This window comes from Anthonomus grandis, chromosome 3, assembly GCF_022605725.1.
Source record: "Anthonomus grandis grandis chromosome 3, icAntGran1.3, whole genome shotgun sequence".
Lineage (NCBI taxonomy): Eukaryota > Metazoa > Arthropoda > Insecta > Coleoptera > Curculionidae > Anthonomus > Anthonomus grandis.
Genome location: NC_065548.1, coordinates 4,570,549 through 4,814,341, shown reverse-complemented (window position 1 = coordinate 4,814,341; position 243,793 = coordinate 4,570,549). Strand labels below are relative to the sequence as shown.

Sequence of the window (243,793 nt, the reverse complement as noted above, 5' to 3'; positions counted from 1 at the left end):
GCGACAATTTCAGATAATTTTTGACATAACTCCACTTGTAGGTCTCAGATTTGCTTCATTTTTGCCGTAAAGGTTTCTTTGAAATATTTTACACCTTTTAACAAAGAAACACTAAAATCCATTCATCAGAATTTTTTTTATTTAAGTTTTTTGAAACCATACAACTCTGTCCAAGAGAAGCGATAATTTCAGATAACTATCGTCATAACTCCATTTCTAAGGCTCAGATTTGGTTCATTTTTGCTGTACCAATTTCTCTGGAATAATCTATAACTCCCAATAACAAAAAACACTAAAATCCATGAATCAGAAACTTTTTTATTGAAGTTTTGGGAAACCGTGTCCATGACGAGCGACAATTTCAGATAATTTTTGTCATAACTCCATTTCTAGGTCTCTGATTTGCTTCATTTTTGCTGTAAAAGTTTCTTTGGAATATTTTAAACCTTCTAATAAAGAAAACACTAAAATCCATTTATTAGAATCTTTTTTATTTAAGTTTTTTGAAACCATACAACTCTGTCCAGGAGAAGCGATAATTTCAGATAACTACCGTCATAACTCCACTTCTAAGGCTCAGATTTGGTTCATTTTTGCTGTAAAATTTTCTTTGGGATGTTCTTAACTTTCCAATAAAAAAAAATACTAAAATCCATGCATTAAAACTTTTTTAAACCAAGTTTTTGAAAACAATATAACCCTGTCCAACAGAAGCGACAATTTCAGATAATTATTGTCATAACTCCACTTGTAGGTCTCAGATTTGCGTCATTTTTGCTGTAAAAGTTTCTTTGGAATGTTTTTAACCTTTTAATAAAGAAACACTAAAATCCATTCATCAGAATTTTTTTTATTTTAGTTTTTTGAATCCATATAACTCTGTCCAAGAAAAGCGATAATTTCAGGTAACTATCGTCATAACTCTACTTCTAAGGCTCAGATTTGGTTCATTTTTGCTGTAGCAATTTCTTTGGAATAATCTATAACTCCCAATAACAAAAAACACTAAAATCCATGAATCAGAAACTTTTTTATTGAAGTTTTGGGAAACCGTGTAACCTTGTCCATGACGAGCGACAATTTCAGATATTTTTGTCATAACTCTACTTGTAGGTCTCAGATTTGCTTCATTTTTGCTGTAAAAGTTTCTTTGGGATGTTCCCAACCTCCGAATAAGAAAAAACACTAACATCCATGCATCAAAACTTTTTTTCTTTAAGTTCTTGGAAATCATGTAACCCTGTTTCGACAATTTCAGATAACTTCCATTATGTTCTTTTAAACATCTCATTTTAATTTTCAAATTACCCTCTGGATTTTTTCGCAATTGTTTTTTTCTAGCATAATTTACCAAATGTGAGTGAGACAACAGGATTTTATTGCAATTCTTTAAGATATACTAGATAGAGATAGGGATAAAAAAATAAACGTTGTTTACCTGTTTGAAAAATCCCGTTGTCAATTTTATATTACAATTAAGATCATTTCAAAATTTGAGGAAATTGATCATCTGGTACTGTTCTAATGTTTAATTTATTCAAAATCATATAAAAAACTCTCATTTTATGTCCATACCTCAGACAGAGATGGAAGTATACAAATTAAAACAGAACTTTTCCACATATTTTCTACATTCCTAAACTATCCTCTAAAAATCAATTTTTTCTCGCTTATTACAATAAAATGACCATTACCATTTCTTATGATTCATCAGACTACTGCTAAAGGGTTATAACAATGAAAATTGACACTAATGCAAAATTGCTAATTCTTTAATAACTTAAGACCCGAAATAATAGTAGTTTCGAACTCTCAGGGCTTTTTCCAGTCTAATATTAAGCTAATCTTTTATTCTCATAGTATATCAGTAAAGTATAATTTGCCAAAGGGGGAAAGTCCCTCATATCAAAGATTAGCCGGCTTAATCTAAGTAATAACCGGATTAACTCGCTTTCCTTGATATTTTAAAAACGCATTATTATTATTATTATTGGCGCCACTTTTATACTTTTGAGAACTTCTCAAACAATTTTTTTCCAAATTAAAAAAAAATAGGGCGTCTGACGCCCATCCCTATCCTTGTACCTAAAACATAACAAGCGTGAACAATAAGCCATTGTTAGAAATCGGTTTTCGAGCATTTAAGTCTGTAAAAAAATTAACATTTTCTGTGCTTGTACGCGACGGATTTGTTGAATATTTATAAGATAATACGGGGTGGTCCAAGAACAACAAAAAATGCGTCACAATTACAATTTATTTCCACCATATTACAACCATCAAACGTCAAGAAACTTTATCAATTGGACTTCTGTCTCTTGGTCTTCTATGCTTGCTCCTGTTCCACCTTCTGTCGCTCTCACGTGAATTCTCTCCATCTCTGTTTCGCCAGTTGGTGTCCAAGTCGCTCCTAGTAGGCCTTGAATTACGTCCATTTCTATGCCACCTATTGTCATTTCTTCTTCTATTGTAGCGATCATTGTAATCCTCATCATATAAGTCATTCTCCAGTGGGGATCTGTAGTTGTTTTGAGGAGGCAACGGTGTTACCGGAGGCAAAAAATTATTTGCTTTGGGTCGTTTTTTCAGTTTGATGTCGGTGAGGAGGGTTTCTCTTTCTATATCGTGGCCCCTAGCTTGATTGAACCCTAGAAAATACCTATGAAGGTCTAAAGGTTTCAAAAAAAATTTAGGACTTACGGTTTATGGCCTCCTGAGGCTCGAACTTGAGCCTATCGACCAAATATCTGCAAATAAAGTAGCCGGTCCTGTTTAGTCCATGGGTGCAATGGACTCCAACCAAAGCGTCTGAAAAAAAAATAACAAATTTCAACAAGGGTCGAAATAGGGTATTTGCCAACAATAGGGCATAAACTGCTTCGTGATATGAAAAAAAAAATTGAAACTCGTGTACGTCTCTGGTAAAGTCAATCGTACCGAAATCCGGTCGGCGAGGAGGCGCGTATAACGTGAACGGTAATAAATGTAGTGGTTATTGACGTGAAGTGGACACCCCGTCGAGGGCTTTTGATATCGAGAAATCGACCGATTCGCCTCGTTATTATTATCATTATTTGTCGAAGTAAAAGTAAATTATCCGTGCCGGCAACTACCGTACGTCAGACGTGTTCTATACCGACCGCACGGATTTCTTCTTATTACGACAAATCATTTTAGTATGTGTGCATATGTTCATTTTTTATCAATTAAAATAAAGCGAACGTTTGCCACTTATGATAATTCTGCAACTTTATATAAGGGGCTTGCGTAGCATGACAAACATTTGTCAATCAAACTTTTTAAATTTTAAAATTAGGCTCTCATTAGCATATTAACCGGACAGTAGTATGGCGAATAATTGACAATTATGGCAAGCAATGGTGCAAATTTATATATTTTATTCTCTTTATACTTTAATTTTAAAACGAATTTGAACTAAATATATAAGGAGGTATGGAAAGCATAACAAGTAAATGATATTAAAATACCACACTCCTGAAAACTTGGACCACTGCATGGCAATTCTTTGCAGGTCCACCACGATCTTTTTGATGAATAACTTTTGATCTACATGAGCTATAACCATCAAATAAATGTTGTTTTATTATCAATGAGTCGCTTTACAATTTTTCATATAACTACTAGTTCTAAGCCACACAAAATTAAAGATATATAGGATTTGAGTCAAATGTGCCTCAGAGGTACAAGAGTGCCTTAAAGTACTTTACTAGTGAATTTACAGCCATGACCATCAAAACTGAAATTCAAGGCTAATTACAAGACTCTTTCCTTACTTAACATAACTAGAAGATATCTAAATAAGCCACAAAACTTGGTAAATAGTTGCCAAACATGTATTTAGTAATTAAATTGTCGGCTTCTTAGGACACATCAAAGGAAACATGGATTCTTAGTGTTTTTCAAGTTGCAGTTTTGTCTTTCTGCAAGTGTGTATGAGCCACTTGCATATTATTACAAATATTTGCCAAATTTGTTCACGAAACTTTAAAAATGATAAAAGAAATGCATATTGGGTTCCAACTACAGCTGATCAACCAATACTTTGAGTTATATTATTTAAATTTTGAGAGATGCCTGATTACAAGTAGGATTTCTTCTTATTACGACAAATCATTTTAGTGTGTGTGCATATGTTTATTATTTATCGATAAAAGTGAAGCGAACGTTTGCCATTTATGATAATTCTGCAACTGTATATAAGGGGCTTGCGTAACATGACAAACATTTGTCAATCAAACTTTTTACATTCTAAAATTGGGCTCTCATTAGCATATCAACCGGACAATAGTATGGCGAATAATTGTCAATCATGGCAAATTTCTATATTTTATTTTACCAATTCTCTTCATATTTTAATTTTAAAATGAATTTTAACTAAATATATTAGGAGGTATGCTTGGACCACTGCATGGCAATCTTTGCAGGTCGACCACGAACTTTTTGATGAATAACTTTTAATCTACATGAGCTAGAACCATGAAATTAATGTTATTTTATTACCAGTGAGTCGCTTTACAATTTTTCATATAACTACTAGTTCTAAACCACACAAAACTAAAGATATATAGGATTTAAGTCAAATGTGCCTCAGAGGTACAAGAGTGCCTTAAACTCGTTTACGAGTGAATTTACAGCCATGACAATCCTAACTGAAATTGAAACCTAATGGGTCATCTACAAGACTCTTTGTTTAACATAACTAGAAGATATTTAAATTAGGCCACAAAACGTGGTAAATAGTTGCCAAACCTGTATGCAGTAATTAAATTGTCGGCTTTTTGAAGGCACATCAAAGGAAACATGGATTCTTAGTGCTTTTCAAGTTGCAGTTTTGCTTTTCTGCAACTGTGAATGAGGTATTTGCATATTATAACAAATTTTGCCAAACTTGTCCACGAAACTTTAAAAATTATAAAAGAAATGCATATTGGGTTCCAACTACAGCTGATCAACCAATACTTTGAGTTATATTATTTAAATTTTGAGAGATGCCTGATTACAAGTAGGATTTCTTCTTATACAAATCATTTTAGTATGTGTGCATATGTTCATTTTTTATCGATAAAAATGAAGCGAACGTTTGCCACTTATGACAATTCTGCAACTTTATATAAGAGGCTTGCGTAGCATGACAAACGTTTGTCAATCAAACTTTTTAAATTTTAAAATTAGGCTCTCATTAGCATTTTAACCGGATAGTAGTATGGCGAATAATTGTCAATCATGGCAAATTTATATATTTTATTTTACCAATTCTCTTCATATTTTAATTTTAAAATGAATTTTAACTAAATATATTAGGAGGTATGCTTGGACCACTGCATGGCAATTCTTTGCAGGTCTACCACGAACTTTTTGAACTAAAAATAAAGAGGATTTAAGTCAAATGTGCCTCAGTGGTACAAGAGTGCCTTAAACTCGTTTACGAGTGAATTTACAGCCATGACCATTCTAACTGAAATTCAAGGCTAATTGGTCATCTACAAGACTCTTTGCTTACTTAACATAACTAGAAGATATTTAAATTAGGCCACAAAACGTGGTAAATAGTTGCCAAACCTGTATGCAGTAATTAAATTGTCGGCTTTTTGAAGGCACATCAAAGGAAACATGGATTCTTAGTGCTTTTCAAGTTGCAGTTTTGCTTTTCTGCAACTGTGAATGAGGTATTTGCATATTATAACAAATTTTGTCAAACTTGTCCACAAAACTTTAATAATTATAAAAGAAATGCATATTGGGTTCCAACTACAGCTGATCAACCAATACTTTGAGTTATATTATTTAAATTTTGAGAGATGCCTGATTACAAGTAGGATTTCTTCTTATTACGACAAATCATTTTAGTGTGTGTGCATATGTTAATTTTTTATCGATAAAAATGAAACGAATGTTTGCCACTTATAATAAGTCTGCAACTGTATATAAGTGGCTTGCGTAGCATGACAAAATCAAATTTGTCACTCAAACTTTGTAAATTCTAAAATTGGGCTCTCATTAGCATATCAACCGAACAGTTGTATGGCGAATAATTGACAATCATGGCAAATTTAGGGTCATCTACAAGACTCTTTGCTTAACATAACTAGAAGATATCTAAATTAGGCCACAAAACGAGGTAAATAGTTGCCAAACCTGTATGCAGTAATTAAATTGTCGGCTTTTGGGTCACATCAAAAGAAACATGGATTCTTAGTGCTTTTCAAGTTGCAGTTTTGCTTTTCCGCAACTGTGAATGAGGCATTTGCATATTATGACAAATTTTGCCAAACTTGTCCACGAAACTTTAAAAATTATAAAAGAAATGCAAATTGGGTTCCAATTGGAGGTGATCAACCAAGACTTTGAGTAGTAAATGCTATTAAAATACCACAGTCCTGAAAACTTGGACTACTGCATGGCAATTCTTCACCCACGCACTTTTCGGTGAATAACTTTTGATCTACATAAGCCAGAAGCATGAAATAAATATTCTTTTATTACCAATGATTCGCTTCACAATTTTGATATACCTAACTACTAAAGTTCTAAAGCCAACGGAACTAAAAATAAATAGGATTTAAGTCAAATATGCCTCAGTGGTACACAAGGGCCTTAAACTCCTTTAGAAGTGTATTTAAATGATCCTTGAAATTAGGATTAGTTGCCAAACATATTGTATGTAGCAAATTGTCGGCTTTTTGAAGGCACATCAAAAGAAACGTGGATTCTTAGTGCTTTTCAATTAGCAGTTTCGTCTTTCTGCAACTGTATACGAGGCGTTTGCATATTATGGCAAATATTTGCCAACGGTAGTAAAATATAACAATCCTGAAAAACATAGACCACTGCATGGCAATTCTTTGCAGGTCAACCACGCACGTTTCGGTGAATAACTTTTGATCTACATAAGCTGGAGGCATGAAATAAATTTTCTTTTATTACCAATGATTTGCTTTATAATTTTGATGAAACTACTAAAGTTCTAAATCCAACAGACCTAAAGATATATAGGATTTAAGTCAAATGTACCTCAGTGGTACCCGTTTGCCTTAAACTCCTTTGGAAGTGACCATCCTAACTGAAAAAGCCTAATTAATAATCTACAGGACTCTATAAAAATCATTTTTATGACACGATTCCTTAAAGAGGTTTGATACGTTTAATAGCATGGCATGCAGTGGCAAACTATAGGCAAATTATCCTACTGAAATCTAAAAGGAATTTGAAAAGGGATTCCATCAATTAGACAACAATAGTTAAGTGTGTATAAGAGGTATTTGCGTAGTATGTAAAAATTATCAATATGTGCTTACAATGTATTTAAATGATGATTGGCCGAACAATTGCCAAAAATGACGTGCAGTAAGCAAACTAATCAATATGACTTTCTAAGTTTTGAAAGGAATCTGAATGAAGCCTCTTAATAAATCATTCCTCCAAATAAAATTTTAAAATTTTGAAGGGATAAATAATTATCAAACATTGTATGCTGGTTTTTAATCCCACTAATCAAATTGTTTTAACATAACTAAAATAAATCTCAATTAGGTCACAAGAGGTGGTGAATAGTTGCCAAACATATTGTATGCAGTAATTAAATTGTCGGCTTTTGGGGTCACATCAAAAGAAACGTGGAATCTTAATGCTTTTCAACATGCAGTTTTGTCTTTTTGCAACTGTGTATAAGGTATTTGCATATTATGACAAATATTTGCCAAATTTGTCTACCAAATTTAAAAAACTATTAAATAAACGCAAACTAGAATCCAAGTAGCTAATCAACCAGACTTTGAGTAGTATGGCGAATGATTGCCAACTATGGCAAGCAATGGTGCAGACGTAAATATTTTATTTTACTAACTCCTCTTATATTTCAATTTTAATTTCAATACATTAGGAAGTATGGCAAGCATAACAAGTAAATGATATTCAAATTCTTTGCAGGTCGACGACGAACTTTTTGGTGAATAACTTTTGATCTGCATAAGCTACAAGCATGAAATAAATGTTGTTTTATTACCAATGATTCGCTTTACAATTTTGATATAGCTACTAAAGTTCTAAACCACACAAAACTAAAGATATATAAATTTGAAGTCGAACAAGATTCTGTAAAAATTAATTTTATTACACGATTCCTTAAAGCGATATGGTCCTTTGATAGCATGACATACAGTAGCAATATAAAAGTTAAAATCAAATCCTAGCAGTGACTTTCCAACATTTTCCGTTTTATGCTTATATTTTAATTAAATAATCAATTTAATAAAGAATCATTACCCTTATTCATCATATTGTTTAAATTAACGCTTCTTAAAGGAATTTAAGCTTAACAGCTTCTGGTTCATACTTTTTCGAGAAAACTTATAGTAGTTTATTGTAGTGAATATTTGCCAGTTATAGCAAGTAATAGCAACTTGGTTGGGATCTTGTGAGGCAAACAACCATTGGCAATTTTATATAGGAGGCATTTGTGAAAGAGAACGAACATTTACGAAATATGACAAGCAATGGTGCAAATTTATATAGTTTTTAAATGATAATTTAGATCACTGGAGCAATGGACAAGTTGCATGACGAACAATTGCTAAATGTAGCTTGCATTGGCAAACTTGTTTGTATACTACTGCATGTATAGCGAACAATTGCCAATTATGACAAACAGTAATATGTCTTAAAAAATGTCTTTTGAACACAATTCGCACCTTGAGGCAAGAAATCATATAGGAAAATTTGTCAAGCATAACAAAGAAATACTCGTCAAATTTTAACAATTTCAATATTTTGAGAATCAAGAACTCGTGGATAAGTAACATGGCGAACCATTGCCAAACATGGTACGCATTATTCGGTATATACTTACGTTGTATTAAAATGATGATTTTACCTGATTTTTAATTCCATTAATCATATTGTTTAAATTAAATTTTTTTGTGATTTTTTTTTCTCAAAAAATCTAGTAAAGCAAATATTTAGCAATTTTACTTCATTAGATATTTTTTTTTAAATTTCAAAATTGGCAAACCATAGGCAAAAGATGTTTGCATAAGATGACAAACATTCGTCAAATAGAGTGCGCATACTTGACAAGTAAACCCTAACTAATGACAACAATTTGTGTAATATGGCGATTGTAATATAAAGAAGATATAAAAAATTTTTTTCAACACAACTCCAATCAAATGGGGTATTCGATGAATAAAAATTATTAAGAGTTTAAACTCGGATATTGGAAAATCATCTATATGGAGCTTTTGGAAAGCATAATGATCAAATAGTAATTAAAATTTTGCTTAAATCACTCTTGCTTAAAATCACTAAAATAATGACATAATAGATAAGTGGCATGGCAAACATTTGCCAAACATGATGTGCAATGGCAACCTAGTGAATATGAGCCACTAGTTTCTTCTGAAAGGAATCTGAATTAACCTCATTAATTTTATAATAAAATTTCAAGATTTTAACGAGGTTCTTAACTCAGATGTGACTCAAGCACCCATGAAAAGAACAACTATCAAACAATGCATGCAGATTTTTTTTTCTTACAAGATTTCCGATCCCACTAGTTCAATTTAGCAATTCTAGAAAGAATCTCAGTGTCTAACTAGTCAGTGACTAAATTGTCGGCTTTTTGACCACACATCAAAGGAAATATATGGAATCTTAGTCTGAGTACTATTCAACTTGCAGTTTTGTCACTCAATCATTAGGAAATCCACAATAAACTTGGTAAGTCCAGTTTTTTATCAGTTCAGGTAATCTGAGATGGTTCAAATGCTTCTTTTATTCTTTTGCTATGGGAATCTTAACATTTGCTTTATCAGAGTTCTTCCTTCTCGCTTATTTTCAATATTTCTTGATTTACATCAATAAGTCATCATAATTTATCCACTACGGACATTTTATTAAGAGATCTTCAATAGACAATTAGAAACAAGTCGTGTTAGGATAATTTTTAGTAACTCAGAGGCTTTGTGATTAACATTTTCGATTTGTTTTATATCAAAATGGTTATTTTTTTTGGAAACAAGAGTTCTTTGAACCACTTCAGTTCCAAAGATCTATTAAATTGATTGAATTAATTCATATTTGCGTGTACACCCTCAATTAGAAGCACATTAATAATTTCTTATTCTAGAATAATTATTTCTTTGATCGTTGCTACCAGCACTAGCTGGAATAATTGATTCTTCTAGTCTATAATTGATTCTATTTCACTTCACGTCATCTTCTTCACTTGATCTTCTTGTGTCTTAGTTTAATTGTGTTTAATTTGTATTATAGGGAGCTTTTTCATATTTATCATTACTATTCTTCTATTGTATTTTTCTCATAATCTGGCTCATTCTTTAACTTCTTCTGTGTCTTGTCTAGTTCGTCACCATGTTTCTTAGTTTTCTCTCTTACCACGGTATCTCTCGGATCATCTATGGTTACTTTGTCTGCATTTAGTCCGATAATCGCACACCTTATTTTTTTAGAATTTTCTGCAATTGGTATTCTCTCTATCCGACACAACTTATGTTCAACAAGCAATCGCAATTCACATCTCAAGGTTCGGAGATTTGTTGTCGTTTACAAGAAACACGGTGGAGATCATTGTTTATACGCCATGCTTAACCCACATTATTTAAAAATCGTATTTTTTTTCTTCACTTTAATCGGTGGCGTGTGCACAACCAAGGTTGAACATGGACACTCGATACTGATATTGACAATTTCAGTTAAACGATAAATTATTTCTTAAAGTTTTAACATTTTCTTTCAAGGTATGCGGAACCCAAGAAACCAGGTTCCAATATACTAATAATAATAATAATAATTTAATCGATCGATAACGACGTGCGTCGCGTCCGCCCACATAGGAAATTCTTCAAAACTTTAAAAGTTATGAAGAATGAATCTTCAGCGGACCGTAATAGATTTTCGATCTTCACAATTATTATTTACTGTCGACTTAATCAATTTCAAATCGGGAACAGGTTCAACTATATTATACCTGTTTTACTTGTGAGTTCAAATAACACGCATCACGTATAGTAATGCGGCCCCGAGGTGGTATAAAGGATTTTATTGCTACTTTTATTGAGGCATTTATTTTCGTGATAAATGTATTGTTTGGGTTCTCTCTTCGTTTTAATAGGGTCCATCAAGTGTCTGTCTCAGTCATATCATTCATCAAAAGTCCAGAAGAGGGGCCGTACCAAGAAACGTTAAGAAAAATGAGACAGCAACAAAATAAAGAGCAAAAAAGATGTAAGAAGAAGGCACAAGAAAAAGAGAGTCAAGGACAAGGAAGACAAGAAGAGGAATAAAATATTATATAAGTAAAAGAGGGGGAAGATCAACAGTTGAAGCTTTAACACGAACTAAGAACTTCAGAATACAGAAACTAAGAATCAGATAGAGAAGAATTAGAAAAAATATTTGGTGAATTATCAAAAAACCTTCTGACAGGAGTGTCATTGTTAAGATATAAGCCAAGCCTACTATCTATTATTTCAAATTTTTAAAAGATTCCTGATTTAAATTAGAGTCAAGCACCCACAAACAATTGCCAAACATTCCTTAAAGATTTATTATCTTACAGGAACCTAATCATATTATTTACCCTAACAATTCTAAAAGGTATCTAAATTGAGGCACACCACTTGGCGAACATTTGCCGATGATATAGTGTGCAGACGCTAAATTGTCGGCTTTTTGAGACACATCAAAGAAATCATATGAAATCTTAGTCATTTTCTTAGTTTGGGTGCCTTTTTATTTTCTGATGTTTTTACTAAATCATTGACAATCCTCAGAGAACCTTGTAAGTCCACCTATTCTCCCTTACTTATATCACTAGACAATAACCAGGTACTCTGAGATGGCATTCTTTCCTCTTGTCTCTTATTTTCTTGTTGGGCTATTAAAATTTTAATATTTCTTTAGAGATCTTTCATAAAGGATGCACTATTGCCAAACATTGCGTACGGATTTAATTTCTCATAGGCACCTCAATCCTACTAATCATATTATTCATCTAAAAGGTATCTATTGAGACACACGACTTGGCAAACATTTGCCGACGATATAGTGTGGAGAGGCTAAATTGTCGGCTTTTTGAGACACGTCATAGAAATCGTATGAAATTTTAGTAATTTCCTTAGTCTGAGCACCTTTTTATTTGCAATGTTTTACTCAATCATTGACAATCTACAGGAAACCTGGTAGATCCGTCTTTCCTCCAGTACTTATATAACTGGACAATCTTCAGAAACTTTAAGATGGTTCTTCTCGTCTCTTCTTAGGCTATTGATATCATAACATTATATTAGATTTAGAGAGCATAAGATATTAATAGTAATAAAATTTCAAAATTTTGAAAATATTCCTAATTCAGGGTGACGATTTAGACTTAAGGATTTATTTTCTTAATCTCAATCCCACTAACTATACTCTTAAACCTTACAATCTTAAAAGGTATTTAAATAGAGAGACATAATAAATGGTGAGCATTTGTCAAGCATATATTGTACAAAGGCTATTGTCGGCTTTTTGGGCACACATCAAAGAAATCATATGAAATCTTAGTCATTTCCTTAGTCTGAATGTCTTTTACTAAAATTTCAAATTTTTTAAAGGATTTTTAATTCTAAGTGATAATTTAGACCAATGAGAAGCACACACGAATATTTACTTAATGATTTATTTTCTCACAAGAGCCTCAATCCTACTAATCATATTGTTTAACTTAACAATTCTAAAAGGCATTTAAATTAGGACATAAGACGTGGCGAACATCTGCCAATCATATAATAGCCAATAACTAAATTGTCGGCTTTTTGGGGCGCATCAAAGGAATTATATAGAATCTTAACAATTTTCTTAGTCTTAGATTTTTAATTTAGAGTAATAAGTTAGGTCAGAGTCAAGCACTCATGAACAATTGCCAAATATTGTGTCAAAATTTATTTTATTACAGGAACATTAATCTCACTAATTAAATTGTTTAATTCAAAAACGATTATAAAAGGTATTTAAAATGGGGACACAAGACGTGGCAAACATTTGCCAATCATAGAGTGTGCAGTAGCTAAATTGTCGGCTTTTTGGGACACATCAAAGAAATCATATGAAATTTTAGTCATTTCCTTAGTCTGAGTGTTCAAAGACAGTCCTTGATAGACCTCGTAGAAAATACAAGCCAATTCAATAGACTTCAAATTAATTTTCAGCCAATAAAGCACTTGTAATTTAACAATTATAATACTTTGGAACAATAAAATTGTGGTATAAGGTTGTTAAAGTAAGACTATCCAAGTACTCTGAAATGGCTTTCTTTCCTCTTGTCACTTATTTTCTTGTTGGGCTATTGAAATTTTAACATTTGTTCAAAGATTTTTCATAGACAAGCAGAGCAATTTTGCCAAACATTGCATACGGATTTAATTTCTTATGGACACCTCTATCTTACTAATAATAATTTTTACCTTAACAATTCTTAAAGGTATCTAAATTGAGACACACGACTTGGCAAACATTTGCCGACGATATAGAATGCAGAGGCTAAATTGTCGGCTTTTTGGGACACATCATAGAAATCGTATGAAATTTTAGTAATTTCCTTAGTCTGAGCACCTTTTTATTTGCAATGTTTTACTCAATCATTGACAATCTACAGGAAACCTGGTAGATCCGTCTTTTCTCCAGTACTTATATAACTGGACAATCTTCAGAAACTTTAAGATGGTTCTTCTCGTCTCTTCTTAGGCTATTGATATCATAACATTATATTAGATTTAGAGAGCATAAGATATTAATAGTAATAACATTTCAAAATTTTGAAAATATTCCTAATTCAGGGTGCCGATTTAGACTTAAGGATTTATTTTCTTAATCTCAATCCCACTAACTATACTCTTAAACCTTACAATCTTAAAAGGTATTTAAATAGAGAGACATAATAAATGGTGAGCATTTGTCAAGCATATATTGTACAAAGGCTATTGTCGGCTTTTTGGGCACACATCAAAGAAATTATATGAAATCTTAGTCATTTCCTTAGTTTGAATGTCTTTTACTAAAATTTCAAAATTTTTAAAGGATTTTTAATTCTGAGTAATAATTTAGACCAATGAGAAGCACACACGAATATTTACTTAATGATTTATTTTCTCACAAGAGCCTCAATCCTACTAATCATATTGTTTAACTTAACAATTCTAAAAGGCATTCAAATTAGGACATAAGACGTGGCGAACATCTGCCAATCATATAATAGCCAATAACTAAATTGTCGGCTTTTTGGGGCGCATCAAAGGAATTATATAGAATCTTAACAATTTTCTTAGTCTTAGATTTTTAATTTAGAGTAATAAGTTAGGTCAGAGTCAAGCACTCATGAACAATTGCCAAATATTGTGTAAAAATTTATTTTATTACAAAAACATCAATCTCACTAATCAAATTGTTTAATCTAACAATTATAAACGGTAACTAAATTGGGAGCCAAGACGTGGCAAACATTTGCCAATCATAGAGTGTGCAGTAGCAAAATTGTCGGCTTTTTGGGACACATCAAAGGAATCCTATCAAATTTTAGTCATTTCCTTAGTCTGAGTGTTCAAAGACAGTCCTTAATAGACTTCGTAGAAAATAGAAGCCAATTCAATAGACTTCAAATTAATATTCAGCCAATAAAGCACTTGTAATTAAACAATTATAATACTTTAGAACAATAAAACTGTGGGTTAAGGTAGTTAAAGTAACACTCTACTTTAAGATAAATAATAGTAATTTTTATCACACAAAAAAGTGAGTTCATATTAATGTAGTTTAAGCCTAAAATTTTTTAAGGATTATACTTATTTTCATCGAATCGGACTTTTAACTAAAAACCAATGAAATTCCATAACTTCATATGTTAGTCGACTTACATTTTAAATAAGATCACAATTTACCTCAATGATTCGTATATTTGAGCTAATTTTAAGTAAATAAGCACAAATAAAAGTAAAAGATTCATTTATTTAAACGCAAATATCGTCCAGGTATTGTAAATACAGTACCCCATTGACTTAATGTATATCCCATTCATACTATGAAAGCGTTGTGTAAAGGGGACAAATAATGTGGCGAACATTTGCGCATTAAAATAGTTGGCAGTAGATAAGTTGTCGGTTTTTTAAGGCACATCAAAGAAATCATATAAAAGCTTAGTCTAATGAGAAAATTAGAACTTGAGTATTTTTTAATACAAAAAGCAAGCATTAAGCATCTTATGAGAGATATGAGCCAAGCCTATTATCTATTAGTTCTGGCTCATCAAATGCTTGCACTTTCTAAGAAATTGCATAGTTCAATAGTTTGGTGTCCGGAAGTTCTAGAAAAAGAAGATTTGGGTACCACAACATATTACTGTTAATAAAATTTCAAAATTGTTAAAGGATTCTTTGAAAGTAATGGTTCAGATAAGAGTCAAACGACCACGAACGATTGCCAAATATTGCATTTAATTTCTTACTACAGGAATCTCAATCTCACTAATCATACTGTTTAACTTTGGGACTTAAGATGTGGCAAACATTGGCCAATCATATTATGATATACGGAGGCTAAATTGTCGGCTTTTTAGGACACATCAAAGAAATAATATGGAATCTTTGTAATTTTCTTAATATAAGTGCCTCTTAATTTGCAATGCTTTTACAGAATCCTCGTAGGTTCAACTTTCTTGCTTTATACTAAAACTGGATGATATCCAGTTACTTTGAGATGATTGAAATGCTTCCCTCCTTCTCGTCATTTCTTTTCTTCTTAGACTATTAGAATGCTAATATTTGGTTCAGTCAAAATGTTCACCTATTAAGAGGCTATTATTAACATCTTCGATTTGTTTCATTTACAACATAGTTCTAAAAAAGTTTAATTTGCATTTTTTAAGAACTCTGATTGTTAAGTATCTTCTTAGCAATATGAGCCAAGCTTATCATCTATTAATTCTAGATCATTAAACGTTTACCCTTAGTAAGGACTTAAAAAAGCGAAGTACAAAAATTCTATATAAAGGAGGTTTGGGAACCATGACTTAGAAATGGTAATAGAATTTCAAAATTTGGAAGAATCCTGTAACAATAATGGTTGAGATAAGAGTCAAGGAATCATCAACAAATGCCAAACACTGCGTAAGAGTCTTAATCCCGATAATTATAATGTTTACCCGAACAATTCTAAAAGGCATAAAAATTGAGACATAAGATGTAGCAAATATTTGCCAATCATACACTGTCCAGAGGCAAAATCGTCGGCTTTTTAGGACACATCAAAGACATCATATCAAATCTTACTCTGAGTGCCTTTTAATTTGCAAAGTTTTCATTGATAATACTCAGACAACCTTATTGATCAAATTTTTTTCACCCGTATAACTGAACAATATCCTGGAACTCTAAGATGCTTCAACCTAACAATTCTAAAAGATATTTACATTGGGATACATGATGTGGCGAACATTTGCCAATCATATATTGTGCAGTGGCCAAATTGTCGGCATTTTGGGGCACATCAAAGAAATCATTTGAAATCTTAGTCATTTATTTAGTCTGAGTGTCATTTAACTTGCAATCATTGACACTCCTCAGAAAACTTCGTAGATCCACCTTTAGTCATACAAATGGATAATATCTAGGTACTCTAAGATGGTTCGAGTGCTTCTCCTCGCTTTCTTTCTCTATCTACTCAATGCTCAAGCATCTTCCTTATTGGCAACTATAATTTTTAAATGAATCAATGTCTTTACTTCGCTGCTGAACCTCTAACCATCGAAATTCTTCTCATGGTTATAATGGTCAAGCGTCTTACCAGATGTGTGCGCCACGCCTATCACCTATCATTTCTAGATTATCCAATGTCCCCGCATATTTGTTATTCCATAAATTGGTTAAAGACGAAAAAAAAGAACGACTACGAAAGGTAATAAACCAAACGCCCGAATTTTGTAATATAGACGTCGTGATTACTTATGTATAGATAGAGATATACGTGGGTTATCGTTACAAAGGTGTTGAAAAAAGGTTGGAAAACATCTTTTTTTTCTTTAATTTTAGATAATGTAGCGCCCGGGGATCGGAGGAGTCGAAAGCGAATATGGTATCTTCTTCTTTTTTTTGTTGTTAAAAACCGATTATTTATCGGGAAATTTACATAATGTCTCTGGTTTGGGATGCATTTTATTACTTAATCTTCTAGGCTGGAAGCGAATTTGTGATTGAATTTGAGGGTCCTTTTTAGGGTCAAATTAATGGATGGACGAGGTATTTGTTCCTATTTTATGATTTGCAACTGTTGGTGATTGTGTTGAGATCCAAATTGAGACCAAAATGTTGTTACATCGGTTTTTATTAAGGTACCAAGGAAGGATGAAGTTAAAGTATTGAAAATTATTGGTTATTTCTTTAACTAGTTCGTGGATCTTCTGAGAACTGTGTTTTTTAGGTAATTTTACCAAATATATCGAAAAATATTTGATTACTATTCTATATTGAGACGGACATATAGAAAATTGAACTTTTTCACTGATTTCCCATATCATCATTTCATTTTAAAATTATTATCTGAATCTTCGGGAAATTATGTTTTTCAGGGATAGTTCACTCAATATAATTAAAAAAACCTCATTTAATGACCGTTTTTTTAATATACCTCAAACTAAAATGACAATATAAAGAGGCATTGTTAAAAATCACTGTTAATACTTACTGCTTTCAAAGCAAATAGAGAAAACGTTTTTATTTGTGATGAGTCAGAAATCATTAAAAAATCACTGTTGTGATGCTCAAAAATTGAAAATGTATATTGCTGTGAATATCCGCATATACATACACGTGATATTCAATACTATACGTGAAAAAATTTTTTTTAACGGTTGTGAGTAATAAACACTATTGAAAAATCACTATTGAGATAAATACTTTATGTATAACTTATGTATAAATTAAATTATTGTCCGTTTTTTTTGGGAAGGTAAAGCTGAATAGTTAAGGGTTACTGCACCTTAAAAATCACTGCTGAGACAAACATTTTTTTGAGAATCACAGACCATTAAAAAATCACTGTTCAGTTAAATATTTAATTCTTTAAAGCCTATAAGGAAAAATCATTTTAACGTTTATGAGTCAAAAACCTTGAAAAAATCACTGCTACGATGCTTTCTTATGGATGTAAAATAGATTTTCGAAAAAGTTCACAGTTGAGATAAATATTTTATTACGTCCAAGCTTATTGACTATTGATGCCTGCTATGAAGCCTAGTCGTATTTAAAAAGATCTCTGTTTTCTGTTAAGGGTAAAGAGTTGAAATTATATTATACTGCTATAGTTTAGGGATTACAATTTTTTCACAATGACTAAGCTCAATATCTTATTGTAAGTAAGAAATCATTAAAAAATCACTGTTGAGATAAATCTTTTATTAAGTCAGACACAGTAAAAAAATCACCGCTGAAATAAATAATTTATTACTTATTAAACGTACAGGTTTTTTTAGAACTAAAAGATGTTTTTTTTTAGAAAATAATTAAAATCTCTGTTTTTCTAGTAGTTTAAGGTGATTTATTCCAAAAAATATTGATTTTTTTTTCAATTTAAGTAAGACAAGCTAGTTTAAAAAAATTTTGAAGATTGTACAGTTAAGGGTCACTGCACTCAAAAAAGCATCATTGTTGAAATAAATCTTTTATTGTGAGTCAGAGACCATGAAAATATCACTACTGTGATGCTGGGTTTATGGGTAAAAGATCAATTTTTGAAAAATCTATAGATTTGTTACTTACAAGCCTACAGAATGAATCTAAAGACTGTACTTTACTTAAGGAGTACAGCACCTTAAAAATCACTATAGAGATAAATATTTTATTACATAGATTTATTTATATACATTATTACAAGAGAAACTAATTAAAAAAATCACTGCTCGTTCGTTTTTTTTAAAGGGTAAAAGAGTTAAAGAATTAATTTTTTAGTAGTTGTGAGTCAGTAAAATTAATATTTTATTACTTACAGGCTTATAAGACAAAACAGATTTTTTATACTAGCTGTGACTAATAAATCTTTAAAAAATCACTGCTTCCTCTTTTTTTTGAATCACAAAAATTTTTTTTTAAGAATCATTGCTGAGATAAATAAGTTATCACTTACAAGTCTATAAGAAAAAAATTATTTTTTTATTGAGAACCAAAAATAAAAGAATGAATGAAAAATCATTAAAAAATCACTGTTGTGATAAATATTTGATTTTTTACCACCGTATAAGAGACAACAGATATTTTTATTAGGTGGGATTCAGAAAATAATAAAAAAATCACTGCTTTAATGTTGGGTCGTGTTGTTTTTCTAAATAAAAAAAAGAAGTTAATTCTCTGTTTTTCTGGATAAGATATGAAGAGGTTTCGCAAATAAATCCCCATGAATTAAACATTTATTATGTTACTGCCTGCTAAAGTAAATAAATAATCTTAAATACCATTTTTACAGATAAGTAAATAATACCTACTGAGATAAATAATTTATTACTTTCAAACTTATAAGAAAAAACAGTATTTTTGGTAGTTGTGGCAGTAATTATTAAAAATCACTGCTGTGATATTTTACTCGTAAAGATAGATTCTTTTTAAATCACTGTTGAGATTTATATTTTTTTACTTACAATCCTGAGATGAAGATTGAAGAAAATCACTCTTTGTAATTTATTGCATCTAAACCTAATAACAAAAATATTTTTTTTGTTGTGTATCAGGATACATTGCTGCTGATCTTTAAATGGATAACAGACATATTTTTAAAAAATCACTGTTGAGATGCTTAGTCTTTTAAGGAAAAAATAATCAATCTTGCAATAAAATTAAAAAAAAAAGATTTATTTTTTTTTTGTAATTTTAATGCAAGAATTAAATAAATTTTACTGCTACCATAACCTGACGAAAATAAATAATTTTCAATTCTCAATTTAAATTCTCTTGTGTTTTTTATGAAAAAAAAATGTTGAAAAATCACTGTTGAGATACATATTTGTTTACTTACAAGCCTATAAAAGAAAACAGATTTGTTGACTACATGTGAGTGAGAAATCATAAAAAAAATCACTATTGAGATAAATATTTTATTACGTAGAAGCCTATAAGAGACAACATATTTTTTATTGGCTATGAGTCAGAAAACAGTCAAAAATCACTGCTGTAATATGTTTTTTTTGTAATAGGTAAAAGAATAAACTCATTTTTTTTGCAATAATATGCAATGCCTTATTTATATATTGTGCCCAAATGCCTGGATTATTTTTTATGTTCTCACAAATTATATTTTACATAATGTACAGTAACTGCCTGAAATTTATGAGGAACGAGTCCGACTTCCTGGAAGATTTTAGAAATATGCCTGGAATTGACTACCAAATGCCTGGAATTAAAAATAAAAGTCACTAAATGACAGGCATTCCATTTCTCAATTCTTCCATGCATTGGTTGGCATTTCAGGGAACCGGATTCCAGGTAGCTAAAGGTATTTTACACTCATAAAAGGTGTGTGAAGACAAAGCTGCCTGAAAATTATAAGAAATGGGAGCTTCGAATACTTGGAAATTTGATTTCAACTACCTGGATTTCATAGCAAATGAACTTATTTGCCTGGCATTTGTCGATTGTCATTTTCAATACGCCAGGCACTTGAACCCATGTTTGGTTTATTACGGGCATTTGAATTACTCATTTCTTTCAGACATTTGAAGTCGTTTTTCACCAACTCTGTCCAGTTTAATGCATTTTCCAATTATAAAGAGTGTGTAAAAATGACAAATATTTCAAACAGCCTGGAAGAAGTGAAAAATGGTCAAATAATTATCTAGAATTAATAATAATGATTGGAGAAAGGTCACTAACTGCCTGAAAGGAATAAAAAATGGGTTTAACTGCCTGGAATTAGAAAGAGAAAAGTTGGACTCTTTTGTACTCTTTGAACTACCTAAAAATTATAAGACTTAGACACATAAAGTGAGTCTGGAATTATTAACAAATTGATTCGAATGTTTGGCATTTGATGACTTCTGTTCAATTCCAGGCATGTGAAATATAATAATTTCTTACAATTTCCACAGCAGAAGCCATTTTTCATTTATTTCAGAAATTTGGATTCGTTTCAGGCAGTTGAGGGTATTTTTCATAATGATATGTTCCTTAAAATATCATACTTATAACTAATGTTAACTCACTGTAAAAGGGGTTATGTTCATTCAACAGTCCATAATGTTTAGTTTTTAATGTTGTACTTTTCTTTCTTAACTTATTTTTTTTGACATAATCCAAAATGCCTGTCTTAATTTTTTATCTATGTTCATTTATTATATTTTATATAATATACAGTAAACCTCTATATAAAGATATTTAAAACCTTACAATACCATACATTATCTTAAGAATGTTTAACTTTTACGGTATTTTTCCTTTGTAATATTTAGTTTACGAATTAATATTATAATCGCAAATAATTTATTAATGTCAGTGGCGTCACAAATTTGCATTAAAAAAAACAGAAGCAGAATATCCGTCTTTCTATTTTAAAAGCATCCTTTATCGAGGCAATCGTAAAAAAGAATAAAAATATGAGCAAGAAGGAGAAAAACATCAACCAAGCAAGCGGTCGGTAATTTTCATTCTTCTTTGAATTCACCCATTTAACAATCCTGAAATATTACGCTTGATCTTATCGCTGTTTTTAATTCTTCTGAAGCCCTACGGGGGGCGCTTACGAGGCTCTTATGAGCACCAACTGAAATCTTTTTAATTCAAAATTTACAAGAAATCATTGAAATTTTAAAGAAAGTTAAAAATTTTATTGAAGGTTTCAAGGCTTTAATAAAATAATAAACACTTTTTGGGGTCATTTTACTAAACAATCCGAGCAGGTTCTCATAAGAGCCTCGCACCACCCGCAGTCGTTTTTTTTTTTTAAATTTTTTGTTTGACCATATAATCAGCGTTTAATATTCAATTTTTCGGTGAGACACGGTTGGGAATAAACCGAATTTAATACTGACAAATTATCGAGGAGGATCCGGTCATTTTTAACGTTTAATTTAATAAAAATCTTTCACACACCGTAAAACGTTTCCCGAAAAGTCAATTTTTCAACTACGTCTCGTATAAATCAACTTTATCGACGTCCTGGTGTGTTTACCGCCGAATGAAATTTACTACGGTTTTACGTTTATTGAATTTCCAGAGACGTTTGTGGAAATATGAGTGTTTTCGGGAATGTGTATTTTGACACGAAAAATAACGTTAAAAGAGTTGGTCAGAAGCCACACGATCAACCATTCATCACGTCATCTTTTATAGACGGTAATAACGTAAGCTCGTATTACGTAACTGAAGGTGTAGACGATAAATAATGCGCGGCAAAAATGATCTTATTCAATATATTCAAATTTAAATTGACAGACAGATTTTATTTACAGTGGTGCCGAATAAGAGGTGTAAGTAATAAACTAAATCAAGAGTATTTAATTCATATTTCTGGGATTGGATGTAATTATTTAATTGCATAATTTTGTTTTTTTTAATTTTTCTTATAATGTTTCTTTACAAGAAACTCTATGTAACATGTGTTTGCCTCTATTCACAGGTTTAAAAAACATCGTACATTAAATAATTGAAGAAAAATCATTAAAAAAAATTAATATTAAAAAAGGAAGTAGATAGACATTTAAAAAAAATTCAATATTTAAAAATATTTTTTTTTAAGTACATTTGTGGCGCTACTGGTTTTTATATCTAAACTATACTAATATAAGAGAATAATAATAATTTAACAAATAAAAAATTTAATTAAATATAACAGTATTAGAAATCAAGAAGTTAATTGGAAAGAAACTTTTAATTAAAATTTTAATTTTGATAAACAAAAAAAATCGTGATTACACATTTTTTTTAAATAAATATCAGACTTATATCAATTAGTTAAACACTATCAAACTTAACAAATTAACTAACTTTCATCAATTTGTAATGTTAATTAATTAAAATAGAGTCAATGCTCCAATGATAAAAATCAATTCTTATACGACCAGATTTTTTAACATTTCTTATGAAACTAAATAAAAGTTAATTAAGCACTTACTTTTACACATCTAAACTTAATTAATTAAGAAGCATTTGTAAATATTACATAACTCAAAACAGTGTTGTGATGAGAAATTCATATATAAAACGTAACATAAATTAGATTAATTAATTGGCCAATACTTATTTAAATAAATTTTAATTAATTAAAACCAGCTGAATAGAGAGAACTGTTATTTAGAATTTTAGCAAGTAAATACAATAATTAATGAATCAATTGTAAATTTTTATTAATTGAAAATCAGTGTAAATTCATGCTACAAATGTAAAATTAATTAATTTACCAATACTTGTTTTATTTAAAAAAACTGAGTAGATGGTCCCTTGAGTTTTTAAAAAATAAATTTAATTAACTAACAAAATTTCATTATTAAATATTTTTTTAACTGCATTTTTAACTAATTAAGTGCCATCTTTAAACATCTAAACTGAATGAATTAACAAATATTTACGTACTGAAAATCAGCATTTTGGCCAGAAATTCATAGTATAAAACAACTTATATAAAACTAATTAATTAAATAATAATTACGCATTTTAAATTTTAATTAATTAAAAACCAGCTTAATAGAACAAAACAGTTATTTAAAATTTTAGCAACTAAATACAATTAATTATGCAATTGCAAATTTTTATGATTCATAAAATGTAACTATTAATTTTTTAACTGTACTCTTTAATTAATTAAACGCTACCTTAGGGATGTAAAATTAACTAAATGAAAAACATATACTAATAGTAAATTTTTATTAATTGAAAATCAGTGTTTTGAATTTAAATTCATACCTACTACCAATACTTAATTAATTTAAAAAGTAGTTGATGGTCTCTTATGTTTTTAACAAATGAATTTAATTAACTAACAAAATTTTACCATTTAAAAAAATGTTATTATTAAATATTTTTTAACTGCATTTTTAATTAATTAAGCGCTACCTTTAAACATCTAAACTGAATTAATTAACAAATATTTGCGAACTGAAAATCAGCATTTTGGCCAGAAATTCATAGTATAAAACAACTTATATAAAATTAATTAATTAAATAATATTTAGACATTTTCGATTTTAGTTAATTAAAAACTGGCTTAACAGACATAAAAGTCTTTTAGATTTTAAATAAATAAATTCGATTAATTAACAAAACTTATCAACTAAAAAAAATTATCAAATACTTTTTTAACCGTATTTTTAATTAAGCTCCACTTTTCGGAATCTAAACTTAATTAATTAATAAATATTTACTAATTGTAAAGGTAAATTAATTAAAAATCAATGTTATGGCGATAAATTTATGGCATCTAAATTTTCAGTTCAGATTCAGGAAAGTCATTTAATTACAAAACTTTTACCAATCGCAAATTTTAATTAATTAATTATGTCAATTTGACCTGTAAGTTACTTTGTTTAATTAATTGTTCACTAAATTACAAGATTCGTATATTCGTGTACAACAAAAATACTGCTTTGTTAGTTCTAGATTATAAAAACTATAATTGAATTTAATTAATTAAGGAGTTTTTGCAATGTATAAAAATCATAGAGAAAAAATGCGGTGAAGTTAAACAGCCTTAAAATATTCCTAATAAATAATATAATATATAATAATAAGGTATAATGTATGATATTGTAAAATTTTCTGTTTACATACACTTTTACTGTATATTATGTAAAATAAAACAAATGAGAACATTGGAAATGAAGGCATTTATTAGGGATATTGTCAAAGAAAATAAAAGATCAATAATTGTACATTTAAATACTTGTAAAAAAAATATAAGGTAAAAAAAATTACTGTTGCATTATAGACTGTTTGGTAATAGCCAATTACTTGTAATGTTACATTTAATATATTCATGTATAAAATATAAGTTCATATTCCTAAATGAACCCGAATACCAAACTTCAATCAAATCGGACCCATAGAAAAAAAGTTTTGATAGTCACGTGACCCTAAAACTCAATATTTTAAAAATGTGTTAAAAATGAATAATTATTTCCTAAATAAACCCCAAATACCAAATTGCAATCAAATTGGACCTATAGGAAAAAGTTTTGATTGTCACGTGACTATAAAACTCAATATTTTAAAACTTTGTTAAAAATCAATAATTATTTCCTAAATCAACCCCAGATACCAAATATCAATCAACTCGGACCCATAGAAAAAAAAGTTTTGGTAGTCACGTGATCCTAAAACTCAATATTTCAAAAATTTTCAAAAAATTAATAATTATACCCTAAACCAAACCTAAATACCAAATTTCATTCAAATCGGGCAAATACCAAAAAAGTTAAAAAAAAAATTACCACATAAAATAATAATAACCATTAAATCCCGATTAGATTTTTTTCTTGTCATTAGGACCCACTGTGTTGCAATTTTTGTATAGCAAAATGCCTTGTATAGACCACTGTGTCGCATTAATATTATAATAATACACGGAAAATGCTAAAACGTCAAAACGTTGCCGAATTATCACGGCTAAAAGAGCCCGATTTGGTAAAAGATATGCACCTACTCTGATTCTCCAGAGTCTCTTGAATAATTCCATACCAATTTCAGGAAGTTCTGAGCTATTTTAAGCATTTTATCAATGAAATTAGGAAGCAAGTCCGAGCCGATTTATCCAGGTTGACGCCATGTTGTCAAAACCACCGTAAAAGTCGGCATTAAAATCGCGCGTAGACGTCAAAATCGACCATTTTCAGACGATTATTTCGGGTATAAAAAAAGGTTTTTACCTTATGATTTTTACATGGAAAAATAGTATAAGGCCTTAGGAACAGTTTAACATCAATTCTGGACCGATTCCAATCGGTTTTAGTAGTTAAATTTCGATTATAAAAAGGGTCTTTTTTCGGCGAAAATCGCCGTTTTCGTTGCCATGGAGACGCGCACTTGTTGGGTGCTAGACCACATCACTTTATACCCTGATCGTCGGGCCCGTAGGGGTACCAATATTCAGCTGACCGATTTTTTGCGACTTTTCATGGAAAATTGGTTTTTCTTGGAAAATGGTGATATTCGAAACAAAACGGTATCTAGTGGATTATAGCCAGATAAATTCGGCGCGTTTGAGGGCAAAAATGGTCTTCGTATGTGGCATAGCCATTGAGGTATTAGGCCTCAAAGTCAAAAAATAGTGTAGGGCCAAAACTGCTCTACGTAGATGATTGTAGAGTGTGTCAAAAAATTGGTTTTAAAAAAATTCTTTAAATGCTACAATTGAATGAAATCTCTAAGTGCCCCCACTAAAAAGTTATTAATATTTGAAGAAAAAAAGCGTAAAAAAGTGTATTTTCAAATGAACACTGCTCACCCTGTATAAGTGATAGCGTTAAACTTAATACACCGTTTTATTCGGAAAGGATGCAGGTTTAATTAATCCAAATGAAATTTTTTTAAATTTTGCACCATAAAAATTTTACTCAGAAAAATTTAAAAAAAATAATTTTTTAAGGTTTTTTTTATTTTTCTCCAAAAAAAACATTTTTTTTTTAAAAGTCCTTATTAAAAATTATAGTTCTCGATGAGGCGCACCTATCTTCTGTGAGTCATTATTTCCGAAAAAACACCGTTAAACCGTCAGAGGGGCTATTGCACTGTTTCTCGCACAATGCCTAAATGTGGGTTCCAGGGTTATGATTATTAGCCTTTATTAGGGCACGCAAAGAAAACGCAGCTTTATATCGTTAAACCCAGCTTTAGTATTGAAAGATAAATCAATGTCATAATTGACAACTAATTTAATCTATAACCTCAATTCAAAAAAATAAATACAAAGACAGTAATGCTCTAATACTTAAGTTATAATTATGAAATTTAAAATTATGAGAAAGAAAATAAAGTATAATTTAGCACTTAATACTTATTCAATTGTACATCTGATAATACCTCGCATATACGTATATACTCAGTTCCCAATTTCAAATCAAATCAGTGATGGTGGTTATATAAACAATTTTACTAAATTGAATTTAAAATCTGTGATTATTTCTACATATTAATTCAAAAAAAAAAAATAATCTATAAATTGCAACGAGCCGATAAATCAATACTTGAAGAAACCAAGCCAAAAAAAGAAAAGGGGCTACCTGAAATTCTGAGTCTCTCCGACTGGTAGCAGGGCCCACCTGACTGAATGGAGCTCCTTTGTTGGCAGCTATACGTTTGGGTCAAAAGAGGCAGTAGCAGATCGACCAGTTAGGATGCTTCCAGAATGTCTAGCAGGTAGTGGAAGGCAATCGGTATTAGGTGTAGCCGATTGGAAGGAATGCAGGTTCCGGAGGTGATGATCCAAGCGACTTGATGTGGTAACACGTGGAGTAGCAAGTGAGGTGGAAGCAGTAACAATAAAAATGCAGCAAAAGCAGAAGCAGAGGATAAGCAGAAGGTACAGGAAGGCCGAAGATGGAATGTGGCCTTTTCTGGGGTTTATTTAACACAACAAAAACAAGGAGCCCTATAAACTCTTAGGCCTACTTAGAAAATCAGCAATTAAGCTATCCTAGCACATACTAGTAACTACAAAAAAATTAGGCTAAGATAGGGTCTACCTTTTCACATCCGCATTAAGCGAAACTATCTGTCATACTCTAGAACCAGATAAAGAATGAATCTATTAAAAATAGGATTGTCAGTTCCCTCCAAATTTTAAGGAATGCATTTATCTGTCAAGTACCTAGGTGTTGACATGCTGGGTTTAACTACTGGGTACTATCTGGTACCAACATTGGTTTAAGTAATTTGCAACTATGGAGCAATCTATAACTTGAGGCCATGGTTTAGCAACAATAATTTACAAAAACTGACAGACCAGATTGACATTAACATTCTTATCACTATTGATCCTTATGATTTGAACAGAATAAACAAATAGTTAATGTGCTCAGTATTCATTAAAATCTAAAATAGGCCAAATTGACCTGCAAGGTAAAATCAATGCAAAATCAATGGCAGTTCTTAATTCTATTCAATCAACAAAACAATGAAACAATATCCCATATTATTATTTACTTTCCTCATCCAATAATGGTTTTCCTTGCGTTTCAGATCGGGTATGTTAGGAGGGACCATCTTAACGGTGTATCATATCTGTGTAGTATATATATTTATGTATGATTTTTAAATAAATTATTTTATGAAACTATGGTTGCGATTTACTTTATCTTGGTAAAAAAAATTAATAAATCAATTAATATATCTGTTGGAGATTAAACCTGTAACAGGGCTGGAATATCACAAACGTCTGAAACTTTGAGCGTTAAAAAAAATACTTCCCGTGTGCTAAGAATAACCAAAAACTATACAGATAAGGTACTCATTAATTCTAATCGATCTGTTAAATTTCATAATATTTAAGAAACCGTTGCGACCTGTATCGAACTCCCTTGACCAAAATCGATGAAAAAATTTTTGTTGACTTTGAGGGCGTCCTAGTCCTAAATAAAAAAACAAATAAAAATTTGTAAATAATGAAATAAAAGCCTCATATTTTCAGATTATAAAAAGGTAAACATCATTTCTTTACCCCAAATACAACCAAAGTTATAAGCACTAAATACACAATACTTAAACCAATGCATAATTTTAATAAATATAGTGTTTTATACTTTTACAGCCGATTTCTGTATACATTTTATGTAAAATTCCTTTTGTGTTTAAGTCAGTTAATTTATTATTTTAATTTAATATTAGTCTATTTTTACTTTTTATTTAATTAGCTTTTCATGATTTATCCTTATTTCTGTACATCAATTTTTTTGAAATTATCAATATATTTTATACTTTTTTAGCATATGTTTATATGAAACTTTTATTGCATATTTTTTTTAGGTTTTTCTTGTAGTATTTTTATTTAATGTTCCTTTAATACAAACTACATGTTTTTACTTATAAACCCTGGGACGTGTGTAAAGTGACTACTTTTCGTATGGTAGTAAAGTATGGTTATAAATATCGAGTTTTAAAATGTTGCTTACCTGTTATGTCACTATATTTTTGCATATGAGTGTCAACTGCTTCAAAAAATCTGAAAAGAAAGGGAAAATTTATATTAAAAATATATATATATATACAGGATGTGTAAAAATCTTACTTGCGTGCATAATAATAAAATAATTATAGATTCGTTAATTTTATCTAATAATGAATATTTATAGTAGTGTAACTTAAATACAAAAGAATAGTGTGTAATTAACACAATTTAATTTATTCATTTAAAAAGTAGTAGCCTACCATTTACTTAATTCACAATTTTTTTATTAAAAAAGTGCGTAAGAAAAATACAACATTATAACACAAATACAAAGTGCTCAAATTTCTATTAAAAAAAACAGCCCTTATACCCTGTTGTTACAGTTTTTAGATACGCTGAATATTGACTATATTCTTTCTAGGGAAAATATAGATGAATAAGTACAATTGAAAAAGGTGTTTAATTAGAGAAAATTTGTTTTAAAAAATAATTTTTTAAAAGCATAAAATAAAGTATGAGAACACAAAATATGAAACTAAAGAGATTATTTAAAAAAATGGTAAGTAAAAATTATTGAAAGGAAATGTAGAAAAACTAGGTAATTTATTAAAACTTTTTAGGTAATTTTTTTGTGCTAATTTAATTAGATCTCTAGATTCTATATTAATTTAATGAGTGGCATACTACACATCAATAATACGGTTTTCAAGACATCTCTTTCTTACCTAATACCCAGAGTATTATCAAATAAATCAAATTATTAATATGCTATTCCTCATATATATTATGTCCTGTATAAACGAATATTTTATGGGATAGCCAAAAGTCACCGGAAAACTGTCGGAAAAACAAAATCCTGGAAATTTCTGGAGCGGGTTCGATGTCCTCCCGTCCGTCCGTCCCGCTGCTGATAACTTGGAAAGTTGCAAGTTTCTATTCTGTCTGCGATTCCCGTAAACAACGTCGCAAATCAACCGGTTTGCGAATCTCTTAAAAGCGCGATTTCTTGCAATAATTTCCGAATCTGGATGGGTTAGGGATCGGGAGGAGGGATTTCCTGAAACACGTTTACCCACACAGGTATATTTATAACGGTGACGTTGTTTGGATGTTGTTCATGCCCGAGATGTTCGGTCTAAGAGATCTTTCGGAATTTATTGAGGTGTAGTAAAGTAACATGAAGTTGAGTCAAGTGTAAATTCATTAGTTGATAAAAATTACATAAATTAACTATTCCTTGAAAGGCTAATGTTTCTGTTTTGTAATATTTTTATTTTAATGTTTAATATTTATTTGTTTCGTCCATTCGTCAGTTTTCTTATTTTTTCATTTAAAATGAGAAATTAGAAATATTACAAAACATAAACTAAGCCAGAAAAATCCTATTACCAGAAGATCCAGAAAAGTTGTTCGGTGTGAAATCCTGAACAGTGCATGTCGATCCAACTAGAAATTGCTTATGCTTTACGGTTATTTAATCTTTATAAACCCAATTCAGTGTATAGCTTTAAGAAGAATCTTCTGGAATCGGCTCTTTCTTTATGAATCAATTATATATGCCTTATTTGCTAACATCATTTTTATTTACTAAAGAAATTGAGGGTAATTTTGGACCATTTTATGTAAAATCGCCATTAATTCAAAAGTAATTGACCAATTTACTTAAGGTTTTCTTACTTTGATTATCAATAGAACGCTTTAGAATCTCACTAAGTTTTGAAGTAAATTAGTCTTGATTTGAATTTTTTACGAATTTTTAAATTAGAGTGATTTTTTTGGACCACTTTAAGAAAAAACTCCATAAATCCAGAAATATTTGACCAATTTACTTATAGTTTTTATACATCATTTATCAATAGATCCGTTTATTTTAAGTGTATTATTAGAGTATTTATTAAAGTATATATTAGTAGAGTATTAAGTAAACCATAAGTAAATTGGTCAAATATTTCATAATTTATGCAGGTTTTTTCAAAAATGATCTAAAAAAATTATTGCCAGGTTTAAAAATTCAAATCAAAACTAATTTACTTGAAACTTATTGAGATTATTCTATTCGTTCTATTGATAGTCGACGTACGAAAACCATAAGTAAATTGGTCAAATATTTCATTTCTTCATATACTTTTTATTACTTTGAAACTATGAACGTTTTTCGGAAAAGGGTTCAAGAAGATTACTCTCTAGTTAAATTGATCCAAAAAAGTTACTCTCAAGTTTAAAAAATCATAAAAAATTGAAATCAACACTAATTCACCTAAAACTTACTGAAATTATAAATTGTTCTATGGATAATCGATGTGCCAAAACCTTAAGTAAATTGGTCAATTATTCTTGCATTCAATAGGTTTTTCAAAAAATGGTCCAATAAAAATTACTCCCAAGTTTAAAAATTCATAAAAAATTCAAATCAAGACTAATTTATATGAAACTTGCTGAGATTATAAAGCGTTCTATTGATAATCGATGTACAGAAGCCATAAGTTAATTGTTCAGATATTTCTAAGTCTATAGAGGTTTTTCAAAAAGTCGTCTAAACAAATTACTCTCAAGTCTAAAATTTAATTAAAAATTTACATCATGACCAATTTATTTACAGCTTACTATAGATAATTGCTGTGCAAAAACCAAGTAGCCAAGTGCAAGTACATTGGTCAATTATTTTTTCTTGAATAGCTTTTTCAAAAAGTGGTCCAATAGCAATTACTGGCAAGTTTAAAAATTCATAAAAATTTCAAATCAAGACGCATTTACTTGAAACTTACTGAGATTATAAGTATTTTATTAATAGTCAACGTACCAAAACCATAAGTAAACTGGTCAGATATTTCTGGATTTATTGGGAATTTTTCAAAAAGTGGTCCAAAAAAAAATTACGCTCAAGTTTAAAAATTTATAATTTAAGTTAAGACTAATTTGCTGGCAATTTACTGAGAATATAAATAGATTTTTTGATAAAAATAATAAGTGCATATGAATATTGTATTTTTTACACAATAAGCGTATATTGATTAATTTATAAGGGTATATTAATAATTAATTAATTAATAATATTATTGTAAAGTTAGTAAGAGCGCTTTAGGGTTATGTATGTGATAATTTTTAATAACTTCTGAACCAGTTTTGGTGGCGGGGTGCTTAGGTCGCCGACATGGCAATGTTTAGACGGACCGGAACAATGCGGTATCCTTTGGATTAACCGGGATGCTGGTGTTCCTGGTAAAACCGGGGTGTTGCAAGTGTCGGGGATCGGGATACCCAGCATTTGATATTTATTGCTCACTTATATATGTACTCTTGCTGACTAAATATGTTGTTGAATTAGGTTTATGAACATTATTATTAGTATTATATGTATTTTTATTTTTATTAATTTTTTGGGAAATTTGTTGTTTTTGTATGTAGCTATTTATGCTAAATAAAGATTATTATTATTATTATTATTATAAATAATTTTCGAAAACCATAAGTAAATCGGTGAATTATTTTTTTAATTATAGAAGCTTTTCAAAAGGTAGCCCAAGAAAATTATTCTAAAGTTAAAAAATTCAAATCAAGACTAGTTTACTCAGATAACAAAGCGTTCTACTGATAATCAATGTAGAAAAACCATAAGTAAATTGGTCAAATATTTCTAAATAGTGAGCCTTCCTTAATCCTTTCTTTGAATTGGGGTTACACCATTTTTAGTACATACAATGTCAAGAGCAACCGAAAAACGAAGACTTGCACATTTTCAAAATATTTGACGTATATAACTGTAGTTTTTGTTACAAATAATCGATTTCTTTTAAGAAATTGAGGCAAACTAAGAGGGTATATTTTAGGATATATGTATATAGGTAAAAAAGTCTAATTTTGATTCCAACAATATGCTTTTAAAATATTTGCACCGTATTTTGTAACACCCTCTATACCGGTCAAGCCAGATCAACAGAAGATTACGCTCAAGGAATATTTCAATAATAATGCAAGCAATACTAGTTTTATTAGCACAATACGTATGTAAGATGTATTATAAACATTTAGAGTTTTTTCATGCAAAGCGATCACAGTGTAATAGGCTCACCTTTTACTTAAAAATTTAGTTAATTTATAATCTAAAAACACAAAACTTTTAATAAAAAGCGAATACAAAATAGTTAAGGTTTATGGCCGAGCCTACTATAAGTTCTCGATCATTCCAAAGGCCTCTATCTCTTATTTTCTTATCTATTCGCTCTCTCCAGTTTTGCCGGGGTCTTCCTTTTACGTAGCATTTAAGTTGTTTCGTTATTACAATACTTTGCTGAACTCCCATAACCTTTCGTATTCAGTCGCCAAAATTAACCGAGCTAAGATACTCGACCTCGGATCCCTTCATCTTCTAAACTAAATTTTATCCTCCAATTAAAAAGAATTCCGTGACACAGTTTGAATTATCAACATCATGTTTATTAAGTATTGCGGCACGTGTGTTAAGTGTAAGAGACGAAAATCGAAAGAAAGCGATCTCCCATGGCACTTAATAAGACCTATTTCGAGACGTGTGGGAGTCGAGAGAGAGAAAAAAGAAAAAAAATTAAACAAAAAAGACGAGCCGCCACAAGACGAAGATGATACGGTGATCCAATTTATAAATCTAATATGCCCGGTTAATAGAGACGTCGGCCTTCAGAGGGCCGTATATTTCATATCGGTTGCCTTTCACGCGAGGTTATATTTTCGGAATTTTAACCAGTTATTTGAATGATTAGCAATGGAATTTCATTTAAAAATAGAAGATCTGCCGAGATGATCTTTTGTTTGATCCAGGTTTGATGGACTACGTCTCGACGTCAAGGAGTGTCCGTCAAAGGTTATGGAAGACGTAAAAATTATCTTGAAAATATTTGATCTTTGAAATATTGAAGAAAATCAAGCCGAAGAATGATGAAAAATCTAGAAAATCAAAAAAAATCATAAAAAATCAAATCAAGATTAATTCTCCTAAAACTTATTAGGACTATAAGGTGTTCTAATTAAATTGGTTTTTCATAAGTAAATTGGTCTGTTATTTTTAAATTTATGGAGGTTTTTCATAACTGGTCGAAACAATTTAGTTTCAAACATAAAAATACTTAAAAAATTCAAATCAAGTTCAGTTTACTTGAAACTTACTGAGATTATAAACGGTTCTATTGGTAATCGACGTTTGACTACCGTAAGTAAATTGGCCTATTATTTTTGAACTTATGGAAATTTGTCGAAAAGCGGTCTAGAAGAATTACGCTCAAGTTTAAAAACTCTCTAAAAAATTCAAATCAAAAATAATTTACTTGAAACTTAGTGAGTTATTAACTGAGAATATAAATGAATCGATTAAAAATTAATGTGCAAAAACTATAAGTAAATTGGTTAATTATTTTTTAAATTATGGAGGTTTTTCAAAGAGTGGTTCAAAAAAAAATTACTCTAGTTAAAAAATTCAAATTAAGACTAACTTACTTAAAAACTTCAAAAATCTCATCCATTATTCTATAAGAGACCAACATACAAAATTGACGAAAAAACAAAGAAAAACACAAAGTCACGGTCTCACAACATGTAATTAAACGGGCTACACGTGTTTCGCTCTAATTAGAGCATGATCAGGCCTAAAATAAAAATAATACTTAAAACAAAACTAAAAACTTACATAAATCAATAAAAAACCTTTAGAAGCCATCAACACACTTCACAGTACATAAATAAACAATGATTTTAAGGTTATAATTGTACAAAGCAAAAAATAAAAAATTAAAAACTGAAACGCAACAACATAGACTCAACGAGAATCGAACCCGGTACAACAAGGTTATAAGTACAAGTGTAAAACCTATCGGCTATACGGACCTAATGCTAAACAACTTAACACGTTAGCCAATGTAAATTGAAGAAAGTAACTACACTACAAGAAAAATGTTAAACGATACTTAGAAAATTAAACTGTTAAAAATTAAATTAGGTTCAAAAGTAAACACGTCATTCACACACACGAGAACAGGACTCTTTTTAGCTTTTGTAATTTCTATTTTCTCCAGAAGGTCAAGCTTCTTACCTTTAGGGCATTCATGAAGCATTTCTACTCCCACCCCCGTAGAAAAATTATGAGTAGAGGCCAGCAAATGATTCGCAAACGCTGATTTGGTATCACTGACATTGGTATTTTTAAATTTTTCAAAAAGCGCTACGTGTTCTTTAATGCGTGTAGAGATTTTTCTTCCAGACTGGCCAATGTATATTGCGTTACAATCATCACATTTTAAAGAGTAAACTCCCGATTTAGAAAGGATGCCTGCCTTGTCCACTCTACTGACCAATTGGTTCTTTAAATTATTGACTGTCTTAAACGCGATTTTTACATTTAGGGATTTAAAGAGTTTTACTAAATTTACGGAGATAGAACCAAAAAAGGTCAAGGATCTAAAGGAACTTATTGAGTCGTTATTATGAACAATTTTGTAGGTCAATTTATATTTATTTAAAAATTTGTAATAAATTTTGTCTATTAAATGAAGGGGAAATCCGTTGTTGAGAGCAATATGTTTTATAATATTTATTTCTTTAGCGAAAGCTTCTTTTGACAAGGGGATATTAAACAATCTATAGAAAAATTAATTAAAGGAGGCAAATTTATATAAGTAGGGAGAATTTGAAGAGTACTGAATTACATTATCGGTAGTAGTGGGCTTACGATATATTTCAAAAATAAGTTTATTGTTGCATTTCTTAACTAGAAGGTCAAGAAAAGACAAACAACCATCTTTTTCTTCTTCGATTGTGAATGAAATGTTAGGATGTAAGGAATTTACGAAAATAAGAAAATTTGGTAGGTCTTCCTCCCTGCAATTCCAGATTACAAAAATGTCATCCACATACCTCTTATATATCGTGAGGCAATCTCTAAACCTACCCTCAACTATTTCTCTTTCTAGGTGACTCATGAAAATCTCGCTTGGCAGAGGGGAAAGACAAGAACCCATAGCCAAACCTGAGACCTGCCTGAAAATTTTATCATCTTTGTCAAACTGGAAAAAATTTTGGTTGATCACTATATCGAGTAAGTCTAAAAGACCCTCAATGACTATACGACTGGGAGATGTTTTTAATAGGAGAGTTCTCACTAACTTTAAACAATCTTTGGGAGGGATGCTGGGAAAAAGATTTTTTCCATCTAAGGAAATAAGTTTAGATCCATCAGGGATAATAAGATTTTTCAAACTGTTGGTTAGATCAACAGAATTCTTAGTCGAATAGATACTTTTAAAGTTGGTCACCTCCCTGAGAACGTTATTCAACCAAAAGGAAAGATTATAGCATGGGGAGTTAACAAAGGAAACCACTGGTCTTATGGGAAAATTGGTCTTATGGATTTTGGGGAGACTATAAAGAATCGGAGTTCTAGGATTCATAGGATACAGTTTTTCTTTTTTAGTGTTAAAGAAATCGAGAGTTAAGCTACATCTGTCCAATGTTTGCTTAACTTTCGTAAAATACGAATTGGTGGGGTCTCTATTAACTGTAATGACATCCTCTGAGTCCAGAAAATCCAATATCTTTTGAATATAGTCAGTCTTGTTTAGAATGACTAAGCAATTACCCTTGTCTGCTTTTGACAATATCAAATCGTTACTCTTTATTTTATTTTTTAGCAAAATTAGGTGCTTTTTATTGATGTTATTGTTTAAGCTGTTCGAGCCACATCTAGAATTTAAAAAGTTTATTCTTTTAGCGCGTAAGATGTTCTTATTTCTTGTATCAGTCGTCTGCAAAACACTCTCAGCCTCCACAACTAAAGTCTCTCGTGTTTGGAGTCCACCTTATTATAAAGATTAAACTTAAGGTTAAGGTTTAGTATACTTTCTTCGTCAGAGGTAAAAATAACATTAGACAAATTTAAAAATCTTTTATGGAACTGAAAATGACAATGGCCTAATTTTATTTGATATTCCCTAAAGTTATTAGACCTAACGGTAGCTTTAAGACGGTTCAACTTATTGTTTAATTTATTAAAAGTGTTTCTAGAACTAACCTCTAATTTATCTCTGAATAAACAGTCTAAGGTACTAAATTCCAAGTGATTTAGAAATGATTTTAATGTGAAATAGAGGTATTTTAGTAAAGAGTTCACCTTGTTTAAAGTTCTATAATGGCACTTCACTTCTTCCTTCAACCAAGTTGTTCTGGCGACGTTCATGGCAGTTTTTGATGAATTTCGGGGTCAAACCGAAAAGTAAACATTGTTGAAGAAACCATATTTTTAGCAGCAGATTCATCCGTGCAAAAAGGTTCTTTTGGTAGTGGCGGATAAGTTTAGCTTGACTAGCATTTTCAAATCCAAAAATCTCATCCATTATTCTCTAAGTAAAAATCGCGTTTAAGACAGTCAATAATTTAAAGAACCAATTGGTCAGTAGAGTGGACAAGGCAGGCATCCTTTCTAAATCGGAAGTTTACTCTTTAAAATGTGATGATTGTAACGCAGTATACATTGGCCAGTCTGGAAGAAAAATCTCTACACGCATTGAAGAACACAGCGCTTTTTGAAAAATTTAAAAATACCAATGTCAGTGATACCAAATCAGCGTTTGCGAATCATTTGCTGGCCTCTACTCATAATTTTTCTTCGGGGGTGGGAGTTGAAATGCTTCATGAATGCCCTAAAGGCAAGAACCTTCTGGAGAAAATGGAAATTACAAAAGATAAAAAGAGTCCTGTTCTAATTTACTTCAAAAATGAATCAGATTATAAAGTACTTCATTGATAATCGATGTACGAAAACTATAAGTAAATTAATTAATAATTTTTTAAATTATAATTTTTGTGGTCCAAAATAACTATTTTCAAGTTTAAAAATGTATAAAAAATTCAAATCAAAACTAATTTACTCAAAAACTTATTGAGATAATAAAGTGCTCTACTGATAATCAATATACGAAAACCGTAAGTAAATTGGTCAGATATTTCTGGATTTATGGAGCTTTTTCTCAAAGTGGCTCAAAAAAAATTACTCTCAAGTTTGAAAATTTATAAAAAATTCAAGCTAAGACTAATTTGCTGGAAGATTACTGAAAATATAAAGAACGATTTACTATCTCAGTAAGTTTTTAAGTAAATTAGTCTTGTTTGAATTTTTTATGAATTTTGAAACTTGAGAATAATTATTTTGAATCACTTTTTTAAAAACTTCCATAAATTCCAAAATATGTCAATCAATCAATTGATCATGATTTGCGTTTTTAACGTTTTTTTAAACTTGGCAGTAATTTTTTTAGACCACTTTTTGAAAAAACTTACATAAATTCAAAAATATTTGAGTAATTTACTTATGGTTTTCGTACATCGATTATCAATAGAAAGCTTTATAATCTCAGTAAGTTTTTAAATAAATTAGTCTTAACTTAAAGTAATTTTTTTTTGGACGACATTTTGAAAAACCTCTATAAATCCAGAAATATTTGACCAATTTACTTATGGTTTTAATACGCCGACTATCAATAAAACACTTTATAATCTCAGTAAGTTTTAAGTTAATGCGTCTTGATTTGAAATTTTTATGAATTTTTAAACTTTCCAGTAATTTTTATTGGACCACTTTTTGAAATACCTATTCAAGACCTAGTAAAGGCAAAAATAATTGACCAATTTACTTGCACTTGGTTACGTGGTTTTTGCACACCAATTATCTATAGTAAGCTTCAAATAAATTGGTCATGATATAAATTTTTAATGAAATTTTATGCTTGAGACTAATTTTTTAGAAGACTTTTTGAAAAACCTCTATAGATTCAGAAATATTTGAACAATTTACTTATGGCTTCTGTACATTGATTATCAATAGAACGCTTTATAATCCCAGCAAGTTTCATATAAATCAGTTTTGATTTAAATTTTTTATGAGTTTTTAAACTTGGGAGTAATTCTTATTGGACAATTTTTTGAAAAACTTATTGAATGCAAAAATAATTGACCAATTTACTTAAGGTTTTGGCACGTCGATTATCTATAGAACAATTTAGAATTTCAGTAAATTTCAGGTGAATTAGTCTTGATTTAAATTTTTTATGAATTTTTAAACTTGAGAGTAACTTTTTTGGACCAGTTTTTGAAAAATCTCTACAAATTCTAAAACGTTTAACTAATTTATTTATGCTATTAGCACGTCGATTACCGAAAGAATATATTGTTATTTCAGTAAGCCTCAAGTAAATTGCTCTCGATTTTATTTTTTTATAAATGTTCAAACTTGAGAATAATCTTCTTGGACTCTTTTCCGAAAAACGCCTATAGTTTTAAAGTAATAAAAAGTATATAAATTCAGAAATATTTGACCAATTTACTTATGGTTTTGATACATTGATTATCAGTAAAACGCTTTACTATCTCATTAAGTTTTTAGGTAAATTAGTCTTGATTTGAATTTTTTATGAATTTTGAAACTTGAGAGTAATTATTTTGGATCACTTTTTGAAAAACTTCCAGAAATTCCAAAATAATTTACTTATGGTTTTAGCACACAAGTTTCAAATCAATTGATAAATTCAAAAAAAAAAAAAATTTTTTCGATAAATTTGACACCTCTGTAGATATTTTGCTAAAAATTTGTTACGCAGTTTCTAAGCACCCATAGTGTTTTTCCCACAAATGTAAATAGCTCCGCAGCTATTTACATCTGTGGTTTTTCCTATATACAATTTAATTTTTGTTATTCGCCATGGGCGTTCATGCGGACTTTGTGCTGGATATTTCTTTAAAAGAAAATGGTACGCTACTGGTTTTTCTTTAAAAAAATAGCTTTGAATTCATTATCAGTTTTAGAGCATATCTGGTATCTTGCTAATTTTTCGCCCGATGCACGGTTTTCGCATAAAAAAATAAAAACCAATATCGTAACGCCTAAATATGACCATCTTAATAATTACTTTTATAACTTTATTTTCACAATTTTTTTTAAATTTTTCGGTAAAACATTCAAATACATACCTCCATTATATGTATACATGAACACATTCATCAAATTTATCGAAAAAAGTAACTTTTTTTCTTTCAACTTTACCACCCTGTAGTGTAAAATCTAAGACATTTAGGGCATTTCCGGTATGACCAGCACGAACCCACTTTTTTACCCCCCAATTGCGTCCTAAATTTTTCAATTTTTTATTAATCTAGACGCTTAAAATGTCCCGATTTTCCAACGAATTTATCTGTTTTCCTAAAAATGCGCAACATTAAAAACGAAACGACCCCTTGCGGTGCATATTTTTACGTCCCCGGATTAAAAATGACCCGAGTAGGGTTGCCAAACGATGTATTTTTTTTTGCGGTTTGAGAGTTAATTAGGGTGCAGTCGACAGTAGGATAAGTCATAAGTTAGAAAAAGAGGGCAAATTTATTGGAAGTCTGGAAATGATATACAGGTAGTATTGGTATCTTTTTTTTTTGGAAGGGTGTATGATTAATTAGGGCGCAGTCCATCATAAAGACTAAAAAAGGATTATATGTATTAATTATGATAAAATTAAAGTCATACCATAAGTTAGAAAATGGGGAAAATGTATTGAAAGTGAAATGATAACGTACAGATAGAAGTATTAGATGTTTTTTTTCTTGTTGGTGAGGGTGCTTATTTTTGGTGCAGTCGACAGTAGGATCCTCATTATGTAAAAAATCAGAAATTCATTACATAGCATAAGCATGTACTTTTGCAATAAAACCCAATCGTATTTGCATAACAAATCTTAATGGACCTCTCACGACATACGTCCGTTTGCCTAGACTGAAATTAATGAAGGCAACTCTAAAATTAATTATGACAAAAAAAAACCACTAATCCCTACCGCAATAATTTATAATTTTTTTTTAACCATAACCTTGCTTAATGCTCCCAAAACAATGTTAATTTGAAAGTACTTTAATACCAATAGGTCGCTATTACGAGAACCCTCTTGCACCGATACTCTTAAGAAATACGAGATATTTATGTCAGTCGGTTGGGGCAACAGAGAGCCGAATTTTTTGGCAATAATTCAAATCGAAATGGGGCTAATTTAGTGGGCCATAAACCAAAGGAAAAAAATTCAACAAGAAAAAAAGGGCGAACGTTCGATCTCCAACGGCTTTTTAAATTGGACGAATATCGGCGGGTATTTAGCCGCCCCACGGGGGGGCTAACTTTATTACCCCCTCGTTCTTATTGGGGTGAACGTGTTAAGTGCATTAGTGGGGGTGTAAAAAATGGTATTGGAGATTTATCTTGGGAAATTTATGGTGTCAGTATAAATAGTCTAAGATGTTTTTTTTAAAATAGGATATATAGAGCTGATTTTGTCTAGGTAGGGTAAAACACCCAATCGTTGGCACTCAGCCTATTGCTGGCACCCCATCTAATTTTTTGCAGAAATTAAAATGAATCTGACAATATTATCGTCAACTTATTAATTAAGGTAATTTTGGCAACATCGCCGAGTCTAGTGAACCGCCAACACGGTATTATTATTCCTTAAGTTTAAGTAAAATTGCGAATCGAATTTGACGTGTCGTGCGTGAAACTGAAACAAGGTAGGAATTTATGATTTTGTTAAGGGTTTGGTACTCATAACTAACGTGAAAACTTTATGACTTCTTAATCAAATAGTTATTTTTCTCGTTGGTGATATTGTTAACTATCTTTTACTAACTAACTATTATTAAACACCAAATGTATATTTTTTAAACCAAGAATTATTTGACTGTATTTTCATACAGCGTTTTATTTATATTTTAAAAAAATCATGAATAAAATAATGGTATTTGTTATACCCACAAAAAAAATTCCTAAAATTTTATGTATCTAAACAGATGTTACAATGGAACTTGTTTCATGTTACATCTACGGTTTTTATAATTAAAAAAATATAGCATATAAAATATAGGGTGTTTCATCAAGAAAAAACTTACATACCTAAGTATAGAGGTTTTATAGGTCCCTTTCTTTTTTAAGATGGCTCCAAAACGAAAACAGAATCGTCCCAATGGCTCCACCAGATATAGCGAGGAAATTGTTCAAAAAGCTCTTGAATCAATTCGATCAGGAGAATCAAAAAGGCAACATCTTGAAAGTATGGGATTCCAAGGGCAACTCTACAGTTCAGACTTAGTAAAAAATTCAAAAAAATAAAAAAAGTCTGTCTACATACTTGACAGAGGTGGAGAAGATTCATTTAAAAGAATGGATCATTGATAGTCAGTGCAAAGGTTTCCCAAGGCGTAAAATTTACATTCAAACATTTCTAAATCAAACTGATAGAAGAACACCATTCAAAAATACTTTACCAGGCTCAACCATTTTTTAAAGCGGCATCCTGAATTAGCAAATCGAACTGCAGAGGAGGTTACTTCAGCTTCAGCAAATGTAGCGGAAAGCGATATTAAAAAGTGGTTCACAGATATCGAATTTGATTTAAAAAAGAAGGACCTATCTGACATCATGAAGGATCCCAGCATAATTTTTAATGGCGATGAAACAAACTTTTATTATGTGCTAAAACTTGGACAAGTCGTTGCTCTAAAAGGCTCCGTTTACAAGAACGTTTACGAAGTAGATATGGAAGATGCGAAACAGAATCTCACTGTGATGTTCGCCTTCTCAGCATCGGGTACAATAACACCTTCATCCCATTGAAGGATCATCTTCCCAAACAAGCGACTTTCACAATCGGTGAAGGACAGTGTTCCAGAAGAATGGACATATGCGTTAACTGATAATGGCTGGATGAAATCCGAAACTTTTTTATTTTACCTTGCATCCCAGCCTTATCAAATCTGGAGTTGTGTTTCCAGTAACAGTATTGGTTAATGGACACAAGACACATGTCACATACCAAGTAAGTACTTTATGCTCTAGGCTGGAGATAGTCCTAATAGCCCTATATCCCAACTCCACTCGAATTCTTTAACCCGCCGATGTTGCCAGTTTCAGACCCTTAAAAAATCTTTGGCGTTATAGGGTTTTGCAGAGGAGAAGAAATCATCCATTCATGAAACTACGAAAGGAAGATTTTGCTCTTATTTTGTACACGGCAGTGGAAAAACTTGATGCAAGAACTATATCAAACGGCTTTAAAGCATGTGGATTATTTCCTTGGGACTCCAATGCAATAGACTATACCAAGTGCGTAGGAAAAAATACCTATATTATTAATAGTGTAGGAGAACCAGAAGCAAATATTAGTGAAGGCCAATTAGAAAAACAAATAAGTTTGACTTTGTTCAAAAAGCTAATAGGTGATAGAAAATTTATGGAACTGGGACAGGCGGGAATGACATCGGACGACGAGAATTTTCCAGCCTTAAAAAGATTATTTAACTACCTTAATGAAATAAGTGAAGAAGATCTTTTTTCAACAACCTTTAGGCAAACGTCAGAAGGCGATTTTGAAACAAATTATACAGAAGAGGAAATAGCAAATATGTCTATTGTTTTAGAAGGGGAAAATTATAATATAAAGAACAGTTCATCATTGAACTCACAGTTATTGAGGTAATCGACACAAATATTAGAAAAAAAGCAGAAGAATAACGCCAAAAAGAGAAAAAGAGAAAAATAAGCGAAATTTTGACACCGGTTGATAATTTGTCGTCCATAGAATTATTTTTACCTAAACCACAAACACCTGAGAGGAAGGGCAAAAGAGCAGTAACCAAAATACCTTATGTTATTTCGTCGTCAGTTTTCAAAAAGATTGTTGAGGAAAAAAACAGCTTCAAAGGGAAGAGGAAGACCAGAAGAATCAAAGAAAAGAAGAGAGACTCAAGCGACAGGTTGCAAAAAAGACAGAAAAGGAAAACAAAGGCAAGACTCTAACTGCAAGGAAGGATGATCATCAAAGCCATGTTAGAAAAATTTTCAGTTCTCCACCAAAAACGCGTCTTTCCCTCTGCACACCTTTGACGGCATCCACTTCATCAATGGAGAATTCGTTACAAAATAAAGTTTGCTATGGTTGCGTGAAAAATATAAACAGGTCGAAACCAGGACTTAGGTACGAGAACATATCATGTAGAATGTTTGGAAAAAGAAAGGTCTATATAAAAAAGAATTTCTTTGTGCCTCTTGTTTGTCTAAGTCTTAAGCTGCTTTTTGTAAATATTTTTATGACATTATATTATTAATTCTACTTTTAAGTTTAACTATTCGTTTTGTAAACCTTTGAATATTAGCTCGTTTTATTTATAAGCAATATTATTTTGATATTACTTTTAGTGCTATTACATGTTATAATCAAGAACAATTGTTGTTTTTTTAACAAACCGATATTATATTAATAATATCATAAAATTTTTAGTCATGAATATTTGAGGTGCGTAGTGGACAATGTGCCAATAACTGGTGAGACAACTACTGGGGGGTGCCAATAACTGAGAAAGCGTGCCAACAATTAAGCTCTAAACTTTTTTTTACTTTTTATTATTTTACTAATATAATTTCATTGAGATTAAAGTAGAATCATCAAAGAACATAAACTAGTCACAAACTATAACAATAAGCTAACTATAATATTAATTTTCTGAAAACTAGTGGATATGTGAAACCTGAGAAGTCCTTAAGGTGCCAATAACTGGGTAGTTTACCCTATATATATATTAAAAAAAATAATATAAAAGGTGTTGAGAAAGATAGAAATTGCGAGATTTTTAACAATAATATAATGATGTTTACATATTTACGATATTTTCAAATCCATTTAAAATTAAAGGGGTGTGATATGAGAAAATATATGAATATCAAATATTTTAAATTATTAATTAATTTCGAGAATACCTTGTTCTACCTCTTTTTTTAGCAAAGGAATCCATTATTATTAAAATCAACCGAACAAGCATTTATCTTCATTTAACATTATAAATGCACTTTCCTTTAGTTTACGTAATTTTGAAATTAGTTCCTTTGCTAAAATTGAGGAAGCATTCCAGTTTATTCTATGGTTACTGTCGAATGCATGTTGTGTAATTTTGGATTTTTGAAAATCATTGTTTTTTATGTAGGATTTATGTTCATTAATTCTTTTTAGTTTACAGGTTTCACCTATGTAAAATTTACCACAAGTACAAGGAATTTTATATATTATATTTTTATTGAATTCATTTTTATTGAAAGGTTTAGTTTTTTTTTTAATAAATATCGTAATGTGTAGAAAAACCTGGAATAAATGGTAAAATAAGATTTGTCGTAAAAATTGGTTAATTCAGTTTATTAAATTCTTTAATTATCAAACTCTTTAAAGCAATTTTCCAAAAATTCTTTGGGATAATTATTTTATAAAAAATACATAATAAGGCCCTGAAGCTGTAAAGCTTGTTACTAACTTTTACAATCGATATTTCTGGTCGATGTCGGGGTTTTTAAGTTAGCGGCAAAGTATTACAATGTTTTTTTTTTTCTTAATTTTTACATTCTTTTAAGTAAATTGTTTTTTAATATTAATTTTTTACAATATAATTTTAACTGTTATATTGAATTTTTCTTTGTTAATATAAAAAAATTTATACTTAGTGTAAAAATTAATTAATTATATTTAAAAAATCAAAATCACAATGGATAAGATCAAATAGTACGTAATGCATTTAATTAATTAAATAAAAACAAGAAATTAAAAAAAAAACTTAAAATTATTACGTCATTCATTAAAAAAATTGTAGAACATTAAAACAATAAACTGGAATAGATATTCTTGAAATTAATTAATTTACATTAATGCAGTGTTTAAAAAAATTTTTTTCCTCTTACAATCATATAATTAAATTATTTTTCGATATATTTTTAACTCAATATAAATTAATATAAGCGAAAATATTAAGGCAATGAAAACTTTAAATACTAAACTTAATAAAAAGTGTAATTATTGAAATTAATTAATTATGTCATTAAAATACTAAGAAATTAAAATCTTAACGAATCCAATCAAATAGCTACGTAATATATTTTAATAATTAAAAATTAGCAAGGAACTAAAAAAACTATAAAATTATTACGACGTTCATTATTAAAATTGTAAAACGTTACTAACGTATTAAATGTTAAAACGATAAAAAATTAAATAAGAATTAAAAATGCTAGTCACCTAAATAAATTATATTCATTTAAGACTGTTAAGACCTTTATCCTGGACGCAGTTTATAAATAAGCGAAGAATTACTATAAAATGACCTGGGCTAAGTATTCTTCAAGTGTTCCTTAAGGATCACATTTACGACCGCTTCTTTTTAATGTTCTTATCAACAATATTCAGGACATGTTTCCAATATTCCAAATTCTTATGTTTTGCAAATGTTTCTTCCCTTAACGACTGTATTAATGTATCGTCAGTTCTTTCCAGACTGAAAGGGTGGTGCGTCCAGAATTTCCTAAATTTCAATTCAGCCAAATTCCATAGTGTTTGCATGTGCCTTGTACAATATAACCCTGTTAAATCTTACCGCAATTCTTGGAGTTGTATTCGACTCCTCTCTATCATTTAAGTGTTTAATGTTGTGAATAGAAAAATAAATTCACTTCCGACTCATTTAAAAAAACCTAACGATCAATTCACATTTTGTTAGCACAACAAATTTAAACTCTGCTCCTAACAAAGACCTTTTAGAATTTTACAAAAATAATAAAAAAGTCAATCAGGAATTCTGTTTCACTGAGGTAACAGAGAATACAATTTCCAATGTTGTGCTTGGGATGAAATCTAAGGCTTCTGGAAGCGATGATATTAACAGTACTATTTTAATATTGTGCTACCTCTTTATCATTCCTTATATGCAACATTTAATTAATTATTGTTTATGATTATCAACATTTCCGAGTGCTTGGAAGTCGGCCATTGCTATTCCTTTTCCAATAGTAAATCAGCCCAATGACTATGGACAGCTTGGAACTATGGAACCGAAAATTTTTAGAGAAAGTTATGGCAATGCAAATTTCTGTCTTTATTTCAAGTAATAATATTTTGCCAGAAAAGCAGTCAGGATTTCGACGTGGACATAGTTGTACAACTGCGTTGGCTGAGATTACAGGCCGTATCAATGGAGAATTGGATAACAGCAAAGCGAGCGTTCTGGTACTTCTAGACTATTCACGAGCTTATGACTTGTTAAACCATGATGTTTCGTTGAGTATTTTGGTTTATATTGGTTTTCGGTTTAATGCCCAATCTATGATTCAATCTTTTCTTAGTAAGTAACAGGACGCAGAGGGTATTAGTTGACGGAAAGTACTCTGAGGTAATGACTTTACACTCAGGTGTCCCACAGTGAAGTTTTTTTTACAATTTACACGTCTAATTTTATTAATTCTATTCGTCATTGTGATTATCATATCATATCATATCATATATTTGTTTTGTATTAGCAAAATTATTATAATTAATTGGAACAATAAAATGATTTATTATTATTATTATTATTATATATCTAAATGTCTTTAGAATGACAGGTTTTCTCAAGATGTACAAGAGATTTTACGAGACTTTACTACACTTTAATCAGTCCTTTATTAGAGTGAGACTAAACTGAAAATCCGGTTGACAACAAGCATTATGACTACAGATTTGGCAAGTTTTTTTAAAACAATGATACTCAGAGGAAAAAAACGAACCATTAAAACCCTGTAGGTGTGAATTTATGTTGATGAATTCGTACTAAAAACCTAAAGGCATAAAACTCCGAATATTTCTTGTAAATGGTAGTTTATCTCTACGGGGGCCCGTCAGATTTCAGTCAATAAAATCTTGATTTATACCGCTTTACTGTTCGGTATTAAAATTCTTATTTGAAAAAAGTGAAAATTACGAACGGTTATTATTATTTATTTATATATTTATAAATATTTAAAAAATAAGACGCCTAGGTCACGAGTTATTTGAACACTCGCTGTATGTTCTTAGATTTTCCTCAGTGTTGTTTTACATAATGTAGTCTCAAAAACAACATGGTGACTCATTGACTCACCTCTGGATCTGCCAGTTAGCTGGAATACTCCCCCTTCCCTCCACCAGGATTTTAATATGGTCGATGCCCTTTGCTCCGAATTCTTCCTGAAAAATATCAGGAGTCAGGATTATATAAGGCGTTCAGGTATAATAGGAGTTTAGTTGGCTTTAAAGGTCATAAAATGCATTAACATTTAGATATGTTCTTATAAAAATGATAAGGGTTGTTTTGTACAAAATTTAAGAGTAAATATTCCCCTTTTAAAGTGTGATATTAATGTACAATAAGTTGTACTTTTGGAGTTTTGTGCTAATTTCTGTAGGAGGAATAAAAATAGGAGTTGCTATTGTACGATTTTTAAAGTAATGGCAGCTCACTCTAAAGCTTCTAAAAAAAATTATTTTTTATCCCTAAGTAATTTTTTTATTAATGTACAAGAAAATGGTCAATGGTTGGTTTATGCAAATTTTAAGAACTGAAATGTATGTAATATTGTACTTATTTTCGTGCTTTTTACATATGTATGAATATCTAGAGGCATAGACTAGGAAATCAAACTAAAAACTAAGGGTTGTTACAAATATTCAAAAGACTACTTTTTTAACCACTTTATAGTAAGAAAAACATATAAAAGGGCGGTTATTGTACAAATATTAAGGGTAAGAATATTGGCTTAGGTACATTTTGCTTTGTACTTTTGGTATTCTTTTGGAGTTTATAAAATAGATAATTAATTGGATTTGTACTTCTTGAAAAACACTTGTAAAAAATGCGATATTTATGTACAATTTTAAACAATAAGACTGATCGAAGTATCGGATTTTTTCAGTTTTTAAACATAAATATTATTATTGTACAATTTTTAAAATCAGTGTCTTTTTTAAACGTACAGTGTAAATTGTATTTTTTCCAGTTTCTCGGTCATGTTTCATGTCATGTAATTTTATGAAAAATTGTACAGAAATGTACAGAAATATTATAGAAAGTCAAATATAAGGGTTGTGACTGTACATTCAAATGAAACTGTCTTTGCTTAAAAAGAGTCATAAAATATGTGCATGGTAAAATGTCGTTTTTAAATATATTTATTATTTTAGCAAGTATAAAAAAATAAAACATGGTTGTCATTGTACAATAATTAATAAACTCCAGAAAACTTGAAACAAAATTATGCATATTTTAAACTGTACTTTTTCGGTTTCTCTAGTTCAAAGATAAGGGTTCTCATTGTACATTTTATAAGACTAATATTCTTCTTTTCTCAAATGTACACTGTAGCTTTTTAAATTACGTTACTGTTGTACAATTTTTCACAGTAAAAATGATTCAATTTCAAGTTGTACTTTTTGAGGTTTTTTATATTTTCGCAAGTATATTGGTAAATTAAATATAAGGGTTATTATTGTACCATTTCTTTTGTATTTTATTTCATATTGTACAAGATCAAGGGCACTTGTTCCTAAAGTTTCACAAATGATATATGTACATTTTATATTGTATTTTTTTAGTTTCTTAGTCAATTTTGCAAACTGAAGAGTTGCTATTGTACAATTATTTTTTAGACCAATAATGCATTTTTTTTTTCTTAAAAGTACAACTTTTTTTGCAAATTTAAAAAATAATACATTTTATTATTTAAAAGGGTTGTCACTGTACATTTCGAAAAGCAAGAGTGTTGACTGTAAACGCACTATTGAATCATATGTTTAAATTTCAATTGTACTTTTTGCACTTCTTGGTCTTTGCAAATATGTACAGAAATATAAGAGAAAAGCACATTATAAAGGTTGTGACTGTACAATAATAAAAACACAACTGGCTTTGTACAATTTATAAAAGCCAGGACTCTTGGTTCTAATCTATCACGAAATACATTTTAAATTATACTTTTTTAGTTTTTTCAATTTAATGATGAGGGTTGTCAATATACAATTTTTAGGACCAATGATCTTTTCGTCTCAAATGTATATTGTAAGTTGTATTTTCTTACTTTTCTGCTCAATAATGCAAATATAAAGAAAAATAAATTGGGAAATTAAAAGTAAGGGTAGTCACTGCTCATATAAAAGAGTACGGGTCATCACTTTAGGGATCAGATATTATATATTATTATGTACTTTTTGTGAATATTGATAATTTTGTAAATATTATATATGGAAATCATACATTAGGGTTGCCATTGTACAATTCTTAAAACCAATTTGTAAATTTATATATTTGAAAAAAATGTCCAAGAAACTGAACAAGTACAATTGCAGAAATATATTCAAAATTTAAATATAAGGGTTGTCATTGTACATTTAAAAAAATAAGAGTCTTCACTTTAGGAACCATATTATTTTGATAATTTTTGCAAATATATACGAAAATCAAACATTACTATATTGAGAAATAGGCATGAGGGTTTTTACTGTAAATGTGGTAAAATATATGGATGAATTTTATTTTACTATGTACTTTTTGAGAATCTTATTGCTGTACAATTTTTTACAATAAGGGTGATCGATTTCAAGCCAGTATTTTTTTAAGATTTTTCTATATTTGTACAAATATATTGGTAAATTGAACACAAGGGTTATTATTGTACAATTTCTAGTATCAAGTGTAATCGTTTCTAAAGTATCATAAACGCTATATGTAAAATTAATGTTTTTCAGTTTCAGTCAACTAAAGGGTTGTCACTGTACATTTAAAAAAATAAGATTCGCTTTAGGGACATTATAATCTATGTATGTACTTTTGATTAATTTTGCAAATGTATACGAAGATCAAACATCAGGGTTGCCATTGTACAATGCTCCTTGCATGAAATTTTTGTACATTTTGAATTAGGAAATCAAATATGAGTATTATAACTGTACAATTTTGAAAGATAAAATTACTTGCATATCAAAAATGTACAGTTATGAAAAAAACATTAAAATTAATGTTTCGAATTGTACTTTTTCAGTTTTTTAGGAAATATAACGTGTATGCAGCGAAGTATATTAAAAAAAGGGATTGTCATTGTATGACATTACAGGGGTTATTACTGTACAATTTTTAGAATCAAGTGTAATCGTTTCTAAAGTATCATAAACGCTATATGTAAAATTAATTTTTTTCAGTGTCTCAATCAACTAAAGGGTTGCCATTGTACAATTTTTAAGACCAATGTTTAAAATATACCTTGCATATTGTACTTGCTCGGTTTCTTTGACATTTTTTGCAAATACCAAAACTAAGATAGTTTAATACTGATGAGGGTTGTTACTGTACATTTCAAATAGCAAAACGAATTTTTTTGACGTTAAAAGGATCATTAAAACAGAAGATTTTCAATTGTACTCTTTGTTTTTCTTGGTCTTAGTATAAATGTACAAAAATACTATAAAAAATAGTACATTTAAAAAAGACTTCAACAGTATGTATTTGCTTTAAAAAAATCATAAAATACATGTAATTATAGATTGTACTTTTTAACTATTTTAATTTTTGAAATTTTAAGAAAATGAAACATGGTTGTCGTTGTATAATTTATATGACCAATGTTTTTTCAACTGTATATTGTAGTTGAATTTTCTTAATTTCTAATATGATAGCCAAACAAAAGGGTGGTCACTGTACATTTAAAAAATAACAGTCTTAGTTTTAGGGACATTATAATCTATGTATGTACTTTTGAAAATATATACGAAGATCAAACATCAGGGTTTCCATTGTACAATGCTCCTTGGATGAAATTTATGTACACTTTAAATTAGGAAATCAAATATGAGTATTATAACTGTACAATTTTAAAAAATAAAATTACTTGCATATCAAAAATGTACAGTTATGAAAAAACATCAAAATTAATGTTTCGTATTGTACTTTTTCAGTTTTTTTAGGAAGTATAACGTGTATGCAGAGAAGTATATTAAAAAAAGGGATTGTCATTGTATGACATTACAGGGGTTATTACTGTACAATTTTTAGAATCAAGTGTAATCGTTTCTAAAGTATCATAAACGCTATATGTAAATTAATTTTTTTCAGCATCTCAGTCAACTAAAGGGTTGCCATTGTACAATTTTTAAGACCAATGTTTAAAATATACCTTGCAAATTGTACTTGCTCGGTTTCTTCGACGTTTTTTGCAAATACCAAAACTAATATATTTTAATATTGATGAGGGTTGTTACTGTACATTTCAAATAGCAAAACGAATTTTTTTGACGTTAAAAGGATCATTAAATCAGAATATTTTCAATTGTACTCTTCGTTTTTCTTGGCCTTAGTATAGATGTACAAAAATACTATAAAAAATAGTACATTTAAAAAAGACTTCAACAGTATGTATTTGCTTTAAAAAAATCATAAAATACATGTAATTATAGATTGTACTTTTTAACTATTTTAATTTTTGAAATTTTAAGAAAATGAAACATGGTTGTCGTTGTATAATTTATATGACCAATGTTTTTTCAACTGTATATTGTAGTTGAATTTTCTTAATTTCTAATATGATAGTTAAACAAAAGGGTTGTCACTGTACATTTAAAAAATAACAGTCTTTGTTTTAGGGACATTATAATCTATGTATGTACTTTTGAAAATATATACGAAGATCAAACATCAGGGTTTCCATTGTACAATGCTCCTTGGATGAAATTTATGTACACTTTAAATTAGGAAATCAAATATGAGTATTATAACTGTACAATTTTAAAAAATAAAATTACTTGCATATCAAAAATGTACAGTTATGAAAAAACTTCAAAATTAATGTTTCGAATTGTACTTTTTAAGTTTTTTAGGAAGTATAACGTGTATGCAGAGAAGTATATTAAAAAAAGGGATTGTCATTGTATGACATTACAGGGGTTATTACTGTACAATTTTTAGAATCAAGTGTAATCGTTTCTAAAGTATCATAAACGCTATATGTAAAATTAATTTTTTTCAGTGTCTCAGTCAACTAAAGGGTTGCCATTGTACAATTTTTAAGACCAATGTTTAAAATATACCTTGCATATTGTACTTGCTCGGTTTCTTTGACATTTTTTGCAAATACCAAAACTAAGATAGTTTAATACTGATGAGGGTTGTTACTGTACATTTCAAATAGCAAAACGAATTTTTTTTACGTTAAAAGGATCATTAAATCAGAATATTTTCAATTGTACTCTTTGTTTTTCTTGGCCTTAATATAGATGTACAAAAATACTATAAAAAATAGTACATTTAAAAAATACTTCAACAGTATTTGCTTTTAAAGAATCATAAAATAACTATTTTAATTTTTGAAATTTTAAGAAAATGAAACATGGTTGTCGTTGTATAATTTATATGACCAATGTTTTTTCAACTGTATATTGTAGTTGAATTTTCTTAATTTCTAATATGATAGTTAAACAAAAGGGTTGTCACTGTACATTTAAAAAATAACAGTCTTTGTTTTAGGGACATTATAATCTATGTATGTACTTTTGAAAATATATACGAAGATCAAACATCAGGGTTTCCATTGTACAATGCTCCTTGGATGAAATTTATGTACACTTTAAATTAGGAAATCAAATATGAGTATTATAACTGTACAATTTTAAAAAATAAAATTACTTGCATATCAAAAATGTACAGTTATGAAAAAACTTCAAAATTAATGTTTCGAATTGTACTTTTTAAGTTTTTTAGGAAGTATAACGTGTATGCAGAGAAGTATATTAAAAAAAGGGATTGTCATTGTATGACATTACAGGGGTTATTACTGTACAATTTTTAGAATCAAGTGTAATCGTTTCTAAAGTATCATAAACGCTATATGTAAAATTAATTTTTTTCAGTGTCTCAGTCAACTAAAGGGTTGCCATTGTACAATTTTTAAGACCAATGTTTAAAATATACCTTGCATATTGTACTTGCTCGGTTTCTTTGACATTTTTTGCAAATACCAAAACTAAGATAGTTTAATACTGATGAGGGTTGTTACTGTACATTTCAAATAGCAAAACGAATTTTTTTGACGTTAAAAGGATCATTAAATCAGAATATTTTCAATTGTACTCTTCGTTTTTCTTGGCCTTAGTATAGATGTACAAAAATACTATAAAAAATAGTACATTTAAAAAAGACTTCAACAGTATGTATTTGCTTTAAAAAAATCATAAAATACATGTAATTATAGATTGTACTTTTTAACTATTTTAATTTTTGAAATTTTAAGAAAATGAAACATGGTTGTCGTTGTATAATTTATATGACCAATGTTTTTTCAACTGTATATTGTAGTTGAATTTTCTTAATTTCTAATATGATAGTTAAACAAAAGGGTTGTCACTGTACATTTAAAAAATAACAGTCTTTGTTTTAGGGACATTATAATCTATGTATGTACTTTTGAAAATATATACGAAGATCAAACATCAGGGTTTCCATTGTACAATGCTCCTTGGATGAAATTTATGTACACTTTAAATTAGGAAATCAAATATGAGTATTATAACTGTACAATTTTAAAAAATAAAATTACTTGCATATCAAAAATGTACAGTTATGAAAAAACTTCAAAATTAATGTTTCGAATTGTACTTTTTAAGTTTTTTAGGAAGTATAACGTGTATGCAGAGAAGTATATTAAAAAAAGGGATTGTCATTGTATGACATTACAGGGGTTATTACTGTACAATTTTTAGAATCAAGTGTAATCGTTTCTAAAGTATCATAAACGCTATATGTAAAATTAATTTTTTTCAGTGTCTCAGTCAACTAAAGGGTTGCCATTGTACAATTTTTAAGACCAATGTTTAAAATATACCTTGCATATTGTACTTGCTCGGTTTCTTTGACATTTTTTGCAAATACCAAAACTAAGATAGTTTAATACTGATGAGGGTTGTTACTGTACATTTCAAATAGCAAAACGAATTTTTTTTACGTTAAAAGGATCATTAAATCAGAATATTTTCAATTGTACTCTTTGTTTTTCTTGGCCTTAATATAGATGTACAAAAATACTATAAAAAATAGTACATTTAAAAAATACTTCAACAGTATTTGCTTTTAAAGAATCATAAAATAACTATTTTAATTTTTGAAATTTTAAGAAAATGAAACATGGTTGTCGTTGTATAATTTATATGACCAATGTTTTTTCAACTGTATATTGTAGTTGAATTTTCTTAATTTCTAATATGATAGTTAAACAAAAGGGTTGTCACTGTACATTTAAAAAATAACAGTCTTTGTTTTAGGGACATTATAATCTATGTATGTACTTTTGAAAATATATACGAAGATCAAACATCAGGGTTTCCATTGTACAATGCTCCTTGGATGAAATTTATGTACACTTTAAATTAGGAAATCAAATATGAGTATTATAACTGTACAATTTTAAAAAATAAAATTACTTGCATATCAAAAATGTACAGTTATGAAAAAACTTCAAAATTAATGTTTCGAATTGTACTTTTTAAGTTTTTTAGGAAGTATAACGTGTATGCAGAGAAGTATATTAAAAAAAGGGATTGTCATTGTATGACATTACAGGGGTTATTACTGTACAATTTTTAGAATCAAGTGTAATCGTTTCTAAAGTATCATAAACGCTATATGTAAAATTAATTTTTTTCAGTGTCTCAGTCAACTAAAGGGTTGCCATTGTACAATTTTTAAGACCAATGTTTAAAATATACCTTGCATATTGTACTTGCTCGGTTTCTTTGACATTTTTTGCAAATACCAAAACTAAGATAGTTTAATACTGATGAGGGTTGTTACTGTACATTTCAAATAGCAAAACGAATTTTTTTTACGTTAAAAGGATCATTAAATCAGAATATTTTCAATTGTACTCTTTGTTTTTCTTGGCCTTAATATAGATGTACAAAAATACTATAAAAAATAGTACATTTAAAAAATACTTCAACAGTATTTGCTTTTAAAGAATCATAAAATAACTATTTTAATTTTTGAAATTTTAAGAAAATGAAACATGGTTGTCGTTGTATAATTTATATGACCAATGTTTTTTCAACTGTATATTGTAGTTGAATTTTCTTAATTTCTAATATGATAGTTAAACAAAAGGGTTGTCACTGTACATTTAAAAAATAACAGTCTTTGTTTTAGGGACATTATAATCTATGTATGTACTTTTGAAAATATATACGAAGATCAAACATCAGGGTTTCCATTGTACAATGCTCCTTGGATGAAATTTATGTACACTTTAAATTAGGAAATCAAATATGAGTATTATAACTGTACAATTTTAAAAAATAAAATTACTTGCATATCAAAAATGTACAGTTATGAAAAAACTTCAAAATTAATGTTTCGAATTGTACTTTTTCAGTTTTTTAGGAAATATAACGTGTATGCAGCGAAGTATATTAAAAAAAGGGGTTGTCATTGTATGACATTTCAAGGGTGTAAAAAAATTAAAATGTACATTAGTGAAATAGCTTAGAGAAATTTGAAAACAGGGTTACTGTATAATTTTTAAGACTAAAGATACTTGCGCATAAAAGTTGTACACTAATAAAGGGTTACATAAAATTAATACTCCTTGGTCATTTTAACGTAGGACGGTTGTTATTAAATAAAATATATATGCCGGATTATTATAGCCAACTTCAACCCGTTCTACATACGAACGAATCATACCAAAAAGTTTTGAAAATTTGGTCTGTTATTGTACCTTATTCTCTAATCGATTTTGACTCTTCGGTTTCAAAATTTATGGGTTACTATGTAAGCAATTATCGAAATGACGTCCGTTCCGGCTGAAAAATATGAACTTATAGTAGTTGTTTTCGATCAAGATAAATCCCCAAATATGGGGTTAATGACTTAGAAAGGGTCCAATAAATAAATAATTTTCGGTTAAGGCATCTTAGCACCTATTCGCTATAAATTCTTTTACAACTTTACTACCGTTTAACAAACCATTAAAGGAAATTTTTCTGAAACCCACACGATTTTCTAAGTTATTTTTTTTAATTATTATTAATTCAGAATTAAAGTCGATCGTGACAATGAAATTTCCTGCTGGATATTTAAATTTTTAAAACGTTTGATAAGTGACAGAAGTATAGTTAAGAGAAATAGACAAACGTGAAAACAATGGAACGAGAGAGATAAACTGATCTGTCGACCTGTTGACGTGCTTAATAATAGGTTTTAAATGTTTCGTTGAAATGTTTCTATTAAGTTTTGAGAAGTTTATTTAATTTGACCGAGGGCGTGTATAAACTAATTGGAAATAAGTTTGTATTTTTATAAATGTACAGTGACAACCTCTCTTTGTACATACTTGCAATGACCAAGAAACTGAAAAAGTATGTACAATAAATATTCTAATTTAAACATGATTCACTTTTAAAGTTTGATCCTTAAGTGTGGATCAAAGAATCCTAGGTACTATCGACGTATCTAGAAATATCACGGTTTGAATTGTACCTCACGTCAGTATTGCTAACTGATCAAGTGTTGCTGCATAATAACTTATAGAAAAAGAGAACACTGTACATTTTAGAGCACATCATTCATCTTTTTTTTGAAGATACAGTTGAAACTTGAGATCAAATTAATTCATATACTTCTTCCAGGCAGTTGTTTAAAGGTGAAAATATGAAGTTGTATAAAACAAATTTTTAGTAAGAACTCAATTATTTTTAAAAAATTCTGTGCAGTTTGCGGCTAGTTATAGTGAAAGGATGAAGCTAGATGCCAGTATACTCGGCTTCATCCAACTAGTTGAGAAACAAAAAATATGGCTCAGAAGATGACCTATTTTTGTAACTTTGAAACTTTGAGGTCAAAAAAAAATATAAGATAATTTTTTTGGAAAAAATTAATAGCATTTTCGCAATGTACGGGTCGAAATCTATAAGAAAATAAATTTTCAAGAAGATTTAAAAACAAAAATTTTTTCCCTGAAAAAAATGCATACAGGTCGTTAAAATTTTCAAAGTTCGAAGAAAAAAAAATCTCTCAAATCTTTTTGAAAATGTGTTTTCTTATAGATTTCGACCCGTACATTACAAAAATGCTATTTATTTTTTCCAAAAAAATTATCTTATATTTTTTTTTTGACCTCAAAGTCAATTTTTTTTTTTAAATAGTGAAAACTAGTCCTACTCTGATAGCCATAACTCAGCTGCATCGCTGACTTTGGCAATGCGGTTTGCGGCTAGTTATAGTGAAAGGATGAAGCTATATGCCAGTATACTCGGCTTCATCCAACTAGTTGAGAAACAAAAAATATGGCTATCAGAAGAGGACCTATTTATGTAACTTTGAAACTTTGAGGTCAAAAAAAAAATAAGATAATTTTTTTTGGAAAAAATGAATAGCATTTTCGTAATGTACGGGTCGAAATCTATAAGAAAATAAATTTTCAAGAAGATTTAAAAACAAAAATTTTTTCCCTGAAAAAAATGCATACATTTGGTCGTTAAAATTTTCAAAGTTCGAAGAAAAAAAAATCTCTCAAATCTTTTTGAAAATGTGTTTTCTTATAGATTTCGACCCGTACATTATAAAAATGCTATTTATTTTTTCCAAAAAAATTATCTTATTTTTTTTTTTGACCTCAAAGTCAATTTTTTTTTTTTAAATAGTGAAAACTAGTCCTACTCTGATAGCCATAACTCAGCTGCATCGCTGACTTCGGTAATGCGGTTTGCGGCTAGTTATAGTGAAAGGATAAAGCTATATGCCCGTATACTCGGCTTCATTCAACTAGTTGAGAAACAAAAAATATGGCTATCAGAAGATGACCTATTTTTGTAACTTTGAAACTTTGAGGTCAAAAAAAAAATATAAGATAATTTTTTTGGAAAAAATGAATAGCATTTTCGTAATGTACGGGTCGAAATCTATAAGAAAATGAATTTTCAAGAGGATTTAAAAACAAAAATTTTTTCCCTGAAAAGAATGCATACATTTATTTGGTCGTCAAAATTTTTAAAGTTCGAAAAAAAAAATCTCTCAAATCTTTTTGAAAATTTGTTTTCTTATAGATTTCGACCCGTACATTACAAAATTGCTATTCATTTTTTCCAAAAAAATTATCTTATATATTTTTTTTGACCTCAAAGTCAAAAAAAAATTTTTTTTAACTGGTGAAAACTAGTCCCACTCTGATAGCCATAACTCAGCTGCATCGCTGACTTCGGCAATGCGGTTTGCGGCTAGTTATAGGGAAAGGATGAAGCTATATGCCAGTATGCTCAGCTTCATACAACTAGTTGAAAAACAAAAAATATGGCTATCAGAAGATGACCTATTTATGTAACTTTGAAACTTTGAGGTCAAAAAAAAAATAAGATAATTTTGGCCGTCAAAATTTTTAAAGTTCGAAAAAAAAATCTCTCAAATCTTTTTCAAAATTTATCTTCTTATAGATTTCGACCCGTACATTACGAAAATGCTATTCATTTTTTCCAAAAAAATGATCTTATATTTTTTTTTGACCTCAAAGTCAATTTTTTTTTTTTAAATAGTGAAAACTAGTCCCACTCTGATAGCCATAACTCAGCTGCATCGATGACTTCGGCAATGCGGTTTACGGCTAGTTATAGTGAAAGGATGAGGCTATAGGCCAGTATACTCGGCTTCATCCAACTAGTTGAGAAACAAAAAATATGGCTATCAGAAGACGACTTATTTTTGTAACTTTGAAACTAGGTCGTCAAAATTTTTAAAGTTCGAAGAAAAAAAATCTCTCAAATCTTTTTGAAAATGTGTTTTCTTATAGATTTCGACCCGTACATTACGAAAATGCTATTCATTTTTTCCAAAAAAAATTATCTTATATTTTTTTTTGACCTCAAAGTCAATATTTTTTTTTAAAATAGTGAAAACTAGTCCTACTTTGATAGCCATTACTCAGCTGCATCGCTGACTTCGGCAATGCGGTTTACGGCTAGTTATAGTGAAAGGATGAAGCTAGATGCCAGTATACTCGGCTTCATCCAACTAGTTGAGAAACAAAAAATATGGCTATCAGAAGATGACCTATTTTTGTAACTTTGAAACTTTGAGGTCAAAAAAAAAATATAAGATAATTTTTTTGGAAAAATTTAATAGCATTTTCGCAATGTACGGGTCGAAACCTATAAGAAAACAAATTTTTAAGAAAATTTAAAAACAAAATTTTTTTTCCCTGAAAAAAATGCATACTTGGTCGTCAAAATTTTCAAAATTCGAAGAAAAAAAAATCTCTCAAATCTTTTTGAAAATTTGTTGCCTTATAGATTTCGACCCGTACATTACAAAATTGCTATTCATTTTTTCCAAAAAAATTATCTTATATTTTTTTTTTGACCTCAAAGTCAAAAAATTTTTTTTTTTAACTGGTGAAAACTAGTCCCACTCTGATAGCCATAACTCAGCTGCATCGCTGACTTCGGCAATGCGGTTTACGGCTAGTTATAGGGAAAGGATGAAGCTATATACCAGTATGGTCAGCTTCATCCAACTAGTTGAGAAACAAAAAATATGGCTATCAGAAGATCACCTATTTTTGTAACTTTGAAACTAGGTCGTTAAAATTTTCAAAGTTCGAAGAAAAAAAATCTCTCAAATCTTCTTGAAAATTTGTTTTCTTACAGATTTCGACCCGTACATTACGAAAATGCTATTAATTTTTTCCAAAAAAATTTTCTTATTTTTTTTTTTTGACCTCAAAGTCAAAAAATTTTTTTTTTAACTGGTGAAAACTAGTTCCACTCTGATAGCCATAACTCAGCTGCATCGCTGATTTCGGCAATGCGGTTTGCGGCTAGTTATAGTGAAAGGATAAAGCTAGATGCCAGTATACTCGGCTTCATCCAACTAGTTTAGAAACAAAAAATATGGCCATCAGAAGATGACCTATTTTTCTAACTTTGAAACTTTGAGGTCAAAAAAAAAATATAAGATAATTTTTTTGGAAAAAATTAATAGCATTTTCGCAATGTACGGGTCGAAACCTATAAGAAAACAAATTTTTAGGAAAATTTAAAAACAAAAATTTTTTTCCCTGAAAAAAATGCATACTTGGTCGTCAAAATTTTCAAAATTCGAAGAAAAAAAAAATCTCTCAAATCTTTTTGAAAATTTGTTGCCTTATAGATTTCGACCCGTACATTACAAAATTGCTATTCATTTTTTCCAAAAAAATTATCTTATATTTTTTTTTTGACCTCAAAGTCAAAAATTTTTTTTTTTAACTGGTGAAAACTAGTCCCACTCTGATAGCCATAACTCAGCTGCATCGCTGATTTCGGCAATGCGGTTTGCGGCTAGTTATAGTGAAAGGATAAAGCTAGATGCCAGTATGCTCAGCTTCATCCAACTAGTTGAGAAACAAAAAATATGGCTATCAGAAGATGACTTATTTTTGTAACTTTGAAACTAGGTCGTCAACATTTTTAAAGTTCGAAGAAAAAAAATCTTTCAAATCTTTTTGAAAATTTGTTTTCTTATAGATTTCGACCCGTACATTACGAAAATGCTATTCATTTTTTTCCAAAAAAATTATCTTATATTTTTTTTTGACCTCAAAGTCAATATTTTTTTTTAAAATAGTGAAAACTAGTCCTACTTTGATAGCCATAACTCAGCTGCATCGCTGACTTCGGCAATGCGGTTTACGGCTAGTTATAGTGAAAGGATGAAGGTATATGCCAGTATACTCGGCTTCATCCAACTAGTTGAGAAACAAAAAATATGGCTATCAGAAAATGACCTATTTTTGTAACTTTGAAACTAGGTCGTCAAAATTTTTAAAGTTCGAAGAAAAAAAATCTCTCAAATCTTTTTGAAAATGTGTTTTCTTATAGATTTCGACCCGTACATTACGAAAATGCTGTTAATTTTTTCCAAAAAAATTATCTTATATTTTTTTTTGACCTCAAAGTCAAAAAAAAAAAATTTTTTTAACTGGTGAAAATTAGTCCCACTCTGATAGCCATAACTCAGCTGCATCGCTGACTTCGGCAATGCGGTTTGCGGCTAGTTATAGTGAGAGGATGAAGCTATATGCCAGTATACTCGGCTTCATCCAACTAGTTGAGAAACAAAAAATATGGCTATCAGAAGATGACTTATTTTTGTAACTTTGAAACTAGGTCGTCAACATTTTTAAAGTTCGAAGAAAAAAAATCTCTCAAATCTTTTTGAAAATTTGTTTTCTTATAGATTTCGACCCGTACATTACGAAAATGCTATTCATTTTTTCCAAAAAAAATTATCTTATATTTTTTTTTGGCCTCAAAGTCAATTTTTTTTTTTTTTAATAGTGAAAACTAGTCCTACTCTGATAGCAATAACTCAGCTGCATCGCTGACTTCGGCAATGTGGTTTGCGGCTAGTTATAGTGAAAGGATAAAGCTAGATGCCAGTATACTCGGCTTCATCCAACTAGTTTAGAAACAAAAAATATGGCTATCAGAAGATGACCTATTTTTGTAACTTTGAAACTTTGAGGTCAAAAAAAAAATATAAGATAATTTTTTTGGAAAAAATTAATAGCATTTTCGCAATGTACGGGCCGAAACCTATAAGAAAACAAATTTTTAAGAAAATTTAAAAACAAATTTTTTTTTCCCTGAAAAAAATGCATACTTGGTCGTCAAAATTTTCAAAATTCGAAGAAAAAAAAAATCTCTCAAATCTTTTTGAAAATTTGTTGCCTTATAGATTTCGACCCGTACATTACAAAATTGCTATTCATTTTTTCCAAAAAAATTATCTTATATTTTTTTTTTGACCTCAAAGTCAAAATTTTTTTTTTTTAATGGTGAAAACTAGTCTCACTCTGATAGCCATAACTCAGCTGCATCGCTGACTTCGGCAATGCGGTTTGCGGCTAGTTATAGTGAAAGGATCAAGCTAGATGCCAGTATACTCGGCTTTATCCAACTAGTTGAGAAACAAAAAATATGGCCATCAGAAGATTACCTATTTCTGTAACTTTGAGGTAAAAAAAAATATAAGCTCCTATTAATATCCCATCTTGAATACCTCTAATTTTTTACTAGCCCATTTATAACCCGGATTATCGGTCTTAGTTTCAAATAATTCATAAAAATTTACATTACTTAGTGAAGTAGCTAAAAAACTGGCTTTAAACCTTTATGAAAGTTATTCGATAATCTCTCAAAAAAGAATAACAACGATTATTTTATCTTAAGAACCCGGACTAGTAAATCAGCAAACTGGCCTACAATAATAAAATTACATTTTAAATCTCAATATCGATGATTTTTTTTGTAATAGTCATAATGACATAACAAAGGCATTAAAAACCTGAAGAATTCATTTTTAAACTAACCATAATCCGTTGCATATCTAGACCCACTAGCAATCAAAGTATCAAAAAATATCAAAGTTAATTTTAACCTTAGCCCATGGACTAATGGGTCAGCAAACTAGAAAGGAGCTAAGACACAGTGCCTCAGAGAGAGAGGGAAAACATTTTGGGCAGATTCTTGTAGTATAGGTGCCAACAACCAATTAAAGCTCTAATATGCAATTATAACTCTACTGGGACTATAAGTAACTTTTTATGTAAATACTGTGCGATTTAATGGCTTTTATGCGGTTTTTCTTATAAATATCTGACTTACTTCTGCATTATAATAGCGATGAGTGTTCGTTAGATCAATGACTGTCTTCAGATTGGGTTGTTGCTCTAGCAGCTTCTCAGGAGTAAACCTGCAACAAAAAAGATAGCAAAATGTTTTGGCCTTTTTTTTGGTCATCATTAATCTTACCATGGGCATAAATTATGATTTTCAGATAACAGAAATTAACGAGTCGTTTCTATGCATTAATTCCCCAATAATTTAATAAATAAAACAACAACAAAAAAATCGAAAATCAATCTACTTAAAACCGTGTAAGATTAAGATAAAATATACGAGTCCCGCTATCTGAATCAGATAATCTAGATAAAAACATAATAAAACGTTGGTCGGTTTTATGTCGTAATAAAAAGTCAATTTTAGTTGAAAAACTGCGCGATTAAAGAGCGCATTTTATACTTTTTCTTGCGGTATTTAATAGCTCGAGAAGTAATTAGTGCCCGTAATTAATATTTATGTAAACAAGCCCGTAGCATCGAAGGGTGGTTACACGCGGTTTCACCAACTTTTATCAGATTAACCAGAAGAGTTTTCAATTAAATTACACCGGTTTATACCTCAGTAACAAGAACATCTTCAACAATGACACAAGAGGGTTCAAATTGATGAAGCACACACACATGAAATGTGATCAAAGGGCAAAAACCGAAAATTCTTTTTCGCAATTAAATTCTGAAAATTCGCTCGTAAATTCCGAACCAATGGGTATCACAGATGGCTCTGGGGGACAAAACAATGGCAGAAAACAATTGGCGGCGCGCGTGGGCCGCCTCGCAATAATCGATTCATCAGTTTATCGCCAACAACTGCCACCGAGCGAGTAGCCGGCTTTATTGAAACGGCCGCTGTATTGTCTTTGCACCTTAGTCAGATTTTTTCAGAAATCGTTTGTAAGAATAATAAATTATTGCTTTGGACCCCGGACTAATTAATGCACCGAGAACGGAAATAGAGCTCGTGCGCAACGCCACTAAGCGAACAGGATATAGGTCGAATTTATTAGTACAGGCGCGTATGTTAAAAAAACACTTTTAATCACTTTGGCATATTTAGTAAAACAATTAATTTATACGAGTAACAGAAACATATATGGAAGATTTTAGGTCTTATGTATGTCTAATTTTTAATTTAAGTTAATAAAGAAAACCCTTTGCATCCTGAAGATGGTAATGTCGTGACTATACATGTGAAACTATTTATTAATTAACATATTATAGTCCCACATTGATAAAATGAATCCATTGCATTTTTACAGGCGTACAATGGAAGAATTTACGTCAGAATTTGGATGTTTGTCCCCGGACTATTGAGACAACTAGCCGGAATAGAGATATCGCGCAGTGTATACGAGAGAGAGGGAAACAACATGGTCGTAGATATTTATAGTACAGGCGTCAAGTGCAAACAAATTGAAGTTTTATTATATTTGATAGATTATTTTGTTATTAGCATACAAGACAAAGGGGGGATCTAAGGCTCGAAACCTTGTATTGATTTAAATAGTATATAACCATCATACTTAAAAAAAGACAAATTATTTTCTAGGCCCTATATAACTGACGCTCTTCCCAGGAGGTGGCGGTGGTGCCCTTTGAGTTACTTTATCTGACTTAATGTTTATTATGGCTGGTTTTTGTTGTAATGAAACTTTTTGAGAATATAATTGTCTATAATAAATGGTTTATAAAGTTTATTGTAGCATGAACACTTTTCAAAATATTCGCCTTTAAAGACCCATGAAGCATAATCGGTTTTCTGGAGATAACTCCATTTGAATTCCAATAACTGATTAAGTATTTACTATGGCTGATTTTTGTAATAATGAAACTTTTACATAATAGAATCTTCTATAATTAATGCTTAATGAAGTTTATTGTAGCATAAGTACTTTTTGAAATATTCGCCATCAGAATAATATAAGACTCATGAAGCATAATCGGTTTCATGGAGATGACTCCATTTGAATTCCAATAACTGATTAAGTATTTACCATGGCTGATTTTTGTAATAATGAAACTTTTACAGCATAAAATAGTCTTTAATTAATGCTTAATGAAGTTTATTGTTGCATAAGTACTTTACGAAATATTCACCATTAGAGTAACATAAGACCCATGAAGCATATTCGGTTTTCTGGAGATGACTCCATTTGAATTCCAATAACTGATTAAGTATTTACCATGGCTGATTTTTGTTATAATGAAACTTTTACATAATAGAATTTTCTATAATTAATGCTTAATGAAGTTTATTGTAGCATAAGTACTTTTTGAAATATTCGCCATCAGAGTAATATAAGACTCATGAAGCATAATCGGTTTCATGGAGATGACTCCATTTGAATTCCAATAACTAATTAAGTATTTACCATGACTGATTTTTGTTATAATAAAACTTTTACATAATCAAATTGTCTATAATAAATGCTTAATGAAATTTATTCTAGCATAAGTACTTTCTGAAATATTCGCCATTAGAGTAACATAAGACTCATGAAGCATAATCGGTTTCATGGAGATGACTCCATTTGAATTCCAATAACTAATTAAGTATTTACCATGACTGATTTTTGTTATAATAAAACTTTTACATAATCAAATTGTCTATAATAAATGCTTAATGAAATTTATTCTAGCATAAGTACTTTCTGAAATATTCGCCATTAGAGTAACATAAGACTCATGAAGCATAATCGGTTTCATGGAGATGACTCCATTTGAATTCCAATAACTAATTAAGTATTTACCATGACTGATTTTTGTTATAATAAAACTTTTACATAATCAAATTGTCTATAATAAATGCTTAATGAAATTTATTCTAGCATAAGTACTTTCTGAAATATTCGCCATTAGAGTAACATAAGACTCATGAAGCATAATCGGTTTCATGGAGATGACTCCATTTGAATTCCAATAACTAATTAAGTATTTACCATGACTGATTTTTGTTATAATAAAACTTTTACATAATCAAATTGTCTATAATAAATGCTTAATGAAATTTATTCTAGCATAAGTACTTTCTGAAATATTCGCCATTAGAGTAACATAAGACTCATGAAGCATAATCGGTTTCATGGAGATGACTCCATTTGAATTCCAATAACTAATTAAGTATTTACCATGGCTGATTTTTGTAATAATGAAACTTTTACAGCATAAAATAGTCTATAATTAATACTTAATGAAGTTTATTGTAGCATGAGTACTTTACGAAATATTCACCATTAGAGTAACATAAGACCCCTGAAGCATAATCGGTTTCATGGAGATGACTCCATTTGAATTCCAATAACTATAAGTATTTACCATGGCTGATTTTTGTGATAATGAAACTTTTACATAATAGAATTGTCTATAATTAATGCTTAATGAAGTTTATTGTAGCATAAGTACTTTTTGAAATATTCACCATTAGAGTAACATAAGACCCATGAAGCATAATCGGTTTTCTGGAGATGACTCCATTTGAATTCCAATAACTGAATAAGTATTTACCATGGCTGATTTTTGTTATAATGAAACTTTTACATAATTAAATTGTCTATAATTAATGCTTAATGAAGTTTATTGTAGCATAAGCACTTTTTGAAATATTCGCCATTAGAGTAACATAAGACCCATGAAGCATAATCGGTTTCATGGAGATGACTCCATTTGAATTCCAATAACTGGTTAAGTATTTACCATGGCTGATTTTTGTTATAATGAAACTTTTTCATAATAGAATTGTCTATAATTAATGCTTAATGAAGTTTATTGTAGCATAAGTACTTTTTGAAATATTCGCCATTAGAGTAACATAAGACTCATGAAGCATAATCGGTTTCATGGAGATGACTCCATTTGAATTCCAATAACTGATTAAGTATTTACCATGGCTGATTTTTGTAATAATGAAACTTTTACAGCATAAAATAGTCTATAATTAATGCTTAATGAAGTTTATTGTAGTATGAGCACTTTTCGAAATATTTGCCTTTAAAGTAACATAAGACCCATGAAGCATAATCGGTTTTCTGGAGATGACTCCATTTGAATTCCAATAACTGGTTAAGTATTTACCATGGCTGATTTTTGTTATAATGAAACTTTTTCATAAGAGAATTTTCTATAATTAATGCTTAATAAAGTTTATTGTAGCATAAGTACTTTTTGAAATATTCGCCATTAGAGTAATATAAGACTCATGAAGCATAATCGGTTTCATGGAGATAACTCCATTTGAATTCCAATAACTGATTCAGTATTTACCATGGCTGATTTTTGTTATAATGAAACTTTTACATAATAGAATTGTCTATAATTAATGCTTAATGAAGTTTATTGTAGCATAAGTACTTTTTGAAATATTCTCCATTAGAGTAACATAAGCCTCATGAAGCGTAATCGGTTTTCTGGAGATGACTCCGTTTGAATTCCAATAACTGGTTAAGTATTTACCATGGCTGATTTTTGTAATAATGAAACTTTTACAGCATAAAATAGTCTATAATTAATGCTTAATGAAGTTTATTGTAGTATGAGCACTTTTCGAAATATTCGCCTTTAAAGTAACATAAGACTCATGAAGCATAATCGGTTTTCTGGAGATGACTCCATTTGAATTCCAATAACTGGTTAAGTATTTACCATGGCTGATTTTTGTTATAATGAAACTTTTACATAATAGAATTGTCTATAATTAATGCTTAATGAAGTTTATTGTAGCATAAGTACTTTACGAAATATTCACCATTAGAGTAACATAAGACTCATGAAGCATATTCGGTTTTCTGGAGATGACTCCATTTGAATTCCAATAACTGATTCAGTATTTACCATGGCTGATTTTTTTATAATGAAACTTTTACATAATAGAATTGTCTATAATTAATGCTTAATAAAGTATATTGTAGCATCAGTAGTTTTGACAATATTTGTCACTGAAAAAGGTTAAGGTGCGTTATGGACTCTTCGTCTTCTAGAGATGACTGCACTTAAATTACGATACCTTACTTAGTGTTCATTTTAATTTATGATTCTTATTATTAGACTTATAAAGCATAAAATTTCCTGCAACCAATGCTTAATGAATTACGTTGTCAAGAAAGCATTTTTCGAAATATTCACGGTTAAAATAGCCCAAGGTCCATGGAGATGGCTCTACTTAGATTTTGATACCTACTTTAGTATTCAGCGCAGCTCATGTTTTTTGTTACGATACGCAGAACATGAATCTTCTAGCAATTAATGCTTAAAAAAACAATTTAAGAAATATTGGCGATCATTTGGCAATCAAAAGACTATGACAAAGGATATAGGTGCCACTTACCATTCCTCCTCCTTAAGTTTGTTGCTCCAGCAGAATTTCTGAAACAAAAACAAATTTACTAAATTACTTAGATATTGAACATGACAATGTATTAAACGTTTTTTCAATAGAGGCATTTTTTTCCACTTTAGTCCGAGCGCATATGATCGAAACCATAAACGTTTCCCATAATGTTTCCTTAATTGTAAGGTATCAAGAGCGGAAAAAAATGACCGATTCAATTACCCACTTTGTCACAGCTGGGGCGGAACACGAAAAGGTCGTAAAATATTTTCGGAGCCATGTAGAACATGCTCGGTACCAAAGGTATCATTTTCCGAACCATTTAAACTGTCGTACGGGGCGATTTTTCAACTGCCTTTGTCTCCGTGTCGCATAAGAGGAGAATAATAAACGTTATTACCAAACAGTTTGTTTATAATGTAACGAGAGACTGCGAAGTGTGGTCGCGCCCTTTTTTTTATATGCCCACACGACTACTCGGGTTTAAAAGTCAAACCGTTTAAATAACAATAAAAAACATGCTGATCGGTGCAAAGGTGGATGAAGGGTGGAAATTTTTGACTGTTATGTAAGAGTTGCTGGACCACCTGAACTGTTAACAAATTTCTCTTCAGATTCCGAACGTAAAGCGTAAAATGAAGAGATTTATCTTCATTATAAAGAACTAATAAACGGTCGGGCAGGCAGGTGGAACCGTTACAATTTTTTTTCGATAATTTATAAACGACAAATAAATATTTATTATATGGCGTTTTCGTCGGGTTCTGTTATCTAAACAAGACCGTAGGTCGGCGCCGCACTTTTTTTACGGTCACACGTCGCGCTTTTCGTATGGTAATTAAATGGTTGTGTAACCGGCCATACATACCATCGCGACCACCACCAATTATTAACTTTAATGACGTTATAGTTGCACGTTAACCAAAAAAATAGCGTTTAACGAACCAATCGGTTGGACCTTTTTGGGTGGCCTCGATTATGTTTAAGGTTCTAGGCAGATTTTTCACGATTTATGGGCTTGTCGAATAACATCAACAACACCTGTACATTATTTCTCAGTGTACATAGTTTTTGTCAGGACTAGTCAAGCGGGTTGCCTCAAAAGTCATGAAATTGCGACGAGGAGCTAAATAAGCTGCTGAACCAATGTTGCCATATAGCATTATAATTAAACGCATAAGAATCATTAAAAATGAGTGGGACTAGTCAAACGGGTTGCCTATCGTTGCCTTTCCCAAATTGTTAAAAACCTTTGAACAGCTGTTGAAAAAACAGTTAAAGAAAACTGTTTTTGGTTTTACTTAGAATTTATCAGGACTAGTAAAGGTGGTTGCCTAAAAAGTCATGAAATTGCGACGAGCAGCTAAATAAGCTACTGAACCAATGTTGCCATATAGCATTATAATTAAATGCATAAAAACCATTTGAAATAAGTGGGACTAGTCAAACGGGTTGCCTATCGTTGTCTTTCCCAAATTGTTTATTGTATGTTTTAATTCTACTATATAAAGGAGATATTTGTGATGTAACACAGCTTGGCCATTAGACACCACTTCTTAAAACTAGGCCTATCTCAAAATTTTTTGCTTGACTTTTAACAACATTTTTAAAGAACGTTCTTCTTAATACTCTGATATTTATTTCATAAGAATATTCTCATTAGTTTTTGAGATATATGGCTTTAAGCTTTTTTAAATCAAGCCTTTACCTTTACCATTACCTTTCAAACTTAGACACCACTTCTTAAAAACAGACATATCTGAGAAATTTTTGCCTGTACTATCTTAGACCCTTAACAACATTATCAGGGAACATTCTTCTGAATATTCTTCTTTTTATTTGATAAGAATATCCTCGTTAGTTTTTGAGAAATTCGGTTTAAAAGTGTATGGTCTCATTATAAACTATGCATTTAGGCACGACTTGTGAAAACTAGGCATATCTCAAAAATTTTTGCCTGTACTTTCGTAGAATCTCAACAAAATTTTTAGGGAACATTCTTCTTAATATTCTGTTTTTTATTTCATAAGAATATTCTTATAATTTTTTGAGATATAGGGCTTTAAAGTGAATGGTCACTTTTCAAATTTGGTCGTTAGATATCACTTCTTTAAACTAAGCAGATCTCTCAAATTTTTGCTTGGATTATCTTAGAATTTTATCAACATTGTGAGGGAATATTCTTCTTTTTATTTCAAAAGAATATTCTCATTAGTTTTTGAGAAATTCGGTTTTAAAGTGTATGGTCTCATTATAAACTATGCTTTTAGGCAGGACTTGTTAAAACTAGGTATCTCAATAATTTCTGCTTAAACCAGCTTAGACTCTAAACATTAATTTTAGGGAACATTTTTCTTAATATTCTGTTTTTTATTTCGCCAAAATATTCTCACTAGTTTTTAAGATATTGGCCTTTAAAGCGAGTGGTCATTATTCAAACTTAACTCTTAGGCACCACTGCTTAAATTCAGGGATATCTCAGAAATGAATTTGTGGACTATTTTAGAACCTGGACAACATTTTTAGGGAACATTCTTAATATTCTGTTCTTTTATTTCAGAAGAATCTTCCCATTAGTTTCTGAGATATTGAGATTTAAAGTGAGTGGTCACTTTTCAAACGTGGCCGTTAGACACCAGTTCTTAAGACCAAGCATATCTCAAAAATTTTTGCTTGGAAAATTTTAAACCCTTAACAACATTTTTAAGGAACATTCTTCTAAATATTCTTCTTTTTACTTCACAAGAGTATTCCCATTAGTTTTTGAGATATTGGGTTTTAAAGTTATTGATCATATTTTAAACTTGGTCCTCAATCACGGCCGTTAGACACTATTTAGGCACCTTGACAAATACTTCATTTTATGACAAATCACTGTGCACCGTCGTTGCCAAATCTATATAAAAATCGTACAGAGCTAACCAGTAAAATGACCTATTTATTTTTTTTTTAATAAAACATCTTAAAAGAAATAATTTTCTTTAATGGATGTTGCAACATGCATGATGCGCATTAGTAAACGATCAGGCCACTCCCCCAAAAGGGGCGTGACTTCCCTAAAGCGCTGTTGCCACATAATTAATAAATTGAAATAAACATTCAAAACCGAATTAATCTGAAATAAAACATTCGGTTATCGATGTTTAATTTAAACCACCGTTAAGATCCTTTTTTGGGCGATTAGTTTTTGTTTTTGACGTAAGCGTTTTATATAAAACCCGCATACAGCAGCACGCCTATTTTCGACGATTTTCTAATTCATGCAAAAAAATGCAAATCAACAACAGCACTAAACGAATACGTGAATAAGTAGTAGTATGTTGTTATTTACCTTATTAATTGTGGACCCTCGTTCAAAATAAAGCATAGCGTAAGTGGGTTTTTCGCAGTACACGGTCATCTCTTTTTTTGGCAAATTGTCCAATATTTGAATAAAAAAATCCATTCTTATTCATGACGGGATCAAACTTTGATATCTTTATGAGTTTTTGGGGCATTTAGTTATTATAATAATAATGGTAACAATGAATCTGCAGCCTTATTAGTATATTTTTTTGTCAAGTCCAGGCTATACTGATCATTTTTGAAGGCGTAAAATTGCTGTTCTTCGACCTTTTCACCTTTCCCTATATCATCGGTTTATTTTCTTAATAGTGTTTGGATCGACTGGAAATAGTGTTTTTCTGGCGTAAAGTGTCTAATTATACTAGAAAAACATCACTTTATTTCCATCCTCTTCGAATTTTTAAACTGGGATAGAGATATATCAATGAGAATTCGACTTTTCCACCTTTTCCTATATCATCGTTTAATTCGTTTAATAGTGTATGGATCGACTGGAAATAGTGTTTTTCTGGCGTAAAGTGTCTAATTACCTTAGAAAAACATCACTTTATTCCCATCCTCTTCGAATTTTTAAACTGAGATAGGGATATATAAATGAGAATTTGCCTTTTCTACTATTTTCTATATCATCGTTTCATTTTTTTAATAGTGTATGGATCGACTGGAAATAGTGTTTTTCTGGCGTAAAGGGTCTAATTATACTAGAAAAACATCACTTTATACCCATCCTCTTCTAATTTTTAAACTGGTATAGGGATATATAAGTGAGAACTCGACTTTTCCACTATTTTCTATACCATCGTTTCATTTTCTTAATAGTGTTTGGATCGACTGGAAATAGTGTTTTTCTGGCGTAAAGTGTCTAATTATACTAGAAAAACATCACTTTATTCCCATCCTCTTCTAATTTTTAAACTGGGATAGGGATATATAAATGGGAATTCGACTTTTCCACTATTTTCTATATCATCGTTTTATTTTTTTAATAGTGTTTGGATCGACTGGAAATAGTGTTTTCCTGGCGTAAAGTGTCTAATTATACTAGAAAAACATCACTTTATACCCATCCTCTTCTAATTTTTAAACTGGTATAGGGATATATAAATGAGAACTCGACTTTTCCACTATTTTCTATATCATCGTTTCATTTTCTTAATAGTGTTTGGATCGACTGGAAATAGTGTTTTTCTGGCGTAAAGTGTCTAATTATACTAGAAAAACATCACTTTATACCCATCCTCTTCTAATTTTTAAACTGAGATAGGGATATATAAATGAGAATTGGACTTTTCCACTATTTTCTATATCATCGTTTCATTTTCTTAATAGTGTTTGGATCGACTGCAAATAGTGTTTTTCTGGCGTAAAGGGTCTAATTATACTAGAAAAACATCACTTAATACCCATTCTCTTCTAATTTTTAAACTGGTATAGGGATATATAAATGAGAACTCGACTTTTCCACTATTTTCTATATCATCATTTCATTTTCTTAATAGTGTTTGGATCGACTGGAAATAGTGTTTTTCTGGCGTAAAGTGTCTAATTATACTAGAAAAACATCACTTTATACCCATCCTCTTCTAATTTTTAAACTGGTATAGGGATATATAAATGAGAACTCGACTTTTCCACTATTTTCTATATCATCGTTTCATTTTCTTAATAGTGTTTGGATCGACTGGAAATAGTGTTTTTCTGGCGTAAAGTGTCTAATTATACTAGAAAAACATCACTTTGCTCCCATCCTCTTCTAATTTTTAAACTGGGATAGGGATATATAAATGAGAATTCGACATTTCCACTATTTTCTATATCATCGTTTCATTTTCTTAATAGTGTTTGGATCGACTGGAAATAGTGTTTTTCTGGCGTAAAGTGTCTAATTATACTAGAAAAACATCACTTTGCTCCCATCCTCTTCTAATTTTTAAACTGGGATAGGGATATATAAATGAGAATTCGACATTTCCACTATTTTCTATATCATCGTTTCATTTTCTTAATAGTGTTTGGATCGACTGGAAATAGTGTTTTTCTGGCGTAAAGTGTCTAATTATACTAGAAAAACATCACTTTATACCCATCCTCTTCTAATTTTTAAACTGAGATAGGGATATATAAATGAGAATTGGACTTTTCCACTATTTTCTATATCATCGTTTCATTTTCTTAATAGTGTTTGGATCGACTGCAAATAGTGTTTTTCTGGCGTAAAGGGTCTAATTATACTAGAAAAACATCACTTAATACCCATTCTCTTCTAATTTTTAAACTGGTATAGGGATATATAAATGAGAACTCGACTTTTCCACTATTTTCTATATCATCATTTCATTTTCTTAATAGTGTTTGGATCGACTGGAAATAGTGTTTTTCTGGCGTAAAGTGTCTAATTATACTAGAAAAACATCACTTTATACCCATCCTCTTCTAATTTTTAAACTGGTATAGGGATATATAAATGAGAACTCGACTTTTCCACTATTTTCTATATCATCGTTTCATTTTCTTAATAGTGTTTGGATCGACTGGAAATAGTGTTTTTCTGGCGTAAAGTGTCTAATTATACTAGAAAAACATCACTTTGCTCCCATCCTCTTCTAATTTTTAAACTGGGATAGGGATATATAAATGAGAATTCGACATTTCCACTATTTTCTATATCATCGTTTCATTTTCTTAATAGTGTTTGGATCGACTGGAAATAGTGTTTTTCTGGCGTAAAGTGTCTAATTATACTAGAAAAACATCACTTTGCTCCCATCCTCTTCTAATTTTTAAACTGGGATAGGGATATATAAATGAGAATTCGACATTTCCACTATTTTCTATATCATCGTTTCATTTTCTTAATAGTGTTTGGATCGACTGGAAATAGTGTTTTTCTGGCGTAAAGTGTCTAATTATACTAGAAAAACATCACTTTATACCCATCCTCTTCTAATTTTTAAACTGGTATAGGGATATATAAATGAGAACTCGACTTTTCCACTATTTTCTATATCATCGTTTCATTTTCTTAATAGTGTTTGGATCGACTGGAAATAGTGTTTTTCTGGCGTAAAGTGTCTAATTATACTAGAAAAACATCACTTTGCTCCCATCCTCTTCTAATTTTTAAACTGGGATAGGGATATATAAATGAGAATTCGACATTTCCACTATTTTCTATATCATCGTTTCATTTTCTTAATAGTGTTTGGATCGACTGGAAATAGTGTTTTTCTGGCGTAAAGTGTCTAATTATACTAGAAAAACATCACTTTATACCCATCCTCTTCTAATTTTTAAACTGGTATAGGGATATATAAATGAGAACTCGACTTTTCCACTATTTTCTATATCATCGTTTCATTTTCTTAATAGTGTTTGGATCGACTGGAAATAGTGTTTTTCTGGCGTAAAGTGTCTAATTATACTAGAAAAACATCACTTTGCTCCCATCCTCTTCTAATTTTTAAACTGGGATAGGGATATATAAATGAGAATTCGACATTTCCACTATTTTCTATATCATCGTTTCATTTTCTTAATAGTGTTTGGATCGACTGGAAATAGTGTTTTTCTGGCGTAAAGTGTCTAATTATACTAGAAAAACATCACTTTATACCCATCCTCTTCTAATTTTTAAACTGGTATAGGGATATATAAATGAGAACTCGACTTTTCCACTATTTTCTATATCATCGTTTCATTTTCTTAATAGTGTTTGGATCGACTGGAAATAGTGTTTTTCTGGCGTAAAGTGTCTAATTATACTAGAAAAACATCACTTTGCTCCCATCCTCTTCTAATTTTTAAACTGGGATAGGGATATATAAATGAGAATTCGACATTTCCACTATTTTCTATATCATCGTTTCATTTTCTTAATAGTGTTTGGATCGACTGGAAATAGTGTTTTTCTGGCGTAAAGTGTCTAATTATACTAGAAAAACATCACTTTATACCCATCCTCTTCTAATTTTTAAACTGGTATAGGGATATATAAATGAGAACTCGACTTTTCCACTATTTTCTATATCATCGTTTCATTTTCTTAATAGTGTTTGGATCGACTGGAAATAGTGTTTTTCTGGCGTAAAGTGTCTAATTATACTAGAAAAACATCACTTTGCTCCCATCCTCTTCTAATTTTTAAACTGGGATAGGGATATATAAATGAGAATTCGACATTTCCACTATTTTCTATATCATCGTTTCATTTTCTTAATAGTGTTTGGATCGACTGGAAATAGTGTTTTTCTGGCGTAAAGTGTCTAATTATACTAGAAAAACATCACTTTGCTCCCATCCTCTTCTAATTTTTAAACTGGGATAGGGATATATAAATGAGAATTCGACATTTCCACTATTTTCTATATCATCGTTTCATTTTCTTAATAGTGTTTGGATCGACTGGAAATAGTGTTTTTCTGGCGTAAATTGTCTAATTATACTAGAAAAACATCACTTTGCTCCCATCCTCTTCTAATTTTTAAACTGGGATAGGGATATATAAATGAGAATTCGACATTTCCACTATTTTCTATATCATCGTTTCATTTTCTTAATAGTGTTTGGATCGACTGGAAATAGTGTTTTTTTGGCGTAAAGTGTCTAATTATACTAGAAAAACATCACTTTGCTCCCATCCTCTTCTAATTTTTAAACTGGGATAGGGATATATAAATGAGAATTCGACATTTCCACTATTTTCTATATCATCGTTTCATTTTCTTAATAGTGTTTGGATCGACTGGAAATAGTGTTTTTCTGGCGTAAACTGTCTAACTATACTAGAAAAACATCACTTTATTACCATCCTTTGTTAATTTTTGAACTGGGATAGGGATATATAAATGGGAATTCGACTTTTCCACTATTTTCTATATCATCGTTTCATTTTCTTAATAGTGTTTGGATCGACTGGAAATAGTGTTTTTCTGGCGTAAAGTGTCTAATTATACTAGAAAAACATCACTTTGCTCCCATCCTCTTCTAATTTTTAAACTGGGATAGGGATATATAAATGGGAATTCGACTTTTCCACTACTTTCTATATCATCGTTTCATTTTCTTAATAGTGTTTGGATCGACTGGAAATAGTGTTTTTCTGGCGTAAAGTGTCTAATTATACTAGAAAAACATCACTTTGCTCCCATCCTCTTCTAATTTTTAAACTGGGATAGGGATATATAAATGAGAATTCGACTTTTCCACTATTTTTTATATCATCGTTTCATTTTCTTAATAGTGTTTGGATCGACTGGAAATAGTGTTTTCCTGGCGTAAAATGTCTAATTATACTAGAAAAACATCACTTTATTCCCATCCTCTTCTAATTTTTAAACTGGGATAGGGATATATAAATAGGAATTGGACTTTTCCACTATTTTCTATATCATCGTTTTATTTTTTTAATAGTGTTTGGATCGACTGGAAATAGTGTTTTCCTGGCGTAAAGTGTCTAATTATACTAGAAAAACATCACTTTACTCCCATCCTCTTCTAATTTTTAAACTGGGATAGGGATATATAAATGGGAATTCGACTTTTCCACTATTTTCTATATCATCGTTTTATTTTTTTAATAGTGTTTGGATCGACTGGAAATAGTGTTTTTCTGGCGTAAAGGGTCTAATTATACTAGAAAAACATCACTTTATACCCATCCTCTTCTAATTTTTAAACTGGTATAGGGATATATAAATGAGAACTCGACTTTTCCACTATTTTCTATATCATCGTTTCATTTTCTTAATAGTGTTTGGATCGACTGCAAATAGTGTTATTCTGGCGTAAAGTGTCTAATTATACTAGAAAAACATCACTTTATACCCAACCTCTTCTAATTTTTAAACTGGTATAGGGATATATAAATGAGAACTCGACTTTTCCACTATTTTATATATCATCGTTTCATTTTCTTAATAGTGTTTGGATCGACTGGAAATAGTGTTTTTCTGGCGTAAAGTGTCTAATTATACTAGAAAAACATCACTTTATACCCAACCTCTTCTAATTTTTAAACTGGTATAGGGATATATAAATGAGAACTCGACTTTTCCACTATTTTATATATCATCGTTTCATTTTCTTAATAGTGTTTGGATCGACTGGAAATAGTGTTTTTCTGGCGTAAAGTGTCTAATTATACTAGAAAAACATCACTTTGCTCCCATCCTCTTCTAATTTTTAAACTGGGATAGGGATATATAAATGAGAATTCGACATTTCCACTATTTTCTATATCATCGTTTCATTTTCTTAATAGTGTTTGGATCGACTGGAAATAGTGTTTTTCTGGCGTAAAGTGTCTAATTATACTAGAAAAACATCACTTTATACCCAACCTCTTCTAATTTTTAAACTGGTATAGGGATATATAAATGAGAACTCGACTTTTCCACTATTTTATATATCATCGTTTCATTTTCTTAATAGTGTTTGGATCGACTGGAAATAGTGTTTTTCTGGCGTAAACTGTCTAACTATACTAGAAAAACATCACTTTATTTCCATCCTCTTCGAATTTTTAAACTGGGATAGAGATATATCAATGAGAATTCGACTTTTCCACCTTTTCCTATATCATCGTTTAATTCGTTTAATAGTGTATGGATCGACTGGAAATAGTGTTTTTCTGGCGTAAAGTGTCTAATTACCTTAGAAAAACATCACTTTATTCCCATCCTCTTCGAATTTTTAAACTGGGATAGGGATATATAAATGGGAATTCGACTTTTCCACTATTTTCTATATCATCGTTTCATTTTCTTAATAGAGTTTGGATCGACTGGAAATAGTGTTTTCCTGGCGTAAAGTGTCTAATTATACTAGAAAAACATCACTTTATTCTCATCCTCTTCTAATTTTTAAACTGGGATAGGGATATATAAATGGGAATTCGACTTTTCCACTATTTTCTATATCATCGTTTTATTTTTTTAATAGTGTTTGGATCGACTGGAAATAGTGTTTTCCTGGCGTAAAGTGTCTAATTATACTAGAAAAACATCACTTTATTCCCATCCTCTTCTAATTTTTAAACTGAGATAGGGATATATAAATGAGAATTCGCCTTTTCTACTATTTTCTATATCATCGTTTCATTTTCTTAATAGTGTATGGATCGACTGGAAATAGTGTTTTTCTGGCGTAAAGGGTCTAATTATACTAGAAAAACATCACTTTATACCCATCCTCTTCTAATTTTTAAACTGGTATAGGGATATATAAATGAGAACTCGACTTTTCCACTATTTTCTATATCATCGTTTCATTTTCTTAATAGTGTTTGGATCGACTGGAAATAGTGTTTTTCTGGCGTAAAGTGTCTAATTATACTAGAAAAACATCACTTTATACCCATCCTCTTCTAATTTTTAAACTGAGATAGGGATATATAAATGAGAATTGGACTTTTCCACTATTTTCTATATCATCGTTTCATTTTCTTAATAGTGTTTGGATCGACTGCAAATAGTGTTTTTCTGGCGTAAAGGGTCTAATTATACTAGAAAAACATCACTTAATACCCATCCTCTTCTAATTTTTAAACTGGTATAGGGATATATAAATGAGAACTCGACTTTTCCACTATTTTCTATATCATCATTTCATTTTCTTAATAGTGTTTGGATCGACTGGAAATAGTGTTTTTCTGGCGTAAAGTGTCTAATTATACTAGAAAAACATCACTTTGCTCCCATCCTCTTCTAATTTTTAAACTGGGATAGGGATATATAAATGAGAATTCGACATTTCCACTATTTTCTATATCATCGTTTCATTTTCTTAATAGTGTTTGGATCGACTGGAAATAGTGTTTTCCTGGCGTAAAGTGTCTAATTATACTAGAAAAACATCACTTTATTCCCATCCTCTTCTAATTTTTAAACTGGGATAGGGATATATAAGTGAGAATTGAACTTTTCCACTATTTTATATATCATCGTTCCATTTTCTTAATAGTGTTTGGGTCGACTGGAAATAGTGTTTTTCTGGCGTAAAGTGTCTAATTATACTAGAAAAACATCACTTTATACCCAACCTCTTCTAATTTTTAAACTGGTATAGGGATATATAAATGAGAACTCGACTTTTCCACTATTTTATATATCATCGTTTCATTTTCTTAATAGTGTTTGGATCGACTGGAAATAGTGTTTTTCTGGCGTAAAGTGTCTAATTATACTAGAAAAACATCACTTTGCTCCCATCCTCTTCTAATTTTTAAACTGGGATAGGGATATATAAATGAGAATTCGACATTTCCACTATTTTCTATATCATCGTTTCATTTTCTTAATAGTGTTTGGATCGACTGGAAATAGTGTTTTTCTGGCGTAAAGTGTCTAATTATACTAGAAAAACATCACTTTATACCCAACCTCTTCTAATTTTTAAACTGGTATAGGGATATATAAATGAGAACTCGACTTTTCCACTATTTTATATATCATCGTTTCATTTTCTTAATAGTGTTTGGATCGACTGGAAATAGTGTTTTTCTGGCGTAAACTGTCTAACTATACTAGAAAAACATCACTTTATTTCCATCCTCTTCGAATTTTTAAACTGGGATAGAGATATATCAATGAGAATTCGACTTTTCCACCTTTTCCTATATCATCGTTTAATTCGTTTAATAGTGTATGGATCGACTGGAAATAGTGTTTTTCTGGCGTAAAGTGTCTAATTACCTTAGAAAAACATCACTTTATTCCCATCCTCTTCGAATTTTTAAACTGGGATAGGGATATATAAATGGGAATTCGACTTTTCCACTATTTTCTATATCATCGTTTCATTTTCTTAATAGAGTTTGGATCGACTGGAAATAGTGTTTTCCTGGCGTAAAGTGTCTAATTATACTAGAAAAACATCACTTTATTCTCATCCTCTTCTAATTTTTAAACTGGGATAGGGATATATAAATGGGAATTCGACTTTTCCACTATTTTCTATATCATCGTTTTATTTTTTTAATAGTGTTTGGATCGACTGGAAATAGTGTTTTCCTGGCGTAAAGTGTCTAATTATACTAGAAAAACATCACTTTATTCCCATCCTCTTCTAATTTTTAAACTGAGATAGGGATATATAAATGAGAATTCGCCTTTTCTACTATTTTCTATATCATCGTTTCATTTTCTTAATAGTGTATGGATCGACTGGAAATAGTGTTTTTCTGGCGTAAAGGGTCTAATTATACTAGAAAAACATCACTTTATACCCATCCTCTTCTAATTTTTAAACTGGTATAGGGATATATAAATGAGAACTCGACTTTTCCACTATTTTCTATATCATCGTTTCATTTTCTTAATAGTGTTTGGATCGACTGGAAATAGTGTTTTTCTGGCGTAAAGTGTCTAATTATACTAGAAAAACATCACTTTATACCCATCCTCTTCTAATTTTTAAACTGAGATAGGGATATATAAATGAGAATTGGACTTTTCCACTATTTTCTATATCATCGTTTCATTTTCTTAATAGTGTTTGGATCGACTGCAAATAGTGTTTTTCTGGCGTAAAGGGTCTAATTATACTAGAAAAACATCACTTAATACCCATCCTCTTCTAATTTTTAAACTGGTATAGGGATATATAAATGAGAACTCGACTTTTCCACTATTTTCTATATCATCATTTCATTTTCTTAATAGTGTTTGGATCGACTGGAAATAGTGTTTTTCTGGCGTAAAGTGTCTAATTATACTAGAAAAACATCACTTTGCTCCCATCCTCTTCTAATTTTTAAACTGGGATAGGGATATATAAATGAGAATTCGACATTTCCACTATTTTCTATATCATCGTTTCATTTTCTTAATAGTGTTTGGATCGACTGGAAATAGTGTTTTCCTGGCGTAAAGTGTCTAATTATACTAGAAAAACATCACTTTATTCCCATCCTCTTCTAATTTTTAAACTGGGATAGGGATATATAAGTGAGAATTGAACTTTTCCACTATTTTATATATCATCGTTCCATTTTCTTAATAGTGTTTGGGTCGACTGGAAATAGTGTTTTTCTGGCCTAAAGTGTCTAATTATACTCGAAAAACATCACTTTATGCCCATCCTCTTCGAATTTTTAAACTGGGATAGGGATATATAAATGAGAACTCGACTTTTCCACTATTTTCTATATCATCGTTTCATTTTCTTATTAGTATTTGGATCTACTGGAAATAGTGTTTTTCTGGCGTAAAGTGTCTAATTATACTAGAAAAACATCACTTTGTTTTCATCCTCTTCTAATTTTTAAACTGGGATAGGGATATATAAATGGGAATTCGACTTTTCCACTATTTTCTATATCATCGTTTCATTTTCTTATTAGTGTTTGGATCGACTGGAAATAGTGTTTTTCTGGCCTAAAGTGTCTAATTATACTTGAAAAACATCACTTTATTTCTATCCTCTTCTAATTTTTATTCTTCTAATTTGTGATCGGCGAATTAATTCACAATTTACCTTAAAAAAAAAGATTTAAAAATTCTTCTTTTAACCCTCCGCTTTTTAAGGCAAAACTCGATTACTATAGCAAAAAAAAAATTGTCAATAAAAATCCCACGGTGTACGACTTGCTTTATGCACGCGAGAGAGTCAAAAGACGCCCACGACGTCGACGCGACGTCGCCGCGGCGACTTTTCGACTTATAAAAAAAAAAACAAGGGAGGACCGTGAGAACCGCTTTTTTAAAACCATTTATAAATATCGTGACGATGCTGTCATTTTCTTCATACAAACGGGACCTCGTTATGCTGTCACTATATACTATATTTTTATTTTTCTGCAAAACTCGTATATATGTATGTATACAAATGTCCATGGTCTACTTGAAAACATAAATCTGCTTGTACCGGTCAAGATTATGACAAAAAAAAATTTAATTCTTCCAGGCAGTTGTAATCCATGTAAGATAGAAAATTTAATCAATTGCTTAAAATTTAACTTTTTTTTAGAGTAATAGAAATCGAAATATCTATAAAGAATCGTCATAAAACTAATAAAAAAATCAATTAATTTATTCTGTTTTTTTTTTCATTATTTAATTTTACACGTTATTTGTCCCCTAATTAAAAAAAAAAATATGAAAAAAGTATTAATTAATATAAATTAAGAAAAAACTTGAGTTTATAACATTATGCAATTTTCGTGATTATTTGTTACAAAGTAACATTAATTTGCACTAAAAAGTGTATAGAAAAATCAACTAAATTAATTTTTGTCCTCGTACAAATATTCTTAAAAAAAATTGTTATAAATGAATTTTTATTATTATAAAAATCTCAATATCAAGAAATCATCATGAGATAAAAAAATATACTTTAAATTATTATATGGTTAATTTTTTATTCTTATTTTGTGAACGGTTCTCGTAAAAGTAATCTCAATTGAACTCTCACAAAATTTATTAAAAATATATAATTATAATATAATAAAACTTTTATATTTGTACTATTAATTTTCTATACACAGTAGGTTCTCGAAAGTGTACAAGTTTAAGTATACTAACCTGGAACTAACCTAAAACCTGGAAAATTTTAAATATCTCTCAATAAATTACAGAAAATATACATAAGTCAACACAAAATTCGAGTACTATCGCAAAAATTCTTAAAAATAATATTATGATCGGTCCTCTTATAAAATATTCTACTACAAACTATTATTCTCAATTATAATCAATTATTTCTTAATTTTCTGCTATCCAGATTCCCAACAAGAAAACCGCCGTCTGCAGTTAATCCAGTCCAATCTTCCTAGTGCTTAAGGCTGATCCAGAACTATAATATTCGGATTAATTAAAAGTTGAGTTTAGAAAATTATATTTAAATGGACGAACTCCTTTTTTAAATAGTACCAATCAACAATTTAGTCGATTCTATAAACTTTTATTAATTATTCAATTATAATCGATGATTTTCTCCACTCATATCGTAATTGCATCGGTTACGTTTCAAGCAATTACTTGATCATTGATTATTCTCGCCAGATTTCAGATCAGGTGGGTCTGGTGAATCACTCTGGTGCATTTAGATGAATTATTTTCACATTAATAAGATAAACGCGAGTAAGAAGCAGTATTTGTACCATGGATTAATTCAATCATTTTTGGCTCTGCTATTTTTATATAAAAAGAATTCTAATTTGAGGTTTTATTTTGTAATTAGAATGAAATATCCAAGTTCTGTTTTGTCTAGAATGATATTTGTTTGAAAGTGTAAGACCTTCAGAAAAAAGTCCATTTATCGGTATTATATGGTACATGATATCAATCTCATACAATTTGGTCTAGAATGATTGCTGGCGGTTAAAATTCAAAAAAAAATAAATAAAAGTCTTTTCAAGTGCATAGAAAATTTTAAAAAAATTCCAGGCAGTTGATTTCTATTTGAACAAAATGCCATTTCTTATAAGGAACTGCTTTCGGAAAAATGACGATAATTGTGCAGACATGACAATTAGGCCTGCCTGGAATTATCCTATGGATATCCAGGTGTGATGATGACAACTGCCTGGAATTAAAAAACAATTCTACCAAGCAGTTGAGTTCTATTCCATGTCAAAAATTTGTAATTCGTCAAAAAGAAAATGACTTTACTACTATTGAGGTTAATTGTCTGAAACTCTTTAGTGGATGTTAGTACTAACTGAGAGTTTAGAAAAAATCTTCTTAAAAACAAAAGAATGGTTTGTTAAATTGTTGTACTTTTAGATCTATAATATTTTAAAACCCTGGTATACTTTTCCTGAAAATCTTTCATCAACTGCCCCCCAAGCCCCCACATTCATCATATTACCACCAATTACTGAAATAATTAACATATAAGAACGGCCATTTGAAATTCCTTTTAATCAGTTACGACACTGCGAGTGTGAGATGCATCGCGTTTAAAACCGCCAGAAAATTAATTCTTATGGTGTTGTTAATCGGTATCCGTGTAGAGCAAAGACAAATTACGTGTCATCTGCGCGTTTTAATTAGCATCTAGAATCGAATAAATCGATGGTTTTTTTTCCGCGTCGTTCCTATTTTCGGTCACGACCATTTTTCCTACGAAAATTAAATTTATTTTACTAAAAGCGTCTGATGCGGGGATGAAACTCTTCACGTTCAATTTTCCCCGATAATAAATCCAACTAGCGATAAAAGAGTTGCAATTTTCGCTGTCGATATATATAGTCAGTCAGTCGACAAAATATGACACGGGCTTGATGTTGTTATTGATAATACAATTTTACCGGGTAAAAATGGGAGCGCCTGCTCACTTTGACACCGAATAAAATATTCAAATGTCACACCCGATACATATTCATGTTTTAAATCGACATTTTTGGCCGGCATTCCGTCAACCCCCGCGTGTCATGCATAATTTGTTTCTGTCTATTGTCACGTGTTGAAAACGCCACTAAGGCCATACCAGACTGAATCAGAATTTTTTTTTTACATATTCTAAATGTGTTTAGAATTATCTTATGATAATATAATAAGGCGCTAGTACGTATCTGATAAGCGCCATGTAATAAAATGGAAAGATACATAAATATCACATCATACGCTTAGAATGGGAATCGAAAGATTTTTAGAAGAAGTATATCAAATCTGATCGGAATTAAGCAAACAATTTAAGAAAACAAAATGTTGAGGAAATGTTTATTCATTCTTGGATTTCAAGTGCCTGGAAAAATAAACGAAAGATTTTTCTCTTAACTCTAGGCTGGTAATACCATCCATTGCAGAGTTCCAAATTTTGTAGTTTTTTATTTAATACTGTGTGATCTATAGATTTAATAATTAAGATAAATGTAAACTATTGGAAAAACATTCATTACAGCTATGTAATGTCTTCTTTAAATTTCTTAAGTTTACAAAATATTACTTCTGTAGATTAATTCATTATAGAGTCTAGGGAAAAAACACAAAAAAATAATTTATGTAGATCGTACTTTGGCAGTTGGGTTCTAATGGTAGTAACAAAAATTGAATAGAAAACTAAAAAAAAATATCCTTAACTACCTGGAACTCTAGAATGGATACCTAGATGGCACTACGAGCTTAGAATTTGGAAAAATATTTCTTTTATTCATCCAGGCAGTTGAAATCCTAGAAAGAGTAAAAGTCTTCTCTGTCTGGAATTTTAAAAAAATTCCATGCAGTTGGCCCCCAATTCGAGATAAAAAAGTTATAATTACTCAAACAAAACTATTTTTAAGAGCTACAAAACCGACTTTTTCGACTGCCTCAGGTGCCAGTGTTTTAGGTACTAGTTCAATGAAAGTAATTTATCATTTCTTCCAGGCATGTAAAGCGGTTTTCTTCTGGAAGCATTTTGTATTTAGGTAAAATAGCAATTTTCCGGACATGAATATTCCTGTTACACTAAAACTATGCAGTGTCACTAAATGTGATCGTATCATACACATTTAAAGAGTTTAACTGGTTAAAGATGGACAGGCGCAGAGAGTTACACTTAGGTAATTTTTTATTTAAAGTTTTATTAAACCCCTCCCATCCCTCCACTTTCCTGAGAGCATGACACTTCCTGGTCATTTGACTGCAATGTTTCAACGTTCTTTTACGTACAATGCCATTAAACTCTACAATAACCTACCAACTGAATTGTCAACTTTAGAACAGAAGTCATTTAAATCAAAGTTTAAGAAATATCTTTTACATTTAACCTTCAACCGGTAATTTAATCCTTTAATTGTGTATTTTATTTTTGGCAACTTTTTTAATTTTATATTTAGCTATTTATTATTTATTTAAATTATATATAAACTCCTGGACAAAATCATCGCACCACTGATTATTTTGTCAAGAAAATGTAAAAAAAAATAAATATCAGTTAAAACAGTTATATATCTTTTCTCATACAAAAAGCAGAACTGGACAAGAACTATGTTTATGCTCTATTTTGGTATTCAAGGTCAAACTTATCTGAACATTTAAATTTCTTATTTTGCATTTTTCGTTACATATGTACCTAAAGCGAACAGTTTCAGTAGTACTTCGTACGTTTTAAGGTGACAATTTAAAACAACTGTTGTGAAACATAAACCGTCCTTATTGAGTATGGAGAGAGCGGCACGTCATCTAACTGAAAATGAAGCGGTCCAAGTAGTAACTTTAGTTGGAGAAGGTCGAAGTTACCGTTATGTGGCTGGCATTTTAGGCGTGCATCACACAACAGTTATACGAGCTGTGCAGCGGTTTCGGGAGACTGGAACCCACACAAGAAGACCAGGACAAGGACGACATAGAGTTACTTCTCAAAGAGATGACAATTTCTTGCGCCTCAATGTTCTAAGAAACAGAACATCTACCAGCCGTAGCTTTTAAATGATTTGATTAGGGAAGTACGCCATGTCAATATTTCAGATCGTACAGCTAGAAGACGCCTCCATGAAGCGAATCTAAATAACAGAATACCCGCAACTGGACGACTCCTCACCAGACAACACCGTGTTAGTCGTTTAAAATTTGCAAGACAATACTCGGGATGGAATATAAATGACTGGAGGTGCGTTTTGTTTACAGACGAGACGAGAATTGCATTGCGATCACCAGACGGCCGTTCTAGAGTCTGGAGAAGAGAGGGTGAACGATTTGCCCAAGCATGCATATCTCCAAGGGAGCCATTTGCTGGAGGAAGTTTTATGTTCTGGGGAGGCATCGCCTACGATGCCTGTACGGAGTTAGTGCCCTTACCTAGACCAGCTCTTAATGCACGTAGGTATGTGTTGGAGGTCCTTGAAGAATATGTAGTTCCATTTGCGCTATTCATAGGAGCGGATTTCTTACTTATGTATGATAATGCTCGCCCTCACGTGGCTGTAGATGTTATTGAATACATTAATGATGTGGGAATTACCACTTTAGACTGGCCGCCCCGTAGCCCCGACTTGAATCCTATAAAACATGCCTGGAACATGTTAAAACGGCGCATTCGGCAAAGAAATCCTCCTCCCCGAACATTTGCTGAATTGGAACATGCTGCTCGTGAGGAGTGGGAAAAAAAAACATTCCGCAGGAAAGTTTTCAAAATTTGATACGAGGAATGCCGCGAAGACTTCAAGCGGTCATTGCAGCTAGAGGTGGCAATACACGATATTGAGAATTCATTATTGTTTTTCTTGGGTCTATTTTTTTATTTTTGTATCAAAATTGAAGTTAGTGAAAATCGATGTTTTTTCCTTGTATTGAATTTAGTTACTTAAATCTCGTTTTGTTAAATAGAATATAATTTTTTTTGGTAATAAATAATGCATAGTTAAGAATGTTTATTTATTAATTTTTTTTATCTTTCTTAAAAAAAAAATCTCTGAAAATCAAGTGGTGCGATAATTTTGTCCAGGAGTGTATATTATTCTTTATTTGGGTACTTAATGAATTTAATAGAGTTAATCTTTATATTGTAGCATAAGTTTATGACCGTTGAGTAGGGTTCAGTAGAGTAGCTGTCTTAGCTAGACTGCGCCCTGCTTCTCGGGTACTTAATTATAGAATGTTATTATTGTTAACTACATCTGTAAATTTTGAATAAAATGTCTTTTATTATTATATTATTATTATTATTACTATATCTGACAGAAATCTGAATGTGAGATATTGATAGGAATTTGCGGTGTGAGAGTCATATAGATTATGTTGTTGGAAAGATCCGAAATACCATTTACAAATTTGACCAACTACCTGAAGTTTTTTGTTTGACATGATTAAAAATGCTATACCAATTACTAATTGAGTGAATTTTAATGTATGGCCTTAGCATATGGGGTAGTGGATTTTTGACCAATTAAGCCTTTAAACATCACAAAAAAATATATTATTAAGATTTTTACCAAAAAACTAATAAAAACAAAAATAAGACAACTATATAACAAGTAAATTTTTATTTTTTGTCGCGATTTTTTTGATGATGAATTTATATATACAAAAATGAGCTACGACTATCAACTTAATTTTTTTAAATAGAAACACCCATTTTTTATTTTATTTTTTAATTCTGTACAAAATTTTAAGTATATTTTGTATACCATGTTCTATACCTAACCTCAATATTTATTAAGAAATTTGCGTTTAAATTTTTTATAAATAACCATGAATTTTTGGAACTGTTTATAAAAAAAAAACCAAAACAAAAAAATTAAAATAAATGTTCAAATTGTTGACCATTAACTTCCTGATAGTAACCAAGTCGAAATTCAAATTCTTGTAACACTTTACTTATTGTTGTATTTCGGCTCTAATTCTATTTTTTAATTCTTCTAAATTTTCAGGTTTAGCAAAATAAACTTTAGATTTTAGATAACCCCATAGATAAAAATCCAATGGGGTTAAATCTGGCGACCTTGCTGGCCATTCAATAAAACTCAGCCTTTCAATCCATCTATTTGGGAAAATGGTAAGGTAATCTCGTACTGTTCGCGAATAGTGTGGGGAGGCGCCATCCTGTTGAAACCATATCAAATCTGCCGGTATAAATGGGTTTTCAGCATCTGGCTAAAGTGCAATTAAACTGGGTACTATCTGATTTTGAAGCAACTCTAAATATTTTTCAGAGATAAGTGCACCCTCATTAAAATAGGGACCCACAAATTGACGTGCCCATACGTTTAACTTCTTGGGAAATTGTGTGTGACTTTCCAGTGTGGATTTTCTCGTGACCAATAATAAAAATTGGATCATTGGACTGAGGATTTACAACCACTTGCCAGTACAACTAAAAATGTTCCTAGAGTAAATTCTAATTATTTAAATAAAATTTCTACATGGATAAAAGATCAAGGCCAGCAAATATTTTTAATTCTCCCAATGTTACGATGTTAGGGTGAATTGATGTTGGATATAAATTATTATTTTTTACTTTTAAGTTAATTTGGCTTGCATTTTCGGAACTTTCTTTTCTGAAGTATTTTTTTTTCTTTTCTTTCATTCCAAATTTAGTTGATAGTAAAATAATTTTATTTAAATTTGTATTTTGTACTTTATCTTTTGTAAATAAAAAATATAATATTTAAGTAGAATCCAGACACGCTGTGTGTATTTGAAAAACTATTTTTTTTATTTATAAACGTTTAGCTCCAATGTACAAATATGAAAATAAACAGTTTAAAGTACAAATAAGAGATTTTTGAGAAAATATAACCACTGAGATACTTTTTGTATATCATGACGCTTTTTCTAATATTCTCTGAAAATTTAAAATGGACTTAAAACATAAAAATTCTTATATTTTCAAACTAAGCAATAATTTAGTAATTAAAAAATTAAAACTAACTCAGGGGATAAACAAGACAAAATAAAGTTCCCGTAACAAAACTTTGACTGTAGGTATAAGTTGGACAGAAGGTATCAGTTTTTACACTAAATATGTGACCCTATTCATTCAACATTTAAATCATATAAGATTAACAAAAATAAAAATGGCAAATCAATAATAATTATTATTCCGACAAACAGTTTTTCATAAAAAAAGTGAACAGAAAAATATACATTAAACAAAAAAGTACAAACAAATACAAAAATGCTAGTTTCTCAAATATTTATAACAATCTAATTAATCGGTATAAAAATATTTGATGCCTTTTACTAATTGTTGGTTGAGGGACAATCTTTGTGATATTCTCAAATGGTTCATAAGACACATCTCTATAGACCGCTCTAAAAATTGCCCCATAAGACATGATTTTTACTTCACTACAGTACTATATAAATAACTTTCCCAATATGCCTTGATCATTGATATCAAAAAGACTGAAAAAATAGCAAAGAAAGAAACAAAAGGGGCATCAGGTACCAAAAAAAAAGGACCCCACGGGTGTCCGAAAACGACGGTAAAGCCCACAAATCATCCCGACTTAAAATCTTCCGATGTTTTAACTCATCGTTATTAATTGTGACATGACAGTTGTTTAGATGGCGTCAAGATCTTTACAGATATACGATCGACAAATGGTCGGACTAGCAACAGCAGTCGTATTAAACATAAAATCGCTAATTTTATATTTAAAAAAAAACTAAAAAACGGGAAAAAGAAGAAAGAGTCGTCGAGGACGGACTCGCGGGGGTGTTTCCCAGACACATAACTCAACGGAGTGCATCTAGTAGCGGAAAAATTGTTTAAAGATTACAGGGTCGTAAAACGACGCTTTTATGTAACATACCATCGGTTTATGCGTTTTTCGGTTTAAGTACTAAATTGGCGAGAAGGATGAAATTCCGCTCAGAGAAACTCTCTCTGTCTCTCTCTCTCTCTCACTCCACCCCACCCTTAGCTTCTTGGGTGGTTTCACGAAATGTCAACCCGTTAAAAAATATTAATTGCGTATAGGATAAACCCGCTCCTACTTGATTATTATTGGTTAATTTATAATGTATGTAAGACGTGTTGTAACCTTGTCAACTGGTTATTGATGGTATGATAATTATACGCCTTTATTAAGGTTATATAGTCGTAAAAGTTGGAGAAACTGGGAGACGATAAGCGTGAAGTTTTGTGTGTCTGTTTTACTCTTGCTTAAAATGAGTATTATACAGGGTGTTTCCTTTTTTTATTATAGTTTATTTAACGTGTACTTTTGTTCACTTTTTGAATTTCAAACTAAAGGAAAATGTTAAAACTGTTGGGCGCCAAAAAGTCTTCACACCTTAATCATGAAATAAAATATCCTCTAGATGGTCATCATTTTCAACATATTTTGCAAGTGTAATGTATTTTATATTGGTCACTTAAAAAAAGATAGATATTATCAATATAGTCTCAAATTTTACCTATCGCTGCTCAAGCAATTATAATCGGGTGTTTAATTTAAACTAAGCACGTCGTTTTACATTAAAAGCACTAATTATTTAAACTTAAAGTTGCTATACATTTTACATACAAAAAATGAATAACTTATTATGTTTTAAGTTTGTTATATAATTTTTTATACAAATTAGAAGGTTTAGGTATATGAAGACCTTATTAAATTGTAAAAAGAATTTATTGTCTCATTTATTGGTGATATAAAATATAAATTGTTCCATTTAAATTAAGCAACTTATTGTCTCACAAAAACTGTAATCATTTAAACCTAATTGTTGAACGTCCTGTATAAAATACTAATTTTTTTGACAAATAAAACGCAAAATTTAATAGTTGCTGCCTCTCACTGCAAATATGGTAAAAAAAAAGAGAAAACACATATTAAGGATTTTTTTCTGAAATTGCTTCAGTATGTGTAAAAAAATTCGAAAAATTTAATGTTTAGCTAGATAAACCTTAATAAAACCTTCCTTTACGTGCCATGTAGAATTCAAAATAATATACAGGGTGTTCTTTCTTAAAAATACATAACTTTGATATGTTTAAAGAAAAAAATTGAAAACGGTTGGGCGCCAAAAAGTCTTGACACACCTCAACAATGATTCTGTCTTAAACAAAACGGCGGTAGTGCATTAAAATAGTGAAACATTTAACTCGGTTATAAAAAATTTAACCTTAATAAGTCTTAATTATTGACAGTTTAATTTGTTTAATGTAGGTTTTTATTTATTCCAGGCAGTTGAATTCAGTTTTCTATTCTTCTAGACAGTTAAAGCTGTTTTCTTTAGTCAAAGTAATCGAAGTAATTTGTTTCAATTGAAGCCAGTCTTTCATTGAGCATATTTTCATTATTTCAGAAAGTTAAACCAAGTTTTTAACGCTTTCAGGCATTTGAAGTCAATTTTTCTTCCAGATGTTTTTGCAGTTGAATTCAGTTTTCTATTCTTCTAGGTAATTAAAGCTTTTTTCTTCAGTCAAAGCAATCGAAGTAATTTGTTTCAATTGAAGCCAGTCTTTCATTGAGCATATTCTCATTATTTCAGAGAGTTAAACCAAGTTTTTAACGCTTTTAGGCATTTGAAGTCAATTTTTCTTCCAGATTTTTTTTTTCAATTGCTAATTTTAAGAATTGCTTAGTTTTTCCGTGCAGTTGAACCTAATAAGTTTCACATAGTAATTCAAGGTGAGTAATCGGTAATTTCTTCATAGTTTAGTCAATCTAATAAAGAAAATTTTATTTAATTGTTATTCTTGAGATTTCAATAGAAAATAAAAATTGACCTTTTTCTCTAATAAATATAGTTACTCTATTTATTTTAATTGAAAACAATTTTGGTATTTTTTAAAAAAAATTGCATTTGTTTCCAACTAAGCGTGGCCTGGGATAAAGTTGAAATTCAAACTAAAAGAAAATTAAAAAGTGTTGGGCGCCAAAAAGTTTCGTCATGTACATTCAGGTGTCAAATAAAATGGTGGTCTTTTATCAAAACATTTAACCCCCTTCTAGTAAATTAAATTTCAATAAGAGAAACAAACTTTGCTTCCTACTCTTTTTAGGTCTTAATTTTTTTCTCTCTTTTTATTTTATCATCTTGTACCTAATTATATAATATCTAATAAGAGTAACTTTGTCATTTCGTCCAGGCAGTTGAAGTCAGTTTTATTCTGCTAGAGAGTAAAAGCTTTTTTTCTCTAGTAAATGTCAAAATAATAAAAGCATTTTTGTTCAAATTGAAGCCAGTTTTTCAGTGGTCCATTATTTTTCCAGGCATTTTCTTCACTTGCCAAGGTGCTAAAGACAATTATTTCTAATTATTTCAGAGAGTTAAACCAAGTTTTTTATTCTTCCAGGCGTCAATTTGTCTTCCAGATATTTTTTTATTTGCTAAGAAAATTGACAAAATTCCTTCTTTTTTCCCATCGGTATTCGGTCATTTCTTCATGGTTTAGTCAATCTAATAAAGAAAATTTCATTTAATTGTCATTCTTGAGATGCCAATACAAAATAAAAATTCACCTTTTTCTGTAAAAATATAAATTATTCTTTTTTTTTTTAATTGATAATTATTTTGATATTTTTGAGAAAAATGCGTTTATTTCCCACTAGCCTGACCTTTGAATTTCAAATTCAAGAAAAATTGAAAAGTGTTGGGCGCCAAAAAGTTTTGTCATATACATTACCATCTAGTGTAAAATAAAATAAATAACTAAACACTAATAATAATTAATATTTTTACTTTGGATTCTTTAAATCACCAAATGTCCACACTTAGTGGCAACGCTGTAGATTTCACCCAGAAATACCCTCGCGATAAAGGTATTTGGCAACGGCGCTCGTTTACTTTTGGGTGGTGCACCTTTGGTACAGTATTGGTATTTTAAAGGATGTTTTAAGTGGTTTCAGTGCGTTTTTTTAATTAATATTAAAACTAAAAACTCCCTTTTTGCTCAAAAATTATAAAGATGTCTGAAGTGGATCACATATATTGGGAAAAAGGAAATTCAAATCGTTCCTTCTAGGTTATATTATAAAAGGCGACATATTTGTGAAGTATCTATTGAGTATTGGATACCAAAATTAAGCTTTTTCCTTAATTTCTTTTAGGAAAATATTAATAAAAATGGGTATTAATAATAAAAAAATATATTATTATAATCTAGCAAAGTTATTGCTTATTCGAAGCCGAAATGCCGCAAAAATGAAGGTAGTGTCTGGTCGATATCCAGCAACCATATCGAGAACCCAGCATATGTCGTTTGCCAGCAACATATTTATAGTCCGCGCCCACTGTTATTTAATTAATATAATGCCCGTATCTCCTGGAATTTTAAAGGAGTTTTATTAATTTTTTGTCTAGATATTAACGATTAATGGATAATTAAATCGGTTTAAACCTTGACAAACTAAGTTTTTTTTTGTAAAAATTAATTAAAAAATTAACTGCCAAAGGATATGGATAAACCTTTTCCTTATAGCCGTTAGGGGTTATTATAGTACTTTTTATTTTTTAACATCTAACAATTACATAATTTTTTAATAAAAAACTATTGTTTGTAGAGGTTTATAAATACTATAAATTGATTGTTAATATCCGGACAAAAAATTATTAAAATTCCTTAAGAACTTACGGACATTATATCGATTAAATAACATCGGGCGCGGACTATAAATAGGTTCCTGGCAAACGAAATATGCTGTGTGTGTGGCAACATCGGATACTGGCATTGTAAACATAGAGGTATTCTACGTTGCCAAGTTGCTTGTTTTTCATCAACTTTTGTGTCAGTTTTGTTGTTTGCCTAGGTTCTTTTTTTATTCTGAAAAATTTGTTGATTAGGTACTCTCAAAGTTTATCTTATTAGTTAGGAAACAAACGAAACTTTTAAACAACACACTATGTCCCATTTTGGATGAGATTGCAGGGTATCTCTGTCATTTTTTTTAAATATAGCTTGTGGTGTCCCTTTCTTTGTAAAACCAACTATTATAATATACTATTAAACTAATATAATACCTGCATATAAATATACCATAATTTATGGGTAATTCCCAGTGGAACTATTTTTGTCCTTATAACCTATTGAAAATGTTACGGCTCTCGCGATATACTCGTAAAAGTACATTATTAAACGTTAAAAAAAAAGCACTGTTGTCAGTCCTATTTTTCTTCTTTTAAGATTCAAATAGAATAAGGTAAAAAGTATGCATAATATAGCTCAAATTGGCAACTCGGTTGAACCCAACTATTGCATTTTTAACATTCTTTTGCCGGCTAAAGACTCAATAGATATTCAGTAAAAAATAAATCTCGCAAAAAAACTTCTTAAATCGTTTCTTATGGGATCGATACACGCACCGTCCGTATCGGAGGAGTCAGTACCAAAGTTGCGTACCATCTCTCACCGCGCGGTGTTATTCGCCCCCTGCTCGCTCGCCGTTTTACAATTTATATAATTTTGAAACTTGACGCCTCTTAATATCAATTTCCCAGATGCGGGCCCATAAATTATCGATCCTCGTTTCCCCGCCATTATATTTCGGTTCGTATTATGCTCGGGCCCCGCTTTAATTGCCTGTCTCTTTTTATGGGCGACCGGCGCGATTCTCTTTGCTTTTATGTGGTCCTCCGAACCGTACTTTGTGCGATATACCCGCGAAACCCGAAACTATTCGAAACAAAAGGGCGGCACATCTTCGGCTATTGTTTGTTGGTACTATACAAGGTGTTCGGCACATAAACCGACAAAAATTTTTTGGATATTTTTGGGGTCATTTGAACCCTTTTTACCCTAATAACTTGGGTCCTAAAAGTTACTGTTACGAAGATATGATTTTTTTTTAGGGTTTTTCTTAAATTACTTAAAATGTCGCCTTTAAAACCATATAACTTTTTTATTAGTGATAATAAAATTAAGATTTTAAAAAAATAATATTCCCTAATCTATGGTATTTAAATAGTTAACAGCTTTTGTTCGACTGATTATCCTAAAGGGACTTACGAGGTTTTTTATTAAACAACGTCGGTAATTGTTTAAAAAAATTTTAACGTCAAAATTTAATTTAAAAAAAGTAGCAGGAATTAGGAGCTTCATTTCATTTTAATAAATTCGTTAATTAATGGCCTTTTTAACGGTATGCTAAACATTGATAACAAAACATAATATTTCGTTCAAATAATAGGTAATCTGTCAGAAGGTAAGAATTGATCAGAAATTAATTTTAAATCCCATAGATCCCAAGAATATGCCAAAAAATTTTTTGGTTAGTACCAAGAAAAAAAATGTCAAAAACTTTCGATCCCAAATAGTTATAAGTTCGTCTTGAAGGAACTGTATACTTTCCCTATGCTCCAAAGTACCTAAATATACCAGGTTAATTTTAACCAATACAGTTATATAAGGAAGGACTTTCGTAAAAAGTGCCAAAAGTCAACGCCAAAACTGTCATTTGTCAATTTATTTTACACATATCAAGTCGCGCTTTTTATCGTTGAAACTTCGAGTGCTAAGCACCTAACCGTGGTTTTGAAATTTAAAAATGTGATTTTAATGTTAAAAAGTAGTTTAAGGAGCCTCTGATTCTGCTCCTTTAAAGGGTTCAGTGATATTTGCTACAAATCAATTTTTTCCTTCTTAATAAAAGTCCACAGGAATGCCCAAGCAACACATCATATATTATTATCATTAAATATATATTTATTCAACGAATTTTTGGTTTTAGTATATTGATCAACCGTATATAGTCAAGGTATATTTATTAAACTTTACACGTATATCATATACGCTCTGTTTACAGAAGGGAGCATATTTCGGAATTTTAAAAAATTGACACGAGATTTACATATCTAGTTTTTAAACTCGATTACTACCTCAAATATTTGATGAAATTATTCGTCCATATTATCCAATCTAATAACGCTGTTTTTATACTAAATATTTATATAAAATTTAAATGAACAGTGTTATTAAATTAAATATATATTTTCTGCAAAAATATTGTTTTTCATCAACGTAACCCTTACCCCCCCCACCCACCCCAAACATTTGCCCAGTAAGAAATTCTTTTGAAAAATCACCTTTTTTTGTTCATAATTTCCAATCTAAAAGTACTGTTTTGGTATTAAATATTTACTAATATACATATATACAATTATATTAAATTTAAATAAACAAACCGTGTTATTAGATTTAATATTAACGACGAAACCAACTGTTATTCATTGGTATTAATTTGGATAACAATGATTTTTTAAATAATTCCTTACGGGTAAGTTGTGTGGGGTGGGTGGGGGGCTAAGGGTAGGATTAACGAAAAATGTTTTTTTTTGCAAAAAATAATTGCCTAAAAGAAAAATGCTTTTTAAGAAAATTATAGGTAATAAAAAACTCTTCTTTCAATCTAATAACGTAAATATTTATCTATAAAATTATATCAAATTTAAATAAACAGTGTTATTAAATTAAATATTGTATATCCTTATCCCCCCACCCACCCCGAACATTAAGAAATAAGACAAAGTTAACAATTTGAGGGTCATTTGTTTGTTCAAATACTATAAAAAAACTTTATTTTACTCTATTTTGTTAAATACACTTATATGAATATTATTATCAAAATTACATTTTACCTATGTACATTAACATGTGATTTCAACCCTAAATTGACAAATAAGCCGAAATTGGATAAGTTTTTCCAAATACACGATTTATTTATTTTTATGTATTAGGTGATTTAACTAATTAGATGAAATAGTTGAATAAAATATATATACCATGCACTGAATGTAACGAGCCATATTATGTGTTCAAATATATACTCGCCGGCACAAAATTCCGCCACCCTGAAATATTGGCCAAGTTTGATGTTTTATAAATTTTTAATTTTTTATCAGATTCTCACGATTTTGTCATCAGTTTTTAGATACATTTGTTGTGATTTTTTAAAATCATTTTGTAAAGTAGCATTTTTCGATTAGGCTATATTATACAGGAGTAAAACAAACTGTTGTTTTTTCTCGTAATTTCAAAAGATCCTGTAGGAAAATTAAGGTGGATAATTCTGTTTACATACTGTTCCTTGTAATCTTTGATGTATTCTAAACATTTCGATTTTTGATTCATTTCTGCTGCGAGCTGCAAATTTTTTATTAAAACGCTAATTTGAAGCTTATTTTTAGATAATTAATGTCAAGTTTTCGGTTAAAAATTATCGACGTTGGCTAAGGACGCAATTAATGTGACATAAAGTTTGACAGTGTCACTATTATAATTTGTTGTTTGTCAATATGGTATTAACTCCAGCAGACGTGGGTAGAATTGTCGCATTAATAGAGGATGGCCGTAGCAAAAGTTATGTCGCCCGTACTCTGAGATTTCCGCGGTCTACAGTTTGAGATGCCTGGAATAGGTATTTACAGACGGGAATTTTTACTAGACGACAAGGCTCTGGCAGAAGGAGAATGACCACTGCAGCTGATCACTTTGTCACCATTAGTTCTTTAAGAGATCAAAGATCTACTGCTGTGTGTCTAAAAAATGACTTGCGAATACTTCATGGAGTAAGTGTAAGTGAAAGAACGATACGTAGAAGATTAGCAGAAGCTGGACTTTATTCACCAAGGCCAGCAAGATGTCCACTCCACAATTACTTCCTCGGCATCGACTACACCGACTGAGGTTTGCAAGATCGCATTTTGAATGGACTCTAGAACAGTGGGGAAACGTACTATTCACAGATGAATCCAGGGTTTGTTTAAGGACGCCGGATGGTCGTGAGCGGGTATACAGACGTAGATATGAAGGATATGCTGACTGCACCATTTCAGAACAAATCTCATATCGTGGCGGTTCAGTCATGATTTGGGCGGGTATTTCTACCGAAGCACGCACCAATCTTGTATTTATTGAAAATGGAGCTCTAACCGCCCACCGTTACATTGAGGAAATCCTTCAAGAAGTTGTTGTCCCATTTGCTCCATTCATTGGGAACCAATTTACATTAATGCATGATAATGCTAGACCTCACGTTGCACATGTAGTGAGCGAATATCTGGATGAAGTTGGACTCCCAAGATTGGAACGGTCCGCATGTAGCCCGGATCTCAACCCAATAGAACATCTTTGGGATCAACTTAAAAGGGTCGTTCGTCATCCTGTACAACCACAAACCTTGCAAGACTTACGACTAGCGCTGATCGAAGAATATGAGACTATTCCTCAAGAAAGAATAAGGAACCTTATTCATTCGATGCCGCGAAGACTGCAAGCTGTTATTGCTGCGAGAGGAGGAAATACACGCTATTAAAATTGTTTTTTTTTAATTAACTTTATGATATACCTAGTGTTTGTTTCTCCTAATAAAAATACGCTTCAAATCAGCGTTTTAATAAAAAATTTGCAGCTCGCAGCAGAAATGAGATAATGGAATGAATCAAAAATCGAAATGTCTAGAATACATCAAAGCTTAAAAGAAACAGTATGTAAACAGAATTATCCACCTTAATTTCCTACAGGGTCTTTTGAAATTACGAGAAAAAACAACAGTTTGTTTTACTCCTGTATAATATAGCCTAATCGAAAAATGCTACTTTACAAAATGATTTTAAAAAATCACAACAAATGTATCTAAAAACTGATGGCAAAATCGTGAGAATCTGATAAAAAATTAAAAATTTATAAAACATGAAACTTGGCCAATATTTCAGGGTGGCGTAATTTTGTGCCGGCGAGTATATATTTGTCAATAATATTTCATTCATTGGTTTAAAGATACCATATATTTGGATCAAATATATCAATACTGAATTAAACTAGTAATATTTGGAAAATAAAAACATATTTAGTCATATTGGCATATTTCTTCCAAAAAGATGGAAATTATGCTTTAACTAAATTATTACTTAATTTAATAAATTATAATTTAGGTCTAAATGTATGTGTGTTTTTGTTAAATTGACTGTTTCAAAATTAATAAATAAATTCTTAAATTAATTTAAATACGTGTGTTAGTGTAGCGACATAGCAAACATATATTTTGTTGATGGATCTTTACATATTTATTTAAATCAACTATTATTTTTTTCTGTGTATTTATCCAAATTAATCCATCAGATTATGTAGAGAGGAAAAAAAACGAAGCTACAGGGTTACTTTGCTGTAGAGTGTGTTAAGAAAAAATTGAACAAAAAATCCCGCCGGTGTATGTTTTGCCATTTGATGTCCTAAAGGTGCTTTTACCAAATAGGGACGACGCGACGCCAAACTCGAAATTTATTGGTCAGGTGAAAACTCGAACGTGACATGCGAGGGACGATTATTTAATGGTTTGACTTTCGGTTACAGGGACGAATTTCGATTTTAGAGTTTGCAAAAATGGGGTTCCAGGTCCTGCTTTAAGGATTCCTCTAAAAGCACTAACACGGTCATTTAATTGAAATCTTTTTTTTTTTAATTTAAGGAGTACACTTATGTCGGCCATTGTTCTTGTTTCCAAAAAGGACAAGAGATTTTTATTGTTACGGTTACTTTTTCACATGGATCATCATTTATTTACTGGTCAATATTAGAATGCATTTAATTAGTCAAAATTTATAATATTATTATTATTATATCCAATAAAATTACAAATAGAAAACCTTGTATGTAGTTTAACCATTTATTCTGCATAAATATAATACAAAAGAGTGATAGCATGAAATAAATAATAAATGCCTTCTATGAATACCATTTCATGTCTTTATTGTTGATGTTGTTGTATGTCCTTATTGTTGAATCTCCACAATTGTTCAATTCAATCAGTATTGTCTAACTAAGGCAGCAGTCAGAGAATGTCTTGTGTGATGGAAAATATCATAGCTATTTGTCCTCATCCATTCTGTGAATAATTTAGGGAATCAATTGCTGATTTATCCTTTTGTTTTGTTTTCTTGCCTTATTCCTCATTAGGGGAAAAGACCATTGGTACTTACTGCATGTACTACAAACAAACTTTGAAGGCCGATATCTCAGCTTCTATGGGAGTTATCTTGAAAATTCCAACGGTTTTGTCTTAGTTTCGTCGTTCTGAATCCAACGAGACCATCCGCAAGATCGTAGTTTATATAGCCGAGATATGGCATTTTTGATGCCCATTTTTGGCCTCAAAAACGGACGTCGAAAACGACTTTTTCACGATTTTCAAAGTGCCCTCATTCCCTTAGTTCTGCTCGGATCCTGTTATAACCCAGTGTTTTCGTAATCTAGATGACCCAAATAAGACGCTGGTATACTTAGTTTGATTTCGAAAAAAATCAATTTTTGGTGAAAAAATTCGATACGGGGGGGTATACCCGAAAAATGAAAAATTCCAAACTTTGAAGGTCGATATCTCAGCTTCTATTGGAGCTATCTTGAAAATTCCAACGGTTTTGTCTTAGTTTCGTCGTTCTGAATCCAACGAGACCATCCGCAAAGTCGTAGCTTCTATGATAGCCGAGATATGGCATTTTTGATGCCCATTTTTGGCCTCAAAAACGGACGTCGAAAACGACTTTTTCACGATTTTCAAAGTGCTCTCATTCCCTTAGTTTTGCTCAAATCCTGTTATAACCCGGTGTTTTCGTAATCTAGATGATCCAAATAAGACGCTGGTATACTTAGTTTGATTTCGAAAAAAATCAATTTTTGGTGAAAAAATTCGATACGGGGGGGTATACCCGAAAAATGAAAAATTCCAAACTTTGAAGGTCGATATCTCAGCTTCTATTGGAGCTATCTTGAAAATTCCAACGGTTTTGTCTTAGTTTCGTCGTTCTGAATCCAACGAGACCATCGGCAAGGTCGTAGCTTCTATGATAGCCGAGATATGGCATTTTTGATGCCCATTTTTGGCCTCAAAAACGGACGTCGAAAACGACTTTTTCACGATTTTCAAAGTGCCCTCATTCCCTTAGTTCTGCTCGGATCCTGTTATAATCCGGTGTTTTCGTAATCTAGGTGATCCAAATAAGACGCTGGTATACTTAGTTTGATTTCGAAAAAAATCAATTTTTGGTGAAAAAATTCGATACGGGGGGGTATACCCGAAAAATGAAAAATTCCAAACTTTGAAGGTCGATATCTTGGCTTCTATGGGAGTTATCTTCAAGATTCCAACGGCCTTGTCTTAGTTTCGTCGTTTTGAATTCAACGAGACCATCCGCAAGGTCGTAGCTTCTATGATAGCCGAGATATGGCATTTTCGATGCCCATTTTTGGCCTCAAAAACGAGGTCGAAAAAATACTCGATTTCTTAGTTCTGCTCGGATTCCCTTATAACCCGGTATTTTCGTGATCTACTTGATGAGAACAATCCGCTGGTATAGTTAGTTCGAATTCGAAAAAAAAAATTTTCTGAAAAAAATCGAAAGGGGGAGGTATACCCGAAAAATGAAAAAACCCAAACTTTGAAGGCCGATATCTCGGCTTCTATAGGAGCTAACTTGAAAATTCCAACGGTTTTGTCTTAGTTTCGTCGTTCTGAATCCAACGAGACCATCCGCAAGGTCGTAGCTTCTATGATAGCCGAGATATGGCATTTTCGATGCCCATTTTTGGCCTCAAAAACGAGGTCGAAAAAATACTCGATTTCTTAGTTCTGCTCGGATTCCCTTATAACTCGGTATTTTCGTGATCTACTTGATGAAAACAATCCGCTGGTATAGTTAGTTCGAATTCGAAAAAAAAAATTTTTCTGGAAAAAATCGAAAGGGGGGGTATACCCGAAAAATGAAAAAACCCAAACTTTGAAGGCCGATATCTCGGCTTCTATGGGAGCTATCTTGAAAATTCCAACGGTTTTGTCTTAGTTTCGTCGTTCTGAATCCAACGAGACCATCCGCAAGGTCGTAGCTTCTATGATAGCCGAGATATGGCATTTTTGATGCCTATTTTTGGCCTCAAAAACGGACGTCGAAAACGACTTTTTCACGATTTTCAAAGTGCTCTCATTCCCTTAGTTCTGCTCGGATCCTGTTATAACCCGGTGTTTTCGTAATCTAGGTGACCCAAATAAGACGCTGGTATACTTAGTTTGATTTCGAAAAAAATCAATTTTTGGTGAAAAAATTCGATACGGGGGGGTATACCCGAAAAATGAAAAATTCCAAACTTTGAAGGTCGATATCTCAGCTTCTATTGGAGCTATCGGGAAAATTCCAACGGTTTTGTCTTAGTTTCGTCGTTCTGAATCCAACGAGACCATCCGCAAGGTCGTAGCTTCTATGATAGCCGAGATATGGCATTTTCGATGCCCATTTTTGGCCTCAAAAACGAGGTCGAAAAAATACTCGATTTCTTAGTTCTGCTCGGATTCCCTTATAACTCGGTATTTTCGTGATCTACTTGATGAAAACAATCCGCTGGTATAGTTAGTTCGAATTCGAAAAAAAAATTTTTCTGGAAAAAATCGAAAGGGGGGGTATACCCGAAAAATGAAAAAACCCAAACTTTGAAGGCCGATATCTCGGCTTCTATAGGAGCTAACTTGAAAATTCCAACGGTTTTGTCTCAGTTTCGTCGTTCTGAATCCAACGAGACCATCCGCAAGATCGTAGCTTCTATGATAGCCGAGATATGGCATTTTTGATGCCCATTTTTGGCCTCAAAAACGGACGTCGAAAACGACTTTTTCAGGATTTTCAAAGTGCTCTCATTCCCTTAGTTCTGCTCGGATCCTGTTATAACCCGGTGTTTTCGTAATCTAGATGATCAGAATAAGACGCTGGTATACTTAGTTTGATTTCGAAAAAAATCAATTTTTGGTGAAAAAAATCGATACGGGGGGGTATACCCGAAAAATGAAAAATTCCAAACTTTGAAGGTCGATATCTCAGCTTCTATTGGAGCTATCGGGAAAATTTCAACGGTTTTGTCTTAGTTTCGTCGTTCTGAATCCAACGAGACCATCCGCAAGGTCGTAGCTTCTATGATAGCCGAGATATGGCATTTTTGATGCCCATTTTTGGCCTCAAAAACGGACGTCGAAAACGACTTTTTCACGATTTTCAAAGTGCTCTCATTCCCTTAGTTCTGCTCGGATCCTGTTATAACCCGGTGTTTTCGTAATCTAGGTGACCCAAATAGGACGCTGATATACTTAGTTTGATTTCGAAAAAAATCAATTTTTGGCGAAAAAATTCGATACGGGGGGGGGTATACCCGAAAAATGAAAAATTCCAAACTTTGAAGGTCGATATCTTGGCTTCTATGGGAGTTATCTTCAAGATTCCAACGGCCTTGTCTTAGTTTCGTCGTTTTGAATTCAACGAGACCATCCGCAAGGTCGTAGCTTCTATGATAGCCGAGATATGGCATTTTCGATGCCCATTTTTGGCCTCAAAAACGAGGTCGAAAAAATACTCGATTTCTTAGTTCTGCTCGGATTCCCTTATAACTCGGTATTTTCGTGATCTACTTGATGAGAACAATCCGCTGGTATAGTTAGTTCGAATTCGAAAAAAAAAATTTTTTTTTCGAATTCGAGGACGTCGAAAACGACTTTTTCAGGATTTTCAAAGTGCTCTCATTCCCTTAGTTCTGCTCGGATCCTGTTATAACCCGGTGTTTTCGTAATCTAGATGATCAGAATAAGACGCTGGTATACTTAGTTTGATTTCGAAAAAAATCAATTTTTGGTGAAAAAAATCGATACGGGGGGGTATACCCGAAAAATGAAAAAACCCAAACTTTGAAGGCCGATATCTCGGCTTCTATGGGAGCTATCTCGAAAATTCCAACGGTTTTGTCTTAGTTTCGTCGTTCTGAATCCAACGAGACCATCCGCAAAGTCGTAGCTTTTACGATAGCCGAGATATGGCATTTTCGATGCCCATTTTTGGCCTCAAAAACGGACGTCGAAAACGACTTTTTCAGGATTTTCAAAGTGCTCTCATTCCCTTAGTTCTGCTCGGATCCTGTTATAACCCGGTATTTTCGTAATCTAGGTGACCCAAATAAGACGCTGGTATGCTTAGTTTGATTTAGAAAAAAATCAATTTTTGGTGAAAAAATTCGATACGGGGGGGTATACCCGAAAAATGAAAAATTCCAAACTTTGAAGGTCGATATCTCGGCTTCTATGGGAGCTATCGGGAAAATTCCAACGGTTTTGTCTTAGTTTCGTCGTTCTGAATCCAACGAGACTATCCGCAAAGTCGTAGCTTTTACGATAGCCGAGATACGGCATTTTTGATGCCCATTTTTGGCCCCAAAAACGGACGTCGAAAACGACTTTTTCAGGATTTTCAAAGTGCTCTCATTCCCTTAGTTCTGCTCGGATCCTGTTATAACCCGGTGTTTTCGTAATCTAGGTGACCCAAATAAGACGCTGGTATACTTAGTTTGATTTCGAAAAAAATCAATTTTTGGTGAAAAAATTCGATACGGGGGGTATACCCGAAAAATGAAAAATTCCAAACTTTGAAGGTCGATATCTCGGCTTCTATTGGAGCTATTGGGAAAATTCCAACGGTTTTGTCTTAGCTCGTCGTTCTGAATCCAACAAGACCATCCGCAAAGTCGTAGCTTTTACGATAGCCGAGATATGGCATTTTCGATGCCCATTTTTGGCCTCAAAAACGGACGTCGAAAACGACTTTTTCAGGATTTTCAAAGTGCTCTCATTCCCTTAGTTCTGCTCGGATCCTGTTATAACCCGGTGTTTTCGTAATCTAGATGATTAGTAAATTAAGTGATGTGTATAGTGAATCATTGATTTTTTGTTATATTTACTGAGTTTGATTATGGTAATGATGGTTATGCAAGGTTGCGCTAGCTTCAGTATGAGCGGAGTCTAAAGTAAATAGTCTATTGATGAGTATTGGAGAGGGATTTTGACTGACGGTAATAGATTGTCACTTCCTGGACTTTTTCTTTCTGGTGTGGAAGAGCGAAGTGCGAACATTAAGAAATGTCGGATTGAAGTTATCGACTAAAATTTAGGATTAAATTTTACCATCCGCTAATGTAGTTGGATTTATTTGATCGACAATGTTGGTCGAGGTATTATTCGAGCATAATATTTTTGGAGATTTAATTTTCGTAAATCGAAATTTGATGTTCGTCTTTATGTCGTTTCAATCTTCTTCACCTGCGTCACCTAACTGAAAATCCTGTTAATTAAGAATTTTTTTATTTGTGCTAAATTGCGACCAACCATTTCCCTCGCATAGTATTTTCCTTGCAAATTCTGCCTGATGGGGAGTTATTACACTCAGAGAGTACGGAGCATGAGGCAGCCCACCAACTAAGAAACCTGAGGGACGGCGATTTTAGCAAAGTATGTAAATATTGTTTACTCATCATATTTCATTTCTCTGTAAAGTAAATGTATTTAGTAATTTGTAAGCTTCCCGCAAGAGGAATTACTTTGGTAAGCTTATCCTTTCCTTCAGTATTGATCTGGGTAGTATTAGGGATTGCATTAATTACCAACTCGATCATTACTCCACCAACTCAGCTAGTTACGTAATTTAGCAATGAATATTATATAACATAACTCAATCTATATATTTTCGTTTTATTATTCCATTTTCAACAGAGTAAGTTACTATTTTATCTCATTTATTTAACCTTCTAAGAGCTCTATCATCACGTTTTACATCCTGCAGACTTGGTATCGAAAGAACCACCCAAGCAATACACGATGGTTAAATAAACGTTTATTTTTCATTTACACCAGATCATTGTTTCCTTGGGTAACAAAGACAGTGTGTGCTAAAGACAGATCTGTCCACTAAGAATTCTAAGTGCGATTGCTACTAGTATTGTGTCCATCTTGAATATATAATTGGCATATAAAAAACTGGCCTACAATACTCTAACTCTCTTTGAACTCTAATTAACAAGTGAAGGGAGACTTACAGGTTTTTGTTTACCTCATTTCACAATTTTACTCCTACAAATTCAAAAAAAAAAAACAAAACAAAAACTTTACTAAGAAAAAAATATTAAATTTCCCGCGTCGCGATGCTACCTGACAGATACGATACTGGGTGTCCGAAAGGCGAGTAAAAACAATACGGGATCAAGATAAGACCGGTAAATATATGGTACAGGCCCTGACAAAAGAATAAGATATCTGCCTGATAGGCATCATTAACTGGGGTGGCATATACAAAGCTTAACTAACTACCGAACCTGTCACGGGGATTATATACACGTCAGATCGTTTCGGAATGATCTTGTTCAGTGAACGTCTTTATTCTCCCTTTAAAATTTTATATAAAAGACCTCCTGAGAATTTAGTTCTTATTTACATAAATAATTCGGTATGGCACTAGACAATATCGCACTAAAACGCATGCGTAGATGTCTCTAAGGTAAACGTTCCTATTATCGGAACCTTTAGCTTGTTAGAATGCCTTTGGGCATCATTTTAATTCATTTAGTAAATAAAATATTTGCCCAACCTATATTCTGAGTATTTATTTGGCTAGTAAAATGTGTCATATTTTAGACGGACTGTTTATTTTAACCTAAAATAAACATATGCTACTCATAAAAGGAAATAAATAAGAAGCCTCCTCTGCCCAGATTATCGGCACACCTAAATAAAAGCATGCTCTAATTTTTGGGCATATATAAGATCTTTTTATCGGCATAGAATATTACTACTTAGGTATCTAAGTAGTCAATAGATAATATTATGTAGGTAGAAAACGAAATTTGTTAAGAGTTCATTCTCAAATATTATATTAATAATTATATTAAATATTAAAGCTAAAATTAAAATAAAAGCACCATTTATTTAATTGCCAAAAATTTATTAAACATAGGTATCCATTAATTTCTGATCACTGACAAAAGGGACACTGAAGTTTATCTTTATCACTCTCTGTTAAACCAAGACAAGCCTCATGGTAGTATTTCATACAGAAAGTACACAGACGCATGTCAAGCTGTTCGTCAGTATCGCACAATGTACAATACCAAGATTCTTCTAAAGGTTTAGATGTTGAAGCTTCAGTGGTTAAATGCCCAGTGACTGCAATATTTTCTTTTGTAGAAAACAGGTCCCTATTAACATTCTGTACTTTATTTGTCACTCTCGGTTAGAAATTCTTATTGAAACCTTTTGTGGAACAGCAGTCTTAGTCTTAACCTTCTTATTTTCGTTTCCCACTTCTTTCTTTTGGCTACGCTTTATCTTTCTTTCTAGCTTTAGCTGTTCTTCTTGTTTCTTCTTTTCTTCTTTTTTTTGATAATATTGTTGCCACTGAGATGAAGTTGCTACAGCAGGTACCCTATCCTTAACTGGTTTAGGCTTAGCACTGTTTTCCTTAGGTGTAGGCCAAAATAAAATTTTCTTGAATGGAGTCGGAACAGATTCATCTAAAGCAACATTCTGTTGCAAAGGCGACATTTTTTTTTCTAAATTCGAGTTTTTCTCGCTTATAGAATCTGTTTTATTGCTGGGCATTGTCGTAATTTGGTCAGAGCCAATTTGTTGAAAGTTTTGTTTTACAGGAGAAGAAATATTATGCCAAGAGTTTTCCACATGTACGTCATGTAGAGATTCATCGAATGTATTTGCAATTATGATGGGAATATCTTCAGCAACACCTACTGGAAGAGATAAATTTGTACAGTCAATCATTTCTGTAACATCAATTTCAGGGTCTTCTTGAAGTTGATTATCCACTTGTGACTCGTCATTCATTAATTTGTCATTTTCATTGACACCTGTGACATCCATTTCGTTGTAAAATTATGCCTCTGTAGAAGAATCACCTGTGGTAAAGTCTTCTTGGAGATCATTTTCATTTAAGTCTTCTTGGAGTTCATTTTCACCTTGTGCTTCATTAACAAACTTTACTACTATTACATTGGTATGTTTATTGGCTCCTTCGGTCTTCATTTTCATCCAGAGTGAAAACAGGCTAGTATGTTCTATTGGTCCTTCCCAGACTGGCCCGGAAAGCTGAAATAATCTAAGGGTCTCTGGTGGAATATATTGTTCCACGCTTCTTAAAGCTGCTTGTGATTTTGTAGGCTGTTCAGGGTTCTCTCGATGATTTTGTGCTCCGGTTTCCGTTTTGAAATATTTGGAAAATTTTATATTCTCAACATTGAAGGGAACAAGCCCGCAGGTTCGAAACCCGTTTTTAATTATATCTGGGATATTGGTCATTTTTTAAAAAGTGGATTCCAAGATAGGCGCAAATAAGTTTTCCATTCTCCATCGGTGTACGCTCTTTTTCCACTCAAGTTTCAACGGTCGGAACACAGCCACGTCGAGTGGCTGCAAAATATGTGTTGCGTTGGGACAAAGAGCTATTAGGATGATATTATTTTTACTGCAAAATTCGCTAAGGGACATCGTCAGGTGAGATGTGTGTCCATCCAAGAACAATATAACGGGAAACTGGGCTTTCTGAGCAACTAACCAAGGGTGAAATATATTGGCGATGTACTCAAAAAAGCTTTCACCAGTCATCCACCCATTTTACGACTTTCCGATACCCCAGTGTTTTGGAACTTTTTCGATAACTGATTTGGGAATTCTGTTGTAGTTGTAAACGATCAGTAGCGGTAAAATTTGACCACACAGAAAAAAGTGGGCCCCTTCAACCAAGAACTTTGTTGAACTTGATAGATATTCTTTTCTAACCAGTGTAATTTACTTGAACTAGAATCATTGAGCTTGCAAAAAGAAAATCGTTGATCTTGTCATTAGTCGACCATTCTCTTCATCTATTTAAACTTTGGTGAAAGATCGAGTTTCTTAAGAATAGCCTCCAAATATAAGAGAAGAGCATTAAAACTAAATACAAGATCTGCGTTCTTGCATAAAAAATCAGCCGAAAATTTTGAAGTCCTCGGGTCTTGAAGTAAGACCTTTGTTTCTCAACAAACTTAATTCTCAGCGGACCAATGAGATCCATCATTAGCGCGTGGGGTGCATCCACCTGATCCTCCGCCGGCCGGTGTCGCCATCAGCCATTAGTTTAGTTTAGTATTAGTGGGTAGTATGTGAATTTGAAATTGTTATTTTGAAATTGAATAATGTGTGCTGAATGTGAATTTGCTCAAATTAAAAATATAATATTAACTGAAAATAAGCAAATATTTTTTATGCTAGAAAAACTAAATACTGTGGGGTTTTCTCATCATGTACAAGCTTGGGAGGTTAGTAAAATTATAGGGAACCACCTTTTTATCAAACACTCACTCCTGTCAAGATAAAAATATTTATAATACTCATAGTTTTGGGAACGGTTGCATTTTCATTTCCACGATTAAGTAAAAGGTATGGTTGGCTTTTTTTTTTATTACACAGAAAATATGTTTTTTTTAAGTAGGTACAACGTCCTAAAATGTATATTTAATGGGTATATTAAAATAAATCCTCTATTAATTAAGAACTCTATAATTTTCAGAAAAGAACAAAAATCGATGGGTGTAAGAATTTAAAAAATAAGCTTTTTTCAATGGAATATACTCATGACCTAAAATAATTAGGCTCTTTAACGAAAAACCTTATTTAACTCAAGTAAGATCACAAGTGCGTCGCCCAATTCCACATGAACTTGATACAAAAAAATTAACCAGACTGCTTAAGAACCTCCTGGCTTTAGGCCAAAAGCACTATTCTTACCCCAAGAAAAAAAGTTTTTGAATGAAAAGACAATATAAATCAGTTTAAGAATCTTTTATCTTGACGTAAAAGTATCGGTTCTTTAGATAAATGAAGAACAGGAATTTAGGCCTTGCTACTAGTACGTTGGTCTTAATTTAAGAATTTGCCAGTCAATTTTTTAAGAGAATATTTTTATATAAAAGTATTATTTCTTTCATCTAAGGTAATCTTGAGTTCGTTTGTGAAGAAAATACCGACATTTTTTTAAGAGAATATTCACTTGGACCTATCCAAAGCCGCGAAGTTCTTAATAGAAGTTCATATTCAATTCAAATAAAGTATCTATTTTTTCAGTGCAGAGGCACTACATGTCACCAAAGTCGTCAAGCATTCTTTGTCACTATTGTTTACAAATGAGTAAACTGTTCTATCACCCTTTCGAACTAAAACTTTGTCTCCCTTCGGAGTGAGGAAGAAAGCCGTTTCATCACAATTGAACACACGGCTGGGGTCATAGGTAATGTTAAGGTTTTTTGTGTCTTGTAAGTAGGCTCGTACTGCTATGAACCACTGACGAATGCGATTTTCTGTTAGAATGTTTCTACCTAGCAAAAGTGAGGTTTTGGGAAATTCTTGCTGCCAGTTCTGGATGCCTCTTTAGAAATAGTTCATACCATTTCCGTCCAGGCCTACCGTCTGTGAAATTATTAGGCCTATTCAGTTCTTTGACTAATAGTTGAACACTATCTAACAACTGCGTTTTTGTTGCTGGAAATCCACAAGCTGCTATCCGGAATAACCATGCTACCAGTAAGTTTTCTTCATCACTTGTTAGTATAGTTCCTGGTCCACATTTCTTATCTAAATTCGTTCTACCTTTTACTTTGTCCTGAAGGGTCGATCTTGGTACCCGATATAACTTGCTAACTGTTTTAAAAGGCATTCCTGCCTGAATGGCGCCAACAGCATTCTTTATAGCTTCAGTAGAATATTGAATTCGTTTCTTCTTTTTTCTAATTCTGATCTAAAACAAACGTATCCAATTATCGGCACTTATATAATAATATAGTGTATGTATTATCGCCAGATATATTATGCGTCAAATAAACTAACTCTAGTACAAAATATAGAGTGCCGAAAATTCGTGTGTAATTTCTTTGTTTTATACTGCATTTAAAGATCAATCACTTCCCATGGTAAGTTAATAATTCAACTTAAAATCGACCTAAATGCACTATAAGGCACATAACCAATTATCGGCATCTCTGCCGATAATTGGGTCACTAATTAATATTTACGTACTGATTATCGGCACTCATAAAATTGTCGAAAAAGCAAGAGAAAAATAGTTTTTAACAGAAAAAATACCAAAAACATTAGTTTCGAAACATATTAAACGTAATGGAATGTTAATGCGAATTTTTAATCATAAATTATAACACGATTTAGCTTACCTGTTCCTTAACGGAAGTAACAACGAACGCACAATTCAACAGTTTTGCGCGAACTGACCAGTATTGTTTTGACAGCTGTTCTTTCAGATTTTGACAGAGGAGCGTTCGATTTTACAGAGGCGTAGATAAAGATTCACAGAAGTGTTTAGAATATTTTTATTCAACGATTTCGTGGTAGGAATCTTATTTGAGGGGATAATTTGTAGTAAGTGCCGATAATAATTTGGATATTGCAGAGGATAGGTACATTTACCTTATCCGGTGGTTTTTTTAATGAAAATTAAATAATAACTTACCTGGCTTAAGGGTACCTTAAAGGCCACGATTTTGGTGCCGACAATACATTTTCCCAAAGGCATGTAGTCCAACCATCTGAAAATTTATGATTTTTTTAATTTAATTTTCTTTTATTCAAAAGAGCCATCTATCGGTATAATACCTTACTTATTTCTATATGAAATGCGCAAAAATAGTGCAGATTTCTGCAATCTATCACTGAAAGTACCGTGGACGCTTCTTCCCGTTATAAAAAAATTATGAACAAAAGTTCCTGGTAGACTTTAGTGACTTTATTACCATCTTTAACTTAACGGTAGTTAAAGATGGTAATAAATCAGCATTTTTTAAAGTTTAACCAATGAGTCCTTGAGTGATGTCTTAGCGCCATCTAGTCACGGACGCGCTAAGCCAACGTATATATTGATATTTTGTGTTCACCACATTACAGGTTTCTAGTACTTTACTTATTATAAGAGCGTAGCTCTTATGGTGGGACGCTTCTTTTTTGGAGTTTTCGCACGACCTCGGGACTCGGCGGACAAAAGTGCCTATAACTTTTTTTCTAATTAGGGTAGAGAAGTGATTTTTACCTTTTCATAATCTGGATATATGAGGCTACAACTCTACAATTTTTCATTTGTTTTTTTTAGTTGGGAGAGGGAAGCTTTAGAACTCAAAAAATTTTTTTTATTCGATTTTTTCCGCGTGCTTCGATACAGGTCGCAACGGTTGTCTGAATGTTATAAAATTTAACGGGTCGATTAGACCTTATCTCTAGATGGACTGTATACTTTTTGGTAATTCTCAGCACACGGGAAGTATTTTTTTTTAACGCTCAAAGGTTCAAACATTTGTGATATTCTAGCCCCTCTGACGGTTTAACGGTATCTTTCCGGAAATAGTGACTCACAGAAGATGTGTGCGCCTCATCGAGAGCTACAATTTTTATTTAGGACTTTTTTTGAAAAAATGTTCTATTTTAGGAAAAAAATCAAAAAAACCCAAACAAATGGATTTTTTTTAAATTTTTTCTCTGTAAAATTTAAAAAAAATGGATTTTTTTAAATTTTTTCTCTGTAAAATTTTTATGGTGCAAAATTTAAAAAAATGTCATTTGGTTTAATTAAACCTGCATCCTTTCCGAATAAAACGGTGTATTAAGTTTAAGGTTATCGTTTATACAGGGTGAGCAGTGTTCATTTGAAAATACCCTTTTTTACGCTTTTTTTCTTCAAATATTAATAACTTTTTAGTGGCGGCACTTAGAGGTTTCATTCAGTTGGAGCATTTAAAGAACCTTTTAAAAGCAATTTTTTGACACACCCTACAATCATCTACGTAGAGTAGTTTTTGCTCTACACTATTTTTTGACTTTGACGCCTAATACCGCAATGGCTATGCCACCTACGAAGACCATTTTTGCCCTCAAACACGCGGAATTTATCTGGCTATAATTCACTAAATACCATTTTGTTTCAAATATCACAATTTTCCAAGAAAATGCAATTTTCCATGAAAGGTCTCAAAATATGGGTCAGCTGAATATTGGTACCCCACCGGGCCCGATGATCAGGGTATAAAAACTAATGTGGTCTAGCACCCAACAAGTGCGCGTCTCCATGGCAGCGAAACCGGCGATTTTCGCCCGTTTCCACCTAAAATAAGACCCTTTTTATAATCGAAATTTAACTACTAAAACCGATTGGAATCGGTCCAAAATTGATGTTAAACTGTTCCTAAGGCTTTATACTATTTTTCCATGTACAAATCATAAGGTGAAAACCTTTTTTTATACCCGAAATCATCGTCTGAAACTGGTCGATTTTGACGTCTTTGACGTGAGTTTTACGGCGGTTTTGACAGCATGGCGTCAACGTGGATGAATTGGCTCGGACTTGCTTCCTAATTTCATTGATAAAATGCTTAAAATAGCTCAGAACTTTATGAAATTGGTACGGAATTATTCAAGAGACTCTGGAGAATCCGAATATGTGCATATCTTTTACCAAATCGGGTTCTTTTAGCCGTGATAATTCGGCAACGTTTGACGTTTTAGCATTTTCCGTGTAATATTATAATGTTCATGCGACACAGTGTCTATACAAAGCATTTTGCTAGACAAAAATTACAACACAGTGGGTCCTAATGATAAAAAAAAATCCAATCGGGATTTAATGGGTATTATTATTTTATGTGGTATTTTTTTTTAATTAAACTTTTTTGGTATTTGCCCGACTTGAATGAAATTTGGTATTTGCGGTTTATTTAGGAAATAATTAATGATCTTAACAAAGTTTTAAAATATTGAGTTTTATACTCACATGACAATTAGAACTTTTTCCTATGGGTCTGATTTCAGTAAAACTGCAGTCATATTATATATTAAAGCATAGTTAATTTCGAGCGGGGCTCTTATCACATCATGGTTCTGTGAAGCATGATACCCCAAAAACCATAGACTCAAAGCTTATAAGACATATAACGCGGTGAGTAGCGTTGTCGAAGCAACTGCTCAACAATTTTCAATGGTTATTTCGCCTTGAATTGTATTTAAAAAACTTTCTACTGATCAAAATGAAGGAAAATTTCTACTGGTCCCAACTGATCAAAGTACGAGGGAAGCTCGTACTTGTTTCAATATCATCCAATTTTTTTTTAATAAAAAATACATGATTTTATATTAACAAAAAATAAGAAGTCCAGTCACCTAAAAAGAATTAAAAAAAAAATGTATTAATCAGAGCCACCTTACGTCATAAACCCTTACTTCTATACACCTCTATACTACTAAATGTGCAGTTTTCTACAATCAATGACTGAGAGTACAGGACTGTGGACATTCCTTCTAATCATAAGAGAATTACTATCTCATAACAGACACATTAAACCAACTATACTAGCCTAAGCTTTTTACTACAAAAACAAACTATTTAATTTTAATTTATTCAATATTAACAGTAAATAAGAAGTCCAGCCACCTGGAAAGATACGTTATTTTTAATTTAATTTTTTTTTATCCACAGCGCCATCTTACGGCATAAACCCTTACTTTTATACGAAATGTGCAAAAAGTAGTGCAGTTTTCTGCAATATGTAACTTTGACAGTAGCGTTCGCGTTTAATTTAATTATAAAAAAACTATTAACAGACTTTTCTGGCTGTATTTAGTAACTTAAAGCTTAACGGAAGTAAAAAATGCTAATTAATCAACTTTTTTTAACCATTCCATGATGTATTCTTTGAGAGATGTCTTAGCGCCATCTAGTAACACACACGTTAAGCCAACGTTTTTATTGTTTTTTTAGTTATCACCACATTACAGGGTTCTGTTACTGGACCCATTTCCACACAATATTATATTTTCAAATAAAAATTAATTTTTTTTTAAATATTATTAATGACAGTAAATAAGTAGTCCAGCCACCTGGAAAGATACATTTTTCTTTAATTTAATTTTTTTTTAGTCATCAGAGCCATCTTACGGTAAAAAACCTTTACTTCTATACGAAATGTGTAAAAAATTAATGCAGTTTTCTGTAATCTGTGATTGTGACAGTACCAAGGCCTTTTTTTATTCATAAAAATATCATTAACAAAATTTCCTGACTGGTTTTAGTAACTAAAAACGTATGGGAAGTAAAAAATTATGTTTTTTTAAAGGTTTAAGCATTAGTTGTAATCCTTAAGCCATGGCTTAGCGCCATCTAGTACGAGACTCGTTAAGCCAACTTTCTCCATTGATTTTTTTGTTTCCGCTACATTACAGATTTCTGTTACTTTATTTATTTTCATACTCTCCTACTTTTTGTAATAAAAATTTAATAATTTATTTAATATTAACGGTAATTAAATGAACAATGCTTTATGCTGACAAAATTCAATTAACCTCACAAATCGCTAGGGCATTGACAGTTAAAATATAAACAAAACATATGGAAGTTTTCACTTTGGTTTTTGTGACGTTTGCTGTTGAAATATATTAAACAGGGGCAATAACAAATGTGATAACCACAAAGAAGCATTGCACAATAAATATTCTTCCATTATATCCCCCATGAAACACTACAAAAAGCAAATCCTCCTTAGCATAAATAGGATTTAATATAAGAACACAAGGCCTAACATAACGTTTTCCACTTATTTAGCAATAATATACTTTTAGGTACATACCTGTCCGGAAGTTTATATTTCCCCATATTTTCACTACTAATCACTATTTTTTAAGTCATTTTTAATTATAGAGACCCAAAACAAACAATTTTCTAAAATAAAGTGAAAAAAGAGAGGTTAGGTTGAAATGTCATTAACTTTATAGGCTTAGTAGCCCCTAATACCGTGAGGGGACGCCAGCATTGTTAAGCTCCTGTCAGTAGTTGCAGCAATTTCACTTTTTTCACAAAAAAAAATAATTAGAAGTAATATAATCTATTAAAAAAACCTTACTAATTACATGAATAATTGTTAAAAACACATATATGCTTAATTCTTCTTTAATAAATCATAGAGACATTACAGTTTCCTGTAATTTATTAATTACCTTGATACGTCACAATGTCAACTTGGTCCATGCCTGACGGCCATTTTGTTTTGGTGCTGTCAGTTTGTTTTTCCATACCGAATGAATACCATGGGTGCTCTCTTGAAAAATTGTTCTTTTAATACAATTTCAAAGGTAGGAATACTTTTATTTATTCAGCTTTATAAGGCTTGTTCTGGTATGTTAAGGAATTAGTGGGAAAAATGCGGGAGATATATTGGTTTTTATGATGTAAACTAGGACAAGCCATTGCAACACTATGCAGAAGACAAAATGTCTGGTTTTTATTAGATTAATTGTAATTTATTGACAATATAAAACATTCAAAATTCACCAGTTCGATTAAACAGCTTCTGTATGGTCAAAAATCAATTATAGGAACTCAATCATTTAATCAAATTAAGTTTGTTCACTATAACAATTGGACACCATCCATTAAAATTGGGATGACAAGCTGTTATGTGGCTATTTTAAATGAGAAAATTATATTAATAACAATTTATGAGAGTGCCTGTTAATGCTATTAAGTAAAATTTCATAATTCTATAGAATTAAACTTTCTCTATAATGGAAACTTAACAGCAGGTGGGGGTACATAGAAGGTTTCTATAAGAGCCTTAGGAACTGTAATGCAATGCATTGTTTTCATATTATATCTCTATACCTTGGCATTTTACCCACAAATCAAATGACAATCTTTATAAGCATGTTGGTTCTATCACATTTTAATCGGCACATGTTATTTCTATCATTAACTCCTTAATTTTACTCCAAAATTATGTTAGTACAGTTTAAAGCACAAATTATTTTAAGGTCATTTATTCGTTTTATGGTTTCTTCACTCTGATGAAGTCAATCAATCACTTATGTACTATAATTCAATATAATTTTGACCAGAATTCAAAGAATCTAAGTAGTATCTGTTCTGTGAATATTTTTACACCAAGTAAGTTACTTTGTCCCTTCATATTCATACTGTTACTCTTAGTATGAATATTTGTCAATTTCCATAAATTTACATTAATTTTTTAAACACATTGACACAGTTAACAAAATATACAAATATTAACTCTCTATGAATCCCTATAAGATTTACTGTTTAATCTTAACAAAAGTCATAATAGGTGAATTGCCTGGTTTTCGGCCACTTAACTGAATTTTGATATCTAGGTTCCCTCCCTCCCCAAATTCTGCAATTAACTTATATGAAAGTCACTGCCATACTGTTGACATTCTCAGGCAAGAATATTCAAGCTATGATTTTTATATTTTTGGTGATTTTAATGTACCTGATTCAAGTTGGGGGAATGACGACAATGGTGTGGTGGTGACTTGTCCTTTAAACTCGGCGGGTCTAGTTTTAGGTCAGCATTATGCTTGTTTGAGTTTTTATCAGAATATTATAATTCCAAATGATAGGCTTGTTTATTTAGATCTAATTTTTTCAAGCAAGCAAACTCTTGCTCTAATGGAAGCAGTTGATTGTCTTTTTGAGGGGTCATTAAATCACAAAGGGTATAATTTTGAAATTGATTTTAGTGAAACTCAGTCGAATTTAAACTATGTAGAGTTTTATTATGATTTTAAAATGGGTGATTATATTGGTAATTATAATTACTTATGTGGAATTAATTGGGACTTGGTTTTAAGCTCAGCAGACATTAATATAGCAGTCTCACATTTTTATCATATACTGGATATGGCTATAGCACTTTTTGTTCCCCTAAAGAGATACAAAACTTCAAAGTTTCCTAGTTGATTTTCAGCTGAATTAAGATATTTAGTTAGGCAAAAGAAAATTGCACACAAATGCTACAGGGTCAGTCATAATGTGGCAGATTATATTACTTTTTCAAACATTAGGGCTAGATGTAAAACTTTGACTGATATTTGTTATGATAATTATATTTCAAACTTAGACCAACTACTCTACACTAACTCTAAAAGTTTTTGGTATAACATAAACAATAAAAGATCAATTAATAAACTTCCTAATTTAATGTATTATAATGATAATGAGTTCGTTGGCTGTGAACAGATAGCTGAAGGGTTTGCCCAGTTTTTTTCAACAGTCCTATAGTCCTATTAATAATATAAACAATAATGGTGCTTTTATCAATCAGCAAGCAAAGTTAGATATGACCATTCCTAATCCCACCCTTTCCGTTGGGTCGATTTTTGATAAAATTACCAAGTTGCCACCCAAAGTTAGTTCAGGACCCGATGGCATTCCGAATTATTTTCTAATAAAGTGTGTATGTACTATTTCATACCCTCTTTTTATAATTTTTAAAAGATCTTTAGATTCTGCAATTTTTCCAACCTTGTGGAAACATAGTTTTGTAATGCCAATTTTTAAATCTGGCGACAATAGCAAAATCGAGAATTACAGAAATGTTTGTATACAATCAGCCATTCCGAAGCTCCTGGACAGTCTTATCTATGATCAATTATATTTTTATTGTAAAGAGTTGTTACTTAGCGAACAACATGGATTTATTTCTGGAAAGTCTACTTAGTGTTTCAGCAGAATCTGTTGAATGCCTTGGAGAGGGGATGTCAGATGGATGTAATCTACACCGACTTCTCCAAGGCGTTCGACAGAGTTGACCATGGTATTTTGACAAAAAAATTGTATATTTTTAGATTTTCTAATCTTATGGTGAATTGGTTTGTAAATTCCCTGTTAGGGAGGACCCAGCAGGCACGAATAGGTAATACAAGATCAAGCTATATTAATGTCACTTCAGGTGTTCCACAAGGTGGGCACTGTTCACCTTTGCTCTTTAATATTTTTGTGAATGATATTGGTGCCTGTTTTGAGAACAGTGACTTCCTTTTATTTGCTGATGATTTGAAGTTTTTTAGAGAGATTTTATCAATACTTGATCAGATTTTGTTGCAAAGTGATTTGGATAGATTGAATGAGTGTTGTGTTAACAACAATTTGATTTTGAATGTAAGCAAATGCAATTATAAGAGTTTTCTCAAGCGAACTAAAAAGGTTGTCACTTCATATAACATTCAAGGAAGTACACTTCAATATTGCAGCATAGTTAAAGATCTTGGTATCTCGTTTGATGTTCATTTAAACTTTAATGCACACATAAACAATATTGTTCTCAAATCCTCTAAGAATCTGGGTTTTGTACTAAGGAACTGTAAAGAATTTTCTATAGAGACCTGTAAGAGGTTATACATGTCATTTGTTGTTTCATTGCTGGAATATGGCTCAGTGATATGGTCACCCTTTTACATGAATAATTGCTTGTCCTTGGAAAGAGTTCAGAACAAATTTATTAGGTTTTGTCTCTATAAACTTCAAATAAGAATTCCGGATGATCATGTTTATGATATTGTTTTAGAAATGCTTGATATGAAGACATTGAGACAAAGACGGATATATGCAGATTTAATTTTTTTGTATAAATTATTTAATGGTCAGATAATTTGTCCAGAACCTCTGATGACAATGCAATTTAATATTTCATCTAGGAATTTAAGGCAGTATCGTGTCTTTTCATTACCATTTCATAGCGCCAATTATGCATTACATGCTCCTATTGAAAGAACTCTAAGAATTGTCAATACTAGGGAGGTTGAAATTTTGGGCATTTCCTTATCTAGATTTAAGAGTCAAATAAGAGAAATTGTTTAATTTTTTTTTTTTTTTTTTTTTTAGTGCAATACTGAATATTAAATAAATAAATAAATAGGTTACTTTTAAAAAGAGCCTATTTCATTATTTATATATTAAAATATTTTACTCAATAGCCTCTAGTATCTTTAATTTAAATTTATCATTTCAAAATATAAGGATCATTTAGAGTATTTTTGTATAAATAAAATATAAAAAATGTGCCTTTTGCTAGTTCTTGGCTCCTTGACTTTTTTTCCAGCCATTCTTTTGCCAGTTTTCGGCCGCCCGGCTGAAAGACCCTTTTTTTTATTAAGACGTAGGTAAGAGAAAAAATAAAAAACAATAAAAATATCACAAAAATAAAAACATTATTTTTAAAATAAAAACAAAACAAAAACATAGCGAAACTAAAATGCAAATATTTAAAAAAATTTTAATTACAAATAAAGAACACAAACTAAACTTTAAAAGAAAACAAAATGTTAATATTCTACCTAAAAATAGTTGGTATATAGGAACTTCGTATCTAATATCGATCACAATCCGCAGTAACTCACTTACAAAAAATACAAATAAAATTCTTAGTGGCTGCTTCTTCAACTGGCAAATAAGAAAGCTCTGCGCAAGCTAGATGATACCACTTAGGACATGTGTCACAGCCCACATTTTTCAATGAATCATCTTCGGTGTCACTAACTAGTTCATCTTCGCAAAGAGAACACATTAATTTAACTTTCTTAGCTGCATTTTTCTTTACCGGCTTACTAGTATTTTTTTTTGCTATATTTGTGCTTTGTTTTTCAAGTCTTTCTCCCCTCCTCTTTTGTAGTGCCTCTTGCTTATTTAATTTTTCCTGCTCTTGTTTTTCGATATGCTTCCTCCAAGCTTGTGATGAAATAGCACTGGGCAATTTTTCTTTCTTCTTATTTTCCAAGCTTTTCTTTATGGGTTCGGTAAATCTTAAATGGCGAGAAAATGGACTTACAACTTCTTCTAATTCTATATCTTTTATAGGAGTTTGTTCTTCAGGCCGTGCTTCGCCATTTTCATTGCCCTTCTTAGACGGAATTAATGGTGATTTTTTCTTTATTTTATTTTTTCTCGCCTCTTCTTGCTGCAAATTTACCTGTTGCTGTTTTTCTTCCTTGTTCTTCTCTAAATTATTTTTACCAGAAATATCTACTATAATATCTGGATCGACATTTTCCTTGGTTTCTTCATTTTGTTCTTCATTTTTGTTAGTATTTTTATCAGCTTTTTCTTCAGCAATAATATTTATGCTTTGGTTTTCCGGTTCATCATAAAGTTCACTTATTGTAATATTGTCCAGTGATATAAGATTTTATTCCTCTACTGGCATAATATCGAACACATCCATGGGGAGTATGGTTCCTACTTCGTAAGTCAAGTCATTTATATTTTCTGCATTTATATCTTGATCTGCTTGTCATCTTGGTCTAAGTTTTCGTCAGTATTCGTATTTTTTTCAGCAAAATCATCCAATAACTTAAAGATAACTTGGGTATTAATACCATTATCTTCAAGTTTTTGTGCCATATTCCTAATCACTTTTTTTGTTCTCTCGACTTCATCAGGGCTCATTTTTTCACAATTATCTGAATTAGTGTGTTTTCTCTCTAATTCGTTTTTTTACACTTTTCGAGTAGTCCACATTATTGGAATTAAAAGGAAACAATCCGCATTTTCGGAAACCGTTTTTTATGCAGGGTTTCATATCTGCATTATTTAAGGCCTGTTGAAATTAAGGTGTGATTTATGTCCTTCGAGAAATAATATTATTGGTCTTTTAATATTATTGTCGTTAAGCCACTGATTAAAGTCATTGCAAATGTATTCAAAAAATACGTCACTCTTCATTCATCCACTTTCAGACTTTTCCAGCACCCTTATGTCTGGTATATTATTTATTAGTGCTTTCGGAGGTCTAACGTATGGGAAAACAACTAGCGGAGGACAAATGTTACCACAGGCATAGAAGGTTACAAGTACCGTCAAGGTTTCTTTTTCATTTCCCTGTTTGATTGAATAGACGTTTTTATACCCGCGGGGAGCAAGCACTTTTCCAGTTTTTGGGCACAAGGAAAATCCGGATTCGTCCCCATTAAAGATACGAGTAGGGTCCTCCATTATATCCATAGCATTATTTTCTTCAAGGAACTTTTTTAATTCCATAAACCAGGATCTAATATATTCCTCCGTAACAACTACCCTTGCCTTGTTTATGCTCTCGGATTCACGTAACCTGATTTCTGGATGCCTCTTTATAAAACAAGAATACCATTTTTCTCCAGGTCTACTATTTTTAAATTTATTAATTTTCCCATTGTCTGTTGCTATTTTAGTTACGGTATCTATAAATTCCTGTTTTTTTATTGGAAATCCACATTTGGCTAGCCCTATAACCCAATCCTTAATGCGCTCTTCTCCTTTGACAGTCATAATTGGCTCTGGACCTGTTCTACGTAATGTGTCTGAAGTTTTCCCCGAAATCCTATCTTGAAGAGTGGCTTTTGGTACATTAAATTCTTTTGCAGCAGCTCTTATACTCAATCTTTCCTCTCTAATAGCTTGTAAAGCTAAATTAAAGTTTTCCTCTGAGTAGGTAAAGAACTTTCTTGCCTGCACTGACATTTTCGGTTTTTTGTTTGTTTGGACTGTGGCCATCTGGAAAACCATGTAATCTTAGTAATAAGTAGTTAAAATACCCATATTTAGCAATAATTATATAATTGGTAATTATACGAAAAATACGTTAAAAGCAAAAAAAAACCAATAAACAATAGTCAAATACCTACTAAATCTATATCGCCTTTAGCAATAAAATGGCCGAAAAGTGGCAAATATTCCTTTTCTCGGCCGCCTTTTTAATTTTGTATACCTTTCGTGTTTTAGGAAAATACCCGGCCGAAAACTGGCTTCATTATAGTCCTTCATTATAGTCCCTAATTTCAAACACTCCAAAAAAGAGATATACCTAATTGTAAAATGATATGCTAGAAAAAGATAGACAATATATGTTTTTTATAGTGCCGGTTCTCGGCCACCCTGGCCGAAATATGGATTGGGAGCTTTAATACATCCAGTTGATCGGCCACGCAAAAAATATGTTAAAATTGAAGTTTATCGTTTTTTATGAATACAATAGGAATAGTTCAACATTATATTAATCAAAACCAAAAAAAAACTTACCTTATTATCCAATACGCCACAATTTATTCACTAATCCACTGTAGGATGCACACTACAAAAACAGTTATTAGAAGTCAGCTAAGATGCATCTAAGAAGCGACAAACTTTGACTGACGTTTTTTTTTCTAACGACAACTTTGCCAATATGGCACTTGTTTAGAAAAGTGGGGGTAAGGACGAGGAAATAACTGAAATTTAAAAAAAGCGCTGGATTGTTAAGATTATGCAATTATTTATGATAATGTGAAAAACTGGCCGAGAACTGGTAGTGGCCGGAAAACTGGACGATTCACCCTATGTGCTAGTCAATATGTACCTACTTATCTTCTATGTTTGATCATAATCCTGCAGGCATCATGCTTAAAAACATACATGCAATCGACTTTGCTTGCTTACTGCTTAGGAATTTTCCTCTCCTAAATTGTAACTAACATTATTACTATTTGATATCTTTTGCAGATCAGTACAATGGCCAAGGCTTACTCTTGAAAATCCCCCTTTTTTAACCATATACCAAACAGCTACAATACTAAATTTAGCAAATATTCAAATTCAAATTAAAATATTATCCTTTAGCCAAATCACACTTTAGTTAAGTGACTACTCGTATGCTTAAAATAGTAACAACCTATTTTATAAATCACGAGAAGTTTTACCGTTCAGTTCAGTTGCACTTTGATTAAATCAGATTAAAATTATTTCGTTTTTTTTTTTTGGGGGATTTATTTTGTATCATGGCCACTAAAGAAGATAGGACCTTGTCAGCCGGTATGTCATTCCCCAAGTGGATGAAGAGCAAAATGACCGACAAGTAAGTAATTCTTATTATGTCATTAAAAAGAAAATTGTGATTTAATGTTCTGCTTTAAACTAGCTTAGTGTGTTAATAATTGACCTCATAAACACTTGACAAGTTTGTAAACAAGTCCTGTAATGCTATGGGAAAATTTTGTAGTTTTTGATTACATTTTGTTGTTTGTTTTGATGTTGATTGGAACAATGGTTTTATGTCATCGGCTTCTGGGTGGGAATACTTACTGCTTCTAGATTTTTCCATTATTATTAATGTATGATTGGTACCGTCAGATATGGAGCATAACATAATCCTTATGTCCTATGGAGCTTTGACCTTTATATTCTCAGTAAATTCATTGTTTAGTTTATCAGATTTTATTACAAATCAAAATTGCCTATTTATAGGCTTTAATTCTGACAAAATCTGATAAGATTGGTCCTAATGTGATGCAATGAAGATCAAATTTTCTTCATACAGCCAACAAGAATAAAATAAAATGAACATCTTGAGTCAATGTACTTGTCTCACACAAAGAAGGCACAAGTAGAAATTTTAAAGTTCAACATGTAGTTCACCTTGAGTGTATCTCATTCAATCATTTAAAATGCCAATAGAAACAAAGCGAAAATTGCCTGTTTCCTTAAGGCACTTAATTGAAGGCTTCGGTCACCTTATCAGTGTAAGCTTGTAAAATTTCTATGACCCACATTAGAATATTTAATAAAATTATTACATAATAAACTATATTGCAAATTATATTAGGCAGCTGAATAAAAAGGAAACTTGGCTTAGATTAGTGAGAACGATTGTAATAAAGTAGTTTCTATTATAAGCTAGTGGTATCCGAGCTGTAATATGAATTTGTGGTTTTCCTAATAAATTTAACCCACTTTTTGGCAATAGGCACTTAACCTTCAGAGTGTTTGATGATTTTATTATAAGATTGTGATTAGGTTGTTTCAATGTTATTGTGTGTCACATTTTAGGATATACTTACCGGCAAATTTCTGTTATTCTGTACTGATTGATAAGGAATTAGTTGGAATTAATTTAAATTAAAAAAAAAATACAATTATTGGTGTATAAAATTAAATTATGCCTTCTTTGTTTTGACAAAGGATGTAATGGAATCAATATTGCTTTTTTTTGTAATGTTTGTAACCTGGGAGCAATTTCCTCTTTTCTGAGTGGTTAACTTGTAATTTGCTTTTGTCAAATAAATGGACCATATTCACATATTGTGTTCTTCCATGCTACTTGAAAAATATGGCATTAGTGGCTAGTTTCAATACAATACTACTTAATGCTAAACTCATTACTGACCTTATTATGTCATATTCTCTAAAGTATAACAGAAATACAAAAAGTTCAATATTTCGGAAATAAGCCTCCGACAGAGTTAAACCTTAAACAACTCTTATAGAAGATACTTCACTAAATATTATGCTTCAGCTTTGAACCTGAAATATCATTTTTATACTCCATTGCTAAAAAATTTCAATATTTCCAAAACTAAACCTTAAACTGGTTTGGATATACTAAATCCTTCCAATAATTTTTGAGAAACTCATTGATTTCCCTCTGGAAAACTGAGTGGTTAGGCTCAGTCTGGTATACCATTAATAAAAGTTCAAATAATATATGAAGTGAGTGCTTACCTTCAGCATCAAATTATATATCATTCCTAAACAATATTTCACAAAAAGGCCAATTTTTCTAGAAGTAATGCTTGTGATCAAAACCATATTTGTAAATCATGCTTCTCTTAATATTATAATTTTTATTTCATAAGGATCCTTCAAGTAGATTTTAAGCCTTGAGTGTAATGTAGTCATATTTTCATAGTTTTGAAACAAATTAATCTCGAAGAGGCTTTTGGAGCTAATTGACTCCTATTTTTTACCTTAAGAGTGAGGTATTTGTAAAAAACAATGTGGCAGTAACCTAGCTGTCACAAGCATTAATTTCTTTTATATTTGAATGTCTGATATTAAATATTTTGAAGTATATATTAAAGAAAATTTTTCTAATTATATCCTTCACCGAGATTCACATACCCATAAGACACATTACAGAAATAATATTGATCCAAGTTATCTTAGATGAACTAAAACAGCAAATGAATAAAATGATTTTATTATATTATTAATATAATAATAAATAGTATAAATAATTATACATTTGCAAACTCCTCCATCAGGCAATGACAGAATTTAATTTTATATCCTAGGCATCAATCTAGCTTCTTTTAAAAAAAGCTTTACAAATATATGTCAGCAAACCTGTTTAATATAATAATTTACCAAACAGCTATAAAAATTTAAGTAACAGAAAATTCTACAAATTTGCTGAAGGACATTGAAAGCCATATTACTCTGTACAAGAATTCCTGGAGGATATGTTAAATATTTAAGATGGCAATTCTGTTTCTACAATTCCTAAATTTTTGTAACATGATTAGTATAGGTATATGATGTTTTATATTAATGTTCTTTTATGAGAACATTCCATACAGCTCATGTAAGCTTTTGTATCTTTTTTTGTTACACAACAAACCTGTTGTAAAAATAAATTGAAATTGAGCGTCATTGTTCTACAGTCTGTACAAGTCTGGCTTCAACACAAGTCTTGCCCATAGCTTTTATTGTATCACCAGGTGATTTGTTGCTTTTCAGATTGGAGGCTCTATGTCATGACAGTGAGATAATTTTATTGTACTCATATAAAGAATATGCATAAAAAACACACTCAAGCTTAAGTGCAGTAGTATGGCTTCCTAGTTTTATAAAACTGGTCATTGACTCTGATTCGCATTTACGTTTCAACCGAGCCCCCCTTGTCTGACTTAAAACCCGATTTTTGCCAAATAATGTTTTATAAATATTTCAGTTCAAGCGTCGGTAGTGTTCGACCAAAAGCTCATCGCGGTTTATAGTTAGAAATACATTTTCAAGAGTGTTTTTGGTAAGTTTTGTTAATGCTTATTCAAACCGGTACTATAGAAAATCATTCCCATTTGTTACAAATTTTGTGAGTCAAAATCATCATGATGATGCAAACTAAGAAAATCTTACAAATAATTATAATATTATCCGGCATGTGAAACCCGCCTGATTGAACCAAGGTTACAGATATCTGCAAACCATTCACCGCCTGAACGTTTTATCTGCTGTATTAAATACAATTGGTTGAAAGAGTATATTCATCACGGGTTCCGTATGAAATTACACGCCAATAACCAGGTTTACACGCGTCAGGACCGCATCATGTAAACCCGTTTAATAATATTTTTTTCAATGGAATCAACAGGTCACGTGTGTTTTGAAGAATGCCAACTGGGCTAATGGCCAAATATTATAACTCGTCCTCGTGCCAATTCGTTGGCATGCCTTCAAGCATTTTGACAAATCTCGATTGGATGCTAATTTTGGACAATCCGGAGAGGTGAATTGCGTTGATTAATGGGATTGTTGGCCGGTTCAATTAATGCATCATAATCGACGTCTAGACAACAATGACTTGGGAAAAAGGGTCATAAAATGTCTCTATCGTCAGTGTTAGTTTGGCTAAAAGCCTAAAAAAGCATAACAAACGTAGAGGCAACCTTATTAAGTTAAGTCTTAATTTAGTCAACTGTTTGTTGGGGATTTTTTAGGTTTTAGGATGTGGAACATAGAAAGCACATTAGAGGGAATTTTTTAGCCTTAAGTACTTACATAAAACCCTTGACATACAAGTGACAACCGATCAAATTAATATACAAACATTGTCACATTCATATTATTGTGAAACCTTTGCACCCAATACTTTCTATTAAAGCTATATTATGCTTTTTCATATTCTTTTCTAACCCTAACAGATTACTTAAACTTTGTTCATTGATATAAAAATGCCAGCTCATTGCATTGAATTTACTAGATATGCTGATTCAATAATAGCACATCCATTTTTCTTGAATATAATTAAACCTCATGCTGTGTTTAGTTAAGAAACTCAGGACTCATTATTAGTCTAATAGCAATTTCATTATCTATATTTAGTCCTTTATAACCACACTTTCAGCAATGTCACAGAGCCATTGTTGAAGACAAGGAGCCTCTGAAGCTGCAATATATTCTAACTCTGTTGTTCACAAAGAAGTACCTTGTCGTTTTCTATTGTTACAGTCTATTTGTGAGCCTAACACTTGAACTTAATATATTCAAATTTGAAATATTTTGGCATAATTTAATAAAGCTTAGTGGTTATAAAAAAACGAAGCGAACAGGTTTTGGGCTTATAAGGTAATATTCATAGAAAAATCAACCATAATTTTATAGATTTTAATAATTATAAAATTTTAATCAGTTTAGAAAATAACAATGTTTATTTCAGTACAGAATATAAATGAGGAGCAGACTTTCTAGATGCATTTTGTTAATTTTTTTAAATTTTGGCAAATAAGCAAAAACTGCTACGTGTCTGGCAAGAAATTTATCGAAAATATTATATACCCGAAAAATTGATCAAAAATTATGCAACTGATGTACTTATATGCAGACAATCTGGTATTGATTATATCCTAAAAAACTTTGAAAAACTGTAGGACATACTGCATTTAGTTTCTCAACCTTGGACAAATTGCATTTTGTTTGTCTATACAAAGCGGCATGAATAAGTATAGCAAGGATATGAAAAAAACGTAAGTAGGTTTATAAGATCAGTATTTTATTTTTGATATACAAAATGTTTTTAAATGTCATAGAGGTCCCCGTCGTCATCATTATTGCAATCACATAGCATGTCACCTTCTTCGCTAACATTATCACCCTCAGTTTCATCTTGGTTCACTTGATTCTCATTTTGTTCATGGTTATTAGAGAGAATAGGTTGCAACCATGTTAACTCAGGATCATTAATCCAATTTGCCCCTGATAGTTCCACCAAAAGTTTTGAGAGGCTCCGGAGTTTTTTTGTTTTAAGATCATTTTGAAGCATTACAACAGGTAGCTGTAAAGTCGAAAGCTTTTTTCCACGTTTTAATCACGTTTGAAATTGCTTGGATGGATCGTCATTTCTGTAGAACAACTCGGTCTTAAGCAAAATATTGCTGTTGTTTTGTGATCTCTTAATAATAATCCGTTTGGCCGCACTGATCCCTTCAATTTTTTTTAAAGAGGTTAACGCAGTTTTTATATCGTAAACAACCCAGTCCTTATCAAGTTGTCTAACGTTTCCCTTCTTGGAGTATATATATCTCATGATATTTTGTAGGTGTTTTTATTGTACTGTAGGATCGTGTAACTTTTTCTATTTGCCCGAAAACACGATCCGCTGGCAAATACGAATGGCCGCGTACCGGAAAGGTAAGAACCACAAGTGTAACGACAAACAAATGGCAGTAAGTCCACGGTGCAAGGATAAACTTCTGTTAGTTTGTCTACTGGTAATGGACATATACCATATAGAAAGTCCAAGGTATTTTCATTATTTAATTTGCATGGGACAAAGTGCATTTGGAACTTCTTTTCTGGCATAATACTGTAGCAAAGTGTATATAGTTTGCAACGCCATCTTTGGTTGAAAATTTGAAAAAAAGGACAATATGCATATGGAAAGTCTGCTCCACAAATATATTATTCGATAAGATATCCAACTTACAATAAACAGCAATAACTAATTGTTTAAATGTTTAAATACCAATAAAAATATGTCACAGCGGCAACATCGAATTACGTAAGCCAGGGTTTTTTGCATGCGTACGTACAGGCACGACCACGAACTTAAAAATATACCTGGACTGCTAATTCATATGGCCGCCATACCCAAAAATGACCACTGCATGGTGGCCGCCATTTTTATAGTGGTTGTGTCCTTTTGATGTTGGTCACTCTGAAAATGTTTTATGTTGCCAACAAAAAATATATTAAATAACGGTAATGAAGTTGACATTTGACGTGTGAGTATAGCGGATTGCCTAGTTTTTGACGATTTGTAAACGACGCTAGGGTATATCGTCTGGAACAGGCGATATATCTTTCTCCTTATTTAATACGTGAATAATGTATCACCATCTTTATTTAAAGGTATTTGGTTCAGTTTCTCAAAATCGAATTATTGTGAATTGTCCGTCTGCGTTGTTTATAATAGAATAATATATTGAGTTGTTGACAGAATAATAGATTTTTTCTATATAAACCCTTTATAATTACAAACCCTAATAAAATCATCTATATTTTGATTCTTATATATGGTTGTACTTATTAATGTGGATGTGGAAACACTGTACATGGAAGGAAAGTAAAACTTAAAAAAGTAATAGTAAAAATAGAAAGAAAATAAGTGTTTTTAACTGAATTTGTTAAGTAAATACAAGCAAACTTAAATGAATATCAGGATTTTCATGGTATTAGGATTTATAAGATTCAAGATTATCAGAATGATAAAACAAATATTTTAAAGTGCACGCATCTATTCTAAGTTGATTGAAACTTTGTCTCATTTTAGGTGAGGATTACTTTCTTTCATAAATTTTAATGAAATTCTTAAAGAAGTACCAGAAAAATCACAGATCTAACTCAACTATCTTAAATTCTTACCAATATGTAACTTTCTATTTTGTATTTCTGTAAACATAACCTCTCAAAAACTTTAGATGTTTTGTTTCCCTACAGTTGGCACAATTAAAATTTGTCAGAGTGACCAACATCGAAAGGACACAATCACGCACAATGGCGGCCCCCTAGTAGTGGTCATTTACTTTTCATTGAATTGGCAGTCCATGTATAGTTATAAGTTCGTGGGCACGACGCGACGAAGCGGGAGGAAGAAGATAGGTTAGGTTTTCTGTATGTGTGTGTTGAGAGTACAACCGGAATAAATCACACCGTAATTTTAAAGAAATTTGGTTGTTTTATTTCAAAACAGAGATACAAAAAAGTGTAATGTAAAAACATGGTCCTTCGTGTCGAATAGTGAATAAAGTGGCCTGTCGATTTGTGATAACGACGCTGGTAAAAAAGTGAAAAACCGTAAAATCTCGAGTAAAAAGCCGGTGTTATTTTTTCGAGTTCAGACAAGTCATAGAACAGAGGCGTGTGTAATAAAAGCAAAGCCGCAGCAAGGCTAAAGCCGCCGCTAAAAAGTGTACCTGTTACCTGTTTTGGTTTGGTGTTGAAAAGCGATAATTAGCTTTACTGGATTGGTGGACTGGAGTCTGGAGTGTGCTAATATCTGACTACAATATAGTATGATGGGACGTGTACTGTGTAACTACTACAAGAGATAAATGTGAGTCTTTTCCAATTTGTTTTTCCTTTTTACTGAGTAAAAAAGTGGTTTCCTTTTCTTTTTTTTGTGTTGTTTGTAATTTAAAATAATGTCAGAGGAATTAAAGCAACTTATTAAACAGAGAGGGGCAATTAAGACTCGTCAAACTCTTTTTAAAAAATACCTTGAAGGGTTGCAGGGAGTTTTAAGAGGTGTTGAACTTAATAATGTAGAAAAGGAAATTATTATTGAGCTTGAAAGTAGATTAGAGAGATATTCGTCGGTATTGAGTGATTATGATGAGGTGCAAAGTCAGATTGAAGTGTCAGTCGATGAGTCAGATGAGAAAAAACAGCAAGATGATCGTGAAGAGTTCGAAAATGTGTATTTTAAATTAAATTCGCAGGCAAAAAAGCTAGTAACTGAATATTATGCGTTTTTTGAAACAAATAAGGCTCAGTCAAGTGCTTCTAGTTCTCATGCTGACTCTCAGCAAAGGCTTCAACATAATCAGGGTATACAGGGTGTTCAAGGTGTTAAATTACCTGCAATAAATTTACAAAAATTTTCTGGTGACTACAAAAATTGGTTAGAGTTTCGGGATTTGTTTGACTCAATAATTAATTCTAACAGTGGAATTTCAAATATTCAAAAGTTCCATTATCTGAGGGCATCTCTGGAGGGGGGTGCTGCACAGGTAATTAGGAGTATTGAGCTTTGTGGAGATAACTTCACCCTAGCATGGGAAACTTTGTGCAAGCGGTACGAAAATCGGTGTATTTTAGTTCAAAATCATGTAAAAGAGTTGTTTAAGCTGCCTAGTTTGATAAATGAAAGTTCTAGTAATTTAAGAACTATGGTAGATAGTGTGTCTAAACATATTACATGTCTAAAGGGTTTAAATCAACCATGTCAGTTTTGGGATACCCTTCTTATTTATATTTTGGGGGGGAAACTAGATAAGACAACATTTCGAGAGTGGGAAGAGAAAAAGGCCAAAACTAGTGATGTATTGCCAACTTTTCCAGAGTTTATGGATTTCTTAAGAGCAAGGGCGGATTTCTTAGAGAATTTAGAGTTGTGTAAAGATAAGGTGGAGAAAGTAAGTGTAGATAGAAATTACAATCACAAAAGAGTGTTTAATGCCCAAAATGTCCCTTTTTCTAGTAACTCGTGTTCTATGTGTTCCGGTGCTCATGTTTTACCTAAATGTGGTAATTTTTTAAAATTATCTACCAATGAGAGGGTAGATAAAGTAAAACAATTACATTTATGTTTTAATTGTCTTAAAATGGGTCATGCTTACACTAACTGTACGTCCTCTCGGTGTCAAAAATGCAATTTAAAACATCACACATTGTTGCACTTTGTTCGAAAAAGTAATGCTGAACCTCATTCTGAACAAAATACTCAGGAGTCTCAGGGTGTAGCAAATTCCTTAGTGAATACTACAATAAATATGTCTAGTGAACGGTGTTATGACAAAGAGCAAGTGTTGTTACAAACGGCTCTAGTGCAGGTGAAAGACATAAATGGTGGCTACCAGGTGTGTCGAGCACTTTTGGATAGTGGCAGCCAGAGCCATTTTATATCACAGAAGTGTAGTGATAGATTGGGTTTACCTAAAATAGAGTTGTCATCTACTATAACGGGTGTTGGAAAAACAATAACCCAATTAAAGTATCGGTGTATGGTCCAGTTAGAAGGGCTTAAAACCAATTATAAAACTGAACTTTCATGTTTGGTAATCCCTATTCTAAGTGACAATTACCCATCAAATTCCTTAAGTACAGGGAATTGGCCTATTCCAAACCACATAAATTTAGCTGATCCAAGTTTTAATCATTCAGGGGATATTGATATCCTTATTGGTGGAAGTGTTTATTTGAATTTGTTGTGTATAGGTCAAATCAGTCTGGGTGAGGGTTTGCCTGTCCTACAAAAAACAAGGCTAGGCTGGATTATTGGTGGTGAGTGTAACAAGGGAAATCTTAACAAGGTATTACGACCATCCAGTTTCAGTTGTCATTTTTCAGGAAAGTTTAGTATTGAGGACATGCTGCAAAGGTTCTGGGAGGTGGAGGAGGTGCAAGTTGAGAAAAAATTGTTGTCAGGTGAGGAGCAACAGTGTGAGGGTATTTTCTCTAAAACAACAAGTCGAAATGAGTCTGGGCGTTTCATAGTCCATATTCCCCTAAAGGATTCACCAGAATGTTTAGGTGATTCGAGACACCAGGCTGTGAGGAGGTTCTTTGCATTGGAAAATAAATTGGCAAAAAATCCAATATTAAGTGAAAAATATATAGCATTCATGGAAGAGTACAAGCGTCTAGGACATATGGTGGAAGTCCCTCCAGAGGAGTTAAATAAGAGTCCTTCTTTTTATTTTCCACACCATTGTGTGACCAATGATAAGAGTCCAACTACTAAATTAAGAGTAGTGTTTGACGGGTCTGCTGTTTCTGAGGGTGGTGAGTCTTTAAATAGTATCCAGTTAGTGGGACCTACTCTGCAAGATGAGTTATTTCAAATCATTTTAAGATTCAGACAACATAATGTGGTTATATGTGCTGACATTATTAAAATGTATCGGCAGATACTGATTCATCCTAGTCAGTTGGACTTGCAGAGAATTGTATGGAGGTCAGATCCATCTCATGATCTTTTAACGTATAAACTTCAAACAGTAACTTATGGCACATCCTCTGCCCCATACCTGGCAGTCCGATGCTTAAAACAGTTGGCAAGTGAATCAAGTGACACATATCCAAAGGCATCCAAGGTCATTGACAAGGATTTCTATATGGATGACTGGATATCCGGATCTGAGTCTGCTGGTGGAGCTATTAACCTGTGTAATGAAGTGAGTGAGGTGTTAAGATCTGGAGGTTTTGAGTTACAAAAATGGGCATCTAATAGCAAGGAAGTGTTAGATCATCTAAGGGACAAATACTCATTATCCTCTATTTTAGTGTTTGGTGAATCAGAAAAAACAAAGACCTTGGGTTTGTACTGGTTGTGTGATGAAGATTACTTGATGTTTCGTATTAATAATAATGATAGGGATCGAATAACAAAGAGAACTGTGTTATCAGACATAGCACAAATTTTTGACCCTTTGGGGCTGGTGGCTCCATGCGTTATTGTAGCAAAGGTGATCCTTCAGAGGTTATGGTTAAACAAACTATCATGGGATGAGTCCCTTCCCTCAGATCTTAATACTAGGTGGTGTAATTTTAAGCAACAACTTCCAAAATTGAATGATTTGAAAATACCCCGACATGTGTTATGTTATAATCCAGTAAGCGTCGAAATTCATGGGTTTTCTGACGCTTCCTTGGAAGCTTATGGAGCATGTATATATTTACGTAGTGTGACCAAGAGTGGGGATATGCAAGTGAGATTATTATGCTCAAAGTCGAAGGTGTCACCCTTAAAGGTATTAACAATACCCAGATTAGAGCTTTGTGCTGCCTATTTATTGGCTACCTTAGTAAATAAGGTAAGAATATCAATGAATTTAAAATTTGATGCGTGTTATCTATGGACCGACTCTAGTGTATGTTTGAGCTGGATTAAAACTCCACCAAATCTCTTGCAGACCTTTGTAGGTAATAGGGTTTGTCAAATCCAGTCAATGAGTTCCCCTGATCAGTGGAATCACATTTCATCGCAGGATAATCCTGCAGATGTACTATCTCGAGGTATTAGCCCACAAAACCTTGGTAGTTTTGAGTTATGGTGGAGAGGTCCCCATTGGCTTGCTTATCCTAATTATGACTGGCCAAAATCCAAATTTAACCCTCTAGAAGTAGTACCTGAGCTTAAACGACAGGTGATGTCTTTTAAAATAGAGGAAGTTAATCCCTTTCCTTTTAACCGATTTTCCTCTTTGTCTAAGTTACAGCGTGTGTGTGCCTATTGCTGGAGATTCATTAAAAATTGTCAAAAGAAAGGGTCACCTGAAAAATCTTCTAATGTGAGTAGTTCTTATTTGTCTGTGTCTGAGCTTCAAGAAGCTCTTTTGGTGTTGGTTAAAATCTCACAACAGAAAAGTTTTAGTGAAGAAATAATAGATTTATCCAACAATAGAAGTGTGAGTAAATCTAGCAAACTTAAAAGGTTAAATCCATTTCTAGATGACAAAGGATTCCTTAGAGTAGGTGGGCGGTTAGAACAATCTAATTTTGATTTCGATAAAAAACATCCAATTGTGCTTGATAGTAAACATGAGCTTACAGGTCTTTTATTCAAGCATGAGCACATTAGATTATATCATGCTGGTCCCCAGTTGCTATTATATTCGGTGAGAGATAAGTACTGGCCTATAGGAGGCAGAACTCTAGCTAGAAAGATAGTGTATGAATGTGTCAGGTGTTTCAGAGCTAAACCAAGAAATAAGAGTGTCATTATGGGAATGTTACCTGCTGATCGGGTAATACCTGCCCCTCCTTTTTCTTCATGTGGAGTAGACTATGCGGGTCCAGTGCTTATTAAAAATAAAAGGGGTAAGGGGTGTATTAAAATAAAGGGATATATCGCAGTTTTTGTCTGTTTTACTACAAAAGCTATACACCTTGAAGTAGTAACTGAACTAACAAAAGAAGCCTTTATAGCGACATTTCGGCGATTTGTGGCGCGGCGTGGTAAACCCAACAAGATGTTCTCAGATAATGGTACAAATTTTGTTGGGGCTAAGAGTGAACTAGAGGCACTTGGTAAGTTTCTTCAGGAGTCCAGTGATAATATTAGTGAATTAATTGCCAATCAAGGTGTGGAGTGGCATTTCATACCTGCCTTTTCACCTCATTTCGGAGGGCTATGGGAGGCCGGTGTAAAATCCTGCAAGGTTCATTTAAAGAGGGTACTGGCAAATGCGTGTTTAGTATATGAAGATTTTTCTACTGTTTTGTGTGAAATTGAAGCCATTTTAAACTCCCGACCCCTAACACCCATGTCCAATGACCCTAGTGACTATTCCGCTCTAACTCCCTCACATTTTTTGATTGGGCGACCAATGATGTCTTTACCAGATCCAGAGGTGCGACATATACCCGAAAATAGACTTTCCGTGTATCAACGCATTCAACAGATGCAACAACATTTCTGGTCGCGTTGGGCAGTTGAATATGTCTCCGAGCTGCAAGTTCTGCAAAAGTGGCACACCAGTCAACAAAGCCTGAAACCAGGCATGTTGGTAGTTGTTAAGGAAAACAACATTTCTCCTCTTCGGTGGTGTATGGGTCGTATCGAGAAAGTTCATCCTGGTCAAGATGGAGTGGCTAGAGTGGCAACCATAAAAACTGAGCATGGAGTGATTAAAAGAGCATTTACTAAAATTTGTGTACTACCTATAGATGCTTTAGAGGAGCCATGCTCTAGTGACATCCCTAACTCCTAAGACAGTGATGTTCGATTTGATGTTAAAATTAGACCTTAAATTTAATTAAAGGTTGTTTCTCGGGTTGTTTAGTTTTATAAGTTTATACCTAATGTGTGAAGGTCATAGCTTTAGATTATGTGTTCTTATGTTTCTTTCTTCTTTTTATTGAACCCCTAGTGGCTTCAAGGCGGGGGGCATGTTTAAATGTTTAAATACCAATAAAAATATGTCACAGCGGCAACATCGAATTACGTAAGCCAGGGTTTTTTGCATGCGTACGTACAGGCACGACGCGACGAAGCGGGAGGAAGAAGATAGGTTAGGTTTTCTGTATGTGTGTGTTGAGAGTACAACCGGAATAAATCACACCGTAATTTTAAAGAAATTTGGTTGTTTTATTTCAAAACAGAGATACAAAAAAGTGTAATGTAAAAACACTAATTATTAGGAGGAAAGTTAAGTTGATATTGTCGGTACCTTGGTATTGCATTGAAAGGTTTTGGTGGTGGATTTGCAGGTGCCTGGTTTCTTGGCCAATGTTGATCTGAAAATTAGAGTGAGATGTGTAATGATGTGTCTCAACTTAGGTAAAATTCTAAAGAAATTAACTGTCAAGAACCTAAATCTTGATTTTATTCTAACACCTCTTCTTTAAGTTTTATCGTGCTAGGTATATACCGAGAGTAGTCCCTATTTGATGCAGGAATTGTCTCTAAGGTTCTTGTACTGGTGATGACTTATTCATGGTAAAATCTGGAGGAGAACAATTTTGACAGATTTGGATTAATGGGTCATTTTTAATCTAAGCATTGAATGTTCCAGTTGGTTTCACTTTGAGTGGATTTAAAAAGGAAACGCCCTATTAAACAGTTAATTTAAAGATTTGTCTAGAGCAATTTTCAAAAAAGAGTTTTTAGGGTTTTCTGTGTTGTTTTGTTCAACTTAGGTAAGTTAGACATGGCACATGATCAACCCACTCTTGTAATCATAATTATAATTCATTAAAAATTTTTATTTATTTTGATTTAAATATAAAATTTATAAAGGCATCAAAATTATTTTGCTTACCCGAGACATTCCTCACTTAGGCTGCTCACCTCTGGTTTCATTTTTAGGCCTTTATTACTATCTCCCCTTGTAACTACCATTGGACTGATTGACATGCTATAAATACCTTTTCATGTATTTGTTCAATAGTTGCATCACCCTTATTGTGAAAATCTTGATGGATTATTACTCCGAAACCTATGGTCCGAGTTCCATCGAACACTCTTAACCTACTTCTGGGTATTCTAAGGACTGTAAATAATAAAACCATTAGAAGCGTAAAACACATGATTTTCACTATTTACTACTAATTTAAACCATTTGTTGCACATGTATTTACTGGTTTTACTTAGTTTTTGAGGCAACTTTTTGTCATATATTTTTCCTGAGAAGATAAGAGGTATATTATAAATTGTACCGTGCTTATTTAACTATAAACTATCGGTTTTTATCATTTTACCTTGGAACTTAATTTAACTCTAAAGTAATAATTATAGATTTCATATTGTTATTGTTCCTTTCTTTATTTTGACACATTGAACATCGATAATTAGAGGTTAGGTTATATTGACAACTGTGACATTTCCGCTTATCAACATACTAAAGCTGCGTTTACAGATTACAGTTTACGTTTTATATTGCTGACTTAAATTATATGTCGTTTACTTATCTGCAGTAACATTTCCTGCTTTAGCTTCTGGGCAGGAGGGTAGTTAAAGCAAGTGGTGGTTATAAATGTATATATTCGAGTTGAGTTCATTTAATATCTTAAATACGTGGATTTTCTTGTTTGTATCCTACAAAATCAAGCTTGTCACCTTTCATATACCTTATACGTAACTCTACAGTATTTACTAAACAGCTAAGGGTTTGTGTTATAGCATTCCAATGAACTAATGAATTATTGTTTATAAAACGACTAGCAACTCCCACTGTTAAAAACCCATAATGGCATGTTGATATATTACTAAACCTTCTTTCATAATCACAATTTGGATTCTCAGGACTATTTCCTGCAACAGTTTTATCAAAATTAAAATGTTTTGATAGCTGTAGTTTGATTGATATATAAGAGTTTCAGTTTCAAGTGTTTGAACTTGAATACCTACGAAAACTTCAGGTTTTAGGACTGTAACTTATTAAGTATCTATATATAGATTAATTCTTTAATATCTCCATACAGAAAAGCTGCTTTAATATAAACAGGCGAGCCTTATAGCTTTCTAGATCCACCACTACTTCTCGTGATTTTAAAACAACCATTTAGAATGGGTGCCTTCTTTCTCAATTCTAGTGCCTTTAATAGAAGATGGACCATCAGTCTCAATGAAGATTCACTCATATTCTTGATAACTTATTGGCATTTTAAAGTCCCTTAATTGCTCATTAAAGAGAACATGCCTAGAGATTATTATTTAGCTGTATTAACTGCATAGGTAGTGAGGTACTTCATCAGTAAAAAGCATTGAACACTCTACCACTGTTGGTGACCCTCATTCTTCAAATTCTGCTTATACTGGAAGCCATTATCAACATGAAGGATTTGTACAGAGTGACTAAATTTTTTTAAATATTAGTGTTAAAACTCTTAAGACAGTCTAGAACATCACTTTTGTGCATAATACATTACAATATAACTTGACTTGATCGACTAGACATTGGACCACAGACATCACTGTAGATTCTTTTGTCAGTACTAATCTTGACATGATCCCTTGGTTAAAATGGTGGCCTATGTTGTTTTCAGTCAAAGAGACACCCGACACTAACCTCTTCACAACCATTTCAGACAAGGAAGGCAATTGGGTCTGTATGACTTTAACAGGCCACAACCTGTCATGCTGGTAAATTCTCCTCTCATTCTTCCTATTGACAATTTCTATCTTCTTTCTCTATTTCCTAAAAGGACAGTAAAGCTACAATCATTAGAAAGCGTAAAGTAGTCTCACCTAACACATATGTGTTGATGTCCCACTATATGCATCGAAAAGATATTTGGACTCGACAACATTAAATGCAGTTTGATTTTTAGATACACTATTAGGGCACTGTGTCTTACTCTTACAGTTTGTTGAAAAGTGGCTCCTTTTTCTATATACCTGGAGGAACTTTTGCCATTTAATCCTCCCTTGAATTGATAAGTTATTATTATCTATGGAACTTAACCGACCTCTTCATCAGTTAATCTTGCTGTGAGCTTCTGTAGTGTCTGCTTTCCTTCTTCTTACGACAGCCTTTGTTGTCTTAAGTTTTTAAATTTGTCCTAAGTGTTTTTGTTGTAATAGCAGCATCACTTCCGAAGCAACCTTTACGCAGATAGAATTCTAGTAAATTGTCAACGGCACTGCTATTGGTCAGCAATGTCATCCTTTAATTGTCACTGGGAACTTCCATTCCTGTCAATGTCAACTGTCATTGCTGACTGAAAATTCAAATTTTTAAAAGTATGTTATTTATTAATAATGGTCAGGTACATGTTTTAGTTTTAAGTGTATATGTATATACTCCAGAGTTTTATTTTGTCTCAAAAACAATGAAATAAACCGATTTTCTCTTTTTTTTCCTACAGAATCCTACCGAAACTCCAGTTTCCGTTCAGTAACCCTGTTCAGTTCGCATTACTATTAGGGTAAGTGAAAGTTGGAGCATGCGCATTGCATACGGGGTGCTCAACTTTAATTTCAAATAAACAATTTATTGCACAAGTTGTTAATTGGGTATAGTGTTTTGATATGTAGTGAGTAGTTGAGTGGTAGAAAGTGTGTAAGTAATGTACAGGGTGCTGTGGTAATATAGAAGGATGTATTTTTAAGCTGGAATTGATTGAGTCAAAGAGAGGTCAAGAATCGAGTAATTAATTGACTAAGCCTATTAGTTTCATATAAGTTGCAATAAACCACATTTTTGTATCATTCTCCTTTTTAATGGAGATTGAGAAACTCAAGCACAGAAAATAATAAACTAGTTTAATGAACTGTAAAGGGGGGTTTAAATTACATAAGCGCTTGATAAGGGTGTTTTTCTTTAACATTATATTTATACAGGATGAGTGGCAAATTATGGAGGAAAGTTTGTATGAATATGAGTCTGTTTCTTAAAGACATGAGCATTTTATACCTTTAAATATATTTTGTATCCAATTATTTGATAGTCTAAAACTTTAGAAAGCTTTAATCCATTTAAGAACAATGCCTGTGATTGATGACATATTCACAGACATTCTGATAAAATTTTCTCTTCAATAGAAACCAACCTTTTAAGTACTAGAGTTAATTCCATGGTTCCATTAACAATTTCCACTAAATCACCAAAAAAATCGACCTTTAATCAAGGCTTTACCTATTTCAAAGGTCACACTAGACTGCGTCCATATTTACGTCGAATACTAATACAAGAATTACAATAATTAAGCTATTCAGTCGAGATTTTAACATATTTCAGGTTAATTCCTATAACAAACAATCGTTTAGAAATTTATCAGAAAACCCAAATATATCAAACCTGTTTACTAAAAATACAAATTGTATCGTAGTATGGCAAGTCACAAGCTCGTGAGGTCACAATGAGATAAGTCGGAAATAAAATATATGGGAGCTCTTAGTAAAATATCTAGGGGTTCATAGACATTTAGTATTAAGACAATATTATTTTTGACAATAGAAGTGTCCTGTATAAGAGTGACAAATGGAAATATTCCTCATAGATTTGTTGCAAATATAGGAACAAATAAAATATATATTTTAGTATTAACACAATGTGGTATTAATCTAAATTTTGCATTTATTTAAATACATATTTTCTTGATGTTCTCCAAGTACAAGTGTGGGTGGAAAAAGGCTAATTTCCTTGGGTCAATCATATAATAATATACAGTATTGGCCATAAAAGTTGGAACTTTTAAAAATTTTACATTTTTCCAATGTTTTAAATATATATTTTATTTTTGTACCATGGGAAAAGGCAAGGCCTATTCCAGCGACATTCGCCAAAGAATTTTAGATTTTTACAATCAGGGTGTTAGGCAGCGTAATATTGCTCAAAGACTAAACGTTCCTAAGAACACCGTGTCACGGATAATTAAGAAATATCGTATATTTGGAAATGTGGTACCAGGTAAAAGCACTGGAAGACCTAAAGCCACGACTGCCTGTGTAGATAGGCGAATTTTAAATATTTCCCAGAATGACCCATTTTTGTCATCCTCCAAAATTTTACAAAAATGAAATGAAGGTGAGCCTTCCAATATCTCTGCAAGAACGGTAAGAAGGCGATTGTGTTCTGGTGGACTTAACAGCTACAGACCTGCTAAAAAACCTTTGCTGCGGAAGAAAAATGTCAAGTTACGCCTACAATGCGGATACATCTTAACTGGTCTGTACAAGGTTGGAAAAAAGTGCTATTCAGTGACTAATCTATGTTCAATCTGTTTTCCAGTGATGGAATACTTCATATAAGACGACCGAAAGGTGAAAGACTCAAGAAAAAGTTTATCCGACCTACGGTTAAACATGGAGGTGGTAATGTGATAGTATGGGGATGCTTTTCTTCGTATGGTACTGGGCCAATACATAAAATTGTGGGGAAAATGGATCGATTTATGTATCGGGATATTTTGCGAAATATAATGGAGCCTTACACATTTGAGGCTATGTCAGTAAATTTTGTATCCCAGCATGATAACAATCCAAAACATTCGTCAAAATTGGTAAAAGAATGGTTGGACCAAGAAAAGATCACAGTTTCAAAGTGAAAGTGAAAGTTGAAAATTTATGGGAACAATTCGGGCATCTGGAACAGTCAAAAATGCTGATGAACTATTTCAAAGGCTTGTTGAAGCCTGGACTCACATTGACATTGACAAATAATTGAAAATTTGATTGAATCAATGCCCAGAAGAATGCAGGCAGTAATTAATGCTAAGGGTTACCATACCAAAAATTAATTATAATATTATGGTTTCAATAAGTTATGTTTTATCTTTTTTGAATAAAAATCATTTAGTTCCAAGTATTTTGTCCAGCTTTTTTAAAATTTTTATTCCGAACTGCTACTGGTGCTGAATTTTTGTCAACATTTAAATTAATTAACACTAGTTTTTCGCGTACAACAACTTTATAAAAGAAAATAAAATGCTAATTAAAAGGCACACAAAATATAATAAATTTTCAAAAGTTCCAACTATTATGACCAATATTTAAATACCACTATGTGTCCAAGTATGTAAAAAATGATAATTAAACGCCATATATATAATTGAAGCGATAGTATATTTATTTAATTTACATGTTACTGACTTACAACTTACAGACGTTATTACTTTAATGTAACGCCAAAATTTCAGTATTAAATTTAGGCCTTTGTTGAATCAAATTATTACTTTCTTGTTTATAATTATTGATTGAGTCAGGTTAAGTTAAACTACAAAATATAATTTAAACGACAAAATACAAACAACAATTTAGAGGTTATGTTCATATTCCGAAGATCGGCGTTGACTGGCTACACGAATTCTCTGACACTTTGCTTGAAATAAATCCGAAAACAAGTCAGACTATCAGATGACGATCAGAAATTTGTGTAAGAACATCAAATTTTTGATTTGAAACCGATCAGAAGTTCCTGTGCGAATGCATTTTACTCTATTGCGCATGTTTATTTGTCGAAAACTTGTTTCTTACTGCTGTGAGAACAAGCTTTTAGTCGAATTTTGCCAGTTCCTGTTTTCAATGTATGTAGACACAGAAGTAAAAGACAAGCTATAAAATAATTTTTTGTCGGTTTTTTCGTTCAACTGTCTGATGGAATAAATAAAATATAATACTTTCAAGCAGTTAAAGTATAGAGTTATCAAAATAGACAATGTCTGTCGGTCAGTTGTTTCATAAAACTGCCTGGAATAAATATATTATTTCCAAGCATCTGGTTCACTCATACAATCCTAGCCTTTTCTTTTTTTGGAATTTGTTTTGCCAGATTCATAAGAAATTTATAAATATGAAGACCACAATAAGGCCTGAATATAGCAGTCGACGAGCTAATGACGTGCCTACCCATGACTAGTTCATTAATTAAAAGAAGATTTATATTTGATGGTAAAAAACGCTTTAATCATCTTTCAGCAGATTTGAGAGATATAGAAAGCTAGACACTTTGTAGAAAACGCGTTAAAGAGCTGTGTTATGAAATAATTCAAGATTTTTCCAATTTTTCTTTTGCATCATGTCATTTTACCTAATTTGCTTGTGTCAATCGTTTTGTTTCAGTTTTACATTGAATGGAATTGTACTAGTGACCCCCCCCCCCTCTTTCAAACTTGAGGTAATGCAATTGATGAATGAATACTATGTTTTAAAGCAGGATTGACAGATGAAAATGTCAACATGGCTGCTGGGCGCCATCTTGGAAAAAAACATTAAATGGAAAAGGTGGTTTTGTGGCATATCATTTTGAAGCTCCTGACGAGTACTTTATAACCCTAGAAGATAAATTTAATATCTTTACCTACTACAAAATGGTGTTACATTTAATAATTACCTGAATACATAAACCTTTAACTTGATATATCGAATAAATACATTGAGTACAATTGAGAAGATGCTGGAAATTGTTGTCTTGAATTTCTTGACACAAGAACAGTCGGTCCGAAATTTCACACCGAACATTTTCAAATACAATAACATCGATATATTTACAAATATTCGTTATTTTCTGTCGTAAATCCAATACTGAAGCAGGTTCAGTTTCGTGCACCTTTTGCTTCAAATAGCCCCATAAAAAAAAAGTCTAGAGGTGTCATATCTGGCGAGCGAGCTGGCCATTCCACAGGTCCTCGACGGCCAATACAACGACCGGGGAAATTGTTATCTAAATAGTTCCGAACTTGTCTGAAGCAGTGTGGTAGAGCTCCATCTTGCTGGAATACAATATCCATATCGAATTCATTAGGATTCATTTCGACAGTTGCGGTGATTAGAGGGTTAATAGTATTTTCCAGCATATCCAAATACAGTTCCCCTGTTAAATTTTGTTCGATGAATAAAGGCCTCACAATATGTAGTAGGTAAAGAAAGATATTGAATTTATATTCTAGGGTTATAAAGTACTCGTTAGGAGCTTTAAAATGATGTGCCGCAAGACCATCCTTTCCATTTAATTTTTTTCCCAAGATGGCGCCCAGCAGCCATCTTGAAATTTTCATCTGTCAGTTTTGCTTTAAAACATAGTATTAATTCATCAATTACATTACCTGAAGTTTCAATATTTTGAATTGATCCGTTCAAAAAAATAAACAGGGGGGAGGGGGTGAATTAAAGAAAAGCACTGTATATGTATGTATTTTTTTTTTTTAGTGCTTTGTCAAGAAATTTAATTTTAATGGCAACAAAGAATATATTGATTTATTGAATAAATCGTATTGTCCCAGATGCAGTCGCTGTTAGGACGCATTCAAAGATAAAACATTTCATATATTCTACATATATAAGAAATACAAGCTTCTGCATTAAATAAAAATCAATTGATACTTGATACAGAATATTTTTATGACACCCTGTATATCTAAATACGTACAGATTGTACGGAGAATATTTCCATTTTTCAGGAATTTATTTAAATTTACCAAATGTCTAGTAACCCCGACATATTTTATTAAGAGCTACTATATATTTTATTTCTTATATTTACCACGATACTATAGGCAATATTTCCATTTTTCACCCTTATACTACAGGTGATTTCTATTGAGAAAATGATAAATTCAATAATCAGCAATTTAATCAAATTTGAAAACTATTGTGTCAAGAAGACCAAATGTCTATGAACCCCTACATATTTTACTACAATCCCCTATATATTTTTTTATATCTCGTATTTTTCACATTTCTATTAGAAGTTATTCAAAAAAACATAGAACCAATGGAAATTCGTATTTTATTAAAATTTTAATGCTATTTTTAACGTAAATTTATCTAAAATGGTAAATTTCAGGAAACTCTTCCAGATTTCCATTAAATTCCCTCTTGCTTATCCCATCCCTAATTGGTTGATTTTCAATCCAATTTATTGCCCTTACTTAAAAGCTTTTTTTGGTTAAAAAAACCCTGCTAAATCAACTTTCTTTAAGTCTTGCACCATAATATTACATTGAGCAGGTCATAGAAAAATTCAGCACCTTCTAATGCCCCGTAAAACCATCCCAAAAACAACAAACGAATTACAAATGAAAAGTCCCAAAATAACTTTTTTGCTATAGCGATTTATCTCATTGTGACCTCACGAGCTTGTGACTTGCCATATACTACGATTCGTATTTTTAGTAAACAGGTGTGATATATTTGGGTTTTCCGATAAATTTCGAAAGTCTAAGCGATTGTTTGTTATGGTAATTAACGTGAATTACGTTAAAATCCTGAATAGCTTAATTATTGTATTGGTATTCAATGTAAATACAGACGCGGTCTATTTTCTCCCTTGAATAGGTAGGTAGAGCCTTGACTAAAGGTCGATTTTTTTTTCTTTTTTGGTTTTATAAAGTGAATCAGCGGAAATTGTTTGTGGAATCAACTTTACTACTTAAATCGCCAGTTTGTCTAATTAAGGGCATTAGAACTTTCTAAAGTGATTGACTTCAAAGTTTTGTTGTATCCTTAACCAAAGATCCTTTCTTTCAAAAATGGAAAAAATTGCCTTGGAATTTGAATATTTTTGAATCTGTACGTCTGTACCGATAATAAACACACCGGAAAAGCATAATTTCAAGTCGATCCTGAATATAACCGAAGGCTGACATGCGGTAGAAAGTGAAAAAAGTGCGCTTTTTACCTTTTTTTGGGTATTTAAACCCACCTGGGTCCTAAGAATCATTGGCGATCGCTTAGAAATGACCTTCGTCGTCTGTAAAGATCATAATCACGTCAGAAAAGAGTAATTTCAAGTCGATCCTGAATGTTATCAAAGATTGAAATGCGGTAGAGAGTGAAAAAGTGCATTTTTTACCTCTTTTTGGGTATTTAAGACACCTGCGTCCTAAAAATTATTGACGATCGCTAAGAAATGACCTTCCTCGTCTGTAAAGATCATAATCACGTCTGAAAATAATAATTTCAAGTCGATCGTGAATGTTGCCGAAGACTGAAATGCGGTAGAATGTGAAAAAGTGCACTTTTTACCTCTTTTTGGGTATTTAAACACACCTGGGTCCTAAGAATCATGGACGATCGCTAAGAAATGATCTTCCTCGTCTGTAAAGATCATAATCACGTCTGAAAATAATAATTTCAAGTCGATCCTGAATGTTGTCGAAGACTGAAATGCGGTAGAAAGTGAAAAAGTGCATTTTTTCCCTGTTTTTGGGTATTTAAACCCACCTGGGTCCTAAGAATCATTGGCGATCGCTAAGAAATCATCTTTTTCGTCTGTAAAGGTCATAATTACGTTAGAAAAGAGTAATTTCAAGTTGATCCTGAATGTTATCAAAGATTGAAATGCAGTAGAAAGTGAAAAAGTGCACTTTTTACGTCTTTTTGGGTATTTAAACACACCTGGGTCCTAAAAATCATTGACGATCGCTAAGAAATGATCTTCCTCGTCTATAAAGATCATAATCACGTCTGAAAATAATAATTTTAAGTCGATCCTGAATGTTGCCGAAGACTGAAATGCGGTAGAAAGTGAAAAAGTGCACTTTTTACCTCTTTTGGGTATTTAAACACACCTGGGTCCTAAGAATCATTGACGATCGCTAAGAAATGATCTTCCTCGTCTATAAAGATCATAATCACGTCTGAAAATAATAATTTTAAGTCGATCCTGAATGTTACCGAAGACTGAAATGCGGTAGAAAATGAAAAAGTGCACTTTTTACCTCTTTTTGGGTATTTAAACACACTTGGGTCCTAAGAATCATTGACGATCGCCAAGAAATGATCGTCCTCGTCTGTAAAGATCATAATCACGTCTGAAAATAATAATTTCAAGTCGATCCTGAATGTTGTCGAAGACTGAAATGCGGTAGAAAGTTAAAAATTACACTTTTTACCTCTTTTTGGGTATTTAAACACACCTGGGTACTAAGAATCATTGACGATCGCGAAAAAATGACCTTCCTCGTCTGTAAAGATCATAATCACGTCTGAAAATAATAATTTCAAGTCGATCCTGAATGTTGCCGAAGACTGAAATGCGGTAGAAAGTGAAAAAGTGCACTTTTTACCTCTTTTGGGTATTTAAACACACCTGGGTCCTAAGAATCATTGACGATCGCTAAGAAATGATCTTCCTCGTCTATAAAGATCATAATCACGTCTGAAAGTAATAATTTTAAGTCGATCCTGAATGTTACCGAAGACTGAAATGCGGTAGAAAATGAAAAAGTGCACTTTTTACCTCTTTTTGGGTGTTTAAACCCACCTGGGTCCTAAGAATCATTGGCGATCGCTAAGAAATCATCTTTCTCGTCTATAAAGATCATAATCACGTCTGAAAAGAGTAATTTCAAGTTGATTCTGAATGTTACCAAAGATTGAAATGCGGTAGAATGTGGAAAAGTGCACTTTTTACCTCTTTTTGGGTATTTAAACACACTTGGGTCCTAAGAATCATGGACGATCGCTAAGAAATGATCTTCCTCGTCTATAAAGATCATAATCACGTCTGAAAATAATAATTTTAAGTCGATCATGAATGTTACCGAAGACTGAAATGCGGTAGAAAATGAAAAAGTGCACTTTTTACCTCTTTTTGGGTGTTTAAACCCACCTGGGTCCTAAGAATCATTGGCGATCGCTAAGAAATCATCTTTCTCGTCTGTAAAGATCATAATTACGTTAGAAAAGAGTAATTTCAAGTTGATCCTGAGTGTTACCAAAGATTGAAATGCGGTAGAAAGTGAAAAAGTGCACTTTTTACCTCTTTTTGGGTGTTTAAACGCACCTGGGCTTTAAAAATCATTGACGATTGCCGAGAAACGATCTTCCTCGTCTGTAAAGATCATAATCACGTCAAAAAATAATAATTTCAGGTCGATCCTAAATGTTACCAAATTTTGAAATGCGGTAGAATGTGAAAAAGTGCACTTTTTACCTCTTTTTGGGTATTTAAACACACTTGGGTCCTAAGAATCATGGACGATCGCTAAGAAATGATCTTCCTCGTCTGTAAAGATCATAATCACGTCTGAAAATAATAATTTCAAGTCGATCGTGAATGTTACCGAAGACTATAATGCGGTAGAAAGTGAACAAGTGCACTTTTTACCTCTTTTGGGTATTTAAACACACCTGGGTCCTAAGAATCATTGACGATCGCTAAGAAATGATCTTCCTCGTCTGTAAAGATTATAATCACGTCTGAAAATAATAATTTCAAGTCGATCCTGAATGTTGCCGAAGACTGAAATGCGGTAGAAAGTTAAAAATTACACTTTTTACCTCTTTTTGGGTATTTAAACACACTTGGGTCCTAAAACTTATTGACTATCGCTAAGAAATGATTTTCCTCGTCTGTAAAGATCATAATCACGTCTGAAAAGCATAATTTCAAGTTGATCCTGAATGTTATCAAAGATTGAAATGCCGTAGAATGTGCAAAAGTGCACTTTTTACCTCTTTTTGGGTATTTAAAGACACCTGAGCCTTAAGAATCATTGACGATCGCTAAGAAATGACCTTCCTCGTCTGTAAAGATCATAATCACGTCTGAAAATAATAATTTTAAGTCGATCCTGAATGTTACCGAAGATTGAAATGCGGTAGAATGTGGAAAAGTGCTCGTTTTACCTCTTTTTGGGCATTTACCTGAGTGATAAAATGCTTATATCTCTGCAACCAAGGAAGGTAGAGATTTGAAAATTGGAACACAACTTCCTCTAATAAAATCATTGGATACATGTCTCGGCATTTTTTCCAAAAATTTACAAAAATTGAAATATTATCGTCAGAATTTGGAAAAAAATATTTTAAAAAAATTAGATTTTAAGCGATAAAATGGTCATATTTTTGAAACTATGAGAGTTAAGGACTTGAAAACTGGATCATAGCTGCGTCTAAAAAAAGTCATTGAATACCTATTTAACCGCTTTTTTCCAATAATTTTTTACAATTGAGAAATCAGCGTTAATGTGTTATAAATGTAATTTCTTGCATAAAAATAATCAATTTTCTAGCCTTGGGGCATATACACCCCTGACAACAAAAAAACTAAAAACAAAAAACCCTGTGACTCAAAGAAAAATGCTTTTTCAGACCCATATTCATATAACCTTAGTTCAATATTTTGCGACACATCTTGCATAAGATGACTTATATAAAAAAAAGACCTCGATAAGGGTCTTATGTAATTCAAAACCCCCATATTCGATTTTTGATCTTTCTAAGGCCTTTGACTCAATCAATTTTCTTCCAAAGAGTATAGTAAAACCTTTGGAAGTCTTGATGGTTTTCATTGAGTAGAAAAAGGATGGAAAATTCTAGTTTATTGCAACAATAGATATCTCTTACATTAGTTATCTGTCTAAGGTCTTTGACTCTATCAATTTTTGTTCCAAACAGGATAGTAAACAACCTGGAGGTCTTCTTGGTTTTCATTGAGAAGAAGAAGGATACACGATTCTGGTTTATTTATAATTTTTCGGTTGTGTCTCAGGAGAACACAGGGGACAATGTTGCTCACGTGGTTAAGGTCTACTTGCTCAAATTCATCTTACTATTTGATGAGTAATAAATCAGTAATAATTTCTTCAATTCTCTACCCCATTTCGCTCTTTAATTACTGCCTCAGTGTCCTGGTTTCTCAATAATCCAGACGAGGAGCATAACTTTGTTCAGTGTTAGATAGAAAACAAGTTTGTCATTACGTGTTTTCCAGAGCATACACCCATGACCAGAAAACGTTTCAATAAACCATATAGAAATCGTGAAAGCATGATTTCTTTAGATTGTATGAAGCAGTAAACTTAGACACCTGGAAAACAAAACATCCAAAGCATCTTAACTCTTTTTTTTGTTTAAACAAATTAATTTGGATCTGTGCATACAATCGTTAATCCACCACATGACACTCGCGCACATTTCAAAAATAAACTTTACGGTATTTTCACACTGTTCCTGTTACTTTTTACATTCAACAGATAACAGCTTTGACGTCATCTGTTAGTATCAATTTGTTTTGCTTCTCGAGAAATCACACCCTTTCAACTTAAAAAAAAATATTTACAATATTAATTAGGTCCAAACGATTATTGCACCATCATGACCTTAAATTAGAAACGAAGTTTTCAGTCTTGGGAATGTTGCATCAGGTTGCGTGTGTTCACTATATTACTGATTTTTATCGGTTCTACGGGTTATGGCAACATTGTATCGGCTTAAGTCGAGCCTACTTAACCGGACCAATGAGAGAGAATTCGACTTGACGTAACATTCCGGCGTGACGTCACCCGCATGGCGAGAGGCATTGAAATAGAACCGAGTCCGTACGTTTGTTTTACTTTCGGTTCGGTCTGACGTTCGATTAAGTTCCTTTTTGACCCATTTCGAAAGTTTCTTTTGTTTAAATAACAAATTTCGAGTTTTTTTATGGTGACAACTTTATTCATACGGATATAGACGCTGTATTTTGTTACGGTATCTTCGGAGTTTCGATAGGCCTGTGACATTGTCGCTGAATATGGTTTGGTTTAGCCAATATTCTACCTTGTGCACCAGGTAGGCCGATTTGTTGGTGTACTGTATATACATTATTATATTATTTTGTTATTATTATTTATTGGTTTTGTGGCACATAAAGTTGGAAATTTTAGGTTTTTTTGATAATTAAAAAATTGCAAGATTTTTGTACAGTATAGAGGGTATTTTTGGTGGTTTTTCAAAAAATTAAAAAAATATTATTTTTGTCCCAATTTTGAGTTTAAAGATAAGATGGAGATACGTGAATTCCAGGTAACCTTTCTTGCTATTTTGACAGTTCCGGCTATAATTTTTGCGTCAATTTTAATGATTTTTAAAGACGAGGATACTCCGCCATTTTGAATTTTCAACTGTCATTTTTACGTCAAAAAAATCCAACTTTTGAAAACTGCTGTTTTTAATTTTATTACATAAATATTATGTAAAATAAAGGACCCGGTGCAAATTTAGGGTCTCTGGAATACGACACGCTCCCGTTCAGTCTTGCAAAGTTGATATATTAAAAAACCAAGAAAAGTGGTCAGTATTTAGCAGATCTTTAGATCTTTTTTCAGTAGATCTGGCAGCACTGGTTAATCAAAAATTACCTATAAAATGCATCTAATATTAATTTAATTTAACCCAGGAGTCAAATGTTATTAAAAGAAAGAGTAAAACTCGAGACGTAATTGAGATCAAAATACGAGGGCGGGTCAATAAGTCCGTGACTTTTTGAATTTCCCGCCCTTTAATGGAAATGGCAACTCAGAACTGTCAGTTGACGCCTGTCAAAATTTGAACAAGCTGCGTCATTTAGTTTATGTTTGACAGCTGTTGATAGCAGACTACCACTCGTTTTGAGAAGAAAATGGAAAAAAGTGAATTTCGTGAGCTCATTAAGCATTATTTTTTACGGAAAAAAAACATCACTCAAACCAAGGCTAAGCTTGATAAATGTTATGGGGACTGTTATGGATGCACCATCCATTGACATGGTAAAGAAGTGGTTTACTGAATTTCGATGTGGCCGTACAAGATGCCGAACGTTCTGGACGCCCAGTTGAGGTGTCTACATCCAAAACAATCGAAAAAATTCACGATATGGTTTTAGCCGATCGGAGATTGAAAGTGGGAGAGATTGTGGAAGCCATAGGCATCTCACATGGTTCAGTAGTTTCAATTTTGAATGATCATTTGACTATGAGAAAACTTTCCTCAAGATGGGTGCCGCGTTTGCTCACAATCGACCACAAACGCAACCGTGTGACAATTTCCCAGGAGTGTTTGGCGTTATTCAACCGCAATATGGACGAATTTTTGCGTCGTTTCGTCACCGTGGACGAAACGTGGATCCACCACAACACGCCGGAGACCAAACAGCAGTCAAAACAGTGGATTTCTCGGGGTGAATCGGCGCCCAAGAACACTGAAAAAAGGATACTTTGCTATTAATGCGCACCGCATTATCTCAAAGCCGGCGCGGACTTGATATATGCCAAACGAATGGCCGATTTGCGGCAAGGATGCACTTTCCTTGATATAATTCAAAAACTTCTTTTACTCTAAATACATATGAACTTCATATAAAATATAAATAATTTCTTTTAAGATCTTCTGGTTTGGTGACGAAAATATATGGTTTTTGTATAAATCTCTAAATACTTGTCTTAAAACCTAAATATTTTATGCGATAGAAGTCGTTTCTTCTTATAAGAACTTAAATATATTATCGAAAATAATTAGAATCTTGCAGTAAGCTCCCGATACTTTTAGCAAAAGTATGAGAGCATTTCTTACAAACTCCAAGAGACTTGTTCCAAAGTTCAAGAATCTTATCTCAAAAGCCCATTCTTTTCGCCCAGTAACTGTGAGTTTGATATAAGGCTTCTAATATTTTGAGTCAAAAGCACTAGAATCTTGTTTTAATACTATGGCATTTTGGCAATAGTTGCCAAAATAAGAAATAGGTATACAGGGTGTCTAGAAAGTATCGAGACACGTCTATAACTTTTTTTAGGTTAATTTGTCTTTAAGTTATGGTCATTTTCGTAGTAGCTTTTGGCATTGCATCTATTGGTGTCATGCGTTTGACCTTATCAATGACATTTAAGATTATTTCAAGGTCATATTCGATTTTTTAACTGGACATATTTTTTATAATTTTTTTAATTTAGCATAAAATTACAAGAATTTTAATGTTTCACATGCCATACTTTTATTTAAGTGTTTTTAAGATACAGGGAGTTGAAAATTGCACTTTTAATGACTTTAAGAGGCTCCAGAGCCAATTCTATTAAAGATAGAGAAAAACGAATTTCGCTTTCCTATCTTAACTTTCCAATATTTATCTTTTAATATACATGTCAAATATGACACCCGTCAAAAATATCTGTCAAAGATTTTGACAGGTGTCATGCATCTTAAAAGATGGATATTAAAAAGTTAAGATAGCAAAGTGAAATCCGTTTTTTCATTATAGTATTGGCTCTAGAGCCTCTTCAAGTCATTAAAAGTTCAACTGCCTGTATCTTAAAAACAGTTGAATAAAAGTATGGCATATGGTACATCCAAATTCTTGTAATTTTATGCTAAATTCAAAAAAATAATAAAAAATATGGTGTTCCACTTAAAAAATCGAATATGGCCTTGAAATAACCTTAAATGTCATCAATAAGGTAAAACGCATGACACCATTAGATGCAACGCCAAAAGCTACTACGAAAATTACCTTAACCAAAAAAAAATTAACCTAAAAAAAGTTATAGATGCGTTTCGATATTCTTTCTGCGGACACCCTAATATAATATATTTTTAAGGGTGTCAATTTTTTAAATAATTCTAAATAATACGGATCAATTATGCTCCAAAAATATGTTATATTATATGTTTGGAGCAATAATAATTTAGATCTACTCTTAAGAAAATATTTAATTATTTATTATATCCTTAAGAGTAGATATAAATTTTTATTGCTCCAAAAATATTATGTACTTTAAAACATGATGTAATAATAGCTGGTAATAAAATTTTTTCAAGAAAGTAGTTTTATAATTTTATTCTACAAATAATATAAAAAAATAGGCCAGCTTCCGGTTTTAATTTTTCTGTTAATTTGTAGATATAAAATTATAAGTTTAAATTTTTGCAAACATTCGTTAACTATTATATACATTATTTTTGGGATAGGTAATATATTTTTGAAGCATAATAATTGATCCTTATTAAACATTATTAATCAATAAAATAGCATCTTTAAAAATATATTATAGATACATACCTACATATTTTTTATAAGATATTTTATAAAAAACATACCTACCTATGTATTATAATATATGTATCTACACATACTTATAGTTATTTTCTTTTTAAATGGGCCTACATAAAAAATAATACAATTTTTTTCTATAAATCATTATTTAATTATGTTTAAACAAAGTTTTAACATAACAAATGTATGAAATATTATATTAAAAAAAATATTAAGGTTCAAACAAAAAATAAAAAATCAACAGTAAATAATTATAGGAACAACGTAATAATATAGTCCTACAAATTAATATAAGTTTGGCTTCAAAAACCTTTCTCGAAATCAATTCTTATAAAACATAAAAAATATTTACATAGAAGAAATATGTAACAAACGAAGAAAAATAACTTAGCACAAGCACATTCCTGTAAATCCAACAGTCTTTAGGGATTCTTATATTATATTGAACTTAAAACTATAAAGAGCATTTTAAAAATATATCTACATAAAAAACATACAGTGTCTCTCAAAAGTCTAGTCGTTCCCAGACTTCTATACACTAGAGAATCAGTACTGTGTGTTTAGACAGTGTCTTTCTTCTTCTATTGGCGGGGGTGATAAATTGGGCATATATTCATCTTCAGTCAGTGCCACATCACTAGTAATTTTTTGTTTTTGTTAAAAGGAATGGTCTAAAAATAAAAAATAATTTTTGTTGATTAGTTTTTTTTGGGAATTTTAAATCATAGATATTTTTTCAAAGGCCATTTTAAAAATATGACTTATTTATTATATTTAGTAGGTATGCAAGGTGTTTTGCAAATTGCTAGTTCACTTTTGGGGTCTCGTAAACTAAGTATATACAAAGAGATACAAAAAAGTTTTAATTGTGACAAAGTTGCGCATTTTTGTTTATTATAAAATGAAGTTGTAACACCCAAAAGTTAAATAAACATTAGAAAATGTATGTATTGTATATATGCTAAATATTCATACTCACATTGCAAACAACATCCTCTTCCCCCTTTTCATTCTGCAATGATTGCACTAATCTTGTCAGCCTTATGCGATCTCCAATATTTGCAGCAAAAACATTTATTTGATCCACTGACAAATACTTAATAAGCTCAATGTCAACACTTTCATCTAAAATTAAACTGTGAATAAATAATTCTGTATTACCAACAAAATCCCAAACTACTAAGTACTAACTACTACTACTACTACTACTACTTTTTAAGTTAAAGGTTCCCCAATAACTTTACAACTTTGCCAAGTTTTTAAAATTTTCGCTGTTAATGGTATTCTGCATACAATCGATCGATGAAGTTTCTGGCCATCACCTTGCGGGTCTCAGCAATATCATTTGCCTCTATATCTGTTTTCATTTTTAATTTAAAAAAATAAAATTTGAATTCTTTACAAAATTCCAAGAACTTTGATGTATCGCATGCCATACTTTTTGTTAGCTATAGCTTTTAAGATACAGGGTGTGGAAAAGTGCCCTATTCATAATGTTAGAAGGCTCTATATGGAGTTGTATATATTTGACATGTACCTTAAAAGATAGGTATCTATTAAAAAGTAAAGATAGGAATGTAAAATTAGTTTTTCTGTTTTAAGAAAATTTACACTTTTATAAGAAAAACACTGTAGAATCCAATTGTAAAATAAAAATGTCAAAGGCATATAATTTTATCACAAAAGATCTTTCTCTTCGAAAAAAACATATACTCTTATAAAAGTATTTTGTTACTTTAAACAAAGAGTAAACTCAATAACTTTTGACAACAAATATTCACTGTTTTACATAAACGGCGTCAGCAAAATGGAGGCTACATGAGCTAGCATTACATGTAGCATTAATTTTCTAATAATTTTACCCGTAACTTAAACTAACTTATTATAAGCTAAAGGACTGGAAAAAAAGAGTTTCTGATGATGCCGGCGCGCATAGCGCATATGGATAACAATGTGGAGGGAAAATATTTAAGATTACAAACTTACCTGCAAATTTTTGCAACAAGTGGCCCAAGTTCCACTTTTCTAGTAGCAGCTTAAAATTATTTCCGTCAATGTCACCCATTTTTGAAAGTTAATATCACAAAAGAAAGTAAATTACTAAATTAGTAGATTACTCGCACTATATGCACTATACACGGTACTTTGTGTGATGTCGCACATCGAACCCCAACTGAACACTGACTGAACCCCGAAACTCGAAACGATGGAATACAATAATACAAAGGAACAAGATAATCATATTCGCGTATGACAAAAATCGATATTTTATTTTAAAATCATAAGATCTTGTTAAAAGTCCCATGCTAGCGGCAAGAATACCGGCTTTGTCAATAAATAATAATATAGCAAATGAATTGGGGATTTGATTGAAAAACTTTGAATCTCTTGAGGAAAGAAAAATACTATTAGTTTAAACTCGGCGGTTTTGGTATAAGAAAAAAAAAGCCAAGAAACCCATTACTTTGCCAGAATCCAGATATTTTTTTCAGTGAAGGCAAACGTGGGTTTGTCAGCCAATAAAGTCATGGCGACCGTTTTTTGGGATGCACGCGGTATAATTCATATTGACTATCTTCAAAAGGGGAAAACAATCAATGGAGAATATTATACCAACTTATTGGATAGATTCAATGAGGAACTGAAAGAAAAAAGACCACATTTGGCCAAAAAAAAGTTTTTTTCCACCAAGACAATGCAAGGGTCCACACATGTGCAGTTTCCATGGCAAAAATCCATGAATTAGGTTACGAATTACTTCCTTATCCGCCCTATTCTCCAGATTTAGCCCCCAGTGACTATTTTGTATTCCCAAACTTTAAGAAATGGCTCGGCGGAAAGAGATTTGACTCCAACGACGAAATCATCTCTCAAACAAATGCCTATTTTGATGACCTCGACAAATCATATTTTTCCGAAGGGATAAAAAAATTGGAGAAACGTTGGACTAAGTGTATAGAACCCAAACGAGACTATAAAAATAAAATAACTTTTTATATAAAAACCTGTCTTTTATCCAAAAAGTTACGGACTTATTGACCCGCCCTCGTATTTATTGTATATACATGGAATAGACAAAGAAGTCAGAAAAAGTAAGAATCTAGTCAGTGGTTAAAATTCAAAAATTCATGGTTAAAGTTCAAATTACAACTCTAACATTTTACAATTTATTCGAACTAGGCTACTGCCTACTAACAGCTAAAACCTATACTAATAAATACAATAGATAAATAAAGCCAAATAGGTTTTTCAAGGCTAAACTTAAAATTATATATAAAAAACGTTAAAAACTTCTTAAAAAAGGAACCTACTGAACATCAGTTAAAAATATAGAATTAGAAAATAAATCCATACTATCTACTAATTGATCCAATTCTGACTAAGTGTGATGAAATTTATGAACTTGCAATGAATTTAGTTACTTTTCAAATAAATTAGGTCTTTTATAAATTTTCTGGACCTATTTTTATTAGAAATTATCCCACTTCTGAACTGTTTCCAATGGTTTTAAATAAGTCCCTAAAGCATCATCCCATACTAAAATCGCACATATTAGGCGTGCCTGTATATGTCCAATGATCTTAAATATGAAAAATCGAAAAAAATTTTTAATTCATTAAAGTTGCCAATAAACGATCTTAAATTATTAATTACATGCGCAATATTGCTGGTCCATTTTAAATGTGGATCTTTTTTTAATTAGTTTATCTGTAAGAGAAATATTTAATATATTAAAAGCAGACAATGAGTCAATATATCATCCCAATCAAGTGACTTATTTACATCGAGTTTTTGGATGGTGATAACCTTATTCATGCGGATATAGACAGTGTATTTTGTTACGGTATTTTCGGAGTCTCGATAGGCCTTTGACACTGAATATGATTTGATTTAGCCACTTGTAAAGTCTTTGACAGTGTCTATAGAAAAACTTGGTTGTAGTTTATTTACAAGTGTACAATTCCAAGTAATGTTTTTTATTGATATAGAAGTGGGTATTCACATAATCATAAAATTGCATCATTTACGAGCAGTTCTCGAAATCCTTGGTTAATGAAGTGGGTGGATGCAACAAAATACTTAAAGCGGAATATTACGAATTTACCACATCTAATAAAAAATAATTAATGTCCTCACGTGAAGTAACTAAACAAGTAATCCCAAACCGTTCGAGACACTCAACAAATAAACCTAACGATTATTATCTAAAAACTTTAATGTTTATTTTGGCTAATACAATCGTTCAAAAATCATTAAGTGATCACGAGCCTTTTAACGACTTTTAATTTCTTTTTAATTTACTTAGATTCGAGGGCTATTGTTAACATACGAATTTTCTAGTAGAATTGATCGGTATTGAGGACCAAGGTGAGTTTATTCATTGAGGGTTAAGCATAATTCCATCAGGTCTAAATTCTTTTCTATTTAGACAACAAGGCTCAGTTGAATATCCGATACTTGGCAACGTTGTGTCTGTTTATTAATGAAATAATCCAAAACTACGATTTTTAATGCTATCGATAACTAGCCCTCAGATTAGTAATTGTTGCACTGTAGGTGGTTTTAACAATGGGCATTTATTATATGCTGTTTCGTGGTATATTTAATATCCTATTCGAGAACAATATATAGTAGGACATTCATGTCGCATTCACCAGTTGTGTATATTCAATTGTTAGTGCTAAGCAGACTCCAGGTAGGTCCTATGAAATTTTATTGAAACACCCCTATTAAATATCACGCATTTTTATCTACGATAAAACTGAAAAACATAGCCACGAGCCTGATAAATACACGATAACAAATTCTGATCCTTTTATTTGACTTTGTCTCGATAGACGGTGAGCCGGTGTTGCAAAATCCTCTCAAAAGAGGCTCGACTATATTATGATAACAAAAACCGAATAACGAAGGTCTTGACCCCCGTACTAACAGTTTAAAAACCCGATCTTATGACTCGGATAATTATGTAAATAGAAAAACACTTGATAAAGGATATCGGGTTGGTTTGTTTACACGCAGTCGTCAGTCGTAATAAGGATGCTCTTTGCACTCGAAAAGAAAAAAGGGTAACTTAAGCGTTTTGCAATGTTTTCCATATACTTGTGATCTGTTGTTGCACATAGTGTTGTTACCAAGCGATACCAGAATGTCCATCTCAAGACGGTATGTGTAATCTATATAGTTTCATAATAACAAGGATATATGAGTGTTTTCTTGATAAGAAATGCTTCAGAACAAACACAATTTTTTTCGTATTTGAAATAAATGTTTATTTGGGTTTCTGTATGTATTACTTACAGGAGTGTATTTGGGCTTTAATAATAAGGTTCATAGAATGTGGTCATTTTATATGATGATGATACTGTTTTGCTTAGAGTAATCCCAAAGGATGAGTTAGGTTTTAAAGTTGTTAGTTTTACTAAGTCAGGTTATGTGGGCTAAAAACAGTTCCATGTCGATGGGTTTATTTTAATTGAAAAATAATTGTTTGTGATTTTAGGAAAACTGTTTACGGTATTAAAAAATGAATTTCACTATTGGATTTGTTAGGAAAAACTAGCTGAAGAAGAGTACCATGTCAATGGGTTTATTTTAATTTTTAAGGAAATTATGTAATTTTAAGAAAACTGTTGATAGTATCAAAAAATTAATTTCACCATTGGATTTGTTGGGAAAGAATAGCTGAAAAAAGTCACTTGTTATTTATTTTAATTTTAGAAAAGTTTTTGTTATTTATCAATAAATTATTCTGGAAAAATGCAGCTCTCTAACTTTCTATATTTTTGAGTTATGGGCATGTTTTAAAAAAATCGCAATTAAAAAAAAAAATTCATCTTATACGTTTTTTAAAAAACGCTGAAATAGGTGTCTAATCATTTTAATTGAGGAATTGTTGTACAAATTTTCAACTCTCTAACTTTCTTCGTTTTTGAGTTATAAGCATGTTGGTAGAATTTTTTAAGAAAAAAATTAAATTTTCTCAAAAAAAAATTCTTTTTTATCTCCTTGTACATTTTTAAAAAAACGCTGAAATAGGTGTCTAATCATTTAAATTGAGGAATTTTTGTACAAATTTTCAACTCTCTAACTTTCTTCGTTTTTGAGTTATAAGCATGTTGGTAGAATTTTTTGGGAAAAAAATTTAATTTTCTCAAAAAAAAATTCTTTTTCATCTTCTTGTACATTTAAAAAAAAAACGCTGAAATAGGTGTCTAATCATTTTAATCGAGGAATTTTTGTACAAATTTTCAATTCTCTAACTCTCTTCGTTTTTAGTTATAAGCATGTTTGTAGAATTTTTTAAGAAAAAAATTAAATTTTCTCAAAAAAAAATTCTTTTTCATCTCCTTGTACGTTTTTTAAAAAACGCTGAAATAGGTGTCTAATCATTTTAATTGAGGAATTTTTGTACAAATTTTCAACTCTCTAACTCTCTTCGTTTTTAAGTTATAAGCATGTTGGTAGAATTTTTTAAGAAAAAAATTAAATTTTCTCAAAAAAAAATTCTTTTTCATCTCCTTGTACGTTTTTTAAAAAACGCTAAAATTGGTGTCTAATCATTTTAATTGAGGAATTTTTTACAAATTTTCAACTTTCTAACTGTCTTCGTTTTTGAGTTATAAGCATGATGCTAGAATTTTTCAGGAAAAAAATTAAATTTTCTCAAAAAAAAATTCTTTTTTATCTCCTTGTACATTTTTTAAAAAACGCTGAAATAGGTGTCTAATCATTTTAATTGAGGAATTTTTGTACAAATTTTCAACTTTCTAACTCTCTTCGTTTTTGAGTTATAGACATGTTGGTAGAATTTTATGGGAAAAAAATTAAATTTTCTCAAAAAAAATTCTTTTTCATCTTCTTGTACATTTTTTAAAAAACGCTGAAATAGGTGTCTAATCATTTTAATTGAGGAATTGTTGTACACATTTTCAACTTTCTAACTCTCTTCGTTTTTAAGTTATAAGCATGTTGGTAGAATTTTTTAAGAAAAAAATTAAATTTTCTCAAAAAAAAATTTTTTTTTATCTTCTTGTCCATTTTTTAAAAAACGCTAAAATAGCAGTCTAATCATTTTAATTGAGGAATTGTACATATTTTCAACTCTCTAACTCTCTTCGTTTTTGAGTTATAAGCATGTTGGTAGAATTTTTTAAGAAAAAAATTAAATTTTCTCAAAAAAAAATTCTTTTTCATCTTCATGTACATTTTTTAAAAAACGCTGAAATAGGTGTCTAATCATTTTAATTGAGGAATTTCTGTACAAATTTTCAACTTTCTAACTGTCTTCGTTTTTAAGTTATAAGCATGATGCTAGAATTTTTTGGGAAAAAAATTTAATTTTCTCAAAAAAAAATTCTTTTTCATCTTCTTGTACATTTTTTAAAAAACGCTGAAATAGGTGTCTAATCATTTTAATTGAGAAATTTTTGTACAAATTTTCAACTCTCTAACTCTCTTCGTTTTTGAGTTATAAGCATGTTGGTAGAATTTTTTAAGAAAAAAATTTAATTTTCTCAAAAAAAAATTTTTTTTCATCTTCTTGTACATTTTTTAAAAAACGCTGAAATAGGTGTCTAATCATTTTAATTGAGGAATTTTTGTACAAATTTTCAACTTTCTAACTCTCTTCGTTTTTGAGTTATAGACATGTTGGTAGAATTTTATGGGAAAAAAATTAAATTTTCTCAAAAAAAATTCTTTTTCATCTTCTTGTACATTTTTTAAAAAACGCTGAAATAGGTGTCTAATCATTTTAATTGAGGAATTGTTGTACACATTTTCAACTTTCTAACTCTCTTCGTTTTTAAGTTATAAGCATGTTGGTAGAATTTTTTAAGAAAAAAATTAAATTTTCTCAAAAAAAAATTCTTTTTTATCTTCTTGTCCATTTTTTAAAAAACGCTGAAATAGGAGTCTAATCATTTTATTCGAGGAATTTTTGTACATATTTTCAACTCTCTAACTCTCTTCGTTTTTGAGTTATAAGCATGTTGGTAGAATTTTTTAAGAAAAAAATTAAATTTTCTCAAAAAAAAATTCTTTTTCATCTTCATGTACATTTTTTAAAAAACGCTGAAATAGGTGTCTAATCATTTTAATTGAGGAATTTCTGTACAAATTTTCAACTTTCTAACTGTCTTCGTTTTTAAGTTATAAGCATGATGCTAGAATTTTTTGGGAAAAAAATTTAATTTTCTCAAAAAAAAATTCTTTTTCATCTTCTTGTACATTTTTTAAAAAACGCTGAAATAGGTGTCTAATCATTTTAATTGAGGAATTTTTCTACAAATTTTCAACTCTCTAAGTCTCTTCGTTTTTGAGTTATAAGCATGTTGGTAGAATTTTTTAAGAAAAAAATTTAATTTTCTCAAAAAAAAATTTTTTTTCATCTTGTACATTTTTTAAAAAACGCTGAAATAGGTGTCTAATCATTTTAATTGAGGAATTTTTCTACAAATTTTCAACTCTCTAACTCTCTTCGTTTTTAAGTTATAAGCATGTTGGTAGAATTTTTTAAGAAAAAAATTAAATTTTCTCAAAAAAAAATTCTTTTTCATCTCCTTGTACGTTTTTTAAAAAACGCTAAAATAGGTGTCTAATCATTTTAATTTAGGAATTTTTGTACAAATTTTCAACTCTCTAACTCTCTTTGTTTTTAAATTATAAGCATGTTGGTAGAATTTTTTAAGAAAAAAATTAAATTTTCTCAAAAAAAAATTATTTTTTACCTCCTTGTACATTTTTAAAAAAACGCTGAAATAGGTGTCTAATCATTTTAATTGAGGAATTTTTCTACAAATTTTCAACTCTCTAAGTCTCTTCGTTTTTGAGTTATAAGCATGTTGGTAGAATTTTTTGGGAAAAAAATTAAATTTTCTCAAAAAAAAATTCTTTTTTATCTCCTTGTACATTTAAAAAAAAAACGCTAAAATAGGTGTCTAATCATTTTAATCGAGGAATTTTTGTACAAATTTTCAATTCTCTAACTCTCTTCGTTTTTAGTTATAAGCATGTTTGTAGAATTTTTTAAGAAAAAAATTAAATTTTCTCAAAAAAAAATTTTTTTTCATCTTCTTGTACATTTTTTAAAAAACGCTGAAATAGGTGTCTAATCATTTTAATTGAGGAATTTTTGTACAAATTTTCAACTTTCTAACTCTCTTCGTTTTTGAGTTATAGACATGTTGGTAGAATTTTATGGGAAAAAAATTAAATTTTCTCAAAAAAAAATTATTTTTTATCTTCTTGTCCATTTTTTAAAAAACGCTGAAATAGGAGTCTAATCATTTTATTCGAGGAATTTTTGTACATATTTTCAACTCTCTAACTCTCTTCGTTTTTGAGTTATAAGCATGTTGGTAGAATTTTTTAAGAAAAAAATTAAATTTTCTCAAAAAAAAATTCTTTTTTATCTCCTTGTACATTTTTAAAAAAACGCTGAAATAGGTGTCTAATCATTTTAATTGAGGAATTTTTGTACAAATTTTCAACTTTCTAACTGTCTTCGTTTTTAAGTTATAAGCATGATGCTAGAATTTTTTGGGAAAAAAATTAAATTTTCTCAAAAAAAATTCTTTTTCATCTTCTTGTACGTTTTTTAAAAAACGCTGAAATAGGTGTCTAATCATTTTAATTGAGGAATTTTTGTACAAATTTTCAACTTTCTTCGTTTTTGAGTTTGAGGTGAAAAAGAGTCTATATTTTTCGCCTAAATATAAAAGAGCTACAATGCGTTTAAATTACTAATCAAATTACTCAGAATCTTCTCATGATAAAAGTCGCAACAAACCTCAAACTGTACGCCTAGAAAATATCTGAAACTTATCCTAAAGGCTCAGAAAGTCTTAAGTGAAAGCTACTGAGCCACAAGCGATTTAAGTATGACATTAATTTTTTAGGACTTTCAACTGCTTTGACTAAATTTAAAATTTGATTATTCAGAAAGTACTTAAAAACACATTTGTAGTAGTTCAGAAAGGTGCAAATGAAGAGTGTTAACTCCTTATATGCAGATGACACTATGCTTCTCAAACCTCGCTCACGAGAACAATATAACCTACACTGCTTTACATGTTCATTGATTTTTAAAGTTTTTCAATATCCTCTTTAGGAATAATTGATTTCCATATATAGATGAGAGATTTTTTTGATGGATTCTCGATTTCATCTGATAAATTTCTGGGGGTTAAAATTGGGTTTAAATCTGGGCTTTTACCCCAGATTACCGTCGATTTTGACCAATGGATTCATACCAAAACAACCCCAAACCATGATATCACCATATTTTATTGTGGGTCGCGTATATTTTGGGTTAAATCTTGATTAATGAATTATTCTAATGGAATTGAGAATTTTAAACTAATTAATGAATTATTCCAGGCAGTTGAGGCATAATTTTAATTAAAGCGTGTGAAATTAAAAAAAAAATCTACAGTTCAATTGCCTGGAATTGAAAGATCATTTTAACCATATCCTGAATTTTAAATTAATTAATGAATTAATTATTCCAGGCAATTGAGGCATAATTTTAATTAAAGCTTGTCAAATTTTAAAAAATCTACAGCTCAATTGCCTGGAATTGAAAATTCATTTTAACCATATCCTGAATTTTAAATTAATTAATGAATTAATTCTTTCAGACAGTCGAGGCATAATTTTAATTAAAGTATGTGAAATTAAAAAAATCTACATCTCAATTGCCTGGAATTAAAAATTCATTTAACCATATCCTGAATTTTAAATTAATTAATGACTTAATGATTCCAGGCAATTGAGGCATAATTTTAATGAAAGTGTGTAAAATTTTAAAAAAATTACAACTCAAATGCCTGGAATTAAAAATTAATTTAACCATATCCTGAATTTTAAATTAATTAATGAATTATTCCAGGCAGTTGCGGCATAATTTTAATTAAAGTGTGTGAATTAAAAAAAAATCTACAGCTCAATTGCCTGGAATTGAAAGATCATTTTAACCATATCCTGAATTTTAAATTAATTAATGAATTAATTATTCCAGGCAATTGAGGCATAATTTTGATTAAAACGTGTGAAATTTAAAAAATCTTCACTCAATTGCCTGGAATTGAAAATTCATCTTAACCATAATAATTAATGAATTAATTATTCCAGGCAGTTGAGGCATAATTTTAATTAAATTGTGTGAAATTAAAAAAATCTACAGCTCAATTGCCTGGAATTGCGAATTAAATTTAACTTTAACCTGACTCCTAACCTAATTAATGAATTATTCCAAGCAGTTGAGGCATAATTTTAATTAAAGTGTGTAAAATTAAAAAAAAAACTACAGTTCAATTGCCTGGAATTGAAAATTCATTTTAACCATATCCTAAATTTTAAATTAATTAATGAATTAATTATTCCAGGCACTTGAGGCCTAATTTTAATTAAAGTGTGTGAAATTGATAATGCCTATATTAAAAAAAACTGAGTCATCTGTAAACAGTAATCCCAAACAGTTCTGAAAATAGATCAAAGGAAATACAGTTCTGATTTTCTGCTTTGATGGTTGTGGGTCAGTTCATTCAGTGCGATCTAATGAATTGTCAATTAGTTTAGATGTCTCTTTCTAATTATGTTCACCAGTTTTTCATCGGAGTACTGAGTTATAGTTTCCAAATTAGCCAATAGCAAAAGAGATACTGTCGACCCTTTTCCATTTTAACCAGTTCAACAATAATTATGTATAAATTGTAATTTAATATGGAGTCCAGTCACATTAAGCTGTATGTACACATAAGACAATGTATTAAGGATTCATGATGAAGTCCATTTGTCACTTTTTTTATCTGACATCCTTGTCTTTAATCTAAAAGATCGAAGTTTGTTAAATGCAATGGCTTTATGTCGAATTGTTATCCAGCACTGAGTGGTGCCTTTCAAGGAAGCCGTTTTGTCTTAATTCTATATTTATCAATGATATTACTAGCACTATTATGACTAAGTATCTTATTTGCAGTGACTAAAAAATATTTCGCATTATAGAGACTAATGAGAATTGTGTTCTACTGCAAAGAGACATTGACGCTTTAGCATACAGTGTATGACAATCTCTCGTACAATATAGAAGATCGACTATATAAGAAATCTAGAGGTCATAATTGGCAACAAACTGACATTTAACAAACATATTGATGAAGTTGTTAAACCTTCGTTTCAAACTCTTGGTTTCATAATGGGGTCAACAAAATAATTTAAAAGGTTGGGCAGTCTGGTTGTCTAATTTTATAACGTTTAGTGGCTCTATAGGTACATTCAAAAACAAAATTAATTTAATGATTATGAGCTTATAACCATCAAATACCTCTTTCTGTATAAACTCCCCATATTAATTTTTTTTTGCCTGTAGTATATTCTGCAGTTGTGAGCTTGCGATTTCGGCTGTTTGTAAGTCATTTCAATTATTATAGACTGTTCTGCTCTTAACTTCAGCTAGTAAACTTTATCTGTTGCGTAATTATTTCTTGATCTGTTAAGCACAAGTTGTCTTATCATTGCCTAACTAATGTTTCAATGTTTGCTAAATAAATAAATCAAGCCGAACTAAAATGCCCACTTCTTTTCCAGATACGACCTCGACCAGAGCGCCTTCTCACCCACAGAGCTTGATGACAGTTTCATGTTGTACTACCGTCACCCGGTAGCAAAAACCACCACCAACGCCAACATGACGGAAACGAAATGCGTGAAGGCATCCAACGAGCCGGCCATCAAAGCAGACTTCGGCAACATCTCTCCGAAACCACGCCCCAAAGGCACCGATGACGGCTTCAAATCCGAAACGTCGCAGGTGGGCAGCACCATCTTGAAGGTAGCGAATCAGATCGTAGCCGGTAAACGGGTACCGGAAACCCCGAAACCGGAAGAGGAGTGCGAACAGCTGTTGGCCAAATTCGATCCGTACAGGAGACGCGGTAGTAGATCGTTGCCCGCTTCTCCCCTTAGCTCTCCCAAGAGCAAAAGGAGGATGAATCAGTACTTTACGGGTCCGTATTTGGAGGCGGATAAGTCCAAGGGTTGGATATTGTCGAGTCTGTTGGCCAAAAGGGAGATTTCACAGTCGATGGGTTTTATCGGGGAGGAGAAGAAGGAGGAGTTGGAGAGAGCCTCGTCGGCCGTAAGTGTGGATGAGGCCGCCGCTATCTCCAAACAGAAAACCCAAGTGTTCAAAGCGAAACCTTCAGAGTTGAGAGAAATGAATTTTTGGTCACCTACTTCGATGTAAATTGTGTTCTTCTTGACATATTAATATATATTTTGATATTTTGTGCGGATCTTATATTAAGGGAATATTTATTTTTATTTGACTATACGTTAAAATTTAGTATTAATGTGCTGTAATAATTAGGTATATTTTTTTTTATTATTTAAGTTATTTAATTATACTTGAGTGAGTGATGGGTGTTTGTGTTATAGTGTGCGTGAAAGATGATCTGTGCGAGCAATAAATTCTTGTTTCACATATCAAAAGTTGTCGAGTAGTTGTTTTATTTAGAAGAATACCTCATCCATCCTCTAGGAGATAAAGTCTCATACGTTTAATACATGTTTTGCTTACTCGAGAGCCATCATCAGGCGGCAAGTCCGGACTTGTACTGTTATTCAACTCACTTAATATGCATCGACATTTACGTTTGATATTTTGACCACGTTACATCGTGTCCTCTAAAGTATTAGTATTTTGCTTAGAAAAAGGGGATAGCATCATTTATTCAAATGTCTTCTAATGAGGGCAGCTCTGAAGATGCCCAGGAAAATATTGGTAGCAAAAGAAATCTGGAAAAGTAAGGCAAAGTAAAATTACTAGATTAAAAACGGTGTCAATTTGAAAAAAATCAATACAAATATATCTGAAACTAAAAAGTTAGAAAAGCGCAATTTGCTACAAATGTTATACAGGTAGGAGGAACTACAACCACCATATTTTGCTTATAGGGTGACTCAGCCATTGGGCCCGATGTACCTCAACTCCAAAATTTTAAATGGCACCACCTCTTTTGTGTTTAGTTTTAAATTAAAAGGTTATTTGGAGTAGTATTCGCCTGCACATGAATTTTTCCTAAATTTTATACGGGAAAAGTCAAAGGTAAACTCTGTTTTTATGAAGTGCGATTTTATTTCATTAGATGCTCAAAATGCATGCACATTCTGTAATAATCCGTGGCCGAAGATCATCGAGTGAACCTGGTTGCGTTTTAATCACAACGGTTTTTTAAGTGACTTCAGAGAAGAAAAAAGTCGAGGGATGTTAGATCCGGTGATCTCGCCGGCCATTTCGTGGACCTCTTTTCCAATCCACTGATCTGGAAACGTTTCATGTAAAAATTGCCTTACAGGAAGATTATAGTGCGGTGGCGCTCCATTTTGTTGGCCAAACGGAATCATCATGATAATATTATCAAAACCACTTAACTTACACTCTGCCATAGGTCGAGTTCCATAAAGCAGATCTAGTTTTTCAAGGAATGGAATGTCACATCGGATCTGACCACTTACAGAATTTGATTTTGCCATTCATATAAGCAGCTGTTCTAAGTTTTTTCAGTTTCATTTTAATCTGGTCATGTGACATATATATATGTCCTTCTTCCAGTTTTTTTAGGAGGTTTTTATAAATATCCACATGACATTATCTATTGGAATCCATAAGTTCATTGATTTTTATGACCGATGCTAATAATTGACTCGTTCCAGTTAACTCCCCTTTTCTGCTTATCGACACTATTAGCTTCCTTTAAAGGTCTCCTTTCATTATAATTTACTATGTTATGTTATACGTTTGTGCTAACGGCAGTATGGCAGCTAAAAAAGGCAAAATTTTACGAAAAAAAAAAACAACGAACAAAAATAATTTGTGAGGAACCTTTCTCCAAAGTGAATGATTGTCGAATGTCAAAAACTGGCAATTGCCATGCAACAAATGTCAAACAAGTGGCGCGTCATTCAAATTTAGTCCCAGAATAAAACCCACAGGTGTTTACACCGACACAAATGATATTTAAACCACTCTATTCAGAAATGCTCAAATTTGTGTATTAATTTTTAGTACGCGCCTAAACACTCGTGTACTAAATAGATGCACATCCTGTAATAATGCGTTACCGAAGATCAACGAGTAAGGCTGGTTGCGTTTTAATCACAACGGTTTTTTAAGTGACTTCAGAGAAAAAAAAATCAAGGGGTGTTAGATCCGATGATCTCGCCGGCCATTTCGTGGACCTCTTTTTCCAATCCATTGATCTGGAAACGCTTCATGTAAAAATTGCCTTACGTTACCACATTTCATTATCATTTACTGTGTCTAAAGGTCTCCTTTGATATTTTGACCACGTTACATCGTGTTTGCTAAATTCTTAGTATTTTGCTTAGAAAAAGTGTGTTGCATCATTTGTTCAAATCTTTTCTAATGAGAGCAGCTCTGAAGATGCTTAGGGAAATATTGGTTGCAAAAGTAAAGCAAAAAAAACTTACTAGACAAGAAAGTCGATCAAACAGGCTAACAATTTGACAAAAAAACTAAAAACGTTAAAAATTTGCTACAAATGTTATACAGGTAGGGGGAACCATAAACACCATATTTTGGTTATAGGGTGAGTCACCCTTTGGGTTCGATGCACCACAACTGTCACATTTTGAATCACTTCTTTTGGATGCACATCCTGTAATAATTCTTTGCCGAAGATCATCGAGTGAAGCTGGTACCGTTTTAATCATAACAGTTTTTAAGTGACTTCAGAGAAAAAAAGTCAAGGGGTGTTAGATCCGGTGATCTCGCCGGTCATTCATCATTGGACCTCTTCTCCCAATCCACTGATCTGAAAACGCTTCATATAAAAATTGCCTTACAGGAGGAACATAGTGAGGTGGCACTCCATGGGTTTTATTGTATGGTTGTTTTATTAATAACAATACCTCGTGCATCCTCTCTGAACCAAAATCTCATGCATTTAATAAATGTGTCGCTTATAAATCGCTTTCTGTACATGATGCGCGTATTTTTTCTTGCCAGACCTGTGTAGACGACGCATTAACCCCAACAGAGCTTAGTTCCAGCAACCATTGTCCTGGACGTCTGATATCTTTGCATAAAGATATGGAGTGGCCTCCTCGTTCACCGGATCTTTCGCCTTGTGACTTTATAAGGCTACCTACTACAAGCTCAAGTTCCTGCTCAATCCTTTCCAAGGTCATACTACGAGGAATTCAAACAATTCCACCTACTATACCTAGACTGCCTCTAGAAAAATGGACGCCACCTATATGATGTAATATTTTGACGCAGAATGTTTTATTTTAATATATGTAAATGGCAATGGCTTAATAAATTTTAAATTCATTGCATTAGAGTTTTTTTTTTTAAATTACGATACCTCCCTACCGGCCTCTGTACTAATAAGTTATCTTAATACTTGACGTATAAAAGCTCATCCTGAAAGAAACTAGGGGTTTCTGAAAAAATAACTAGTAGGTCATCATACAAGAAACTTAATTTAAAGTGTATGATCAAACAATCTAGGGGTTTGTGCAATTATAACTAGAGAAATTTTTGAGTCAAAAAATCATATCATCCAATTATTTAAAAACTGTTGTTCAACTAATCGAAGACTTAAGGTCATAAGTCGGTAAAAAAATGAAAAATCGATATAGAGCCCTTGAAATGATTTGATGATCTCTTTTTTTCTAGAGATTCAAATGGAGAATTAGAAAAAAGGTATTCACATGGTACTATGTTTTCTAAAGAGTTTCATAGTAATTTTAAAATTGTTGCTCCACTAATCGTAGACCTTACATGAGTAAGTCTTTCAATATAAAAAACTTTCGTGAAACTGGATATAGAATCTTTGATATGCGATTCTTCTTAAGCTCCTTTTTTCTAGAGATTCCTATGGTAATATAATAATTTTCACATATTTTACCATTACAAAGGGAAATTTATTTACGAATAACCCTGTAAACTTCTGATGATAAAGAATAACAAGTTATTTAATCAGAGTTGAGTTGAGATTTAATCAGAGTTGAGTTCCTTAATTCAGAGCAAACCATTGATAATACAAAAAAACTGGGTTTTATTATTGAATTAGTAAGGAAAAATTAGTCGAAGAAGAGTGCCATGTCGAAGTGCCTTTTTACGAAAGTTTTTGCGATTTTTGGGAAACCATTTATGGAATCACAAAATCGACTTTACTATTGAATTAGTCAGAAAAAATTAGATAAAAAAGTACCATGTCAATGGGTTGGCTTAATTAAAAAATATATTTTTTTGAACACAGTGAATTTTTGCTCTAATAACGCTGATAACTCAAGAACCAGTGATAATTGATACACAATTTGCTCATTGCAATTTAATTGCACTACTATCCTAGCATTTTTTGAAAAATATCCAGTTTGTCGAGCAAAAATGTTTTTTTTTAAGAGAGTGCGTTTTTTCTACCGTAATTTTCAAAAAACACCAATAACTCAAAAACCAGCTACAATAAAAATTTGAAAATATTGTATATGATGTTCTTTGACTTTCCAGAAAAATCAAAAATACAATTTTGAAAATTTGTATACAATTTAACTGAATACTTGTGGCAGCACTTTTCAATAGAACCCAAATTAATAATCTGCAAAGGCCCCAATTCATAAACAACAAACCAACAGAAGAGTTCCAACATCCATAAATCTTCCACGACGACATTTGTAATACCAAAAGAATTTCCGGTGCCCTCGTTATCATCCCTCTTACGCTCATTGTTCAGGGCGAATTTTCCATAAATGGAAATTTGTGCCAAGGAAAGGAAGACGTTTGTTTTCCGCCTAAGCCTGCCTGGGAAAACCTTGAAACAGAAAATAAACGAGCCAGTAGACCGCATATAATCATGTTTCATGGATGAAACCTCGTTGTGTTTATGGATAATTAGAGTGTCTGCCTGAATTGTATAAGCGATGGTTTATTTATGTTTATAGAATATATTCTTGAGGAATATCCAAGTTTCAGATAAGATACCATGGAATTTTGAGGTAGTAGTTACGTTAATTTTTTTTCAATAATTTCTATACAAGCATAATTTATCTGATATCTGGGACGTATCCTCTATTATCTCCCCTCCTGTCAACTCCATTATTCTAGATATAGAAAAAGAAAAATCAAACCAAGATCTTGCTTCTACTATTCTATTTGTCAAATCGTTCGGTACGTATACTGTATTTGGGGTGCGTCATAGTCCAGTAAAATTTAATTTTAAAATGTTATAATTACTTACTATTATTAAGTGATGTAAAAATTATAAAGAAATCAATTGACGCATCAAACATTAGAGTCATTGTTAAAAATTCTTAAACAAAACTAAAAGCAGGTACAATGAACCAAAAATTATTTTAAAATATGCATTTAAAGCACATTGAAATAGAAAAACTAATCTAGAAGTAAATTAGAGAAAAGAAAGAATAAAGGAGTTAAATTTTAAAATCTAAGATTGACTACTTCAAAAATGGGGAATTTCTTATAGGCATTTGAAGCCTTAATATTTGAATTAAATTAAACCTATGATTTTAAAAGATTTACTACCAGAAAAAGATGAATTCCTTCCAGGTAGTTCAAGCTTCAATTTTCTTCACTTATGAATAAATCCCAATAAATCCGAACAATAAACCCTTTCGTATGAAGCTAATAATGAGTATAATTCAAACTTTCAAAGAGTCTATGATAGAGTTTTCTATTAAGAACTCCTGTTAACAGTCAGAAAGCGAATTATATTTTGAAAGGTATTGTGCCATACATAAATTGTTCAAATATTTTCAGAGAAAATAGACATGTTTCAGATGGAGATGAAACGTTCATCAGGGAGGGAGTATGAAAAACTAGAAGTAAAAGAAAACCCCGGGAAACCTGATGGTAGACGCGTATGCGCGTGCCTGGAAAATCCAAAGTGTCCGCCGTAGGAAACGAAACGAGGAAAATCAATATCGGGCCTGCCGTTTTCCAGATACACGGAAAATCGGGCATGGAAAACGGGTTTGGGCTTTAGTTACAGCGAGTCGTCGTGACGACAACACAGACACACACACAACACACACGTATTTCTTTTAGTATATTGATTTCGAATATTTTTGTTGTTTTCCTTTTTTTGCTCTTGGTCGTGTGAGTGGGGGTGTTTTTTTTTCTCTTGTGGGTGATGTGGAAAATGGTAAGTAAGGTGAAAATGAGGCTTTTATTAAAGTAGGATTTTTTTTTTGGCAATATAAGGGCCAGGCCCCTTTTATATACCTGAAGTGTGAATATTTCATTATTTATTACAGAACATTTTAGAGTTATTTGAATAATAATTAAAGTTCTTGATACGAAATAAAATATGTAGGATCCAAGTAGAATCTTGGAAGAAAACTTTAATTTTTGAAGATTTTTTGAATTCGTCTCCAAATTTTCAATATCTCGAGGTATATAAGAGGTACGACCTTTTGGATGGTCCTACTGGACTCATCATGACAAATTGCATAAAAAATAACCAGACATTGAAAATTGCCAAATGTGTCAATTTTTGGGTCAAAGTTATCAGAGTCCATTGGATATCTAGTAAAAGAATCACAAAAATTAAGTAATAATCCACATTAAATAATTGCTCAATGATATCATAATTAGGACCCTTGTGCACTCATTTAATCAGCTAAGAGCTAACATGACATTAGACTGTGGTATTAACGGGGCAATGCGTAAGTAATTAGATCCAATACATTCTAATTAAAAAGTGTTATTCTTACCTGAAGAAATTTGAAAATTACGTTTTTTTTTGCAATAACTGATTGACCTTAACTTATATATATTAAATTGACACTGTATTATCTTAAAATCTAGCAAGTAGTAAGCAATATCATAATTTGATCCTTAAACATCTGGTGAATAGCTATAAAAGGTGTATATTATAGGCAAGACCTTTATAGTGCTAAGAATAGAGCTTATGTCAGTAAGCTTAGTCACAATATTGAATACTGTAAAAAATACCTCTTCTTCTTTCAACAATATTAATAACGACAGGCTCAATAGGTAGACATTCAATAGGTTTTTTATTAACATTACTAAGGAAATTATCAAAGATGTCGTGGCTCCTGAAGAGTCTTTTGGTAAGTACCTATAAAATTCACATACAACTGTGATTTTCACCTTTTAATAAGGTTAGAGACAAAATTTCAGATCTAAAAAATTAGAGTAGCGACTGCTACTTGCTGAAGTGTTTGCTACTGTACTCAAAAATGCAAAAGTTGTACCGATTATTAAACCTAAAGTATCAAATTATGATGATACCAATTAGATGATACCTAGCCCAAAATAATTAAATTTTCAATTTTGTTTAACTGCCTACAAGAGTGCCTTAATTTTGTATAAATTCCAGGCAGTTAAAATATAAAAAAAATAAAATATTTCTTCTAGGCAAGACCTTTGGGCAGTAGAATTTATAATATGAGAAAAAAATATTCCTTAAGGCCTTTTAATTTTTTTTTCCTGAAAAACATTTGAAAAATAACAAGGCCTAAGTTAATTAATTTTTTAATTTAATTCAACTGCCTGATAAAATGTCTTAATTTTATTTCAATTCTAGGCAGTTAATATATAGGGTGTTTGGCGGAGGGTTAGCCAAACTTGGTGGGCATATAGATAGGCTCAGATAGAAGATATATTCTTAATAAACTTGTATTCTAAAAGTCGCGGGTTTTTTTATATCATTGATTTTGTATTATTTTCAGGATTTTCAAAAAATTATGCCTTTTGACATCTTTAAATTTTTTCAGCATATTTTTCACGTTTTTTTTACATTTTTTGTATTTAGTCTGTAATGTATCCTGAATCTAAAAAAATCAAATAATACCGAAATAATTCGTTTTGAGCTCAAAAAGTTAATACAAGTAGCAAAAAAAGTTATGAAAGGTAACTTTAACTTGACGCAAAAAAAAAACTAAAATCTATCAAGTTGTTCAGGTAGTTTTAAAAACATCTCCAGTTAATACTCTTTTCAATGATATACGATGTGTAACACAAAGCCGACTAACTTGCCACAATTCATGACTTTAAAGGAAAATAAAGTAAAAAAAAATATTTTTTTTAATTTTATGTATTTATTTCAAAATTACAAATTTTGTTGAAACTGCGCTCCTCTGGCTCTTATACATTTCTACTGTCGTAAAGCGAAGTGGCATCTCTTCTCTGACGGTTAGAAAAGCCGCATTGATTCTTTGAATTAAGCGGTCTAGATTGTCAATATCCACCTCGTACACGGGTTCTTTCGCACGTCCCCTTACGTAAAAATCGAGAGGGGTTAAATCAGGGGGACCGTGGAGGCCATGCGATGGGACCTGCTCTTCCGATCCACGAATTGGGAAAAGTATTGTTCAGAAATTCTCTAACGGCGACTCGATAGTGTGCAGAACACCCGTCATTTTGAAAGACGATTGGCAAAAAGATACTTTCATGTGTCCTTAAAAACCACAAATTGTTTCAGACCGAAATATTGAAAATTTTCCGAAATTTTTAGTTTTTTGTATTTTTAAATGGCAAGTGTATTTTTTTTTTATTTTATCTGAAAGTAGATAAAAAAACAAACAAAATGAGACCTGGATGAACCTCCTACGACAATTTTTTGAAGGACAAATTTTAATTGAAAAAAAACGTAATTTTTTTTTTTTAAACTTAATATCTCGGAAAATTTTCAATATTTCGGTCTGAAAAAATTTGTGGTTTTTAAGGACACATGAAAGTATCTTTTTGCCAAGTTTGATCAAAATCAGTGTGTTTGTCCGAAAATGAAAAATAAAAAACAAAAAAATTAAAAAACAGCAATTTTTCGCGATTTTCTTGGAAATTTCGAGGTTATGTCACAAAGTGGCCTCTATAAAAGTTATAGATTTTTTTATTATCTACAACTTTTCCATTATACATTTTTTTTTTTTGACGTCAACTTTCGCCGCAAATCGAAAAGTTTTTCACCCCTTTTCACCCCCCCAAAACTTTACTTCCCTTAACCTGCTCCTGCATGAATTTTTTCCTCGTTCCTGATACCTCCCCAAACCTTTACCCGTCGTTAGTTTCCGGATAACAATTTTTTCCCTAAAAAATATAATTCGCCTAGACTAACTGCCTCCGATCCGATTTTGATCCTCGGTTCTTGAAAATTTAGATGGCCTATTTCCCTTAATTGACGAAAAGTGTTAGCAAAAGTGTTGTGGTGGGGCACACGCCTATTGGGGTATTGCTCCTCATAAATTCTTTATGCTTCTCGCGTACTATTCTTCGGTAGTGTATGCAGCCATTGTGACGATAATGATACGAAAATAAGGAAAGTCACAAAAACAATATAAAAACTCAATTAACAGCAACAATAACAACAGTATTACCAATAACAATAACAACTACAGAAACGAAACAATACTAAATTAACGACTTGGGTACGTAAGAAAGCTAAAAAGTTACACCACGACAAATGACAAATGTCAAATGACAACAACAATATGTAGCCCATATTATTGTTATCACAACAACAATCCCATAGCATGTTCCACGATCTCCTCATTTGACAATTCAAAGAATCGATGCCGCTTTTCAAACTATCAGAAAAGAGATGCGGCTTCGTCTTACGACAGTGGAAATGCGACGGCGACGTAGGGCATGTATTAGAGCCAGGGGAGCGCAGTTTTATTAAAATTTGTAATTTTGAAATAAATACATAAAATTTAAAAAATATTTTTTTTTACTTTATTGTCCTTCAAAGTTATGAATTGTGGCAAGTTAGTCGGCTTTGTGTTACACATTGTATATCATTGAAAAGAGTATTAACTGAAGATATTTTTAAAACTACCTAAACATCTTGATAGATTTTAGTTTTTTTTTGCGTCAAGTTAAAGTTACCTTTCATAACTTTTTTTGCTACTTGTATTAACTTTTTGAGCTCAAAACGAATTATTTCGGTATTATTTGTACTTGATATTGATTTTTTTAGATTCAGGATACATTACAGACTAAATACAAATGTAAAAAAAAACGTGAAAAATATGCTGAAAAAATTTAAAGATGTCAAAAGGCATAATTTTTTGAAAATTATGAAAATAACAGAAAATCAATGATATAAAAAAATCCGAGACTTTTAGAACATAAGTTTATCTCTTCTATCTGAGCCTATCTATATGCTCACCAAGTTTGGCTAACTCTCCGCCAAACACCCTGTATATAAAAAAAATATTTTTTTTCCAGGCAGTTGATTTTATGATTAAGAATAACATATAATCTCCTAACGCTTCTTTTTTTGCCTAAAATACGTTTAAAAAATGACAATGCCCAAGTTAATTAAATTTTCAATTTTGTATAACTACCTACAAGAGTGCCTTAATTTTGTTTAAATTCTAGACAGTTATTATATAAAAGAAATAAAATATTTCTTCTAGGCAGTTGAATTTATAATATGAGAAAAAAATTAATTCTTAAGGCTTTTTCATTTTTTTTCCTGAAAAACATTTAAAAAATAACAAGGCATAAGTTAATTAATTTTTTAATTTAATTCAACCGCCTGGAAGTTTCTTAATTTTATTTCAATTCTAGACAGTTAATATACAAAAGAAATAAAGTAATTTTTTTCCAGGCAGTTGAATTTATAATTAGGAATAAAATATAATTTCTTAAGGCAGCCTTATTTTTTTGCCAGAAACACGTTTAAAAAATTACAACGCCCAATTTAATTAAATTTTCAATTTTGTTTAACTACCTACAAGAGTGCCTTAATTTTATTTAAATTCTAGACAGTTAAAATATAAAAGAAATACAATATTTCTTCTAGGCAGTTGAATTTAAAATATGACAACAAACTATTTCTTAAGGCTTTTTAATTTTTTTCCTGAAAAACGCTTAAAAAAATAACAAGGCCTAAGTTAATTAATTTTTTAATTTTATTCAACTGCCTGGAAAAGTGCCTTAATTTTATTTCAATTCTAGACAGTTAATATATAAAAGAAAAGTCTCTTAATTTTAATTCAATTCTAGGCAGTTAATATACGGGGTGTTTCATTAATGTTGTGAAAAAAATCAGGGGGACTTTCCTCGCTTCAAAATAATAAAATGTCCGCAAATGCTTAATTTCTAAGATAGAGGGTGTTACAGTTTTATTTGTATTTTTGTTTTTTCTTAATAATTTTGGTAGTTATGCAGATATTTGAACGAAAATTAGCATCTGGAGGTCTTTTGATATGAAAAAATTCAAATTTAATATTACGAGGGTTCGCACTTGTTTCCGCTACATACACAGTTTTTTATATCTTAAAAGTGTCATATATTTTTTAGGGTTGCTTAAATTATTTTTTTATTAAAAAAGTAGATTTATCTATTATTTTTACGGAAAAAATGTATCTTGGTCGAAGTCGCTACAAGCCACCGTTTTCGAGATATTTAGACTTAACATAATGAATGCATTACATTTTAAAAGTCACAATAATTGTTAAGTTGTGTGAAAGTCCTTTAAAAAAATCCTAAAGGCAACAGAAATACTAAAAAAATATGTATAAAAAGGCCTGTAACGTATACATACATTTATATCATTACCCAGTACCCATTTATCCATTATAGCGAACGGGTTTAATAACTTTTAAATTTAAATTTTTAAATAGTAACTATAAAAGGGGTATAGGGAAGATCTTTATAGTGCCCAGAATAGAGCTTATAATTCCTATATAAAAAACTCAGATAGGCCAAGGGTCACAATATGGAATATCATAAAGAATAACTCTTTTTCTTTCATCAATGTCAACAACGGCAGGCTCAATAGGTAAACATTTAATACCTTTTAATAAGGTTAGGGTCAAAATTTCAAATCTAAAAAACAGCAAGAGTAGGTATTGCCACTTGCTGGAGTCTTTCCTACTGTACTCACAGATGCAAAAGTTGTACCCATTTTAAAACCTTAAGAACCAACAGATGATGATACCAATTATCGCCCTGTTTCTCTGTTACCAACAATTTTTTCAAAATCTTTGAAACTATATTAATAGATCAAATCTTGCAGGGCAATTTGGGTTTTGTCAGAGGGAATCAATAACGTCAGCTGTTCATAGGTCCCTGAACTTGAGGATGTATTGGACACGTATGCATCCTTCTATGATCTAACCAAAGCGTTTAACTGTGTCTCACACTCAACTTAAAAAAACCAGCTTATCACATTAGAATGTTACTTTTATGACCGAACCCAGTATGTCTACTATAAAGACCAGAAATTTTAAAGAGAACAAGTTTAACATGGGATACCTCGAAGATTGGTGTTAGGACTTTTTTTCTTTTTAACTGACATCAATGACTTCTTTAATGTATAGGAAACTTGTAGGCTTAATATATTTGCAGATGATACCACTATCATAATTTGGTATCATCCCACAGATCAAGTGGAAGATTTTGTATATGAGATTAGGTCAAATGTAATTGATTGGTTTATTGCTAATGGACCTCAATAGATTTAATACCCAAAACCTAACATATCTCAAATTTAAGTGAGTAGCTATCGATAATAATTTTTCTTATAAAGAAACTATCCGGAAAAGTATCTATTTTGACACTTATGGCTATCTACTACTATATTTTCTGTCCCATATGTCTTACGTCATCTTGAATTGAGGATTTAGTGTTTATTCAAGAAGAATTTTTCAATTTCAATGACGATACGGCTGGACTTGATTGTCAAGAGAGGTGATATGTGTTTTCCTGTATTAAATTACTATTATTAAACATTGTATGTGTGTAATACCAATAAATAATTATTTGATATTTTAACATTTTTTCACTCTTTATCGAAGAAAAACAGCTCAAATTTTCTTTAATTTATATATATCTCTTTTCTAGGATTAATCATGAGCCACCTAATAACCAAAAGCAGTTGTACTACATCTTCAATTTCCTAAATATACATACCTACTCTAAGGAATTTAATGAAACTTCACCCACTTTGACTTACTGAAGATGCATTTACATTTTGAAAGAACCGTCAACGCCAAGAGTGATTGTCCGATTTTATCACTTACCTGGATGGGGAAAGTGCCTGATGAATTGCCTGAGGTAAGAAGCTGTCCAGAGAACCTAAAACATCCTTTAAATGCCTGTAGGAATCGAGGAAAATTAATTATTTTTGAAATTTTGGTCGATAATGATTTTTTTCAAAATTTTTCAGGCAGTGGAGGTTGTTTTTCTTTGTTATTTCAACTGCCTGGAAGGATCAATGAAGTATAGATCAATAGGTCAATGAAGTTAATTTTAGATGTATTTATTTATTATTTCAAAGGAATTAAGGATTTTTTTGGTTTTTTCAGGCAATTGAGGTTATGTCTGCTTTTGTTCCAACTAGTTGAATTGAAAATTAGGAGCAACATTTAATTATATGCCTTCTAGTTAACAAAGGTTTAGTTAATTTAATGAAAAAATGCCTTAATTCTATTTTAATTCTAGGCAGTTAAAATATAGTAAAAAATGAAATATTTCTTCCAGGCAGTTGAATTTATAATTAGCGAAAAAACAATTATTTAAGGCTTGTTAATTTTTTTTGACTGAAACACGTTTCAAAAATGACAATGCTCAAATTAATTATTTTTTTGCCTGAAAAATATTTCAAAAATATAAATGCCCTTGTTAATTAATTTTTCAATTTTATTCAACTGCCTGAAAAAGTGCCTTAATTTTATTTAAATTCGACGTGGTTAAAATATAGTGAGAAATGAAATTTAAATTTATAATTAGGACAAAAATATAATTTCTTAAGGCTTCTTATTTTTTTTGCCTAAAACACGTTTGAAAAATAACAATGCTCAAGTTAATTAATTTTCCAATTTTATTTAACTGCCTGGAAAAGTGCCTTAATTTTATTTCAATTTTAGGAAATTAAAATATAGTATGAAATTAAATATTTCTTCCAGGCAGTTGATTTATAATTTAAGAAAAAATTATTTTGCAAGGCTTTTTAATTGTTTTGCCTAAAACAGGTTTGTAAAATGACAATGCCCAAGTTAATTAATTCCTCAATTTTATTCAACTGCCTGGAAAAATGCCTTAATTTAATTTGAATTCTAGGCAGTTAAAATATAGTAAGAAATTAAATATTTCTTCCAGGCAGTTGAATTTATAATTTACGAAAAAATTATATTGCAAGGCTTCTTCAATATAATTGTTTTGCCTAAACAGGTCTGAAAAATGACAATGCTCAAGTTTAATCAATTGTTAAATTTTATTCAACTGCCTGGAAAAGTGCCTTAACTTTATTTGAATTCTAGGCAGTTAAAATATAGTAAGAAATTAAATATTCCTTCCAGGCAATCGAATTTATAATTTAAGAAAACATTATTTGTTAAGGCTTTTTAATTTTTTAAAAATAACAATGCCCAAGTTAATTAATTTTTTAATATTATTCAACTGCCTAGAAAAGTGCATTAATTTTATTTCAATTCTAGGCAGTTAAATTTATGTAAAAAAAAATAATTTCTTAAGGCTTATTAATCTTTTTGCCTAAAACACGTTTAAAAAAATGACAATGAACAAGTTAATTAATTTTTCAATTTTATTCAACTGCCTGGAAAAGTGCCTTAATTTTATTTAAATTCGACGTGGTTAAAATATAGTGAGAAATAAAATTTAAATTTATAATTAGGACAAAAAAATAATTTCTTAAGGCTTCTTATTTTTTTGCCTAAAACACGTTTGAAAAATAACAAGGCTCAAGTTAATTAATTTTCCAATTTTATTCAACTGCCTGAAAAAGTGCCTTAATTTTATTTAAATTCGACGTGGTTAAAATATAGTGAGAAATAAAATTTAAATTTATAATTAGGACAAAAATATAATTTCTTAAGGCTTCTTATTTTTTTTGCCTAAAATACGTTTGAAAAATAACAAGGCTCAAGTTAATTAATTTTTCAATTTTATTTATCTGCCTGGAAAAGTGCCTTAGTTTTATTTCAATTTTAGGCAATTAAAATATAGTAAGAAATTAAATATTTCTTCCAGGCAGTTGATTTATAATTTAAGAAAAAAATATTTTGCAAGGCTTTTAAAATTGTTTTGCCTAAAACAGGTTTGTAAAATGACAATGCCCAAGTTAATTAATTCCTCAATTTTATTCAACTGCCTGGAAAAATGCCTTAATTTAATTTGAATTCTAGGCAGTTAAAATATAGTAAGAAATTAAATATTTCTTCCAGGCAGTTGAATTTATAATTTACGAAAAAATTATATTGCAAGGCTTCTTCAATATAATTGTTTTGTCTAAACAGGTCTGAAAAATGACAATGCTCAAGTTTAATCAATTGTTAAATTTTATTCAACTGCCTGGAAAAGTGCCTTAACTTTATTTGAATTCTAGGCAGTTAAAATATAGTAAGAAATTAAATATTCCTTCCAGGCAATCGAATTTATAATTTAAGAAAAAATTATTTGTTAAGGCTTTTTAATTTTTTTGCCTGAAAAACATTTGAAAAATAGCAATACCCAAGTTAATTAATTTTTTAATATTATTCAACTGCCTAGAAAAGTGCATTAATTTTATTTCAATTCTAGGCAGTTGAATTTATGTAAAAAAAAATTATTTCTTAAGGCTTATTAATCTTTTTGCCTAAAACACGTTTGGAAAAATGACAATGAACAAGTTAATTAATTTTTTAATTTTATTCAACTGCCTGAAAAAGTGCCTTAATTTTATTTAAATTCGACGTGGTTAAAATATAGTGAGAAATGAAATTTAAATTTATAATTAGGACAAAAAAATAATTTCTTAAGGCTTCTTATTTTTTTGCCTAAAACACGTTTGAAAAATAACAAGGCTCAAGTTAATTAATTTTCCAAGTTTATTCAACTGCCTGAAAAAGTGCCTTAATTTTATTTAAATTCGACGTGGTTAAAATATAGTGAGAAATGAAATTTAAATTTATAATTAGGACAAAAAAATAATTTCTTAAGGCTTCTTATTTTTTTTGCCTAAAACACGTTTGAAAAATAACAAGGCTCAAGTTAATTAATTTTCCAATTTTATTTAACTGCCTAGAAAAGTGCCTGAGTTTTATTTCAATTTTAGGCAATTAAAATATAGTAAGAAATTAAATATTTCTTTCAGGCAGTTGATTTATAATTTAAGAAAAAAATATTTTGCAAGGCTTTTAAAATTGTTTTGCCTAAAACAGGTTTGTAAAATGACAATGCCCAAATTAATTAATTCCTCAATTTTATTCAACTGCCTGGAAAAATGCCTTAATTAATTTTGAATTCTAGGCAGTTAAAATATAGTAAGAAATTAAATATTTCTTCCAGGCAGTTGAATTTATAATTTACGAAAAAATTATATTGCAAGGCTTCTTCAATATAATTGTTTTGCCTAAACAGGTCTGAAAAATGACAATGCTCAAGTTTAATCAATTGTTAAATTTTTTTTCAACTGCCTGGAAAAGTGCCTTAACTTTATTTTAATTCTAGGCAGTTAAAATATAGTAAAAAATTAAATATTCCTTCCAGGCAATCGAATTTATAATTTAAGAAAAAATTATTTGTTAAGACTTTTTAATTTTTTTGCCTGAAAAACATTTGAAAAATAACAATGCCCAAGTTAATTAATTTGTTAATATTATTCAACTGCCTAGAAAAGTGCATTAATTTTATTTCAATTCTAGGCAGTTGAATTTATGTAAAAAAAAATTATTTCTTAAGGCTTATTAATCTTTTTGCCTAAAACACGTTTGGAAAAATGACAATGAACAAGTTAATTAATTTTTTAATTTTATTCAACTGCCTGGAAAAGTGTCTTAATTTTATTTTAATTCTAGGCAGTTAAAATATAAAAGAAATAAAATTATTTGTTTTAGGCAGCTAAATTTATATTTATAATCTAAATTATTCTATATATTCAGTACCTTAAAATGATATTTCGTAGTACCAGATATTTGGAACCCCATTTGACCTTTGAACCACGATTTTTTTTTTAAAAGTTGTTGGTTTTTTTATTTAACTTCTGTAGTTGGAAATTTGTTGTCAAATTGGGCGATTGCTTAAAATCATAAAAATTCATTTCCTTATTTAACTTCTCAAATATTCAATGCCCGAATATATTAAAAAAAAAAACAATGCGTAAGTTAATAATTAATTTGTCAATTTTACTTAACTGCCTTGAAAAATGACTTAATTTTGTTTCACTTCCAGGCAGTTAAGGCAATTTAAAGAAAAAAATTTATAAACCTCTGGTAAAAGATAGAAATGAAAATATTTCTTCTGGAAAAGTGGAAAAAAAGTGGCACATTTGCATTTCTGAAAATAGCATATTTTTTAGGGTACTTTTTTTTAATTGCTTGGAAAAATTTAAAAAAAAAAACCGTCTAAATGCATGGCACTGTAAAGAAATATAAGCGTTTAAATACAAATTTTTAATTAATTAATTTTTTTAATTAGTTTTTCAGGCACTTGAGGTCGTTTATTTAAAATTTCGATACAAAAAATATATAATATATTAATACAAAATAAAAAAAGAAATTATAAATTTAAAGATAATTCTGATTTTAGCAAACATATCTAAAGCAATTAACGTTTTTCTTGATTGTTTACTTTGTACTGTCAATGAAAAGTACGCAAAATACGTCTGTATAAATCTAAAGAGAGTTTTAAAAGCCTGGAAGTAATAATTTAAACATTTTCGAATATTTTTTTTAATTTTCCAGGGAGTCAAGGTAATTTTTCTTGATTATTTCAACTCTCTGGCAAGAACAATTAAATATTTCAAATGTCTAGGAAAATAAGTAACTTTTATACTTATGAAATATTTTAGATATTTTTAAGGCAATCAACATTTTCTTATTAAGATTTAGGCAGTTAATCCTTTTTTTCCTTTTCACTTTTAAGTGCCTAAAAATAAAAATAAAAAGTACCTGAATTTCAGGTTTTTTCCTATTTTTTTAAAAGTTTTTCTGATTTTGTTCTTTTTTTCCAGGATAATAAGGTAATTTTTTTTTCCTCCCCAAATTCCTAAAAGTATAAGTGAATTTGTAATTTTGAAGAAATTTTGGACAATTTACTAACAATAATTAGTCTTTAAAAGTTTTCTAGGCAGTCCAGGTATTTTTTCCATTTATTTCGACTGTAGCAATTAAACACTAGAAATTATTTGAAATATTTTAAAGGATAAAATGAATTATTTTAGAAACTCGATTGATCATTTTAAGGGAAATAACGTATTTTTCTAATTTTCCGAAGCAGTTCAGGTTTTCTATTTATTTTTTTAATAACTGCCTGGGAGAGTAGAAAAATTACACTTGGCTGTTATTTTTGAGGTTTTTACATAAATAACTAATTTTTTTCAGGCAGTTAAAAGAAAAATTACAAAAACGGTTTTTGCCAAAGTAATTTTTATGCACAAAAGACATTTTTGTATAGGTGAAAGACTGCCTGGAAAAATCTATAAAAAATCCTTCAAATGCCTGAAAGAATAAAAAAAAGGTATTTCAACTAGGAGGAATAAAGTCAAATTATTATCTTGTCGAAATTTTTGGGCATTTATAATTTTTTTAAATTATTCCAGACAGTTGAGGTTATTTTTTTTAACTGCCTGGAAGGTAACAAAATTCCTTGCACCTTTAGATTTGAGGTAAATAACTAATTTTTAATCCAACTGCCTGGAAAAATGAATGAAAATTATTTTAGAGAAGTTTTTGAAAAAATTTCACCAATAATATATTTCTTGAATTTTTCCAGGCATTTGAGAACATCAATTTTCCAACTGCTAGGAAAATTTAATTAAGTTTCAAGTTATAAAATTTTAATTTTAAAAAACTTTTTGATACTTTCAATTATCAATAGTATTGTATTTATTGATTTATTCAATTTTTCTAGACAGTTCACGTCATTGTTTTCCCTTTCACTTTCCAAACACCTAATCTTATTACATATAGGCAAACGTAGCAAGCGGTACGTAAGCTCCTTAATGGCTTAACACACCATTTAAGATATCGAATTTTCTATGGAAAATTAACTTCTTTGTTTCCATTATAACCTCATAGGAAATTCCGTGTTTTAATCAAGCCAAATGGACGATATGTTATATAAAATTTTATGTGGCGTAAAAGTAGTGTTTTCAGAAAAAAAAATTATATATGTGCCCTAAGGCGCCGGATACACACAATAAAGTCATAAAATAAGGGTCTGGATAAGCATTTTATGTTCCCTGTAGTCCGATTAATCCTAAAATGGGGGTCGATGGATGATAGTTAACCTAGAAACCTCACGGTTGGGAGGTAAGAGATCTTGAGAAACAGGTTATAAAAGTTGAAGGGTGTTTATAAAATGAGGGTTTCTTTCTTGTAATTTATTTATAAATGATATGTGATAAACTTCCTGGAACATCCTGGCTAGCACTAAAAAGAAGTATGCTCCTTTCGGGTCTTTTTTCCTATCGGTTTTTTATTTGTTCTGATTAAAAAGAGGAAAACATTATGCCCCTTTAGTGTACTTTCCAGACGTTTGATCCTTTATTAATTTGATTTTGAGTGATAACTACCCATACTGCTAAAAGTCTTTAAAATTATTACTTTTGTAGGAATTTCGAGTATTTCGTCATTTTTTGTCAAATGTGTAAACCGAATAAAAAACATCCGGTATTGGGGCACATTAATTTTACAAAAAAACACTAGGAAGCATGTTGGTGGAATAAAGTTTAATCTACAATTTGGGTCTCTAGAGAATTTTTTGTCTAATTAATGGGACATCAAATACATAAGGTCTTGAGTCATATTGGTCCAGATACCTGGAAAACCGTTGCTTCTGCAACCAAAAAAATTAAAATATTCTAATTAGTTACCTATTTATCTAAGGTTCTTAAAAATTACGGGAAAATGATAATTATTTCACTCTTCCAGGAAGTAAGAAAAAAAAATAACCTCCAGTGCCTGAAAATATTAGAAAAAGACATTAAATACCGTAAGATCAGCAAAAATAGTTTCAAATACTACATTTTTTTTTACTTATGTAGATATATTTAATTGATTTTATCTCTACAAAAAAAAAATAATTTTTAAAGTAAGACAAGCATTTAGAACAATGAGGTTGAGTCAAACTACTTACAAAAAAACACTTAAATAATTGGTCGTGTTTAGTTACTTAATCTAGCAGCGTGAAGATGGTCAAATGTGAACAGAAACGTTGGCCTTTTAAATGTGAATAATTGTTCATTTATTATTGTGATAAAAATACAGCGGTCCAACTATAGTCGACCGCGGGACCCTTTTTACTTTCCGCAATATCTAATTGGTCTACTGCAATTACCAGCTCGCGTCTATAAAGGCTGGACATGTTTGTTTTATTCTTTCAAGTATTCTATATTGTTCCTCCTAGGGAGTTGAAATAAATGATAAAAATTACTTAGAGTATCTGGAAAATTAAAATTTTTTCTCCAGGCATTTGAGGGTTTTTTAGGATTTTCCAGTCGGCTAATTGAAAGGAAAGAAACAATAAAAATGACCTAAGCTGCCTGGACAAAATAGTTATATCTACCTGAAATTCAAAAGCGTCTAGAAAATTATAATTTTGTTATTCTTCTAAGCAGTTGGAGAAAGAACTTTAATTAATTAATTCGTCTCATGGAAGCTAGTTTTTCTTTAATCCATTAAATTTGTCCTTTAAATTAAGACAAAAAAAACGCAAAATCAATAGTACTTACCTTCCAAGTTCCATTTGGGGAATCGGTGAAATTATCTTTTTAAAATCCTTTAAATGCCTGAAATAACTTAAAGAAAAATCCAGGTAATTAACAGCCACATCAACTGCCTGGAAAAATCAATAAAATACGCTTAAGTCTTGGACGAATGGGCAAAGGAGAAAAAATCTGGGAAACTATAGTTTTTTTAAATTTTTCCAAACAATCACTTCTTCAGTTTTCTGAGAAGAAGTATTGACTGAAATATACAAATAAAGGGTTGAAAATCTGGAAAGCATAAAAAATCACTTCCATGCAGCTTAGTTCAATACAGAGTGCTTTTAAAGTTGAGTCATTTATTTTAACACCTTGTAGAGCTCGTCATAAGCATAAGAAAGGTAGTTCATCTGTATTAAGTAAAATAGTTATCCTTTTTGCAAAAATTAAGTCGCAAGAATATTCAATGCACTTTTTCCGAGGTTGAAATAGTCCTACCGAAAAAAGTCACAAGACGTTAAGTCTGGGTATCTGGGAGGCCAAGAAATAAGTCCATTGCACCCTATCCATCTATTCGGAAACTCATTCTTTAGTTGTTCATGAACTTCTCGTCTTCTAGGATGATCTTCAGGTTGTAGTGCTTTTACTCGTTGATAATAATAAGGATGATACGGTCCTTGTATTGTCTTCCATACATTATCATAATAAACTTTAACTTGAGCTGCTGCTCTAGTACTCATTATTGCATCTTCTTCAACCATTTTCAAAATATCTTCCTCATGTTGTAACATTTCAGGTTGAGCACCTCTTCCAGCATGGCCTCCTTGTTGTTCTTTTAAATATCCTGTGTGACACTAGTCTAAGCTACACATGGTTTTTCAACTATGGCTTTTTTTTAATTGTCCAGGCTATTAGTCCTTCAGATTTCTGGAAAATCAGAAACAAAAACCATTACCTGAAACATAAATAAAAGTAAAGTAAGTAAAATAAATGTAAAGTGGTAATTTGTGTGGGGTGGGTCGGAGGGTAAGGATAGGGTTAAGAACAAACGGTTTTTTTGCAGAAAAAAATTGTTTTTGAAGAAAATTATAGATGATCATTAATCCACCTTTCCAGATCAATTTGTATTCCAAAAACTCTGGAATGGCTTTAAAGAGTCCTTTGATCTGCACTATGTGAGTTAATAGATGATCTCTTTGGACATTCAGATTGACTTTGTCACTCTAGTAAAAAATAACGATGATTTACGAAAAGTTTCTGATACTACAACCCAACCAGAGAATAAAGAGGAATTAAAAATTGTGGAATTACATTTAACAAAAACAGGGAAGCAGTGCTTTTTGTATTTAAATTTGTCGATGTCTGACAAAATATTAAGGATGTGAAGAGCCTGGATGTATTTTGTAATTATTTTCATTCCAAGTATACGATATATTTTTTTCAGATTTCATTTCTTCTAAGCATTCGACGTTATTGTGGATTTTTAAGTTTAAAAGCAATTTTCAGGTGTTCAGGCTTCCTAGTTCTTATTACTTTCACTATTTTACCTTCTGCTATTAAACTTGTCTTTCAAACATATCATTTGTTTATCTTTCCAGACATTTTTAAATTCGAAAATCTCTGGAAAGCCCTTAAAGAGCACTTCAAATTTGGAGTAGGATTGTGATTCTCCTTTAAGTCTTTATTCTTGCCTTACCACTCAATGGATTGGTTAAAGATTATAGATTTTTATCGCTTTAGTTTCAGCTGATTCTGTCCTTTTATTATAACCAAAAATGATCTTCAGATTGTAATGCTTGTACTCGTTGATAATGATAAGGATGATACTGTTCTTGTCGTATTGTCTTCCACACTTTGCCATGATAAACTTTAACTTGAGCTGCTGCTCCAGTACTCATTGTTGCGATTTTTCAACTATGGTTTTTTTTTAATATCCAGGCTATTAGTCCTTCAGGTTTCTGGAAAATCAGAGACAAGAATCATTACCTGAAACATAAAATAAAAGGATTAAAAATCCGAAAAGCATAAAAAATCACTTCCAGCCAGTTGATATCCCTTTTCAATCTACCTGTAAAACTCATCTCTCTTTTTCTACTTGGCAAAGTGCAAGCTGCAACCCACTTTCTCACCTTGACTTAACAAGCGAATCAATACTTTCTTTCCCTCCTCTCCCAAGATCTTCCTATGACTGATTGCACCGTTGAAAACCAACAAAAAACCCATCGATCTGCTCGTAAATCACCCCTTTTTACAACCATCCCTGCAATTTCACCAAAACCTATCGTTAGGGCACACGATTCCGTGCCAAAATCACCTGGTTTTTTTCCTGCTGCACAAAAAGGGAACGAACAGATGGTCGTATTAATAAAATACGGGGAATTCGTATGCACCAATTGGCATTTTCCACTGACTATGCTATATTGAACCGGTAATTACTGTTAAAAGGGCAATATTCCGCTCGTAGATTTTGCCAGGAAATTATCTGCTAACGTGCAGGAAGTTGGATGTTGGATGAAAGGGGGGGCGATTAAAGGGTGAAGTGTGAGTATATAGAGGGACAATTTTATATGGAAAAAGTCACTAATGGATTTTTAAATTAAATAATTACGTTTGGTGGAAATTAGTCATAAAAAATATCCAGGTCGTGATTAACATTCAGTCCGTCTTGACTTTCCAGTGAGATTTTTAAGAAAAGGTATCATTTAACCACCTTTCCAGACCAATTTGAATTCCGAAATCTCTGGAATGGCTTTAAAGAGTCCTTTGATCTGTACTATTTGGGCCAATTAGTGATCTCTTTGGACATTTAGATTGACTTTGTCATTTTGATAAGAAAATCACAATGATTTATGAAGAGTTTTACTGGTACCAGATAATCCATACCAGGAAATTGAAAAAAAAGAACATACATTTTTTTTCTACTTTCAAGAAATTGGAAATACGCGTTTTCCAAGCAATAAGGTGGTTTCATCTCTAAGTATTCCACGCTATTATGGATTTTTAGCTTGAAAAACAATTTTTAGTTCTTACTTTCGGTATTTAACCTCCTGCTAGTAAAATTGTCTTTTATCAAATCGATCATTTGTCTACCTTTCCAGACAATTTTGAAATCAAGAATCTCTGGAAAGGCATTAAAGATTACTCCCAATTTGGACTATGGTTGTAATTCACCCTTATGTCTTTCTTCTTGCCTTACTTCTTAAAGGATTAGCCAGAAATTATAGATTCTTATGACTTTAATCCCAGGTTCTTCTAGTCTTTTATTATTAAAAAAAAATGGTTAAAATCTCGATTTCTGCGGCATCTTTCTTCCCAACTATTCCCTTTTTTAATAGTTAAACTTCTTCCAGAAACATAAGCTAGTTTATTGGGAGCTTTTACGATTTTTGGAGTCTGAGATTAGTTTGCATTTTGTACCTTGCCTTCTACACTCTTTGCTTCATTTACTAAATATTTCTATTAGAGTACAAATACATGTGTAACAAGTCAGCCTTTTAGGAAATTAATTGTATATTCTATGTAAACATTCATCAATTTTCAGTTCTTCCCTTCCCTGGTTGATCCAGGTCTTGATCAACATTCAGTACTTCATGGCTTTCCGGTGAGATTTTTTTTAAATGTTTCATTTAACCACCTTTCCAGATTAATTTGTATTCAAAAATCTCTGGTATAGCTTTAAAGAATCCTTTGTTTTGCGTTCTTTGAATCAATAAATATTCTGTTTAAGTATTTAGATTGACTTTAACACTCTGGTAAGAAAACAACGATGATTTATGAAGAGTTTCACCAGTACTACGAGTACAACCTAATAGAATCCAACCAGGGAGAAACAGGAATTTAAAAAATACATAGAATAAAAATAGGAGGACAGCGAGACTTCTTGTACCTTGTTTTTCATCAAATCGATCATTTGTCTACCTTTCCAGTCAATTTTGAATTCGAAAATCTCTGGAAAGGCATTAAAGATTACTCCCAATTTGGACTATGATTGTAATTCACCCTTATGTCTTTCTTCTTGCCTTACTTCTTAAAGGATTAGCCAGAGATTATAGATTCTTATGACTTTAATCCCAGGTTCTTCTAGTCTTTTATTATTAAAAAAAAAATTGTTAAAATCTCGATTTCTACGGCATCTTTCTTCTCAACTATTCCCTTAAGAATTGACTTTTTTAATAGTTAAACTTCTTCCAGAAACACAAGCTAGTTTATTGAGAGCTTTTACGATTTTTGGAGTCGTAAATTTTGTACTTTGCCTTCTACACTCTTTGCTTCATTTACTAAGTATTTCTATTAGAGTACAAAAACATTCATCAATTTTCAATTCTTGTTCCTTTCCCGAGATGATCCAGGTCGTGACCAACATTCAGTACTTCATGACTTTCCGGCGAGATTTTTTTTAAATGTTTCATTTAACCACCTTTCCAGATTAATTTGTATTCAAAAATCTCTGGAATAGCTTCAAAGAATCCTTTGTTTTGCGTTCTTTGAATCAATTAATATTCTGTTTGGATATTTAGATTGACTTTAACACTCTGGTAAGAAAACAACGATGATTTATGAAGAGTTTCACCAGTACTACGAGTACAACCTAATAGAATCCAACCAGGGAGAAACAGGAATTGAAAAAATACATAGAATAAAAATAGGAGGACAGCGAGACTTCTTGTACCTAGATTTATTTTTTAACAGAGATATGTGGCAAAATATGAGTAGTAGTAAAGATGGGGGAGCAATATTCCCCACCCTTATATCTCCACTTGCAATGAGACCTTACTGAAAGGAAGTCACTCTTCCAGGGACTTAAGAATACTTATCCAATTACCACCTTTCCAGAACATTTTGTAGATTATATAAGGAATCCAGCGTAAATTTAAACTGGAAATCATCTTTTTTTTAATTTTTCTACTTTATCTTCAGAACAATTTAATTTTTTGGGTTCTTCAATCAATTTTAAAATCAACAAACATTCTGGAAATTTCAATTCCGAATACTTTCTTATTTTTTCTATGGGTTTTGAACGTGATTCTGGTAAATTTTCGGAAACTTTTCTAACCAAACGATGGTTAAATAAACGTTTATTTTTGGTTTGTTGTATACTATTTAAAGACGTTTATAAAATTCGTTTAATGGATTGAGATTTTTTTTTTAAATAACTTTACTACCAATGAAGATTTGTGTACTATATTCCATTTTTACACTATAAGATATATACGTGAATGAAAAGTATATCGTATTCTACACAATAAAAACCAAACTCGAAAACTTTAAGGTTATGTGAGAAAAGTATAAATACAAAAACTATAGATTATTTATTACGTGTAATTTCCTTAAAAAGAATTTTTTTCTCAGACAAATCACTGCTATAGTTGAGAAGAAAAATGCAGTAGAGCTCCAAAGAAACCCGTATTTCACTCATTTTTGGTTATCATAAAAAGGACAGAATCAGCTGGAAGTAAAGTGATAAAAATCTATAATGTTTGACTAATCCATTGAGTAGTAAGGCAAGAAGAAAGACTTAAAGGAGAATCACAATCCTACTCCCAATTTGAAGTGCTCTTTAAGCGCTTTCCAGAGATTTTCGAATTCAAAATTGTCTGGAAAGATAAACAAATGAAATGTTTTAAAGACAAGTTTAATAGCAGAAGGTAAAATAGTGAAAATAATAAGAACTTAGGAAGCCTGAAGACCTGAAAATTGTTTTCAAACTTAAAAAACCACAATAACGTCGAATGCTTAGAAAAAATGAAATCTGACTGCCTGGGAATTTCGTTAGATTATTTTCAATTTCTTGAAAACAGAAAAAAATATATCGCATGCCTGGAACAAAAATAATTTAATTTAGACAAATTTAAGCACAAAAAACCACTGTTCCCCTGTTTTTGTTAAATGTAATTCTACAATTTTTAATTCCTGTTTATTCTCTGGTTGAGTTGTAGTATCAGAAACTCTTCGTAAATCAGGGTTGTTCTTTACTAAAGTGACAAAGTCAATCTGAATGTGCAAAGAGATCATCTATTAATTCACAGAGTGCAGATCAAAGGACTCTTTAAACCAATTCCAGAGTTTTTGGAATACAAATTGTTCTGGAAAGGTGGATTAATGATCACCTATAATTTTCTTCAAAAGCATTTTTTTCTCAAGCAATTATTTCTTGCAAAAAAACCCTTTTTTTATTATCCCTACCCTTACCCCCCCCCACCCACCCCACACAACTTACCCGTAAGAAATTGTTTTCAAAAATCATTGTTTTCCAAAATAATACGCATGATAAACAGCTGGTTTCATCATTAATATCTAATCCAATAACACAGTTTTTTTAATTTAAATTTGATATATAAATATTAAGTAAAAGAAAATACCAACTTAACATTAAGCCTTGAAGCTCAGAATGCTTGGAATCAATCCAGTTTTCCTGAAACCTCAAATGCTGAAATTCCCATTTTTTCAGGACGAAGGCTGGAAACTCAACCGGAACAACTACTACCAAGAGGGTTGGCTTGCAACCGGCAACGTACGAGGAATAGTAGGAGTGACTTTCACCACCAGCCATTGCAAAAAGAACGTTGACTACCCTTTACGCACTAATTATAATTTAAGGGGGCATCGATCAGAGGTAGTTTTCACCTTTAAACCGTAACTCATTAATAATACAAGAAATTTTTTCACAAGGTTATTTTAGTAAAATGGAACGAACCTTATCAGAAATTGGCTTCGTGCGACAGCTCCGGGATCATCTTCGTCTGGATTAAGTACGAGGGCAGATGGTCCATTGAGCTGATCAATGACCGGAATACTCCAGTGACACATTTCTCTTGGTCCCACGACGGTAGGATGGCGTTGATTTGTTACCAGGTGAGTGAACTATTTGTAAATCAACAGTGTTTTCTTACCAGAGTAAAAAGTCAGTGTGAACGTCCAAAAAGATCATTTGTTGACTCAAAGAGTGCATATTAGAGGATTCTTTAAAGCTATTCCAGAGATTTTGGAATACAAATTGGTCTGGAAAGGGGGTTAAATGATACTTTTTTAAGCAAATCTCACAGGGAGGACAAGGAGTACTCAATGTCAATCCGACCTATATCAACTATGAGAGAAAAAGAATTGAAAATGAATGAATATGTTCATGGAAAACACAATAAAGCCAAAAAAATTAATCAACTTTTAGATACCAAGTAACATAAAAATCCCTAATATAATAAGTTGAAAGAACTATTTAGGAAAAATAATTTTGTTTAAGAAAATCTTTTGAGATAAAAAATATAGTTGAACCCCAATGAAGTCGACATTTCATCCCCTTCTTTTGACAATAAAAAGCAAAGAAAGCCGTAGACTGAGGCACTAAATTACTCATAAGAATATGAGTCTTTGGCTGATATATTAAGGCCGAAAAAAGATGTAAAGTCGAATTAAAATCTTAGTCTAAATAGATCGTATCACATCTAATCTTTATTATGTAGAACATTTTCTTCATAAACATCATTGTAAATCACCATGATTTCTTATAAAAGTGACAAAGTCAATCTAAATATCCAAAAAGATCATTTGTTGACCCAAAGAGCGAGGATCAGGAGATTCTTTAAAGCTATTCCAGAGATTTTGGAATACAAATTAATCTGGAAAGATAGTTAAATGATACTTTAAAAAAAATCGCACTGCAAGGTAAATAATTATTCAATGTTAATTACAACCTGGATCTACTCGGGATGAAACAAGAATTGATTAATGTAAATATGTTCAATAAGAACAATAATAAAGTAAAGATTGATTCTTTGTTCTTGGATTTTTGTTTAAATAAAAATATTCGGTAAAATGTTAAGGGAGCAAATAGTGTAGAAGGCAAGGCACAAAATTCCAACGTAAGAACCCTTAATAAAATAACTTGTATTTGTGGAAGAGGTCTAACTACTAACTAACTTTAAGAAAAATTACATTTTAAGGAATCACTGCTACAGTTGAGAAGAAAAATGCGGCAGAATTCGAAAAAACCAACATTCCGCTTATTTTTATTTATATTAAAAAGTGAGAAGGGCCTGGAAGTAAGGTCATAAAAATATATAATCTTTGGCTGATCTATTAAGAAGTAAGATAAGCAGAAAGACATAAAGGAGAATCACAATCATACTCCAAAGTTGGAGTAATCTTTAAGGCCTTTCCAGAGATTTTCGAATTCAAAATTGTCTGGAAAGATAGACAAATGGTAGATCTTAAGGACAATTTTAATGGCAGAAGGTAAAATAGTGAAGGTAAAAGGCACTTGGAAAGCCTGAAAGATTGACAATTGTTTGCAAACCTTAAAATACAAAATAGCGTCCAATGCTTGGGAGACATGTAATCTTACTTTATGAAAACGCTTTAAATTATTTCAAATTTATTAAAAACAGGAAAAAATATGTTAAGATAAATCTAGGTACAAGAAGCCACTGTGTAAAATAGAGATTTTTGTTCTATGTAATTCTTCACTTTTGAAATTCTGGTTATTTCCTGGTTAGGTTAGTTTAAGATGAATGTAGTACAAGTGAAACTCGTTGTAAATAATCGTTTGGTTTTTTACCAGAGTGATAAAATTAACCTGAATGTCCAAAGTGATCATTTCTTGACCCAAAGAGCTCAGATCAAAGTACTCTTTAAAGCTATTCCAGAGATTTTGGAATACAAGTTGATCTGGAAAGGTAGTTAAATGCTCGTTTTCTTAAAAAATTTCACTGAAAGTTGAAGAAGTATACGATGTCAATCATGACCTGTATCAGAAAAAGAAAAAACAAGAATCGAAAATTGATAAATATATTGATGGAACAAATACGCAAAGAAAGCCTGAAAGTAAAACCCTAAAATACCCATGAAAATATGACCCTTTGGCTGATCTATTAAAGACAAAAGAAAGATATTAAGGTGAATTAAAATCCTAGTCTAAAGGGAAGTATTCTGAATGGATTTAATCTATTATGAAAATTTCTCTTCATGAACATCTTCATAAATAATCGTTGCTTTTTTATCAAAGTGAAAAAGTCAATCTAAATGTCCAAAGAGATCATTTATTGACCCAAAAAGTGGAGATGAAAGGACTCTGAAAAAACCATTTCAGAGATTTTGGAATACAAATTGATCTGGAAAGGTGGTTAAGTCATAAATTTTTAAGGAAATCTCACTGGGAGGTCAAGAGATACTTAATGTCAATCACGACCTGGATCTACTAGGGAAGAAACAAGAATTAAAAATTGATGAACGTGCATTTGAAATAAACAATAAACTCCCTGGAAGATTGATTCTTGGTACCTGAATTTTTGTTTTAATAAAAATATTTGGTAATATATTAAAGAAGCAAACAGTGTAGAAGGCAAGACACGAAATTCAAGCAGCTCCAAACAAAAGAACCCCCAATAAAATAACTTGTATTTTTGGAGGTCGAACTATTTAAGTAAAATTACATTTTCAGGCAATCACTGTTATAGTTGAAAAGAAAAATGCGGTCAAGAAATCAACATTCCACCCATTTTTATTTATATTAAAAGGACAGAAGTAGCCATAAAAAATCTATAATTTTTGGCTGATCTATTAAGGAGTAAGGCAAGAAGAAAGAGATATAAGAGAATCGCAGTTTTAGTCCAAACTGGGAGTAAGGTTTAAGGCATTTCCAGAGATTTTCGAATTCAAAATTGTCTGGAAAGATAGACAAATGAGAGATTTTAAAGAAAATTTTAATGGCAGAAGATAAAAGAGTAAAAGTAAGAAGAACTTAGCAATCCTGAAAATTGTATTCAAACCTAAAAATCCAAAATGGCGTCGAATGCTTTGGAGAAATTAAATCTTACTGCCTAAAAAACGCTTTAGGTAAAATAGTGAAATCTTTTGCAAGACATCTTTATTAAAACACTAATCTAGCTACAACAAGCCACTGTTCCCCTGTTTTTCTTCTATATAAATTTTCAATTCTCAATCAATTTTTCAATTCTATTTCTTCCTTGGCTGATCCCGGTCGAAATTGTCATTAATAACTCCTTAACCTCCCCCTAAAACCATCTTCAAAACACATCATTTACCCCCTTTTCCAGATAATTCCCTATTCCAAAACCTCTGGAAAGCCCTTAAAAAACCCTCCAAAACAATGACCGAACGCACCTTCTTTCAGGACGGATTCGTCTTAGTTGGCTCAGTGGCGGGTCAACGTTACTGGTCGTCGATGTTAAACCTGGACGCGACCATCAGCTGCGGCATCTGGACCCCGGACGACCAACAGGTCTACTTCGGCACCACATCCGGTCAAATTATCGTCATGGACGTGCACGGTGCGATGGTCTCTCAGGTGCAACTGAGCGGTGACGTAGGCATCACCTCGATGGCCTGGTCCTGCGAGAAGTTCAAGATGGAGGAGGGCGAAGACGAACTCACCGGCACAGGTAGCGTTAGACAAAGTAGGCGCTTTTATTCAAAAGGTACTTAAATGGGGTTGAGATGGTGATGTTGAACCAGTTGGTTGGTGTTGTAGAGGAGTGAGGGATGTGGTTACTGTTGTAGGTTATTGTAGTGGTGGTAGATCAGTCATGTGTTTGTTGTGAGTTCAGTTTGTAAGATAATCCGTGAAGATAACCATGAAGAAGTCTGGAATTATCCAAGTAACCGAAATAATTTTTCAAGAATTACAGAAGGTTTGGGCTTATTTGTTATGTGTTAATAGCAAAAAACAGTCGCCATTAACTGTTTACCTTTTAGACCAATTTTTGGGTTTATGATGCATGGAAATGACAATTTGAATGCAATTAGCGAATTCTTCCAGGCATTTGAATTAAATGGCTGATATTTGGTGTTGGTGATGTTGATGGTTGGTGTTGAACCCATTGGTTGGTGTTGTAGAAGAATGAAGGGTGTGATTGCTATTGTAGTTCGATGTAGATCAGTTAGTAATGAAATGTGTGAGTTTCCTTTTAGAATTGCTGTAAAGTGTTTGTCTATGATGTGTACAGGGGGAACTGTTTAACTTGAGAAAACCGTGAGGAAGTCTGGGATTATCCAAGTAATGGAAATAGTTATCAAAGTAATGTAATGGACAATTTGGACGAATTATTCGAGGTATTTGAAGTCATCCGAATGCCTGGAAGAGTCATTATAATTAACATTAAATTTAAAAAAAATACGCGCATTTGAGGTCAATCTTCTTCTTTAATAAACTGCCTGGAAAAAATCAGTTGAATAATTATATATTGAAAAAAGTCTAGAAAAACAGGAAAACTCATCTAACTTGCAATTAACAATTTTTTTTTGTTATTTTTTTTCCAGGCAGTTGTAAGTACTTTTTTATTTCCTTCAACTGCCTGGAAGAATCCAAAATATCCTTGAAATGCCGCCTAGAAAGATTCTGAAAATTAATTTCTAAATTTCTATTAATTTTGAAAATGTCTGAAAGAGTAAAAAAAATTAATTTTAAAAAGTTTTTGTAAATTTTTGGAAAAAATAAATTAATAATTTTGCTTATTTCTTTTATATTTTAAGCCCATTCATCGAATTCTTTAAACCAATAAAACTGTAAGAATTGAATTGAAATAAAAAAGTGTCCAGGCATTGAAATCTATTTCTGTTTATTTTACTTTCAACTCCCTTTTTGAAAGCCAGTTAACTGCCACTAACTTTTCCAGGTAGTTGAGGTTATTTTTCTATCAACAAATAAACCGTTATCATTTTTAAAAGTTCTTAATCCTTCTTGAGAAACAGTGATTTCTTTCAATTTTTTCATGCATTCATTTTCTTATAACTGCCTGGAAAAACCTTCAAATGCCCTTTCAATTAAATTAAATTAAATTAAAAAAAAACTTTCAGGCAGTTCAGTGTATTTTTGTTCACTTTTATTTCAACAGCCTGAAAAAATTTAAAAAAAATTTAGATAATAAATTCAAGGCAATACAGGTTCTGTTCTAATTTTTTTTAATTTTTAGGCAGTTAAAGTTATTTTTTTCTTGCATTCAACTACCTGGATGAAATTTAAAAAATCCTTCAAATGCCTGGAAGAATTAAAAAAAAAACAACCATTTACAAACGATTTTTATTATTTCAAGGCAATAAGGTTTTCCTTCTAATTTTTCCATGCAGTATAGGTATTTCAGTCTTTTTCCAGTATTTAAAAATCTTTTAAGATCTGCCTGGAATAATAATTCTTTCTTAATTTGTTTATGCAATTAAGCTCCTTTATTTTTTGTTAACATATAACTGCTTGGAGAAAGACCGTCAAGTGCCTGGAAGAACTGTGAACAATTTAATTTAAAAAAAAAAATTATCGTAATACAGAAATCGAAAAATAATGATTTGTTTCCATGCAGTTAAAATTATTAGTTATTTTTATAACTGCCTGGTCTGGAAGAATCTTTAAATGCCTGGAAGAACTGAAAAATTTAATTTAAAATAAAACGAGTCCAAGAAATTCAGACTAATTATTTTACCATTGTTTTGTTTTTTTTTTACATGTAATTTTCCTTAAAATTAATCTCTTTGCAGGTAGGTTATATGTAAGATTCTATGCAGCTAAATATCGCCTATTTGTAAAAGTTTTTATAATTTCTTTCTTATTTCAATAAAAGCTGATTATTGTTAATATTTTCTGAAGATGAAATGCTTCAACAGCTTAAAAAATCCGTTGAAATTTTAACCCTTTCGCTCATGAATTTTCATTTTTTAAAAGAAAAATTTGATTTTTTGTATATCAACTCTTTAATTTTTTTGAAAATTTTTGACGTAAACAGTTTTTTTATTTGTTTTTAGTTTTTTTTATGTACACATTTGTGTACATTGGTAGTCAATGGTATAAAAGATAAATTAAAACAAAAAAATACTTTGTATGATATATTGCAAAACAGTTGCTTTTTTTTGTAAGGCACAGGTGAACGTTAAATTTTTGGCCTAAAATTCTTGACCGTCCTTTACAGCCTGGTACTTTACTCCTAGGTTCAAAAGTCTTTTTCATTAATGGATGGCAAATGGTCTAGTCTACCCAAACGAACTTCGGCCACTGGTCTAATTTCTGGTCTTACTTTTAACGGTTTGGGCGTTGAAGGACCCGTACTATCAGCTGCTGGTCGCCCCCTCTTCCTAGTAGATGTTTTTCCTGCCAAGATTAAAACCTCAGCAACATAGGCTCTAAAGTGAAGCAAATCTACGACATCATTCTTAGCCGCACCCAAGTTAGCAGCTTTTTCTTTATATTCCAACCAGCCGTTTATGCATGCCATATCTATGAGCAAACATTCTCAGAGTCCACTTTTTAGACCTAATAAATGTCCGATACAAGGTAATAAGGAAATCCATCTTGTCAACACCCCCCATGTTAGAGTTGTAGTTATTTATTACTTGTGGTCTTGAAACGTAAATATAGTCCTTCCCTTTTTATCCCATCGCCGGCACTGGTCTTTATCACCAACACCCATATAATTTGATGCCATTACAACTGGCCGGTTGTCGTACCATTTTGCCATTATGACTTCCCCATCCCCGCTAATAATTTCTTCAGAACAACCTCGACCTTTTATTTTCATATCCTTATCGGACGAAAATGGCGGATTTTTAAATCTTTCAGCTCTTGCTGTGCACGTTGTATATATTTGCCTATTTCTAAGGTTTCTAAGGTACTGAAGTAAGTTATAATTTGAAAAATAGTTGTCAAAATATAACTGTACCCTAGGGTGTGAGATTCGTTCAGATAATTTTAGTACCACTGCAGCACCCGAACCAAATACATCAAGTTGATGATCAACAAGATGCCACTGCTGCCACATAGCGCAAAAATCTTAATTCCCCATGGTTTACTGCCTGGAAAGACCTTTAAGTGACTGGAAAAAATTTGGAAAGTTAATTAAAAAAAAATTCTAGGCCCTTCTATTCTTTTCATTCCTTTCAACTGCCTGGAAGAATCTATTAAATCTATTAATTGCCTGAATTTCAAAAACTAATAATATTAAAGTTTTCCACGGGGCTTAAGGTTATTAATTTGTTCATTTAATAGTGCTTGAAAAAAATATTCAAATGCCTGAAAAAAATTCAAAGAATTAATAATTGTATTGTTTATTTTCAACTGCCTGGAAAAACTGTAAAAATTTAATTTAAAATATATTTGTTTCATGGCATTTAAGGTCGTTTTTGTTAACTTCGACTAACTGAAAAAACTTTAAAAACTTAATGAACGCCGAGTATATTAGCTGAAATTCCATCATTCACATACCGCACAACGTCTCTGCAGACGCGTAGAAGGTCAGCGAATCTTCCGGAATCGTGTTTAGCCGAGTATATAAGGAGCCGCGTTACCGCTCAGAGTCAGTTGGCGCGAGATTCAAATCGGACATAAACAGGAGTAAATGAATAAAATGAAAATAAATATTTCTAGTAGTCGTAAGTGATCGTGTTTGGTAGTGTAAGTGTGTAAATAAATTAGTTGAGTATTTTTGTGCAATCGAGTATTTAATTCACATCGATCAAACGGGGATGTTGGCTAGCTCTATGTCTCTCTAAAAAGGTATTTTCAGTCGGATATTTAAAGGGATTTTTCAAGCAGTTCAAAAGGGAAAAAAATATATTTTTTTAATATCTCTATTCAATTGAGGCCATTCATTTGTTTATTTATTTCTGTCTGGAACGACCTTCAAATGTCTGGACGATGTGTACAGGGGGAACTGTTTAACTTGAGAAAACTAGGAAGAAGAATTATCCAAGTAATCCAAATAATCTTTCGAGGATTATAGAAGCTTTGGGCTTATTTGGTATGTGCTAATAATGGCAAAAAACAATAAGATAACCGTTTCTGTTTGGACCAATTTTTGGGTCGGAAATGTGGAAAAATGACAATTTGGATGAATTCTTCAAGGTTTTTGAAGTCATTTGAGTGCCTGGAAGTATCATTAAATTACTATTAAATTTTAAAAAAATCCACGCATTTGAGGTCAATTTTCTTCCTGAATAAATTGTCTGGAAAAATCGGTTGAATAACTAAATATTGAAAAAGTCTAGAAAAACAAGAAAACTCATCTAACGAATTTTTAAAATTTTTTTTCAGGCAGTTGTTAGTACTTTTTTATTTCCTTCAGCTGCCTGGAAGAATCCAAAATATCCTTGAAATGCCTGGAATAATTCTAAAAATTAATTTCTAAATTTCTATTAATTTTGAAAATGTCTGAAAGAGTAAAAAAATTAATTTTACAAAATTTCACATTTGTTTATTTATTTCTATCTGGAAGGACCTTCAAATGCCTGGAAGAACAGAACAATAAAGCTTTCCAATATCGATCAGAAGTAATTTTTCCAGGCAGTTGAAGTCATTCATCTGCTATTTATAACTACCTGGAATGAACTTGATATGGTCTGAAGTAACTATAAAAATTAAATAAAAAAAGTTTTCAGGCAGTTCAGTTTCTATTTGTTTATTTTTCTTTCAACTGGATGAATCTAAACGATCCTTTAAATCCTTTTTAAAAAAAAACTTAAAAAAGATGCTTATAATTCAAGGCAATTAACTTATTTTATTCCTGTTTTTCAAGCAGCAAAATGGTTTCAGTGGTGCAAAATGAAGGAAAATTTTATAACTCCTTGGGCTTCTACCTCATTTTCTTATTTTAATCTAACCCTGAACCAAAATCTCTATATTGCATTAAACAACTGGATTTTTTGAGAGTGTATAATTTGTACTTAGCTAATCCAAATACTCAATCATTTTCCCAAAGACTCTGATTTCTAACTTTCAAATTGGGGTCCCGTCAATATACCACCATAAAAAGCGAAATATATATTGATCAGTCCCCTTATAAGAATCAAACCAGATGAATCTTAAAATGTTTCGTTTCATAAATCATCATCAGTAGTAAGAAGTTCTCACAGGCATGCTTTATTAAACGCTCATTCCTCTATAGGAGACAAAAAGTTCGTTCTGGCAGTATCCCTTCAAAACGGCTACATCTATCTACTGTCAACGTTCGACGACGTAGCTCCCATTCACATTAACACGGGCCTCCAAGGTCCCCTCTGCATGGAATGGAGCAACTCCAGAGAACTCCTGGCTGTAGCTGGAATCACCCTTAAGTCACCCACCTTAGGACCCCAAATGGAATATTGTAACATGCTGAAGTTTTATACGGACAAGGGCATCTTGTTGTATCAAACTCAAATTCCCGACACATATGTAAGCATCAATGAAATCTATGAAAGTTTGATCAATTTTATAAACGTTTCAGGCAAGAGTTTCGACTTTAACGTGGGGCCATAACGACAAAAGGCTGTTTTTAGCCACCGGCACCCAAATCCATATAGCGTGGGTGGCCAAGAGGATCGCCTCGTTGCAACTGCTTTGTAGACTCAGAATTTACAATTTGATCCCTAACGAATCGATGCTCAGTCGACTACCGTTGCCTATAAGACTCAGGAATATCATTGGGAACCTTTTCGCGCAAACTATTCGGGTACTAAAGTGCTTAATATAAGTGAAACGAGTGATAAAACATCATTTTCAGTGTTGCGTGCCTGATTTGGGCACCTTAAGGGAGTTCGTGTCCAGGCCTCCAGTCGGTTCGGTCAGGTTGCACTGTACAATGATCAGGCACGACGAGGATTGCAACATTTCATCTGGCACATGCTACACTTTATATTTGGAGTATTTGGGGGGGCTGGTGCCACTTTTGAAGGGCAAAAGGACCAGCAAAATTCGACCTGAGTTTGTCATATTCGATCCTCAAGAAGACGGTATGTAAGATGTATTAGAGGAAGTATGTGCTTTATCCAGAAAGTTTCCTTAGATCGAGGTTTCCATCAGCACTCCTCGTCGGACACCAAAAGCTCCTCGAGCTCTTCGACTGCGAACGCTAGTGGTGGGATAAGTGATAGTTCCGACTCGGAGAAAGAGGATGGCTATGGAGGATGGTATATGGCTTCACCGCGCATGCAAAGGAAGAAGAAGAAGAAACAGAAGACAGGGAATCATCATGATAAGAGCGAGAGGTCCACTCAGACTGACAGGTGGCATTACAAGGAGGGTGAACTGGACCAAGACGATTTGAGTTATGTGGATACACTGCCTGAGGTACTTTATATAAATATTATAAAGAAATCACTGGACATTGGTAATATTTTAGCAAGTGAGACTGGTGGAAGTAACATCAAACATTTGGGGTACGAAATTTAAAATTCACGGGTTAGCTGCGGTAGTTCCGGCGAATTTGGGGCAAGTCACTTATAAGACGTCGCTTTTGCATCTGCAGCCGCGGCAAATGACTTTGGGTAAGACTTTTCATGGTATTTATCCATATATTTACGGTGTGTTTGACTGGGTTTTAGTTATAACGGAGCTGCGAGATGATTTTCCGATTTTTCCCGATCCCTCTTTCAATCCGAACCTGTTTAGCGAGGACGAGGAGGAGCAAGTTGTCGGACAGGTCGATGAGAAGCCCAAATGTTCACGGTAAGGAGGGTCAGTGTAAAAATTACGTTTTTTGGTTGGTTCGATTTAAAGACGTTATCGTTGGTACGTTGATATAATTTTGATTTTTCTTAATGTTGAGAGGCACTTGGCAACCTATAATGTTTTGATCAGTTTTTCTCGAAAAAGATCAAAGGTTAGGAATTACTGCCTCATTAGGAATTACTGATAGAAGGTTGTGAGAGTCTCCAAGACTTAATATTAAATGAATAATGGGACTTGGAGACTTTCACAATTTGTTAGAAAAGTATAGGTACTTCATGATAATAGTTCCTACCTTCTCAAAACCCAGACCTTGGCAAAATAAGAAGGCACTGATGGTATGGTATTTCCCTTATGGGAATTTCGAGACCCTGACCTATAAGGCTTTATGAATTATGGATCTATAGCTAGATCTTCATGACGAACAACTTTGTCGTATTATAGAAGTTAGAGCATAAGCCTCTATTAGGGCTTTTACTTGATCTAGACCGAGTTGATCTGTGTTTAACAATTTTCGGTCTGATAACACCTGCTCGAGCCTGCGAATAACTACAGCATTGCCGGATTGTGAACATATTTTTTTCGCTTTTATTTCTTATATATATTTTATTTTATAAAGATGTCAAAGAGAGGTGTATTTTGTTAAAAGTATTTATTTCCATGTCGATTTTTGTATACAAGGACTTTACAGTAACTGGTGTCAACCTTACACTCTTACATTTTACATATCAAATGAGGAATCCTTCCTAATCAATTAAAGAACAAAATAAAACTTTTTAATATAAAAAATGACACTGTCATATATTGTACAAAATTGACGTATTGGAGAGTTTGCGCATAGCGATATTTTAAAAATTGCTTCATTTAAAAATTTTTATGAAAATCGTTGGGTCTTTAAATTCCTCACGTACCTTAATACGTTTTATGACAGTGTTGCCATTGCCAACATCAAGTTTATTCAGGTCCTCATAAAAAAATAACTTTCACCATACTTTGTGAAACACCATCTTCTATATCATTTAAGACAGTGTTGCCATTGCCAACGTCAATGTTATAAACCAGACACAATGAATATAAAGTCATTAACTGTCAACTCGTGTTGCTGAAATTCGTTGTGTATACATTGTTGCAGTTGCCAATTCAAGTCTACAAATCTTATCATTATGCTGGTGGGTTTACATATGTCTTAAGAATAAATTTTAACGCTGACGTTAATCAGCTGTTTTTTTGTTTGTTGCCAACCTAAATTATTTGGTGATTAATTACTTAGGTTGAGAGATGGGGTAAGAATATCTCTAGGAAGAGAATATAATTCTGTAAATTTTGCGGTAACACTGTAAAGCGCACCAGAACAAAATCAAAGTGTAAACTTTACTCCACTGTCTCGGTTTTCAAATTTTTGTTAGTTGGCAGCACTAAAAATTAGGGCGAATTTAGATATTTGCCTTTTTATACACGGAACCTTAATGCGTATTGCATCGAGATCAACCACATATTTAAATAGTTTTAAAATAATGCAAATTAGAAACGATAAAACTGCGTGTATATATAGTAATAAAAATTTACTTTCAACATATCTGATGAGCCATCATCTTGTAAATTATTTAAAAAAGTATTGTCAATATCAACTAATGTAAAACAACGAGACTAATGGTCAACTCATCTTGCTGCTGTGCAGGATTTAAGACAGTGTTGCCTTTGCCAACATCAAGTTTATAAATCAGGCACTATATGAATGCAAAGCACATCGAGACTAAAACTTAAAACAATGTTGCTATTGACAAAATCAAGTCTTCTCATAGAAATTAACTTTTATTAACACCATCTTGCATTCTATTGCCAACATGAATTTTCTAATTCAGACACTATGAATACAGCAAGACATAGAGCCTGACGGTCAACTCCTCTTAATAAACTTTATTGCGCATAGGAATTAAGACAGTGTTGCCCTCATTACCAACGTCAAGCTTATAAACACTAATTAACTAGATAATTAAATCTGTTAATTTCAGAATGACGATAGAGGGTTGTCCACCAATCGCCCCGATGTCTCCCCGCACCAGCGCCCTCAACAGGCAAAAATCCTACTTAAACTCGGAACCGATGAGTAGTAGCAACCCGTCTAGCAACAGTAGCAACGCGGAACCTAACCGTCGCGACGAAAAATCCTCTTCTTTCAGTGAAAACGAAGATCGTGATCAGCACGTCCGTCCACAAAATTTATTACGTCCAACCAGCAGTCAAAACTCGACCAGTTTTATCGGACCGCTCGGTAAGACCTTTTAAAAATCACTCACCTTAATTTATGTTTTTGAGTCGCGACACCTAGATGGCGCCACGTGCGGTAATGCGGTATGAATCAATGTTTTCACAGGCAAATCGGGTGGTCAGAACCAAAAACACGCCATTTCGCCGATCTGCTGCGAGGTGTCGGTGCCGGCACTACAATCGCCTAAAAATGCCGTAGCACCTAGCGATATCATCTTCGATAGGCCGTCAGGACCCACCATTATCTCTTATAGCTCCAATAGTAACGGTGGTTTACAGGTAAATCAACCAATTTTTTGAAATATACACTTTCTGGATTGGCGCTTGTTTCAGGTGAAACCGAATTTCGAACAGCATCACTCGAAAAACGACATTTCCGTCAGTTTTAATTTGAACGGGACCGATCATAAGCCGATAGCTTTGAGGAAACCGGATGCTGACGCGAAGCACAAGGCAGTGGTGGCTGTTGTGGAGTCAGTTAGTTCCAAAAGCGCCAATGGGAAGCCTGAGGATGAACAGAAGCCGAAACTTGATGAGAAAACTAGTAAGTTATATGATCCTTTAGATTGAACCTTAGAATATTGACGGCATTGTGGTAATCAGTGTTCTAAGGTCAGAATTCAGTGAAGAGAAAGTGACCAAATGTTTTCTCCAATTTATCATGAAAATTGAAGGTACAGAGGGAGGAAGTAGTAAGACTTGAAGAAAAAGGAAGAGTTACAAAAAGAACGTTATTAAGAGAAAGAAGAATATACTCCAGACACAGGACTCATTAAACATTTCAGGACTTTTCATTGAGATAGTTTTACGAGAAGGTCTATATTTGAAAGAGAAACTAATAAAAAGAACAAAGAGATAAACTTAGTGAAGTATAGCACAAACAAAGACAGAGCAGAAGCAGAAAGATGAAGAAAAAGTGAAAGAAAAGGAATTATGTTCCAAAACATTCTTTCCTTGTCGTCTCCAAGATCTTTTTGACCACTTTTCTTATTTCTTAGAAATAAAGTCAGAACGAGGAACTGAAGGAGAATAAGAAGAGAAACATGTATAGAATCTCCTAAAAAAAAGGAAAGCAATAGACAGGAGTATGAAAAGAAAGTCCAGAAGTGAATGACCAGGACAATCAATTGTAGATAGGACGTTGTTAAGAAGTTTCGTGTTCTTTATATAGTCTTCTTTAATAAACATAGCCTCCAATAATTGCCACTTCAATAAGATCTATTTAGTGGGTTCAAGAATGATATTAGAAAGAAGTGGAAGAGAATGAAGACGAAGAAGGATGAGAAGAATAATAATAATAATAATAATAATAATAATAATATTCTTTATTTAGCACTTGGCTAATACATTAAATTTGCTAAATTTAGTAGTATAAAAAATAAGTAAAACCTATAGTAATACATAAACTGTACATCACATAACGCTATTTCTAAATAAATGTTTTTTAACATTCTTATTAAATAACCTTAAATTACTTGCGTTCTTGATTTCTAATGGAAGAGAGTTAAAAGCTTGCAACCCTTCAAAAAACAATGATTTTTGCAATAAAGTTGATCTTACTCTTGATATATGATAATCATTTCTTGACCTTATATTATATTGTTGAAAGTTGGATCTTTTCTCTAAAAAATGTTGCAGATATGATGGCATAAATCCATGCTCTATTTTATAAATTAAAATTAAATTTGCCTTAAGAATATTTGGCTTCACAGGAAGCCATTTTAATATTTGAAGCATCTGAGTGATAGGTGTATATTTATTACCGTTAAGAATAATTCGCATTACTTTATTTTGTTGAAGTTGTAACTGATTTATATATTCCTGAGAGCATGATATAAGTAACGAGAAACAGTAATTAAAGTACGGCAATATAATTGTATTGTATACTAACATTTTAGTCCATTGAGACAAGCAATTAGAAATTCTCCTAAAAAACCCAACTTTCTTGGCAATCTTTTTAGAAATATAATTTACATGACCATGAAAATTTAATTGTTGATCTAAGGGTACTCCTAAATATTTTATTTCACTGACAAATTGAATTTTTGACTTATTAATTTCAATATTTAAACCTTGATCTAAAAATTTTTTACAATTTGCTTTGGTACCTATTAGCATACACTTTGTTTTTGATTCGTTTAGTTTTAATTTATTTTTACAAAGCCATTGATACAAAATATTCAATTCTGAATTTAAAATATTTGTAGCTTCCTTGTAATTTTTACCTGACACACAAATTACTGTATCATCTGCAAATAAATTTACGAAAGAGTTTTGTAAAACAGTATAGATATCGTTTATATATATAACGAACAACAGCGGTCCAAGAACACTACCCTGTGGTACACCTACGATACTTTCTATTTTATTTGAAAACTTTTGTCCTATAGATACTCTATTATACCTCTTATCCAGGTAATTTTTAATCCAGTCCAAAGCTCTATTACATACACCATAATTTGTCTAATTTGTCTTCGTTAATGTCTTTTCGCCATGTCCCACACACATACTGAAGAGCAGATTCACAAGAGTGATTATTCCTAAACCCTGACTGTCCAATATATAACAGTTTATGTTGTTCAAAGTATTGTCTCAACTGCTGGCATACAATTGTCTCTATAATTTTATCAATGACAGGCAATAAATTTATTGGTCGAAAATCTGCAGGAATCTTTGGAGTGGTTACCTTTGGTATTGGAATCATTACACTAGTTTTTAAATCACTTGGAATTATGCTAGTTGATAGGCATGAATTAACTAAATGCAATAAGAAAGAACAGAAAGAACAATTGGAAGGACATAGCAAGACAAAGAATACAGAAGTTGAATTTGCACCTGTTCACGAATAATTTATGAAACCTTTGAATAGCGGATAGTGTACAACATAAAATTGCTTGCGTTGCGTTTTACTAGAATAAAAAATGAATTAAAGAAGAAAAAAAATAATGTGCAGGAGAAGGAAGAAGAGGAAGACGGTTGTAAAAACTGAATATGAGAAGTTACGTCAGAAGCAAGAATAAGAAGAAACTTTAAAAGACATAAAGGAAGAAGAAGATAGACGCCAGGCCATAGTTTTATATGGAAAGTTTAAAAGAGGTTATTAATTGAGTTGTGTAGTTGTGTAGCTTATAATGAAGAAAAAGTACCAAGATGTAAAAGTTTCTTTCTCAATTCTGCCAATTTATCATGGAAATAATGGCGGGTACAGTAACTGGTACTAAGTAAAGTTGAAGCCATAAAGGAATGGAACTAGAATCTAAAGAGGGTTTTCTAAAGAAGGCCTTAGAAGAACAAGAAGAATTTTATCAAGAGGAAAAGTTAGTACAGAACACGTCAAGGTAATCTTCAAGAGCATTTCAGGTCTTTTCATTGAGATACTTTTACGAGAAAAATCAGTGATACAAAAAGAGAAAGCAGAATAGATCAAATATGATGAGTAACAAGAACAACACCAACAAAAGCAGAGTAGACGGAGAAAGAGAGACAGAACAAAGTAGAAGGAGGAAGAGAAAGAGAAAAAAGGTCGAAAGGATGTCTCAAGTCACTCATATTTCAGAAATAGACTATAAAACCATTAAAAAAACTGTTTTTTTGAGTTCTATTCGGTCTTAATTCCAATTACTTAAATAATCTGGATCATTTGCTTAATTCGTCGATTTTTCGAGTTGTGAGCACCTTGTACCTTAACCAAAAAATGCCTGGAAGAATATTTTAGACCTGAAAGAAACAGAAATATTTTTTCAGGTTAAAAGAAAAAATTGAATATATTCATAAATCGGGACGATATTGAATTTGAATGAAAAGCTGTTACTTTCTATTAGCTTATTGAATAAATTCAAACACCCGTGTGATGTGAAAGTGAACGAAATTGAAATATTCTTCCAGGCAGTTTAATTCAAAACATTACTTTCTATGAACTTGTTAAATAAATTAAAATACCTAGAAGTTGAATTTAACAAAGAATTCTTCGGATATCCCGGTTGTACAGTTGCAACTGTAAAAGTAGAAGAGGCAGTGTTAAACCAAATTGAGTAAAACCCTACAAAAAGTACAAGAAATACTGCTACAAGAGTAAATATTAGTCAATAGACAATATCGTAAATATTAGTCTCCAGCATCCCGAAGAGGAAACTCCAAACCATTTATATAACTCCAAACCATTTATATCTATACAACAGAAAAAAAAAAGAAAATCCTCAGTTCGTGGTAAGATATCTATTTATAGATGAAGCAAATTTCTCAAAAAACGCAATTGAATGAATGTTGACAATAATCACATGGGCATAAGAAAATCCGCATTGGAATTATTGAAAGTCGGCACCAGCAACAATTTTCGGTTAATGTATGGGTGGGAATTATTGGAGATAAGTTGATTGGTGCATTTTTTTGCCAGAACGATTAACTGGAGATGTTTATCGGTATCTTCTAGAAGAGGAATTGCCTGCATTATTAGAAGAAGTCTCCCTTGAGCTAAGATATCAAATGTATTTTATGCACGATGGTGCTCCAGCGCACTTTAGCTTAATTGCTCAAGAATATTTAGAAATTTTTATATCTAGCCGCAGAGATCCATAACCGTGGCCTCTGCGATCTCCCGATATATCGGATATATTTCCGATCTTCTGAAAGATGTAGAAGAAATTGAAATATTCATTCCAGTAGTTGAATTAAATTTTCAAAAATATCTCATTCTGTTGAGGAATGACGTCAAAAAGTAAAGAAGATTAAGAAGAAAAATACGTACAAAACAAGGAAAACAGTATATGAAGAGAAGAGAATGAAGAAGAAAAAAGAGAAAGGATAAGAAGAACGAAAAGAATGTTTGGAAAAACATGAAGGATATAAGAATTCCAAGAATACAGAAATTGAATTGGTTGTAGATTGCTACGCATAGTTTATTAATATAATAGTTTATTAATCCCCTAAATAACATGTAGTGTACAAACTTAGTACGAATCTAGATTATAGTTATAACTAAACAATACATTTCCTTGCATTGAGGTACGTTTTCAGTAAGGCCGATTTTAAAAAGAGAAGTAGAAAAGAGAAAAAGGAAATTGTAGGTTCTCAGATCACAAATTCTCTTTTTACTTCTCTAAGAACTTCTTGGCTGTTCTTTAAAAATATTTATTAATATTCCATTGAAATTATAGGGAGGAAAATAAGAGGAATACTAAAAAGAATAACATTAACTGAAAGGGGAATAATGAGAATGCCTTTGAGACACCTTAAATTAACACAATAATTGGATAGAAATATGGAATCAGACAGTAAGATTGAATACGGAATTAGAGGAAAAATAAGAAAGCCTATGAAACATTTTAGGAAAGCATAAAGAACATGAAGGCCTTACAGTTAATTCAGCACAAAATTCAAAGTAAACCTATATTTCAAAGAAAAATAAACTAAATTCGAGCACGTGTAATTTCGTTTTTTAAATCCTCCAAATTTCTTAGCTCTTCAGTGTAAACTTGGTTCTTTAAATAGCCCCACAAGAAAAAATCTAGCGCGTTAAGTCAGGTGACCGGGCGGGCCACCTAACCGATCCATTATCTTCCAAATCTAATGTCAAGGAAATTTAATACAAATTGCGAGTTATGAGGTGGAGCACCATCTTATGGAAGCCACATATTAACTGGATACACATTGGATATTGATTAAATACCTTTGGCCAGTACATTTATTCCCCAAATATTCTGAAAGTGAGTTTCTCGGACCCAATGTGTGACCTGTATTCCAATAATGACTATTATGATGATTATCCTATTCCATTATTGTGAAATCACTCCATATAATTTTTCTTTGTTTGTAATTATTGCACCAATTGAATTTTGAAGGGATGGTATCTGTGGTTAGCCAGAATTCGCTGTACTAAACTTTTGGGTATATTTATCTTTTGTGAGATGCTACGTATTGGTATATATGTGGATTTTATTATCACTGGAAGAAAATTGTCTGTAAATAGACATGGGACACCCTGCATTTATTAAAAATGATACTACCACTTTCATTAACGCGGTATTTAAGCGTTAATGGATACAGTTTTGAAGATTCAGCCTCTGGCCATATATAAATTCGTTTTTGGACAATTTTAATGCACTTGCTTATATTAATTTTGACTCTTCTTGATTTTCTTTAGATACATCAGCAGCATTTCTACCTTCTGGAATAATGACCAGAAGCTGTAGCGTCGGCTATTTGGACATGGTGGATGCTCAAATGGTACCGCCCAGTTTTAGGTTATCGAATCTGAACCGCGGTGACAATCCGAGTAAAAGGTATACACCTTGAAAATCCTTTATTTTCATTAAATTTATTTATAAAATGTCACTGATCGTTGTTACAGGCTGATTTTAGTAAATAATCCAAAAGACCCCAATAAAAAGCGCCAGAGTCGCCTACGGCAACGGCCCAACGCGAAACAGGCCAATCAGCTCGAGAAGTCAAAAAGTTTGGATTCCAGTGATATTTTTCATAGTTCTAGTTCTAGTCCTAGTTTTGTACTGAAACAGAAACAGATTCCGGAACAGAGGGAACCGAGCGACCCCCCGCCGGCCGAAATCGCTAAAACTACTAACGTAGATAAAATAATTAGACTCGACGATGGCTGTAATAGTAATATTAATTATAATAATAGTAGCAAAAACGGCGAAATCCAAAATAATAATATTAATATTAATAATAATAATAATAGGAGAAGTGCCAGGGACTTCTTTTCGTCGCCGCTAATGAGAAGGAAAAAGGAGCCTAAAGGTAAGTCCCAGAAAGCAAAAATCCATTTACGTGTTAATTAGATCTCAACTAAATTATAACACACGTACATACTAAACACAATAACTGCTAGAAACATTTATTGACACTCTATTTTCTTCCTACTACTTATTTCGATTCAAAAGTCGCGCCAATAATCATCAAACTTGAACTGACACCTAGCGGTGAAAGTTTCTAATATATTAGGTAGGCAACCGTTCCGGAACATTCACTAATTATTCGCTAAATTTAGATGTGGCAATGGTATCCTAACCTCAAATTTCGGACACATTTTGTAAAATTTAATTAAGAATTTGTTAGAACCAACTCGAATATGGAACAACGATAATTGAGAAAGGGATAAGAGAAATTGATTACTTTAGGGCAACAACTTATTAGCAACAGCATAAGAATCAATTGTCAACAACTATCAATAAACACTGCCGATTCAAGACGTAACGTGTGACAAGGAACATAGAGAGACATAGAGAGCCATGTTTTAACGCATAAGTCTATCTCACAGCACAGAACACAAATATATAGAAAAACAAACTCAAATCAAATAGTATGACAAATTGACAATGACAAATGATGTTCTATCAGTCAATGTCAACAACTATCTGTCAGCTCTCTGTCAATTTTGCCAAGCAACATGGCCGCCATACGATTCCGATTTTCAACATACAAGTTTCATACATGTGTCTCACAGTAAAATTATGAGGATAATAAAATACTGCAAGTTAATTGACACTTTTTAAATTTTAAACAAGTACAAGAAAAATATCAGAACTAATGCAACTATCCTCTAATTATATATAGCTTTCTATTTCGTATTTGTAAACATAACCTCCCAAAAAGTTTAATCGTTTTGTTTCCCTACAAATGACACCACTGAAACTGGTCAGAGTGACTATGCAAAATGGCGGCCACCTAGTAGTGGTAATTTATTTTTCAATGGATTGACGGTCCAGGCATATTTAGTAAGTTCGTGACCTTACCTCATTTGACATATTATGAGGATAGTTAGAGAATATTGAAAATCATAAATTATACTAAAAACTCTTTGTGCGTGTCTAGAGTTTAGTACAGTTCTTATTAGAATTAGAGACAATTAAATTTTTTTTTGGGTGTCTCTGGTACAATTTTAAATATAAATAAAAATTCCAAACTGGATCATAAGACACTTTTATATACACTATTGACCACAACTGATCAACTCGAAGTAATTTAAGAAACTCAAAGTAATTTAGTAATTATCTTTGACTAAGGTAAAACAAGGACGGAAAACGAGGAGAGCAGTCCCATAGAGAAGAACGGAGTGCCTATACATACCCAGGCTTTAGTTAACTTAGAAAAACTAATTACCAGGCTAAGAGAGGACGACTCTAGTAAGGCGACACCCCCAAGTTCACCCAGGTTACCTAGGAGCTCACCGTCCTCACCTGCTCCAAGTAAAAAAGGTATTTCAAGCAATGTTTCAATATTTTGTTAGAAAGACAAGCTCAATTTGTAAAGCATTTGATAGTATCAAGAGTGTTCAATCCATTGAAAAACTTCTTAATAACTTGATGATCAATCGCGTTTTTAATTAATTATTCGTAATTTAAGTTAATTCTTTACTAGATTTTGGGTTTTTTTTTAAAGGTTTTAGGCCTCAGTCCGCCTCGCCTATCCGTAGAAAAATAATGAATTCGCCGTTCCTACGGCGCCGCCATAAAAACATCCAAGAAAGTTCCGATGACGAGGTGACCGCCTCCGGAGACGAGATCTTCAACGGTACCAACTACAAGGACCTGGAAACGTTCCAGAAATCGCAACTAAGGCAAAAAGTAAGCGATATCCAGTCCCGATTTTCCTTCAAAACTCTGCCTTCTTAAGCCTGAAATGTATATAGACGCTTTCGGCAAAAGCTTCCCAAAAGAACATTTCGGACTGTTTCAGCTAAAGCGGGGTAAGATCGAGCCGAACGGGGCGAGTTGCTGCAACAACAACCAGAATTCGACGCAGAGAAGGGAGTTCGTGATGCACAACAAGGCCCCGATGTGGAACGAGAACAGTCAAGTTTACCAGTTGGACTTTGGGGGGAGAGTTACTCAGGAGTCGGCCAAGAATTTTCAAATTGAGTTTAGAGGAAAGCAGGTGAGTGTGCCAATGTACCCTTAATTGCTTATCGAGGAATGGAAGTACCATATTCTAAGAAAATTGAAAAATTAGAATCAGTGAACAATAAGTTTGTTTTTGTTCAACATTAATTTAACTTATTTGTGTTAAAAAATTTGATATGACAAAGCTCAGTGATGCGCGAAATGTCATCTTGTTAAACGGCTTTGTGTTTACACTGGGCATTCATGAATTTATGTGTTTTTTCATTAGTTTTTGGTTGAAAAAGGAGAAAGTCTCATTTGCGTTTTTTTGTGAACCGTTACGATGATACAAACTTGTGCCACATGGTGATTCAAGCCGATTTCTTCGCAAGTAAATACCGATACGTTCATAAAATCTCAAGGGAGAACCGTCATCATAAACGTAGAGTAGGGGATCATAGAAATAAATCCAAATATAAACTTGAATGTGAAGTTAGCGTATGTAAAACACGAGAATCTTTATATTTTTAAACCAATATTTTTTTTGAATATACTTATCTATTAAGAAGGTATGAAGATTAAAAAACTCGAGTTTTGTCCAAGTTTTTATTCACAGGACTGATTTTATGTTTTTTTGCTGTCTTGGCAAAAAAATGGCATATTAAAATGTGGAAAATATGTATCTTATAAGATACGTTATTAGGAAATCCATAATAATTATAAAGTATTTAATTACCATTAAAATCCTCTTTATTAGATACGCACCTTTAATGTAATGAATTACGTTAAAAAAACGCATAAAGAATCCATAAACGGTAATATTGCTCCTATTTAAAGCATACTTTATAATTAATAAACGTTTTTGATATAAATATTTATTGACGACGCCACTGGTAACGATTCTTTGTGTCGGTATCATCAAAAATGCGATAGAGCGGCGTTGCCATGTTGTTCCCCTTTCTTTAATATACGTTATCTACATTTATTTAACATTGAATATTCGCTTCTTTATACAGTATCTTATCATATTATTTCATTACAGAAATGCTTCATATGTTATTAAATGGGAACTAGTATTGTTTTGTGCCTGTCAAAATAAGTGTCAATTTTTCTTGATATTCCAAATTGCTCATTTGCTATTTCTATATAAGAATTTGACATCGGGGAACATCAAACAAACTGTCTATAGTTTGTACTAATGCTAATTCTAGACTTTCAATATTCTAAGACTATTTTGCACGTTTTAGGGATATCAAACTTTCGTATGTTTGTATGGATGCTTTAATTCAAACTTAACTTAATTAAGAAGATATTATGTGGGGTGATCGTTGAAATAATAAGATTTATAAAGGTGATTACTCTTTTTTGTTTCCTGAGTCTTTAAGTATTTAAGCTTGTGCAGGTAATTGCATATACTTTGCTTTGATGATTTGTTCTTTTATGTTTTGGAAAACGATGTTTGATTTATTGCACGATATTTTTTTATTGGTGCGAATTTCTACGTCCCAGTATAGTTTGTATTTTTGTTTAGTGAAGTGGATGGTTGTTTAAGAAGGAAGTTGCTGGATCTGTTTTGCATGTATCGGTTCGCCTTTTCCTCCTTCTTTTTTTGTTTATTGTAACCCTTTCCTTACAAGAATTGTGATCGTGTTTTTTCTATATTTCGCGAGCTCTGATCTTCTAAGTATATGGAGATTTTCTACGGTCTATTTGGTACCTAACGAGTATGTACGTATACGAGTTCTTAGTTACAATTGTTTATAGATATACAATATTTTGAATTTTATAGGTTTGCTGAACTTAGCACTGAATTAGCCAGGCTGTAGGCCTGTTTTAGTGCTACTGTGTCTTTAACACCAACTTTTATCACTTTACACCAATGCTTCGTATCATTTTTTGACCCATCATCCTACTATTAAACCAGGCCCGTTCCTGGCAGGTATGCAGCGAATGCACTGCACGCAGGCGGCAAAAGTTAGGGGCGCACATTTGATCTCGCATCGACACGTCTGTCATAAATAAAGTACATTTTTTATTATAATTTTCGTAAAAGCAGGAGACTTATATTATGTAGAATACTACTATTATCTATATAATCGAACTCAAAAGAAAAACAATATCAATGTTTATAAGTTTAAGGGGACATTGATTATTGCAAGTTGCAAGAACGGGAAAAAAATGAATATTATCAAAAGCAACCGCCTCGGTTTTAAGTCGATAGCGGCACCTTGAGAAGACGGAATTAGTCCTACTCAGACTTTGTCCTACGGTCGATCGGAACGGTTTGGCTTTTCCAATGCTCCAAAATCCAAATTTAAATTTGGATGAATGTTATAAAGGAGTCAAAAATGTTATTAGTTATTTAACTGAAAAACGGTCGGATAATCGATAGATGTTTTTATTAGTGAAGCTGTAGCAGAAGCCCACAAGATTGATGTAGAGCCAGTGTTTCCCTTAGTACGACAAAAAAAAAAACAAAAATCAGTTTTCATATGAAAGTACTGATGAAACTGTTTTCGATCCAAAACAACAATTTAAAATAAATTTTTATTATCAAATTTTAGATACCACAATTCAATCTTTACAGAGACGTTTTGAGGGAATTTCTCAACTTATTGATATACAACTCAATGATTTATTTGGGTTTTTATGCAATTTTCAAAATTTAGATTCAGAAGTAATAAGATTATCGTGCATGGATTTAGACATAGCTTTGCAAATTCAAAAAGAAGAAAAGATATATAAAGACGTTGATGGAATCGATCTGCATTATGAAATCGTGTCTTATTCCGGAATTAGTCCTACTCAGATTTTGTCCTACGGTCGATCGGAACGGTTTGGCTTTTCCAAAACTCTAAACCCTAAATCTAAAACAGATGCAGACTCACCTATAAACGTTTTAAATTATATTACCAAAAATAATCTGATATCAGAATAGTACTCAGAATATTTTTGTGTTTACCTATATCGGTGGCGTCGGGAGAAAGAAGTTTCTCGAAATTAAAAATTATAAAAAATTATTTAAGAGCTTCTATATCCCAAGAACGATTATCGGATTTAGCAATTATCTCGGTTGGAAACCAGATTTGTGAAGCCATTGATCACAATGAAATGATAAACGAGTTTGCATCTTTAAAAGCCAGACGTATTTTATTGTAATGTGTATTTGTTTCTTATATCCTTGCTTTATATGTATATTATAAATTAGTTAATAGGTATTTTTGCTTAGAATTTGTTTCTATTTGATAACTTATTGTATTTATTATTATTTGGAGGGATCAGTACACCCTGACTCCCTGCCACATTTATTTACAGTAATTTTATAAAAAGAAAAATTATGTACGAACAAAAAAAAATATATATATTATTACACTGTATCTATCTTAAATTAACGCCTAGGTGTTCATAACGCACCTGTGTGCGCTGTTGTTTCAAAAAAAGTTGGTTCTATTTTCCGAATTATAATAAACTTGCTTAACTAACCTTAAAACTATTGTGATAAATCCTGCTCTCGATTTTATATTTTTTGTCCTAGTTTTAAATGAAATATTTTTGTCCTTTTAGTCCTAAATACCTACGTCTCTCAACAATTGCATAACACTTGTTATTACATATTATATACAAGTATAAAAACTAACTATCCTACATTAGAAAACAGTGGCAAAATCTTGGTAATGGTTATGAACATACTTATTGCATTCCTTGCTAAATTTTGATTTATTTTTTAATTTTTTTAATGTGCAAGGCAGAAGATTATAGGTTTTTGGTGCTAAGTATACAAAGAATTTTAAATTTATATTTTTTAAACTGCTAGGAATGTATAAATCACCTCTAGCCCTTGATCTTGTATTATGGATATGATTTATATGGTTTCTTATGTGAGTTTTAAAATGAATATATGTACATATTGTTATAATGTATAATGTCCTTATATTAGTTGCTTGTTCTGTAAAAAGTTGATTTGTAGGGAAAAGCCTTGATTTGTTAAAAATAGTCTTCAAGATATATTTATGGACAATAGTTAATTTATATAAAGCATTGTTATATAATCCTCCCCATACTAAAATACCATATCTTAAAATTGACTCAGTGAGTGATTTATAAATTATAATAAGTTCCTTAATATTTAGAAACGTTCTAAGTATATAAAATGTATAAATCAATTTTTTTAGTTTATTTGTTTATTAGTATTAATTGATAACCTGTTTACTCATATGTAATTAACTTTAATAAAAATACATTATTTTTAAATACCTATATGCATACATATTATTTTTAATTATTATTTTAAAAATAAATATAAGGGGCGCCAAAATATATTATGCACGCAGGCGCTTGACACCTGAGGAACGGGCCTTCTTTTAAACTCTACCTTATCTTGTAAATCTAATGTTTGTAGTGAGGTCCTTTCCAAGTTTTTTTTCTGATAATGCAAATTTTGTTGTCCTTATTTTCTAGAGTAATAGTGATTAAACCAATTTCAGATAATCATTCATATAGTCTATGGAGTTTCTCATTTGGGAAATTTCCGATTTCACTTCCTTAGAGTGCAGTCAATCTGTCATCTGAAAAGTGTCGATTTCGGCAAAAATAAGCCAAATTTTGATACTTTGCCAAAAGTTAATGTGCCTTATAAAAAGCCCAAAAACAAAAAGTTGCGATCCCTTTCCCCCGTACTTTTTTTGGGAAACTTAAAAATTTTCTCATAATGGATTTTTCCCGAAAACAAGGAAAAGTGTCCGAAACGAAAAATTATTAAATTGCATAGAATTTTTATTCCAGGATCGTTTTCGTAAAATCAAATGCGCAGAAGATAAAGGGCGCTAAAATCACGTAAAATTACTTTTTCCAAAATTTCGTGCTGAAATAATGTTTTTTCGCTCTTTCAAATATGCTCAATGTGTAGAACTCAAAAAAGCCTACAAAAATGCTATATGCATTTTTTTTCCAATATCTTGTTATCGAGATACAGCACGTTTATTTTCCAAAAATCGCATTGTATCAATATGAATGGCACGTAAGAATTTACTGGAGTTGTTGAAAAAATTTTATGTCATTCCCCCTTCGTTTGATAATTTTTGGTTTAGTCAAAAATTTTTTGGATTCTATTTCTTACGGCAGCTACTCAATTAAAAGAAAAATTTCTAAGACAAAAAAAGTTTAGAATATAATTATCTACAATTACTTAAGTCAATGTACATGCAATAGCAGACAAGATAGAGGGCGCCGAAGATCCTAAAAGTTTATTTCAAATTTTTATAGTAGCACAATGATTTTTTGGAACTGTATTTGACATACATTGCAGTGCAGAGTAGTTACTTTTACTTTTTCGTAGCAATGTATGACATTACGTAGTTGCCTGTAACTGAATATTCCTTTAAGCGAATTAAAAGGTTCCGAAGGAGGATATAATATAATAATAATCGTTTTCAGGCCTTCTTCTTCTTGTCATTTCAGCGGTTCTGGACTTATAAGTATCTCAGGATATGAAGGATCAGTTGGGGACATAGAAACTGGCAAGGATTCCGAAGCTGGTAGTTTCTTTACGTGCGCAATATTTTGTTTAATAGTCTTTTCATTTCCATGCAGTGTTAATTCATTTCCATGTCTGTTTAAGACCGTCGAATCAAAATTTGGTGTTTATTTTTGTATAAAATATTCTTAATGAAAACATCATTTCCAGCTTTAATTTCACTAATAGTAGCTCCTTCCTTATTTGTTAAGTCCCTGTCATACATCTCTTCGTCCCGTGTTTCCATTACATCTTCAATACTGGAGAATTTTTCGATTCATCAGCAGCTTCAAGGGGGATTTGCCTGTTGTCCCATGTGGTGTTACATTGACATCAGCAAGTATGTTAATATTTCCTTCTTGTAGATTCTATCGCTCTTTTTATAGGCTATTTGAAATCGCTTTTCAAAGATTTGTTAAAGTTTTCAACGCTTGAGACCAATACGGAGGAGAATTTACTAGCTCAGTTCCATTTATTGAGCAATAGTTCTTAAATTCTTCGCTATTAAAGTTAGTAACATGATCTGCCTTTATGGTTTATGGAAGTCCCAATCGACAGAAAGTTTCATCCAAAGCTCTAATTACTGTTGAGGAACTAGTGCCTTTTGTAAAGACAGCTTCCACATAACGAGAGTAATAATCAATAATCACTAGTAATAAGTAATCCTGATTTGGTTCCTCTCACATATAACCCATGGCCACATACCTTTATGGTCCAGATATATAGCCGAGGGTTTGTTGGGTTATGAAACTATTAAACATTCCCAACAGGTTTTTACGCGTGTTTCTCGGCTTCCCTATCAATTTGAGATCACCAAACCATAGCCGACGCTTCATAACCGTTTCTTCTGGATGACCTTCATGTGCTGACTGTCATGTTTGTTTCCGAAGACCTGCAGGAATTATTATTTTATTTCTACTTAAAAGCAAAGGATTCAACCGAAATGGGTAGAATGGACTTTTGTCGTTAGGTGACCATGAGTCTTCTGATAACTTGTTTATCGTCTCTATTATTTGGACATCATTACTGCTTGCAACTATGACTTGAATGGACATAAGAGTGCTTGTGAAATAGTGTCGTCATCAAAAGTCTCATCCGATACCAATTTACATAATCTGGAAAGAAGATCAGCAATATTTGATTTCCCGGTGACCCTCTATCTTATGCGCATTTGATTTTACAGAAAAGATCGTGGAATAAAAGTTTTAGGCAATTTAGTAATTTTTTGTTTCGGACACTTTTCTCTAAAACCCATGGTTTTTGCAAAAAATCGATTACAAAAAGATTTTGAGTTTTCCAAAAAAGTACGGTGGAAGGGATCGCAATTTTTTCTTTTTAGACTTTTTATAAGGAACACTAACCTTTGGAAAAATATCAAGATTTCGCCTATTTTTGCCAAAAAAAACTTACAGATTAACGGTACTATTAATAACTGTGGTAAGCTTAACAAGATTATGATTCACTCGAGATTCTTCATCATTAACTAAAGTCTTTTAATTTTCTCTAGTAGTAATATAAAGCTTATCATTTTTTACAGCTGGAACATTTCCGTTATTAGTGCGCAATCGTCACCAATCCAAAGCTTCTTGTGTTTCGAAAGTACCATTGCTTCCATTTTGCTAAAGCATTTACTATGACAGTATTTGAGGCGTCAAGTTGCAAAACCCGCCTTGTCCATTTTTCAAAATAAATTGTGTTCGTAAATATATCAATACCTTAGAATACCCAGGACCATACAGCCACAAAATGCAGCAAAAGTCGCTCCTACCTATTTAAAATTAAGTTTAGAAATCGATTACTGCGGCAGAATCCATCTTATCCATTTATATACTTTCACTGTGATTACGCTTGCAATACCCGCTTTATACCATAGGTACTTATATAACAATATGGTATCCAAGTATGATGCTACTGTCGCCTTATCCATAAAGTGTGAAATAAATGATTTGATAATTTTGGCAACTCTGTACTTACTGTATGAAAACAGAGAACTTCCAACCAATTCAAACAGATTTGTTTCAGCCACGTGCAGATAAACCGCCCGGCGTCGAATTATCAGTTTATTATTTTGAAGCAGTCGTCTTTAGCTTTTTAAAAGCATTTTAAGTATCGTTTATTTTTATTCGGGGTAGAAAGTGTGTTTCATAATATTTGTAATGGATGAAACTACAGTCATCATTAGCAGCAAACGTAAACGTAATGTAGAAACCTGGAACGTGAGCGAGCAAAGAAGAATCGGTATGCTGCAAAAACATTACCAACCAAACCAACATGTAAACACAAGAAACAAAATGCCTTAAAATGCAATGAATTAGGAATGCAAGATATTCTGCACTTCCACGAGCAATTTTACGAAAACAAAACGAAAATGCAACAAGACGAGTTTATTCTGCGCTATACAACTCAGGAACAACCACAACGATTAAGAGCTGAAAAAGTAGGAAGTTCCAGAAAATGAATGACAGTCAGATTCTTTGTAAGAGTCCGTACAGGCAATAAGAAGATTCAAGTATGTCAAAACTCATTTTTGTCGATATTAGGTATCAAAAAAGATAGGGTACAGTTAATTTGCAAAAGACATCTAGAAACAGGCTACGGTCCAGTAGGAAAAAAGGGTGGAAATAGACATCCAGAAAAATATGAGGATAGAAAAAAGTCCGTTACAGATTTTATTGAAAAACTGCAGCCTGTTGAATCCCACTACAGCAGACATAAGTCGACTAGGAAATATCTTCCTTCAGAACTAAGCATCAGAAAGCTGTGGAAGATGTACTGTGCTTCTGTTGAACCAAATCTTGCAGTGAAGTATGACTATTTTCAAATGGTTTTTATTTCTGACTATAATATTAGTTGTAAAAGCCCCAGCACCGATGTTTGCTCTGAATATCACTCCCTTAAAAAAATGTTCAAAAATTAAATTGCCGGAGGTACAAAAAAATCTACTTATGGTTGAACTGAGAGTGCATAAGTTAAAAGCACAGTGCTTCACCAAAATGATTCAAAAAGAATTACCAAACACAGTAAAGTTCTCCTTTGATTGCCAAAAGAACATGATTTTACCAAAAATCAAGCAGCGTATTATTCTAGGCAACTGTACTGCTATAACTTTACCGTTTGCATTGGAGGCTCAAAATCTACACAGACACGCAATTCTGTACGGATATATACATGGTTGGAAAATGAAAGGTCTAAGGGATCCAATGAGATAACTTCAATGATAAATCATCTCCTAACGACATATACCTTCAGCGACGACATTAATGTAGTTGAAATGTTTTGTGATGGGTGCCTTGGACAAAACAAGAATTCCACGATTGTTTGCATGTTAGGATACTGGTTACAGACGCAAGCATCACCTACTATTACTGAAGTAAAACTAACATTTCCAGTAGTTGGGCATTCTTACCTACCCCCGGATCGAGTGTTTGCAAGAATCGAAAAGGAAGTTCGTAGAAAAGAAGTCATAGTTAAACCAGAAGATTATTACTTGTTATTTGAAGAGCAAGGAAAGCTCCAAAAAACTAGGTGACAGAGAATGTATTGTGAGTGATTGGAAAAGTGAATCATCCCATGTCATGAAAAATACTTCCAGCTGGCACTTTAAACTTTCCCAGTGTAAAAGATTGTCGCTGAAAAAAAACGCTAAAGGTGACATTGTTGTTAAAGGGGAAGTTAATTATAAGTCTGATCTTTCAACCCACAGATGTAAATAGCTCCGCACAGCTAGTGCGGAGCTATTTACATCTGTGTTTCAACCTATAGAAGTTTACTAAAGAAAGGCCAGTCTTATAGAAATATGGAATTGGAACGTTTACCTGCTGGAATTCCTGTTAAGCAAGAAAAAATCAAAGATGTGGAAAATCTTCTACGTAAGCACTATGGGCAAGAGTGGCGAGATCAGAATATCCTAGTGTACTACCGAGAATTACTAGATGAAATTCAGGCAGCCCCAGAAAACTTTCAAGAAGATTCTGATAATGATGAAGTACCGCTAGTAACTTTGTGTAAAATAGTTTTTGTCAATTATCTCTAAATCAAGATTGTGGGATAAGGCGGGTTTTGCAACTTGACGCCTCATTTATTTATCGTATATAGTGCAGTGCAGTAAACTTTGTACAACTTCTTGGCAATATTTTCATGTATGTGCGACTGCAAATGTGTCGATGGCTTTTACGGGAATAAACGGGTTTTTAGAACGGCCCTTAATCTCTAATCTCTTGTTTCCTTTAATTATCTCTTTTATTCTGTATGTCGTTTTGTTGGAGTCCCAGATATTTTATATTACGTTTTGTTTTCTTTTATATTGCCTACTAATACTAGCAAGTGATATATGTATAGTTGCAACATGTAAGGATGTTGTTTGTTGATAAGTGTCTGTTTAGTTTTTATTATTATCTTTAATGCAAATTTCTCTGAATGAGAATGATTTTCAATTTATTTGCAAATTATTATTATTAATAATATTATTGGGCGTAGAAATGCTAATAGAATGATCACTTGTCCTTGCCAGACAGATGCCAGAAAAAGACCAATATACCGAATTCTACTGTCAATAATTCAAGAATAAGCTTCTGAGTACTATTTACCTCATATACATATATATGTGAGTGTGATATTTATCCATTCTTTAACTCCAGGTGATGCAGTTTGGCCGTATCGACGGTAACGCCTACACCTTGGACTTCCAGTATCCGTTTTCAGCATTGCAAGCGTTCGCGGTCGCCCTCGCCAACGTCACCCAACGTTTAAAATAGTTCACGTTGTCGTTCCACGGTGCCAAGATGAGGAGGTGTAGATGTCGCGTCGGTGATCTGCACAGTTTCTGTCTCTTTTGTCGCATCGAGAGACAAAGATATCAGATATGAAGAGGATCATCTTCATATTATGTAACCAGCCTGCCATCGGTATACACGTCTGGTCAACTCATGTTTTGCGTGCAGTGAAGCTGCATTGTCGTTCTCTCATTCACTTAAGGTTCTTCTGTTGCATGCATGGGTACTTCGGCCTTCAAGAATGACATTGGCCAGTCGTGTATACTAGATTTAATGCTATTTAATTTGTAGTCCAATGGGGTTCTTTTTTAGTGCCTATCCTTCATTAAAATGTGCGACTGGTAGTTAAATTTGGGTGGCAAAAAGTAGACACTGATGTACTAAAAAAATTCTTTACATATACCAGGCATATTTCGTTGTATAATTGTACTAAATCCTGTATAAAAATATTCATTTATTACAGAAATTTATTAACAAAAATCAAATATTTTTAAAGAAATTAAGCTAGAAAACGATATTTTTGAAATTTGACGTTGACTTGACAAGAATGACATTTACACCACATAAAAAAGAATGACAAAAACAAAATGGCTGCTAGGGAGCAGGAGAGAGGAGGGTCATAAAGAACCCCAGTGACATATATTATAGTTAAATTCTTGGGCGCATGTGCAATATGAAGCTTAAGTCAATTTTTTTGGATATTTCTACAGTGTGTCAAAAACAGGGTTCTACCCTTATTAAATAATATAAAAGGCAAGCAACAATTTTATAGAAAAATAAAGTTTATTATGATTTTTTTCTATGGTGGTGCCTTTGTTAGGACTATTTATTTATGGATGCGTTATATTGAATCGGGTTTTGCACTAAATATTTATAAATGATAACCATCAGTGCCGCGTTAATTGTATTTTTAATTATAAAACAAATAATGCCAATAAATAATGCTTTGTATACAGTTTTGTAGCCTACGTATTATAGCTGCAACCTAATCAAACATAGAACACTTTCTTTTCTATGAGTTTTTTGTTTTGTATATTGTTTTAAAAAGAAAGTGTCTTATATACAGGGTGGTTTGCATATACTTTGCCAATAGTGTAACTGTATTGCGACATGTTGTCTATTTTATAGCTGTTTTATGGTAGTTTTGTTACCTGTTTATATAATGGTTATTTATTATTATTTTTTGCATATTTCATTTGTATAAATGTTGTATTCATGTTACTTATGTATATTAAAACACGGTTTCTTTATAAGAATTTATTGTTTTTTTTTGAAGCCTTCTTATCCCTTCCTACAAATTAATATGGTAAGTGTCCATGAAAAAATACCAACGCCATTATCAGCAGTGTCGCCATTTTTAAGTTATGTAACCAACTGTTTTGACACAATTGACAATTGTGACAGTTCAACAATTAATGTGACAGATGTCAGTTGTCATGAGAGTCTTTAGATTTGAATGAATGATCTGATCTTAATTCACCCAAGGAAATTTAAAAAATCCAATTTAATTATTTTTGATGTGATTGTATCGTGACGTCAATAATATCAAAATTGTATAACCTATTTGATAATTATGATAGTAGTTATACCAGAACAGAACTGTTATGACAGATACGGCACTTATGCTGTCACGAGTCCATCCTATTTTTCATTTAGACTTCAACGCCATTTTGGATGTCAACTTCCGTGTAAAAAAACTGTATTTTAACTAATCACTCACAGTTTAAGAGTTTTTCTATCCCCTTCTATAGAGCAAGAGCAACCGTCAACGTTATTTTGGATATGAAAGCACTTATAGGTTATGTAAGCATCATATTTGACGTAATTGGTAATCATGATGCTCTACAAACTAATTTGACAGATGTCAATTGTTACTGGTAAGAGTCAGTAAATTTGACTGGTCTAAATCCATTCAATTAAACAAACAAATGGTTGTTTGATGTGACGTAATTGACAATTATGACAATTGCCCTAAGAGAACAAAATTGACATGACAGATGCCAGTTTTACTGTTACAAGTCGTTTATTAATGTTGACGTCTATTACATGTATAGCCGATGATATTTCTTTAAATATTTCATTTTCTTTATAACAATTTATTATTATTTTATACATTCTTCTGATGCTGTATTGAGTGATGGGTGTGTACAAAAAAAACTACTTTGGCAATAATGTAATGTTAATTGTCATTAAATACATTTATCAACGCCATCTTAGATTTCATCTATGAAGTCATTTTTAGGTTAAGTTCAGCTTTTTTAGAAGTTGCTTTGCCAAGCTTTCATGACATAATTGACAGTATCTATATAAGTGGAAAATTGCTCTGACAGATGTCAGCTTTTACTGTCACGAGTCGTTCAATCGTGACGTCGTATTACAGAAATGACTAACTGCAGGTGAAAACCTGTTTGACTACAACATTGCAAGATTACTATTATTTATATTGCATAGAAACTTCATTAAACTCACTTTGATGATCGTGTAAGCACCCTACTGTCCTTTATGAAGTCAACGCCATTTTGGATGTCAGTTGTATCATTTATAGGTTATGTAAACATCAGTCTTGACGTAATTGTCAATTTATGATATGACAGATGTTAGTTTTTACTAGCACGAGTCGTTAAATTTTAACGTTTTATTACAAAAATGACAAACTGTAGTTTAAAATCTGTGACGTTTGACTACAACATTGAAGTTCTGCATTAAGTTTAATATAATAAAACTTAAGTTTTACAATTTTACAGATTAGTAATATACAACTAACTTGATATTAATAAACTACTTCATATGCATGCCATCCTAAGAAAGATTCTTTGCAGTAATTTTTAGGTTATGACCGCAGCTTTTTCACGAGTAATGTTGTCAAACTTTTGTGACATAATTGACAACAATGACAGTCCCTATCCAAGTGCAAAATGACTTTGACAAATGTCAGCTTTTACTGCTAAGAGCCGTCTAATGTTAATGTTGAGAATCGTTAACGTTTGATTTGAATGTGCTAGTGCTGTCATATTTACTTGCCTAATTAAACTGTATAAATACGCATAATAAATAAAACAGGATTTCTCTATTAAAAATTTATCAGTTTTATTAGACTTATTTCCTGACAGGATGTATGGGATGCACCATATGGCTCAGATCAGGAGGGTTTTTCTCAAATTCGCTGATTTCCTTCATTCCCCTTTCCACTATTTTCCATAGTTCAGGATATTCCTGCTTGTAGGTGTCGTACCATTGCTGGACCAAGTCGTATTCGGAAAAATTGAAATCGATGGCTTCGAGGCACATTGTTGCCGTTACCAGCTGAAAGTCCGCGATCGTGACGTTATCTAATGAAAATTGGTGGTGCTAGACATATGTCACACAACGTTGCCATATTTTGTTATTTAGAAAGAAAAAATAAGAATCACTCGTGTTTGGACTAAAAAAGTACACAATTTAGTCAAATATTATTGGCAATACTTTATAAGGATAATATACTAGAAAAGTCTACATATGTTTTTAATATAGCAACCCTAGTTTAGGATTTAAAGAATTAGTAGCTCCACCGTGGCCATTTCTTACCTGTAGCTGCATATTTCGTCCCATTTCTCTTCAGGTAAGTGTTGAAGTTGCTTAGGGCGATGTGAGTTTTCTTTAAACTCAACGGAGTTCTTTTGTAGTCGAAAAATATCGGGGCCATCTGAAAGTTCAAATTATTAAAAACAAAATATTTGAAGGTTTCTTAACGGCATTTGGCAACGTGGTGCACGTGACTAATTTAATTCTTCTGATTGGCTGTAACTGACCACGTGGGCTATGGGGCGGAGCTAACGTCACGTGAGTTTGCAGTGGCGTAGCGGTAAAAAAATTGTATGTAATAATTTCGCGATTTTTTTAATAAAAGAGTAAGTAATAATAAATAAAAATTGGATATTGCTGAATCTAAATATATCGTTTTTATATGATGTTTAATATGCTTACCACATGCTCAGAAATATATCTGTAGTACGTAGACAAATTGAAACAGAGCCTATGGTTGACCAAAGCCCTCTCTTTTAAGTCCTTAGGATACAATGTGGAATCTTTTGGGTATTTGTCAGCTAAATATTGCAATATGGCATTGCTACAAAGAAATTAATGTAATATTTAAAACTTATTAAAAAAATTTATAATAATTACCTTTCGCCAAATTGAAATCCATTGTCGTCTAATACTGGAATTTCTTTTTGAGGATTTTTCTAAAAAAACACTACACTAAAATAATTTGATTTTTTATAAATAGTTCTTACCAGCTCAAATTCCTTAGTCATATGATCTCCCCTTCCAAAATCCACATTGACCAGGGAATATTCCAGGTTTAGGTACTTAAGGCACTGTTGAACTGCCAAAGAGGGAGGACCGTCTGATACTGAATATAATGTAAGGGGCATTTTTTATAGGGTGAGAATCTGAAAGTGTCAAAAAAATTATAGTGAAAATGCATGTTTTTCTATGGAAAATACTACAACTTTCTGACTTAAAATTAGGACAGTCCTATTTGGACATTTTTCCAGAAAAATTAGATTTATCATAATGACAATATGTTTAAAGAGGTATCTGGAAAATCTGAAACGTTTTAGGAATATTCCAGGGAAATAGCTTGTATCATCATAATACACGTTTCTGCAATATTCTGCTTTAATGTTATCAGATTATTTTTTAGAATTTATTTAAATAAATTAAAACAAATAGAGTCAAATTTTAACCGTTATAATGCAATAAATATCTGGAATCTTCCAAGAATTTATACATAAAATAGTTCCATATTTTTAGGATATTTTAGGAGAGACCCTTAATTTATTAAATATTCCCAATGATCCTTTATATTATTTTCAAATTATTATTAATTTATTGGATTTTTTAAAATATATTGAAAATGTACTGTATTGAACATATAATACAAATATTCCTGGAATGCTTTAACTGAAACAGTGTCAGAATATACTGAATATTAAGGCTTAAAAAAATATCATATTTTCAAAATAATTGTTAATAAATTGATCTAAAAATATTATTGAAATATTCCTGGATTACCTTAACTGACAAAGTCCAGAAATAGATGGAATTCAACTGCCTGGAAGAATATTTTTATTTAATTCAACAGATTTATTTAGGAACATATTTTACTTGGACTAATCTCGAAAACATACTAGGAACATCTGGATATTCTTTGACATCCAAGTGTTAATGGGACATTTATGGAATATTCCTAAGTTTTTACGGGAATATCCGCAATATTAACCATTAAAAAAATAACAAGGTATAAAAAACAGTTAAAAAATATATATATATATATATTTACTAAAATGGTTTCAAAACGTTTTAAGTAATAAAATAAATAATTAATTAAATATGCCCGAACTAAGATTTTAATGAGACATGGATATATTTTAGGCATCTTGCTGTGTTTTTATTAAAATTATTATATCTCCCAAAATATTACTTGGGTAACTTTAAGCCCCTTACGATATTTGTACACCATAGTTTTTAAATATTCTGCTTTTTGTTTCATAAGAATACGTTGATTCGTTTTTGAGATATTAGACTTTGAAGTGAGTGGACACTTTGAAGACTAACCTTAACTTTAACCTTTACCTACAATTATACAACAATTCTAACTTTAACAACAATTATACAGCACACTCTTTTAAATATTTTGCTTTTTGTTTCATAAGAATACATTGACTCATTTTTGAGTTATTGAACTTTGAAGTGAGCGGTCACTTTAAAGGCCATACATTCCCTCTGGCGTTCACTTGACAAAATATTTGATTTCTCTAAAAATATTACTTGGACAACTTTAAACCTTCAACAACATTTATACAGCACACTTTTTTAAATACACTGCTTTTTGTTTCATAAGAATACGTTGACTCATTTTTGAGTTATTGGACTTTGAAGTGAGTGGTCACTTTGAAGACCAGATATTCCGATGGATTAGTCGGCATTATTGGTCGTGGGCAAAATTATGGACTTTTTTGACTGTTTATTGACTGCTAGTGGCGAGATTGCTCCTAAAGTATTTATTCTTCAACATTTTTCAACAAAAAAGGCTTAAAAAAATAAGTTTGTACTTATTTTCACCAGTTTTTGGCCAAAAAGCTCACTAACACCACGATTTCTATGCTCAACAAAAGCAAATTTATCTAATACCTTTTTTCAAACTTAATCCTAACTAAAGGAAGACACACATACACACATACACTGACTTATTCACTTCACACCCAAGATAATACTGAGGTTTATTTATTTATTTATTCCCACATTTACAGCAGAACTGAATTATCATTGAATTTAATATAATGAAGCGAGTATAAACGCAGAGACCTTGAGCTGCATAAAAAACGACTTTCGACAATTTATTTTATTCATAATTATTGTTTAGTAGGCCGAACGTACTCTCTGGTTTAAGGATATTTAATTAGGATATTCCAGGATGAGTTTGTTTTTTAAAGGATTATGAATAAATTATTAACTTTTTTAATTACCACACTATATATACTAAAAAACCAATAAATTCAAGTTTATAAGCTGATATTTACCTAAGTAGACCTTGTGCTATCATACATATTATGCACACAAGCTGTACTTCCTTTAGGTTATATAAGGTTTTATCAAAAATTTGCATTTTTTTCTCTCGAATTAACTGGGTCACAAGAATCTATAAAAAGTGACTGGGTCAGTTACAACTTGCATAATAGGATTTTTTTATGTAACCTAATGTTTTTATCATAGACAACATAATAAAAAAAATAGTTTACACTTTTACTCACTTGACTCATGGTAATTTGATAAATATTGCGTGGTTTAAAATTTTATTATTTTTATATAATATTTTTATTAACTAAGGCTAAACTTAGTATTGATCATTTAAAAAAGCAATTCAAGCCGATTTTTTCACAAGTGAATACCGGTGCTGTCATAACATCATACCAAGGGACAACCGTCGTCATAAATGTAGAATAATAAAACCTTATTAAGAAATTTAAAATAAATTTCCGTAAAAATGCTTTTTATTAGATAAGTACCTTTCCTCTAATGAAGTACGTAAAAAAAATGTATAAAGAGTTCATAAGCGGTAATATTTTTTATAATTTACGGCATAATCTGTTAATAATAAACTTATCTTTTAATAATATAAATAATTTAATAATAAACTGTCTGAAAGAAACTTATAATAGCAACAAACCAATTTCTAATTTATTTTACGCAGTTGAATATGCCAAAAATTCCTAAATTAACTGCCTAGAACTAAAAATATAAAACATTGTTAATTCATTTTGTATTTCTTTTAGGCAGTTAAAAACTGTTGATTCATTTTTCCCGTTTTAATTTTTTTTTGCAGTAAAATTCAGCTGCCAATTTCTTCAATTTTTCACCAGTCTTTGAAAAATGCTGTTTTTCCAGGCAGAAATTGAATTCACCTCTGTTTGTTTTAGACTATATAAAGTAATTGTTAGTGCCTTTCAGTCTCTTAAATTCATTTTTCGATTTTTGAACTTCGTTTCCCAAAAACTAAATTTTTGTTTTTTTTGAGTTGTTTCATTTATTCTTTCTTCCAGACAATTGAATTTTTTTGTTCTAGTTTCCAGACATTTTTCTTAAGACAGCAGTTGTAGGACTTTTCATTAATTTTTTTCAGAAATTTGTCATAACCAGAGTTAAAATTTTTATTTCTTTGAGGCATCTGAGGCTAATTCTGATCCCATCAATTCTAGCTCTACTATAGTAAAGAATAATTATTTTCGATTTTCCAACATTTTTTGTAAATATTCTGGTTAAGTAATTTTATAGCATTGTCCAGGCAGTTGAACTACTCAGTCTCCAAAAAAAAAATATTTTTTTAAGGCAGTTTATAATTTATCCCCGAGCTACTTCAGACACTTAAAGCCTTTTTCACTGAACTTAAATTTTTTTTTGTTTACAGGCAGTTCAAGTTCTACCGCCTAAAAATAATTTTTTATTCTAAATTTCTAAGCAATTAATGCTTCTCCTTGTCAGTCAGGTATATATTCTAACTTCTTCTCCACGCCATTCCTTTATAACGAAACAGTTGCTGACTAAGTGTTAAACAGGTTTTCTTAAAAATTAATAAAAATCCGAAGCATATCAACCATACGGGCCACAACTATTTAATCAATGTATGCAAAAAAAACTTCTGATAATTCAATTGGGATTCTTTAAGGATCTACTGACTTTTCTCCTCATCTAAGTGCAAAAACTCAATAATATTGATCACAAAATATTTAGACGAACGCCCCTTTTAACATTCCAAACTTTCGATTCGTAAATCGTTTTGGGACCTGTTCTCTTTATAATTGAAAGTAAACGCAAGTGTTTACGAAATGCCCTATAAACTCTTTAATTTTACGGTTTTTTTCTCTAAAAATATCCCGGAACTATATAAAAATAGATGCGGGAGTGAATTTATGAATTTCGAAGCATCAGCCTTCCTATTTTTGGAATCCTTAATCAACGCGTTACGCCACTCTGATCAACAACATCAACCGATGAACAAAAGTCTTTATTTAGAAACGTTTGGACGTCTATGGAATATTCTGTTTGGAATAAATAACAATGTTCTTCCAGGCATATGAATTAACTGAAGTGCATTCAATTGCTTGAGATAAATAAAAAAATATTTCAAACAGTTGAATTTAAACCTCAGGTTACTTGTGGGCTCATTAAATTCTCCTGGAAGAATATTTTTATGTTAATTCATTGAATATGAAACATTTCTCTCTATAGAGTGAATACACAGAGTGCCATCTAAAATATGGTCTATTTCCGATCTAAATGACCTTTTAGCCTTATTATCGTAACGTTTCGACGCTTGTAAAGCCATTTCCAAAACAGTTTTATTTTAAATAGGGACATTGACATACGATGTAAAAAAATTGATTCACTTTCCAGAACCATAACGTAACCGAACGTCATTAAAATGTGGGTTTTATCATACAAATTATAGTGCTCATATATATACATATGTATAATGGGTTCAAAGATACTCATTACAAAAAAAAAACCGTTGAAATGGAAGAAAGCTGTATTCAGTCCTTATATATATCACTCGCAAGAAGGTGATTTAAAGGCAAGATTCAATTAATATCAACTCTCGATAGTTGTATAGTGAAAATATTTTATTTTAACTAATATATACACGGTTAAAAGGCATTTAAAAACTACAAAAATTCACACCCCAAGTGTGGATGATTTAATAATAGTAAAAAACCCCAATGTATACGTCAAAAAAAACCGCAAATGATCGGTTCTTTCTCACCAAACATAATATTTGTATAAGACTATTTATAAAGGTACTTCCTATGCCAGATTATTAAGTTGGATTAGTCACACTGGGGAAATGAATTATTTGTTTAAAAAAGCGGAATTAAAATAGTTGAATGAGACAACACCGTGTTACTAATATTGAGCTCGTATATGCGTGAATAATCGCTTTTCTTGGAAGCGGCACTACGATAATAGTACATACATACAATATACAATGTTGAGGGAAATATTGTCATTTAAAAGAAATTGATTTATAAAAAATACATATCAATATATTAATGTGTAAAAATTATTAAAATGTTGAGGGAAATGTGTAATTTTTCTACTCCTTATGTTCACTAACGCTCCATTGAATTTCACTAATTGCAATAATTACATTAATGATTCAGTCAACTTCTTTTATTCATATTTCTTTAAATTCACACTGTCAATGACACATTACTACTGTAACGCAATTATCCATGCTTTCTGTTGACGGTCCGTCACTTTTCTGATTGGTCTTAATTAATATTTTCTCTGATTGGCTGATATTGACAGCTCAGGCGAGAGGTGGGGTCGTTACTGATTTAGTCGGTACTGCGTCCATTTTTCGAGGACTTGTTCCCGTGTTGCAGGTAGGAGCGCACGTAAAAGGCCAGTTTTTTATTTCCGAAGTTTGTGAAGCAGGAAGTGGCCAATATGGTTTGTAATTTATAGTCCTTAATCTTATTCCTTTAGGGAACCGTTTAATTCATAATTCTGGTGCAGGATGCCCAAGATTTTGATGGATAGAGAATGAAACTTAGCAAGGTGAGTTTGTCACATTTTTTACGCCATTCATTTTTTATGGACAGTGAATACAATGGCAAAAGTTGTTTTAGGGTTTTACTTTTCCGTTTTCCTCTTTATTCTTCTTCAATTGTCGATGGCTACAGGCTGTTGATTTCCCCGGGAAATTGCTGAGAGCGGTGAAGCTGGAGCCAGAGTTAGAGTTAGAGCTAGTATTAGAGATTCCCAGTCCGGATAGCTGAGCTACAAATGGCATGGACATACAGCTTCGGTTTTGAAGGCTAGCCGTTCATTTCTTGGAGGAATATACAGGCCAGTTTAATCCATTTATTTGAATATTACTAACCATAGATTTGTCTCACTTATTTAAATTTTTATTAATATACCTTTTATTTCAATTTAACGTTACAAATCTATCTAGTAGTGAAATCATAATTTAAATGTTACTTTTGTCGAATTTATATTAATCATATCAACATTATTCATATTTTAATTCATAGCAAATTATTAACATTTATCAGATTAGAACATGGGGTGTGTATATATCTTTGATGTAAATATAATTTGGTTGTATTGTTAAGATATTTTTTTGCCTCTTTAAATCTACTTTATCCAGGGTCATTTAATTGTTAATTGAAACCTATATACCAAGTCTTTTTCTTAGTTTTCTTTCATTTATAAAAAAAACTAAGTGGCGCCCTCTTATTTAATAGTTATATAATTAAGTTTAGATTATTTAATAGCCAGTCATAAGTGAACCTTCGAACAATCCCAAGCCCCCAATAATTCTGCGCTACCGTCTGCAAACTCTTGGCAAAATAGTAACACTGTAAAGTTAACGTCACAATATACAGAGCGTTTCACTAAGCGTGGATCGCGGCTATATCTTGGGTAATATCAATCTGACATCATTGATTTTTACATTGTAAAAGTAGCCAAAAAAAATGCTCAAAATTATTATTTAGGTTGAAATTTAACCACTAGAGGGCATAATTAAAAGGTCAATAATTTAATTCATAGGCATTGTTCAATTTCATTCAGGCATAGTGTAGACATTGTTGTCTATTAAATATAAATGTTGATTTGTGAATTTCGTAATTTGGATTTGGTTAAGATAACATATTGATAAAAAGCAAGAGATATTTATGTTTTTTTTTGTTCTTTGTGATTGTTATTTTTTTTAAGCATTATATAATGGTTATTTATGCAAAAAAGTGTAAAAAGTAAAAAATGTAAATATATTTTTGTATTTTATATATTTTTTTATATTTCTATAAATCTTTTGAATTTCTATATATTTTTGTAATTTTATAAATTTGTTTATTTTGTAAATTTCATTATAAGTTATAAATAAACTGGAAATTACCAAGTTACAAACGCAAACCCCGCGTTGTTGGCACCATTCAGTTATCGTGTGCCGTCACTTGACTTTTTAATTTTTTTTTAATGTTCCTATTTGTCGTTATATCAAAATAAATTAGCAAAAGTATGGATAAATTCATTTTATTAAATCTGACATGAAAAAACTTGTTAGCACCTAGAGTATGCTAGGCTCATCTACAAGCGGCGAAAGTGTTAAGATACTTTTTTAAAAATAATTAGAAAGTTTGTTGTTCTTCATCATTTTGGTCAAAGGCTCATGGGCGTACCGACCTTCATAAAGCAAAGGAGGGTAGTGAAATTATAATTGTTTAAAAAACTTTCCCGATTTTGTTCAGTCTGGGTTTCTTCGCTTTGAAATTGATCTACGAATCGGACCAGTCCAAATTATGTAAAAATAACAACAACAGTCAATTCACTCATTAGTTTCTTTCAGACAGATGATGTAATTTTTTTTTCGAAGTAAACAAAGCCAAGTAATTTTTTTTTAAAATTATGTCTTTTTATTTGATTATGTCTATACAATAGATATTTTGAGCTGCCTGGAATAAGCAATTTAATTGGCCTGTAACTTTTGCACCTAAGGTAGAAAAATATCTGTTTTCTTCTTCTTTTCCATGCTAGGACTGTACGTTTACTTTTTTCCTATAGTGCGACACAAATGGCACACACTGAAATGACTCAACCTTTTTCTTTTTTTAACCAAAAACTAAAGAAAAAACACAGAACTTCACAAATGCCGTATGTAAACACAAGGCCGTTTGTCAAAATGACAACAGAGAATCGAGGACTGTGTTTGTAAACAAGACACCCCCTTGCCCCTGTGCACATGTTGAACTTAAACAAAGTTGTTCTTTATTAATTCTAGCCTTTCAATGTTCTAAGGCTGTCTCGAGGCGTCAATCAAATTTGGAAAAAGGAAATTTTTAAGATTATATTATTAGTTTTTTACAATAAAATAAATATTATGTATGATATTCATTGCAAAACATCAAACTTTTTACAAGTTTAGTACATCATCGTATTATTTCATCATTATGTTCCATAGAGTGACGTCACGATGATTTGCTTTATGACTTTCTACACCTCTGAAGTGACAAAACGTCACAAGATTCGACGATTTTCTGTCTTTTTTTTGTTGAAAATAACTTAAGGTTGCAACAATTCATATATTTTCCGTTTTTTCAGAATAATATTTATCTATAAACCAATTTCTGCAAAAAAATACGCTAAACATGTTTGCCTTTTATTTTCAATAAAAGGTGACTTAGCACCCAAAAACTCGTCAAATTTCTGCAATAAGTCACCCAATTATAAAACGCAACGAAAGAAAAACAAACAGCAAATAGGGTTTGCAACGTCGTCCGTCCGGTGGATCACGTAGGTCGTATCTTCTCCCCCGCGACCCAATGACGTCATGGGAACACGCCGATCCTCATCATTAACGTTAAAATAAACAAAAATCTTTTTTTTGTTTAAACAAACCAAGGAGTATTTACACGACGGCAAAACGGTTTTTGCGGTCAAAACGAACCGAACCGCGAGTTAAGTACAGAGATACGTACGACGACAATCCCGGGCTGTGAACTTAAAAATTTATTTTTTTTTACTTACTCCTAGTCATTTTTTTTGTGATAACTTAGAAACGAAAAAGAAGAAAATGAAGGCTAACAGTATTTATTTAATTAGTGTTTTAGTGTGTTTAGGAATGGGGGTAAGTCCTGTTAACAGTTGGCACAAAAAGAATTTGCCTTAAGAGGTTACAAAAAATTCCTTACTTTAGAGATAAAACCCTTTTAATGGACTTCAAATCTCTTATTGACTCTATATTAGCGGTGTTATCGCTAATTAAAAAAGTGCTTCAATTTCTTTTAATGTTTCCCAGATCCGCCTTGTCCATTCAATTTAATTCTACCTAAATATTATCTTTCTAAGCACTATTAAAGTGCACGTGATTGTTTATGTTACTTTTTCGAGTGTTATTCCTCGAATCCCGTGTAAATTTACTGGAATTTCAATGAGAAACTGAGGTATTTTTAACAGAAGTTGAATAAAAAATTAATTTATCGTATTTTATGGGATTATAGAGGGTCTTAGTTGCCCCACTGGATTCACGTATTAGTATTTTCTCATTTTATTGGAAAAAAACATAAATTAATTAATTGAAGCAAGTAATCATGTTACAAGAATGTTTTATATGAATGTAAGTACGTGGAAAAGACTCATTCAAAAAAATCATTAAACAGATTATTTTAAATTATCCTTCGACTGTCAAAAAAATATGGTGTTGCCCCGAGTCCCGGATCAATCAGCTTACTATTCCAGGCAGCTCTATCTATACAATTTCACAGTATGTGAAGGAAATTCCAATGACAAAGAGACTAAGGAAAGTATCACTACATACACTAGGACCGAGAATGTGTGCGCTAAGGGCTCAAATGAAATATCTTCACTAGTTAATCATAAACTTTCTATGGTAGACTTGACTGATGTTACCTTAATCAAACTTTTTTGCGATGGGTGTCCTGGCCGGAACAAGAACGTAACAATGATGGGTATGCTGATGCATTCGCTGTATCACTCTAACTCTACAGTGAATGAAATTATTGTGACATTTCCTATGGTTGGTCACTCTTTTTTACCGGCGGATCGTGTTTTCGGACGAATTGAAAAAAGAGTTAAAAAAAAGGAAGTTATGAATATAGGAAATTTTTTTCCGAGTTTTCAACTGTGCTTGATATCAAAAAAGATTGTCAAATTTTTAACTGGAAAAAAGCTATAGAATCGGTTATAAAGCCACCTGGGCAGTGGCATTTTAAGTTTGCTCCATGCAAAAGAATTTCAATTTTAAAGAAATGGAACTCAAAAGGAACTCAAGCAGTGTTTGTAACATCAGCAGGGAGAAGTAAATTACAAAAGCGATTTCGGGATATACAAGTCCGTTTTGAAAAAAGGAAAAACCTTGGCTACCTTAAATTTGGAGCCTCTTCCTAAGGAATGTGCAGTAAAACCAGCCAAGCTTAAAGATGTGGATGCTTTATTAAAAAAACATTTTGGTTTAGAGTGGAGAAACATTGAAGAGGTCGATTTAACATTTTATAAAAATGTAATTGACAACGCCAAGTTGAAGAAGAAGAAGAAGGAATGGAACCCATGAAAGAATACGATGGACTAAGAATTTAATTTTTAAGTTTGATTTAAAAAAAAATATTTGTTTTTAAATTATAAACTTTTACTTATTTAAAACTCCTTAAATCCTACAGATACTGAAACAAAACTTTTTAGTTCCATGGTGCGGTAGCAAAACTTGTTATATCCCTATTATTTTTTCCATGACTACTTCTTTTAAACAAAAATTTACTACTTAGTAATAAATATTTAAATAAACAGTTGCCATAAATGTGTAAAGTTTTTCTCTTCTCCTGTAAAATTGGTTAGCACGGAGCTAAAGAGTTTTGGAATTGGCCGCCATTAAATTTTAATGAATGATCATTTTTTAGCAAAAAATAAAAGAAAATTTCAAAAAATCACGTGAATTAATTTACGTGCTAATTTAGACCATTCAATGGTGAAGTACGCTAGGAAGTATAAATTGGGCAAAATAAAATATTTACCATAAATTGATATCCCAAGACTAGGACTATTAAGTAATTAATTAATCCCAAGACTATTTGACTCAGGTACAGTGAATGAAATACATACATTACAGAAGGGTATTTTAAGTATATTTTTCTATTAAAATTGATTTTTTTAAGAGTTTATTTTTACTTAGCCTGTTTGGAATTATTACATTCTTTGGAAATAAAAGTCCAGGAATAAATCATTTATATTAAATACGGTTAAATATCAAAGAAAAAATAAATTAAATAATTTATATCTCATATTATTATCCAATCAATTTAAATGGAGAACCTGTATGCGAATTTTCACAAGTGTAAGTTAAGTAATTTTTGAGTTACGGACAGTTTTTGAAATTTTCATGGAATAAAATCCTCCCGAATTTTTTTTTTAATTTTGATTTTTTTTTGAAAAACCGTGAAACAGGTATTCACTCAATTTAAACGAAC

General features: G+C 31.5%; 6 protein-coding genes and 1 long non-coding RNA gene across 14 annotated transcripts in view; 3 read left to right on the top strand and 4 right to left on the bottom strand.

The window, feature by feature from the left end:
- Window positions 1-2,239: 2,239 nt before the first annotated feature.
- Window positions 2,240-117,328, bottom strand: LOC126734694 (RNA/RNP complex-1-interacting phosphatase). Of its 2 annotated transcripts, XM_050438403.1 has the most exons (8): window positions 117,177-117,328; window positions 113,024-113,099; window positions 69,012-69,049; window positions 63,678-63,765; window positions 48,112-48,197; window positions 29,144-29,193; window positions 2,701-2,808; window positions 2,240-2,648 (listed from the first exon to the last, which is right to left on the bottom strand). In XM_050438403.1, exons 1-8 carry the CDS (start codon window positions 117,200-117,202, stop codon window positions 2,287-2,289), a joined length of 834 nt encoding a protein of 277 aa, XP_050294360.1. In that variant the 5' UTR covers window positions 117,203-117,328; the 3' UTR covers window positions 2,240-2,286. The 2 variants fall into 2 exon arrangements, with proteins under 2 accessions (XP_050294360.1, XP_050294361.1); XM_050438404.1 differs by lacking the exons at window positions 113,024-113,099; window positions 117,177-117,328 and adding an exon at window positions 69,241-69,343.
- Window positions 117,329-117,528: 200 nt separating this feature from the next.
- Window positions 117,529-169,296, top strand: LOC126734695 (uncharacterized). Of its 4 annotated transcripts, XM_050438405.1 has the most exons (4): window positions 117,529-117,678; window positions 124,853-125,204; window positions 141,437-141,496; window positions 168,391-169,296. In XM_050438405.1, exons 2-4 carry the CDS (start codon window positions 125,128-125,130, stop codon window positions 169,046-169,048), a joined length of 795 nt encoding a protein of 264 aa, XP_050294362.1. In that variant the 5' UTR covers window positions 117,529-117,678; window positions 124,853-125,127; the 3' UTR covers window positions 169,049-169,296. The 4 variants fall into 4 exon arrangements, with proteins under 4 accessions (XP_050294362.1, XP_050294363.1, XP_050294364.1 ...); XM_050438406.1 differs by lacking the exon at window positions 141,437-141,496 and having other exon boundaries at window positions 117,530-117,678; XM_050438407.1 differs by lacking the exons at window positions 117,529-117,678; window positions 124,853-125,204; window positions 141,437-141,496 and adding an exon at window positions 152,347-152,567.
- On the bottom strand, window positions 121,737-122,785 carry LOC126734208 (probable serine/threonine-protein kinase irlF). Its single transcript, XM_050437744.1, has 2 exons — window positions 122,716-122,785; window positions 121,737-122,443 (listed from the first exon to the last, which is right to left on the bottom strand). Exons 1-2 carry the CDS (start codon window positions 122,783-122,785, stop codon window positions 121,737-121,739), a joined length of 777 nt encoding a protein of 258 aa, XP_050293701.1.
- LOC126734697 (uncharacterized) lies at window positions 138,428-139,988 on the bottom strand. Its single transcript, XR_007660140.1, has 3 exons — window positions 139,328-139,988; window positions 138,889-139,119; window positions 138,428-138,573 (listed from the first exon to the last, which is right to left on the bottom strand). It is a non-coding gene; the product is annotated as an uncharacterized LOC126734697 (long non-coding RNA).
- Window positions 169,297-174,843: 5,547 nt separating the features above from the next.
- Window positions 174,844-229,448, top strand: LOC126734289 (tubby-related protein 4). Of its 2 annotated transcripts, none has more exons than XM_050437847.1 (20): window positions 174,844-174,992; window positions 181,667-181,879; window positions 195,916-196,080; window positions 196,137-196,319; window positions 199,594-199,861; window positions 205,343-205,611; window positions 205,664-205,888; window positions 205,940-206,168; window positions 206,222-206,505; window positions 206,558-206,702; window positions 206,760-206,883; window positions 208,896-209,155; window positions 209,258-209,430; window positions 209,485-209,695; window positions 215,291-215,429; window positions 215,498-215,904; window positions 217,170-217,361; window positions 217,546-217,730; window positions 217,843-218,040; window positions 228,135-229,448. In XM_050437847.1, exons 2-20 carry the CDS (start codon window positions 181,784-181,786, stop codon window positions 228,249-228,251), a joined length of 3,870 nt encoding a protein of 1,289 aa, XP_050293804.1. In that variant the 5' UTR covers window positions 174,844-174,992; window positions 181,667-181,783; the 3' UTR covers window positions 228,252-229,448. The 2 variants fall into 2 exon arrangements, with proteins under 2 accessions (XP_050293804.1, XP_050293803.1); XM_050437846.1 differs by having other exon boundaries at window positions 199,594-199,897.
- A 1,883-nt stretch (window positions 229,449-231,331) lies between these two features.
- On the bottom strand, window positions 231,332-234,597 carry LOC126734424 (glutathione S-transferase 1). Of its 3 annotated transcripts, none has more exons than XM_050438050.1 (6): window positions 234,486-234,597; window positions 232,541-232,699; window positions 232,431-232,489; window positions 232,233-232,374; window positions 231,834-231,951; window positions 231,332-231,598 (listed from the first exon to the last, which is right to left on the bottom strand). In XM_050438050.1, exons 2-6 carry the CDS (start codon window positions 232,679-232,681, stop codon window positions 231,366-231,368), a joined length of 693 nt encoding a protein of 230 aa, XP_050294007.1. In that variant the 5' UTR covers window positions 232,682-232,699; window positions 234,486-234,597; the 3' UTR covers window positions 231,332-231,365. The 3 variants fall into 3 exon arrangements, with proteins under 3 accessions (XP_050294007.1, XP_050294006.1, XP_050294008.1); XM_050438049.1 differs by having other exon boundaries at window positions 234,444-234,595; XM_050438051.1 differs by having other exon boundaries at window positions 234,482-234,538.
- A 6,635-nt stretch (window positions 234,598-241,232) lies between these two features.
- The window catches only part of LOC126734074 (uncharacterized), a 7,754-nt gene continuing 5,193 nt past the window's right edge, over window positions 241,233-243,793 (top strand). Inside the window, exon 1 of the mRNA XM_050437583.1 lies at window positions 241,233-241,440. Within this exon, the coding sequence (XP_050293540.1) occupies window positions 241,387-241,440 (54 nt within the window). The 5' untranslated portion in view covers window positions 241,233-241,386. The remainder of the gene's footprint in view (window positions 241,441-243,793) is intronic.

Bases quoted from the DNA above. Each gene is read 5' to 3' on its own strand.
- LOC126734694 (XM_050438403.1), bottom strand. From the start codon at position 117,202: ATGGGGAAATATAAACTTCCGGACAG. The intron at 113,100-117,176 runs GTATGTACCTAA...ATAAATTTTCAG, and splicing joins AAATATAAACTTCCGGACAG to ATGGTTGGACTACATGCCTT. The intron at 2,809-29,143 runs GTAAGCAACATT...TTTTTTTTTCAG, and splicing joins AAAATATAGTGACATAACAG to ACGCTTTGGTTGGAGTCCAT.
- LOC126734208 (XM_050437744.1), bottom strand. From the start codon at position 122,785: ATGAGCCCTGATGAAGTCGAGAGAACAAAAAAAGTGATTAGGAATATG. The intron at 122,444-122,715 runs GTATTAATACCC...TTATTGCTGAAG, and splicing joins ACAAAAACTTGAAGATAATG to AAAAAGCTGATAAAAATACT.
- LOC126734695 (XM_050438405.1), top strand. From the start codon at position 125,128: ATGGCCACTAAAGAAGATAGGACCTTGTCAGCCGGTATGTCATTCCCC. The intron at 125,205-141,436 runs GTAAGTAATTCT...TTTTTCCTACAG, and splicing joins AAGAGCAAAATGACCGACAA to AATCCTACCGAAACTCCAGT. The intron at 141,497-168,390 runs GTAAGTGAAAGT...CTTCTTTTCCAG, and splicing joins CAGTTCGCATTACTATTAGG to ATACGACCTCGACCAGAGCG.
- LOC126734289 (XM_050437846.1), top strand. From the start codon at position 181,784: ATGCATTTACATTTTGAAAGAACCGTCAACGCCAAGAGTGATTGTCCG. The intron at 181,880-195,915 runs GTAAGAAGCTGT...CCATTTTTTCAG, and splicing joins TGCCTGATGAATTGCCTGAG to GACGAAGGCTGGAAACTCAA. The intron at 196,081-196,136 runs GTAGTTTTCACC...TTTTTTCACAAG, and splicing joins TAAGGGGGCATCGATCAGAG to GTTATTTTAGTAAAATGGAA.
- LOC126734424 (XM_050438050.1), bottom strand. From the start codon at position 232,681: ATGCCCCTTACATTATATTCAGTATCAGACGGTCCTCCCTCTTTGGCA. The intron at 232,490-232,540 runs GTAAGAACTATT...GTGTTTTTTTAG, and splicing joins TGACTAAGGAATTTGAGCTG to AAAAATCCTCAAAAAGAAAT. The intron at 232,375-232,430 runs GTAATTATTATA...ATTTCTTTGTAG, and splicing joins GGATTTCAATTTGGCGAAAG to CAATGCCATATTGCAATATT.